This window comes from Elephas maximus, chromosome 13 (assembly GCF_024166365.1).
Source record: "Elephas maximus indicus isolate mEleMax1 chromosome 13, mEleMax1 primary haplotype, whole genome shotgun sequence".
Classification (NCBI taxonomy): Eukaryota; Metazoa; Chordata; class Mammalia; order Proboscidea; family Elephantidae; genus Elephas; species Elephas maximus.
This window is the reverse complement of record NC_064831.1, coordinates 30,080,010-30,368,367: the sequence shown is the minus strand read 5'-3', so window position 1 is coordinate 30,368,367 and position 288,358 is coordinate 30,080,010. Positions and strand designations below refer to the sequence as shown.

The 288,358-nt window shown below is 42.3% G+C and overlaps 1 protein-coding gene across 12 annotated transcripts; it reads left to right on the top strand.

Annotated features, from left to right (window-relative positions):
* The first annotated feature begins 73,362 nt into the window (after positions 1 to 73,362).
* TRIM2 (tripartite motif containing 2) lies at positions 73,363 to 272,220 on the top strand. Of its 12 annotated transcripts, XM_049852751.1 has the most exons (13): positions 124,611 to 124,798; positions 124,936 to 125,098; positions 210,335 to 210,519; positions 214,652 to 214,889; positions 223,676 to 223,827; positions 225,023 to 225,203; positions 226,237 to 226,960; positions 245,375 to 245,478; positions 245,720 to 245,887; positions 254,236 to 254,404; positions 255,502 to 255,572; positions 259,392 to 259,532; positions 267,561 to 272,220. In XM_049852751.1, exons 3-13 carry the CDS (start codon positions 210,386 to 210,388, stop codon positions 267,711 to 267,713), a joined length of 2,235 nt encoding a protein of 744 aa, XP_049708708.1. In that variant the 5' UTR covers positions 124,611 to 124,798; positions 124,936 to 125,098; positions 210,335 to 210,385; the 3' UTR covers positions 267,714 to 272,220. The 12 variants fall into 12 exon arrangements, with proteins under 12 accessions (XP_049708709.1, XP_049708708.1, XP_049708701.1 ...); XM_049852752.1 differs by lacking the exons at positions 124,611 to 124,798; positions 124,936 to 125,098 and adding an exon at positions 73,363 to 73,562; XM_049852744.1 differs by lacking the exon at positions 124,936 to 125,098 and having other exon boundaries at positions 210,338 to 210,519.
* The last annotated feature ends 16,138 nt before the right edge of the window (positions 272,221 to 288,358 follow it).

The window sequence follows — 288,358 nt, the reverse complement described above, 5'->3', positions numbered from 1 at the left end:
TTCAGCTGTCAACTGAAAGGGTGGAGGTTCGAGTGCACCCAGTGGCACCTTGGAAGAAAGGCCTGATGATCTACTTCCAAAAAATCAGCCATTGAAATCCTATGGAACACATCTATTCTGACACACATGGGGTGGCCACAAGCTGGAATAGACTGGACGCTGTCTTTTTGGTCACTATTATCTAAATTTTTATGTGTTTTCTTGTTTTCCCATTTAGATTGTAAGTTCCTTCAGGCCAGTGACCACGTCTTCTTCTTCATTATAAAAGTGGCGCACAGCAGAGGCTCTAGAAATATTCAGTATCAAATATTAAATCTCCTCTAAAGTTGTGGGTGTGTCTTAAGCCTCTTAAACCTCTTGCCCACCTTTGGCGGGTTCCTCAGGGGTGTAAATACAAAGGCTCTGGGCCGGGTTTAACACGGATTAAATAGGGTATGGGAGAGCGAGGGTCAGCACACTCGAGCCTCTGAGAGACCTCTCACAAACAGAGAACGATGGCAAGCAGACACTAACATCTAATTAATAATTTTAATGGCTTATCCAAAATAATCTCCCTGATCTGGGGGGATTAAATTCCACTTGACAAAACCGCCAATCCATGTGGAAACAAGTCTCCCATGGGTTCTCCCAGTTACAGCAGGACCTGGGGGCAGGAGGGGCTCGCCAACAAAGTGTGCAGCTGGCAGGGACCACTGTCCCCAGCCAGAGAAAAACAACCCTGGCATCAGGTGCCAGAATCTTAAAACCGGCAGCCACAACACATTATTTTTTAAACAGTTTCAAACTTACAGAAAAGTTAAAAGAATAAAAATAATATATAGTTGCCATTGAGTTGATTACGGCTCACGGCAACCCCATGTGTTAAAAGAGTAGAACTGCTCCAGTACTCTCCTTTCACGGGATTTCCGTTTTTGCTCCATTTTATTATTTACACGCTCTCTCTATTTCTCACTTTATATATAAAGAGCCTTGGTGGCTCAGTGATTAAGCATTTGGCTGATAGCTGAAAGGTCGGCAGTTTGAACCCACCAGCCACTCTGCAGGAAAAAGATGTGGCAGCCTGCTTCTGTAAAGATTTACAGCCTGAAAACCCTAGGGGGCAGTCCTACTCTGTCCTATAGGGTCACGATGAGTCGCAGTCAACTCGATGGAAGCAGGTTTGGTTTTGGTTTTTTGGGTGACATAGTTTGTGTTCAACTATTAACCTAAAGGTTGGTGGTTTGAACCTCAGAAGAAAGACCTGGCAATCTGTTTCCATAAAGATTACAGCCAAGGAAAGGCTATGGAGCAGTTCTACTCTATAACACATGGGGTCACCATGAGTCAGAACCAGCTTGACGGTGACAGGTTTTACCCCTAAATACTTCAGTGTATATTTCCTAAGAATAAGAATAATCTCTGGCATGACCACAGAAGAGTTACCAGCTTCAGTAAATTTAACACTGATACTATTCTTTCACCTCTTCCATCATCTGTACTCCAGCTTTATTACAGTTCTTTATGACATTTCCCCCTGCAGTACAGGGTGGAGTCTAGGATCAGGGACTGCACTGAGCAGTCCTAGCCTTTTAGTCTTCTTTACTTTGAAACATTTCCACATCTTTTCTTTGTCTTTTACAGCATTAACATTTGAGAAAAAAAACACGGCTCCTTTTTTAAAGGTAGAGTCTTTCTCATTCGTGGTGTGCTGGATGGTTCCTCATGGTTAGATTCAGATTATGCCAGGATACTACAAAAGCAACGTTGTGTTCTCAGGGCCTCACATCCGGAGGTGCACATTGTCCATCTATCCCTCATTGCTGGTGCTCGTTTTGATCCCCTGATCAAGACATGGTCTGACTTCTCTATGGGATAGTTCTACTTCTCTTGCAACTGACAAGCAACCTATGGGGACACACCCTAAGACTGTGCAAATATCCCGCCCCTCATCAAGCTCCCCCCCTAAATATAGCATCCACTGATCCACTGATGATTCTCATCTATACAAATCCTTATTATGATGGTTTAAAAAACGATGAGTTTTCAACCCCAGCATTTCCTTCACATTTACTGCCTGGCACTGGACGTTCTACTGTCAGCAAAAGTTCTTCCGTCTCCTCTGCTTATTTATCTATGGGTCTATTTATCTACTCTCCGGCGCTGGGTTTCTCGGGTATTTATCTACTTATCAGCAGTATGAATGCCTGTTGTGTCAATGGTCTGTATCTCATTGCTGTCCTTCATTAGTTTGGTGCTCACGTTGTCCCAGAATTGACCAGTGGGAGCCCCTTCCAGCTGCTCCTGTGTCTTGTGCCCCATCCTGTTTTGAGCACTTGGTTACTTTCTGGCAAAACAGAATATTGAGCATCTTTTTAAATCGTAGGTAAAATCAAGAGAGAGGTAGAAGAAAAGGAAAGAAGAAAAAAGGAAGTAGAAGACCGGGGGAAAGATGAACGGAAAGAGAAATCAGAAGGGGCGTGTTGGAGAGATTGTCAACACAAATTCAGATCCGTTGGCACCTCGTTAGAGGTGGCTCATCTCCTCCTGGTCCAGAGAGTGGATTCGTGCCTGAGAGAGGCTAAGGTGGACTCCTATCTGCACAAGGCCTTTGGAAAAAATGAGCTTTGTGTATTCATGACTTTGTCAGTTGCAAATGATGGAAACTCACCCCAAAATGGAGACTAGGAAGAGAAAGAGACGCAGAAGAGGAAGGGGGGGAGGAGGTGGGGAGAAGGAGAAGCAGAAGAGGAAGTAGAATAAAAGAGAACAGGAAGAAGAGAGATTGGTAATTTTTTGGTTTATATGACTTAAAATTATGGTATCAGTTTCAAACTAAGCTGGGTCTAGATGCTTGAATGGATGACAAATCAACCTCTCTCTCCCTCAGCACTGCTTTTCTCTGTTGACTTTATTCTTGGTTAAAAAAAAAATTTAGCCTCTTCAAATTGACGGATGTGCCTCGTTCCAGGTAAATCCTCCAAGCTTAGCAACTCCAGCAGAAACAGAGCAACTCTTTCCCAGTGATTTCAGGAAAGGTCCCAGGAGTGGCCCTGATTGGCCCGCGCCTGAGCCAATCACTGTGCCCTGGAAGGGGGGCCATATCTCTCATTGGCCAGGCCTGGGCCATCTGCTCACGTCTAAAGCCAGAGGGTGATTGAAACCAACCAACCAGCCAACCCATTGCCATGGAGTCGATTCCGATTCATAACTAGCCTACTGGATAGAGTAGTACTGCCCCATAGGGTTTCCAGGGAGCAGCTGGTGGATTCCATCTGTCAGCCTTTTAGTTAGCAGCAGAGCTCTTAACCACTGCGCCACCAGGACAGTGTACCACATGGGTTACGAATAGAGTGGAGATTCCCCAAAGAGAAATTGGGAGTACCGTTACCAAAAGGAGGAACAGGGATGTTAGGAAGACTAACAGGAAACGGCACTGTGTGTAGAACACAGGACACTTGATGGTGTTAGAATTTTGGCTTTCAGATGCACGAGCAAACCACAGCCCAGCTTCTTTGCCAAGACAACTCTCTGCACTTCACACAGACCCCTTATAAGAAAGACCTCTTTTTTCCGTCCATCGGATCTTGCTTCCAGTCTGGGGAATGGTGGCTGCCTGGTGCCCACCAAAGGGAGGGAGAAGGGAGTGTGCCCGGGAACACAGAAGAAGGCAACAAGCCCTGAGCCTTCGGCTGGACAGCTGTCTCCCCACCTGAACAGGTTCCTGTGTGACCGTTCCTCCCACAGCCCAGCAGGCCCAACCAGGAAGTGTCAGTCACGGTGGTGCCTTACGTCATGTCAGATGGCAATCCAGTGAGCTGTTAACATAAGCTGACAGGAAAGCTCTAGCAATCTGCTTATCTGGATGCCACCCTTGCTGAGTAAAGGGTCATTATCAGAATTATTCACACAGAATTATAGCAGTTGGAAGTCTGCAGATTATTCATTACATCACCCTCATTTTAGTCACTCAGCACAGGCTGAAGCTCAAAGAAGCCTGCCCTCACCCATTCCCCCTTTCTCTGCCTTCCCTCCCTTTTCCTGGCACATTCACTCCTCCCCCCTCCAGAAGTGAAAAGTTACATTAGGTCAGCCTCAGGCATGGCCTTTTCTGCTGCCGATAATCTCTTTTCTGAGTTGATTTCACCTGCGTGAGCCGAGTTTCATACCTGAGGCCTCTGGAGGAGGAGAGCTTGGGATGCTTCGCAATTAGACCCATTCCTGGAATGGTCCCATTGCCAACATTGGTATGAAAATGTCAAACCAAACTATTTAATTGACCTGTTAAATTCCTGGTCTGGTTCCCACAGTTTCTGTCTGCCTAATACAGTTCTTGCAACGGAGAAGATACAAATACCCAGAGGAGAAAGAACATTCCAGAATTTGTAGGCCCACTAAAGCGTACCACAGCTTGCTCAGATGTGCCATCCTTGGTCCCGCCCTCACCACATCCACCCCCTCCTGCACTCCTCATCTTACAAGCCTACACCTGCAAACCCTGCACACTCAGAGTTCACCCAAACACGCGGATATTCCCATGCAAAACCCCACAAAAGTGATGCAAAGAAGCTATGGGAAAGAGGTGGGAATAGAGAAGGTGGTTAACAAGGTAGGTTCAAAGGCCTGGGCTTCTTCATTACCACGTCCAAAAATATCATGAGAATGCCATGCCCTGAAGATCAAGGCTCGCAGGGGAGGGAACAAATACTCAGCCTCTTCACTGACTTCTTTTTAAAGTATGTTTCAATTCCGGAGTATATTCTCTTTCAAACCGCTGCAGAGCTAGTCAGCAATGCCCTGCCCTATCTCTGGATATGACTGCTCCAGAAAATTGCACCTTCGGAGTGGTGATTTGCGAGGTACAGCAAAACACAAGGTCTCGGCTCATTAATCTTTCTCAGGTTCCAAATGGGCCAGATGTTCACCTTGTTCTTATGGACCCAGAGGCCAGAGAGACAGAGAGTGTTGAGCTGGAAGGGATTCTGGAGCATATCGCCCTGAACCTCTTATTCCCCAGAGCAGCGGCAGGACGGACCCAAAGGCACAGCCCACGCAAAGCCAACCAGGGGTAGACAGTGGCATTCTCGATCTCTTGTCCAGCTGTCGTTCTACTCTCAAGGTAGGGCCTTAGCGCTAGCGCTTCACAATTTTTCTGTGAAACCTTTGGTTTGAGTAAATTTGAATAACTCTTATGTCCTTGGCCCGTGGGGGGTTTTGAAATTTAAAACATCATGAGATCAGAGATGAGGGCCATCAGCCTTTGAAGGACAGAAGGAAGGAGTGCTGGAGCACCCCCGGGGAAAGGGCAACCTCCAGGCCGTGGGGTTTTCCTCTTCTGGTTTCCCTTGGCCTAACCGCACTACTCTGTGCCTGTGGCCTTATATTCCAGGAAGGAGTTATAGGGTAGCGAGAGGTGACCAGGAGGTCTGCATTTGAGGGCTTTAGGGGTTATTTCTAGTTAAAGGGAGCAGGGCAAAGCAAACTCTGCCACCAGGTAGCAGGAGCTCGGCCTCCTTTCAGTTCAGCTGCTGTCACCTGGACTCCAACTCCTGGCAGCCCCACAGGTGTCAGAGCAGGACTGTGCTCTACAGGGTTTTCAACAGCTCATTTTTCAGACGTAGATGACCAGGCCTTTCTTTTGAGGCACCCCTGGCTGGGCTTGAGCCTCCAGCCTTTTGGCTGGCAGTTGAGCATGTTAACTGTTTGCCCCACCCAAGGACTCCCCAGAGGCTTTAGGCCTCTGGAAAGAGGCGAACTGACAGGTTGCCCCAGCCCATGTGACCAGGGTTGAGACGGTGGCCACCTTTAGCTGGAGCTGAAGTGTTGAGGCAAGTCAGTCACAACGAGTGACCTCCCTTCTAGCTTTTCTAGATCCAGACAAGAAACAACAACCCCACTGGTGCCTGAGAAAATTTCACCTGCTTGACTGCACCCCATTCCTTCCTCCACACCCCTGGCCTCCTGTCCCCTCCCCAGCTTGTTACTCCTGATTTGTAAGGTGACCGGCTCCTTCTCAGCTGGGTTCCTGTTTCACCTTCTTCCTGTTAATTAACGTAAAGCACCTGTTTCTGAAAGAAGCCCTGGTGGTGCAGCGGTTAAGTGCTCGGCTGCTAACAGAAAGGTCAGCTTGAACCTACCAGCCGCTGGCTCCACAGGAGAGAGACGTGGCAGTCTGCTCCCACACCGATTTACAGCCTTGAAAGCCCTGTGGGCAGTTCTGCTCTGCTCTGTACGGTATATATGGGTTGGAATTGACTCAGCAGCAGTGGGGTTTTTACCTGCTTCTGAGAAGGGCCCAACTATTTCAGCACAGGCAATCCCGAGCACAACTGTACCAACCATAGCGGGAGAGAGAAGTGTTAAAGTCACTTGGCTCATCTGGACATGAACTGTGGGCACCTACTGTCTATATGTTCATCCACAGGACACAAAGCTCAGGGTCTTAGAGGTCCCATCTGCAGGGGCTCTCTGCAAGCAGAGGGGCTTCAAGCTTCACAGCTGTCAACCCCCCTGTTGCTGTTATTGGATTTCATCGAGTTGATTTTTGACTCATAACAACCCCATGTAACAAAGCAGAACTGCCCCATGGGGTTTTCTAGGCTGTAATCTTTATGGAAGCAGATGGCCAGGTCTTTCTCCGCAGAGCCACCGGGTGGGTTTGAACTGCCAACCTTTCAGTTAGCAGCCAAGCGCTTCATGGTTTTGTCACCAAGGCTCTTTGTGTCAACCCTCCTAAAATTACACTATTAGGAATTCTATCATTTGGCTAATAGGCCTTCAGGACCCCCTTTGAAAGTGAAAAAACTCTCATAGAGGGACACCTAAAGAGCTACCTTAGCAAGCAAGACTCTTCAAAGTGGGGACACAGATGTCATCCTTGGGCAGGATGAGCTATTGTGGAGCTCAGAGTTCAGAGAGGGGGTCCCGGCAGAAAGGAGTGGGCCCTGCCAGCCGGACTGAGGGCGAGAGACCTGGAGAGCAACTTCTCCTACTTGGGAATTTTGCTCAGGGCTAGCCTTGCTCTGTGGCTACTGATCAAAAAAAGCCAAGTTGGGTCACCGCCGTCTACACAAGAGGATAAAGACCCGTTTGTGGTCAGGGAGCCCTAGGCCAGAGGCTGGACTTGGGGAAGGTTAAAATTGTAATGCATTAGTCTTGTAAAAGTGGTCTTTAGTCAGTGAAGTAAATTTTAAATGAGAAGGGGAACTCGATAGACAGGCTTTTTATACTTTTTCTATTTTGCTGCAGGACTTTCATGGGAAAAAAAAAATCAGGATTCTCAGGCATTCTTTCCTTTCAAGGACTCTCACAATCAGAAGATAAATCATACAGCCCAAGAGACACTTTCTTTTTCTCATGCTGTAAAGACCTCAGAACAGAGCTTCCTCCTTGTGCTGCGTGCCTAAGATATTGTTACAAAATTGGGGGCTGAGTACTTTCATTTGGGAAAACATTTTAAAAGAGCCCTGCCATGCTGGGGAGGTTTAGCTATTCCTAGCCTTTCTCAAGTAATACAGACTAGTTCCTCGCAGCCTGCAAATTAAACACGGGCTCCTTTGTGCAGGGAATTTGCATCTGAGACAAAGATTTATAGTAAACGGCCACCAGATGGTGTCTTAGTTCTCCTCAAGCTAATATTCTGGCTTTCTTTGTTCTGTTGGCTAATGAGAGCTGACATTTCATGGGAAGAACAGTCAATCCCAGGAAAGATGGTGGGACCAAAGGAGCCACGAGTGTTATTTTATTTGTTCAGACTGACAAGACTTCAATCTCATAAACATGAGGGAGCCAAAGTCATTGACCTAGAGTAAACCTACGTGCCTATTTCTTCAGACAGTGGATGAAACAATTAAAGTCATATCAGTTCCCAACATGTATGCAGACCTGACTCAGTGTTAATTGCTCCCACCAAGTGTGTTGATGCTGGATTCACAGCAAATTTCTAGCTTTTAGAGTGTTTGGGTGACCTAGCTGTCGGGAAAGACCAAGTCTTCATTCTTGTGGTGCCATCTTCACAAACCATACTGACTTTGTAAATAAATCATTTGTTCGATTTTTTTTTCCCTTTTTTATTTTTTAGATTTTTTGTTGTGTGTTTGGTGAAGATTTAAAGAGAAAATTATTTTCCCATTCGATAGTTTGTACACAAAATATTCCATGACATTGATTTCATTCCCCACAATGGGTAAGCACTCTCCGCATTTCCATCCTAGGTTCCCTGTTTCCTTTCGTCCTGATTTTCTACCCCTTCCTGCCTTTTCATTTTTGCTTTTGGGCAAATGTTGCCCTGCTGATTTCACATAACTGATTGTTCTAAGGAGCAGGTTTCTCTCAGGTGTTATGGTTCATTTTGTGGGCCTGTCTATAGTTCGGCTGAAAGGTGGTCTCCAGGAATGGCTTCTGTTCCAATTCAGAAGGGTGTCTTAGGGCCACAGGAAGTGCCAGACCGTTTTCCATAGTGGATGTACCATTTTACATTCCCACCAGTGGTGCATAAGAGTTCCAGGCTCCAGACAACCTCGCCAACCTTTGTTATTTTCTGTTCTTTTTTTTTTTTTTTTTAAACTAGTGCCAGTTATGTCGGGGTGAGATGGTATCTCATTGTAATTTTGATTTGTGTGTCTTTTTTTTTTTTTTTTAATGGCTAATGATCGAGAGCATTTCCTCGTGTTCATTAGCCGTTGAATGTCCTTTGGTGATGTGTCTGTTCATATTCTTTACCCATTTTTTATTTGGATTGTTTGTCTTTTTGTTGTTGAGGTATTGAAGTTTTCCATAAATTTTGGAGATTAGACCCTTGTCAGATATGTTGCAACCCAAAATCTTTTTCCAGTCTGTAGGTTCTTTTTACTCTTTTGGAGATGTCTTTTTGTAAGCATAGTGTTTAATTTTTAGGAGATCCCATTTATCTAGTTCATCTTCTGCTGTTTGTGCATTTTTGGTCATGTTTGGTATTTTATTTATGCCATATATTAAGGCCCCTAGCATTATTCTTATTTTTTTCTTCCATGGCCTTTATAGTTTTAGGTTTTATATTTAGGTCTTTGATTCATTTTGAGTTAGTTTTTATGTACGGTGTGAGGTATAGATCTTGTTTCTTTTCCTTTTTTTTTTACAAATAGACATCCAGTTTTGCCAGCACCATTTGTTAAAGAGGCTGTCTTTTCCCCCATTTAATGGACTTTGGTCTTTGTCAAAGATCAGCTGTTCATAAGTGAATGGATCTGTATCTGGGTTCTCAAGTCTGTCCCACTGGTCTGTATGTGTGTCATTGTACCAGTACCAGGAAGTTTTGACTACCACAGCTGTATAGTAGGTTCTGAGATCAAGTAGTGTGAGGGGCTTCCTACTTTGTTCTTCTTCAGTCGTCCTTTACTTATCTGGGCCTCTTTCCTTTCCATATAAAGTTGGTGATTAGTTTTTCCACCTCGTTAAAGAATGCTGTTGGAATTTGGATCAGGATGACATTATACCTGGACATTTCTTTGGGCCGTATTGACATTGTCACAATGTTGAGTCTACCTATGCATAAGCATGGTATTTTTTTCCATTTATGTAGGCCTTTTTTGGTTTCTTGCAGAAGCATTTTGTAGTTTTCTTTGTATAGCTCTTTTACAGCCCTGCTTAGATTTATTCCTAAGTATTTTATCTTATGGGGTGCTATTGTAAATGTTATTGTTTTCCTGATTTCCTTTTCAAAGTTCTCTTTGTTGGTGTAGAGGAATCCAACTGATTTTCGTATGTTGATCTTGTATCCTGAAACTTTGATGAATTCTTCCATTAGTTCCAGGGGCTTTCTTATAGAGTCTTGGGGTTTTCTATGTATAGGATCATATACCTACAAATAGGGATAGTTTTACTTCTTCCTTAGCTGGATGCCCTTTGTTTCTTTTTCTTGCCTTATTGCACAATGTTGAATAAGAATGGTGATAAAAGGCATCTTTGTCTGGTTTCCATTCTCAAGGGGAATGTTTTCAGTGTCTACTTAGAATAATGTTGGCTCTTGGTTTTGTATAAATGCTCTTTATTATGTTGAGGTGTTTCCCTTCTATTCTTATTTTTCTGAGAGATTTTATGAGGAATGGGTGTTGGACTTTATCAAATGCCTTTTCAGCCTCAGTTGAGATGTGATTGTGATTTTTTCCTTTTGTTTTATTTATGTGGTGGATTATATTGGTTGATTTTCTAAAGCTGAACCATCCTTGTATGGCTGGTATGAATCCCACTTGGTCATGATGTATCATTTTGCTGATATGCTGTTGAATTCTATTGGCTAGAATTTTGTTGAGAATCTCTGTGTCTGTATTTATGAAGGATATTGATCTCTAATTTTCTTTTTTAGTGGTGTCTTTGCCTGGTTTTGGTATCAGGGTTATGTTGGCTTATAGAAAAAATTCAGGAGTATTTCTTCCTTTTCTATACTCTGAAATAGTTTGAGTAGTATTGGTTGGGCTCTTCTCTGAATGTTTGGTAGAATTCTCCAACAAAGCCATCCAGGCCAGGGATTTTGTTTGTTGGTAGTTATTTATATTACCTCTTCAATCTCTTCTCTTGTCTGTTCAGTTTTTCTACCTCAGTTTGTGTTAGGTTAGGTAGGTAGCGTGTCTCTAGAAATTTGTCCATTTCCTCCAGGTTTTCAAATTTGTCAGAGTACAATTTTTCATAGTATTCTGTTATGATCTTTTTTATTTCAGTTGGTTCTGCTGGAATGTCACCCATCTCATTTCTCACGTGGGTTTTTTACTTCCTCTCCTGCTTTTCTTTTGTCAGCTTAGCCAATGGCTTATTGACTTTGTTGATTCTTTCAAAGAACCAATTTCTGGTCTTGTTGATTTTTTCTTTTGTTTTTCTGATCTTTATTTCTTACCTCTTTTTTTTTTTTCTTCCGCTCTAATCTTTATTATTTCCTTTCTTCGGTTCCTGAGGGCTTCTTTTGCTGCTCTCTTTCTATTCGTTTGAGTGATATGGTTAATGTTTTGATTTTCACCTTTTCTTCTTTTTTGATGTGTGAGTTTATTGCTATAAATTGACCCCTAACCACTGCATTGGCTGTACCCCAAAGATTTTGTAAGATGTGTTTTCATTCTCATTTAATTCTGTGAATTTTTAAATTCCATCCTTGATTTCTTCTCTTACCCAGCGGTTTTTAAGCAAGGTATTATTCAGTTTCCATGTATTTGATTTTTCTTCCTTGCTATTCCTGTTATTGATTTCTACTTTTATGGCATCGTGATCAGAGAAAATGCTTTGTATTATTTCGATGTTTTGGATTTTGTTGAGGCTTGCATTGTGTTCTAATGTAGTCTATCTGGAGATTGTCCCATGTGTGTTAGAAAATAATGTATACTTTGCCGTTGTGGGTGGAGTGTTCTGTGTATGTCAAGTCGATGGATTGTGGCATTTAAATCTGCCATATCTTTGTTGAGTTTCTCTCTAGATGTTCTGTCCTTCGTCAAAAGTGGTGTATTGAAGTCTCCTACTACTATTGTGGAACTGTCTATTTCTCTTTTCAATGCTGTTAGAGTTTGTTTTATGTATTTTCGAGCCCTCTCATTGGTGTGTATATATATTATGGCTATATCCTCCTGGTGGATTGACCCTTTAATCACTATATAACATCCTTCCTTATCTTTTATGGTGGATTTTACCTTAAAGTCTATTTTATCAGAGATTAATATTGACACTCCTGCTCTTTTTTTTTTTTTGATTATTGTTTGCTTCATATATATTTTTCCACCCTTTGAGTCTTAGTTTGTTTATGTCTTTGTGTCTAAGGTGTGTCTCTTGTAGAACAGCATATTAATGAGTCATATTTTTTAATCCATTCTTCTACTCTCTCTCTTTACTGGTACATTTAAGCCATTTACATTCAGTGTGATTATAGATAGGTATGAGTTTACTGCTGTCATTTTGTTACACTTTTTTGTGGTGGGGATTGTTCATTCTGCTTAATTTTCTATGTTGAGTTCTTTTTGTTTGTGGATTTTCTTTTCATTTCTTTCATTGTTGTTGACTTTGTGTTTACTGAGCCTTTATGCTTTTCTTCTTTTTTATTTTGATGAGTAGGTTTGTTAACTTTCTTTGTGGTTACGTTGAAATTTACCTTCATCTTCTTAAGTTTAAACCAATCTTTTATTTCTTGATATCCCCTTGACTTCCTCTCCATATGAAAGTTCTGTGGCTATATCATCTATTCCCTCTTTTTTTTTGTTTTGACATTGTCATCATTTACAGATTGACATCTCTGGTTCCCTCTTTATCTGGGTTGGTATCTGGCTGGTGCTGTCCTAATCTCAGGTTGTTGTCTGAGGTTGTTGGTTCTCTATCCAAAGAATTCACTGTAATATTTCTTGTAAGTTTGATCTGGATTTTGTAAATTCCCTTAATTTCTGTTTATCTGGAAATGTCCTAATTTCATCATCGTATTTGTTTATGTTTTCCTTGGTTTTGTCTGTGTTTTCCTTGATCTCTTGGAGAGCCCTGTATATTAGTCTTTTGAATTCCTTTGCCATTTCTTCCTCTGGAAGGTTTTCTGGTTCTTTATTTTGGTCACTTGCTAGAGTCATCTTGTCCTGCTTCTTAGATGATTTGATATTGTCTGTTGTCTCTGAGGCATCAAGAATTTATTGTATTTATTTATTTATCATATGTTTGTTTGCTGCATCCTGAATTTTTTATCTATTTATTTTTTGTTTAAATATATCCAAGTCAGCTAGGCGTGTGTGCTACTTTGGTTGCTAATCTGGCCACATTGAAGTTTTCACCTCCTGTCTCCAGGTGGTGAGGTAGCAACTGTGTGTGTGAGTGCAGGTCTCTGTTCGCTGGTCTTGTGGGGCTGCTGAGCATGTAGCTGGCATTTCTGGTGAGGTAATGTATCTGCCCAGCTGGTTACCTGGCTGTGGGTGCAGGAGGCATTCTCCTAGTCACTGGGTTAGGTGCTTTGTGTGTGCTTCACCAATTGCCAGGTGATCGAGGTGAGGGTGCCTGAATCATCAGTCACTGGGTGGGTGGTGAGGAAACTCTCACTAATGGTCCTGGGCTGGCAGGGTTGCATGAGGGTGTCTGGAGCAGACACAAGCCTCCAGTTGCAGGGGGCTGTGATGCAGGGGGTGAGGCAGAAGGAATGTCACCTGTCCACGGGTGGCCAGTTGGAGGACATGTCCCTGTTCACTAGAGTGTGTCGTGGAAGAAGTCGTGCAGTCAATATTTGGGCCCCCAGGTTAGGTGGCTGGAGGGAGTGGGAGACACCGCTGGCACTGTAAGAGGTACTGCAGAACCGTGGGCCCCTAGTATGTGTGGCTGAGCAAAAGGGCAGATGCCTCCAGTCTGCGGGCTCCCAGCTTAGGGAGTGGGCAGTGGAGGTTGCTGCCACACTGTGACCATGTGTGAGAAGGGGGGATGGTGAGGAGGGTGGGGGGCCCCTTGGGCCTGAAGACCTCCAGCACAGGGGCCTGGGGTGGCTGCAGTGGGTGGAGTGCATGCACTTAACTTTCCCAATGTGGGGAGCACTCTTGCCTGGCTCTAGACGTGAGAACAGAGTTGCTCCTGCTTGGCTGCACCAGGTGATGCCACTGCTCCCACAGATGGTTCTAGAATCTGGAAAGTGGGTGAGCTGATGGAGCCATAGGAAGAGAGGCAACACAATGCTTTGGAATTTGGAATTCTGTACCCTTGTGAAATAGTCCTGTTTATCTCCTTGTACTGCACCTCCTTACCTGGAAATGTACACAAACATACACACACACACACAGACCCCTTAGGCAGAGCATTAAGAAGGAAGACTTCTTGTCTCCCTCTTTTACCTGGCACTTCTCAGGTTCCCAGGAATCAATGACCCATTTCCACTCTCTCAGGTTTATTGCAGCATGCCTGGGTCTGTCCAGGAAGGGGCTGCCAGGATATTGCTTACTCCTCTGGCAGGGAAGAGTCAACCCACCAAGGACAATTCATGTAACTTCTGACTGTCTGAGGTTGTCAAAGCGTGTGGTTGACCATTGGAACTTCTGTGACTTATTCTCCCTGAAGATGCCATCTGTGACTCTAAGGCCTTCTCCATGGGAAGCAAGTCCCTGACTGTGCTTCTGTCATCTTCTCAAGCCAAGTTCAGTCCATTTTATTCTCAGACATACAAATGTGGGCAACTGGTCAGGGGCCTCCCATGGATTCCAGAGCATGGTCCCGGGTGTTCTGTCAATGGCAATTCTCTCTTTCATTGATAAGAACATTGATGCTAGCATGGCATACATCTACTTCTTTGCCTTTATTTATTTTGAATGTTGGTTCTAACATGCCATTTGCAGGAACCACAAAGGCTCTTCAAAAAGAGATAACAGGAGGGCGGAGCCAAGATGGCGGACTAGGCAGACGCTACCTCGGATCCCTCTTACAACAAAGACACAGAAAAACAAGTGAATCGATCACATACATAACAATCTACAAACCCTGAACAACAAACACAGATTTAGAGACGGAGAACGAACTAATACGGGGAAGCAGCGATTGTTTCCAGAGCCTGGAGCCAGCGTACCAGTCAGGTACGGCATGAGCACAGAGAGCTGCTCCACCCCCATGAACTAACCCCGGGAGGGGGACCAGCCGGTTCCGCGGGCAGCGTGGGACGCAGCCAGTAGGAGAAGTCCCCGGAAGGCAGTGACTGGTCTTGGAGCAGGAAGAGCAGTGTCCCAGCCCGGTAACCGTCCTGCCGGGATTTGGACTGGACGCAGCAGATTTTCTGGAAAAACTAGTTTCCCAGTGATGGCTCGGAGACAACAATCCATATCAAACCACTTAAAGAAGCAGACCATGACAGCTTCTCCAAGCCCCCAAACAAAAGAATCAAAATCTTTCCCAAATGAAGATACAATCCTGGAATTATCAGATACAGAATATAAAAAACTAATTTACAGAATGCTTAAAGATATCACAAATGAAATTAGGATAACTGCAGAAAAAGCCAAGGAACACACCGATAAAACTGTTGAAGAACTCAAAGAGATTATGCAAGAACATAGTGGAAAAATTAATAAGTTGCAAGAATCCATAGAGAGACAACATGTAGAAATCCAAAAGATTAACAATAAAATTACAGAATTAGACAGCGCAATAGGAAGTCAGAGGAGCAGACTCGAGCAATTAGAATGCAGACTGGGACATCTGGAGGACCAGGGAATCCATACCAATATAGCTGAAAAAAAATCAAATAAAAGAATTAAAAAAAATGAAGAAACCCTAAGAATTATGTGGGACTCTATCAAGAAGGATAACCTGCGGGTGATTGGAGTCCCAGAACAGAGAGGGGGGACAGAAAACACAGAGAAAATAGTTGAAGAACTCCTGACACAAAACTTCCCTGACATCATGAAAGACGAAAGGATAGCTATCCAAGATGCTCATCAAACCCCATTTAAGATTGACCCAAAAAGAAAAACACCAAGACATATTATCATCAAACTCACCAAAACCAAAGATAAACAGAAAATTTTAAAAGCAGCCAGGGAGAAAAGAAAGGTTTCCTTCAAGGGAGAATCAATAAGAATAAGTTCAGACTACTCAGCAGAAACCATGCAGGCAAGAAGGGAATGGGACGACATATACAGAACACTGAAGGAGAAAAACTGCCAGCCAAGGATCATATATCCAGCAAAACTCTCTCTGAAATATGAAGGCGAAATTAAGATTTTTACAGATAAACACAAGTTTAGAGAATTTGCAAAAACCAAACCAAAGCTACAAGAAATACTGAAGGATATTGTTTGGTCAGAGAACCAATAATATCAGATATCAACACAACACAAGGCCACAAAACAGAACGTCCTGATATCAACTCAAATAGGGAAATCTCAAAAACAAACAAATTAAGATTAATTAAAAAAAAAATACACATAACAGGGAATCATGGAACTCAATAGGTAAAAGATCAAAATAATCAAAAAGAGGGACTAAATACAGGAGGCATAGAACTGCCATATGGAGAGTGATACAAGGCGATATAGAACAATACAAGTTAGGTTTTTACTTAGAAAAATAGGGGTAAATAATCAGGTAACCACAAAAAGGTATAACAACTCTAAAACTCAAGATAAAAGCTAAGAAAAACATAACGACTCAACTAGCATAAAGTCAAACACTATGAAAATGAGGATCTCACAATTTACTAAGAAAAACGCCTCAGCACAAAAAAGTATGTGGAAAAATGAAATTGTCAACAACACACATAAAAAGGCATCAAAATGACAGCACTAAAAACTTACTTGTCTATAATTACCCTGAATGTAAATGGACTAAATGCACCAATAAAGAGACAGAGAGTCACAGACTGGATAAAGAAACACGATCCATCTATATGCTGCCTACAAGAGACACACCTTAGACTTAGAGACACAAACAAACTAAAACTCAAAGGATGGAAAAAAGTATATCAAGCAAACAATAAGCAAAAAAGAAGAGGAGTAGCAATATTAATTTCTGACAAAATAGACTTTAGACTTAAATCCACCACAAAGGATAAAGAAGGACACTATATAATGATAAAAGGGACAATTGACCAGGAAGACATAACCATATTAAATATTTATGCACCCAATGACAGGGCTGCAAGATACATAAATCAAATTTTAAAAGAATTGAAAAGTGAGATAGATACCTCCACAATTATAGTAGGAGACTTCAACACACCACTTTCGGAGAAGGACAGGACATCCAGTAAGAAGCTCAATAGAGACACGGAAGATCTAATTACAACAATCAACCAGCTTGACCTCATTGACTTATACAGAACTCTCCACCCAACTGCTGCAAAATATACTTTTTTTTCTAGCGCACATGGAACATTCTCTAGAATAGACCACATATTAGGTCATAAAACAAACCTTTGCAGAGTCCAAAACATCGAAATATTACAAAGCATCTTCTCAGACCACAAGGCAATAAAACTAAAGATCAATAACAGAAAAACTAGGGATAAGAAATCAAATACTTGGAAAATGAACAATACCCTCCTGAAAAAAGACTGGGTTATAGAAGACATCAAGGAGGGAATAAGGAAATTCATAGAAAGCAACGAGAATGAAAATACTTCCTATCAAAACCTCTGGGACACAGCAAAAGCAGTGCTCAGAGGCCAATTTATATCAATAAATGCACACATACAAAAAGAAGAAAGAGCCAAAAGCAGAGAACTGTCCCTACAACTTGACCAAATAGAAACTGAGCAACAAAAGAATCCATCAGGCACCAGAAGAAAACAAATAATAAAAATTAGAGCTGAACTAAATGAATTAGAGAGCAGAAAAACAATTGAAAGAATTAACAAAGCCAAAAGCTGGTTCTTTGAAAAAATCAACAAAATTGATAAACCATTGGCTAGACTGACTAAAGAAATACAGGAAAGGAAACAAATAACCCGAATAAGAAACGAGAAGGACCACATCACAACAGAACCAAATGAAATTAAAAGAATCATTTCAGATTATTACGAAAAATTGTACTCTAACAAATTTGAAAACCTAGAAGAAATGGATGAATTCCTGGAAAAACACTACCTACCTAAACTAACACATTCAGAAGTAGAACAACTAAATAGACCCATAACAAAAAAAGAGATTGAAATGGTAATCAAAAAACTCCCAACAAAAAAAAGCCCTGGCCCGGACGGCTTCACTGCAGAGTTCTACCAAACTTTCAGAGAAGAGTTAACACCACTACTTCTGAAGGTATTCCAAAGCATAGAAAATGACGGAATACTACCCAACTCATTCTATGAAGCCACCATCTCCCTGATACCAAAACCAGGTAAAGACATAACAAAAAAAGAAAATTATAGACCTATATCCCTCATGAACATTGATGCAAAAATCCTCAACAAAATTCTAGCCAATAGAATCCAACAACACATCAAAAAAATAATTCACCCTGATCAAGTGGGATTTATACCAGGTATGCAAGGCTGGTTTAATATCAGAAAAACCATTAATGTAATCCATCACATAAATAAAACAAAAGACAAAAACCACATGATCTTATCAATTGATGCAGAAAAGGCATTTGACAAGTCCAACACCCATTTATGATAAAAACTCTGACCAAAATAGGAATTGAAGGAAAATTCCTCAACATAATAAAGGGCATCTATGCAAAGCCAACAGCCAATATCACTCTAAATGGAGAGAACCTGAAAGCATTTCCCTTGAGAACGGGAACCAGACAAGGATGCCCTTTATCACCACTCTTATTCAACATCGTGCTGGAAGTCCTAGCCAGGGCAATTAGGCTAGACAAAGAAATAAAAGGTATCCGGATTGGCAAGGAAGAAGTAAAGTTATCACTATTTGCAGATGACATGATTATATACACAGAAAACCCTAAGGAATCCTCCAGAAAACTACTGAAACTAATACAAGAGTTTGGCAGAGTCTCAGGTTATAAAATAAACATACAAAAATCACTTGGATTCCTCTACATCAACAAAAAGAACACTGAAGAGGAAATAACCAAATCAATACCATTCACAGTAGCCCCCAAGAAGATAAGATACTTAGGAATAAATCTTACCAAGGATGTAAAAGACCTATACAAAGAAAACTACAAAGCTCTACTACAAGAAATTCAAAAGGACATACTTAAGTGGAAAAACATACCTTGCTCATGGATAGGAAGACTTAACATAGTAAAAATGTCTATTCTACCAAAAGCCATCTATACATTTAACGCACTTCCGATCCAAATTCCAATGTCATATTTTAAGGGGATAGAGAAACAAATCACCAATTTCATATGGAAGGGAAAGAAGCCCCGGATAAGCAAAGCACTACTGAAAAAGAAGAAGAAAGTGGGAGGACTCACTTTATCTGACTTCAGAACCTATTATACAGCCACAGTAGTCAAAGCAGCCTGGTACTGGTACAACAACAGGCACATAGACCAATGGAACAGAATTGAGAACCCAGACATAGATCCATCCACGTATGAGCAGCTGATATTTGACAAAGGACCAGTGTCAATTAATTGGGGAAAAGATAGCCTTTGTAACAAATGGTGCTGGCATAACTGGATATCCATTTGCAAAAAAATAAAACAGGACCCATACCTCACACCATGCACAAAAACTAACTCCAAGTGGATCAAAGACCTAAACATAAAGACTAAAACGATAAAGATCATGGAAGAAAAAATTGGCAGAACCCTAGGAGCCCTAATACAAGGCATAAACAGAATACAAAACATTACCAAAAATGATGAAGAGAAACCAGATAACTGGGAGCTCCTAAAAATCAAACACCTATGCTCATCTAAAGACTTCTCCAAAAGAGTAAAAAGACCACCTACAGATTGGGAAAGAATTTTCAGCTATGACATCTCCGACCAGCGCCTGATCTCTAAAATCTACATGATTCTGTCAAAACTCAACCACAAAAAGACAAACAACCCAATCAAGAAGTGGGCAAAGGATATGAACACACATTTCACTAAAGAAGATATTCAGGCAGCCAACAGATACATGAGAAAATGCTCTCGATCATTAGCCATTAGAGAAATGCAAATTAAAACTACGATGAGATTCCACCTCACACCAACAAGGCTGGCATTAATCCAAAAAACACAAAATAATAAATGTTGGAGAGGCTGCGGAGAGATTGGAACTCTCATACACTGCTGGTGGGAATGTAAAATGGTACAACCACTTTGGAAATCTATCTGGCGTTATCTTAAACAGTTAGAAATAGAACTACCATACAACTCAGAAATCCCACTCCTGGGAATATACCCTAGAGATACAAGAGCCTTCATACAAACAGATATATGCACACCCATGTTTATTGCAGCTCTGTATACAATAGCAAAAAGTTGGAAGCAACCAAGGTGTCCATCAACGGATGAATGGGTAAATAAATTGTGGTATATTCACACAATGGAATACTACGCATCGATAAAAAACAGTGACGAATCTGTGAAACATTTCATAACATGGAGGAACCTGGAAGGCATTATGCTGAGCGAAATTAGTCAGAGGCAAAAGGACAAATATTGTATAAGACCACTATTATAAGATCTTGAGAAATAGTAAACCTGAGAAGAACACATACTTTTGTGGTTACGAGGGGGGGAGGGAGGGAGGGTGGGAGAGGGTTTTTTATTGATTAATCAGTAGATAAGAACTGCTTTAGGTGAAGGGAAAGACAACACTCAATACATGGAAGGTCAGCTCAATTGGACTAGACCAAAAGCAAAGAAGTTTCCGGGATAAAATGAAAGCTTCAAAGGTCAGCGGAGCAAGCGTGGGGGTCTGGGGAACATGGTTTGCGGGGACTTCTAAGTCAATTGGCAAAATAATTCTATTATGAAATCATTCTGCATCACACTTTGAAATGTGGCGTCTGGGGTCTTAAATGCTAACAAGCGGCCATCTAAGATGCATCAATTGGTCTCAACCCACCTGGAGCAAAGGAAAATGAAGAACACCAAGGCCACACGACAACTAAGAGCCCAAGAGACAGAAAGGGCCACATGAACCAGAGACCTACATCATCCTGAGACCAGAAGAACTAGTTGGTGCCCGGCCACAATCGATGACTGCCCTGACAGGGAGCACAGCAGAGGACCCCTGAGGGAGCAGGAGATCAGTGGGATACAGACCCCAAATTCTCATAAAAAGACCAGACTTAATGGTCTGACTGAGACTAGAGGAATCCCGGCGGTCATGGTCCCCAAACCTTCTGTTGGCACAGGACAGGAACCATCCCCGAAGACAACTCATCAGACATGAAAGGGACTGGTCAGCTGGGGGGAGAGAGACGCTGATGAAGAGTGAACTAATTATATCAGGTGGACACTTGAGATTGTGTTGGCAACTCTTGACTGGAGGGGGGATGGGAGGGTAGAGAGGGAGGGAAGCCGGCAAAATTGTCAAGGAAGGAGAGACTGAAAGGGCTGACTCAAGAGGGGGAGAGCAAGTGGGAGTAGGGAGTGAGATGTATGTAAACTTATATGTGACAGACTGATTGGATTTGTAAACGTTCACTTGAAGCTTAATAAAAGTTATGGAAAAAAAAAAAAAAGAGATAACAAAAACTGGTGATGAGAGATCCGAGGATCTCACATCTTACCAGTCATCATGCAGAGAATGGAAATACCATGCCAATAGGAGTCAGACCAACTGGATACGCTCTTGGCTCTGCCACGTGGAAGCTGTGTGCCTTTACACCAGTTCCGATATGGAACAAGTTCCCAGACAATTCCCACACCACAGTTACAGAGGGTTGAAGAGGGGAAGTGAGGCCTTCCCCTTGAGTCCTGGTAACCTGATTACACAGCTGTCTTTGCGCCACCTGGTGGTAGATGGAGGTAAGGCAGCCTCCTGAAAAGGAAACAGTTTTAGAGCAAGAGGGACTTTTTAAATGTTTTAATCCTGCCCCCTTATTTTCCGTAGCGGAAATTCAGGCTTAGAAAGAATGATGAGCTTGTCTGAGGTCTAATAGTGGTAGAGTGTGGTGGTTAAGAACACTGACTCTGGCGTCTCTCTGTCTCAGTCCTGCCTTCGCAGTAAGGAACTGATATAACCTTCGGCAAATTTCATAATTTCTGTGTAATCAGTTTTCTTATCTATGAAATGAGGGAAATAATTGACTCGGGGTTTTTTTGTGATATTAATATCTTTTTTTTTTTATAGAACATGGGATCTCTACTGTCCTCTCTGTAGACAAATTTCTGCTTGAGGATCAGAGGCATATGAAATTTACGAAGACCACTTAATGCTACAGGTACCTACCACCACCACCACCACCAAAAAAAAAAAAAAAAAAAAAGCTGCTGTCGAGTAGAACCATCACCAGGGCAGTTAACATACTCGGCTGCTAACTGAAAGGTTAGAGGTTCGAGTCTACCCAGAGGCACCTTGGAAGAAAAGCCTGGCAATCTACTTCCAGAAAATCAGCCATTGAAAACTTTATGGAGCATAATTGTACTCTGATACACCTGGGGTCACCATGAGTTTTAGATGAGTCTAGGGCGACAGATACCATATTCTTTAAATAAGTGTGGGTTCCTTCATCTGTCACTGGTCTGGCAGTTCTGTTGATAATAGGGTAGGTGAACCTTTGAGGGCCTGTTTTTGGTGATACCAAGTCACATGGGAATTCTGGCTGGAATGACATGCAGACACAGCATGGAGAGGGGCCATGTTCCCAGGGTCTCAGATCTCGGGCATGATGTATGCCTCTGACCAGATGCTTTTAGTGTGGATACAAAGCAAATTATTGCCTTAGATGAGGCAGAGGGGATCCTGGCTGTGTTTCGTTTTTACTGCCTTCCATCTTTAGTTAGACTACTTTCTTTAAAAATTCTTTGTGTTAGTTGATGTGGAACAGCTAAAATTAAAGCATGTTCCGCAAACTGACTCAATAAACTCACCTGGTTTATCATTGACCAACTGTGTGTCAAAGCCTCCTAGGCTTATGCCTGTCTGTGCCAGGAGATTGGATGTGGCCACCATTTGGAATGAAGTCTGCTGCTCTGGTTTTCTTTGGGGACTTCTTCCCAAATATCATGAGAGATCTAGGTAGATATTTTGGAGCTATCTACAATCTGTATTCAAGAGGGCCTGCCACATCTATAAACTATGAACCTGAGTTAAGATTGGCTGAGCTTTGAAGCAGAAACGTTTGTTTTGGAAGCATCGATGTAAATGTCTGTTTCAGTTATAAATAATAAGATTAAAGTGTCTAGCTGAGGAATCTGACAGTACATGTCTTTTAAAAACCTAGCCGACAATGAAATAACCTAATGTAATAGTAAATCTCTTTGCAGGAGATATAAAAAAATGTAAAATCATCGAAGAAAAACTACGAGACAGCATGCAAATACAGGATACATTTGTTAGAACATGTTTAACAAGGCCAGTAGATCGTTATTTTAAAGCAATTCCAACGACAGGTGTATAGGAAAAGTGTAATAAAGACAATTACAATACCGGTGCTTTTGGAACGAGAAATTTTGTGTTTTTAAAGAATGAATTTATTGCCTGGAAGGAGCCTAAGTTAGATAAAGGCAGATGAACACAGGAGCCTCTGCTCGAAGCATTCAGCTGCTGAGTTAGAATTTGCGAGTCAAAATTTATTTGCATCCAGCTCTCAGAACAGAGGAGGGAAAAGCCTTGAAAGCTTACTTTGAAAAGAAATCGTAAAGATGAGCAGAAATTTCTTTCAGTAAACCAGCAGAAGGAAAACAAAGCAGGAAAAGGAGGTGGGACTCAAAGTTTTGTTTTACAGGTGTAAACGTGCACAGTGGTAAAGAGCTCAGCCTCTAACGAAAAGGTCAGCAGTTCAGATCCGCCATCCACTCCTTGGAGACCCTATGGGACATTTTGACTCTGTCCTAAAGCATCACTATGAGTCGGAATTGACGCAATGGCAATGAGTTTGGTTTTGTGTGTGTCAGTGTGCAGATAGTTAAGATATCTAAAACAATCCTGACAAAGACCTCACATGCATAACCCCAATGAGCATGTTTACGCCTGGCAGCCCCTCTACCAGCTCTAAATGGTGGACAATACATGAACTACGTGTGGCCACTGGCTAGATAATGTGGTCTTTATCCTGGGCAGCCACACACTCAGCTTCTACTGTGAAGCAAGAAGGGAAGAACAGGTAACAGGAGTCAACCAGCAGTCTCTGCCTCGAGGAATTAGCCAAAGGTGTGACACCGAACAAGCGTACACAGGAGTAGAGACATAACAAATGGCATAGAGCAGCCTCTGCATGTGATGTGAATACACGCCTTTGTCTCTGTTGGAACTGAAGCTGCACCACGAAGCCACGCAGGCAACTATACATGAGACGGGTGTATGAGGCATATCAGGCACAGTTTTTACATTTTTTAAAAATAACTTCTAGGTTATAAGATAAACATACAAAATCACATGGATTCCTCTACATCAACAAAAAGAACATCAAAGAGGAAATAACCAAATTAATACCATTCACAGTAGCCCCCAAGAAGGTAAAATACTTAGGAATAAATCTTACCAAGGATGTAAAAGACCTATACAAAGAAAACTACAAAGCTCTACTACAAGAAATTCAAAAGGACCTACTTAAGTGGAAAAACATACGTTGCTCATGGATAGGAAGACTTAACATAGTAAAAATGTCTATTCTACCCAAAGCCATCTATACATACAATGCACTTCCGATCCAAATTCCAATGTCATTTTTTAAGGTGATAGAGAAACAAATCACCTACTTCATATGGAAGGGAAAGAAGCCTCGGATAAGCAAAGCATTACTGAAAAAGAAGAAGAAAGTGGGAGGCCTCACTCTACCTGATTTCAGAACCTATTATACAGCCACAGTAGTCAAAACAGCCTGGTACTGGTACAACAACAGGCACATAGACCAGTGGAACAGAATTGAGAACCCAGATATAAATCCAACCACATATGAGCAGCTGATATTTGACAAAGGCCCAGTGTCAGTTAATTTGGGAAAAGATAGTCTTTTTAACAAATGGTGCTGGCATAACTGGATATCCATTTGCAAAAAAATGAAACAGGACCCATACCTCACACCAAGCACAAAAACTAACTCCAAGTGGATCAAAGACCTAAACGTAAAGACTAAAACGATAAAGATCATGAAAGAAAAAATAGGGACAACCTTAGGAGCCCTAATACAAGGCATGAACAGAATACAAAACATTACCAAAAATGATGAAGAGAAACCAGATAACTGGGAGCTCCTTAAAATCAAACACCTATGCTCATCTAAAGACTTCACCAAAAGAGTAAAAAGACCACCTACAGACTGGGAAAGAATTTTCAGCTATGACATCTCCAACCAGCGCCTGATCTCTAAAATCTATATGATTCTGTCAAAACGCAACCACAAAAAGACAAACAACCCAATCAAGAAGTGGGCAAAGGATATGAACACACACTTTACTAAAGAAGGCATGAGAAAATGCTCTCGATCATTAGCCACTAGAGAAATGCAAATTAAAACTACGATGAGATTCCATTTCACTCCAACAAGGCTGGCATTAATCCAAAAAACACAAAATAATAAATGTTGGAGAGGCTGCGGAGAGATTGGAACTCTTATACACTGCTGGTGGGAATGTAAAATGGTACAACCACTTTGGAAATCTATCTGGCGTTATCTTAAACAGTTAGAAATAGAACTACCATACAACCCAGAAATCCCACTCCTGGGAATATACCCTAGAGAAACAAGAGCCTTCACACAAACAGATATATGCACACCCATGTTTATTGCAGCTCTGTTTACAATAGCAAAAAGCTGGAAGCAACCAAGGTGTCCATCAACGGATGAATGGGTAAATAAATTGTGGTATATTCACACAATGGAATACTACGCATCGATAAAGAACAGTGACGAATCTGTGAAACATTTCATAACATGGAGGAACTTGGAAGGCATTATGCTGAGCGAAATTAGTCAGAGGCAAAAGAACAAATATTGTATAAGACCACTATTATAAGATCTTGAGAAATAGTATAAACTGAGAAGAACACATAGTTTTGTGATTACGAGGGAGGGGGAGGGAGGGAGGGAGGGAGAGGGTTTTTTACTGATTAATTAGTAGATAAGAACTGCTTTAGGTGAAGGGAAGGACAACACTCAATATATGGAAGGTCAGCTCAGTTGGACTGGACCAAAAGCAAAGAAGTTTCCGGAATAAAATGAATGCTTCAAAGGTCAGCGGAGCAAGGGCAGGGGTTTGGGGACCATGGTTTAAGGGGACTTGTAAGTCAATTGGCAAAATAATTCTGTTATGAAAACATTCTGCATCCCACTTTGAAATGTGGCGTCTGGGGTCTTAAATGCTAACAAGCGGCCATCTAAGATGCATCAGTTGGTCTCAACCCACCTGGATCAAAGGAGAATGAAGAACACCAAGGTCACACGACAACTAAGAGCCCAAGAGACAGAAAGGGCCACATGAACCAGAGACCTACATCATCCTGAGACCAGAAGAACTAGTTGGTGCCCGGCCACAATCGATGACTGCCCTGACAGGGAGCACAACAGAGAACCCCTGAGGGAGCAAGGAGATCAGTGGGAGGCAGACCCCAAATTCTCATAAAAAGACCAGACTTAATGGTCTGACTGAGACTAGAGGAATCCCGGCGGTCATGGTCCCCAAACCTTCTGTTGGCACAGGACAGGAACCATTCCCGAAAAACAACTCATCAGACATGAAAGGGACTGGACAGTGGGTGGGAGAGAGATGCTGATGAAGAGTGAGCTAATGATATTAGGTGGACACTTGAGACTGTTGGCATCTCCTGTCTGGAGGGGGGATGGGAGGATAGAGAGAGTTGGAAGCTGGCAAAATTGTCACGAAAGGAGAAACTGGAAGGGCTGACTCATTAGGGGGAGAGCAAGTGGGAGTACGGAGTAAGATGTATATAAACTTATATGTGACAGACTGACTTGATTTGTAAACGTTCACTTGAAGCTCAATAAAAGTTAATAAAAAAAAAATAATAACTTCTGTGTTTTTGCTTCTTTTCTCATTCAAGGCAGAACTATAACATTGCCCCCTCATAGATCTTCTGTTTGCTTCCTCTAAATGTAACTGGGGAACATGATGCTAGCTGACTTAGGTAGATTTGGAGGCAAAGGATCTCTGGTCAGGCAAGGTCACTTTGATGACTCAGATGCAAATAAGAGTGATTACAGTTGTGCTTGGGAATGAGGGGTAAATCAGTTTAGGCTGCCCAGTGACAGAAAACCCAAAATGGCTGTGGTCTCATGTCAAAAAGACCAACCGTATGCAGTCTATGGCCAGTAGGATGCTTCAGGGGCCCAGGCTTTTTCTCTCTTGCTGCTCCACCACCCTCGATATGAAGCTTCCATCTCATTACCTCAAGATGGCTGCCTGGGCTCCAGCCATTACATCTGGATTTTAGCCAGCAGGAAAGAGGAAGAAGAAAAGGGCCTGCCCTACCCTTTAGGTTTGCTTCTTGAAAGTCTCACACATTTCCATCTATATCCCATTGGACAGAACTTGGTCACATGACCCCATCTAGTTACAAGAGAGGCTAGGTAATGGGGTCTTTATTCTGGGCAGCCATACTTCCACCTTCTAGTGTGAAGCAAGAAGGGAAGAACAGGTATCAGGGATCAACCAGCAGTCTCTGCTGAAGAATTAGCCAAAGATGTAAATACATGAAGGAGCCTGGACACAGTTCTTCCTTGAGTGGCACAATCACTGGCCCGTGGCTTCTTCGATGCTTGTCTAGGAAAAGAAGTTAAGCCTGTGCTACCCGCAGGTAAAGAGCCACACTTCCATCAGGCGTCTCCCAAGACAAGAAACTAGCTCCCCCTCTAGCCTCATATCTGACCCTGCTGTTGTTGTTGTTGGCTGCTGTCAAGCCAGCTCCCAACTCATGGTGACCTCATCCACAACGGGACATGCCTGATCTTGTGCCCTCCTATGACTGGACCATTGGAATCCACAGGGTTTTCACTGGCTGATTTTCATAAGTAGATCACCAGGCCTTTCTTCCTAGTCTGTCTTAGTCTGGAAGCTGTGCTGAAACCTGTCTGGCATCATAGCAACATGCAAGCTTCCACTGACAGACAGATGGTGGCTGCTCATGAGGTGTATTGTGTAGGAATCAAACCCAGATTTCTCACATGAAAGGCAAGAATGTGACCACTGAGCTACCACTGCCCTCTATTTGGTCCTAATAGGTATATATTCAGGTCTTTATTAAGAAAGAGCCGGATTCTGACATCTGTTCTCATTTTTCTTCCCAGGATCTCCTGTACATCTGACTCTCAGTAACTGCAGCTCAGACCAGAGCCCACTAGAAATCTCAGGGTGCTGCACCTGGGGAGCTGTAACCGTTCTCCTTGCTACTTGCTGCCGTCATGCTGGTCTATAGCAAGCCAACCATGAAGGGACTCACTGGCCACCAACAGAGGGGCACCATACCGCACACCAGGCCTGGATGGGCTGTGGAGACCCCAGTGCCAGGGGTGGCAGCTAAACTGCCAGGACACCTGGGGCCAAGGCAGGCACTGAAAGACTCTCTCGAGCCTCCAAGTCACAGCCCCTCACACTGCACACAGCTGGCCCAGTGCCTGGCATCTGTGGGCATAGCAGAGGCATTCACAGCCTAGACCCTGGAGACACCTGATCTGGTTCAAATCTAACTGTGATACTCATCTTGCAGTAACTGAGGTGAATCACGTAATCTCTTCATGCCTCAGTTTCCTCGTTTATAAACAAAGGGTACGTTAGCTTCCTGTGGTTGCTATAACAAATTACTCGGTGCTTAAAACAACAGAACTTTATTGTCTCACAGCTCTGGAGGTCAGACGTACAAGATCAGTTTCATTGGGCCCAACTCAAGGTGTCAGCATGGCTGCACTCCCTCCACAGGCTGTAGGGGAGAATTCATTCTTGGCACCTTCCAGTTTCTGGTGACCCCGGGCACTCCCAGGCTGGCGGCTGCACGGCTCTAGTCTCTGCCTTCTTTGCTTCCACATGAGTCAAGTCTCCCTCGGCCTGTCTCTTACAAGGACGCTTGTGATTCCATTTAGGGCCCCCCTGGGTAATCCAGGCTATCCTTCCCATATAAAGACTTTAATCACTCTGCAAAGACCCTTTCTCCATGTAAGGCAGCATTTACAAATCCCAGGGATTTAGACCTGATATAGAATCCCACCAATATTCTGACAGAAAAAAAAAACAAGAAAACCCTTCTTCTTCTAAACGTTTCCTCTTTGAAACAACAGCAGACTTCAGCCTTATCAGGGCAAAAGCCATGTAAAACTTAAAACAGGGCGGCTCATGGCCATTCTCAGAGAAAGGGGGAAGGGAGACTAGTCAATGCTATTCAGCTGTGTGCCGACTTCCCCCGGCCCCTGCTCACCTCAGTCTGCTGCCTACTCCCCCACCTACCCACCCCTGGCAACCCATTGGTGTGTATCCAACCCTGGGCAGAAATCTGATAATTGACTGTTATAGATTGAATAAGAGCTTTGGGTTAAGTGCTCAACTGCTAACCAAAAGGGAAAAAGACCTGACAATCTGTTCCCATAAAGACTAAACCCATACCCGTTGCATCGAGTCGATTCCAACTCATAGTGACCCTATATAGGATAGAGCAGAACTGCCCCATAGAGTTTCCAAGGAACACCTGGTAGATTCAAACAGCCGACCTTTTGGTTAGCAGCCATGGTTCTTAACCACTGTGCTACCAGGGTTTCCCCCACAAAGACTAAAGCCTAGAAAGCCCTATGGGAGAAGTTCTACTCTGTAACACATAGGGTCACTATGCATAGAAAATCGATTTGATGGCTTCTAACTGGAGCTCTGGTGGTGCGGTGGTTACGAGCTTGGCTGCTAACCAAAAGGTCAGCAGTTCGAATACAGCAGCCACTCCTTGGAAACCCTATGGGGCAGTTATACTCTATCTTATAGGGTCACTGTGAGTTCGAATCACTCAACAGCAAGATTAGGGTTGCTTTTTGGAACAACAACATAAATTGAATTGTGTCCCCCCAAAATATGCATTGAATTCCTTGCCCTTGTACCTGTGAATGTGATCCTGTTTGGAAGTAGGATTTTCCTTTTGCTATGTTAATAAGGTCATAATGGTGTGGGGTAGACCCTAAGCCTTATCATTTCTGAATTATAAAAAAACAAGAAGAGACACACACACGAGGGAAGACAGATCCATGAGAGGATTGTCTACAAGCCAAGGAATCAGGGGGTGACTGTCAGAAAAGCTGTCAACATGGCCAAGACCCTGATTTGGACTTTTAACCTCCAGAATTTGCGAGAAAATAAATGTTCTGTTCTTTAAAGCTATCCACTTGTGGTATTTGTATTATAGCAGCACTAGTAAACTAAGGGAAACCCTGGTGGCATAGTGGCTAAGAGTCTTGGCTGCTAACCAAAAAGTCAGCAGTTGGATTCCTAGGTGCTCCTAGGAAACCACATGGGGCAGTTCTACTCTGTCCTATAGGCTCGATATGAGTCAGAATCAACTTCATGGCAACGGTTTTTTTTTTTTTTTTTAGTAAACTAAGACAGAGTCTGCAGTTATTTCTTTGAAAGAAAGGTGCAAAAAGTACTAAACCTGAAACTTGAAAATAAAAGAGATAAAGTCTGTATACCACCTCAACTACTGGCAAATGACATCCCAATCTCTTCCTTCCCCTCCAGTTTACAAAGTCCCAATTAAAGCAATTTTCACCCTAGCACCGGGGACTTGGTAAAATAACTCCCAGAAGGTAGTGGAGAGAGCTCTGGTCTGCATCTAATTTGGATCAAAGGAGAAAAGGATTGGTGACCTTGGCAGGGTGGGGGTGGGGGCATGGAGTTATTTTGCAGCCACTTGATTCCATATATACCCCAAGCATAGCCTGCAGACTGAATAAATAACAGTACAACCACCACATGGGAGCCTACAAGATGTTCTGGCATTTAGTTAGTAACTGCTGAGATGGACCTTAGAATGGCAGATTTCAAATATGAGATTCTAAAACAGGAAAGAAGGGAGAGTGACATCGTAGGCAATGCAGAGCAGAGCACTTAAACAATTGATTCCGCTACTGTGACAACAATTGAAAAAATTAACTTTTTGGAACTCTGTAATCTAACTGGAAATTTACAGCAACCAGGTGGTGGCTTAGTGATTTTTTGGCTCCAGATGTTTAAGGAAATCTGTCAGGTCACTGGCTAACCACTGAGATAACAGAAAAGAGACTTTAATGACCACATGTATCAAGGATTGCATTCTTTGCAAAAAATAGTTTGGAAAAGCCACTAAACCTACAGACTTTAATAATCAAAAGCAAGCCCTGAGGAACGGAAAGAATCTGAATTCCAGAGTTACCATTCTATGATATTCAAAATATCCAGTTGTCAACAAAAAATCACAAGGCATACAAAGGATCAGGAGACTATGGTCCATTTACAGAAAAAAAAAAAACAGAAATCATCCCTAAGGAAGTCCAGACGCTGGACTTAACAGATGAAGACTTTGAATATGCACAAAGAGCTAAAGAAAACCATGCAAAAAGAACTAAAGCAAATCAGATAAACAATGGACAAATAAAATAAGAGCATCAATAAAGGGATGCCCATGGCTGTTGCTGTCAAGGCAATTCCCACTCATAGTGACCCTATAGGATAGAGTAGAACTGACCCATAGGGTTTCCAAGGAGCCCCTGGTAGATTCAAACTGCTGACCTTCTGTTTAGCACCCAAATGCTTAACCACTGTGAATGAAGAGATAGAAATTATAAAAAAGTCAAATTGAAATTCTGGAATTGAAGTACAAGAACTGAAATGAAAAATTTGCTAAAGGAATGAGTGCAAGAGGAAATTTGAACAGGCAGAAGATATTTCCTGCACAGACTACAGCTAGACTATCTGCCCTGCAGATTTCAAACTTGTCAGCCCCCATAATCATTTGAGCCATTTCCTTGAAATACACACACACATGCATGCACACACGCACACACACACACGTATTTTCTTGCTGCTCCCACAAATGGCTATTTAAGCTCTGTGACTTAAGACTTTTTATTGCCAAATCACTGTGGGGAACAGATGACAATAAGAAATCAAATGACGTATTGCATTGGGCAAATCTGCTGCAAAAGATCTCTTTAAAGCTTTAAAACAAAGATGTCACTTTGATGACTAAGGTGCACTTGACTCAAGCCATGGTCTTTTCAATTGCCTCATACGCATGCAAAAACTGGACAATGAAAAAGGAAGACGCAAGAAGACGTAACGCATTCAAACTGTGATGTTGACGAAGAGTATTGAATAAACTGTGGACTGCCAGAAAAACAAACGAATCAGTTTAGAAGAAATATAACCAGAATGCTCCTTAGAACTGAGGGTGGTGAGACCTCAGCTCACTGACTTTGAACACATCAGGAAAGACCGACCGGTAGAAAAGGACATCATGCTTGGTAAAGCAGAGGGCCAACAAAAACGAGGAAAACCCTCAGTGAGATGGATTGCCACAATATCCACAACAACGGACTCAAATGTACCAACAACCATGAAGACGGCGGCACAGGACTGGGCAACACTTCCCCCTGCTACACAGGAGATCCCCACAAGTCAGGGACAACTCAACAGCAGCTCATGACATCATACCGTGTGCAGCCTTCAGCAACACGTCATTTTAACCCTGTCGTCTCAGTTATTTAAAGCAAATACCACAAGTGGGTGGCTTTAAAGAACAGAAATTTATTTTCTCACAGTCTAGAGGTTAAAAATCCAAATCAGGGTCTCGGTCATGTAGACTCCTTCCTTGTCAATAACCCCAGGTGTCTCTTGGTTCCTTGGAGATTCTCACATGGCATCTGTCTTCTCTAGTTTGTGCATTTTCTCTGTGTCTAATCTGCTCTTTTTATAACTCAGAAGTGATTGGGTTTAGAAAACATCCTACACTGATACAGCCTCATTAACATAGCAGAAAAACCCTATTTCTATACAGGATTAGATCCACAGGTATAGGGGTTAGGATTCCGTCATGGATTGAACTGTGTACCCAAAAAATATGTGTCAACTCGGCTAGGCCATGATTCCCAGTACTGAGTGACTGTCCACCATTTTGCCGTCTGGTGTGATTTTCCTGTGTGTCGTAGATTCTACCTCTATGATGTTAATGAGGTGGCATTTAGTGGCAGTTATGTTAATGAGGCAGGACTCAATCTACAAGATTAGGTTCTGTTTTAAGTCAATCTCTTTTGAGATATAAAAGAGAGAAGCGATCAGAGAGATAGGGGGACCTCATATCACCAAGAAACAAGAGCCATGGGAATAGCGTGTCCTTTGGATCCGAGGTGCCTGTGCTGAGAAGCTCCTCAATCCAGCAAGATCGATGACAAGGACCTTCCCCCAGAGCTGACAGAGAGAAAAAGCCTTCCCCTGGAGCTGGCACCCTGAATTTGGACTTCTAGCCGCCTAGACTGTGAGAGAATAAATTTCTCTTTGTTAAAGCCATCCATTTGTGTTATTTCTGTTATAGCAGCACTAGGTAACTAAGAATTCAACACATATTTTGGGAACACAATTCAATCCATAACCTTTGTGTTTTTGAGACTGATCTATGCTGACGAATATAATTCATGTTCATTAATTTTTGGTACACTTTTTAAATTGAAATATAATATCCGTGAAATAAGGCTCACAAATATTTAGGGTACTCATTAAACTCATTGCCTTTGATTCAATTAGGACTCATAGTGACCCTATAGGACAGAGCAGAATGGCTTTATAGGGTTTCCAAGGAGCGGCTGGTAGATTTGAACTGCCAGCCTTTTAGTCAGCAGTCTGAGCTCTTAACCACTGCGCCACCAGGGCTCCAGCTTAAGGAATGTTTTTACAAAGGGATTATACCTGTGTATCACCTGTTGGATACCTGGTGGAGTGATGGTTAAGAGCTAAAACTGCTACCAAAAGTTCGAATCCACCAGCCACTCCTCGGAAACCCTATGGGTCAGTTCTACTCTATCCTGTAGGGTTGCTATGAATGAGAATCGACTTGATGGCAACAGGTTTGGTTTTGTTTGTTTGTTTGTTTTTACCCTCACTTAGATTAACACACACACACGTATATATACCTAGAGAGAGAGAGGAGATATATATATATATAACATTTCCAGGACTTAGAAGCCTTCCTCATACCCCCTCTCATGTTCATTCATTTTAATTGCTAAATGGTACTCCAATATACTGCAATTTTTAAATCTGTTTTCTTATTGATGAATTTTTAAGTTGTCTGAGCTTTCTCTCTTAACTAACAATGCTGTTGTGAACATGTAGGTTCTTGTCTCCTTGGGCAAGTGGGGAGAACTTCTCTTGGGTGCATTCCTAGGCGTAGTCTTGCTGCACATGGGGTCTGCACATCTCCAGGTTAACTACCTGTTGCCCAGTTGCTCTCCAAAGCGAACTGATTCTCACTCCATAGCAGCGTGAGACTTCCCGGCCTCCATATCCTTGAAGCCCTCGGAATTATCAGGCTTAAATACTTTCTAACCTAAAGGGTGTGAAACGATTTCTCATCAGGATTTTAATTTGCATTTCTGTGATTCAAGTGACGTTGAGCACCTTTTCAAATTTTTATGGGCTACTTAGTTTTCCTCTTCCGTGAATTGCTTGTGCCCTTTGCTGGTTTTTCTATTGGGTCGACCATCTTTTCCTTACTGGTTTATAGGAGCACTGTATATCACGTCGATTCTACATCAGGGCGTGGTGGACCGCTTCAGCTTTCTAAAGAGAGAATAGGATTCATTTCATGAGCTATAGAGCATTGTGTTTGATATAAGTTCCTAGCCAACTTCTGGAATGGATTATTAAATGGATTATTTGCGAGCACTTAGAATGAGAAGTCGTGATCATTGGGAGGAGCACATATCACCAAAAACAAGTCATGCTGGATTCTCAGCTTGTCTTGGTTGGGTTTTGTCTGCCAACTGCTACCATTTGCATGGCACTTATAAGTTATGAACTCCAGAGTACTGTCACATATATCATCTCGCAACAGCCTGTGACGCCAATATCATCATTATCCTCATTTTGCAGAGAGGAAAACTGAGGCTCTGAGTCACTCAGCAGCTTAGTGGTTGAGGAAGGACTCTGGCCTGGTAGACCAGGAAGTCCTTAGATTCCTCCTGGATATTAGCTAAGCCTTTGACCACATCCTTGTCAACATGTAGAGAGACGCAGGCTGCATCGCAGACGTTACAAGGTTTCCATTACAGTATCCTGCAAGTGTCAGTCCTACTGGAATTTTCTAGAGTCCTGCACCAGGGCTCTGCCCTGAGCCCACTCAAGCTAATCAATGACTTTAAAATTGACAGAGACAATATATGACTCATACCTGTAAAAAGTTTGAAATTGGGAGAGAGAGAATTAGGTTCAAATATTCTTAAGTGGTGGGCCAAGTTGAACCAAATGAAAATTACTAGGGATACATGGAAAGGTCTGTCTGAATCCCTTTCCCTCCTCCCCTCCCCAATTCCAACGATCCAACCAGAAAGGAGGCAAGAAGGAAGAAGGACAGTTCCAGGGGAATCAAAATTGGCATTCTGTTGGGGTGGATGGAGCAGAAGGAGCCAGAAGCTAAGTCTAAACCCGAGGCCTTAGAAAATGAGATGGATTAACACTGGCTAAGTCTCAAAGGGCCAGGAACTAATGTGAGGCCAAGGGCCAGGGGCTGGGGCAACTGGGGTGGAATGGGAGCCCCACTGGGAATGAAGAGGAGAGGTCAGGTCGGGGTGGGGGTGGGGGGGGTCACTACTCAGCCAGTTAGAAGCAGCCAGGGTTACTTGTCAGAGAAATGGCAACTGAATGCCCTGGACTCCCTTAAAAGGTGAGGGCGGGCTGGTCTTAGACGAAAAAACAAATGAGCTACACAAGTGGCGAATGTCACATCCAAACAGACAAGTCCTGTCCTGGAGGCCACTCACTGGGGACATCGTAGGAAAGATCCAAGGGCCCAGGTCAGGCTAGAAGAACTCTATGGTTATTTCTAACTCCACATCCTTTGATTCAGTGTTGTTGTTGTTGTTGTTAGGTGCTGCCGAGTCGGTTCTGACTCATATCAACCCTATATTCAACAGAATAAAACACTGCCCGGTCCTGCACCATCCTCACGATGTTTGCTGTGCTTGAGCCCATTGTTGCAGCCACTGTGTCAATCCATCTTCTTGAGGGTCTTCCTCTTTTTCGCTGACCATCTACCAAGTATGCTGTCCTTCTCCAGGGACAGATTCCTTCTGATAACATGTAAAAAGTAGGTAAGAAACTGACACACTGACAGATGAGTGGTGAATTCAGTGTTGAGGGACAGTTAAAGAGGGTGTTTAAGGAGCAATGATTTACCTAGGAGGTAGAGAGCAGGGATGGGAGGGCCAGCTGAGATGTGAATGGCATCGCTGTAAGGGTAAGAAGTCTCACACTTATGGTAATGCCAGAAGAATTTCTTCAAATATTCGACTTAGAGAGAAAAGCATTTGGGAAATATGTTAGTCAAAACCGATTTTCCTTCATTTTTTTTTTTTCAGATCACAAAAGTGATGGGTAATTTTTAGAAAACACAGTAAAAGAGGAAGAAAGTAATACAGAAAACCTGCAAAAGCCAGAACGTGTTTGTCGTGGATTGAATTATGTCCCCCCAAAAAATGTGTGTATCAACTTGGTTAGGCCATGTGTGCTTGTCCTCCATTTTGTGATTGTAATTTTATATTGAGAGGTTTAAGGTGGGATTGTAACACCACCCTTACACAGGTCACCTCCCTGATCCAAGGTAAAGGGAGTTTCCCTTGGCTGTAGCCTGCACCACCTTTTATCTCTCAAGAGATAAAAGGAAAGGGAAGAGAGCAGAGAGGCAGGGACCTCATACCACCAAGAAAGCAGCACCAGGAGCAGAGCAAGTCCTTTGGACATGGGGTCCCTGAGCCTGAGAAGCTCCTCGACTAGGAGGAGACTTCCTCCAGAGCCCACAGACAGAGAAAGCCTTTCCCTGGAGCTGATGCCCTGAGTTTGGACTTGTAGCCTAGTAGACTGTGAGGAAATAGATTTGTCTTTGTTAAACCCATCCACTTATGGTATTTCTGTTATGGCAGCACTAGATGGCTAAGACACTGTGTAAGGCAGAAACAGGTCAGAGAAAGAAAACTCAAATGTTTTCCACTAAGAGAGAGAATAAAAGAGTGTTAAGACTGCACCCTGTCAAGGTGGAAAACTTTCAAGACCCAGAAAAATAAGGCAGCCCCGTTGAGTTCTGTCTCTGACAGGTTTCACCGTAATTTCTCTTCAGCCTTCTGCCCACAAGGACTGTTGATATTGTTTTAGTGTATGGAGTCTATTCCCATGTTTTTTTTGTTTGTTTGTTTTACCAAACTGGGATAATGCTGTATGCTCTGTAACCTGATTTCTGCACTTAACTATCTCTCGTGAGCATTTCCCCATGTTCTTCCACCACATAATGTGTAATGGCTGCGTGACATTCCACGGGAGGGGAGCATCATAATTTATGTAACAGACTCCTTGTTGTCAGACATATATTGATATAAATCCTGAGATATGATCTAGACATTAATCTAGACAAACAAGCTCCAATGCTTTAAACCTGCCATCAGGAAGTTACTGAATAAGCTAGAAAGCGAGCGGCATGCTGGCGTGGTCCCCGAGGCCACCACGTGCAGGTGTGCCTGGCAAGCGTGCCCCCCTCCCCAGCCATCATCAAGCTGTCAGGTGGAGGGTCCCCTGAGGCCAACAAACAATCCAATGGAATGTTCAGAACCACAGCAGCCCACCACCCTCTTCAAAACCGTGGTACACCAGGCCTCACATGCCCACAGACTTGGCCCCATGAGAAGTCTAAGCATTGGGTCAGGTGTGCCCCACAGTCTCATTCCTGCCCAGCTTTCTACAGACCCACCACCCTTCCTCACGACACCCCAACGGCTCTGCTGTGATCAGCAGACTCCTGCATCTTCAGCTCTTTGCTTTGACTGAAACCCAATTCGCTTCCCTTGGGGCCCTCCCTCCCCCAGGGCCATTTCCAAATTATTTCTCTTTTGTTTTTCCTTTAAAAACCACAGCTTATATCACGCCCCATCGCCTCATTTCTGTCTTTACCAGCCTCTGCTCACCACCCACCTCCCTTCATGAAGAGCTCTAGCTCTTGGAAACAGATAGTGGCGATGGCTGTACAACACGATGAACATAATTAGTATCATTGAACTGTACATGTAAAATATGTTGAAATGGCAAATGTTTATTATATGCATTTTTACAATGATTGAAAAAAACTAGCTTTGATGCCCTAATTTCTCCTCAACCTCCACTCCTATCATCATTTTCAGTGGCTTTTATATCCATGTGAAGGAACCAGCCAACAATAGTTTCTAAGTTCCTTGTCCTCTTTCCCACCTCAGTCACTCCAATCTCATGGGCACACCATAGGCCTTGTTAAGCATTCCCACCACCACCAAAATGTCCATTGCAAGCATCCTCCTCACAGCCCCTGTCTCCCATCCTCCCAGGTCTCCTAGGCTCTAGGACTATCCCAAGAGCTCTGATTCATTGGTATCTCTACCTTTTCCTTATCTATCACCCCTCTCTCTTCATTGCCCTCCTTATCCATCTTAGACTACAAGACCCTTCGTTATAACCTCTCCCTGGCAGACATCCTCAACTCCTTGCTTCTCTCTTCTCTGTCATACTCACTTGGCAAAATCCCAGCCCTGACTGACTCAAAATTGACCTTCTACCTTCCTGACCAGCTGACATGACAGGAAAAAAATCACACAGTCAGGTTGACTGGCTCCACTTTGAATCCACAAACCTCCAGTGGGTATTACTTAGCTACTCTACCAGTTTTTGTTGTATGTTTACTTTCCCCAGGCAGCGATTTCGCACTTTTTCTTTCTCCTCCCATGTGACATCCTTTACCCTTAGTGCCAGCTGATGATCTGCCTCACATTTAGTTGAGAAAACAGACACCGTAAGAGGAGAACTCAATTCTCTTTTCATCTCCAAACCTACAATCATGCCCATATCTACTTCTGTCTTGTGAAAGTACAAGCATCCAGCTCCTGTCGAAAGAACAAATAAGGGTAATGATTGAACAATGTGATGAACATAATTAATGTCACTGAACTGTACATGTGAAGATTGCTGAAATGTTTTGTTAGATATATATTTACCACAATTTTTTAAAAAAGCCAACCCTTCACTGGAACTTGCCCCAGAATGGAAGCTCATGAGAGTGTCAACCTCATTTGGGACATTCAGTGCTGTATGACTCACACCCAGAACAATGCATGACGTGGTGGGCACTACGTGTTCATTGTTGAAGGACGACTTCCTCCTGTTGTCTCCCTTTTGTGGGCACCATCAATCTCCTCTCTACTGGATCATTCCCATGAACATACAAACATGTGCTGGAATTGCCCATCCTTAAAAAGTCTTCCCTCGACTTCACAGGCCTCGGCTTCTCCCCCTTCTCTCTCCCTCTTTATAACAAAACTTCTCCAACAAGTTTCCTATTGTTTCTACTTCTTCACCTACCATTAACTTGTCAATCCCCTTCAGTCTGCCTTCTGGCTCTACCCCTCTCCTGAAAATCTTTTCATCAAGGTTGTCAATGACCTTCATGTTGTCAAATCCAACTTCATCTTATATGGCCATCCTCAAAGGCGCAACACAACCAACCCACTCCCTTTTCTTGAATCACTTTCTTGTTTTGCCTTATGCAACACCCTTTAGATTTTCTCCTATCCCACTGGACATTTCTGCTCCATCAGCCTCTGCCTGATTTGTAGATATGCCCTCTCATTCTCTATCAATTTCTTCGTCCTCAATGTTATTGTCATGGACTTTAAAAACCATCCATATGCTGATGATTTCCTAATTTATACCTCCATTCAAATATCTCTGGCCTCCAGACTCTAACACGCATCCAAGCGCAGCTTGGCACTTTGTTATAGATTGAATAGTGTCCCCCGAAAATATGTGTTACAAATCCTAACCCCTGTAATTGTGGACATAATCTCATTTGGGAATAGGGTTTTCCTTGTTATGTTAATGAGGTCTTATTGGTGTAGGTTGTGTCTTAAACCAGTCATTTTGAGATATAAAAATAATTGATAAGGCACAGAAGCAAGGAAGCACAGATGGAGAAAGACTGATGTGACGTGGAGATCACCAAGGAATCAAGGAAGAGAAGCTGAAAGAGACAAGAATTTTCCCCCAGAGCAGGCAGAGAAAGGCTTCCCCTAGAGCCAGTGCCTGAATTCGGACTTCTAGCCTCCTAAACTGTGAGAGAATAAATTTCTGTTCGTTAAAGCCATCTAACTGAGGTATTTCTCTTACAGTGGTACTAAGCAACTAAGACCTACATCCTTTGGATATTTTGGGTGCATCTCAAGTTTAACATTTTTTTAAGTGTTACTTTTGATTCCCACCCCTCCAGCCAACCTGCTTCCTACATCAGGCCTCAAAAAGCAGTACCACCATCTCACTTGTAGCTCAAGCCAAACGGCAAGCATCACTCTTGTGGGAGAATTTCTGGAGGTAAATTCCTAAAACACTACATGCTGAGTCAAAAGTTTGGGGCCAGGAAGGGTAAGACAGTACACAGTACTGGGGAATTTGCACAACTTTGAAATAAAAAGAAAAAACAAAAAGGTTGGGCCACTTCTTAAATACATAAAGCTCTTCGAGGTCTATTCACCCTGGATAAAAAATGAGGCATTGAAGCTCCTGATTTTATCAGCTGTTGGAATCACTGTGGGGATTTTCTTTTTTTTTTACGTAGGTAGTTTTTTTCCTCTGGACCTCTTCCCTGACTCTGAGACATTGTTGAGCCAGTTATTGAAGCTGAATATAAGGAATAGGCACCAACTCGGAAGGACACAAGAAGAAAAAATGTATTGAAAGAATCTTGGGTAGTTCACAGAGTGGCTAGGAAGGCTGAAAAACTGTTGTAATAAAGGGAGCCCCTTGGCCAAAACTTAGCCCAAATTAATTCCCCAGAATCTGTCCGTGAGGCCAGACACTGGACATGGTCATTGTTCTGCTCTCGTCTAGGGCTCTCTAGAGAAACAGAACCAGCGGTTCTGAAGATAGATAGACAGACAGACTGATTTACTTCAAAGGATTGGCTCACGCAATTGTAGGGGCTGGCACAGTCTAAAATCTGTAGGTCAGGCAGCAGGCAGGAGGCTTCTGCAGGCTTGTGTCCCAAGATCCATAGGACAGTTGGCAGAAAGCATGCAGAGTGAGGAGGGAGAGAATGAGTTCTACCGAAATGTCTATATATAGTGTGGAAGTAGAACATACCCTAAGGAAACTGCCTTTTCAATGGATTACATTCGATTACATTATGAAAGTGTTTACATTATATTACATTGGCTTGTGGAATGGTAACTAGTCTAGTGTTTGGTCAAACCACTAGGAACCATAGCCTACCCAAGTTGACACACAAAATTAATCATCACAGCTGTCATCAGTGCCGGCACCTGATAAAAGCCTCGAAATCCCTGACTCTTGTGCTTCACTGTCTCGAGCTTAAAAGCCCTGAGAGGACAGATTGGCCAGGCTGCCACAAGGTCTGTGGCTGTGCCCTGGCTTCCAGGGAAAGGGCTTATAGGCCATTTCCACTGCCTCTATAGTTTGTCATTCAGAAGCTCTGGCCACCAGTCCCTCACTCTGTCTGTCCAGCCAGCAAGTTCTACATTGGAGGTGTCCGTTGCTGTCTTAACATTCGTGCTGGGCCTCTCCTGGGCGGTGCTGATAATGAATACGTTGCTGATATTTTGTTCCTTTTTTTATCAGAAAGGCTGAGAGCACTTTGCAAACATTCATAAATGATAAGACGTCAGTGCAGCTGTGAATAAATCAGCAGGAACTTTCTCAGCTAGTTTCGTTCTTGCTTTCTCCCTCTGCCCATCAAGAGTGGGTTACCAGACCTGACCCCTTTTCTTTCATCCTATCGCCACCCCTGGCACTGACAGTGGAAACTTGCCGCTTCCATTTCTAACTAGATATGTAATCTACTTTCATTTTGGCGACTAGTCCAGTTGTTTTTTTTTTTTTCCATGAGGCTGGGTGGCGAGCCTTGCCCTGGTTTCTGAGGTCTCATGTTCACCCACAGTAAGCCAGGCCTCCTTTTTTCTCCTGTTTTTTTCAAAGCAGAGGACACGAAGGCCGACATTTAGCAAAGGCAGCCAAAATGCTGTTGTTCTCAGTGTGCAGTCTATGAACCACTGCATCAGTAGCACCCAACGTGCATGCTAGAAATGACTCCATCACTAGCTCCCCAGCAGCCCCCCCACTTCACCTATCCCAAGCCATCATATCGGCCTCTGTGGCTGATTTGGCTATTAAGTCCCCCAGATGAAAGTCGTATACTTTAATTTGAAAACCACTGGCCCGGAGTAGTCATAGGATCAGCATGGTAGTATATTCTGATTTGCAGTCACAGGCCTCAATCTAGCTGTATACCTCCAGAATAAGGACTGATAAAATAAATGCAAATGGCAGTGAGTAGACACTCTTTGGGGGAATTGTCATCCATTTCACGAGTATTTAATGATCACCTATTATGTGCAAAATGGTTAACCATCAGTGGCTGATCAAAGGCTGGTGATTCAAGTCCACCCACAGGTGCCTTGGAAGGCCCAGCAATCTACTTCCAAAAACTCACCATTGAGAACTCTGTGGAACACAGTTCTGTTCTGACACACATGTGGTCACCATGAGGCAGAATCAACTCAGTGGCAACTGGTATTATATGCAAAGTCCATGCCAGAACTATCCAGGAGACTCTCGATCTAAAAATTGCATTAGCTCCACGGTTTTCTGTCTTCTAAAATAAAGGAGCCAAATGGATGGATTTGGAGGGTCCTCTAGTTCCAATATCCTACAATTTATGAAGTGGTTGGATTTAGCCATGACCATTTCCTAGACGCTCTTAAAAAAAAAAAAAACTCAAACACACAAAAAGAAAGCACAAAAAATAACAGATACTCGTGTGCCAACCACCTATATTGAACACATTTTAACGTTTTGCAATATTTCCTTCATACATTTTTTCAGAAATAAGTTATTGTAGATACAGCTGGAGTCCTCACTGCCATTCCATTTTCTCCTCGCCTTGCTTCCTCCCCAGGGGTGATGATCCTGAAGGTGGTATATGTCCTTCACCTATACTTTTATCTTTGACTATGAATATTTTTGTTTGGTACTTTTATAAGTGTACGTACATGGTACCCTACTCTATAGATCTTTTGTACTCTTTTTTTTTTTTTGCTTCACATTAGTATTTCCAAATATGTTAATAAATGTAGACCTATTCTGTTCATTTTGTCTGATAGATTGTATTCTGATATATGAATAGTATTCTAATTTATTCAGCCATTTCCCTACTAACAGACACGTAACAGTACCCAGTATCAGGCTGTAAATTCTGACCCTGTGTCTTAGTTTCCAAGGAGCCCTGCTGGCACAGCGGTTAAGTGCTCAGCTACTAATCGAAAGGTCATGGTTCGAACCCACCAGCCGCCCTCCGACTGTTTTCCTCTTCTCCCTGGGTATAAGCCTGTATCCATTCTGCTCCTTTTATAACTTAGAAATGATTAGATTTAGAAAGCACCCTACTTTGATATGGCCAAATTAGCATAAGAAAAAAAACCCTGTTTCCAAACAGAATCATGTTTACAGGTGTCAGGGCCAGGATTTCAATACATATTTGGGGGGACACGATTCAGTCTACAACATCCTCTAGCCACTGCAGCTCAGAAAAACCAAAGGGTGAAGAAAAGTTCCCTTTTCCCTTTCCTCTGGTCAGTACTTCACACTTGGACTTGGAAAACCAGGCGGAAATGAAGAAAGGTTTGCTTTGTAATTATCATAAAGATGGCACTCCATAGAATTTTAGATGACAAGCTAGAAGTAGAAATTTGTACAGAGTGATATTTTATAAAACCCAGTATGTCTACAAGTACAAAAAATCTACCAGTTACCTCTCATAGTAATAAACCCACTATGAGGGCTCTCCTGTTGGGTGTGCACCAAAGGACCATCAGCAATGAACCTTTCTTGGCATTTGGTTCTATTCCACAGGGTGCCTGAAGACATTTACCGGAGAGTTTCCACCCCCATCCTGCTGTCTTCATTCCTATGTGTGACTCAGGAAACGACAGCCCCCATGGTACACACAGAATGCTCCATAAAGAAAAGAAACTAGCACCAATACAGATTTTCTTAAAATACAACCATTAAATGTGTAGGGATCCACAATCAACACCCATGGAAGCAGCAGTCAAGAAATCAAATGACGTATTGCACTGGACAAATCTGCTGCAAAAGACCTCTTTAAAGTGTTCGAAAGCAAAGAGGTCACTTTGGGGACTAAGGTGCATCTGACCCAAGCCATTGTAAGCCTGTTGGGTTCCAACCTCCGACCTTTAGGTTAGCAGCCAAGTGTTTAACCACTGTGCCACCAGGGCCCCTTGGAAACTAAGACAGAGGTTCAAAATTTACAGCCTGATACTAGGCACTTTTATATATCACATTCTGCTGGAGAAGAAATGGCACAAAATTCCAAATGGCCCAGTGCCTCCCAATGCCCAAAGCTTTGATTTTGTGCCCGATTTAAAGATGAAGTCATGAAGACACATGCCACTTTGATCTAAGATTCACTACACTTTGTATATATAGCAAAATATCAAGCAAATGTGGCATGTATGATGCTGTAAGTGAAATACTGAGCTCTAGGCCGTGAATTCTTAAAGTACTGGGACCTGTCCCTGGCACACAGTCAGCACCCAATAAATGCTTATAGGGTGAAGGGAGGAGTGAGAAGCAGACAAGCCAGAGGACTGGGCCCGGAACCTACCACATCAAGATCCCTAACTGGGACCCCACTCCCGAGGCAATGACTCATAGCTGCTATCTGATGGTAAATGAGAAAAACTGCATCTCTATTAGCACGCTACATAGAAGAGTAGAACTCATCACCGGGGCATGATGCGTGTTTTGATAAGTTCATTGTCTACCATAAAAATATGCAGGCCTCTGCAGCCTTGGGTTCTGGGCTGTCTTGGCATCAAGGTTTGTCGGGAACTTGAATTCCTTTCTTCATTGGGGTGGAGGCTCAACCAGAATTCCAAAGCTGAAACTTCATCACCGACCCAACATTGAGTGCCTACTATGTGCAGTAGGTACAATGAGAGCTAGGCTCGGGGGGTACAAGGATGAAAGACAGAGTTGGAAGAATAAGCTCATGGTTACAGCTCAGAACTGGCCGGGTTATAGGGGCAGGCAGCGGCATGCTGGCCGCACAGGGGAGGGGAGCACCTTTCTAGAGGAGGTGACCAGTGAGCTGACAGAAAGGTTCAGATTTGCTAGGGTTTTAAAGTAAAAGGCTCCCCCTCCCCTCCTGACTTCATGTAGTCTTACACAGTCTTTGGTGAGTGCTGGGGTCGGAAGGCTTTATGTTCACCCCCTAGGGTTGGTGGGCTTGGGACCATGGCTGTGCCCTTCAAAAAGGAACACGAGAGCACACGGCCACACGACCCAGACTGCTCAAGTCTTAACCCCAGCCCTGTGTCTTCTCTATAGCTTCCCTCCTGGTGACCCATTGACTCTGGGGACTGACTATATCCCAGGATCCTCTGGTAGTTTTTGCATACATGGTCCTTAGGCAGCTCCTTCCCAATGCAATGCCCTCACCCCCAAATTTGTCCTACCCACAATTCCAATCTTCCACTTGGCAACTCCTGGTGGATAATCAGGAGTTATGGTGCTATCTACTCCAGAGGGAGCCTTGGTGACCCAGTAGTTAAGCACTCAGCTGCTAACTAAAAGGTTGATGGTTCAAAACCACCAGCCACTCTGTGGGAGAAAAATGTGGCAGTCTGCTTCCATAAAGATTCCAAACCCACTGCAGTTGAGTGGATTCCTACTCATAGCAACCCAATAGGACAGAGTAGACCTACCCCGTAGTTTATGGGAAGCAGACTGCCACATCTTTCCCCCGCGAAACTACTGGTGGCTTCAAAACTTTGAGCTTTCAGTTAGCAGCCTAGTGTTTAACCACTGTACCACCAGGGCTCCTCATAAAGATTACAGCCTTGGAAACCCTATGGGACAGTTCTACTGTTTTATAAGCTCGCTATGAGTCAGACTTGAAGGCAACGGGTTATGGTTTGGAATCTGCTCTAGAGCAGATAATGCCTCCATTGCATACTGCACACATTTCGTTGCTCCAGTGGCCTTTGTTAGGTCCAGAGAACATGCTGTGTTTTCTCTGTATGGGTTTGTATTTTGAGTCTCAGGGAAATTTTAAGACACGAGCTGTTAGTTAGTGTCCCTGCGTGTTACCAAGTGCATGGCGCAGTTATCTTGGCTCTTATCACAGTATATTTTAATTAACTGTGTTCTCCCCTTCCAAAGGTGAACTGTGATAACCTGAGGAGAAATAATAATCAGGGTCTTTTTATTTTTGTATCCTCAGTGTCTGGCACAATGCTTTGAATAGCGTGGTTGCTCATTAATGCCTGTTAAAATGTCATCAACAATTGAGGATGAGGAGGCTGAGGCTGAGTGCTTAATATAGGTCAGACTCAAGTCTACACAGTGTATATACACATACATACATATACATATATAAACTCACAGCAGTCTTACGTGGTCTGTGCCACTGTTATTTCCATTTTACAGATGAGGAAAGTGAGGCATATAGAGTAAGATAATTTGCCTAAAGGCACATAGTAAAAGGCAAAGCCAGAGTTCAGACCCACGTTCCAGGGTTGACACTCCCCATCGCCACAGCGTGCTGTTTATATAACCCTGTAAAATTCAAAACCACTTTGATGATATTACAGTCCGTCTCTCTCCTGCTACAACTTCGCACGGTCTCCAGGAACTAGAGTAACTTGGTCACCATGAGCAGTATTATGGAAAGAATTTCTGGTGCTGGGAGTGACACCTGCCCTGCGTGACTTTGAGACTCGGTTTCCTTATTCATAAAACAAGGGTGTTGGACTAGAAGACCTCTGAGGTTCATTTGTGGTCTAAATACCATGGATTGCCTCACCCTGTCTGACAGAGCTAACGCTAATAAGAACTCCTTTGATTCTTCTATCACTTCTCGAGACAACCCCGGTGACGTAGTGGTTAAGAGTTACAGCTGCTAACCATAAGGTCAGCAGTCCGAATCCACCAGGTACTCCTTGAAAGCCCAGTGGGGCAGTTCTACTCTGTCCTATGGGGTCGCTATGAGTTGGAATCCACTGGATGGCAATGGGTTTGGTTTTAGTTTTATCACTCCTTGATAGTACACGGCTTCTCACTGATGGAGCCCTGGTGATGCAGTGGGTAAGAGCTCAGACTGCTAACCAAAAGGCCTGCGGTTTGAATCCACCAGCCACTCCTCAGAAGCGTGATGGGGCAGTTCTACTCTATCCTGTAGGGTCACTATGAGTCAGAACCGACCTGACGGCCACAGGTTTATCCCTGGTAGTTTTCCGGTTCATTCACAATCCCTCTGGAGCAGTTTCCCTAAGCTGGCACTAGTACTGGTTGCCATCAGGTTGATTCTGATTCAGGGCGATCCCATGTGTGTCACAGTTGAACTGTGCTCCATAGGGTTCTCAATGGCTGAGCTTTCAGAAGTAGATCACCAGACCCTTCTTTCAGTTAGTAGCTGAGTGTTTAACCATTTGCACCGCCCATAATCTTATATAGCCTCCATAATCCTATACCCCCCAAAAATAAAATAAAACCAAACCCACTGCTGTCGAGTGGATTCCAACTCAAAGCAACCTTATAGGACAGAATAGAACTGCCCGTAGGGTTTCCAAGTGGTGGCTGGTAGATTCAAACTGCCAACATTTTGGTTAGCAGCCCAACACTTAACCAGTGAGCCACCAGGGCTACTCCACAACCCTATAAAAACCAAACTCATTACCATCGAGTCGATTCTGACTCTTAGGGACCCTACAGGACAGAGTACAGCTGCCCCATAGAGTTTCCAAGGAGCGCCTGGTGGATTTGAACCACCAACCTTTTGGTTGGCACACGTAGCTCTTAACCACTATGCCACCAGGATTTCCCCTAACCTTACAGAAGCTGTAAATCTCTTTGAGAATCCAATGAAAGCTATGGATCATCCTTTCAGGGGAAAATATGGACATTTTTACATACACACATTTCACCCATAACATCAGGGCATTCCAGACCCGTAAGCCCATCCATCCTAAGGCCCCGGGATAAAAGCTCCTAGAAAATGAGAGGAAGTGACTGATGTTGAATATAAAGCAGCTCCGTAAAAGACGTGATGATCAGAGGTAGCTTTGGGTCTGCTGGTGGTAGAGCAGGGCTGCCTGGCCTCATCCTGCTTGCCCGGTCCATCCAGAGAGGAAACCCACGCAGCTCAAGGAACCAGGCAGCAGGCGCTGCCGATAGGTGCTGCCCAGGGCTCCCCTGTTTGCCCGTCTCCTAACTCTTCTCCAAGGAACCCTGGTAACACAGTGGTTAAGCTCTCGGTAACTAATCCAGAGGTGAGCAGTTTGAACCCACCAGCCACTCTTCGGGAGAAGATGTGGCAGTCTGCTTCTGTAAAGACTCCAAAAATAAAAATAAAAAACAAACCCATTGCCATTGAGTCAATTCAACTCGTAGTAACCTTATAGGACAGAGCAGAACTGCCCCATAGGGTTTCCAAGGAGCACCTGGTGGATTTGAACTGCCCACCTCTTGGTTGACAGCTGAGCTCTTAATCACTGAGCCACGAGCGCTCCTTGTAAAGATTACACCCTTGGAAACCCTAAGGGGCAGTTCTACGTGTATGAGTCAGAGTCAGCTGAAAGGCAGTGGGTTTGGGTTTTTCGTTTTTTAACTCTTCTAGTGGGGGCCCTCCTGGGAGTGGAGAGGCAGGAACACCTGAGGCCTGTATCAAGCCTTCACAGGCCCCTTACCTGACCCATCTAGCCCATCAGGGCCAAGGACTGCCAAGAGCAACAACACTCATCTCCTTAGCAGCACTCAACCAAGCAAGATGCACCTGGCCTTCTGCAAATCCGTTCCAGCTTGTGCTCTTCAAGTGTGGCTTGCTTTCTATGTAGAAGTTCTTGCTTTTCAGAGAAGACTCACAGAACTCAATACCTTAAGGTCCCTTAGGCCAAGAGATAGCCGTATAGATAAAGCTCCAAGGAGCTTGGAGCTGTTAACATAATTGCTTCTAAAAATACCTTTGGGAAAGGCATAAAAAGTGAAGTTAAATTTAATACTTTTAAGCAGAGCCTAAGGAAAAGCTGTAGTTGAGAGTCAAATACTTCTCAGACATGGTAGTCTTATGGTTGTTTGTCTCTTGCTCTGGTTCTTTATCCCGGATTCTGTAAAGCATCACTGTAACTTATGCAAAGGGGCTTATTTTGCTAACTAAGACTTCTTGCCAGTTCCTTAGCCTGGCAGCACTTCGGCACTGTTCAGTCTTGTCCTTGAGAGAGACAATTAACCCATCTTTCTGGAGCAGCAATACCTGCCTCTTGGTAGATTGAAGTACTGGGTTGTTTGCTACAGAAAAGAAAACGCACAGGAGACCTGAGAAACTAATGTCAATATTAGGAGCTTAAAGATCCGTAAGTAAACAAAGGGGCTGGGTTTTCCTTTTGTGTATTTGCTTTGGGTTGCTTGCTCTGAGATACTCCCAGCTTCGTGTTTGCTGAGGAATGTTTACTCTTTTTGAGGCAGGTCATGAAAATGCCTCTAAGCTTTTTAAAAGCATCATTATTTGAGTAGACCTATTCGTGTGGATGAGATGTGTGGTCAGTAGTAAACTAGAATAAAGGAAGATGGGGCATTATTTGGTAAAGTTCTGAGGGTTGGAGCATCTATACTTTTGTCTCGACCAAACACATGTTAAAACATACTGGTTGTGGACTCAACAACGTCTGCATGCATTTTATTCTGGAAAAACACAACTCAGGCAAAACTGAGTGCTGAATTAACAGGCACTTACTAGGATTTACTAGGATGGAATTATTGTACTTACCAAATAATACCAAAAAAAAAAAAAAAAGGTGCTTCCTGGTTGTTTGTTGATTAACAGGTTTTTTTAAGAGTAATTTTAGGTGTGCATAAAAAATGCACAGATTAGCACAGAGTTCCCATATACCTGTCCGCCCCTTTCCCCTATTATTGACGTTTGGCATTGGGGTGGTACATTCGTTACAGTTGATGAACCAATACTGTCACGGTATTGTTAACTAAAGTCTGTAGTTTACATTAGGGTTCACTCTTTGTCTAGTACAGTCCTATGGGTTTTGACAAATGCATGTCATGTGTCCACCATTACAGTGTCATACAAAGTAACTTCACTGCCCTAAAAACTCCGTGCTCCACCTATTCATCTCTGCCCCAAATCCTCCCAGTGTATTTGTTTATAACGTAAAATCCTGTCTCTGCCAAGTTGTGGCCGAGTCATAGGCTGTTTGTGGGGATCTGGGGAGGCGGCATTAACTGCTGGGTTTCTCTGGCCTTTTTCAAAACTGACCCTTTTGTTCTCCATCCTCTGTAAGGAACGCCTCTTTCGTTGTTCACCGTTTAGCGTCAGCCGGCTGTGAGGCGGCTCCTCTGAGTAGCCTGGGGAAGGAGTGCCCTCTTCTGGATAATCCACTAAATTGCAAATCCAGGAAGCATTGGTCGGGTTCTCAAACAGGCGTTGTATTTGAATGTTCTCGGTAAAGAACACGAAAGGAATTTTAATATGTTCCCTACGTTCAAGGAGCCCCGGTGGCGCAGTGGTTAAGCACTCGGCTACTAACCAAAGGGTTGGAGGTTCGAACCCACCAGACGCTTCTCAGGAGAAAGATGGGGCAGTCAGCTTTCGTAAAGATTAAACCAAACTAAACCAAACCCACTACCTTCTAGCCCATATGGCAACGCTACGCGTCAGAGTAAAATTGCCCCCATTGGGTTGTCTTGGCTGTAATCTTCACGGAAGCAGATCGCGGGGTCTTTCTCCCACCAAGCGGCAGCAGCCAAGCTCTTAACACTTGCGCCACCAAGTCTTCTTATGTGGACATTAGTGGGTTACTAGAAGGTGAACGCCCCCGTAACCAAAACTGCTGGCCAGCCCAGAAGGCCCTGCATTGCCCTGTTCCAACCTCAGCTCCCTTCCTGAAAGGTAACCACTATCCCAACTTAGATCACAGTCACGTGCTTGTGCTTCCTTATGGCTTTATCACCCAAATGTACGTTCCTAGGCACCGTGCGTAGTTTAGTCCCCCCTCCCTCCTTGTGTTTTAATTTTATGTATTCGAAGTTTATTTAAATCTACAAGCTCTCCTTAATTCTTTCTTTTCAATTTATCTGTCAAAGAGCCTGGAGTGTTTGAACTATAGAGCTTCTCAGAGTCTGGATTTGCTGACTGCAGACTCGTGGTGCAAACCAGCACGTTCCTTTGTCGTCTGTAATTCCTACAAACTGGCAGCTGACCGGTAGGCTCCATCAGACTCATGTTCAGTCCCTTTGCTAGACCATAGGTGGCGCTGTGTTCTATCATTAGGAGTCTCGTTACCGCTGGTTTTCACTTTGTCTGATGTTAGCAGTTACTGACGCTCAATGTCCATAGTCACTAGTTGACCGAGGTCTATAAACCTGGCGATATTCTAATTATAACATTTATTTGTTACTTCGTTGGTTTGTTAAAATACTTTTATAGAGTTGTTGTAATGACCGGTTTTCAAGATAATGAATTTATTCCTACGGGGATTTTAAAGCATGGCTGCAAATTCTCTGAGAGTTGTGGGCTTTGTCCCTTCGCACTGAATCTGGGCAGGTAGGTGACAGCTTCAACCAGTAGAGTACAGCAGAAATGATTATTTAAATGCAGTAGGGAGAGAAGTCATTTGATTTAGAAAGTGAAATTTGGGCTATTAAGCATCTATTTGAAGTAAAACTATTAAAGTAATAGACACCTATCTCTAAATCACTTTAAAAATTCCAGAGCAAACTGTTGATATAACTGCCCCCCACACGGTTTCCAAGGAGCGATGGATGGATTCAAATCACAGACCTTTTGGTTAGCAGCTGAGCTCTTAACCACTATGCCACCGGGGCTCCATTGAAGTAAGGGACAACCTTTAATTACTTCAAAGGGCTGTTAAAAATCCAAACCCATTGCCACGGAGTCCATTCCAACTCATAGTGACCCGATAGGACAGAGTAGCACTGCCCCAGAGGGTTTCCAAGGAGCACCTGGTGGTTTCCAACTGCCAACATGTTGGTTAGCAGCAGAGCTCTTAACCACTGTACCACCAGGGTCCCAAAGGGCTACTAAGTGAAGTGTTTTGTTTTTGTTTTTAAGTAAAACTATTAAAGTAATAGACACCTCTCTCCAAATCAGTTTAAAAAACCCAAATCAAACTGTTTCATCTTCTAACATATGTTAATGTATCTCTAATCATTTTGGTTGTCTGAGGCTCGTTCTCTAGTAGATCCCTCAAGGACTCAGGGAAACAATATTCTTTGAGTTCTTACATGTTGATAATAGATTTTTTTTTTAATGGCCTTTATACCTGAAAGCCTGTTTTGCTGGGTGTGAAATAATTGGCTCAGATTTTCTTTCCTTGAGCACTTGAGCGCTATAGATGGTATATATATATATATATATATACATATATGAAAGAATCTATGTGAGAAATATGTTATCACATTTTCTTTTCATGATAATCTAATTTTTTTCCATTATAAGTCTCTTGTTTTTGTGAATCTTTTTCTTTGTTTTGGTTGTTGCTAGGCAACATAGAGTCAGTTCTAACTCATAGCGACCCCACGTACAACAGAATGAAATACTGCCCGGTCCTGTACCACCCTCACAATCATTGCTATATTTGAGTCCATCGTTGCAGCCACTGTGTCAGTTTGTCTCCTGGAGGCTCTTCCTCTTTTTTTTTCTGACCCTTTATTTTATCAAGCATTATGTCCTTCTCCAGGAACTGGTCCCTCCTGATACCACGTCCAAAGTACATGAGATGAAATCTCACCATCTTTTTTACTTCTAAGGAGCATTCTGGCTGTACTTCTTCCAAGATACATTAGTTCATTCTTCAGGTAATTCATAATATATTCTATATTCCTCGCCAATACCATAATTCAAAGGCATCAATTTTTCTTCAGTCTTCCTTATTCACTGTCCAGATTTCGCATGCATACGAGGCAATTGAAAATACCATGGTTTAGGTCAGGCGCACCTTAATCCTCATAGTGACATCTTTGCTTTTTCACACGTTAAAAAGATGGTGTGCAACAGATTTGCCCAATGCAATATGTCATTTGATTTCTTGACTGCGCCTTCATGGGCGCTGATAGTGGATCCAAGTGAAACAAAACCCTTGAAGGCTTTTGGGGTTTTTTTTGTCGTTGTTTTTGAGGTGTAATCCATACTGAAGGCTGTAGTCTTCAATCTTCATCAGTAAGTTCTTCGTGTCCTCTTCACTTTCAGCAAGCAAGGTTGTGTCATCTGCATATCGCAGGTTGTTAATGAGACTTCCTCCAATCCTGATGCCACATTCCTCTTCATATAGTCCACCTTCTCAGATTATTTGCTCAACGTACAGATTGAATAAATATAATGAAAGGGTACCTCCCTGACGGTCACATTTTCTGACTTTAAATCACGGTATTCCCTTGTTCTGTTCAAATGATTGCCTTTTGGTTTATGTACAGGAATCACATGAGGACAATTAAGTATTCTGGGATTCTCATTCTTCGCAATGTTATCCATAATTTGTTATGATCCACATAGTTGAATGCCTTTGTATAGTCAATAAAACCCAGTAAACATCTTTCTGATATTGTTTGCTTTTAGCCAAGATCCATCTGACATCAGCAATGATAGTCCTCATTCATGTCCTCCTCTGAATCCAGATGGGATCTCTAGCAGTTCCCTGCTGATGTACTCTCACAACTGCTTTTGAATCATCTTCAGCACAATTTTTACTTGCATGTGATATTAATGATATTGTTTGATAATTTCTGCATTCTGTTAGATCACCTTTCTTTGGAATGGGCATAAATATGGATCTCTTCCAGTCAGTTGGCCAGGAAGCTGTCTAACAAATTTCTTGGCATAGACAAGTAAGCATTTCCAGCATTGCATTCATTTGTTGAAACATCTCATAGTTCATGAAAGTTAGACTGCTCCAGCCCCTTCTTAGCTTACCACAGGCCTCTCATAAATATTCACCCATTATTAAACTGGGCAAGCGCTTGCGGTTTCAGCTGCTGTTTTCAAACTGTCCCGGCTTGCTTTGCAATGAACATCTAATGGCTACTTTGGTATTCTCCTGTTTGACAGCCTGTTAGATGTCCCATTGCTTCCCTCTGCTTTTTTCTGCACAGATATTGATTCCCATGCAGGCTTTGTGGCTGTTTGTGGTTTGTGCTTATCTACTTGTATTTTGGGATTTGTGGGAAAAACTTCCAGTTCATTGCAATGATTGTACATATGTTTTTGATTTTGCTACCTAGTTGCTTTGTCTGTTTATATAGGGGGATTTGGAGTGATTAAAAAACTACACTGTCACCGTTGCCATCTTTTCAGAATCTCTCTTGGATCATTTTCACTGATGGTGAACTTCAACTTGTCTTTCATGTTGCTGTTTGCTTTGAACTTGATCCATTTGTATAACATGGATTCAGGCTGAGGCTGATAATAATATTGGGGATCATTAGCTTCTTCAAATAGTGCATGTTCTTCATCGCCGTGGTTAACTAGAGCTGAACGCTCTGGGAGCTCTGGGTCCTTTCAAATCACATTTGACAGTCAGCAATCTTCAAGGCCAGTGATTCAGCAAGTCCACCTAAGGCCCCTAACAAAACATTAGCCATACCAGATCAGGCTGGGGCTCACCCTTCCTGGTCCCTTTGTGTGTCTACCGTTCACCTTGCTGCTAGATTACATCTTACTAAGAGCTTACTTGAGCATGTTTTTCACAAATTTTGAAATTTTCCCTCTAATCCCATGTGCTTACATATCAAGGATCCCAGGAGCCTGCACTTTGTACAGTACTCACAACCTCTGGAACAGGAACAACCCCAGTCAAGGCTAATATCTACTCTGACTACATTGTACTTATAATCACTTGCTCAGCAGGCATTTAAAGTGCCAACTATGTACCAGACACACTGTGCTGGTTGCTAGGAATATAAAGATAAATATAACCTGCTCTCTCCCCTCCAGGGATAGGGGAGCTTGATAAACAAATTCTAATTGTGGTGCAGGGAGATAATTGCTAAAATAGAAATACAGATTATATAATATGCTGTGGGAGCGGTGCAAAGAAAGAAACAACTGACTGTCAACGGGAGTTCCTGTATCAGAAAACAAAACTACATGTGTTCTGTGATCCATCATATAAAATGTACGCAGTTGATAAAGACAAGAATGGAATAGACAGTTATGAAACTAATTTTTGTGTTAGTGGGAGAATAATCGGTGTTTTTTCTTGTTAAAATTTCCTTTACGGTGGTTGCTTTTTAACAATAATATTGCACATACATATGCATATACATTTATACACTTACACACATACATTGCAGATTTTTTATGATCTGGAGCTATTTTCTAGATGTACTTTCACACAAGTAAATAAGGTAAAGCTCCCAGCCCTGACGGTAGATGCCTGTGATGGTTTTCATCATCTTCCCCTCACCATATATATGGGTAGGAAAATACTGTACGATTTCAAATGTGTCAGCATCATGATGATTTTTCAAGACAGAAAAGAAAGAGAAAAAACTGACTAGGAAAATGATCATGGCATAAATCCCAGACAGAATCCTTTTGAACCAGATGCTAAAGAAGGGAAATGCCAAGCAGGTGTTTCCAGAATCATAATGAGACTTTAAGCAAGCATGGCAGAATCTGTGCCATTTGAGGGATTCAGAGACAACCAGGGAATGACTTCATGTGTAGAGCAGCGGCAGCAGCATCCATGAGTTCACAGGCCTTTCACAAGGGCAGTGACTGACAAATTTAGTTAGTGGCCAAGTCCACAAGCCTCTGTGCAGCACCGTGCAGGGAAGAGTATGAGGATTTTGACACAGCAAAAGTTGTGTTGAAGAGAAAGTGACCCACTTATGCTCTTCATACAGATAGAATAAGAGTCTGGGCTCCCTGAGAAAGGAAGAGACACTCAATGCTGATTAATCTTGAAGATTGTGAGCTGAGGCTCCAGGAAGACCACAGGATTAACCAAAGGTGTGTCTGCTTCTGGTCGTTGTAGCCCCATCAGAAGTCCCCTAGATCCCGCTCCTATACTCCAGTCGTTGTTGTTGGGTGCCATCAAGTCAATTTCAACTCATAGCGACCTTATGTGACAGAGATGAACTGGCCCATAGGATTTTCTAGGCTGTAGTGGCCCAGTGGTTAAGAGGTTGGCTGTTAACCAAAAGATCAGCAGTTCGAATCCACCAGCCGCTCCTTGGAAACCCTATAGGGCTGTCCTATAAGGTCACTATGAGTCAGAATGGACTCAGTGGCAATGGATTTGGTTTTTGGTTTAATCTTTACAGGAGAAGGGCACCAGGTCTGTTCTCCCACAGAGCCTCTGGGTGGGTTTGAACCACCGAACTTTTGGTTAGCAGCTGAGCACTTCACCATTGCGCCATCTGGGCCAGTGCTGTGTTGGGACATGTAATCCTTCATCTGAGCAGTGTAAGGAGCTGTAGAAAATGGAGCAGGAAACTTCCCTTCCTGTCCAGTTGGGCTATATCTGAAAGCCATTCTTGAAGGTCTGGAGACCCCCCTGAGTCTGGTATTGCTCAAGTACTGCTCCCGGCTGAGTCCTCCAGCCCCTCCCTAAACACCAAGTCATGGAATTGCAGACAACTCGCCAGAACTTCCAGAGACTGTCAGACAGAGCGTGGTGTCAACTTGGCATCAAACCTGCCAAATCAGATAAAGCATTGCCGTTTGTCTGAAAAGCTGAATGTTTCCAAATCAAATTCCATCTAGAGGAGCTCTGGAGAAAGAGGGAAGGCCTAAAGTGGGTGGCTTCCCTCTTCATGTCGTTAACTTTTTTTTAAGATTTGTTTCATCAAGAATTCAGTGGCAGAGTGGTGATAGATGGATGGCAAGTGTTTAATGTCAAAGATGTTTCAGTCTGAGCTACTGGAAAGAGCACTTCAGGAAGAAGGAAGGAAGAACACTGTGGGATGGCAGGGATAAGAGCAGGGCCTGAAATGACCAGAATTAGAAGGCTGTTTCTCTAGTCCAGTGGAGTCCTGGGTGGTGCAAACAGTTAACATGCTCAGCTGATAACTGAAAGGTTAAAGGTTCTAGTCTATCCAGACGTGCCTCAGAAGAAAGGCCTGGTGATCTATTTCCAATAAAGCAGCAATGGAAAACCCCACGGAGCACAGTTCTGTGATCTGACACACGTGGGGTTGCCATGAGTAGACGTCAGCTCAGTGGCAACTCTCGTTTGTGTTTTTCTCTGGTCAAGCAGCCTGAGAGCCTCCAGAGGGAGGAAATTGCTTCCAGGTTACAGAAACCTGGCCCTGGATTTCATTGACCTTATAGCATCTGCTCTGGAAATGAGCCCTAGATCCAGTTCTAGCCAAGAATCTCTGACCACAAACATCATGGGATCAAGTATCCTTGGGAATCAACAAGGCTGGCACTGGCTGAAAGAGACCAGATGATCCCATTAACATGAACATCTTTGTCCTCACCCTCAGTGCTGCTTTTTGGGTTTTATTTTATTTCTGTTATGAGCATGTCCAGCCCTTATCTGAACAAGGATACCTGCTCCCAGCCTGTGGGTTCTGTTTTGTGGCTGGTGGCTTATCTAAAATGATTGAAGACTTCTATGGCTCAGAAGTTAAGTGCCTCTTTTCTTCATTTAGAGTAAAGCCCTTGGAAGTGGAATTTTTCATTTCTCTTATTTTCTTCAAGGCATAATATATACACACCCATCGCAAGTTAGTTCTAAGAATTACCATGTTGATATTGTTTTGACAACGAAATGTTGAATATACTACAAAATGTTTTAGGTGAACGATTTTTTTTTTTATATGAAAACATGTCAAGCTCAACCCATGGTAAACAAAAATGTGAACACGGCAATGGGGAAAATTTATGGTACAATTATCTTCAATAGTAAATATTTCTCTTCTTCCTGAAAGGATTCATTAAAAGCTGTCTTTGCAGTGGATTTCATTGTACTTTTATAAGGAAGAAAGTCTACAGCCTCTGATGTTGTTGTTACTTGCTGTTGAATTGGCTCTGATTCATGGCAACGAAATGTTGCCCAGGCGTGCACCATCTTCATGATGAAGTAAAAGAACTGAACAGAAGATTTCAAAGGGAGTCTCAAGAAGACAAAGTAAAATATTATAGTGAAATGTGCAAAGACCTGGAGTTAGAAAACCAAACGAGAAGAACACACTCAGCATTTCTCAAGCTGAAAAAACGGAAGAGAAAATTCAAACCTTGGGTTGCAATATTGAAGGATTCTATAGGCAAAAAAATTGAGCGACACAGGAAGCATCAAAAGAAAATGGAAGAAATACACAGAGTCACTGTACCAAAAAAAAAAAATTAGTCAATGTTCAAACATTTCTGGAGGTAGCCTATGATCAAGAATCAATGGTACTGAAGGAAGATATCCAAGTTGCACTGAAGGCAGTGGTGAAAAACAAGGCTCCAGGAATTGACGGAACACCAACTGAGATGTTTCAACAAACAGATACAATGCACAAAGTACTCACTTGTCTAAGCCAAGACATTTGGAAGACAACTACCTGGCTCTGATATTGTTGTTGTCGTGTGCCATCAAGTCGGTTCCAACTCACAGAGACCCTCCAGCAACAATATAGGACAGAGCAGAACTGCCCCAAGGTTGTAATCTTTAGGGAAGCAGACTGCCACACCTTTCTCCCGCAGAGCCGGTGGTGGGTTGGAAACCCCAATCTTTCAGTTAGTAGCCAAGCTCTTAACCACTGTGATACCAGGGCTTTTCTGCTCTGATGTTAGACAGGCTGAATTTAAGTGTGGCTTTGACATTTACTCTGCACTGGTTTCTGGGGCAAGCTAAATAATCACTTGGTGCCAAAAGTTCATCATTTTTGTGATGAGTCCACTGCAGAGAGCTGCTGTCACGATTACATGAGATAAAATATGGGGAGAAAATGAGCCCAGTGCCTGGTAGACAGTAAACATTCAGTAAATGTTAGCTGTTATTACCATGTTTTGTTTTTTAATTTTTATTGTGGAGAAACATATGTAACAAAACATTTCAACCATTTTTACATGTACAATTCAGGAACGTCTACCATGTTGTACAACTGTCACCGCTATCTGTTTCCAGACTTTTCCACGACCCTGAACAAGAGCTCTGTACCCCTTAAGCACTACCCTACTCCATTTCCCGCTTCTACCACCCCTAGTAAGCACTTAGGAATTTTGTTCTCTCTGCATCTGCCTGTTCCAGAGATTTCACATGAGTGGGATCATACAATATTTGTCCTTTTGTGTCTGACTTACTTCATTCAGCATAATGTGTTCAAAGTTTCATCTGTGTTGTAGCATGTATCAGGACTTCATTTCTCTTTATGGCCGAGTAATATTCCATAGTATTACATACCACATTTTATTTATCCACTCATCTGTTGATGGATACTGGGGTCGTTTGCACCTTTTGGCTATTGTGAATAATGCTACAATGAACATTGGTGTACAAGTATCTGTCTGAGTTCCTGCTTTTAATTCTTTTGGGTATATACTGGGTAATATGGTAGTTGTATGTTTAACTCTTTCAGGCACCACCAAACTGTTTTCCTCAGTGGTTCCACCATTTTACAATCCCACCAGCAGTGGATGAGGGTTCTAATTTTCCCGCATGCTCACCAACATTGTTTTCCATTTTTCTGAGAATAGCCATCCTAGTGGGTATGAAGTGATATCTCATTGTGGTTTTCATTTGTGTTTCCCTAACGACTACTGGAAATTCTGTGGGGCTCCTTGGTAACTCTATGGGGCAGTTCTACTCTGTCCTATAGGGCCACTATGAGCCAGAATCGACTCGACAGCAGTGGTTTTTAGTGGTTAATGACTACTGACATTGAGCATCTTTTCATTTTGGACATTTGTCTGTCTTCTTTGGTGAAATGTCTATTCAAGTCTCCTTTGTCCATTTTTTTTTTTTTAATTGGTTTGCTTATTATCATGTTTTAGTAATTGGTTTTCTCCTCGTTTGGGGCAAAGTATCTATAAACCAGAATAATATCTTTAGCGCTTAAGTACTTTGCCCGTTGTGAGTCAATGTGTAAATTTTATAAACCCATGAATGCAAATATAGGCAAAATGAGCAAAGATGTTTCTTACCCTCACTGAATTAAAGGAAGAAACTAAATGCCATAAACATATCTGAAAGGACTCCTGTCTCTACCCCTAGGATCATCTCCTACCACGCGTCAGTGGAACACAGATGCTTCTTTGCTTTCTGCATCTACTGGGAAAGTGATTTTATGCCTTGTACATTTGCCCCAGGAAGGCCAGTGCCGCCCACGCTCCGCTTGAGCGCTGAGAATCCTCAGGCCCCCGGAGAGTAAAGCCTTGGTTTACACGGTGTCTAAAACCGGAAGTGGCCGACTGGGCTTCTCCAGGCACAGAAGGGGAGCAGCTGCCACAGCTCGGCTCTGATGGCAAGCGCGTCCTCCTCCCACACCTTCCCACGGCTCCCCTCGCTCACTCGAGACTGGCCAGGTTTGTAGGAGTACTGAGAGGCTGGGGCGCCTCGGCGGCCGGGGGCGTGGGGATAAGGAACGCTTCAGCAGGCGCGCACAATCGAAAGCACAGGTTTTGGAATATCGGCTGTGGCCCTACAGTCACCGGGCTGATACAAAAGCCAGTGAAGAGTTTTGACAGGCATGTTTTCATTGTGGTTGTTGGAGGCAGGGGCTCAAGGACAAAGTTTTGTTAAACCCAATGTCATAAACCCACGTAATGAGGGTACCTAAGACCAGGTTTGAACAGGAACTGGGGGAAAGCTACCACTCAGTGGGTAGGCAAGCTGTGCAGCCAAGTTCCAAAGAACAGTGAAATTGCATTTCAGTCCCCATATCATGCCAAGCTCACTAGGTTCCTGAACTTTATTCCGTCTTAGAGCTGCGGTCACCTGGGGCAGAATGGAGGAGGGAAATCTGGTTTTGCTTCTGGCCCTCTGCCATGCCCTGGTCCTCTCCACCTTGCCTTGTTCCTTGCTCTAAGGACATGCTCCCCTCAGCCTGTTATTGTCTCGTGGGCCTGATGCCAGTTTCAACTTGCAATCCGGGTAGCTACTGGTATCCAAGTCCTTCTCTTCTCAATGTGAACTCCCTTCCTCCTTCCCACTTGCTCTCTTTTCTCAGTGGTGTAGGCGAAGATCCTGAGGTCCAGAGTCAGGCTGGTTCAAAGCCAGGCCCACCACTGACCAGCATTGTGACCGTAGAAAGTCCTCCCTGCATCCCCTTATGATGGGGGATGGCTGAAATAAAATGACATGTATAGGATGGCCAGTTCCCCTCTCTGAACCATCTGGCGTTTAAACAAATATTATTGACTCAATATGCTGGGACCATGCTATGCAGTTTTGAGCCTATAGAGATGAGAAAAGGCAAAGTTTTAAGAGAAAGCATAAGATAAGTACACAACGAATGACAATGGGGTGCAGTGCTCACAGTAGGGGTGCAGGCAGCAGTTGTGGGGTGACTACATAAAGGAACAGGAAGCAGAAGGCTCTGAGCTTCTCTGGAGGGAGCTATTCCTTTTGATCGGGAAAAAGGAGATTTCGCCCAAGGATGGTAGGATTCTGACTGATCTGCTGGGAGAGATAAGTGTGAATCTCCGAACCCACAACTTTCCAACCTCCTCAAAGTGTTTTTCTCCCCACCCTCTCTTTTGTATCCAGTCTAGAGAAATAACAAGTGGCAGTAATTCCAGGCCAGGTGGAGGATGGTTCACTTAACACACAAGAAAGCTTTCATGGTCTCAGGGTTGTATCAGGGAAAGTGATAATGAATGGCTGCTTTTTGTGTGAAATAATGAAAGAATTTCAACTGTGGTGGACAAGATTGATTTGAGAAAAATATGGAGAATTAGTTAAGAACACACACTGGCTTCAGACCTGGATTTGCATCCCAACTCTCACCCACCTGCTGTGTGAACTCTTATTTAGCCTCTCTGAACCTCAGTCTCCTCATCTGTAAAATGAAATTGCTACTTCATAGGATTATCTGAGAATTAAATGAGATAATGAATATCACAGTGCTGGTGTATAGTAAGCACCCAGTAAAAGTCAATTACTATCAGTTGAAATGTACCAGATGTAAAAAATAAACTTACTTTTTCTAAATGAATGATTCTAGCTTTATGTTCAAATTGCTAATGAAAATTTTTAAGGTAAGAGCAGACAATTAGACCCTGAGAATCCATTTGTCTTTGATCACAAGTATGAAGCCTTTTTTAGATCATGTTTTAAGTGAAAGTTTACAGCTCAAGTTAGTTCCTCATACAAAAATTTATACATACACTCTTATGTGACCCTAGTTGATCTCCTTATAATGTGACAGCTCACTCCTCCTTTCCACCCTATGTTTCCGGTGTCCATTCAGCCAGCTGCTGTCCCCCTCTGCCTTCTCATCTCGCCTCCAGACAGGAGCTGCCCATTTAGTCTCATGTGTCTACTTAAGCTAAGAAGCACACTCTTTACCACTATCGTTTTATGTCTTATAGTTCATACTAATCTTTGTCTGAAGAGCTGGCTTCGGGAATGGTTTTAGTTCTGGGTTAGCAGAGTCCGGGAGCCATGTCTTCCAGTGTCCCTCCAATCTCCGTCAGACCATTAAGTCTAGTTTTTTTACTAGCATTTGAGTTCTGCGCCCTACCTTTGTCCTGCTCCTTCAGGGACTCTGTTGTGTTCCGAGTCAGGACGGTCATCAGTGGTAGCCGGGCACCATACGATGCATTTTTTATGCCACTGATTTTCTTCAGAATTACCACACGCATTTTGAGGATCCAGCCTTCTGAAGTAGGTCAGACTAATTAGCAACAATTACCTGTTTTTCTCTTCTTCCCCCGTTTTTCTCCTTGACCTTTTCCAGGGCTTTTGCTTCAGGTGAATTTACACCTGTGCTCTGTTACATAGCAATAGAAAAAGCCTCATGAGGGACAGACTGGTGGGAATCACTGATTGCCAAGACACTGGGCAGCAGTAATTTGGTGTCTGGATATCATATATCTGGAAGTTTGAACAACAGCTGTGAAACTTGTATGAAAGATCTATGAAAAAGTAAACAAGACAGAACCTTTAGGCAAGTCTCAATGACACTCTAAATCTGAGGATATTTAAAGTGACTGTCACATTTATTTCTTGGTTGCAGATGACAGAAAGCCAAAACCAGACTGGCTTATAAAATAAAGTTAACTGACTCAAAGGTAACTGGAAAATCACAACACATTGATTGTAGGTAAAGCTTGATCCAGCAGCTCAAAAGATGTCACCAAGGGCCTGGCGTCTCTTCTCCTCTAGCTTATATGGTGTTGGATTTTTCCTAGGCTTCACAAGGTAGCGCCAAAGGCAGCTCCAGGGTCTCCCTTAATGGAAAAATGACTACAGCAATTCCAAAGCTCATATCCTCATACCAAACCATCCAGGGTAAACAGTATGGGATAGTCTTTTCTCTCAGAGCCATTAGAAGAGAAAGAACGCTCATCTTTCCCAAAAGCCCCAGCAAAAGTCTTCTCCTGGACTTGTTGGCTCTTAATGAGTTAGTGCCAATCTCCAGAGCAATCCCAGTGGTTTGGGGGCATGGGTAGGTAGGCCAGTTGACTGACGTCTACCAGGGGCCACACCTGCAACTTGAGGTGGGTTCAATCCCACCCAAGCCACATGGCCAACATCAAGAGTTTTTATTTTTCTCTGGCAATTTGAGGTCCTATAGCAACAAAGGGTTGCAGGGGTGGGGGGCGGGGGGAGCAGGGCTAGATGTTGGGTAGAAAATCATCAGCGTGCACTACACCACATTTTTAAGAGTGGCCCCCAGATTTACAAGGGAGTTAAAGACGTGGAAAATTTCCCTCTGGCCACAATTGTGCTTATAAATTCCTATACCAACAACGAAGGCAGAAAAATGTTTGTTTCTCCATTGATTTTCCTGTTGCTGGCTCACAGTAATCAGGAAGGATTTTAGCATTTAGGGATTTGGCAGCTTGGTTCTGATGGAGAGGTGCATCATTTACGGATAAGTCACTGAAAGCCAAGGTCAAATGAATGGAAGGTCTAATCAATTCCCCAGACAAGAGAACTGTCTTCTGTGCCTTTCTGGCCTGCTTCTCTTTCAGAGTCCTGCTAGTCCAGTACAAATGGCTCTGCAGTTTTTGGTTTCTGCTAATATCTTACCAGATCCCAAATGAAGCTGCCCTCTGACTAATAATAATAGTTTTTAAATGTTTAAAGGAATCATGTGTGCCTTAAAGGGAAATCCGTAGATTTAAGCCTTGACGTGAAATAGGGAGCTTAGTCTGCGGTGACAAAAGAAAGCTGGCATTGGAAGGAAGCCAGCGAGGTCAGCCAGAGCAACTCAGTGGATTCAGCCCCACCTCAGGCTGCTGCTGTGTGCTCCTGTCTCAGCCCATCTGGTGACACTCTGAGTGTATGCTGGGCTTCCAGCCCAAATGAAGGCAGTCAGGATAAGCAGTTTCTATAATGTAATGGGACTAAATGAGAGGTTTCTAATGGTTTAACTTTCAATCATACTTTAGAGAAGGTTTTAGTAATCAGAGGTCAGCTGGAGGAAAGAAGTGTGTTCAGATTTTTCAGTGTTTGCTATTGCTGTGGGAGAGGGACTCTTCATTTATTCAATGATGTTCACTGAAGGCCAGCTGTGTGTCAGATACTGGGATGCAGTGGTGAAGGCAGGAAGGACCCTATCCATGTGGACTTTGTAGCTTAGCATAAAGGAGACAGACAATAATCAAATGATTAGCAATTCTGGTAAGTGCCATGAATTAAAAATACAGGCACTGTTAAAAAGAGTTTTATATGAATTTTTATAGATTAGATGTGTAGAGAAACATCCAGTACAGAACACCTTAAAATAGTGGATAAAATATAAAAAACAGACTCTTCTTTTTTCTTTAGTTTTATTAAGGTCTAAATTACATACAATGAAATTCACTGATTTTAATTATATAACTCAACGAATATTGACAACTGTATAGAACCACATAACCACCACGATGATCATGATATAATTCGTTTCTATCATCCCCCAAAATTAATTTCCTTGTGCCCCTGTGTGGTCAGCCCCTTCCTTCCATCCCCTGACTCTTGGCAACCACAGATCTGCTCTGTTACTATAATTTTTCCTCTTCTGGAATTTCATAAAAATTAAACCGTGCAGTATATAATCGTTTGTGACTGGTTCTTTCAGTTAGCATCATGCTTTTGAGACTTCTCCATGTCTTAGTCATCTAGTGCTGCTATAACAGAAATACCACAAGTGGACGGCTTTAACAAACAGAAGTTTATTCTCTCAGAGTCTAAGAGACTAGAAGTCTGAATTCAGGGTGCCAGCTCCAGGGGGAGGCTTTCTCTGTCAGCTCTGGGGGAAGGTCCTTGTTATCAATCTTCCCCAGTCTAGGAGCTACTCTGCATAGGGGCTCCAAGTCCAAAGGACACTCTCCGCTCCTGCTCTTCTTGCTTGGGGATAATGAGGTCCCTCTCCTCTCTGCTAGCTCCTCTCTTTTATATCTCAAAAGAAATTGACTCAAGGTACAACCTAATCCTGTAGACTGAGTCCTGCCTCATTAATGTAACTGCCTCTAACCCTGCTTGTTAACATCATAGATGTTAGGATTTACAACACAGAACAATTACATAGGATGGCAAGATGGAGGACAACCACACAATGCTGGGAATCATGGCCTAGCCAAATTGACACATTTTGGGGGAATACAATTCAATCCATAACTCTCCATGTTGTTGTGTGTATGTCACAAGTCTGTCCTTTTCTATTGTTGAGTGGTATTCCACTGAATGAATATACCACAATTTGTTTTATTAATTTGCCAGTTGATGGACATTTGGTTTTTTTTTTTTTTTGGCTATGATGGTTATTATGAATAAAGTCAATATAACCATTCATCTACAAGTCTTTGGGTGAACATGTATTTTCATTTCTCTTGGATAAATATCTGTGAGTGGAATGGGCGGGTCATATGGTATGGTAACCAAAATTCTAAGAATGACCACCAATGACCATTGCCCGTGTATATTTCCTTCCCCTTTAAGTGGGGGTGGAATGTGTAAATATGGTATCACTCCCATGATTATGTTACCTTATATAACAAAAGAAAAATTATCTGGGCAGGCCTAATCTAATCACAAGAGCTTTCAAAGCTGGCGAGCAGAAGAGGAAGTTAGAGAGATTTAAAGCACAGGGGAGACTCAACCTGTTCTTACTGGCTTGAAGATGGAGGGGTCACTGAGAAGGAATGTGGCTGGTCTCAAAGAGCTGAGAGGTAGCCCACTGGCAGCTAACAAGGAAATGGGGACCTCAGACCTACAACTGCAAGAAACTGAATTCCGCCAGCAACCTGAATGAGCTGCAAAGAGATTCTTCCCCCAGATTCTCCAGATAAGAACCTAGCTCAGCCCATATCTTGATGTCAGACTCGTGATACCATAGCAGAGAACCCAGCCATGCTGTTCCAGACTTGACTTACAGAACTGTGAGTTAATAAATGAAAGTTTTATGTCACTATGTTTGCAGTTATTTGTTACAGCAATAGAAAACAAATATATATGCTGTGTGTATGTTTGAAGGAGCTTGGTGGCATGATGGTTAACCCCCTGACTGCTAGTTGAAAGGCTGGCAGTTGGAACCCAGCCAGGAATTCTTTGGGAAAAAGACCTGATGATCTGCTCCTATAAAGATTACAGAAAACCTCTTCTCCATGCTGTATCACACGGAGTCTCAATGAGTCGGAATCATCTCAAAGGCACTCAATGACAGCAGCAACATGTGTATGTTTAACTCAATAAGAAATTGCCAAATTGTTTTCAAACTTAGCTGTTATAGTTTACAATCGCACCAACAATGTATGAGAGTTTCAGTTATTCCACATCCTTGATAGCACTTGATATTGTCAGTCTTTAATTTTTAGTCATTCTTGTGAGTTGTAATTTTTGTTTGCATTTCCCTAATGATCAGGAGCCCTGGTGGCTCGGTGGTTACGAGCTCAGCTTCTATCCAAAAGGTTGGCAGTTCGAATCCACCAGCAGCTTCTTGGAAACCCGATGGAGCAGTTCTACTCTGTCCTATAGGGTTGCTATGAGTTGGAATCGATTCGATGGCAATGGGTTTTTTTTTTTTTTTTTAGAATCAGTGATCTTAAGCACCTTCCTATGTGTTTATTTGCTATCCATATTTTATCTTTAGTGAAATGTCTGGTCAAGTATTTTGCCCATTTTAAAAAATTGGATTATTTGTCTTATTCTTTCAAAGCACTGCTGAGCTGGTGGTAAATGTAATAGAAAGCAGAACTGTGAGAAAGCATGATTCCGCAGAGGGGAAACAAAGGTTAAGGCAGGCTTTTGTGGAGGGGCATTTTTTAAATAACCAAATAGAAGGGATAGATTTTGAGAGGATAGTGGCAGCATATAGTTTTTAATGTCTCCAAATCCCCACATAAAAGAGACAGAGAACTAGATAGGAAGACCAACACACCCATGAACAAAACTTACATCATCATCAGGTGACATGAACTTCAAAATACAAGAAGATGCCAGCAAACTACCAACAGCCACAGGATCTTCATAATATAAGCACCTGTGCAGAAGAGAGCAAATAGGGCATCTGAAGGGTCTGAGAACAAGAGATCCTAAAATAGCCAACAAATCTTCATTGAAAAGGATGGCAGGCATTGAATTAGGAGGGTTTTTTACTAACCATTCAAACAGTGGGTGGGTTCCAGGGGTCTGCTGTAAGGATTGAATGGGCAGGAAATTCTACCCCTAGTGATCTCCCAAAACTGACCCACCAGTACTTCCTTCTAGGACAGGTATGTCTCAGTGATGACAGACTGTAGGCGTGGAGTCAATATCAAGTAGTCCTGGGACAAATAGGCACAGTGGAAAGAGGCCATACAGATAAAAGTGGGAGAATGGAAAAAACAAGAAATCTCAGTTGCCATATTTTTTTATATCATGAGAAAAAAAGAATCTGTGAAGATGAAAAGCTAACCTACCTTCTTCTAAATGTTCAAGAAAAGAAATTTCATATAAAAGCGAGAAACAGAAAGAGAACTGAAGTCAAATTTCATATAAAGTTCTTGTAAGAAAAAAAAGAAACAATCCTATAGACGATGAAAGCATGCCAGAAGGCCATGCCCACAGAACAGATCACACCTATAACCTTCTACTTCAAAATGAGCAAAAAGACCTTAAGAAAATAATATAAGACATGAAAGAACAAAATAAGTCAGAATTAGACAAACAGAAATGGCATGACCAACTCAGAAGTGAAGATTAAACTGGAAGAAATATAAAAGATAATAATGAAAACAGATAATGTCTTAAGAAAAGCAGATGGTATAACAGAAGAAAATTTTTAAAATCAATATGAAATGAAGAAAAAATTGAAAGGATTTGAGAGGAAGTGATAAATATTGAAGACAAAGAAAATCCAACATATTGACAATAGTTTTTAAAGAAAAAAGCCAAAGCAAAGGAACAGAACAAATATTAAAAATTATAATTCAAGCAAACTTCCTTAAAATAAAAATATGTTTTTTAGATCATAAGCTTAAGGAGCATACTGTACATCCAAAAATATTTAAAAAAGCCAACACAAAGACATATTCTAGAAAAATTACTGAACTTTAAAGATAATAGAAAAAAAATTCCTTGGGCATCTAGGAAACCACAGCAAGGGACTTACAAGAAAAAGGAAATCAGACTTTTTGACAGCAATGTTTCTTGCCTAAAGAAAATGGAGTAACATTTTTAGGATGCTAAAGGAAAGATAATGTGAGCCAAGGATTTTGGATCCAGCAAAACTGACTTTCAAGTAAAAAAGACATGAGCTGTAGTAAATATGCAATAAGTCAGGGAATATTGTTTCCACAAGCCCTTACTGAGGAATCTACTACAGAATGACCATCTGCCAACCAAAATGACTGAGAAGACATCTACATAAGGAATGGTGGTGAGCATTAAACATATAGTTATTAGTAGAACTAAGACTAAACCCAATGAGGATTAAAAGAGATAGAGTATATGCTATGCAATAGTTCCATGAGCAGATAATGTATAAAATATAAAAAATTACTGGAGAAGAATAGGGAGAGCAAGTAAAAAATAATTTTAACTGTACTAAGATGGGGCAATTTGATCTTCAAAAATGATAATAATTGCAATTGATTGAAACAAGTATATTTAATTCCATGAGTTCATAATGATATAAAAAAAACTAAACAGTCACCCTCAGAGGATGATGAGGAACCAATTCATCATCTTGAAAAGTGGTAAATAAAGAAGGGAAAATCAAGCGTTTATCCTACTTTTCCTATAAGAGCTGTATCATTGGATAACCAAGGAGTATGTAAGTAGAAGCATCCATTTATAAAAGCATTCCAACTTATAAGTGAAAAATAAAAGGCAGAATTAGAATATCACTATTTTTGCAGCACCCAAAGAATTAATGAATCTAGGCTCTGAGCAGCAATAACTGCTAATGTGCCAAAAAGAGAGACAATCAAGCCTTATGCACATCCTAATGAAAAATCCCAACACCACCTGTAGCTGTGCCAAGGGGACTGAATCTGAGCCTGATAAAGGCTCTGGATCCATGTGCCAAATTGCAGGAATTATCAAGGACAGAAAAAAACTTAATTGCACCATGCATGTGCAATCAAAAAGACTCCACAGATCAAATGCCCTGGGCTTTTTCACATATGAACAGATAAAAGGAAAAGAAAGGAGGACCCTGCAGACTAAAAGAGTCATAAAACACATATCAAAAATTTTTAATTGTTGAGATTAAATTATAAGTGTGTCAGGACAACAGTAGTTACTTTTGGGGGGAGGGTGGGAGTTGAAATTGGGACAGGCTACATAAGAAGGTTTTTTGGAATGAATGGCAAAGTTTTGTTTGTGTTAACCTATAATAACACATTAAGCTATTATTTTGTTTTATGTGGTTTTCTGTATTTGTGTATTATTTTACAGCAAACAGTATAAAAAATAAAAAGAACCAAATAGATCTTGTAAAAATGAAAAATACAATAATTTTTAAAACTTCCCTGGATAAGTTAAACAGCAGATGAGACATAGCTTAAGAGAACATTTTTAAACTGGAAGAACACTCTGAAGTATTACTGAGAATACAAAAAAGGCAAAGAGATTGAGAAAAATCAAAGTGAAGTAAAGTTACATAGAGAACTGAGTGAGAAGGTCCCATACACTTCTAATGAGCATTCCAATTAGCATTCCAAAAGAAAAGGAGAGAGAGTGGGGAGAATGGCCCCATTCTAAGAATTAAAAAAAAAAAAAAAATTAATGGTTGAGAATTTTAATAACTGTTGCTATTCTCAAATTTAAGTAGTCAAAAGTCCCAAGCAAGATAAATTAAGTGAATTGTATTCATTCCTAGGCACATTAATGAAATTGCAAAATAATAAAACTAGAAGAATATCTTAAAAATCACATGATTACATAGGAAAATGTGAAAGTTAGATAACAGCTAACTCCTCAACAGCAACAATGGAAGTCAGAACATAGTGGGATGATATCTTCAAATACTGATTGAAAATAACTATCAACCTAAAATCCTATAATCAGTGAAACTACATTTTGAGAAAAAAAATCAAAATAAAGGCATCATTAAACAAACAAAAACTAAAAGAATTCAGTAACAAAAAAGTCCTCATTTGAATATTCTTAGGGATGAACTTTAAATAAAAGGAGAATGATCCCAGAAGAAAGTTCTGAAATGCAAGAAGGAATGATGGGAAATACAGGTAAAACTGTGGACAGATGTATATAATACTGCACATATAAAATAATAATGTCTAGTTGGAAGGCCAAAAATATCTAAAGTAGAATTAAAATCCTGGACAAAAGTAGCGTAACACTTTGGGTTGACACATTTACTATAAAGGACATATACAGGAAATTGTACCTAACAACTGGAGACTACACATTCTTCTATGTGCCAGTTTCCTGCTAAGTATTACTCAAGCATTGTCTCATGTAATCCTCTCAACAACCTTATGAGTAAGGTGATATTGTTACTGCTATTTTTCAAATGAGAAAACACACGTGGCCGAGAAGTAGCGGAGCTGAAACATAAATCCAGGTCTGTCTGACTGTTTCTGACCACCTGACCACACTGCTCTCACTGGAAATGTTTGATATGGAAAACATAGGCAAGTGTAAAGGCAAAATTAAAGCCAAATTCCCTCCCCCAGATTGTCACTACTACTACTACACACATGGTTGTGCACAAACACATGCCACACATACATAATTTTGAAAAAAAACTGGGATTCAAAATCTGTTTTGAAACTCAAAATATTATCAGGTAATATAGTAATATTCTGAACATATTCCTCTTACTCTTAATATCTTTGAGAAGATATTTTGAACGGTTTCATTGTCTAATATTTTTTGACCTCTTTACCACTACTATTCTTCCTTTAGAATGTTTGCTGTCAATTTTTGTTAGATGTGAAGATGATCTGCTCAATACTTTTTATTTTCTCAAATTTGAAATAATTAGGAGAGGGAGGTAGACGTCTGTTCCAAAAGAAGGTATGCATATTTTTGTTCTAGGGGCCTTCATTTGCAAATAAACATCTGTGTCATATGTTTATAAAATCATGTGCTTCAAAGGAAATTCAAAATACAAAAATGTGGATTTTCGAAACATAAATTAGATGCTTCTTCTTGACAGAAGTCTTTGTTTTACGATGAAAATTTTAACAGAAAAAGATTTTTCACATAAATCTTTTCCTTTGAATATGCAAACATCACTTGCTTTATGAAAATTGGATGCACATGGAACTTTCCAGAAATGCTTTTATGAATTAAAAACAGATACATTTCTACATATATTTCAGTCTCAACTCAGAGACTGCTTAATACCATCATGTTACTATAATGTGTACAGTAAAATCTCATTTATGTAAATCTGACACTGATTTTGAATGTTCAGTAACTTAGATATGGAAAAGGTATGCAATCCGTGGCGAGGAGAAACCAGTTTGGAGTATGTGTGTGTTTGCATGCAAATTTGTTATGCCTTGCACACAAGTTCAGTAACTTGTTTTATTTTACCTTTTAGTATCTATTTGTGGTTTGATAACATATCCACACCCAAAAGTAACAAAACAGCACATGAACATTTACATTTTTCATAAATATGGATAGTCTCATTCACCCTTCTGGGTACTGGGCATTCACCCTTCCCTTTTTCCCACCCAAACCTTCACCGGAACTCAGGAGTTGTGTTTTGCAACCGTGTGTTCATCGTTGTCGGATGGTGCAAGGCTGTGTGGGAACAATTTTTGAGTGTCTGCATAACATCATCTACAGTATTCCCACGAGGTCTCTCGTCTGCCCCACACGTACTTATGAACCTCTCCTCACTCCTACCACGCTCTGGTTAGTATTCAATCCAGGCAAGACAACTTTTACACAGAGTATCTTTAGGATAATACAGAAAAGAAAATGTAGAAAGTGATGGAATTTATTCTAATGCCAACTACAAACCCGCTTGGGTTAGCGGGAACGCTGTGCTCCACCGCGGGCCTGCGGTGTACAGTAACCCCACCCACGCGCACGCTCGCGCTGCTCCGCCTCCACCCCCAAATATCACTGCCCTCCTCTTCCTGCCCAGCAACCCTAGAGCATCTCTTTCCATCTGTGATTTAAAGCAAGCATCCATTGACGGCCTTTTTTGAAGGCCTAATGCTAGGTTGCAGTTGTCAGGGTAACAGCGTGTCTGAAGGGAGAACTGTCTCGGGCGTTTCCACAGGAACCACTCCCCGCAGGGGCAGGTGCAGCAGGCAGCGAAGCCAGAGAGGAGCCTCCAGGCTGGATGCGCCGGGGCGGGGCAGGTGGGGGTCCCCAGGGAGGCCGCGGGACGTGGTCACCCGGCTACCGCGAGCTCTGGATCAGTCTATTATACATATATTTAAATTAAACAGTACTTAGAGTGGGATAGTTTGTTTTGAGTTTCTTTCCGCTTGCAAAACAGTGCCATTAATTCCTTCCGGTTTTATAAAACCCAGTCCCTCTCGAGGAGCTGCTTGCGCTTTGAAAATGGTCCAGGTCAACCAGGAACTACAAACGAGCCCCACCAGACAGTAAGGTTCTGTTTGCGAGAGCAGTATGGAGAGACGGGAGCGTTGGTGTGCGCGATTAAAATGTGAGGGAAAAGCACTTAGACGGATTTATGTGCTGTGCATAGTGCCCGGGGTATCCCACTAGTGCCCAGCAATCCAGGATAAATAGAGTGGTGCGTTAAGGCTTGGCGTTTGAGATGTAGGTTATGCTAACTGCAAGGCACCTGACTCTTGCTTTGTTTCAGAAATACCGTTGGAAAGAGTATACGATTTATGCTCAATGTGAATAGAAAAGAAAAGAGGAGTTCTGGAGAATTCCTTGGCCAAGACTGCAATTTTAACCTTTTCCTAGTCGGTACCCGCAGGTACTCTCTCTGCGGCATCGCTGGGGCTGAGGCACGGCCGCTGCGGCTGAGCGTGCAGACCTCTGTCCGCAGCCTGTCATCTTTGTGTCTCTTTGGGGGCGGGGGGAACACTGTTTGACATGGCCATTAAACCTGGCAGCTGCGTCGGCGGCACCCGTGGGGAATTTTGAGTGAGCTTGCAGAAAATGAGGGGCTTTCTGTCTGCTTCTCGCGGCCTGAAAGGCGGCTCGACTAGCGCTTTCTCTTCCTTCTAACTACCAGTGGCCGGGGAGTGCGCACACACCGCAAACACAATTGGAAACGTGAGTATTTCTGGCCTCCGCGCGGCCCTCTCGCGGCTTCGTAAGGCGAGGCTAGAGCTGGGACCCGGGCTGTGGGAGGTCCGGCGCGCAGGCCCACCGCGGGGTCCCGAGGAGTGTGCGCCCGCGCCGCGGGGAGGCGAACACACTGCGTTGCAGGAGGCGGCCGGAGTAGCCGGCTTCCTCTCGGCTTGGACGCGAGGCTGGCGCGCGGCTTGGAGACGCAGACACAAAGAACTTCGGGCCTAAGTAGCGGGTGTAGACAGTCCTGCCCTGAATCCTTCGGGTTCTTTTTAAGAAAAGGGAGAAATCTTATTTAACGGTTGACTCGCAACAATGAGATTAGGCTGGCGTTTTCCCGCCCATGGGGACCTTTGTGTGCTGCGCAGCCTCCACCGCGGTGCGTCCTGCAGGGACTCCGGCGTAGCCATGACGCCGGGAACCTGGTCTGAGGCCGGGAGGGCGGCGCCGCCGGTTTCCTTTGGGATTTCAGAGCCTTACCGGCTTCAGGCACTCGCCGCGCCCGGTGCTCGCTCCTTCGCTTCCCCTCCTCACACACTGTTACTCTAAAAGGGCAGACATTTTATGGAGACCAGAGGTAAAGCGAAAGGACCTCAATTCCCTCACTCCTTTCCAAAGTGTGAGTGTGGATATTCCTGAAAGGAGCGTGGTTTCCCCCTACTATTAAGAGCTCAGCTGCTAACCAAAAGGTCGGCAGTTGGAATCCACCAGCCGCTCTTTGGAAACCCTGTGAAGCAGTTCTACTTTGTCCTAATAGGGTCGCTATGAATTGGAACCGCCGGGGTTGGTTTTTTGGTTTTTATTGATTGCTAGAGGGAGTCTTGAAGTTCAACTCGGTTTTTATATTTATTTCTGGACGGGATTTCCAAATTCACAGAGCTGGCATCATGCAAGGGTTTCTCTGTGGTTTTTATATGTCTTAAAGAACCTTGGCTTTTCCTTAGGGGTTTCAAGAGCGTTTAACAGCATCAAGTGGCTCCATAATGTCATGTTCGGTATTTTCTGCGCATTTCGTGGTAGTCAGATTCAGGCCCGAATGTGTGAGTCAAAGAAAGCGACTCTGCTTTTGACTGATGTAAAGCCAAGCTCTAGCAATCTCTGTGGCTCTATCTCTAGATTTGGTATTTGGTGTCTGGTGCCACAGACTAATGGTCATGGAAGTCCTTTCCTTCCCTAGAAGGGCCGACCAGAGCCTGGACTCATCCAGTTCGGGGAGGTGGGCAAGTTGCTTAAACTTTGAGGCTTGTTTTTCCTCATTCATAAAATGAGTATAACAAAGTAGTAGAGTAAAAGACTATGACTTGTGTTGCTCTTCCAGTTTCATCTTCCATTAAGCAGCTTTTCTGTTATTACATGACATTTTAGGATTGGCTTATGGAGGCCTGGTGGCCCAGTGGTTAAAAATCCTCAGCTGCTAATCAAAAGGTCAGTAGTTGGAACCTACCAGATGCTCCACGGAAGAAAGATGTGGCAGTCTGCTTCCATAGAGATTACAGCCTTGGAAACCCTATGGGGCAGTTCTTCTGTGTCCTGTAGGGTTGCCATGAGTTGGAATCGACTCCACGGAAGTGGGTTTGGTTTAGTTTTGGTTTTTAATGACAGCAGGTAGGGAAGAAAGGAAAAAGGGAAAAATTAAAAAATAACTGTCAGAAAAGCAATTATCAAATTGGAACTTAGAAATTGTCTAAAGACAGGACTAACCAACTGACTGTAGACTTGACTTATAGGTAAAGAACTAACACTATTAAAAAAATATTATGTACCTTTTAATTTCACGTATCGGTTGATGGCCCTAGGGAAAGATTGATGTCCCTCTGACCCAAAAATGAGGGTTGATATCAGTGTTCTAATTTGCCCCAAATCTTGGTTTTCTACCCTGGAATGTGGTTTCTCAGATTTCTGCAAATGAGTTCCTTGTTAACCAAAGCCACATTATGATTAAGTAAAAAAAAGTGTTGTGCAAAGAAATTAATGTGATTCTGAAATCTTAAGTATGACATAATAGAACCAGAAACAAATATTTCTATTAAATTCTACTCCAGTGAAATAATGGTTAGGGTACTGTGTCTGGTCTTGGCCCCTGTACTTTAAAAAGAATGGGGAGAAATTGGAGGAAAGGTTCAAAATGGGACGACCAAGATGACTTAATGAAGCAGGAAAGGGAGAGGCTAAAAAAACTGAGGCTGTTTTAGGGAGAGATTAATAGGGGGAGCTTAATTACTATCAGATAACCCTGGTTGGTAAAGTGGTTAAGTACTTGGCTGCTAACCCACTCGACCCCACCAGCCGCTCCTGGGAAGAAAGATGTGGCAGTCTGCTTCTGTAAAAATTTGTCCTGGAGAAGCCAACTCTTCAGACAGGGATTGGACTGGACTATAAGATAGAAAATGATACTGGTGAGGAGTTGAACTTCTTGGCTCAAGTAGACGCCTGAGACTATGTGAGAAACTCCTGTCTGGAGGCTAGATGAGAAGGCAGAGGGGGACAGAAGCTGGCTGAATGGACATGGGGAACAGAGGGAAGAGAGGAGGAGTGTGCTGTCTTATTAGGGGGAGAGTAGCTAGGAGTACATAGCAAGGTATTAGTAAGTTTTGTATGAGAGACTGACTTGATTTGTAAACTTTCACTTAAAGCACAATTAATTAATTAATATAAAAAATTAGTCTTGGAAACCCTATGGGGCAGTTCTACTCTGTCCTATAGGGTTGCTATGAGTTTTTCATTTATTAATATGAAATCTCTACATTTTTAAAGGTTGCAACTAATTAAGAGTAAAACATTAAAAATATACATGCTTGCCAAATAGAACACACCTGCTGAACTGGGCCCACAGGCAGATGAAGCAACTGTAGCTGTAGATTTTTGCCGTCTTTTGGGGGAGGGGCTAGACTAGGGGCTCTCCCAGGGCCTCTTCTAAATTTAGTTCTATTATTTTTTGCTTTCTTTTTTCACTTGAGGGAACTTTTCTTAGCTTTGGTCTTCTCTCTGAAGGGCATGTCTTCCTGGCTGGGTGTCACTTCCCTATAGAGCTCTCTGAATTATTGAATGAAGAAAAATGCCCTAGTTCCTAACCCTACGGATGACCATCCCATCTAGGCAGTATTTCGGGTGCGTGGGGTTGTGACAGTAGCTAACAATGAAAACTCCCTGATTACAGTGTCAGAATGACTGTTGTCATGAGATTATGGTGCCACTGAAGAAGCTACAGAGCCCTGGTGGCGCAGTGGTTAAGAGCTCAGCTGCTAACCAAGATGTTGGCTGTTCAAATCCACAAGCCACTCCTTGGAAACCCTACGGGGCAGTTTTTCTCTGTTTATTTATATAGGGTCACTATGAGTCAGAATTGACTCAATGGCAGTGGGTTTGGTGTTTTTTGTTGAATCTTTAGGATTCTTTATCACTTACGTAAATAGTATTTTTATAAATTCTTACATGTCCAATTGAATTTCTGATTGAAATTTTTTCTTCTCTCTTGCTTCTGGAATTCAAGCTTGAGTACTCCTAAAAGTTTATCAGAAACTAAATACGCTCCTCTCAGTCTGTGGGAAGGCTTTGTCTCCTGAGGTGGCTTGTCAGTAAACCCCCTGTGCCTGTGGTCAGGATGGTCATCCCAGTGCTGTGTTTTGGCACCCAAGCTCTGGAGGACTAGTAGTAGCTCTGAGTTCAATAATGTAGGAAACTGTGTCTGTCCGTTACGGCTATGACAGCTGAACTTTGTGAAAATTCAGGATTTAAAAAATTTTATTACATATATAGATCACCTGTTTTACGAGTGCATTATTTTTCTTGGACATTTTCCTACAACCCCTTATTTTCAGCTATTTTAAGTAAAAGTTACAACTTCACTATGTTTCTAGTTTGGCGATGAGTCATATGTTCCCATTGTTAGATTTCTATTTTACAACTTTCCACAACTGCTTAGTGCAACTTTTAGAATATGAGTCAGTTGCAGTCTTCACACTGTGGTTTTGAAACATCTTTTATGACCTTTCTGAGTGAAATATTTCTCTGAAATTTTCCTCCCTACTTTTCCCATCCCTTTTTCTCTTAATTCCTTTGAATCAGTCTTTGTAAAACATAATAGTGCGAACAGAGTAAGCTCTGTTACTTGACACCCCACCCTTTGCCAAGGTTTTAAGAAGTATCTCTAAGATGGTCCAACAAAAATTACTGATCTCATTAGGATCCCAAAAGGAAACAAAACAGCCTTGTGAGTTACTGTTGAAGTTTCTGGAAGGTGATTGTTTATTTGTTCTCCAGGCTTCGTTTATACAAGGAGGGGAGAAGGTTGGGGGTTCCCTGCCTGGCAAACGACTTCCATTCTCTATTCTTTAGGTCACTTTTAAGTTTCCCCAAGAGGGAGATGGAGATCAGGCCTGATCATCTTGCTAATATGAATTAACTCTTCATTGGCCAGGTTCTTTGGACATCCATTTACTGCCCATTCTCTAGCACTCCAAATAACAAAGGTTTTGTTGTACTTTAAACTAAAATAGCTCCTCTGTTCTAAAACCTCGATACAAAATTTTGAAACGGGGATTATAATCCGTCCTTTATACAGAAACACTACAAGCAAATGTTTTTCACCCCTGTTACTTTTACAAAGGAGCCCTGGTGGTCCAGCGGTTGAAGCGCTGGGCTGCTAACCGAAAGGTCAGTGATTTGAACCCACCAGCAGTTCTGTGGGAGAATCCGGTGGGAACCCCGTGGGGCAGTTCTACTCTGTCCTATAGGGTTGCTATGAGTTAGAATCGACTCGATGGCAGTAGGGATGGGGTATTACTTTTGCAGGCACAGAGGCGAATCAAAGATACACCAAAGCCCTGTGCTAAAAACTAACCTCCTTCATTTGAACGTGTGGTGTCCACTCTTTGGCTGGCACTGTCCTTAGCACTGCCTGCCATACAGCATGTGATATTCATACAGTGCTAACTGAAGTCCTGTGAGGCAGGAATCATTATCCTCACCTTAAAAGTGAGAAAACTGAGGCTCAGAGAGCTGGAATAAATTCTCCAGGATCACCGTCTGTTAAGAAGCAGGTGCACTAAGACCCCTGTTAGTTTTCTTTGTCTCATCTTATAAACTAACGACTGCAAGGTAGGTCCAACAGATTTCCTAGATGCTGGATATTGGGCAGTAATCCAAGGTGGGAAACAATGTCTGAGACCCACTCAAAAGCATACGTAAGGGTTGCTGCCTGGACCACCAGCAAGTAAATGCACTATTGCCCCCAATAGCTGACTAACTATTAAAAAAAAATTAGTGAGTGGAAAATTGCAGTATTTCATTGGAACCTTCCATCCATTGGAAAAAACAGGTAAGACAAGACAGGAAGGAAACACCTAACAAAAGCTTAAGGAAACTTGGTCAGGCTTCGATCATGAGTAAGCCTCAGAAGCCTAAAGCTCTTAAATGAGCACCATGCCTACATTCTGTCTGTGTGGGGCCAAGTCTACCAACTCACTCTTAGGAGAAACTGTTCTCCTCGTTTTTGCCAAATTCTTAAACCTTCAAGGGCAAGTACTGTAGTTCTTAACTCTATCCCAGCCTTTAGCCTGATGTTTGGCATATGGTACATGCTCAATAAATACTTGTTTGAATGAGTAAATGAAAAACAGTAGTTTCTGAGCTGTTGGCAGAACAAGCGGGATGAAAGTGTCTCTGTTGTTGTGAATCTCAGTTAAATTGGTCCCCCGCTAAAAAAGGTAAGGGCACACTCCTGGCCAGGCAGCTCCAGCAGACTACAGGGTTGAAGCCACGATGCCACCTTAAGCAAGTTTTCCTTTGGTTACTGGTGCTGAAGTGGTCAGTTACCCCTGGATCGAGTGAATTAAAAAATGGGCTGGAAGTTGTACCATGTTCTCTAGAATTGAAGGATGGAAAGGGTGTCTTTCTAAAAGGTAAGATTTTTTGGAGATGGACTATTAAGAAAGGTGTAATGTGCTAATGGAGAGTATATGCAGCCAGGTTTAGGACTACTTTGTTTACTTGGCATTATGCAATTAGGTGGTCACTGTAAATTACTGAAACTGGTAGATTATGGATTCTTCAAATCATAACTCAGGTATGTCCTCTGTTATCAGTTGATTGGAGTCCCTGTGTGATTGTTGGGATTTTATGACTGGTGGACCTTCTTTGTAGGGCGATCAGTCAGTGAGCCAGGTTTTTCTTTGGGAGAATTCAAGAGGCAGTGTTTAGAGGATTTTTGTAATGGAGCCATTTAGTTTTTTCTAAGAAGACTCAGAAGTCTCCTAAGAATATTCCTACTTAGGGTGGAGAAGATGGATTTCCGCCATTCTGAAATTATGCGTGGGAACAAATGCTGGAAGGCTTACTGTTTAGTATACAGACTTCACTTTACTTCCAGCTCTCAGTTTGGTGTTCCTCCAACTCACAGGGTTCTGTCTGGAGACCTCAGATTAAATTTCTCCTCTTGAGTGAAAGCTGTTCTTTTTAAAATTTTTCCTTTAATCACAGGGCAGGCTGGGGGTGTGTGGTAGAATCAGCCATATAGTGATTTCAAGAATTTGAACTCTAGCCAGAATGTTTGGGTTCAAACCTTGGCCCTTGTAGTTACTAGCTGTATGACCTTGGTCAAGTTTCCTAGGCCCTACACTTGGTGCATCCGTGCTAAAGTAAACAACACAAAGCCCAGCAAGGTGAACAACACTTTTGGATGTCGTTTCTCTTTATTCTGAGCTACATATTTTGTATTTTTAAGATGCTTTGTTTTTTTTTTTTAAACACAAAACCAAACCAGTGAAAGCACAAAGGAACACAACTGCACACATGATCTTTCTACGAAGATGGTATGGAGTTTCCAACTGAAGTAATACATTGTTCACAGAATTTGGCAGTAAGAAAAGGAAAAAAATCTCCAAACAAGAAGCCCATTGAAAAATACACCATGACGTAAATATGGTGCAATGGCAAACTTCAGGAAAAAGCCCTGAATGAAAATTTTATGTTACAAATGTGTCAAAAGCTGTCCAAAATGACAAAGAAACGATGTTTATTTTAAAGTCATATTCAGTTTACAGTGTGTGACTTTACCCTTGCAGCCTTTAACAAGTTACTTGTTTTCAGGTTACTGCAATGCTTAGCGTGGAATATTTTTACCTCTGGGATGCGTATAAAACTATGGGGTTGCAGAGAATCCTACACCCCATAGAGTAACTGGAAGGGGAAGAGCAACTGCCCATAGACAAAGTGTAGGAGAGAGTTTGCTCAAACATCACAAACTTCACATAATTTGAGAAGAGGACACAGGTCTAGGGTTCTATCCTCTCATGGGCTTAGCATAGCAGGGTGTCATGGATTAAATTATATCCCCTCAAAAATGTGTGTATCAGCTTGGTTAGGCCATGATTCCCAGTATTCTGTGGTTGTCCTCCATTTTGTGATTGTAATTTTATGTTAGAGAGGATTACAGTGGGATTGTAACACCCTTACCTGGTCACATCCCTGATCCAATGTAAAGGGAGTTTCCCTGAGGTGTGGCCTGCACCACCTTTTATCTCTCAATAGATAAAAGGAAAGAGAAGCAAGCAGAGAGTTGGGAACCTCATACCACCAAGAAAGAAGCACCCGGAGCAGAGCGTGTCCTTTGGACCTGGGGTGCCTGCGCCTGAAAAGCTCCTCTACCGGGGGAAGATTGATGACAAGGACCTTCCTCCAGAGCCGACAGAGAGAGAAAGCTGTCCCTCGGAGCTGACACCCTGAATTTGGATTGTAACCTCCCAGACTGTGAGAGAATAAATTTCTCTTTGTTAAAGCCATCCATTTGTGGTATTTCTGTTATAGCAGCACTAGATGACTAAAACACGGGGGTTGTTGAAAATGGTCCTCAATTTCTCCACCCAGAATTTTTTTCTTCAGAGATTCTGGCTCTGAAGCATAAAAAATGACAAAATAAGTAAGTATTTGAATAACAGAAAATATAAAGATGTGTGCTTTCCAAGGCTGATGTTGGCTTTTGGTGAGGTATCTTTGCCAATTTCTTTGTCACTTTCTTTTTTTTTTTTCTTAATTATTGATTTATCTGTGATAATAAGAAACAGAAAAAATATAGACAGGTACTTAAAAAACATTTTAAATAGGAAAAATGTCAAAGATATACATACAAGGGTACTGTTGTTAACATTTGTTTATGATATTAATTTATCTACCTCAGGGGATCGATGGAATAAGTTATGTTATATCCTTAACTAGCATATTATGAAAACACAAAAACAGATGAGCTTATGAAAGAAATATTTCCTCAAGGAAAGTTATCCATGCTATATTATTGGTAAGAAGGCAAAAGAAGTTATAAATCACTGTGCATTTTCTGTTTTAATAAAAACTGTGTGTTTTATGTGTTTGTCTAGAAAACTACCGGGTATCATCCTAATTGTTAAGGAATTATCCCAAGTAATCATCTTTGTGTGGTAGGATGATACGTGATAGTTGAATTTTTGCAAAGAACATCTATCTATTCCTTTTGAACCTAGAAAAGAAATGTATATAGCCCTAAAGTGACCAAAAAGCAGACAGTGGGAAGCATGTAGTTAGAAGAAAATGACCTTAATAATGTATATATTGGATAATCATAATGATTTGAGATTAAACCTATAGAGACTTTCTTTTTTTCTTTTTTTATTGTACTTTAGATGAAGGTTTACAGAACAAATTAGTTTCTCATTAAACAGTACACATATTGTTTTATGAAATTGGTTAACAACCCCACAACATGTCAACACTCTCCTTCTCAACCTTGGGTTCCCCATTACCAGCTTTCCTGTCCGCTCCTTGTCCCTGAGCTGGTGTTCCCCTTTAGTCTTGTTTTGCTTTATGGGCCTGTCCAATCCTTGGCTGAAGGGTGAACCTCAGAAGTGACCTCATGACTGAGCTGAAAGGGTGTCCTGGAGCCATACTCTCAGGTTTTCTCCAGTCTCTGTCAGGCCAGGAAGTCTGGTCTTTCTTTTTGATTTAGAATTTTGTTTTTCTCTAGCTCTGTCCGGGACCTTCTGTTGTGATCCCTGTCAGAGCAGTCAGTGGTGGTAGCCAGGCACCATCTAGTTGTACTGAACTTAGTCTGGTGGAGGCCATGGTAGATGTGGTCCATTAGTCCTTTGGACTAATCTTTTCCTTGTATCTTTAGTTTTCTTCATTCTATCCTTGCTCCCGAAGGGGTGAGACCATCGGGGTACCCTAGATGGCCGCTCACAGGCCTTTAAGACCCCAGATGCTACTCACCAAAGTAGAATGTAGAACAGTTTCTTTATAAACTTTATTATGCCAACTGAGCTAGATGTTCCCTGAGACCATGGTCCCCACAGCCCTCAGCCCCGCAATCCGGTCCCTAAGGGAGATAAAACTATAGAGACTTTCTTTGAAATAACTTAAAATGTTATCCTGAGTTTCCATTTTCTCCAGCAAATCCAGTTTAATAGGTTTAAAGACGTAATGTTTATGAAATTAGAGAGGGTAGTAGTATATAGTAGTTGATTTTACTGCATTGCTAAAAGGTGTTTAAAATACAATCTCCAAGTGTTGATTTTTCACAATCTAGTACTTACTCAAATTCTTTAAAAGATTTTTATGTGATATTAATTCTGTAGGCATTTAAGTATTCTCTTCAAGAAAGCAGTATGTACTGAAGAACCAAAATGTTGCTCTTCCTGACACAGTTGGGACAAGTATTTTAGGCAAATTCTAATTCTTTTTTTATTTTTTTTGTTAAAATATATGTAAGAAAACACACACGCTCATTCAACATTTTCTGGGTGTACAGTTCAGTGACATTAGCTACATTCTTCACAGTGTGTCACCATTCTCATTATCTTTACCCATATTGTTTCACCACCATTAACTTAGACTCTCTGCCCCCTAAAGTTCTCTGTGTTTTACAGTTACGGTTGTCTATTTGATCTCATATAGACAGTTCTTTAGGAGAGCACACTGCTGGAAGTGAACGTTCTTTATTAGTTGAGTTAAACTGCTGATTAGTTTAAAGACGACTTCATAGGATAGTTTTGGTTCAAAGCTTAAAGATTATCTCAGCGCAGTACATTCAATGGTTCCCCCAGTCCCAGAGGTCCAGTAAGTCTGATTTCTATAAAAATTTTAAATTCTGTTCCACATTTTCCCTCCTTTGAATCAGGATCCATCTGTTGGGTCCTTGAGCAAAACACTCAATAATTGTAGCTGGGCACTACCCCATGGTTTTGGTCTCATGGCAATGGAGGTAGTAGTTCATGGAGGCAATTAGACCTGCAGTCATTTCCTTCTCCATGTCCTGGGTCTTCTTCCTCTGCTGTTTCAGGTGAATAGACACCAATTGTATCCTAGATGGCCGCTCTCAAGCTTTTAAGACCCCAGGCACTTTTCACCAAGTTAGACGGTAGAACAGAGACTCTAAAAACAATACTGTATTAGGCCAATTGACTGGACAGACCCTCTAAACCGTGACCTTAAACCTTCATACCAAGAAAACTCATCCTATGAGGTGTCAATAGTGGTTAAGTGCTATAGCTGCTAATCAAAAGTTTGGCAGATGGAATCCACCAGGCGCTCCTTGGGGACTCTATGGGGTGGTTCTACTCTGTTCTGTAGAGTCGCTTTGAGTTGTAATCAACACAACAGCAGTGGGGTTAGGGGTGGGGAGGAGGATGAGGTGTTTAGTTGTACCTAAGCAGTATCAACTGTTGTCTCTCTCTTTTATTTATTATTGTTATTAATTCTAACGAGCTCTCCCCCCATGTGTCTGTCAGTTTTTCATACTGTGGGGGCTTGTGTATTGCTGTGATGCTGGAAGTTGTGCCACTGGTATTCAGATACCAGCAGGGTCATCCATGGAGGACAGGTTTCAGCTGAGCTTCCAGACTAAGACAGACTAGGAAGAAGGACCCGGCAGTCTACTTCTGAAAACATTAGCCTGTGAAAACCTTATGAGTAGCAGCAGAACACTGTCTGATATAGTGCTGGAAGATGAGTCCCCCAGGTTGGAAGGCACTCAAAAGATGACTGGGGAAGAGCTTCCTCCTCAAAGTAGAGCCGACCTTAATGAGATGGATGGAGTAAAGCTTTTGGGACCTTCATTTGCTGATGTGGTGTGACTCAAAATGAGAAGAAACAGCTGCAACCGTCCATTAATAATTGGAACCTAGAATGTATGAAGTATGAATCTAGGAAAATTGGAAATCATCAAAAACTAAATGGAATGCATAAACATTGATATCCTAGGCATTAGTGAGCTGAAATGGACTGGTACTGGCTGTTTTGAATCAGACAATCATATAGTCTACTATGCTGGGAATGGCAACTTGAAGTTGAAGGGTGTTGCATTCATCATCAAAAAGAACATTTCAAGATCTATCTTGAAGTATAAGGCTGTCAGTGATAGGATAATATCCATACACCTACAAGGAAGACCAGTTAATATGACTATTATTCAAATTAACCCACCAACCACCAAGGCCAAAGATGAAGACATAGATTTTTATCAGCTGCTGTAATCTGAAATTGATCAAACATGCCATCAGGATGATTGGAATGTGAAAGTTGGAAACAAAGAAGAAGGATCAGTAGTTGGAAAATATGGCCTTGGTGACAGAAGCAATGCTGGAGATTGAATGATTGATAGAATTTTGCAAGACCAACGACTTCTTCATTGCAAATACCTTCTTTCACCAACATAAACAGCGACTATACACATGGATCTCGCTAGAGGGAACACATAGGAGTCAAATTGACCACATCTGTGGAAAAAGACAATGGAAAAGCCCAATATCATCAGTCAGAACAAGGCCAGGGGCCGACTGTGGAAAAGACCATCATTTGCTCATATGCAAGTTCAAGCTGAAACTGAAGAAAATCAGATCAAGTCCACGAGAGCCGAAATACAACCTTGAGTATATCCCACCTGAATTTAGAGACCATCTGAAGACTAGATTTGATACACTGAACACTAGTGACCAAAGACCAGACAAGTTGTGGAATGACATCAAGGACATCATCCATGAAGAAAGCAAGAGGTCACTGAAAAGACAGGAAAGAAAGAAAAGACCAAGATGGATGTAAGAGGAGACTCTGAAACTTGATCACAAATATCAAGCAGATAAAGCATAGGGAAGAAATGATAAAGTAAAAGAACTGAACAGAAGATTTCAAAGGGCAGCTCGAGAAGACAAAGGAAACCATTATAATGACATGTGCAAAGAGCTGGAGATGGAAAACCAAAAGGGAAGAACACACTTGGCGTTTCTCAAGCTGAAAGAACTGAAGAAAAAATTCAAGCCTCGAGTTGCAATAGTGAAGGATTCTATGGGGAAAATATTAAACAATGCAGGAAGCATCAAAAGAAGATGGAATACACAGAGTCATTATACCAAAAAGAATTATTCAATGTTCAACCATTTCAAGAGCTAACATATGATCAGGAACCGATGATACTGAAGGAAGAAGTCCAAGTTGCTCTCAAGGCATTGGCAAAAAACAAGGCTCCAGGAATTGATGGGATATCAATTGAGATGTTTCAACAAATGGATGCAGTGCTGGAGGTGCTCACTCGTCTATGCCAAGAAATATGGAAGACAGCTTCCTGGCCAACTGACTGGAAGAGATCCATATTTATGCCTATTCCCAAGAAAGGTGATCCAACTGAATGCACACATTATCAAACAATATCATTAATATCACACACAAGCAAAATTTTGCTGAAAATCATTCAAAAAACAGCTGCAGCAGTATATTGGCAGGGAACTGCCAGGAATTCAGTCTGGTTCCAGAAGAGGATGTGGAACCAGGGACATCATTGCTGATGTCAGACGGATCCTGGCTGAAAGCAGAGAATACCAGAAGGGTGTTTACCTGTGTTTTAGTGACTATGCAAAGGCATTCGACTGTGTGGGTCATAACTAATTATGGATAACATTGCGAAGACTGGGAATTCCAGAACACTTAATTGTACTCTTGAGGAAACTTTACATAAGTCAAGAGGCAGTTGTTTGGACAGAACAAGGGCATACTGATTGGTTTAAAGTCAGGAAGGGTGTGCGACAGGGTTGTATCCTTTCACCATACCTATTCAATCTGTATGCTGAACAAATAATCTGAGAAGCTGGACTATATAAAGAAAAACGGGGCATCAGGATTGGAGGAAGACTCATTAACAACCTGCGTTATGCAAATGACGCAACCTTGATTGCTGAAAATGAGAAGGACTCACTTACTAATGAAGATCAAAGACCACAGCCTTCAGTATGGGTTGCACCTCAACATAAAGAAAACAAAAATCCTCACAACTGGACCAATGAGCAACATCATGATAAACGGAGAAGAGATTGAAGTTTTCAAAGATTTCATTTTACTTGGATCCACAATCAACAGCCATGGAAGCAGCAGTTAAGAAATCAAACGATGCATTGCATTGGGTAAATCTACTGCAAAGGACCTCTTTAAAGTGTTGAAAAGCAAAGATACCACCTTGAAGACTAAGGTGTGCCTGACCCAAGCCACGGTATTTTCAATCGCATCATATGCATGTGAAAGCTGGACAATGATTAAGGAAGACCAAGGAAGAAACAACACCTTTGAATTGTGGTGTTGGCGAAGAATATCGAATATACCGTGGACTGCCAAAAGAATGAACAAATCTGTCTTGGAAGAAGTACAACCAGAATGCTCCTTAGAAGCAAGGATGGCGAGACTGTGTCTTATATACTTTTGACATGTTTTCAGGAGAGATCAGCCCCTGGAGAAGGACATCATGCTTGGCAAAGTACAGGGTCAGCAGAAAAGAGGAAGACCCTCAACGATGTGGATTGACACAATGGCTGCGATGAGCTCAAGCATAACAACGATTGTAAGGATGGCGCAGGAGCGGGCAGTGTTTCGTTTTGTTGTGCATAGGGTTGCTATGAGTTGGAACTGACTCGATGGCACCCAAGAACAACAAGCCCTGGTGGTGCAGTGGTTAAGCGCTTGGTTGCTAACCAAAAGGTTGGCGGTTCAAACCCACCAGCTGCTATGATGTGAAGGAGAAAGATGTGGCAGTCTGTTTCCATTACAGCCTTGGAAACTCTGTGGGAAGTTTTACTCTGTCCTATAGGTTTGGAAACCCTGGTAGCATCGTGGTTAAGTGCTATGGCTGCTAACCAAAAGGTCGGCAGTTAGAATCCACCAGACGCTTCTTGGAAACTCTACGAGGCAGTTCTACTCTGCACTATAGGGTCTCTATGAGTCGGAATCAACTCGACGGCAGTGGGTTTGGTTTTATGTGGTTTCTGTGACTTGGAATTTACTCGACAGCAATGGATTTGTTATTAATTCTTTTGGCTGTTGTTATAAAATTATATATAACACTGTATTTGTCACACAGATTCTTGAAAGAAATGTATCCTGTGACTTGCTTGCCTCAGAAAATGTAGACTCACACTCATGCTTTAATGGATAGACTTAACATATCCTGTTTGCTTTACTCAATGAGCTCTACACTTGTCATCCAGGATACAAGTCTTAGTTACCAGATTATTCAAAGGCAAACTGTAATGTGCCCTGATTATTACCATTTTTTCTTTACTTTGGTATGTAAATTTTTATTTTGATTTAACTTTATTTGACTATTTGAGGTAACATTTTCTGACCTGTTAGTTTCCTGGTATGATTCAAGTTTTATAAACACATACAAGTGTGTGTGTGTACATGTGTGTATTTGTGTATAATGTATATATGAATGCATATGTATTTATAGAATGTTTAACAACAACAAAAAAAGATATTCCTAAATCATAGCATTTGTAAAGATTTTGATGAAGATGCCAGCAAAAGTTTCTCCAGCCTTCCAAATAGTCTGTAGTTGGAACGGATTGACTTTCTAATAATTTCCAAAGGTCTGTGTGTGCCACCTGTCCATGCCTAAAGAGGTTATATTGAAACTCATGTACGTTTTCACCTGCATCACAGTACTCTGTGTGAGGAGGGGTTATGTGTCTCTCCACAGTGGCCACCCACACAATCAGGTACATTCTGGCTTAATCTACGTCTACAAAACAGATATGTGCTTGCATGAGCGACCATAGGAGAGCCACTCTTTGGAAACCCTATGGGGCAGCTCTCCTTTGCCCCATAGGGTCTCTATGAGTCAGAATCGACTCAACAGCACGGGTTTTTGCAGCTGGGTTGTGGATGGTACATTTCAATCCACTGCATAGCAAAATACATGCCGAAGTGAATGGCCTGATTGTTGGGCCAACAGTGGTTAGCCTTTTAATAAAAAGAAGACAACACAAAGCAAGATATGATTTAATCAAGCCCAGTGATGAAGTAACTTTCATTTGGAGTGAACCTAGCAAGTTAATCTACCTGAATGCATTCGTCACTATCCCGATTGCCACCTTTTAGAAGTGGGAATTCATTTAGAAAATAAATCAGGATCGTTTGGTATTCCTTGAGCACTGGGAAGGGCATTGTGTGTGCTCTGTAACAGGACTCCAGCCTGGTGAGCTTCAGGAGGATGGTGGAGGGGAGGAGGGGGTTGGAGCAGGATGCTGGGAGGAGTTAGTTTGCAAAGCATCTGCTACATAGATGCTTTCTGGTTTTTTCTTATTTCTTCTTTTTTAACCCTGCAGTCTTGCCACAGCAACCCCAAAACACAAGCTGGTTAGCACCGTGCAACTGTGTTTTGAGTGCCAAGCACATTCATCCACATGTTAAATTGTGGGCAAACTCTGGAGCTTTTATTCCTCTTGGAAAATTCAGTGGGGATTAGGTGGGCCTGAGAAGCCTATCCAGAAGCTCTGAATCTGTTGGGCAGACTGGGCCCTAGACAAGGGAGCCCAGCTGGGGGTGAAACCAGCTGTCCCTCAGCACACCAGGCTGTTAACTCTTGTTCAGACTATGCCATCCCTAAGAAAGGAGTGCCTTTTCTAATTGCACCCAACTGGTGGTGGGCACCCCAGAGCAAATGATAACGTTAGCTATTGTCATTGACTCTGGATCACGTGGCAGGCACTGTTGTTAGTTACCATTGAATCGATTCCAACTCAGGGCAATCCCATATGTGCAGAGTAGAACTGCTGCATAGAGTTTTCAAGGCTGTGACCTTTTAGAAGCAGATCACCAGGCCTGACTTCCAAGATACCTCTGGGTGGGTTCAAACCACCAACCTTTCGGCTGGTAGCTGAGGGTTTAACACTTTGTGTCACCCTGGGGCTGTGGCAGGTATTAGATTGGGTAGGGTCGATATGAGTCAGAATTGCTATGATATGGTTTGGTTTTGGCTTATTGTTCTCTTACTCAATATTCATAATTAGCCCACAAAGTAAGTACTACTATTTAGCTGCCTTCTGTAAATGAAGAAACTGCGGCTTAGAAAAATTAAGCAGTTTACCCAAGGTCACCTGGTTAGTAAGAGGTAGAGCCAGCTTTAGAACCCAGGCTGTCTAACAGTCGCCATCAAGTCACTTCTGACTTACGGCAACTCCACGTGTGTCAGAGTAGAACTGTGCTCCATAGGGTGTGCAGTGGCTGGTTTTTTCAGAAGTATATCACCAGGCCTTTCTTCTGAGGTCGTTTGGGTGGACTCAAACCTCCAACTTCTCGGTTAGATCCAAGCATGTTAACTGTACCGCCTAGGGACTCTGCTGACTACTGATCCCAAAAGTTTAATCACCATAGCCAGCCTCTGGGATACCCAGCATCTGGGATATCCAGCATCTGGGATATCCAGCATCTGGGAAGGGTCAGTGTTTTCCAAGCCCAAGTGGCCAAATATAAACCATAGTCAGTATTTATCCTTGCAGATTTGATATTTGATAGTATCTTAAATACCTCTGGACCCCTTACCATACCTACCACAATGCTTTTAACACAGTGGAGTTTCTGTAAATATGGATCAAATTGACTCATTAGGAAAAGGTGGCATATCCTTATTCAAGGGACTGAGATTGTGAATTCAGTGACTTTTACATTTTTTTCTTTGAAAATGTTTAAAATTACACAACAGTAGAAAGAATAATATAATGGCTCTCCATGAATCCAAACCTAGCATCAACAGTTATCAACATTTTGCCAATCTTACTTCCCCTCCCCCAGCTTTTTTTTTTTGCTGTTTTGTTTTTAACTGATGTTTTTTAAAGCAAATCCCAGATATGTCTTTTCACCTGTAAATACTTCGGTTTGGATAGCTAACAGATATGGACTTAAAAAGAAAAAACATAACCACCATGCAATTATCACACCTAACAACATTAACAATGTTTTTTTTTATTGTGCTTTACATGAAAATTTACAAATCAAGTCAGTCTCTCATGCAAAAATTTATATACACCTTGCTATGTATTCCTATTTGCTTTCCCCCTAATGTGACAGCATACTCCTTCTCTCCACCCTGTATTTCCCGTGTCCATTCAGCCAGCTCTTGTCTCCCTCTGCCTTCTTATCTTGCCTCCAGACAGGAGCTGCCCACATAGTCTCATGTGTCTACTTGATCCAAAAAGCTCACTCCTCACCAGTATCATTTTCTATTCCATAGTCCAGTCCAGTCCCTGCCTGAAGAGTTGGCTTTGGGAATGGTTCCAGTCTTGGGCCAACAGAAGGTTTGGGAGAATTAACAATAATTTTTTATATCTAATACCTAGTCTAAGGAGCCCTGGTGGTGCAATGGTTAAGTGCTCGACTGCTAACCCAAAGGTTGAATCATGGTGTTGACGAAGAATACTGAACGTGCAATGGACTGCCAGAAGATTAAACAAATCTGTCTTGAAAGAAGTATAGCCAGAATGCTCCTTGAAAGCTAGGATGGTGAGACTTTGTCTCACGTATTTTGGATGTGTTATGAGGAGGGACCAATCCCTGGAGAAGGACATCATACTTGGTAAAGTAGAGGATCAGTGAAAGAGAGGAAGACCCTTAACGAGATGGATTGACACAGTGGTTGCAACAATGGGCTCAAACATAGCAACGATTGTGAGGATGGCACAGGACCGGGCAATGTTCATTCTGTTGTACATAGGGGTGCTATGAGTCCGAACCAACTCAACAGTACCTAACAACAACAACAAGACAATCTTTACAGAAGCACATAGCCAGGCATTTCTTACGTGATGCTGTAGGGTGAGCTCAAACTGCCAGCCTTTGGGTTAGTAGTAGAGCACACACAAACCATTTGCACCCATAATACAAAATGAGACTAAACGGGCATGCTAGCCCAGGGGCAAGGGCTAGAAGGCAGAAGGGGATAGGACAGTTGGTAATAGGAACTCAAGGTCGAGAAGGGAGAGTGTTGACATGTGTGGTTGTTAACCAATGTCATAAAACAATACTTGTTGATTGAGAAGCTAGTTTGTTCTGTAGATTTTCATCTAAAATGCAAAAAAAAAAAAAAAAAAAAACACCCTTGCCTTCAAGCCAATTCTGACTCAGAAGCACCCTAAGGACAGAGTAGAACTGTCCCATAAGGTTTCCAAGGAACGGCTGGTGGATTTGAACTTCCAAACTTTTGGTTAGCAGCCAAGCTCTTAACCACTGAGCCACTGAGCCATCAGGGCTCTTCTATTACATTAGTTAAGACTTAATTCAGCTGTAATAGAAAATCTACAATAACAATAGCGTAATGAAGAGTGAAACTTGTTTCTCTCTCATGTAAAAGGTATTCAGAGGTGAACGGTCATGAAGTTGTCAGGGTCTAGGGCTTCATCTCTTTTGTTGTTTGGGCATCTTCAGCAAATGACTTCTATCTTATGGTCCAAGATGGCTGCTTAAGTACTAGCCATTTTCCCACATTCTAGCTAGCAGGAAAGGAAAAGGCTTGAGAAAAAGGGGGCAGGGGGACAAAAGGGCACAGGTCAGTTGTCATAAGACAAGGTTTCCTGAAGGTTGTCCCTCAGCATTTCCATGTACATCATTGACTAAAATATCATCTCATGTCCAGTTCTCTAGAGAAACAGAACCAGTTAGATATATACCATAGAGGAATTAGTTCATGTATCGTGGGGGCTGGCTAGTCCAAAATCTGTAAGTCAGGTGAAGGGCTAGAAATTCTGGCAGTCTTGTGTCACAGATTGGTGGGTCAGGTGGTGGAGGAGAGTGAGAAATCCTGGCAGCATGTCTGCTTATAGTCTGGAGACAGACTCCTTCCTAGGAAAACTAGTTTTGCTCTTAAGGCCTTCAGCTGCTTGGATGAGGCCCACCCACAATGTGGATATAAGGCCCATTGATTTAAATGCTAATCACATGTAAATATGATGGCAACATGTAAACTAACAATAGCTTAAAAAAGTGTTTGGCGAAACAACTGGGAACCGTAGCCTAGCCAAGTAAAAAAAAAAAAAAATTTTTTTTTTTTACTAAAACACATAAAACTAACCATCACGTGATCACAGTTATCTGCAAGGGAACCTGGAAAATAAAGCCCTTATTCTAGGTATTTCTAAAAAAAAAATTCTGGGTCCCCTTAAATATCAACTCACCAAACTCACTGCCGTGGAGTTGTTTCCAACTCGTAGCAACCCTATAGGACAGAGCAGAACTACCCATAGGGTTTCTAAGGCTGTAATCTTTACAAAGCAGACTGCCACATCTTTCTCCTGTGGAGTGGCTGGTGGGTTCAAACTGCCAGCCTTTCACTTAGCAGCCAAACGCTTTAACCACTGTGCCACCAGGGCTCCTTGCTTAAATATCAAGGTGTTATCATATGAAGAAGAGGAGAATAGGTGGTGGGCAAACAGCCGACAGTCTCTATCACACCAGGTCACATTACGGAAGACGTTGTAGCCATACCTTCTGCCCTGGCAGCCCCCACAAAGCTTGTGACCCCAAGAGCCCAACTGGGCTGTCTGGATGGCCCTAACTTGTTGGTGCAGTTCAGTTATGCAGTGGGTGATGTTTGTAGACTAGAGGTTCCATAATCCCCTGCCATATAACAGTGCACACACACACACACATAAAAAAAACACACCCCTAATTTCGCCAAACCCTGTGCACTTGTGAGATACCCACTTGGCAATGACCAATTCTCCACTTGTTGAAAATGAATCCCTCATGTGGACCTAGTCTGAGGTTATTGTTAGATCCCATCGAATCGATTTTTGACTTATAGTGTCCAAATATGACAGAGTAGAACTGCCCCATAGGTTTCCTAGGCTGTAATTTTTACGGGAGCAGATCATCAGGTCTTTTCTCCTGTGGAGCTGCTGGTGGGTTCAAATCACCAACCTTTTGGTGAGCAGCCAGCTTTTAACCATTGCATCACCAGGGTTCCTTCTGGTCTAAGGAACAAACTGTAAAATATAATGAAGAGAAAAATGAATCAGAGTAAAGGCTCTAGTCCCTGCTAACAGCTTTCTGTGCTTAAAGGATATCTTAGTTATCTAGTGCAGCTAGAAAAGAAATACCACAAGTGGACGGCTTTAACAAAGAGAAATTTATTCTTTCACAGTCTACCAGGCTAGAAGTCTGAATTCAGGGTGCTGGCTCCAGGGGAAGGCTTTCTTTCTCTGTCATCCCTGGAGGAAGATCCTTGTCATCAATCTTCCCCGGTCAAGGAACTTCTCAGCACAGAGACACTGGGTCCAAAGGATGCGCTACTCTCCTAGCTCTTGTTTCTTTGTGGTATGAGATCCCCATGTCTCTCTGCTCGTTTCTCTCTTTTATATCTCAAAAGAGATTGACTTAAGACACAACCCAATCTTGTAGAATGAGTCCTGCCTCATTAATGTAACTGCCTCTAATCCTGCCTCAGTAACATCATAGAGGTAGGATTTACAACACATAGAAAAATTACATCAGATCACAAAATGGTGGACATTCATACAATATTGGGAATCGTGGCCTAGCCATGTTGACACACATTTTTCAGGACACAGTTCAATACATAACACATTTCATAGCCTTCTCTTGGAGAGTCACAATACATATTAGTACATTAAAGTCTCTGAGAAGTCCTGCTTAATAGGAAAGTCTATTTAATTCAGAGTCTCCCAGACTCATTTCACCAATTTTTACCCCCTTATATCATCTATTTTCTTCTCTCCCGTACAGCCCACCTTGGCAAATACTATATCAAGGCAATTTTTGGGATGTGAAGCCCATACTGAGCTGCCTTTAGCTTCATTCTGAAACAGTGATTCTGGACTTTGTTCATTTGTATTCCATAGAAAACGGGGCTTACGTCGCTGTTTAAGCATAATGACAAAGTTTTTCATATGGCTGAATTTGGAAGCAAATTCCCTGTGGGGGAAGGTGGACTGACACTTGAGTTTTGTATTTTGTTTTTAATAATATTTTATTATGTTTTACATGAAGGTTTACACAGCAGTTTAGGTTCCCATGCAACAACTTCTACACAGATTATTCAGTGACATTGGTTACATTTTCACCATGCATAAACATTCTCATTATTTCCCTTCTGGTTGTTTCATTCCTGTTAACCTAGTTTCCCTGACCCCTTACATTCTCATCTTTGATTGAAAGTAATTGTAGACTGTTTGGTCTTATATAAGTCATTTTTTAAAGGATCACAGTACTCATGGGTAATATTCCTTATTTTGTGAGCCAGTCTGTTATTTAGCTACAAGGTGACCGCAAGTGTTAGTGTTGGTTCAAGGTGTGACTAGTATCTCAGGACAATAGTCTTGGGGTGTCCTCTAGCCTCAACCAGTCCAGTCTGTTTTTTGTCATTGTTAGTAATTGTTTTAGGAATTTGAGGTTCTGTTCCACATTTTTCTCCCATTCTATCAGGGTCCATGTATTGTGGCCCTGATACCAGAGATTTTTAAAGCGGTGTTTAGAACATCAGCACCTTCTTTGTGTCTGTATGGCAAGCTGCAGGCAGTGACAGTGGGTGTAAACATCAATGTCGTCGTCCTCCGCCCTCCAGCACTCCCATGGTAAGATGTTTATTGCTGGATCAGTAGGGTTAACTGAACAATCAACATTGTGGCCCTGGGGTTCTCTTCTAACCCAGGAGAGGAAATGACAGATATTTTCACTCTCCATGTGAAGCCTGCAGAGAAGGCAATGGATGTGCTTTCTCTTCAGAGAATGAAAGGATAACCCTGTAACCTTGCCTCCCAGCAGCTAACTAAACAAAGGGAATTGTTTGTCTTCACTAATTAACAGCCCTATTAGCTCCATGCATTTTTGGGGTACATTTTTAATAATTTTGCTTTATAACATATAAGGCTTTATTTTGTGAAGCTCATGGCACTTGTCAGATCCCATCTCATTAATTTTTATCATACCGGTAGGATGCCGGCATTATTATTCTTATCAGGAAAATGGAGGCTCAAGACAACCTCAGGCCATGTAGCTAATTGGGGACATGGCCAGAAGCAGACCCGAGAGCTCCGGAGTGCTGGTCCCAAGTCTCAGCTGTCAGCGCACACAGCCTTTGAGAGGCCAGCTTTCAGTGTTGCAGTCTGGCTCTGAAATATTAAAAAAAAAAAAAAATCCTTTGGGAAAAACACTAAAACTAACCACTCCTCTGCCAGTTCCTTTAGGTATCCCACAGAACATTCATTCATTCATTCTGTAAATATACATCAAGTGTCTACTCTGTGCCAGACAACGTCTTGCATGCTGGCGTGCCCTGGCCCTCAAACACACGTGCCTATACACTTGTCTCCTGTGTCTCAAGGAGCCTGGGAAAGACATGCTAAGCCCGGCCCTGACCACCTCAGCCTGCTGGGACTGGAGAAAAGCAAGAGGGTCTGAGGAAGAGGAACTCAAGGAGAGTAAGTACTTACAGTTGTAATAAAAATGATAAGTGCTAACTCTTCCTTAATGAGTCCTAGCTTATGTATACTCATAACAACTCTGTGAGGTAGATACTGTTATTAAGTCTATTTACAGATGAGGAAATACAGGCCCATGGCATTCAGTGACTTGCCAAGGCCTCACAGTAAGGGTGGGGTTCAGTCCAGGCAGTAACCACTACGCATTCTGCCTCTCTAGAAAGCCTTTAAGAGGCAGATGAGGGAAAGGGGACAGTTCTGGGGGCCCTACAGGCTCTGCTCACATGCGTCAGGATAGAGGACGGGTACCAGCCAACCAGGCAGGGACCATGTGAAAGCCAGGCTCTGTGACAGCCGTTTGAGCAGAATGAGGGCTTGCTTGTCCCTCCTTGCCCCAGAGGACAGATCAGGTAGACTTATCACAAACAAAGAGCTTTGAGACCAAGAGCCATGTGCCTCTGCATCCTGCCCCCTCCCAGTCTGAGGTCAGCTCTGTATGGGTTACGGGGCCAGACGTGCTCAGGACACAGAAGGTGCCCAGCTCAGCCCACCTGTGCCACATCTCAGTGTGGAACTTCCAGGTCCGTGGTATCTGGGACTCAATTTTCTTATCTGTAAATAACACACACCCCATAGGGTTGTTATTAGGGTGGAGTGAGTTAATACATGTGAGTGAAAGCAGCGAACCCTGTGCCTGCCGTACGATAAGCGCCTCAGTGTTAGTACTCTGAGACAAGCGTTCATTTTCAGTATTTGGGATGCAAAGAAATATAAAATAGTTCATGTTATGATTTTGTGGATTTCTCCCCAAACCCATTAGTTGTTTCAGAATAATTCAATTTTTGAATAAAATTATAAAAATTGCTACTTTACCCCAGCCTCACTGGCCTCCTTTCTGTTCCTCACTCTCAAAAAGTGCTTCCCTACCTCAGGGCTGTTGTGCTTGCTGTTCCTCCTGCCTAGGATGTTCTTCTTACAGCACTTTACATGGCTGGCTCCTTTCCTTCCTTTGCATGTCCCCTCCTCAAAACTCCTTTCCTGACCACGCCGCTTAAAATGGCCTCCGCAGACACCCTCTATTGCAGCACCCGAGTTAATCCCTCACAGCAGTTGTCCCAGGCTTCAGTCACATCGTTTGTTTGTTTCTCGTCAGGGATTAAGCTTCTCAGGGAGCTTGTTTGCTGCGGTGTCTCCAGTGCTCAGCATGGTGCCTGAAATGTAATAAAGACTGGATGCAGGAATGAATGGACGTCAAATGGGTGGTGAATGACAAGGGATGGCTCAGGGTGTCTGTCCCCAAAGCCTGTACCCCACTGCACGGCCGTCCCACAGATTCCGCTTCCTCCGGGGACTGTCCTGCCCTTGCTGGCACAGAGCCCCTCTGTCCTCTGAGCACACAGCCTTTGTGGTCTGTGCCATCGCTGGGTGGGACCACGAGCTGCTGCTGGCTTCTCTCTTACTCTGGTCTTCATGATTTCACCGTTGCGGTACTCCCTATGTCCCATGTCAAGGCCTGATTTCCCCAGCTGGATTGTACGTGTCCCTGGAGGTTTGGTATTGTGTGGAGCAGAAGGGCAAGTCACCTGCGGAGGGTGTACATGAGGGGTGTGCAGGAGGGCTGGTATTGTATGGAGCAAAAGGAGAAGTCACCTGTGGAGGGTGTGCATGAGGGGTGTGCAGGAGGGCTGCTTTAAGAGAGGGTTGCGACAGTGACAGGAACTGTGTCCAAAGCCCCAGCTCCGAGCGTAGGTTCTGGGAATCTGAGCTAGACCCCAGGAATGGGGCATGACTGTCCAGAGGCTGTTGTTGTTAGCTGCCATTGAGTCAGGCCCCTCACCCCCCGCACTCATGGTGACTCCACATACAATAGAACGAGACACTGTCCAGTCCTGATGCATCCCCGTGATCAGTTGTGGGTCAGACAGTTGTGATCTATAGGGTTTTCACTGGTTATAATTTTTGGGAGTAGTTTGCCAAGCCTTTCTTCCTAGTCTGTCTTGGTCTGGAAGCTCCACCGAAACCTGTTCAGCATCATAGCAACACACGGCCTCCACTGACAGAGGGGTGCCGGCTATGAGTGAGGGGCCTTGGCCAGAAATGCTACCAGCTTTCCTGCATGGAAGGGGAGGATTCTACCACTGAACCACTGCTGTCCCCCCACCACCCAGAATGCTGTAGAGGAAGGGAAAAAGATGATATGAAATCAGGACTGGAGGCAAAGCTCAATCTGAGAACTAAGCAGATAATACCCCAAAGCATTCTTCTGTAGGACGGGCAGAGGATGGGCAGAGGGTGAAACTCCTGTGTGAGGGTGGGGTGTGACCCAGATGCCTGATTAGCACGAGCGCCTATAGGAAGCCCAGGTGAGAGAGGGGCCCTGGAGTGCAGGGGCTTTGCCTCTGGCTGAGAAAGAACCAGGGGCTCCCTGTGAAGGAATATGGAAGAAGGTCCGAGATGACAGATGCGTGAGATTAGGACCACTTGCAGGTATGAGTTAGAACCTTTCGGACCTCTGTTCTAGTTCCAGCTCCACCACTTAGGTCAGTCATCCTGGGCAGGTTTCTTAACTTCCCTGAGCTTCACCTTCCTCATCTGTACAATGAGGACAGCGATATAGGCTACCTCATAGGGTCTAACTGGAAGACCCAGAGTAAAGCACATAGTACAACTCAGTAGTGTCCCGTCTGCCACAGGCGAGGGCAATGCTGCACGGTGACGAGCTTCCAGAAGTGATTTTAGTTCATGGGAAGAGACAAGGAAAGAGAGACAGAGAGTGTCTTAGTTTCTTAGAGCTGCTGTAGCAGAAACACCACAGGTGGATGGCTTTAACGAATACAAATTTATTTTCTCACAGTTTAGGAGGCCAGAAGTCTGAATTCAGGACACTGGCTCTAGCGGAAGTCAGTCTGTCTGTCTGCTCTGGGGGGCAATCCTAGTTTCAGCTTCTCTAGCCCTGGTGTTCTTCGGGTCCTCAGAGATCTGCACGTGACGACTGTCTTTCCCCATTTGTGCTTGCTTCTGTCTGTGCCTCATCTGCTCTTCTTATAACTTTTCATAACTCAAACGTGATTAGATTCAAGACACACCCTACTCTTTTTTGGCGTTATTAACATAACAAAGAAAACCCTATTCCCTAATAGGATTACATCCACAGGTATAGGGGTTAGGATTCCAACACATATTTTGAGGGACACAATTCAATCCATAACAGAAAGTGAGAAGTAGCTTAAGTAGCTTAAGTGACAAGAAGTCCTCTGGGCACTTTGAGGAGAGCCCTGTTCTCCCCAGCTGTGACCTGGGCTTTTGGTCACAGGTATAAGGATGGATGACTTCAGCATTGCTCCCCTGACCCTAGTCATTGGCCTTGAGGTGACAGATATTTCACTGTGTGGAATTCCTTTGGAATTCACAAGGACATTACCATCAGTACTGCTGCTTTTATCTTCTCCCTAGGAAGTGGCCTGGGCTCTGAGGTACAAGAAATCTCAGAGGGAAGCGCAGGCCTGGCTGTTGTCCTTTGTACCTAGTGACACGCTTCCACCCAGAGCATCCGTCTGCACCTGTGGGAAATGCCATTCCTTCTCTCTGGACTCAAATTGTGTCCTAGTCCATTTCCAAATAACATTTTCTAGGACAAGTTCCCCAGACAGGCACTCTTGATGTTCCCTGGCATTCTTGCTCTGCGGTGATTTCCTTTTTATGTTCATTTTATTTTTATTGTGGTGAAAGTATATACAACAAGACATTTACCAATTCAACAATCTCTGCATATATAATTTAGTGACGTTGATTGCACCCTTCATGCTGTGCAACCATTAGGGCTATCCTTTTCCTAACTATTCCTCCACCATTAACATGAACTCAATGGCACCTAAGCAAAAATTCCCCCTTTCGCCTTCCCTCCCAGCCCTGGTAACCACTAATAACCTTGGTCTCTATATATTTGCTTATTTCGTGTAACTGAGATCAGACAGTATTTGTCCTTTTGAGGCTGACTTACTTCGCTCAGCATGTTTTCAGAGATCATCCATGTTGCGGCATGTGTCAGGATTTCATTTCTTTTTATGACTAAGTAATAGTCTATTGAATGTAGATACTGCATTTTGTTTAACCATTTGTCTGCTGATGGACATTTTCTCTGTATCCATTTTTTATATACTCTTCTTATATATTTATTGAATGAATTACAAGACATATGAGTGAATGAATGAGTGAATGGGTCTTTCTCTTGCAGTTTGTACTTTCCTGAGAGCAAAGATGAGGGTTTTTCTGAAGTTTATTCTGTCTTTCCACAAAAACTTTTGGCCAATAGATCACCCAGTATGGTTAGTTTCTTAAGTGACTAGCTCCTCACCAAAACAACCATTCTCTTAGCTGTAAATTTGGAAATCTTGAGAACATTTTAGTTTTCACCATGCTGACCTTTTACTCAGAGTTTACACAGCTCCAACCTTACTTATGCCATATTTATGTTTATTCCCAAGAAAGGGGATCCAGCCGAATGCAGAAATTATTGGGCAATATAATTAATATGATATGCAAGTAAAATTTTGCTGAAGATCATTTAAAAGCAGCTACAGCAGTATATCGGCAGGGAACTGCCAGAAATTCAAGCTGGATTCAGGAGAGGACATGGAACAAGGGACATGATTGCTGATGTCAGATGGATCCTGGCTGAAAGCAGAGAATATCAGAAAGATGTTTACCTGTGTTTTATTGACTATGCAAAGGCATTCAACTGTGTGGATCATAATAAATTATGGATAACATTGCGAAGAATGGGAATTCCACAACACTTAATTGTGCTCATGAGGAACCTACACATAGATAAAGAGGCAGTCGTTTGAACAGGAGGGGATACTCTGTGATTTAAAGTCAAGAAAGGTGTGCATCAGGGTTGTATCCTTTGAACATACCTATTCAATCTATATGCTGAGTAAATAATCTGAGAAGCTGGACTGTATGAAGAAGAACGGGGCATCAGGATTGGAGGAAGACTCATTAACAACCTGAGTTATTGCAGATGACACAACCTCGCTTGCGGAAAGTGAAGAGGACTTGAAGCACTTACTGATGAAGATCAAAGATCACGGCCTTCATATGGATTACACCTCAACATAAAGAAAACAAAAGTCCTCACAACTGGACCAATAAGCAACATTGTGATAAACAGAGAAGAGATTGAAGTTGTCATGGATTTCATTTTACTTTAATCTATAATCAACGCCCATGGAAGCAGCAGTTAAGAAATCAAGACACATTGCATTGGGCAAATCTGCTGCAAAAGACCTCTTTAAAGTATTGAAAAGCAAAGATGTCACCTTGAAGACTAAGGTCTGCCTGACCCATGCCATGGTGTTTTCAATCACCTCATATGCATGTTAAAACTGGACGATGAATAAGAAAGACTGAAGAATTGACGCCTTTGAGTTGTGGCATTGGTGAAGGATATTGAATATACGACGGACTGCCAAAAGAATGAACAGGCCCGTCTTGGAAGAAGTACAACCAGAATGCTCCTTAGAAGCAAGGATGGCAAGACTACATCTCACATACTTTGGACATGTTATCAGGAAGGACCAGTCCCTGGAGAAGGATATCATGCTTGGTAAAGTAGAGGGCCAGTGAAAAAGAGGAAGACCCTTAACGAAATGGATCGACGAGATGGATTGACACAGTGGTTGCAACAATGGGCTCAAGCATAACAAGGATTGTGAGGATGGTGCAGGACCAGGCAGAGTTTCATTCTGTTGTACCTAGGGTTGCAGTGAGTCGGAACTGACTTGACGGCATCTAACAACAACAACAACTTACTTAAACCAACAAAGAACTTCAATCTTAGAAGTTTTACCCTTTCAACTTGATTGTACTCAATACAGCCCACTGCATTCTTCAGTGTAACTAAGTGAGCCATAGAGGGTGCCACCAGTTAGTCAGTTTCTGGGGCATGTTTTTTGTACGTTTGCCCTGACGTTTACATGTGTGGTGTGAGCAGCTGTGCTTTTGTGTTTGAGAAGAGCCAGGCCTCACTGAAGAGTTGTTTAGGCAATAGGATTTACTGAGTTTCTGCTTTGACCTCAGCACCACGTGCAGTAGGGACAATTCTGGGGTGAATCACGACCTTCAAGGAGAACATGCCTTCACTCTCGGGGGCCCAGAAAGGAGTTGAGGGGGCAGGGGAAGTACACAGGAAGTTACACAGGGAAAACTGCAGAAGTAGACAAGGAGTTCATAATTCCTGCAGGTCAGGTAACCGTGACCAGGGCTCATCTTCCTTGGAGGAGGAGTTGGTAGAAAAGATTGGGTTGAGTCAGCAGCTGATTGGGAGACGTGAACTAAGTTCACCTTGCCTGTGTAGGGTGCATTTGTACAGACAAAACCAAAACCCAAACCTGTGGCCATCCAGTCTGTTCTGACTTATGACAACACCCTGTGTTACAGAGTAAAACGGCTCCCTAGGGTCTTCTTGGCTGTAGTCTTTTTTTCTTTTTTTTTGAAAGGGAAATGCAAACTTTATGTTAAAGGCTTTTGATTACATGTTAGTAGATTTAAATGCTACAGCTCCTGGGTACACTGCCTAAGAGGACTAAGCTGTTTGTTCCTGAGTGAGAGTGTGTTTAAAAACAATAAAATCCAGTGCACTCCCTGTGATGGGGCAGGGAAGTGAGAGGGGGATATACATGCGGTTTGTCAGTGTCCATGGACGCAGTGGCTCACCTCATTGTACGCAATCACCCTGTGAATACATGAACTTACACTTTTATAATGACTGTAATGACATGGTGAGGACTGCTGCAAAGACTGTCCAAAGAGGGTATATCCTAGTTCTGTACTTACATATTAGAGTTAAGAATAGGTTGGAGTATTCTTTTTTTTTTTTTTTTTAACGTTTTATTATGCTTTAGTTGAAAGTTTACACAGCAAATTGGTTTCCTATTCCACAATTCATACACAAATTGTTCCCTGAGGTAGGTTGCTATCCCCGCAATGTGTCAGCACTCTCCCTATTCCATACTGACTTCTTGTTTCCATCCCTCCAGTTTCCCGGCCCCTCCTTGCCTTCTCATCTTTGCTTTTGGGCAAATGTTGCCCGTCTGGTCTCCTACAATTGATTCCTCTGAGATGTTATTGTTTATTTTATAGGCCAATCTATTATTTGATTGAAAGGTGACCTCTGGGAGTGGCTTTAATTCCAGGTTAAAAGGTTGTTTTAGGGCAATAGTCTCAAGGTTCCTCTAGTCTCTATCATTCCAGAAAGTCTAGTCTTTTTTGTGAATTTGAGTTTTGTTCTACATTTCTCTGTCATTCTAACCAGAACCTTCTATTGTGTCCCTAATCAGAGCTGTCAGTAGTGGTTGCTGGGCACCATCTGGTTCTTCTGGTCTCAGACTAGAGGAGGCTGTGGTTTGTGTGGGTAGTTAGTCTTTTGGACTAATTAGTTTTTTGGACTAATTGCTTCCTGAAGTTTTTGATTTCCTTCACTCTCCTTCGCTCCAGACTAGAAGATACCAACAGTTGTATCTTAGATGGTCCCTCATAAGCTTTTGACATCCTAGACACTACTCACCACAGTAGGATGTAGAACATTTTCTTTATGAACAGTATTATGCCAGTGGACCTAGATGTCCCCCAAGATGATGGTCCTTAGCCTTGAAGCCCAGTAACTTTGTCCCAGAGGTGTTGGATATGTCTAAGAAGTTTCCATAGTTGTGCCTCGTATGTGCTCTGTTATATATATGAATATACATGCAGCACACACAAATATGTATATACAAATGCCCACAACTATACCCATATATGCACTCGCATGCCCTCCCGTGTGCCCTCCCCCATGTATATAGCGTACATATCTACCTATGTAACCACTCACAAATTTTTGGTTGTTATTACTGTTGTTGCAGAATTATATATGTTTTAGCATTTACCATAGTTGTCCTTTATTCTTGCGTACCTCTCAGAATCTTCGCTTCCTTGGTCATGTTGTGCTGACTCTCCCCATATTGTGCATTGCCTTTCCCTTCACCAGAATTAACATTTTTTTACTATCTAGTATGTGATTGTCCCTCCCATCCCAGGTAACCATCAAAGAATGTTGCTTTCTGTGTGTAAGCCTATTCTTAAACTTTTTATAAAAGGTACCAGACCATACAGTGTTTGTCCTTTTGTCATTAACTTATGTCACTCAGCATAATGTCCTCCAGATTCATCCATGTTATGTTTCCTTATGAAAACTGACCATTCCTTAGCCCCCTGTCGGCAGGGGGCTGAGGAAATTACAAGGCCATATATCCATATTACAAGGCCAGTGGTTCTAAATTATAGGTGATTTTTGCCTCCCCCCCTCCACGCAGGGGATATTTGTCAATGTCTGGAGACATTTTGGGTTATCACAGCTCGGAGAGTCCTAATGGTGTCTTGTGGATAGTGACCAGGCATGTTGCAAAACATCCTGCAGTATACAAGACAGCCCCACAACAGAATTATCCAGTACAAAATATTAACAGTGCTGAGGTTGAGAAACCCTGTGCCAGCCTGGGAGGAGAGTCTAGGGTCTGGTCTGAGCTATGAGAACTGGGTCCCTTCACCTCCTTGGGTCTCTTTTTACTTATCTGTAACTTAATGTTCTCTTGGGTTACATTTAGCTCTAAACCTCTGTGATTCAGTAAAGCTAACTGTAATCCATTAAAGGTAGGGCGTGACTATCTTTAGATTTTCATGTTTTTAAAATAAGCAGAAGAAATGTGGAGGGCTTTTAAGAGACTTTTTGGGAGAAGTTGTTTAAAACTCAGGTAAATCCGTAAAAATGTTTATCCCCAGAAAAGCCACAGAAGGAGTGGAAGGGCCTCATTCTCATGGTTTGTAATGAAGGAAGGAATTCTTGTCAGGACTCGAGGGACAGAATCCTCTTCTAGAGTTACATGGAATCTAAGATGCCAGTTGCTACTCCTGAGGGTTGCTTTTCAAGTATTGTCCCAGGTTTGCCAAGTCTCTGGAAAGGAAGCACAGTTTCCCAGGCCGGGGCCATTATTTCACATCTTCTGATTGAATGAGAACCACACCCTTACCTGCTGCATGTCTGTCTTCCTATCAGAAGAGGCTGCTCTTCTAGACTCTAAGAAATCACCAGAAGGGAAAGAAAAAGAAAATACAAGGTTTGCACTTGGTTACTTGGGGACACTGGCCTAAAGAGAACACAAATCGTCAGAGTTGCCAAAGCAGAACGATGATGTTATGTTATTTGTACTTTCCAGAAAAAGTAATGTTGTTAGTTGCTGTCCAATTGGCTCCAACTCATGGCAAGCTTATGTGTAATAGAACAAAATGTTGCCTCGTCCTGCACCATCTCCATAATCTTTGCTATGTTGGAGCCCATTGTTAAGGCTGTCATGTCAGTCCATCTCATTGAGGGTTTTCTTCATTTTCATTGACCCTCTACTGGTTCTAATATAAATGTTCCTGACACAAAACAGAGTAAAGGCCATGTTTTTCATACTCTTAAAAAAATTCAATATTAAAAATTCAAATCATGCTTGTAATAAATTCTGTTTACGAAGAGAAAATTCTATATGAAGATAACTCTAAAGATCTGTGACCAGTCATAAATATTATAATTTTAAATTTCACCTTGTTTGAGCAGTGTTTTCTGGGAAGTGTCTTAGAATTTATTTGTAGGGATTTGCAGTCATAAATCAGATGTATGTTATTGGAATGCTAAGGCAGAATGCTTTCTGTATCTGTCATCTGAGGCCCCTACCCATAAAGAAAAATCTAATAGATGCTTTGTACCTTCATGCTCCAGAGTCCCTGCGTGGTGCATACAGTTAACGCACTCAGCTGCTCAGTAAAACGTTGGAGATTTTAGTTTGCCCAGAGGCGATGCGGGACAAAGGCCCAGCGATCTACTTCCAAAAAATCAGCTGCTGAAAACCCTGTGGAGCGTATTTCTACTCTGACACACATGGGGCCGCCATGAGTCAGAGTTGACTCAATGGCACCTGGTCACCCTCATTCCAAAGCAAGGTGTTAGACTACCTGTGAAGGACTTACTACAGGGAAGCCAATAACTGTCTCGTGACCATAAGCCCGTCATCCACCTCGAGGGATTCTTTGAAAAGATTGTCAGTATGTGAGCTTCTCTGCCCACCTGGCCCAGGGCAGAGAGAGGGGTGCTTCCTCCTCACTTTAAGTGACAAAGGGGATTTCATGAGAACTGTTTGTAGAATGTGACGCCTGTCCCTCGGGTTTGGAAAACATAAGGACTGGTGGGAGTGCGGAGAGAGAGGAAGAAAGCTGCATTGAGACCTGTTGCTGTCCCCCTCACCATCCCCCGTGGTGGAGGCAAGAATGTGGAGTTTTCCAGTGGGCCAAAGGGACCTCGGGAGTGACCCTTGCCGGAGAGGGCTCTGTGGAGAGATGATTGGCCCCTGACAAAGGGACAGTGTGTGAAGTAGATCCCTGGAAGACCAGGCAGCGAGGCTCAGAGTCAGCCTGAGAAAGGGCAGCCCACATCATGGGAGTTTCAACGGGACATTCACAGCAGAGCAATCTTCAACGCCCAGCAGAAGCTTCTCACGAGACAAAGTGCCAGCTTCAGACATCCGCCAAGTCCAGAGTACAACAACGTCCTATTATACCTGTACCCACCCTCTAAGACCTCGACGATCTTACTCTAATTTCCCCGCTATGGGCCAACTCTGGAAGGTCAGAAACCTCACAAGCTACAGGAGGGAAAAGCAGAATCTAGGAGAAAAAGAAAAGGCCGACCTTTCCCCATAGCCCTACTTCCTGGTTTCCAAAATGAAAGCTTAAAAGATCTGGGGGAAAGAGAAGCTCTAAAAGTCCAGTAAGAGTTGGAGTTAGTATTACCTGGAATGGATGTTTTTTAGATCCCCCTTATCGAGGTATAACTTACATACAAAAAGCTGCACCCATTTTAGGTGCGCAGTTCATCAGATTTTGACTAATGGTGCCACACAATCAAGACACAGTGTTGCCGTCATCACCAAAGCTCCTTTGTGCCTTAAAAACCATCCCCTCCTCCACCCTCTACAGGTAACCACTCTTCTGCTGCTGTAGATTCGGTTGCTTTTTCTCCCCCCTAGAATGTCATATAAATGGAATCAGAAAGTATTACACTTTTGTTCCTGGTTTCTTTCACTCAATATAATGTTTTTAAGGTGTATCCATGCTGTTGTGTATATCAGTACGTTGTTCCTTTTTATTGCTGAGTCGAGTTCTCTTGAACGGATACACCATAGTTTGTTTCCTCGTTTACCTGTTGATGGACATTTGGGTTGTTTCCAGATTTCTGGCTATTATTAATAAAGCTATGAACATGCTTTTACAAATCTTTACCAAGACATGTTTTCATTATTCCTGGGTAATTGCCTAGGAACGAAATTACTGGGTTGTATTTATGGTAGATACATTTTTTACTGTTATAACAAATTGGCAAAATGTTTTTCCTTAGTGATTGTACCATTTTACATTCCCACCAAATATGTATGAGAATTCCAGTTGCTCCACATTCTTGACAACTTTTGGTTAATGTCAGACTTTTTAGTTTTGGCCTTTCTAGTGGGTGTGTGAGGAACCCTGGCTGCCCAGTGGGTAAGCACTCAGCTGCTTAACCAGAAGGTCAGTGGTTTGAATCCACCAGCTGCTCTGCGGGAGAAAGAAGTGTCACTCTGCTTCTGTAAAGGTTACAACCTAGGAAACCCAATGGGCAGTTCTGCTGTGTCCTACAGGGTCGCCATGGGTCAGAATTGACTCGACAGCAACAGGTTTTTAGTGGGTGTGTAGTGGTAGCTGGTAGTTCTGATTTGTATTTTTCTCATGACTAACGATGTTGAGGATCTTATCATATGCTTATTGGCCATTTGTGTATTTTCTTTTATAAAATGTCTGTCCAAATATTTTACCCAATTATTTTGAGTTTTATTTGTTTTCTTACTGAGTTGAATGAGTTCTTTATATAGGTAGGACACAAGTTCTTTGTCAGATATATGTAGCTAATATTTTCTCCCAGTCTATAACTTGTCTTTTACTTTTCTTAGCTGTGTCATTTGAAGAGGAAATATTTTTCATTTTGATAAAGTCCTATTTATCAATTTTTTTTTCTTTTGCAGTTTGTGTTTTTTGTTGTACAGGACATTTAAATTATGAAAATGAGATTGTTCTTGGAATTGAAAGTGCTCAGAAGACTTTTATTTACCTAAGGGTGACTAAAAAAGCTGTTGAGGATCTGTCTTCCCCAGATTCCATCCAAGGGCAGAGAAAGCCCAGCCCACAGAGTGGCTTTGAAGCGGCAGTGGTGAAATAATTGTCTGATTGCACTTATATAATTCACCCCATTCAACAAAATGGCATATGTCTTCAACGCACCTGGTGGCTCCTCAGTCTATCAGCCTCTTTCTCAACTGGGGTTCTGGCAAGAGAATTAACCCCTAACGCCGTAAGGCATCCATTGTATATAATGAATTCACTGCTCACCCCTGCATCTAGAATGGTCGTGTTGTACATTAAGAACCCTTTACTTATAGAAGAGATTTAATTTATTTTTTTCCAACTTTTTTTTTCTAATTGTACTTTAGATGAAAGTCTACATAGCAAATTAGTTTCTCATTACACAATCAATACCCATATTGTTTTATGACTTTGGTTGCCAATCTCATGACATGTCAACACTCTCCCCTTCTGGACTTTGGGTTCCCCATTACCAGCTTTCCTGTCGCCTCCTGCCTTCTCTCTCATTCTCACCCCTGGGTTGGTGTGCCCATTTAGTCTCATTTTGTTTTATGGGCTTGTCTAATCTTTGGTTGAAGGGTGATCCTCAGGAGTGACTTCAGTGCTGAGTTAAGAGGGTATCCAGGGGACATACTCTTGGGGATAAGAGGTTTAATTTTATTCCTCCAACTGTAAATATTGTACCCAGAAAGTTCAAACTCCTTCATGACCTGGTTGGTCCCTGCCTACCCATCCCCTTACCTGCCACCCCCCACACTCAACTGTGTTTCCTTATCTTCCCCACCTCTATGACTTTGCACAGGTCATTGCTTCTTACTAGAAGTCAAAATTCTTCTGTGAGTCAAAATTCACTCAACGGCACCCAACAACAGCAATCCCAACACCTAGACAGTGCCTGAAACACTGTAGGCACCTGTTGTTGTCAGCTGCTATCGAATGGGCCCTGTACTCATGGCGACCTCATGTGTTGCAGAGTAGAACAGTTCCATAAGGCTTTCTTGGCTGTAATTTTTACAGAGGAAGTTCGCCAGGCTTTTCTTCGGTTTGCCACTGGGAGGGTTCCAACCACCAACCTTAAGCAGCTGATAGCAAACTGCTTGCACCATCTAGGCTTCTTGTAGGCACCCGATGTTTATTTAATGAATTACTAACAATAATATATGCAAATTGAGCATAATCAACTTTATCATCTCTATTATTTCTCTTAAAGTATACAAAATAAACATTTAGTTAAAAGTGAAAAGTTTCAAGAATCAGAGGAATGTACTTTTGAATTGAAACGAGGTATAAAACTCTTGCTGTCAAGTTGAATCCGACTCAGCAGCTCTATTGGGCACAGTAGAACTGCCCCATAGGATTTCGGAGGAGCGGCTGGTGGATTCGAACTGCCAACCTTTTGGTTAGCAGCCGAGATCTTAACCACTGTGCCACCACAGAGAATGATACATAAGGCAATGTGAATATCTTGGGGGAAAAATAAATTCATCCTGACTAGTGATTTAAATAAATCCACCTTGGAAGAAAAAAGTATAGCTTGAACAGACATATAATATATGTCTGTAATAAATAAATTCTATGTTTAAGGCTCACACCTTTTTGCTTGCTGAAGGGGTTTGGGAAAACAATTGCCATCGGTGGTCCTCGTTAGTTTCTCCAGGCAAGGTTTTTAGTTACTGATTCAGAGAAGGAAGGGTGTTCTTCTGCTAGAAAGGAAGTACTGTAGGGAAGATGAATTCTGTGCACAGACGTGTGAGAGGAGGCGTGGGAACGAGGGGGAGGGGAGATAAACCCCACCTTAGACCGAAGCCTGGAGGAAACAAGCACCGGGCAGAGACTGGTAGCCATGGTATGATGTTTACAGCCATACGTGATAGGGTGGTTAACATTTACTGAGCCCCTGCTTTGTGCCTGGCGCTGTCCTGTGTGCTTTATGTGATTTACCTCTGTATTCCTCACAAGAACCTTAGAGGAAGACAGTAACGTTATCACCAGTTTGTTGTTGTTAGTTGCTGTCAAGTCGATTCAGACTCATGGTGCCCGGCATTCTGTAAGAGCTGGGGAATAAAGCAGTGAACATCACACACACAAATCAATGTCTTCGTGCATCTCCTTCTCATCAGAATCAGTGAGAATTATGTCGGATTCTACTGGAAGAGACAGACAATGCAGGAATAGACAAGAATACAGAAAATATGTGCCATGTCTGGTAGTGATTAGTGACATGGGGAAAAATAAAACAGCCTAAAAGGAGGGTTGGGAATCGCCAAATGTTGACTGTGACCTTGTGGAAGCAGATCTCCAGGCCTGTCTTCCAAGGCACCTCTGGGTGGATTCGAACCGCTAGTAGCCGAGCACTTAACCATTTGTACCACCCAGAGATTCTTTACCAATTTACATATGAGGAAGCCCCAAGGTAGTACAAATGATTAACATACTTGGCTGCTATCAGAAAGGTTCACTCAGAGATGTCTTGGAAGAAAGGCCTGGTGATCTGCTTCCAAAAACTCAGCCATGAGCTGGAGTTGGCTGGACGACAACTGGGTTTTTTGCACATGAGGGAAATTGAGGCTTAAAGGGTTTTTAAAAGTTTTTAAAAGTGGCCCAAGGTCACACAGCTTGTAAATTATGGAGTCTGACTCTATAATCTCTGATATAAACCCCTCTTTGGATTCCAAGGGGCAAAAACAAAAATCAAACTAACTTGGAAAAAAAGAGGGAATTGTCCATCAGGACGACTGGAACCGGTGCCTGAATGCTGCCAGTATTCTTCCTCTCTGTCTTATTTCTGCTTCTCTGTACATTTTAGCTTTATTCTTTTCTGCTGAAGATTAGCTTCGCCTTCCTGGCAGAAACATGGGTGACTAAAGCTGGTGAGCCTCATATCCTATCAAGTCAAGCATGAAAGAGGGGTTTGTTTCTTCTTTCCCCTTAGTTTTAGTTTAGAAAGTCCAGGAAAGAAATCTGATTGGCTTCGTTTGGGTTGAGGCCTCTCCTTCTCCCCAAATCAGTCATCTATGGCTAAGGAGGAAGGGAAAAATCATTGGCTCAGCTTTGATTCACCATGAGCTGGGTCTCTGAGCACAAACATGGCCCTCGGAGGCTCTCGTAATGTTGCTGTAACAGACATATCACCACTGGGTGGCTATAAAGAACAGGAATATATTTTCTCACAGTTCTGGAGGCCAAAGTTCAAACCAGGGTCTTACTTAGCCTTACCATTTCTTTCCTTACAGCCCCAGGTGTTCCTTGGCATTCCTTCGCTTGTAGATGGTCTTCGCATGGCATCTGTCTTTCCCTGTGTGTGTTTCTAAAATATGTGTCAACTTGGCTAGGTCCTGATTCCCAGTGTTGTATATTTGTCCATCACATTGTGATCTGATGTGATTATCCTTTGTGTTATAAATCCTAAATTCTATGATGTTAATGAGACAGGATTAAAGGCAGTTATGTTAATGAAGCAGGACACAGTCTTCAGGATTAGGTTGTATTTTGAATCAGTCTCTTCTGAGATATAAAGAATCCAGCAGAGAGGAGGGAGACCTCATGCCACCAAGAAAGAAGTGCCAGGAGTGGAGCATGTCCTTTGAACCCAGGGTTCCTGTGCTGAGAAGCTCTTAGACCAGGGGAAGATTGATGACAAAGACCTTCCCCCAGAGCCGACAGACAGAGAAAGCCTTCCTCTGGGGCTGGCACCCTGAATTTGAACTTCTAGCCTCCTACATTGTGAGAGAATAAATTTCTCTTTGTCAAAGCCATCCACTTGTGGTATTTCTGTTATAGTAGCGCTAGATAACTTTAGGGTCACTATGAGTTGGAACTGACTCTGCAATGGATAGATGACTAAGACAACCTCATTAACACAAGAAAAGAAAATCTCTTTTGGGGGGACACAATTCAGTCCATAACAGGGATTATTCTTGTGTCCTGGCCCTGTATCCCAGAGAAGAAGAAAACACTGGAAACTGGTCAGCCATCACCCAATTGAAGGATGAAAACACAATAATGAGGAACATGGATAACTTTAAATTTAAAAATTTTAAATGAAAAAATGCATAGTTTTACAACTGAGATGTGTAGGGATTTAGTGGAAATCAAATAAACTATGTTTTGAAAAAATGTACTCAAACTTTCTGCTGTTAGGCAGAATTCTGGGGCAATATTAGCTAAGTTTCGTGTTTAAAAAAATCCTTGGTTTTTTAAAACAATTGATTTGCTTTATGATGACATAGATTTAGAAACAGGCTAACTTGATAAAAAGGTTAAACATGGAGGATTTTTTTCCCCATATCCCTCTTAATTTCCATAATTCCAGAGGCTTAAATTCCAACAAACTGCAGTGTTTAACAAGCCTTCCTGTAAGGAAGTTGTTTTTTACAACCATCCTTGATGTCATCATGCTGCAAGCTAGCCTGTCTCCCTCAGTCTGTTCTCAGAGGAAATGGTTAAGGACATACGCACATAAGCATCTCTTGTTCAAATGAAATAATTGCGTGTTCACGTCCTAAAGTGTCTCCTTTCATTACTTTGGTTATTTTCAGCTAAGCCCCTCAACTGCCTCCATATCCCCTTTTGGTGGCCAAGCCCAGACCTTTGTAGTAAAGCCCCGAGGGTGATGAGGGTGGTTCCTAATGCCACATTCCAACCCAAGAATCCCCAAATCGTGGCTTTTGTTCAGAGTGCCTTGTGGCCAACTCATCTTCATTTGAATTCCACTTTAACCAACATTGTATCTGTATTTTTAAAAGTGTTGGGGCTCTAAATTCACAAAGTACCAATCTCTAAACATTTTAGGGAAAAAAATTGTATCTTAAAGTCAAGAGGCTTTAAGTGTGAGTGTGTTGTATGTGTGTGTTGTGTGCTGTCAAGTTGACTCTGACTCATAGCGAACCTATAGGGTTTCCAAAGAGCGGCTGGTGGATTTGAACCACCCGCCATTTGGTTAGTGGCCAAGCTCTTAACCACTTCACCACCAGGCCTCCAACTGCAAGGAGAACTAGTAAAATTAATGAAATTTCAACAGACTGTGCCCACCCACCGTCAGCCAACCTGTAACAGCTACTGAGCACCAGGTGCCAGGGGCCCCCAGCCTTTGCACTTGCTGTTCCCACTGCCAAGGATGGTGTTTCCCCCACACAGCCCCATGACACACTCCCTGACCTCAATCAGGTCTGCTATCAGAGGGCTCCTTCTCAGGAAGACCCTTCCTGGCCATCTTCTGTAAAACCGTAGTTCGCGGATGCAGCCCAGCCCACCCTGACCCAACTTTGGTGATTGCCAATCCTCCTTTTATGCTGGTTTATTTTTCCCCATGTCACTAATCACTACCGGATACGGTGTATTTTTTTTTTGTATTCTTGTCTATTCCTGCATTGTCTGTCTCTCCCAGTGGATTCTGACATAATTCTCATTGATTCTCAAGAGAAGGAGGTACATAAAGACACTGATTTGTGTGTGTGATGTTCACTGCTTTATTCCCCAGCTCCTAGAGAATGCCTGGCACAGAAAGGCCTTCAATAAATACTCTTTGAATGAATACATCTGTGAATGCAAGTAGAGATCTTTCTGGTGAGTAAGAGCACTTGAACTTTCATTTTCATTATTTATTCTATGGAAAAAGTACATCATGCTTACTCTGTGCCAAACTTTGTTCTAAATGACTTACAAATATTATCTCATTTAATCCCCATGACAATCGTATGCAGTATGTACTATTATTATCCCCAGTTTATGGCTGAGGAAGCAGAGGCACAGTGCCCAGATCACAGCTGGAATGTGGCAGCCTGTTCCAGGGTCGGCACACTCACCCACAACCGTGCTGGCTCCTATTAATTAAATAACTGAAATATATTTGGTAGAAAGACAAGATTGAATGGGTTTGGGCTGGGGCCAACCACAGGAAGCTTTCTGGGCTAGGTGAATGGAACATGGATGTTGGGGAGGAGACACTGGATTACATCCAAGTTTAGGAGACTTGAAGTCACAGATGTGGAGGTGGCCAAAGTCATACAGAGAGGCATTTGCAAATGGAAGCAGGGATGTGGGGACTGAGTGTACATGGAGAGAAGCCCAGGCACACAGAGAGGCTGATGGAGAAAGCTGAGTGGGACTAAATTGGGCTTCATGTGGTGGCCCAGGGGACCCCTTCACTCCAGCCTGGAATTCAGGAACAGCCCGCACCAGACCAATGGTATTAAACAAATTTTTTTTTTTTTTACCAGTTGCCATGGAGTCAACTCTGACTTAAGGCAACCCCACGTGTGTCAGAGTAGAACTGTGTTCCACAGCGTTTTCAATGGCTGATTTTTGCAGAGGCAGATCACCATGCCTTTCTTCTGAGGTGCCTCTGGATGGACTCAAACCTCCAATCTTTCAGTTCACAGTCAAGCATGTTAATTAAGCAAAACTAGGACAGGGTAAAGAAGTGTGGGCATGGGCCTAAGCATATGAGAATAATTTATAGGTGAGGTTTAGGTGAGGTGGGGTGTAAAATGAGTAAGCAGGGAGAGAGAGGGAAACTGAGATTCTGAGAAATTATCTTTCATGTTCTCTCACATCTCCCGTAAACTTGGGATATCAAATGAATTCATTGATTAAAATTCCTTTTTAGTGAATGGATAAACAAACTGTGGTATATGCATGTGTTATGGATTGAACTGTCCCCCCAAAATATGTGTGATAAACCCTAACCACTATACCTGTGGTAGAATCTTATTTAGGAATAGATTTTTCTTTGTTATGTTAATCAGATGGTATTAGTGTAAGGTGTATCTTAAGTCAGTCTCTTTTGAGATATAAAGGAGAAACAAGCAAGTGGGCCGGCAGAGATAGAGAAGAGAGATGCCATGCTGCATGGAGATCATCAAGGAACTAAGGACAAGAGATAAGGACCTTCCCCCAAGAGCCGACAGAGGGAGAAAGACTTCTCCTAGAGCCAGTGCCCTAAATTTGGACTTCTAGCCTACTAAACTGTGAGAAAATATAAATTTCTGTTTATTAAAGCCACCCACTTGTGGTGTTTCTGTTATATCAGCACTAAACAACTGAGACAGTGTGCAATGGAACACTACTCAACAATAAAAATGAATGAATTTTTTAATATTCCCAACAATAATTATGCAGAGTAAAAGAAGCCAAACAAAAGAGTATATTCGGTATGATTACATTTACAGGAAATTCTAGACAATGTAAGCTAATCAACAGTGACAGAAAGCTGATCAGTGGGCACATGGAGCCAAGGATGGAGGGGACTGGAAGGGGCCAGAGGGTGTGATTACAAAGGGGTGTGAGGAATCTTTGGGGGATGATGGATATGTTTCTATCTTGAGCTTGGTGATGTTTTCATGGGTGTATCCATATGTCGAAACTCATCAAATTGTACACTTAAAAAATTAGGGGTGATCAAATCCATAAATCTGTTCTTTGGGATTGTTTTCCCAAGGCTTTTAAGTCTCATCTTCTCCAAATTTTGATGAATTTTTTTTTTTACGTTTTTATTGTGGCGAAATACATATAACAAAACAGTTGCCATTGCAAACATTTTTACATCACAATTCTGCGGCATTCATTACATTCACCCTGTTGTGAAACCATTACCACTATCCATTCCCAAAAGTTTTTATCACCCTTAACAAAAACTCTGTAGATTAATAGGATTTCTTTTCTTCTGAAATTTTTTTAGATGGGAGTAGGGAGTAAAAAAAAAAAAAAAAAAAAAAACCTCCGTTCAGCATGTCTTCCATGTACAGCATTGCCTACACTTGCCTCCCCTTCTTATGTAAGGAAACTGCCCCAGCCTTGGATTAAGTTCTCAAGGCCCCTGGGTATTTTTATTCCTGAATTAGCCTTAGATACCTCTACCCCCAGTTTTTTTCTACCCCTTATTTTACTCCTGCTTTTTCTTCCTTCTCTGAAGCAACCTTGTTAAAAGTTTAACCCATTACCCATTGCCGTGGAGTCGATTCCGACTCATGAGTTAGAGGTTTATTCTCTTGATATTTGACTACTTCTATCTGGACGGAAGTCACTTCCGGCCAACATGGCGCCTCAGAAAGCACCACGCCCTCCCTCCACAGCAAAGACCCGAAAAACTAAGTGAAACAGAGACAAACGTCATTCTTGGAACCTGAAGTGTCAAATGAAGAGATAAAGATCTCAGTAAAGCACGGAATGGAATAAGAAACTGACAGAGGTCAGAGAGTGAGGAGAGATACCTGCAGAGGGCCCCATCTGCTAACGCAGCACGGATCTGCCATCTTGGACTCCTGTCAGGGATCGGCAGACAGGGAGCACGGGAAAGCAGCTTCGCGCGAAACTCCCAGCAGGAGACAGAGCACCCGGTAACCAGCGATACAAGCTTTCCCACCCCCCATTCTCTCTCCGCTGCTCTACCTCTGAGCTTCTTGGATGGCTGCGGTGGCTCCGCCGGCCGTTAAGTGCGGCCTACGAGCCGCTTGGATTCACCCCGCCTACGTCGGAGATCCGGCAGACAGGGAGTAAGGCAAAGCAGCTTCACGAAGTTCCCAGCAGGAGACAGAGCACCCAATAAAGAGCGATATACGCCTTCCTACCCTCCACTTTGGCCTTCTCTGCCTCCCACCAGCCACAGTCTCTTGGCTGGGAGGCAACTGCTTTGGTCTCAGGCTGCTTGGATTCACCCTGCCAACACTGGCCGGGCCCCTGAGCTGGTGTTGGTTCTTTCCATCTCTTTTGCTTTCTTCTGTGCCTTCTACAACCTCCCCCATCTTTGTCTGGAACACCTGGCTCAATGTACCATCTTTGCGTCTTCTTGAAAGATTGTGAAGCCACGGTGGACTGGGGAACCACTCCCCGGCCCAGGACACCATGCTGGTGGGATCCCTGGGGCCCTGGGGCTCTTTTTTCCCTTGTTCTGATTTGTTGTTGTTTTTTTTTTTTCCTTTTCTTTTCACAGTTTGGGGGCCTCTTCTACCTTGGCTGCACTGCACAGCTTAGGAGCCACTCCCCCAATCTGCGCAGCGGCCGCATAGGTGGGATACCTGGGGGCATTTCTTTCTTTTCTCATTTTCCCTGTCTGTCTTTCTTCATTTCTCAGTTCTCATCTCTCTACACTTATCTTCCTTTCCTGTCTCCTGAATACCTGGTGCTGTGTGACACCTATACCCTCTCTAGCCAGGCTATACTGCACAGCCTGGGAGCCACTTCCGCGGTCTTAGCAGCCCCACCGGTGAGACTCTGGAACTCCTGGGGGCTTTTCTTTTCCAAATTTTTATCTCTTTATTTATTTTCGCTTTTCTCCATTTCTCGGTTTCTCATCTCTCCACTCCAATGGCAAGCTTCCTTAGCACTCATTTCTTTCTTTCTTTGCATGTTTGTTTTTGCCTCCTGTTTCTCGCTCCTCTTTCCCATACCCCTGTTAGCTCCACACATCACAACCTCCCCCCTCTTTCCTGCCTGTCTGCACTGTGCACTGAACATCACATCTCCCAGCAGCACAGGCACGGCCTACTGGAACCTGCCCAGCACTGGTTCTGGGCCCCCCCTGCCAGCCCTAGTATGTGCCACAAACAACCCATCCCAGCCCATCCCCTTCAGCTGGGCCTGCCCTGCTGCACCGTAGCTGAATGACTGGCCCTGCCCATTGGACAAAGAGGTGAAAGGTATTGTGACTACAGACAAGCAAACAACAAAGAACGCACAACCCACCTGCTCAGACATAACCAAATAAAACAAAAAAGTAGGACGAAACAAACGTATCTACAATCAAGAAACAAAGAAAATGACTACTGAATGTCCTGAAGATGGGGGACAATATCAAACATACTAAAAAACAGGACAGGATGGTTCCAGTAGGAGTCCAAAATAAAACACCAGATGACTTTCCAGTAGAAGAAAAGGCACTAGAACTACCTGACAAAGGAATTCAAATCTCTACTATTCAGAGTAATACAAGAGATGAAGCAAAAAGCAGACAAAAATGAGGAAAAAATAGACAAATTTATGGGAAAGGCATACAAATTCATGGAAAATACAGACCAAAAAAAATTGGAAGAATTCAGGAAAGTAACACAGGAACAAAATGCCAAAATAAGTTCATGACTAGGAATCATACAAAAACAACAATTAGAAATCCAAAAGATAAACAACAAGATTGCAGAAATGGACAGTGTCATAAAAGGGCTGAGGAGCAGTTTGAAATGATGAAAGACAGAATCAGCGAAATTGAAGACAAACACTTGGATACAACTCTGAAGAAAAATTAGAAAAAAGAGTGAAGAAAAATGAAAAAACCCTGAGAATCATGTGGCATACAATCAAACGCAAAAATTTGCGAGTGATCAGAGTTCCAGAACAGGGAGAGAAAACGGAAAACACATAAAGGATAATTGAAGAATTGCGGACAGAAAACTTCCCTAATATCATGAATGATGAAGAGCTGACCATCCAAGAAGCTCAACAAACCCCATATAGGATAGACCCCAAAAGAAAAACACCATGGCATATCATACTCACACATGCTAAAACCAAAGACAAAGAAAAAATCCTGTGAGCAGCTCAAGAAAAACAAAAAGTCACATACAGAGGAGAAACAGTAAGACTAAGCTCTGACTATTTGGCAGAAACCATGCAGGCAAGAAAGCAATGGGATGACATATATCTGGACGGATGCACTCATTAACTTCTCTAAGCTTCAGTTTCCTCATTTCACAGAATGTGAGTACCCACTGCCTAGGGTTTGTTGAGAAGATCAAATGAGTTAATACATGTAAATCCTCTTACAACCACGACTGTCATATAGTAAATGGTCCGTACACATTATTACCATTATCCTTAAGCTCTGCTCCCATTTCCCAAGGGTTGCCTCAGCTTGTAACTTCTCCAAAATTAATGATTCCTTTACTTCCACCATCTGGGTTATTAGTGAAAATATCTCATTACTCTTGGGTCTAGGACGACCCTCATGACAGATGCTTTGTGATTGTTCCTGGGATTAATTCTGAACTAGACTTTTCAGCAGACCTCCTCATGGTCTCTGTTAAGAAACTGAGAACCTTTGTGATATTGAAGTCTGTCATGGCTTAGCTCAGTGGGTTGGATACTGGACAAATAAGCCCAAGGTCATTGCTTCCTCCACCCTGTAACCAGCTTATTGTTGTTAGTTGTGTGACCACAGCCTGACTTTAAGCATCAGTTTGCAAATGTGAGCCATTGGTCCTAAGAGACAGAGCAAAAGACTATAGGAGGCCTGTAAAAATCCATCAGCATGTCTGGAAAAACAAAAGTATGTGTTGTGTTGATGTGTGATTATTAGAGTCCTCTTTGCAGCTCAGCTTTATATGAAACCTGATTTTAAGCTTTACCATCACTGTCTTTCTCAAAGAAAAACAAAGAAATCCTATGGAATAATAATTATGGCATGTCTACATAAATTTTTTTTTTTACATAAAATAGTTATAAAATTGTCTCACCTACAAAGAATACATTTATCTGAGACTGTTTAGAAGAATTTTTCACCTCTTTTTGACAGGGAGTGGGTGTCACCTAAGAGTGGGTGATTCTGCTCATTAATTTACAATGCATTCATTGAAGAACCAATAAGCAGAACAAAAGCAAAAGCCTTGTCAAAGTCAAGAAAGATTGTAGTTTTCATTTCTTCTGTCTTTAAAGCCCTTCAATGTCACTGATGGCTAAATTGCCAGCTCCTCTCCTTAATAAAGCTGTGCTGCCTGTACATCTCCTTAAAAACGGGGGTGGGGGGTGGGGGTGGGGGCGGGGCGGGATTTTTAAAATATGTAATGTGCGCCTAAAAATTTATAATTTCAAGAATCATCTGATAAGACGTGAGAAGTCTCACATTTATCCTTATATTATCAAATGTGCTTCTGTGTGACTTTACTCACTCCTATTAACCATATCATTGCATGGTTTCTTGACATGGGGATATATTTTTATGTGGACAGAACTCTTTAAAAAATATCAGTAGGCAATTTAATATTTTTCCTTTAGCACAGTATTTTGCATGTTGACAAATCAGGGACTTGGTAATGAGTGTACTGTGGGCTATTGAGCCAGTTTAGCTAATTGGGGCTTCAGCTCTTTTGAAAGATTGGGTGAAGCTCTGCTTATGGGTAGTTGAAGCTTCAGGTTGCCAAGACTTGGGTGACTAAGAGGTAACTGTTTGGGCTCAAGGGTAAAATTCTAATTGGATGATGAGCATTCTCAAAGGACACAGAGCCATTTTCTGAATTGCATAATTTAATGGCTGAGATTTAGAAAGTAGTGATGTCATCACCCCACATTTTACATGTACGTACATCTATCTGCCTCTGTAGTTATTTTGTGTATTATTTTTAATGATAGTAATGGACAACTCCAAGGGTCGGGAAAGAAACAGGATGGTCAGGAAGAAACAGGCCCCGGGACGTGTGCAACACCTTTGTCAGAGAGTTTCTGCCCTACGTAATTGTGTTCTTTTGTTGGAATTCCTGGCAAAGTCTTTTCTCCATGTTTTTCAAGCCTTGTTCTCAATTCATTTCCTGATACGCCTTTACAAGGGGGTTTACCTCTGTTAAGATGGACTGAGTTCAAATAGTGTCCTTCCTGAATTATAACTTGTGAATCTTTCTTTTCTTTATTGGTTTTTGATAAAAATATACGATGAAATAGTAAACTCACCAAGAATGTCAAGCATATTTTATTATAGGTATCACAGTCGGAGTTTATAAAGGTAATACGATGGAGAGGTAAAGAATTTGGGATCTGCTTAACAAAAGATTGATCTGGGATCAATTTCTTAATTTTTTGTGTATGGCATAGTAGAAGGAGCCCTGGACTAGGAGTTAAGAGACCCGGTTCTAGCCCTGGTTCTGCTACTATTTTGCTGTATAACTCTGGGAAAGTCACTTAATTTTGCAGGGCATCAGTTTTTCCATGTGAAAAATGAGGGTATTTTGTCAGATTACTTAGAAAATCTCTTTAGTTCCTCAGGTTTTGTAGTTGTGTTCTAAAAATGGAACTTTCTGAGTTAAATCTTGGTGATTGGTTTTGTTTTTTCCTCTGTTTTTTCATCCCACTAGAAAGAAAGCCATACTGTTTTTTTTTTTTTTTTCAATCTGAAATACTTCTTAATAAATTTTAGCCCACTGCCATATTTTCCCTTTTACATTGGAAAATAGCTTTCCCCAGTGGATTCATTCTACCTATTCCTCTGCGCAGGTAACAGCATGGTAGAAATAGAAAGAACCTAGTTTCACTGCCTGCGAGCTGAGTGACTTTGGGAAGTTAATTAAACTCCCTGATTCTCAGTTTCTGTATCTGTAAAGGAAACCCTGGTGGCGCAGTGGTTAAGTGCTACGGCTGCTAACCAAAGGGACGGCAGTTCGAATCTGCCAGGTGCTCCTTGGAAACTCTATGGGGCAGGTCTGCTCAGTCCTGTAGGGTCGCTATGAGTCAGAATCGACTCGACGGCACTGGGTTTGGGGTTTTTTTTATATATATATCTGTAAAACAGAAACAATTCCTAGCACCACAACGCCAAGTGGTTTTGAATATAGAATGAAATCATATAAAAGAAGATCTAGCATGTAGCAGGCACTTAAAGAAAAACAAAAAAACAGCTGCTGTGGAGCCAACTCCAGCTCATGGCGGCCTCACGCGTTTCAGAGTAGAACTGTGCTCCACAGGGTTTTTAATGGCTGTGATTTGTCAGAAGTATCACCAGACCTGTCTTCCAAGGAGCCTGTAGGTAGATTCCAATCACCAACTTCTTGGTTAGTAGTCAAGCACTTAAGCATTTGCACCATCCAGGGACTTGGTAGCAGCCACTTACCAGACATGCATGCTCTCACCTTGTTCACCACTTTCCTTTCCTGACTCCGTGACCCTGTTCTTTCTCACCTTCTCAAGGCAGGAGGCAAGGGGGTCTCCTGCACCACAGTGCCTGGTGCTTAATAGACACTGTACAAATATTTCTTGAGTGAATGAATTGAATAAATCCTCTTCAGTGAACTTGTGGGATGACCTTCCAAGGAAGGTTCCTGTTAAACCCAGAGGATTCTGAAGATTCCCTATTCAGGAGGTAACCTGCACCTTCAAATCAAGAGCCATGGAAGTAAAGAAGTGACAGATCCTTTGGAATCATTAGAAGAATGCAAGGCCAGAAGGAGCCTCATGGACTATTGGAAAGAAGTGCCAGAGGAAACATATAATACAAACTGAACATCAGTGGCAGAATCGTATTTTTAAACTTAACATAGACTAGAAAGGACAGTATTGTTTGACTGTTATTTTTATAATCAAGGTCAGAGGGCTTGATACGGAGCTTGTGGAAAATGAGTATATTTCAACATTTTTCTGTTTCTCTGCTGGTTGATTTTGATAGCTACGGTGCTTTCCTTTATAAATAATGAGTCACTTCCAAAATGTAATGCCTATATTTTTTCTCAAAGTTTGTTTGCCAGTAACTTACACAATACCACACAATCAGCCAAGTGGCTCTTAACTTTGTATCTCAGTGTATTATTTAGAAACCATGTGAAAAAGAAAAAAGCTACTGTTTATTTTCTGGTTCTTGGTTATTATAGTAGAGTGTTGAAAGTTTCCCCCACTCATCTGTCAGTTTGTGGCTCCGGGAATTGACGAAATATCAATTGAGATGTTTCAACAAACTGATGCAGGGCTGGAGGTGCTCACTCATTTATGCCAAGAAAATTGGAAGACAGCTACCTGGCCAACTGGCTGGAAGAGATCCATATTTTGCCCGTTCCAAAGCAAGATGATCCAACAGAATGTGGAAATGATTGAACGATATCATTACTATCACACACAAACTTTCAAAAACGGTTGCAGCAGTACATCAACAGGGAACTGCCAGTAATTCAAGCCAGATTCAGAAGAGGACGTGGAACCAGAGATGTCATTGCTGATGTCAGATGGATCTTGGCTGAAAGCAGAGAACACCAGAAAGACGTTTACCTGTGTTTTATCGACTAAGGTGCGCCTGACCCAAGCCGTGGTATTTTCAGTTGCCTCATGTGCATGCGAAAGCTGGACAATGAATAAGGAAGACCAAAGAAGAATTGATGCCTTTGAATTGTGGTGTTGGCCTAGAATATTGAATATACCGTGGACTGCGAAAAGAATGAATAAATCTGTCTTGGAAGAAGAACAGCCAGAATGCCCCTTAGAAGCAAGAATGGTGAGACTTCATCTCATGTACTTTGGACATGTTACCAGGAGGGACCAGTCCCTGGAAAAGGACATCATGCTTGGTAAAGTAGAGGGTCAGTGAAAGAGAAAAGGCTGTCAATGAGATGGATTGACACAATGGCTGCAACAGTGAGCTCAAGCATAACAATGATTTTGAAGGTGGTGCAGGACTGGGCAGTGTTTTGTTCTGTTGTACGTGGGGTTGCTATGAGTTGGGACCTACTCGACAACAACTGAAAGGTTAAGCTGACACAGTAGCTTTAAAACAGAATTTAGTTAAGTTCAGGAGACAGAAAGAAGCCATGGCCATCCTCTTCCAAATATACTAAATTTACATCTGCTTTATTTGCGTATGTGTGATCAAATTAAACGAGCATTTAAAAAACATGGACACATCAGATTTGAATCATTTTGTATACTTGGGGACTAAAATAAGCCCGGTTCTCTGGGTTCTGAAGCCGAACAGATCAAAGTGTTTTCTCTGTACACATGGTAAGTTCTTCTCATCAGATATTCTGTTCAACAAAGTAAGTGTGTCATAAAAGTATTTTCTTTGAACTTTGTTCTTCGACTGAAAACTCCTATCTATCTTGTGAATACTGCAATCATTAACCCCAGAAGACAAAAGATGGCTAATGCAACACAGATGTCTGTGGATTTTAAAGATACGTTATTATGTGTGAGGCATACCAACCCGTCCCTGAAATTGGTCTGAGGAGTTGGGGGCAGGGGAACCCTTCCAAGCCGCCGAGCTGTAAAGAGGATGACTCTGGTCCTTCCCGTTCATTGTCCCTCACTCCCGCCTCCCCGTCTTCAGAATGAAACACGATATCTTAAAAAAACTGAGCTCAGAGAGGCTGATCATTGGCTCTCATTGTCCCTGATGGTGCAGCCCCGCCCTCTTGGCTTGCACTGACAAGCTGTTTATATTTTTGTAAGGGCCACCCTTTAACTCCGGCAGCCTGATGACTATAATGGGCCCAATTGTCTACAGGCTTCAGGGCGCTGAATCCCCAGATTCGAGGCGGCTGGGGCCCGTCTCGGATGCACAGGAGTGACCGTTATGGAACACGGGTAAGGGGGCTTCTCAGAGTGGGATGATTCATTTTGGGGATCTGGCTGGTTAATCCTAGACACTGTTTTGGGGACATGACTCGTGATTGAGTTGCTAGGCTTTCTCCTGGTTCTAAGGTCTTTTTTTTTCAAGACAGAAGGAAAAGACCAGTTCACTGACAAATGAACTGAATTTGCTGACAAAACTCAGAGTGGTGATCCCTGCCACCACTGGCAGAACTGAGCGGGGGAAACAAAAGCCCGAGTGAGGGAGAGAGGCAAGCTGGATTTGACACAAAGGCAACCTGGACGTGGCAAAACGTAAGGCTGTTTCCAGTGATGTTGTGAGACTGAAATGCTGCTGTATTAAATGGCAACCCAGCTTCTTACAGTTAGGGGTTCAGTTCTGCCACTGTGAGGTTTCTGTGAGCCAGCTGCTTTCTCATGTAGCTCAGTCGAGCACATTTGAAAGGGTCTAATATCTGCTAGTATTTTCAAAGGGCAAATCATAGTAGTCTTGTATGTTATAAATAGGTCCATTCAGAAATGTGGGAATGGTTTAGAGCCAGCAGGCTGTAAAGTTTTACTGCCCCATAAAAGTGCTCAAAGGGTACTACAGCCAGCCATCTGCAGTGGGGCTCTGGAATGAGGAAGAGCCCCAGCGATTAGAGTGTTTGTCCTTGACTACTGAAGTGAGAAGCAGTAAGCCTAGAGGACACAGTGTGAGAGGGGGCTGTGACCCTGAAGTGGCTTAGCCAACCTTGACTCGGGGATTCTTCTGGTTTCCTGCTTGTGATTGAGGCACTGATGTTTGGTGCCTGATTTCAGCATCTTCGATGCCCAGTTTGGCACCAAGGAAGACACATGCCATCGCACAGAGAGGCACACATGGCACGTGAGGAGGTTTGCTGTTACTCAGATCTGCAAGGGGCAGGGGAGGGCTTGGAGTGGAAAAATCAAAGACCCTGGGAACTGCTTTGGAAAGTCCTGCCTGCTGCTGAACAGAAAAATCACCTCTGGCAGCTTTTGTGCGCGTTTGTATGTGTGTGCGTGCACCAATAAAGCTTTAATTATGGATAGTGAAATTTGAATTTCATACAATTTTTACGTGCCACAAATATTATCTTTTGATTTTTTAAAAAATTATTTTGTTATTCTTGTTTAAAACATACATAGCAAAGCATACACCAATGCAAGTTTCTACATGTAGTGATGTTGATTACATTCTTCAAGTTGTGCAACCATTCTCACCTTCCTTTTCTGAGTTGTTCCTCTATTATTAACATGAACTCACTGCCCCCTAAGGTTCCTATCTAACCTTTCGAGTTGCTGTTGTCAGTTTGATCCTATACAGATAGTTCTTAAAAGAGCATAATGCTCAAGGCAGATCTAAAAAAGTAAAAAGTAGTCAAGCTAAACCATTGATCAGTTTTAAGGAATGTTTAGGGGATAATTTTGGCTTAGAGTTTAAAGATTATCTCAGGGCAGTAGCTTCAGGGGTTCATCCACCCTCCGTGGCTCCAGAAAGTCTGAAGTCCATGAAAATTTTCAATTCTGTTCTGCAAGTTCCCCCTTTTGATGAGGATTCTTCTGTGGAATCTGATCAAAATGTTCAGTAATGATAGCCGGGTACCATCCAGTTCTCCTGGTCTTATGGCAAAGGAGGCAGTTGTTCATGGAGGCAATTAGCCACACATTCCATACCCTCCTCCTGTTCCTGACTCTCTTTCTTCTGTTGCTCCAGGTGAATAGAGACCAATTGTTGTGACTTGGATGGCCACATGCAAGCTTTTAAGACCGCAGGCACTATGCAATGAACTAGGAGGTAGAGCAGAAGTGCTAAACTCATTATTAGTCCAATTCACTGGAATGTCCCATGAAACCATGACCCTAAACCTCCAAACCAAAGAACCAAATCTCATGAGATGTTTGGTTGTACCAAGCAGCCTCAGCAGCTATTCTTTTTTTTTCCTGCAATGTTGTAAATATATCTTTGATACAACTTTTGCCGATTCAACTTTTTACAGGTGTACAACTTATTGACAGTAATTACAGTAATCAACTGTGCAACCCTACTCTCAATCAATGCAATTTTTCCATCACTGTTAATGCTCGTGGTACCCATACTCAAATCAAACCCATTGACGTGGAGTTAATTCTGACTCACAGCAAACCTATAGGGCAGAGTAGCACTGCCTCATGGGGTTTCCTAGGCAGTAATCTCTGCAGAAGCAGACTGCCACATCTTTCTCCCACAGAGCACCTGACGAGTTTGAACCACCAATCTTTGGCTTACCAGCAGAGTGCTTAACCACTGTGCCACCAGGGTTCCTTCCCCTCGTAACTACTAATAAACTTTGTACATTTGCCTTTTCTTGTCTTTTTATATAAGTGGGGTCATACGATATTTGTCCTTTTGTGAATGGCTTATTTTGTTTATCATACTGTCTTTAAGCTCCATCCATACTATAGCCTGTAGCAAGATTTCGTTTCTCCTACTGACTGAGTAGTAGTTTTCCATTGTATGCATGCACCACATTTTATTTTATCCATTCATCTGTTGATGGGCATTTAGGTTGTTTCTATCTTTTGGCTATCATGCATAGTGTTGCAGTGAACATTGGTGTGGAGTCTCTGTTTTCAAGTTGTTTGGGTATATATCTAGGAGTGGAATTCCTGGGTCATGTGATAGTTCTAGTTTTAGTTTTTTGAGGAACTGCCGCACTGTTTTCTACATCGGCTGTACCGTTTTGCATTCTCACCAGCAATTTCCAATTTCCCCACATCCTTGACAACGTTTGTTGTTTTCTGGGTTTTGTTTTTTGTTTTTTTTGTGTGTGTTTTATCTTAGCCATTCTAGTGGGAGTGAAATGGTATCTCATTGTGAGGTTTTTTTTTTTTTTGTGCTTTAGGTGAAAGTTTACAGCTCAAGTTAGTCTCTCATTCAAAAATTTATACACGTATTGTTTTGTGACATCAGTTGTAATCCCCAAAATGTGACAGCATTCTTTCCATTTGTACCCCAGAATCCCTGTGTCCATTTGTCCAGTTTTCCTAAAACCTTCCTGGGACTTCTCATTTTGCTTTTGGGCAGGAGTTGTTCATTTGGTCTCATATATTTGATTGAACTAAGAAGCACATTCCTAACCTGTGTTATTGTTTTCTAAGTTTGTCTAATCTTTGTCTGAAAAGTGATCTTGGAAGTGGCTTCAGTTCTGAGTTAGCATGGTGTCCGGGGGCCATAGTCTCAGGGGTTCCTCCAGCCTCTGTCAGACCAGTAAGTCTGGTCTTTTTTTGTGAATCTGAATTTTGTTCTACATTTTTCTCCTGCTCTGTCTGGGACTCTCTATTGTGATCCCTGTTATAACAGTCAGTGGTGGTAGCAGGGCACCATCTAGTTCTTCTGGACTCAGGCTGGTAGAGGTTCTGGATCATGTGGTCCTTTAGTCCTTTGGGCTAATGTTTTCCTTCTGTCTTTGGTTTTCTTCATTATCCTTTGCTTCTGATGGGATGGGATCAATAGATGTATCTTAGATGGCCACTTGAAAGCTTCCAAAACCCCAGACGCTACTCACTAAAATTAAGATGTAGAACATTTTCTTTATGAACTATGTTACACCAATTGATCTAGATGCCCCCCATGACTACGGTCCCCAGACCTTGGCCCCAGCAACTCAGTTCCTCAAGGTGTTTGGATGCATCTAGGAAATTTCTATGACTTCGTCTTGGTGAAGTTGTGCTGACTTTCTCTATACTGTGTGTTGTCTTTCCTTCCCTTTACCAATGTTGACACTTGTCTACTATCTAGTTAGTGATTTGCCCTCCCTACCCTCTTAACTATCAAAGATTGTTTTTTTCTGTCTGTAAACCTTTTCTTGAGTTTTTATAATAGTGAACTTATACAGTATTTGCCCTTTTGTGATTAACTTATTTCATTCAGCATAATGCCCTCCAGATTCATCCATGTTGCAAGATGCTTCACAGGTTCATCATTGTTCTTTATTGTTGCATAGTGTTACATTATTTGTATGTGCCATAGTTTGTTTATCCATTCATGTTGATGGGCACTTAGGTTGTTTCCATCTTTTTGCTTTTGTGAATAGTGCTGCAATGAACACAGGTGTGCATGTGTCTACTCACGTGATGGCTCTTATTTCTCTGGGATGTATTTCTAGGAGTAGGATTGCTGGATCATATGGTATTTCTATTTCTAGTTTTTTACGGAAGCGCCATATCGTTTTCCATAGTAGCTGTAACATTTTACGTTGCTTTACCAGCAGTGCATAAGGGTTCCAGTCTCCCTACAGTCTCTCAAGTGTTTATTATTTTCTGTTCTTTTGATTAGTGCCTATATTATCCAGGTGAGATGGTAACTCGTTGTAGTTTTGATTTGCATTTCTCTAATGGCTAATGATTGAGAGCACTTCTTCATGTGTCTGCTAGCCACTTGAATGTCTTCTTTGGTGAAGTGTCTGTTCATATCCTGTGCCCCTTTTTTTCTTTTTTAATTGTGCTTTAAGTGAAAGTTTACAAATCAAGTCAGTCCCCCATATAAAAATTTATATACACCTTGCTATATATACTCCTAGTTGCTCTCCTCTAATGAGACAGCACATTCCTTCCCTCCACTCTCTATTTTCGTGTCCATTCGGCCAGTCTCTGACCCCTTTTGCCCTCTCATCTCACCTCCAGACAGGAGCTGCCCACATAGTCTCACTCTTCACCAGTATCATTTTCTGTCCCATAGTCCAGTCCAATCCCTGTCTGAAGAGTTGGCTTTGGGAATGGTTCCTGTCTTGGGCTAACAGAAGATCTGGGAACATGACCTACAGGGTCCTTCTAGTCTCAGTCAGACCATTAAGTCTGGTCTTTTTACGAGAATTTGGGGTCTGTATCCCACTGTTCTCCCGCTCCCTCAGGAGTTCTCTGTTGTGTTCCCTGTCAGGGCAGTCATCGGTTGTAGCTGGGCACCATCTAGTTCTTCTGGTCTCAGGCTGATGTAGCCTCTGTTTTATGTGGCCCTTTCTGTTCCTTGGGCTCATAATTACCTTGTGTCTTTGGTGTTCTTCATTTTCCTTTACTCCAGGTGGATTGAGACCAGCTGATGCATCTTAGATGTCCACTTGCTAGCGTTTAAGACCCCAGATGCCACTCTCCAAGGTGGGATGCAGATTTTTTTTTTTTAAATAATTTTTATTGTGCTTTAAGTGAAAGTTTACAAGTCAAGTCAGTCTGTCGCATATAAGCTTGTGCCCATTTTTTAATTGGATCATTTGTCTTTTTGTTGTTGAGGTATTGAAGCATTTTGTAGATTTTAGAGATTAGGCACTTGTCGGATGTGTCATGGCTCATTGTGGTTTTTATTTGCATCTGTCTGATGGCTAATGACGCTGAGCATCTTTTCATGTGTCTGGTGGTCATTTTAATGTCTTCTTTGGCGAAATGTTTATTCAAGTCCTTTGCCCATTTTATGATAGGGCTGTTTGTCTTTTTATTGTTAAGTTGTCAAAATTTTATGTAAATTTTGGTTATTAGATTCTTGTCAGATATATGGTTTTTGAAGATATTCTTTCAGTCCATAGCTTGTCTTTTCATTTTTTTGATAAGGTCTTTTGATGAAAAATTTTTAATTTTTAACCAAAAACCAAGCCAAATCCATTGCCATCTAGTTGATTCCAACTCATAGTGACCCTACAGGACAGATTAGAACTGCCCCATAGGGTTTCCAAGGAGCAGCCGGTAGATTTAAACTCTCGACCTTTTGGTTAGCAGCTGAGCACTTAACTACTGCACCACCAGGGCTCCTTTTCATTTTTATGAGGTCGCATTTATTTATCTTTTGCTGTTTGTGGTTTTGTTATTATATTAGATAATCCATTATTGTCATGGTTTGATTTGTGTCCCCCCAAAATATGTGCCAATTTGGTTAGGTCATGATTCCCAATATTGTGTGATTGTCCTCCATTTTGTGATTGTAATTTTATATTAAAGAGGATTAGTGTAGGATTATAACACCCTTACTAAGGTCATATCCCTGATCTAATGTAAAAGGAGTTTCCCTGGAGTGCGGCTTGCACTACCTTTTATCTTATAAGAGATAAAAGGAATGGGAAGCAAGCAGAGAGTAGGGAGCTCATACCACCAAGAAAACCGTACTGGGAGCAGAACACATCCTTTGGACCCGGGGTTCCTGTGAGGAGAAGCTCCTAGTCTAGGGGAAGATTGAGGACCAGGACCTACCTCCAGAGCCAACAGAGAGAGAAAGACTTCCCCTGGAGCTGACACCCTGAATTTGGACTTCTAGCTACCAGACTGTGAGAAAATAAATTTCTCTTTGTTAAAGCCATCCACTTGTGGTATTTCTGTTATAACAGCACTAGGTAACTAAGACAGTTGTTGAAAGCTAGGCCTGACAGTGTTGCCCCTGCATTTTCTTCTAAGAATTTTATGGTTTTTAGTTGGCACATTTAGGTCCTTAATCCATCTTGAATTTGTTTTTGTGTATGGTGTGAGGAATGGGACCTGTCTTATTTTTCTGCATTTGGAAATCTAATTTTCTCAGCACCATTTATTGAAGAGACTCTTCTTTCCCCATTGAATGGACTTAGCAAAAAAATCAGACCTCCGGCAGCTCTGATCAGAGAATTTTGTCCTCTCCTTTCTGATGTTCATAGTGTGCAGTGAATGCCTGTGTTTGATGACTGACTGAAGATGTGTGCTTTGTTTTTAGATAAAGCTAAAGGCCAATCGTGAGTCTTAGTATCTAAAACCCAGTTGCTGTGGAGTTGACTCAGCTCATAGCAACCCCGTGTGTGTCGGAGAAGAACTGCATGTGCTTCATAGGGTTTTCAATGGCTGATTTTTTGGAAGTAGGTCACCAGGCCTTTCTTTTGAGGTGGCTCTGGCTGGATTTGACCCTCTAAACCTTTTGGTTAGCAGCTGAGCTACTCAGGGACTCCCTTTAATATCTAGTGCTTTATAAATCTCTCCACATCCCCAACCCCCCAGCATTGGTATCTATCCTCTACAAAGCCACTACATTTTTGTAGCTCCTGGAGGAATTAAATCAGAGTGCAAGAGTTGTTTTTAAAATGAGCTGGACCCAAAGCAGCATGACTGTTTTATTCTAGCGTGTAGAAACACCAGGTGGTTTCCACGTGAGGCTGGGGTCTCCCAGAGTGACAGGAGAGCCAGGGAGTGGGAGGATAAGTCACCCCATGGGGTGGTCTTATTAAGGAAAGGAGCTGTGACTCTGTCAGAGCTGCTCTAAGTGGGGTGGGGGGCCTGGGGGGGAAAGACAGGTGTACAACATCTTGCCCTCCAGGCCTCTCCCATCTTGATTTCTTTCAGGCTAGTTCCCACCTGGAAAGCTCCCCCAGGTGATGGCCTGATGAGAGGGATGATGGGGACCCCACTGGGTTTCTTTTATCATCAGAAGAGTGAGCTTGTCAGGCTCCTGGTATTTCAGATGTTTACAACGTAATTTTCAGATACAGCATTTACCTAAGCTAATGTTAAAATTATAACAACAACAATGCTAAAATAGGAGACTTCAATAAAAAGTAATATTCCTCTAGAGCTTTTAAATACTGAGGACTTTTCTCATGGGCTTATGAGACCAAAGAAACAAGCATGAGTAAATGAAATATTGTGACAATGAGAAATACTAATCTTAATAATGTTGTTGTTGTTGTCAGGTGCCATCGAGTCGGTTCCAATTCACAGGGACCCTGAGTACAACAGAACAAAACATTGCCTGGTCCTGTGCCACTCTCACAATCGTTATACTTGAGCCCATTGTAGCAGCCGCTGTGTCAGTCCATGTCATTGGGGGTCTTCCTCTTTTTGGCTGAACCCCTACTTTACTAAGCGTGATGTCCTTCTCCAGGGACTGGTACCTCCTGATAACATGTCCAAAGTATGTGAGACGCAGTCTCGCCATCCTTGCTTCTAAGGAGCATTTTGGCTTTACTTCTTTCAAGACAGATTTGTTGGTTCTTTTGGCAGTCCATGGTATATTCAATATTCTTCGCCAACACCACAATTCAAAGGTGTCAATTCTTCTTCAGTCTTCCTTATTCATTGTCCAGCTTTCACATGCATGAGGCAATTGAAAACACCATGGCTTGGGTCAGGTGCATCTTTGCTTTCAAGGTGACATCTTTGCTTTTCAACACTTTAAAGAGGTCTTTTCCAAGGAGGGGCTGTTGGATTTGAACTGCTGATTTTTTGGTTAGCAGCCTGAGCTCTTAACCCTTGAGCCACTAGGGCTTCAATCATAGTAATAGCTATCATTTATTGAGTGCTTACTATGTGCCAGGCACTGTGCCAAATTCTTTACATATATTATCTTACTTAGTCCTCACTAACCACTTTAGAGGAGCTACAGTTATGATCCTCATTTTAAGGAAACTGGGGCATAGAGGGGTTAAGTAATTTGAAAAAACTCACATGGCTGGTTGTTGTTGGGTGCTGTTGAGTTGATTCTGACTCGTAGTGACCCCTTGTGACAGAATAGACCTGCCTTATGGTGTTTTCTTGGCTGTCATTTTTATGGAAGGAATCCTGGTGGCATGATGGCTAAGCGCTCAGCTGCTTACTAGTCAGCTCTTTGAGAGAAAAGACCTGGCGATCTGCTCTCGTAAAGATTAGAGCCTAGGAAACCATAAGGGGCAGTCCTACTTTGTCATATGGGTCGCTATGAGTGAAAATCGACTCATGGCACACAACCACCAGGTCATTCTGCCGTGGAAGCACTGGGTGATTCCAGCAACCAGCCTTTCAGTTAGCAGCCAAGTGCTTAACCATTGCACCACCAGGACTCTAGACCTGTAGAAATCTCCTTCATAGGGACTTAATGAGTATAAATTTAAAAAGCAAACAAAACAAAAAATTAACTGTTGCCGTTGAGTCAACTCCAACTCATGGTGACACCATGTGCGTCAGAGTAGATCTGTGCCCATAAGATTGTCGATGGCTGATTTTTGGGAAGTAGATCACCAGACCTTTCTTCTGAGGTACCTCTGGGTAGACTTGAACCTCCAACCTTTCAGTTAGCAGCTGAGTGCGCTGTTTACACCACCCAGGACTCCTAAGTATAAATTACACGTGGCTCGAAATCACACTTGGGTTCATTGTTGCTCTTGCTTATCCATGTTGAAGGCTTATCTAAGAATAAAAGGTGGACCTGAAATGCCCTCTGGAACCTCTCAGTTTGGGTGTGCAGTTTGTCTTTTTCTTTTTGTCTTTCATTTCTCTGTGTTGTAGGGGAAAAACAAAACATCACAAAGTTTAGTAAAGCAAAAAGTTGTATTTGGCATATATTCAAAAAGACAAAACTGGGCATCGGACAAGCATGCTGCCAGAGCTATGTCTGCCTGAGTCCAAGGAAATATTACAGAGTAAGCAAGAATGGGAAAATGGACAAGCATGCTGCCACAGCCACGTCTGCCCAGTCCAGAGAATATTACAGAATGGGCAAGAATGGGAAAACGGACAAGCACGCTGCCACAGCCATGTCTGCCCAGTCCAGAGAATATTACAGAATGGGCAAGAATGGGAAAACGGACAAGCACGCTGCCACAGCCATGTCTGCCCGGTCCAGAGAATATTACAGAATGGGCAAGAATGGGAAAACGGACAAGCACGCTGCCACAGCCACGTCTGCCCAGTCCAGAGAATATTACAGAATGGGCAAGAATGGGAAAACGGACAAGCATGCTGCCACAGCCATGTCTGCCTGAGTCCAGAGAATATTACAGAGTCATCAGTATATATTAACACTACAAAATGCGCAAAACCATTGCAAGCTTCACCTTTTCACAGATTGGCTAGAAGCTGTGATCTTACATTTTGAGTTGCCTTTCTTAACTGTCACTGGTACAGGTTTCAGTAATGACAGTCAGGAGAGTCTTCGTTGGTCCAACAAATTTCTGTTCACTAAATGTTAATAGACATAGATAAGAGTGGAAAGCCTTTTGTGTTCTGGCTTACATTGAAGGTCCCTTAAAAGATATTTTCCAAGATTATCTTATATTGTCTTTATCTCAGGGCTCAGTTGATGTGTCCTTGTGAGTCCTTGTGAGCCCAGCTCCAGCTGGGTCACATTCTTTATGCTCAAGGACAGGGAATAATGACCCCAATATTATTTCCTAAATCATCTGGAAATAACACATTCAAGTCTGTTACTTTCTACCATAGGAAGGTATCAATTTCTTAGACACTCCTTTGTATGTTTAAAGATAATTGGAAATGAATTAAACAGGCACTGTTTCTTAGAGGCAAAATTCCAAAAGGGATTTTTGTAGGGTGGGAACTAGGCAGCTGTTCCCTTTGGAGAGACAGCTCTCAGTAACATGCTTATTGTCTCTGCCCATCTTCTGGCTTTTTAAAAACTCACTGTGTATCTATGCAGTGGAGGCAACTCTCTTTATGTCAGGTACTCAAGCGAGACGCTGAAACCTTCAGGGCTGGTAGCTCAGACAGTTTTGTGTTCAGTCCCTCTTTCTCTTCCGTTTCTTCCCTTCCTCAAACAAACACTTCACGAACACCTGCTATGGCAAAGCTTTGAAAATACAGAGGTCAAAATCACAGTCTCAGCCCTAGAGGAATACACAGTTGATTGGAGAATTCCACAGATGTACAAGGTTCTGTAGGAGTGTGGGAGGGGTGCCCTTTGCCAGACTTGGGTCATCAGTGAAGGCTTTCTGGAGGGAGAAGGTGACTAGAAGGGCGTTCAAGACTCCCTTTGTTGTTGACCTTGAGGAGGAGTGGGTCAAATGGAGATGGAGAGATAGCAGTTTCTGATTCAGTAGGTCGAGCTGGGTTTTGGACATCAGTGCACCAGATTAGAAACCACTGGACAAAGGAATATACAAGGAACAACTAGTAGAGCAGACTGGTTGAAACCTAGCATGTGAGTGAGCAGTGATGCTGGATGAGATGGAGCTGGTAGAAAACGAAGCCAGAGAAAATTGCCTCGTAAGGATGAGGCAGACTTGGCAAAATGTTGATAATTGTGTAACCCAGTTGATGAATATTTGGGGATCTATTGTACTATTATATGTATTTTTGTGGTGGTTTAAAGTTTTCACAATAAATTTTATTAAAATTAGAAAATTCCGTAGGCTGCATCAAGACCAGAACGAAGCTCAAACAACTGAATTTGAATTTAGAGTCTACTAGTTTCTAGTTGTGTGACCTTGGGCAAGTTATTTAACCTCTTCAGGTCTCACTTTCCTCATTAAAAAACTGGAATGATAATGTCTACCTTATACAGCTGTTAACCAAAAAAATCCCAAACCCGTTGCCGTTGAGTCAATTCCGACTTATAGCAACCCCATAGGACAGAGTAGAACTGCCCCATAGGGTTTCCAAGGACCACCTGGTGGATTCAAACTGCCGACCTTTTGGTTATCAGTTGAGCTCTTACCTACTGCGCCACCAGGGTTCCATAAAACTGTTAAGAGGACTGAAAAGATAGAACATGTAGACAGCTCGCTATGGTTCTAGGCAAGGAGTCATCCCTCCACAAAGGTTTACTTCCTCTTTCCCTCCCGAATGGACCGTTCATCCATTCTTAATTGATGTTTCTAGATGATGCTCTAGAGTAGTTCCAAACTGAAAACGTGTAAATGTTCTGTAAGTCAAAGAAGCATGAACCTGGAAGACAAGGTCTGAAACTGGGAGCAAACTAGGGGCAAAGGATGGGAGGTGAAAAACATCCACATCACAGACTGAACTGCGTATGTTTAAAAGGCCCAGTGTCAACTTTTTCTTGCTGAGATTTGACAAAAGTGGAGTCATTTCTATACCATTTTGTAGAGGACCCTGCGGATCCAAGACAGTCAAGGATCTAGTGCAGTGGGATCATGGGAACGGTCTTTGAGATCTACCAGTTTGTGAAATTTCTCCTGCATGTGATATACAAGGAAAGTGGTGGAAAGCCCCCGGAAGATGTCTGAGGAACAGAAAGCCTGGTGACCTTGGCTGTCCCCAGGCCTTCCGAAGGAGAGCAGGGGAACCCTAGTTTGGTTTGTGTTCACAACCCCTTGTATTGCAAGTATTTCTGTCTACTTAAATTTTCAAACGAGGCACATTCGCACCATGGCTCACACTCATTAAGCTTGTTATTTTTGTGATCCAGGCATTTTAAAGGGACCCATCAAAAAAGATGGAAGGAGAATCAGAAACCTAGGCTGGGATTGCACTCCCCAGGGAACACCTGGGAGTCATTTAGTTATGCACCCTCTGACCTCGAGTCTAACCTGCTGGGAACTCTGCCCCCTATGTGCTGGGAACTCTGCCCCTTATCAAAGCTGCAGTCCTGCTCAGCTTTTCAAGGAGAGCGTTTCCTGGTCTGTAGGTCTCTACCTACCAGGCACATTTGTGCACTTTCAATCTGTGCTTGTGAGTACCATACTTAACAAGCTGAAGCTGAGGGAACAGTACACTTCACATTTTCCAGCTGTTATCCAGATAGAACTTCACTTAAATTTCTCGAACTGTTGACTCTAGAAACCTCAACGAGCCAAGGGCCAATTTCTGACTTCAGAAAAGTCAGATAGGCTTCTCGACAGCACTCTCTGGAAACATGTATGAAAAGATATCCCTTCAGGTGTGTGTAGGAGGAAGAAATTGAAATCTGTAAAAAATAGGGCCCTCAAAAGCCTCAGTATAAACCTGGCCAGGACAGGCAGTTTCCAGTCGGTGTTTTTTGATATATTAAGGAACTAAATAGGCCCTGACTAAGATCCCACCTTGGGACCCTCCAAGGCTAGAGTTCTCATGTGGGTGCATTTCCTGTCTCTGACGTCTCCCACTCTTCCCAGAAGGGTGAAGTGTAGAGTTTTAGCAGAACTTTCCTGCTGCTACCTGACCTCAGAGCCATGTGCTACAAACAGCTGAGCTCATGTGATTTCCAAGAAAAGTCTCAAATCCATATCGTTTCCTCAGATATTCCTAGTTGCAGCATTAGATGATTTAATTTTAAATATGGGAGCTTTAAGCAAAATTTTGCTGAGGAGTCCCTGTCCATTGCAAAAAAAAAAAAACAGAGTTTTTTTTTGCTGTTGTTGTTATCGTGTTGAATTGACTTCAACTCATGGTGACCTTATGGTGCATTGAGTAGAACTGTGCATTATACGTTTTCAATGGCTGATTTTCTAGAAAGCAGATCGACAGGCTTTTCTTCCAAGGTGCCTCTGGGTGGACTCCAATCTCTAACCTTCCAGTTAGTAGCTGAGTGTGTTAACTCTTTGCACCACCCAGGGACTCTCTTCACTGAAAAGCCCTGCAAAATCTGCAAGGTTGTCTCCTTCCATGGGCCCCCACGTGCATCAGGGACAACTTGGCAAAGATTGTATTTACAAGAATACCCAGTAGAGCTGAGTCCATGTTCTGACATACAGGTCCTTCCACTGGGGGTTAAGGGACAAAAACTAGAGCTCTCAGCATGCATGATTCTTGACTGTGCTTCTCACTGGATGATTTTCTTTTCCTAAGAGCACTTTTCATAGTAAATCTGCAGTAATCAGTGATTTCTTAGAAACATGGCCCCTTTAAATATACCCTCAATAAGGAAGGCTATTGTGTCATCTGGGTACTTTCTGTGTTCTGGGCACACTAGGGGCACAGCATAAATATTAATTAATGATAGTCCATTAAGAAAAGAAAATGGAAAAACCCCTCTAAGGTAGCAGTGACCTTACAAACCCCAGAAGGCTGGTTGGCACTATGACAAGGAAAGTAGTGACAAGGCCTGAAAAAAAGGAGCTCTCTTCCCACACTCAGCACACGCGGTGAACCAAGGGACACCATTGTCTGAGCTGTTGCTGGAGAGCTGAGAAGGAGGCTGGGGAAAATGGCAGGCTGCCCAGCATTCCCCATCTCTGTCCTGGGGTATTCTGGAAACACAGGCCTCCAGTGTGAGGGTTCCTTTTTTCTCACAGGCCATGCCGACCAGGGTTCCACAGCTCCCATCTGCACCCAGACCTGGTGGTGTCCCAAGCTTTTGGGTCAGGTGAGCTGCTGATAGTGAGAGGACCTGAGGTAGGTGGAATAGGGTGAGTGGAAGAAGGACTTGGTGACCCCTGGTCCTTGTCCTCTCCAGGAATTGGGGTTACTAGGTCAGAAAAACACTTCAGCATCCTCTGGGCTTCCAAAACTGCTTGTCCCCTGCTCCTTCAGAATGGAAACCCCCGACTAGCTTGTCCTGGCGCCCCACTGAGCGCCTCAGGAGCAGGGTAGGGGCAGCGGAGTGGAGCTGAGCAGCCACGTTCTTCCTTTGGAGGCTGTCTTTGTACATCTCCCCAAGTGGATGCCAGTCTATCTTCCCGGGCTCTCTCTCCTTTAGTCTTTGAAAAGCCCAAAGCGAGTAGACAGGGAAGGCGGGAAGAAGAAATGAGGTGGACGGGACTGGAGAGAAGGAAAACCCTTCCAGCGCCTTTCTCTCGCCAAGACTTGTTTGTTGCTGTGGTGGATGTTTTTGTTTGGGGGCTGGTTTTCTTTTCACTTTTAAATAAAAGCATCCCATTCTGGCGCTGCCAGTGGAACAACCCTTTCCAGCGACTTCACATGGTGTCTGTGCCCGTGGCACCCAGGCCTGGGCTTGTGTCTGTAGTTTCTTCCATTAAACTAGAAGGAGAATTTAGTTTTTGTTCCAGCTTGCCTTCTCTTACCTGACGTGTGCTTTCTCCACCGTTGAAGGGGAAGCTCTTAGTGATGTCACCAGGCAGTCAGCCTTCCAAACTTAAAATGGGGATGTTAAAAAGCAAAGAACAGAAGGCAGGAAGGGACGGGAACACTGGACAAATGGAAACAGGGAACCCAGGGCGGAGAAGTGGAAGTATTGATACAGGGTGGGGCTGGCAACTAATGTCGCAAAATAATTTGTGTATGAACTGTTTAGTGAGAAACTAATTTGCTCTGTAAACTTTCAACTAAAGAACAATTAAAAAAAGAATGTGGTGGTTAACACTGATTAAGGGGGCAGCAGGGGTTCAGTAAGGAGCCCTGGTGGCACAATGGTTAAGAGCTCAGCTGCTAACCAAAAGATCTGCATTCAAACCCACCAGATGTGGCAGTCTGCTTCAGTCGGCTTCCATAAAGATTTACAGCTTTGGAAACCCTATGGCAAAGTTCTACTCTGTCCTATAGGGTCATTATGAGGCGGAATTGACTTCACAGCAATGGGTTTTTTGGTTTTGGTGGTTCAGTGGTAGAATTCTCACTTTCCACATGGGAGACCTGGGTTAGATTCCCAGCCACTCCACCTCAAACATAGCTACCAACCATCTCTCAGTAGAGGCTTTTGTGTTGCTATGATGCCGAACAGGTTTTGGGGGAGCTTCTAGACTAAGATGGGCTAGGAAGAAAGACCTGGCAATCTACTTCTGAAAATCAGCCAATGAAAACTCTGTGCATTACAATGGTATGATCTGCACCCCATCATGGTGATGGTGCAGGACTGGGTGGCTTTTCATTCCGTCATGCATAGAGTTACCGTGAGTTGGGGGACTGACTGGATGGTAGCTAACAACAACCCTGATGAAGTACTGACCACATGCCAGGCACTGTTTTAGGTGCTTTATGTGTATGAGTGCATTGTACACACAGGTTGTCTTAAAGACTGTCTCCAGATCCCAAGTACCCACCAGAGTACCGGGGTGAGAATTCGACCCAATGGTATCAACCACTCCATGAGCATTATATCCATTTATCCTGATTAAGTCGTACCCACGAAACACATACACAGTGTTGGCAATAGCAAAGCCGTTTTAATTACGGACAACAGTGCACAACAGGAAAAGTTCCATCCTCCTTGCTCAAAGCAATGTGGGCGGAGTGGGAAACTTCCGCAGGTACCTCCTCTCTTTGCAACGTGGACTAAGGACCCTGCAGAGCTTCCCCCATCTGGTTTTATATTCCGTGGGTTGTATATTTTACTGCACAGAGTGCAATGCAACTTTTCCGGCCTGATTACCCAAAGAGGGGGGTAGTCAGACATGGGGACGCCAGCCCGGAATTGTTAACCCAGAATTATATCGCTTCACCCTGCTGCTTATTTAGACAAACCATTAGGCTTCAGAGGGGGAGTCGTGATGGCTTGTTCCAAAGCCCAAAGATACTAGCCAGGGGGAAGGAACAGGGAGTAATTATAGCCATTTGGGCCATCTGAAGGACTGCGTCCTCTCCGTGAGCCAGTTAATTATGATTATTATTATTATTATTCTCCATTTTCGGATGAGAACACCAAAGCTCAGAGAGTTAAGAAAATTGTCCAAGGTCACACAGCTAGGCAGGGGTAAACCAGTTTCAGGACCCAGAGCCTGCTTTTAACCACTCTGCCATTCTTCCAGGGGTAAATTATATACTTTTGTATACAAGAGGCTGTGTGTTCATTCCCTTATTTTTGATCATTCAGGTGCTTTCAAATTTTTTCTTATTATAAATACAGCAGTGATGAATGTGTTTGGAATAATAGTAATGCTGATTACCATTTGTTGTATTGCTAACTCTGTGACAGGCACTGTTTTGAGTTTTTTATGTGTCCTAACTAATATAATCTTTGTAACAGCCCTGCTTTTCTTACCACTCAACAAATGAGTAAACTGAGGCACAGAGCAGTTAGTTAAATATTTTATGCAAGACTACACTATAAGGAGGTGGCAGAGCTGGCCTTCAGACCCAGAGCTGGAGTTCTTATGAGCTGCCTGGGTATATATCCCTGACCACACCTCTGTTGCTGCCTCACGAAAGATGTAGATTTACTAGATCTTAAGATGTAAACATTTTTAAGGGTCTTGATATCACCAAACTGCTTTCCAGTGACACGAGATGGTTACATAAATTTGTATTCTCATGAGCACTGTGCAACTGATTAAGGAATCTAAATTTTAGATAAACCCACAGTAAATGGAGGTGTTTCTTAACCTCTTGGCAATGTGTCCATAAAACCTGGCCACATATTCTCAAAGAACCTGCATAAAGGTGAGAGGGGCTTGGATTAAAGAGATTAAGATGGTCAAACTCTCTTCTGTCCATTTTTAAGAATCAGTTTTATTCAAGAGGAACTACCTAGTGTACTCAAGACTACATCAAGTATCTATAAAGTTGCTGTTTATAACTCTTGATATTGGAACAAAAGAAATAATCAAGACAATTATGGAACCAGAACTGTTCAATCTCAGGAAACTTTTGTCCAAAGCAGGCTCTCAATGTTGTTAACAACGACAAAGACTTACAGAGCACTATTAACTGACTACGTAGCTTTTTCATCTTCCTTAGACCAAGCCAGTATTTCCCACAATTTCCTGAAAATAAGAAACACTTGAACTGTTGTTAAGCCTAAAAAACCAAACCCACTGTTGTCAAGTTGATTCCCATTCTGTTGTTAAACACGCATAAGTAACCCGGCCTCCCCTGGGGAAATTCTGCTTCAGTAGATGTGGGTTGGAGCCCTTTAATCTGTGTTTTGACAAGCATTCTAGGTGATTTTTATTTTAGGGGAGTTAAGTAAACACTAGAAAACACCACTGAATATTTATAATAAGTTCCCTTTTCAGTATTAAGCTATTAAAATGAAAACGCTTGACTTTAATTAAAATGAGGTGCTGAAGAGAAAATTACAAAGATCAATTATTACAACGAAAGTAACAATTATATACTACCCTCATTTAACATTCTTTACCCACACGAATAAGTTGTTAGTTGCCCTTGAGTTGGCTCAGACGCATGGTAACTCCAAGTACAACAGAATGAAAAGTCACCAGGTCCTGTGCCACTTTGTGATTGTGCTTCCGGTCCAGACGGTTGTTGTGGCCACTGTGTTTTATTTACTTATTTTATTTTTTATTGTGCTTTAGGTGAAAGTTTACAGAGCAAATTAGTTTCCCATTAGTTTGTACTTAAAGTGTGTCTATGACATTGTTTGCATTTCTCCACATTTCTGCCGTGGATTCCCTGCTTCCATTCATCCGAATTTTCTACCCCTTCCTGCCTTCTCATCTTTGCTTTTGGGCAAATGTTGATTGTTCTAAGGAATACTTTTCTCTTGGGAGTAATTGATTATTTTATGGGCCTGTCTATTGTTTGGCCGAAAGGTGGTCTCCAGGAATGGCTTCAGTTACAGATCAGAAGGGTGTATTAGCGCCATATTCTCAGAGGTTCCTCCATCTCTGTCAGTAAGTCAGATCTTCTTTTTGAATTTGATTTTTGTTCTACATTTTTCTCTCACTATCTCTGGGACACTCTGTTATGATCTTAGTCAGAGCAGTCAATAGTGGTAGCTGGGTACCGTCTAGTTCTTCTGGTGTTGGGGTTGTGTAGACTGTGGTTCATGTGATCCATAGCCCTTTGGACTAACTGCTCCCTTGAGTCTTTGGTTTTCTTTACTATCCTTTGCTCCATACAGGAAGAGACCAATGGTTGTATCTTAGTTGGCTGCTTACAAGCTTTTAAGACCCCAGACACTACTCACCAAAGTAGGACGCAGAATTTTATCTTTATGAACTATGTTGTACCAATTGACGTAGATATCCCCGGAGTGTGGTCCTTCACCTTTGAGCCTAGGAACTTCACCCCATGAGGTGTGTGGTTATATCAAAGAAGTTTCCATGACTATGCCCCTTGTATGCTCTGTTGTCTATATTAATATGCATGCAGCACCTAAAATGATGTATGTAGAAATATCCATAACCAAACCGTACACTCTCCCATACCTCTTTAGCATACTTATCTACTTATGTATCCATTAGTAAATTATTGATTGTTAATACTATTGTTGCAGAATTGTTTATGAAAAAAAATGATGTATGTAGAAATATCCATAACCAAACCTTACACTCTCCCATACCTCTTTAGCATACTTATCTACTTATGTATCCATTAGTAAATTATTGATTGTTAATACTATTGTTGCAGAATTGTTTATGTTATAGTAATTACCATAGTTGCCCTTTATTCTTGCATTCCTCTAAGTGTCTTCCATTGCCTTGGTCATGTTGTGCTGCCTTCCCCCATAGTGTGTATTACCTTTCCCTTCATCGATATTAACACATATCTTCTATCTAGTTAGTAATTTTCTCTCCCTCTCTGTCACGGATTGAATTGTGTCCCCAAAAAATATCTGTCAATTTGGCTAGGTCATGATTCCTAGTATTGTATGATTGTCTACCATTTTGTCATCTGATGTGATTACCCTATGTGTTGTAAATCCTATCACTATGATGTAATGAGATGGATTAGTGGCAGTTATATTGGTGAAATCTACAAGATTAGGTAGTGTCTTAAGCCAATCTCTTTTGAGATGTAAAAGGGAGAATTGAGCAGAGAGACATGGGGATCTCACACGACCAAGAAAGTAGTGCCAGGAGCAGAGCACGTCCTTTGGACCTGGGGTCCCTACATAGTGATGCTCCTAGTCCAGGGGAAGACTGATGACAAGAACCTTCCTCCAGAGCCGGCAGAGAAAGCCTCCCTCTAGAGCTGATACCCTGAATTTGGACTTGTAGCCTATGAGACTGTGAGAGAATAAATTTCTCTTTGTTAAAGCCATCCGCTTGTGGTATTTGTGTTATAGCTGCACTAGATGACCAAGACACTCCCCCTCCTATCCCTTATAATCATTAAAGAATTTTTTTTTCCTGTGCATAAACCTTGAGTTCTTATAATAGTGGTCTCATATAATATTTCTCCTTTTGTGGCTGATTTATTTCACTCAGCATAATGTCTTCCAAATGCATGTTGTGAGATGTTTCTTGGATTTGTTGTTATTCTTTATCGTTGCATAGTGTTCCATTGTGTGTATGTACCACAGTTTGTCTAGGCATCCATTGATGGGCACTTAGGTTGTTTCCATCTTTTTGTTATTCTGAATAATGATACAATGGACATGGGTGTGCACGTGTCTATTCGTGTCACAGTTCTTATTTCTTTAGGGGTATATAAAACTTTTTTTTTTTTTTTTTTATACCTAGGAGTAGGATTGCTGGATCATATGGTATTTCTATTTCTGGCTTTTTAAGGAAGCATCTTCCATAGTGATTGCCACTATGTGTTCTGAGCACTTCCAACTTAGGTGGCTCACCTTCAAGCACTGTATCTGACGATATTCTGTTGGGATACGTAGGGTTTTCACTGGCTAATTTTTAGAAATAGGTCACCAGCCCTTTCTTCCATGTCTGCCTTAAGGTGGAAACTCCACAGAAACCTGTTTACTGTGGGTGACCCAGCTAGTATTTGAAATACCTGTGGCATATCTTTCAGCATCACAGCAACATGCAAGCCATAGCAGTAAGACAAACTGACAGAGGGGTGGTAGAATACCTAAATATACCAAAAATCCACAGCCTTCAAGTTGATGCCAACTCATAGTGACCCTATAGGAGAGAGTAGAACTGCCCCATAGGATTTCCAAGGCTGTAAATCTTTAAGGAAACAGGCTGCCACATCTTTCTCCCATGGAGCAGCTGGTGGTTAGCAGCCGAGCACTGTAATCACTCACCATCAGAGCGCCACCTAAATGTACATCTCTTAAATTCTCTTTAATAGGCATATGCAATTTGCAAATTACCCTAACATAAGCATGGACTGCCAGGCTGCCTCTAGAACCTCTGTAGTGTCTTTTTCCTAGATCATAACACTTGGCACGTGTTAGGTTAAAGGGCCATCTTCTCTTTTTTAGATCCTGAGGCAGTGTAGACTGGAGAACTGATCACTGAGATCCTGACATAGCTCCTCCTGCCCTCCATGCCTGCTCCACCCACCCAGAGTCCCTACAGTGGGAGCCCCTGAGCTTCAGGGGTGACCATTTGGAATGGAAAATACATTTCCCATGGAGATATTGATGGTTGATCTGGGCACTTACTACCATTAGTAGTATTAGTTCTATGAAGAAATACGTATAGCTCAAAACTACGTTTGGGAGAGGGTGTCTGGGGCTCTGGTATCGCTCTGTCTCTTGATCTGGATGGTGTTTACCCTGTTGTGGTCCCTTTGTGATAATTCTTTGAGCTGTTCCCTGAGGAATTGTGTGCTTTTTTGTTAGTAAGTTGTATTTACTTTAAGTGTACTTATAAAAGTTATGCTCATTAAAAGTTTGTTTTTTTAAAAACTGCATGTTGAATATACTCTTTCGGAAGTTAGGGACAGCCACATGGAAATCTCGCCTAAAGGGTAAAAAAATGATGAAGTTGTCATCATATTTTCTCCACATGCTGGATAAAAGGAGATTTCAAAAGAAACACTTCTAACGTTGCTTTTTTCTTTTCATCTTTAATGAAAGAATTGAACAGACATTAAATCGAAGCACAGATCATGACCCTGGAGAGAGCTCTTCTCCTCTGTCTGGCTTTTTAATATGTTCTTTCTAAATATTTGGTTTTAAAGGAGTGTGTCAGTCTGTGATATGGCCTGATGCTTCTAGGAGTAAGTGCCCCTAAAGGCTCTGGAACATCTTTCCGTGGCTAATGGACCAGCCTGGGGAGATCAGTGTGTCACCATTTCAAGAAAACATTACCAGGAAGTATGCTCCTGCACTAATGGAAGACAGTAGCAATTTCCTTGTCACCTTCTCAATTGTTTTGAAGTATTATTTTAGTTATTTATTTTCCTTTACAGACTTTATATTCAAACTAAAGTTAATTATTTATCGCCCTTCAATTTCTTAGTCCTTGGACCACGGTTGTACTGTTTACCGGTTTTCGTTCCTCCACCACAGAGAACTTCAATGGCTATGGAATAAGAGGGGCATCTTGTGCCTTTCATGATAACACAACAGGGGGTGTCTTAGTCATCTAGTGCTGCCATAACAGAAATGCCCCAAGTGGATGGCTTTAACAAAGAGAAGTTTATTTCCTCACACTAAAGTGGGCTAAAAGTCTAAATTCAGGGCATCAGCTCCAGGGGAAGGCTTTCTCTCTCTGTCAGCTCTGGAGGAAGGTCATTGTCCTCAATCTTCCCATGGTCAAGGAGATTCACAGGCCCAGGGACCCCGGGTCCAAAGGACGTGCTGTTCCCAGTGCTGCTTTCTTGGTGGTATGAGGTCTCCCACTCTGCTTACTTCCCTTTCCTTTTATCTCTTGAGAGATGTACCGAAGGAGGTAAGTTGCATGCACAAATAACCCAAATACCAGGGAGGACGAAGTGCCCTAAGTGAGATACAACGAGCTATGAGAGTCAGAAGAAGAGGTTGCCCTGGTCCAAGGGCTATCATTTGAGCTTCACTATCAGGGATGTGCAGGATTTGGGTTGGGAAAGATGAAGAGAAGGCCACACCAGCCTCAGGAGGAACAGACACCACCAAGGCAAGAAAGGCAGTTCGTCAGGCAGTTCTTCAGGGGGACAACCCTGGAGTTGAATCTTATGGCATAGGAAGAGGTTAGGTTCTCAAACCATCACTTAAAAAGAGAGTCACACTAATGAACCACAACTACTACAGCCTCCACCAGGGTCCAGCACAACTAGATGGTGCCCAGCTACCACCACCAATTGCTCTGACAGGGATCACAATAGAGGGTCCTGGACAAAGCTGGAGAAAAATATAGAACAAAATTCTAACTCACAAAAAAAAGACCAGACTTGTTGGTCTGACACAGACTGGAGAAACTCTGAGTATGGCCTCCGGACACCCTTTTAATTCGGTACTGACTCACTCCTGAGGTTCATCCTTCAGCCAAAGATTAGATAGTCCCATAAAACAAAATGAGACTAAATGGACACACCAGCCCAGGGGCAAGGACAAGAAGGCGGGGTGGGGACAATAAAGCTGGTAACGGGGAACCAAAGGCTGAGAAGGGGAGAGTGTTGACATGTGGTGGGGTTGGCAACCAATCTCACAAAACAATATGTGTATTAATTGTTTGATGAGAAACTAGTTTGCTCTGTAAACCTTCATGTAAAGTACTATGATAAAAAAAAAGAAATCACGATGACTAAATGACCCTTGACAATTCAGACATACTGTCTTTCGACAATTCCAATACCACCAGTTTTTCCTCCAGTGTTAGAATCCATCACAGCTTCTATAATTGAGCACCAGATGAGGTAGAATGTATATGGCCATGTTCTCTGTGTGTGTGTGTGTGTCTGCGATAGAGACATAGAGAATACGAATGTATCTTTAAGAAAACAGGATCACACTCATCATGGCAGGATGCTCATACAGTAATAACCACAGAAGAAATTCTCTTCAGGTTTCCAAAAGACAAATGGGCAAAAGTAATTTCATTTAAAGGAAATACTGATGGTTAATGATCATATTAAATATGTCCACATCATTAAAAACCAAAAACCAAACCTGTTGCCATTGAGTCAATTCCTACTAATAATGGTAACTCCATGTACTATAGAGTAGAACTGCTCCATGGGTTTTCTTGGCTATAATCTTTATGGAAGCAGATCACCAGGCCTTTCTTCCGTGGCACTGCTGGGTGGGTTCAAAAAGCTAATGTTTAGGTCAGTGTTGAGTGCAAACCATTTGCTCCACCCAAGGAACTGTTCCACATCGTGAGTAACCAAATCAATACAAATTTCAGAAACAATGATATACTATTTTCTTTCTATCAAATTAGCAAATATTTTAAAATAATACTGTGAGTGAACGTGTGTATCTCAACCTCATGTATTGCAAATAGGAATGGAAACTGGCACAACCTTTCTAGACAGCAATTATCTGATGTTTTGTTTTCTTGAGAACCCTAGAAATGTTAATACACCTTGATTTGGTAATTTTACATACCGGAATCTATCTTGAGAATATAGAAATGTGGATGAAGATTAGTGTTTAGGAAGTTCACTGAAGCTTTGTTTATAATATTGAAAATTTAGAAACAACCTAAATGTAACCTTATGGAAATTAGTTGCATAAATGATGATATATCAATTAGTGGAATATTCTTCAGTTGTCTAAAACTGTTTTCAAATAATTTTGCTGACATAAAAGTACATATTACAGTAAAACCTGCAAAAGCTGGAACTTGTATAAGGCAGAAACCTGTCAGAGAAGGAAAACTCAAATATTTTCCACTAAAATGAGTGATAGAAAAGTAGTAACATTACAGCCTCTCAAAGGTGGAAAACTGACGAAACTCAGAAAAAGGCAGTCCCGTTGAGTTGTGGCTTTCACAGACTTCACTGTATATGATAGGTTGTAAAAAAAAAAAAAAGTAGGTTTTAAAATTATGTACATAGTAAAAGTGTGAATGAAGAAAAATAGAGACAATAAATGATCGCCATTTTTAATTTATTCATATTTCAAATATTTATTAAGCATCTTATATGCCGGCACTATATTTATCTGCCACCACATGTCTGTCAGTTTGTCATACTGTGGTGGGTTGCATGCTGCTGTGATGCTGGAAGCTATGCCACCAGTATTTCAAATACCAACAGGGTTACCCACGGTAGACAGATTTCAGCAGATCTTCTAGACTAAGACAGACTAGGAAGAAGAACCTGGTGATCTAACTCTGAAAAAATTGGCCAGTGAAAACCTTATGAATACCAGCGGAACATTATCTGATATAGCGCTGGAAGATGAGCCCCTCAGGTTGGAAGGCACTCAAAAGATGACTGGGGAAGAGCTGCCTCCTCAAAGTAGAGTTGAGCTTAATGACATGGATGGAGTCAAGCTTTTGGGACCTTCATTTGCTGATGTGGCACAACTCAAAATGAGAAGAAACGGCTGTAAGCATCCATTAAGAAATAATTAGGTCACCAAATCAATACCGTTTACAGTAGCCCCCAAGGAGATAAAATACTTAGGAATAAATCTTACCAGAGATGTAAAAGACAAAGAAAAGCACAATACACTTCTGCGAGAAACCAAAAGAGACCTACATAAGTGGAAAAATATACCTTGCTCATGGATAGGAAGACTTAACATTATAAAAATATCTATTCTCCCGAAAGCCATCTATACATTTAATGCAATTCTGATCCAAATTCCAACGACGTTCTTTAATGAGATGGAGAAACAAATCACCAACTTCATATGGAAGGGAAAGAGGCCCCAGATAAGCAAAACACTACCGAAAACAAAGAACGAAGTGGGAGGCCTTACTCTACCTGATTTTAGAACCTACTATTTTTTTATACTGCCACAGTAGTCAAAACAGCCTGGTACTGGTACAACAACAGATACATAGACCAATGGAACAGAGTTGAGAATCCAGACGTAAATCCATCCACATATGAGCAGTTGATATTTGACAAAGGCCCCAAAACTGTTAAATGGGGAAAAGACAGTCTTTTTAACAAATGGTGCTGGCATAACTGGATATCCATCTGCAAAAAAATGGAACAAGACCCATACCTCACTCCATGCATAAGAACGAGCTCAAAATGGATCAAAGACCTAAATATAAAATCTAAAACAATAAAGATCATGGAAGAAAAAATAGGAACAATGCTAGGAGCCCTAATACATGGCATAAACAGTATAAAAAACATTACCAACAATACAGAAGAAAAAGTAGATAACTGGGAGCTCCTAAAAATCAAACACCTATGGTCATCCAAAGACTTCACTAAAAGAGTAAAAAGATTACCTACAGACTAGGGAAAAGTTTTTAGCTATGACATTTCCGATCAGTGCCTGATCTCTAAAATATACATGACACTGCAAAAACTTAACTGCAAAAAGACAAATAACCCAACTAAAAAATGGGAAAAAGATATGAACAGACATTTCACTAAAGAAGACATTCAGGTAGCTAACAGATACATGAGGAAATGCTCTCGATCATTAGCCATTAGAGAAATGCAAATCAAAACTACAAGGAGATTTCATCTCACTCCAACAAGGCTGGCATTAATCCAAAAAACAGAAAACAATAAATGTTGGAGAGGCTGTGGAGAGATTGGAACACTTATACACTGCTGGTGGGAATGTAAAATGGTGCAACCACTTTGGAAATCAATTTGGTGCTTCCTTAAAAAGCTAGAAATAGAACTACCATACGATCCAGCAATCCAACTCTTTGGAATATATCCTAGAGAAATAAGAGCCTTTACCCAAACAGATATACGCACACCCGTGTTCATTACAGCACTGTTTACAATAGCAAAAAGATGGAAGCAACCAAGGTGCACATCACAGATGAATGGGTAAACAAATTATGGTATATTCACACAATGGAATAGTACGCTAAAGTACAGTGATGAATCTGTGAAACATTTCATAACATGGAGGAATCTGGAAGGCATTATGCTGAGTGAAATTAGTCAGTTGCAAAAGGACAAATACTGTATAAAACCACTATTGTAAGAACTCAAGAAATAGTTTAAAGAGAGAAGAAAATATTCTTTGATGGTTACGAGAGAGAGGAAGGAGGGAAGGAGTGAGGGTGGGAGAGGGGTACTCACTAATTAGACAGTAGAAAGAACTATTTTAGGTGACGGGAAAGACCACACACAATACAGGCAAGGTCAGCACAACTGGACTAAACCAAAAGCAATGAAGTTTTCTGAATAAACTGAATGCTTCGAAGGCCAGCATAGCAGGGGTGGGGGTTTGGGGACCATGGTTTCAGGGGCATCTAAGTCAATTGGCATAATAAAATCTATTAAGAAAATATTCTGCATCCCACCTTGGAGAGCGACGTCAGGGGTCTTAAATGCTAGCAAGTGGCCATCTAAGAAGCTGCAATTGGTTTCAACCCACCTGGATCAAAGGAGAATGAAGAACACCAAGGACACAAGATAATTATGAGCCCAAGAGACAGAAAGGGCCACATAAACCAGAGACTCCCTCAGCCTGAGACCAGAAGAGCTAGATGGTGCCCAGCTACAACTGATGACTGCCCTGACAGGGAACACAACAGAGAACCCCTGAGGGAGCAGGAGAGCAGTGGAATGCAGACCCCAAATTCTCATAAAAAGACCAGACTTAATGGTCTGACTGAGACTAGAAGGACTCTGGTGGTCTTGGCCCCCAGACCTTCTGTTAGCCCGGGACAGAAATCATTCCAAAAGCGAACTCTTCAGACAGGGATTGGACTGGACAATGGGATGGAGAGGGATGCTGGTGAGGAGTGAGCTTCTTAGATCAGGTGGACACTTGAGACTATGTTGGCATCTCCTCCCTTGAGGGGAGATGTGAGGGTAGAGGGGGTTAGAAGCCGGTGAAAGGGACACGAAAAGTGAGAGTGGAGGGAGGGAATGGGCTGTCTCATTAGGGGGAGAGCGATTGGGAGTATGTGGCAAGGTGTATACAAGTTTTTGTGTGAGAGACTGAGTTGATTTGTAAACTTTCACATAAAGCACGATAAAACAAAAAAAAAAAGTTCCAATCTCCCTACAAAAAAAGAGAAATAATTGGAACGCGGAATGTATGAAGTATGAATCTAGGAAAATTGGAAGTCATCAAAATGAAATGCTTGAAGATTGATATCCTAGGCATTCGGACTTGGACTTATTGCCGTCAAGTTGATTCCTGTTCATAGTGACCCTATAGGACGGAGTAGGACTGCCCCATAGGGTTCCCAAGAAGCACCTGGTGGATTTGAACTGCTGACCTGTTGGTTAGCAGCTGAACTCTTAACTACTACACTACCGGGGTTTTCTCCTAGGCATTAGTGAGCTGAAATAGAAAGGTATTGGCCATTTTGAATTAGACAATCATATGGTCTGCTATGCCAGGAATGATAATTTGAAGAGGAATGATGTCTTCTTCATGGAAAAGAACATTTCAAGATCTCTCCTGAAGTACAGTGCTGTCAGTGATGGGATAACACGCATATGCCTACAAGGATAACCCCAAAGGTAAGGAAATTGAAGATTTTTACCAACTTCTGTAGTCTGAAATTGATCAAACATGCAATTAAGATGCATTGAAAATTACTGGTGATTAGAATGCGAAAGTTGGAAACAAAAAAGAAGGATTGGTAGTTGGAAAATATGACCTTGGTGATTCAAAGGACGCCAGAGATTGCATGATAGAATTTTGCAAGACCAAGGACCTCTTCATGCCAAATACCTTTTTTCAACGACAAAAATGGTGACTATACATGTGGACCTCACTGGATAGAAAACACAGGAGTCAAATCAACGAACGACATCTGTGGAAAGAGATGATGGAAATGTCAATATTATCAGTCAGAACAAGGCCACGGGCTGACTTGCTCATAGGCAAGTTCAAGTTAAAGCTGAAGAAAATTAAAACAAGTCCACGAAAGCCAACGTATGAGCTTGAGTATATCCCACCTGAATTTGGAGACCATCTCAAGAACAGATCTGATGCACTGAACGCTAACGACTGAAGACCAGACGAATTATGGGATGACATCAAAGACATCATATATGAAGAAAGCAAAAGGCCATTAAAAAGACAGATAAGAAAGAAAAGACCAAAAGGGATGTCAGAAGAGACTCTGAAACTTGCTCTTGAATGTTGAGTAGCTAAATCAAATGGAACAAATGATAAAATAAAAGAGCCGAACAGAAGATTTCAAAGGGTGGCTCGAGAAGACAAGATTAAGTCTAAAAATGACATGTGCAATGACCTTGAGATGGAAAACCAAAAGGGAAGAACATGCTCAGCATTTCTCAAGCTGAAAGAACTGAAGAAAAAATTCAAGCCTCAAGTTGCAATATTGAAGGATTCTACGGGGAAAATATTAAATGATGGAAGCATCAAAAGAAGATAGAAGGAATACACAGAGTTACTGTACCAAAAAGAACTGGTCGATGTTCAACCGTTTCAGGAGGTAGGATATGATGAAGAACCAGTGGTACTGAAGGAAGAAGTCCAGGCTGCACTGAAGGCAGTGGCAAAAAACAAGTCTTCAGGAACTGAAGGAATCCCAGTTGCACCAATTGAGATGTTTCCACAAACAGATGCAGCACTAGAGGTGCTCACTCATCTATGCCAAGAAATTTGGAAAACAGCTACCTGGCCAACCAACTGGAAGAGATCCATAGTTGTGGAAATATTTTTGGAAACGTGATCCAACAGAATGCAGAAATTATCTAAAAATATCATTAATATCATACACAAGTAAAATTTTGCTGAAGATCATTCAAAAACTGTTGCAGCAGTACGTCGAAAGGGAGCTCTGAGAAATTCAAGCGGGATTCAGAAGAGGACATGGAATGGGAGAGACCTTTGCTGATTTCAGATGGAACCTGGCTGAAAGCAGAGAATACCAGAAAGATGTTTACCTGTGTTTTATTGCACACAGTTGAATGTGTGAACCAAAACAAATTATGGATAACATTGCAAAGAGTGGGAATTCTGGAACACTTATTTGTGCTCATACAGAACCTGTACATAGGTCAAGAGGCAATCGTTCGAACAGAACAAGGGAATACTGTGTGGTTTAAAATCAGGAAAGGTATGCATCAGGGTTGTATCCTTTCACCATACTTATTCAACCTGTATGCTGAGCAAATAATCTGAGAAGCTGGACTACATGAAGAAGAACACAGCATTAGGATTGGAGGAAGACTCATTAACAAGCCGAGATATACATTTTTTCATTGAAAACAAAGAGGACTTGAAGCACTTACTGACGAAGATCGAAGATTACAGCCTTCAGTATGGATTACATCTCAACATAAAGAAAACAAACGTTCTCACAACTGGACCAACAAGTAACATCATGATAAATGGAGAGAAGACTGAAGATTCTCAAGGATTTTATTTTACTTGGATCTACAATCAACACCCTTGGAAGCAGCAGTCAAGAAATTGAATGATCTGCATTGGGCAGATCTGCTGCAAAAGACCTCTTTAAAGTGTTGAAAAGCAAAGATGTTACTTTGAGGGCTAAGGTGTGCCTGATCCAAGCCATATTTCCAATTGCCTCATATGCACGCAAAAGCTGAACAATGAATAAGCAAGACTGAAGAAAAATTGATGCCTTTGGATTATGGAGATGGCGAAGAACACTGAATATATCATGGACTGCCAGAAGAACGAACAAGTTTGTCTTGGAAGACATACAGCCAGAGTGCATCTTAGACGTGAGAATGGTGAGACTTCCTCATGTCCTTTGGATGTGTTATCCGGAGGGACCAGCCCCTGGAGAAGGATATTACTAGTATTAGTAGAACACTTCAGCCATTTGCACCACCCAGGGACTCCTTGGATATCCCATAGGCACCACAGACTCAACTTGTCTAAACTCAACTCATTTCCCCCGTCACACTTGCGCTTTCTCCATTTTTCTCTCTTGGTGAATGGTTCCCTCCATCCGCTCTGTTTCTCTTTTCAGCAACGTGGGTGATATCCTCCCCTTGCTCCCCTTCCTTTTACTAGGCATCATATTCTAAAGGTCCTACCTCTGTCATACATTTGGAGTCTTCCATGCCTACCCCACCTCCACTCCCTTCCTAGACTGGCTTTTTCCTGCATGCTTCCACAGTTATCTTTCTGAAACACAAATCTAATCAGGTAATTTCTCCACCTAAAATTCTTGAGCGGGTCCCATAGCTTTTAGACAAAGATCAGATCTCTTAGCTTAGCAGAAAAGACCCTTGTGTTCTGATAGTTTGCTGCCCTTGATAACTACCTCTTACCTTTGTTCCTCTACCCTGCCTTCTGAAACCATGCAGAACTTTGGATCTTCCCCTTTCCATTCTCTTTATTCTGCCTCATGCCTGCTCAGTCTTCAAAACTCTAATGCACTCTCCTCTGGGAACCCTTCCTTGATTTTCCAGCATGATTTGAAATCCACTTCTATGTTCCTGGAGCTCTGGGGGCACAGTGGTTAAGACCTATGGCTGCTAACCAAAAGGTCAGCAGTTTGAATCTACCAGCTACTCCTTGGAAACCCTATGGAGCAGTTCTACTCTGTCCTATGGGGTCTTTATGAGTTGGAATCTGCTGGACAGCAAGGATTTCTCCATTCCTATAACCCTTTGGGCATACGTGCTTCTATCATAGCAATTTTACAATGTACTAGTGGTATTGGTTTTCTTGTCTTCTCCCCCCACTAGACTGAAAGGCACCTGAGAACAGGGACTTCATGCTTTTTCCGACTTTATGTTCTCAGCCTGGCACATAGGAGGCACTCAATAAATGTTTCTGGAAGGAAGGAAAGCAGGAAGAGAGTAAGGAGGGAGACTCCCTACATCCTACAGAGTAAAACGTAAGACCCAGAGAGAATAATGTCTCATCATTTTCAGCACTGGTTGTGTCAGAAATTTACCTAAAGACAGAGATGTTTTTCTTCTCTCATATTCAGGGAACTGTGATTGCTGTCTTAGTGACTAAGTGTCCCATAATGGAGGCTGGCCCTCTTCAGCTCTCTCAGCCCGATTAAACTAAAGCCATTTCCCCTGAAGCGACAGTGTTTGCGTTTGTGTTTACAGGGCTGAGGGAGGACGTGTTTTCTGGAATAGACTTGAAAACCGAGCCAGCCTGCTTGGTCTGACCCCTAGTGCTGCGATTGGCCCGTCCTGGGAGGCTGGCCGCAAGACTTTAGTCTTCGCACTGGGGAAATCTTTCCGGAATTGGGCACAAACTCTCCTGTTTGTTTCCATGCTCTTTGTGCGAGGATTAGCTGTCGCGCCGGGTCTGGGAACGCTGCGAGAGCTGGGCCACACATAATCCAGGATTTGCATCCGCCTCGCGGTTTATGGAAAACAGATGCCTCTCTACTCCGGGGCCGAGCACAGAATGGAAATGACCAACCAGAGAGCCATTGGGAACCAAGGACGCCGAGTTAAGGCCCTTCAGAACCCAACCAGGAGGCAGATTTCCCTCCCCGTGTCTGTTTCTACTACTTAAGGTAACTGCCGCCCTGAAACATCAGCCTATCGCTTAGAAGACGCCAGGCGATAAAGCAGTTTCAGATAACACCGGGCCGCAGGACGGCGGCTGCGGCGGAGGGAAGGAAAGGCGGAGAGCGGCCGGCGCCAAAGCCCCGTCGCCTGCCCGCCGCCTGAGCTCGGGGCTGAGCAAAACGCGGCCCTGCGTGGCGGCCGAGCGCGGCGCGGCCCGAGCGGACGGCGACAGCCCTGGCGAGTGAGTGCGCGTCTCCTCCGCCGAGCAAGTCGCGGTAAGGCCCCGCGCGGGCTGTGGCGTGGGCTGCGCGTGCGCGACCCTGTCCGCCTGGGATCTCCTCCTCTGGTCAGGGCTCGGATGGATGAGGGGGTAGGAAGCCGGACAGGATCCAGGTACGGAGCCTCACTGCGGTGGTCGGAAGCCAGCGTGGAGCCGGCGCTGGTGTGAGTCGGCCGGCTGCAGAGCGTTGCCTTCGGGCGCTGCGGAAGTGCTGAGCCTTGACATTGCGTTGCTGCGGGGCAGAGAGGTATGGGGAGGCGCCGGCCGACCCCCTGCCATTTCCGAAATATCTGGGTAAAGCTTCGGAAGTGGGGCTTTTAAAATCACTTTGCACTGAGGAAAAAAAGGTACTCTGCAATCTTTTCCTTCCCCTGAAACTACTCAAATAGATCTCCTTCCAATCAGCCCCCACTCATTCTTTGGCCCAGTGACACTACACTCCTGGCGTATTAAAGGAGACAGAAGTTGATTTGTTGGGGGCTTACACATCTCTTTTTAATTGATAGTTATTCTGAAAATACATGTCCCGTATTGAAAACTGCATGCTGCTTGCAACTAGCTAAAAGACGGGTGGAGAAGTTTGTCGCATCCAAAGCACTCTGTGAACCCCAGATTTGTTCCCATCGGTAGGTAATCCACCCCTACAGAGCGACTGGTTGCTTCCTCACTCCACTCATACCCCGACTTTGTAAATCACCAGCCTTAATTTGTGGAACAGAGGCAGCTTTAGATTCAAGCCCCTTTTCCCCTTTTAAACAGTTCATTTTAAAGCATTTAAAACCCCAGACGTCCAGAGACTAGGCTAACCCCTGGAGTAGGAGGGATGGTCGTTTTTGTGGCAGTATACACAGGTATGCCTTTTTTCTCTACCCACTTTTTAGCTTATTTTTCGTCCAAAAGAGGGGATCCAATTTTATATGGGTATTTATGGACTCGTTGCAGGAAAATTTGCATTTCCGGGTTCCTTTAAGTCAGGGGGTGGGAGGAGGTGGTGAACCCGGCTGGTTCACTACCTCCCAGCTCTGCTTGACCTCTAGTCTCAGATTTCCACTTGATTTCATCTTTGGCAGAACTAGTACCTGCCTTTCAGCTCAAAGAAACAAAAGAGCAGGAATGACTCAGAACTCTTTGACTACCAAACCTTAACCCTAAGACATAAAGTATTTGATTGAATTCTTTAGGGCGGACATTACATTTCCTTTCCCTTCAAATTTAGGCACATGTAATAATTAAGGATCAATAAAAAAAAAAAAAGTCTTGCTTCCCTCTTCCCTCAGGTAAATATGTATATGGTTGAGTCAGACTGGGCCGCCTACACTAATGAAATGTCTTCAAGGTGAGATAAGTTCTGGACTGGGTACAGAAGGGTTAACCCCAGATCTCACTCACCCTTCTATTTGCACATTCTTTTTCCTGGTAGCCTCCCATTTCCATCTACCCTTTTCTATATCCCATTTAGGTACATACCGTGGCTCTGTTTGTGTCATAGGACCTAGGATATCATTACCTTTCAATGTCAAGGTTTGTTTAGATGACAGCGCCTCATATCAATATTCTCTGATAAAATTTTTCCAATTCCTGCCTGTATTTTCCTGGAAAATTCTATGTTTATTAAATCCTCCATTGGAAATTCCATTGTATCTTTCAAAAGTAATCATAACACCTACACCTTGGATTATGGTCCTTGCATCACCGTATTAATGCTGAATTGCATGGCTCCCTGATTGCCTGGTCCTCTCCTTATTTCTATCTCATACTGAGGCACAAATGAGAGGAACTTCTCATAAGACTCTAAATAGGATAGGGAGACTCCCTGAGAAGTAACATCTTATGCCCCGACCTTTCTTTGATCTGCTTTCCAGTTGAATTCTGTCCTTTGAAGTTCTGCCCATTGACTGGAAAGAGCTGGATAGTTACCTTGTGGCTCAAGAGTTATCTGTTTATTTGGCTGTTTTCTGAGTAGCGCTAACTCACCACTTCTCCGGGTGCTGCTTGGTGAGAATCTGGCTGGCCTGTTCAATGGAGATAACCCCATCTGAAAATGTAATTCTGAAATTCTGGAGAGAGAACACTGTGAGAGCTTTGTCCTTTTCTCACTGCCCCACTAAAAATGACAACTGCTTGGTTTACACTAAATCCATCTTGGATTATAAATTCCCAGAAGATAAGAATCTTAGCTTGATTTGTACAGGCACTAAAAGTTTCTGCTGGTAGGTGCTGGCAAGATGCTTTGATGCTGCTGCTAATGATGCAGACAGGAACAATGATGGTTTTCCTGAGAAAACATGTTCCAGGATAGCTGTTTGAAAGGCCTGAGAATGTTATCTTAAAAGCCTTAAGGGAAAGGCTGAGGTATTACCATACTCTATCACCAACAGCCTGTCTTATACTCTTATGTATGGTACTAGGAGCCCTGGTGGCATCGTGGTTAAGAGCTACTGCTGCTAACCAAAAGGTTTGGCAGTTCAAATCCACCAGGCACTTCTTGAAAGCTCTGTGGGGCAGTCCTACTCTGTCCTATAGGGTCACTATGAATAGGGATTGACTTGATGGGAATGGGTTTGGTTTCAGGTTTGGTACAGTATTAGGCCTTAAGACTGACGGCTAGTTAGGAAGAAAATGGTAGTTCTTTTATTATGGGTAGTACTTGGCTTTAGGTTAAAAAAAACTGGTGAGTGCAACCTTTCAAATAAGTAGGTAGAGGGGAAGTTAAAACCTGTTGCCGTGGAGTTGATTCCAACTCATTGCGATCCTATAGGACAGAGTAGAGCTGCCCCTTGGGTTTTCAAGGAACACCTGTTGGATTCGAACTGCCGACCTTTTGCTTAACAGCCGAGCTCTTAACCACTGCACCACCAGGACTCCTAAAGCCGTTGCCAAACCCAAAGCTGTCAAGTCAATTCCAACTCATAGTGACTGTATAGGGCACAGTAGAACTGCCCCATAGAGTTTCCAAGGAGCGCCTGGTGGATTTGAACTGCCAAACCTTTTGGTTAGCAGCTGTAGCTCTTAACCAGTATGCCACCAGGGTGTCCCCAGGGCTCCTAGAGGGGAAATTAAGGGGAATAAATCTAGTGACAATGAGCCACTGTTTACTAGCCACTCAGCCTTTATGTATTTTTGGAGAGCTTAGTGGAAATTCAACCTCAGACACTGAGCTTTTGTTGACAAATATTTTCTTACGAATAACCTATTCCTTCCCATGTAAAGCTATTAATTTTGCACATCCTGCCTTTGAATTCCATCCCAAACCTTGAATAGACTATCCTCTCCCTAGAACTTTCCATACGTTCTCCTTTTCATAACACTGTACATGTCTAGATGAAACTTGTTTATGCAGAAGAGCTGGCTTGGAAGATTAGGATGTGTCCTTGAGTCAAACAAAAACACTGATCTGTCAGCATCTTTATTGACTTATGACGGTTGAGAAGTGCTCCAAAAGACTCTGTGGCTACAGGTTTTGCTTCTGCCTAAACTACAATAAAATGAATCAACCTAAAATATGCTGACTTCTGGAACCAGAGCAGTTTGTTAAAATATGCCAGAGGCAATAAGAGTTCTGAGAGGTGATTAGCCTTTCAAATCACCATCTCCTCATTGTAAATGTTTCCTCCTTTCAGAATGCTTGCTGCTTGAGGGATGTCTTTTTTAGTTTAAATATAGTCTTTGATTTAAACCAAAATATCAAGAGAGGTATAAAGTCTTGCTGACGTGCCTAACTCCAGTTGCTTTGGCGTGCCAACCCCGTATGTGTCAGAGTAGAACCGTGCCCTTTAGGGTTTTTGTAATATACACACAACACATATAACATTTCATCAATTTCCACAGGTACAAGTCACTGACATTGATTACATTCTTCTGGGGTGTGCACCCATTTTCGCTCTCTTTTTTCCAAACTATCACACCACGCTTAACATACCTACAATGCGCACCAAGCAAAAACTCCCTCCCACCCCTCCCTCCTGCCCCTGGCAACCACTAATCACTCTTGGTTTCTATGTATTTGCTTATTTCACATAAGTGATATACAGTATTTGTTCCTGTGTCTGACTTTTTCACACAGCATGATTTCTTCAAGGCTCATCTGGGACTTCATTCCTCTTTATGGCTGAGTAATATTCCACTGTATGTATGTACCACATTTTGCTTATCCATTCATCAGTTAATGGACATTTTGGTCTAACCAGTTCTAAGGCTGTGTTGGGACACTTTTAAGTGGTTCAGCTGCAAATGCCTCTTGAGGGAATCAAGATGGTCCCTTGACGTGAGATTTGCTTCCTCTATCCATGAAAGGTGTGTTCTTAAGCTCTGTCAAAAACCAAAGTGCTGGTCCCACTCAGTCTAGAGCAAGGCAGAATGAAGAAAACCAAAGACACAGGGGAAAAATTAGTCCAAAGGACTAATGGGCCCCAAGTACCATAGCCTCCACCAGACTGAGTCTAGCACAACTAGATGGTGCCCAGCTACTGCCACCGACTGCTCTGGCAGGGATCACAACAGAGTGTCTCAGACAGAGCTGGAGAAAAATGTAGAACAAAATTCAAACTCGTAAAGACCAGACTTACTGGTCTGACAGAGACTGGGGAAACCCCAAGAGTATGGCCCTCGGATACCCTTTTAACTTAGTACTGAAGTCACTCCTGAGGCTCGCCCTCCAGCCAAAGGCCCATAAAACAAACAGTAATACACATCGCTCAGCCATGTATACGAGACTAAATGGGCATACTAGCCCAGGGCAAGGACAAGAAGACAGGAGGGGACAGGAAAACTGGACAAATGGAAATGGGGAACCCAAGGTCAAGAAGGGGAGAGTATTGACACATCAAGGGGTTGTCAACCAATGCCACAAAACATTGTGTATTAATTGTTTAATGAGAAACTAATTTGCTCTATAAACCTTCATCTAAAGCACACACACACGCACACACAAAATACGCAGAGAAACACTAAAAATCAGTGGAACAGAATAGTCTTATCGTGAGTAGATACGATTTGAATCGGGCAGCATCACCCTGAAGATATCAGGAAGGCTCTGCAAAGGGGATAGTGAAGGCAGGTTATGGCGGGGCAGGTGGTGGGGAGTCCAGGCACAGTAGTCTCCTGAAGGTCATTATAGTTCTCCAAAAGAGCCCAATGCCTAAGGCAAAACGATTTCCCCTAAGCTACTTTCTAGGCTGTCATTTGACTTGAAGGTGACTTTAGGAAAACAGTTCCTTAAAAGCTCGAGATTCAAAAGGACACCTGAGGGCAGACAGCCTGAGCTGGCTGCCCCCAACTCCACGGACCCAGAATTCTGGACTCCAGAAGAATTAAAACAGGCTCCTTACCAGCAAGACTGCCATTGTGTACATGGCCCTGTTCCTATAGTGCTCCTTCTCCAGCCACCAAGCAGTTCAACAGTGACCTTGGGTAGCACCAAAGTAACCCATAATGGGAGTGTTGCTGGAAGGTAATTGATAGATATCCTTGAGCTTTGCATTAATTAAGAGGATGAGATCAGGTCTCTTTAATCATGAAAATAGGCTCTCAGACTAAACAAAGACAAAACTGTCTCTTGCTGACCACATACAATTTATTTAAATTAGCATTGTACATTCAACAATGGTGTCAAAGCTGTACTATAAAACTGCCCAATCCTGCAAGTTTTCTGGGCCTTTGCTTTGGCATAAAAAAGGCATTTGCCACATTGAATGGGATTTGCATCTTGTTAGCTTGCGTGGAAGGGTGCAGGTCTATTTTTTTCTCTGGGGCAGTCTGCTTTAGTTATGGTTCTGCTGGGAATTAAAATATTGAAATAGAAGGAGAAAGGAAAGGGCAGGAATTTGCAAGATACTTGAAAGAAGGGAAGCTTAGGGTTAGATCTGACCCGTCCCCAACTTTTGTAATTCAAGATTGACAGTACAGTTTGCTTTGGCAACAGCAAAGTCTAGCTCAGTGTGTAGTAATCTCATCCACATTGGTATGTGAATTACCGCCTTGTAGATTTGGGGCAGCTGGTTTACCTCTATTGCTCACATACGCCTCTTTACCCCATGAGCTGGATTCTGTTTATGGAAAGCAGGAGTCCCTGTGGTGCAAATGGTTAATGTTCTCTAACCAAAAGGTTGGTAGTTTGAGTCTACCCAGAGGCACCTCAGAAGTAAGGCCTGGCAAACTTCTGGAAAATCAGCCATAATTTTTGTAAAACAATAATTATTTTTAATGGTGGCACACAGTTCTACTCTCTACACTATAGAGCACAATTCTATTTTGACACACATGGGGGCTCCAGAGTCAGAATCAACTCAATGGGCAACTAGTGGTATGGACCCGTAAACCCACTGCCATTGTCGACCTTTGGATTAACAGCGGAGTGCTTACCCACTGTGCCCACAAGGGCTCCACTGGTGATATGGAAGACAATTTAATTACCATATTAGTCAAAGAAAGAGAATCTCTTATGAAATGCAAATAAGTAGTTTGAATACTCCCTTACTTACCATGGCCAATCAGAAGCCACCCCCAAAAAAGTGTGTAAGAAGATATTCAAATAGACTGTCCTCACACCTCGACTCCCACATCAACCACTCCATCTGACATCCTCTCCGTCCTTTCCTTCCAGGTTCATCCCGTTTTCTTCACCACTCAGATCCTAGCTATCACCTTAGTACTTCCTGGGATCTCTAGAACAGAAATTAACCACACGTCCTTGGCCACTTTATACCACATGTGGGACTAATGGCTAAGATGAGCAGTCCTGAGTAGCTTTAGGATGTGGCTTTGAAGTTAAGAAAAAAATTTACCCCAGGGTGAAAAACCCAGTGTGACTGGCAAAAAGTCATAGTCCACTTATAAAATTTTGTGTAGGGTAATTCTAAATGTTGGCATCCTGAGTACTGCAGAAAACAAAGGGCAAACGATGGGTATCTTTTTTTCTTCTAAACCTTAGCAAAAAACGAAGCCGCTGATGAAATGAAACAAATAGCTACAGAGTGTGGTCTCGTGGTTCCTGCCACCGTGAAAAGAATTGTTTTTTACAAAGCATGGTCCATTTTATAAAACCAGTGCTTTGCCAATCTGTGGTACCACTTCCTCTACAACAAATGAGCCTGGAAGGTAATGGTGTAAATGGTAAATGCTTTCTTTTGCCCCAGGTCCGTGGCTGCCGCACAGTCACACTGTATAATACAGTGACATGTTGATTCTGACTCATGGAGATGACTCCCAGTGTATAGAGTAGAACTGTGCTCCATCGGGTTTTCAGAGCTGTGACCTTTTGAAAACAGACCACCACCAGGCCTGTCTTCCAAGGCGCCTCTAGGTGGATTTGAACCCCCAACCTTGAGCACCTATCTGTTTGTGCCACCCAGGGACTCCTGAAGTGGCATGACTGAGTGCCATTTACTTAGAGGAAGGATAACTGGAATCATTTTGGTTTTTCCCCCCTATTTTCTACCGTCAAATATCGGCTCTTCTCAAAGTGCTCTTCATCCCTTCCCCCCACGGACATCTCAGTCCAGAAACCCAAAGTATAAAGTAATTCATGCCTGAAGGCTAAAACCCACTCAAAGCTGCCAAACCAACCACTAAAAAAAAAAAAAAAAAAACCACTAAAGCAACATAAAAAGATCTAGGAGCCTGGAAAATGGAAGAGGGAGGAAAGGGTGTATGGGGCTGTCTTCAAAAAAAAAAAAAAGCACTGCTTTTTGTGAAATTTACTCTGATTTCTCTACCTCAGCTATAAGCCTCACAGGAAAGGTGTGTTTTATTCATTTTTAACATCATTTCATTAAAAGAAAAAAGTTTGGATTGCTAAGGAATCTACTCTATAAGGCTTTTACTTGTTTTTTATTTATTTTTTTACTTGTGGTCGATGTAAATTGTTTTGCTTAAACAAAGGTTCTACATTTTTAATAGGCACCTACTAAAGATCAAATTCATACTAGTCTCTAAAAAGCCTATAAATATCAAGACTCAGAAATAATTATAAAGAATTTGCTTTGAAGAGTTAAAACCATTTCTGTAATAGGAGGAAGACAGATTTGTTAGGTTCTGGAATTCTGGATCCCATCTGCATGGGAGCTGGTTTTCATTTATAATGTGGTACAAAATATTCTTGGCATGTTTGGGGCTAATTCCACATGCCGTGTTCCATGCTAATACTCAGTCTAGATAGAACTAAGTGGATTTATTTTTGTAGATAAATTTTTTCCTAAATCATCTTCTCTTAATCAAGTCCCTCGAATAATTACGTTCACTGAAGAGAGAGCGAGAGCCATAGGCTGAATAAAAGGAAAAAGAAATTGAAGAAGAGGAACTAAAGTTAGAGCTTAAAGAACGTGCCAGGTTTAGATGGAAGAAAGTGGGAAAGGTGTAATAGGCTGTTGGGAACAGCCCAAGCAAATGTACAGAGCTGTCTTATAGATGGAAATTCTTAGGAGATAAATCTAACTGGAGGAGGGGTTGACCAAAAGGTCTAGGTGGGGGAATTCGTGGGAATTAAGGTTAAATAGGGAGAATGGGCCCGAACCAAAGAGGATCTTTAGTGCCTGACGTAGAAACATAGGCTTGATGTTTAGGTGCTTGATTCTGCTTGATTCTTGAGCAGCAGAGTAAGAGGAAAAGCGGACTAAAGGTGGAGTGACAGCAGAATGCAGAATACACTGGAGGCTGAGAGCAGGGGATGCAGAAAAAGATGAGAGACATTTCAAAGAAAGAGTTGAAGAAATTTAAGTAGTAGCAGTGGTAATACATTCTAAGCCCCATGTGCTACAGTCTTTGACCTTGATGACCAACTGCTGGGATGCGAGAAGGCTGAGTGTCTAGTGTCTTCAGGGTTTCTAGCCTGGGAGAAGGACCAACAGTGAGGTCATCAACAGCAGAGGGAGAAGCTGGCAAAGGCAGGAGGGGTGAGTCAGGGCTGCACGTGCTGAGTTCGAGGTGCTGACAGAGCAGGGTGGGGTTGCCCTGAGCCAGCTGTGCTCCCTCTAGACATGGATTTGGGAGTGAAACACACTCAGTGGTCATTTAATCCACGAGAGTGGGTGAGATCTCTGACGGAGCGATGTTTTGTAAGATCCTCAGAGCTAGAGGATTGGTAGGAAAGAGTCAAAGAAGCATTGAAAGAGGCAGCGGAGAAACAGTGGAGTTCTCTGCCTCCAAAGCTGAACAAGAGTTTCAAGTAAAAGTTTCAGGCCAGGAGAACAGATGAGAACTGGTGAGGGCCAACTGGGGGAAGACTTTGGTTTTTGCTAAAATTAGGACATTGGGGGGAAAAGGTATCAGGGAAAGAAAGGGAGGGTCGGAGGAAAGAAGGAAGGAAGGAAGGGAAGATGATAATCACAGGGTGTAGGATTAGGAAAAAGGTCTGACAGGGATTGGACTGGACAATGGGATGGAGAGGGATGCTGGTGAGGAGCGAGCTTCTCGGATCAGGTGGGTGCTTGAGACTATGTTGGCATCTCCTGCCTGGAGGGGAGACGAGAGAGTAGAGGGGGTTAGAAGCTGGGAAAATGGACACGAAAAGAAAGAGTGGAGGGAGAGAGTGGGCTGTCTCGTTAGGGGGGGAGCAACCGGGAGTGTGTAGCAAGGTGTATATAAGTTTTTGTGTGAGAGACTGACTTGATTTCTAAACTTTCACTTAAAGTGCAATAAAAATTTTTTTTAAAAAAGGGTCTGAGTTTTCCCTTAAATTCGGTTTATTGAGATACGGTTTACATAGAGCAAAACTCATCCCTTTTAGTGAACAATTCTGTGCGTTTTGATAAACACGTGCAGTTGCATAACCACCGTCACAGTCATGATGTAGAAACATTCTTTCACACTGAGAGGATTTTTTGGAGAAAACCAATGTGTATCTGAAGTCAGAAGGGAAGGAACCCGCGCTAAAGGAGGTAACGACAGAGCTGAAGAGGGAAGGGTTGAGCCTGGGAGCGAGGTGGTGGAGGGTAAGCAGACAGGTGAGAAGGAGAATTTTCCTGTCTATGAGATGGAATGGAGGGATGAATGCACACACTCAGGATCTGTGATAAATTTCGGGGTGAATTCCTGACTTCCTGCCAGCAAATCCATTTCCTGCTAAGCAAGACTTTGAATGTCATATTCCATAGCTTCTGCCTGGGAGGTATTATTTCCTATTGCAATTACTGTCAGCAGGCATTACATCAAAGTGGATGCCAGCCCAGGCCTGACTTTTCGGGGGCTGCGCGCCCAAATCCTGCTCCATGTAATATTGTAGAATTTTCAAAACTAGCGACTTAAAAATTCTCCAGAGTACATCTGCATCTTTTCCTGTTCCACACCGAAGAAAAATTTGGAGGCAAGATGGCTTCGGTCCCCATAAATACATGTGGCAGCTGTAATGACTCACTGCTGAGGAGACAGCTTCCACAGACGTGTCCTTGGGGCATGCTTTGGCGGAAGAGATTGATTCTCAGCCTGCATGTAGTACTTAGGGTTCAAAATCACCCCAAGTGAGCTTTTCTCGCTGTGCTCACCCGGATTCCGGTGGGGAGGCAGGAGGCTGCTGAACGGCACTTCTCAAACCGTGGGTTCTGAGTGGGTTTTGAAATCAAGTTGTGGTTTGCATGCAGACTATTTAAAACATGAAATAGAACAGGAATGTCAAAGGGCACAGGCGTGTGATCCCATGCAACTTTTGTTTCAGTGAAATATACGTCTGTAGTGCGTAGTGAAGTCAAATATGTTTTGACGGTACATCACCATCCAAAAAGTGTGTGTGTAGAAGTGTATGGATCATTTTTTTAAAAATTATATTCATTTTATTGAGAATGTACACAGCAAAACATACCCCAGTTCAATAGTTTCTACATGTACAATTCAGTGATATCGATCACATTCTTCAAGTTGTGCAATGATTCTCACCCTTCTTTTCTGGTTGTTCCTCCCCCATTAACATAAGCTCACTGACCCCTAAAATGCCCATTAAATCTTTTTTCGAGTTGCTGCTCCCTTATAGATAGTTCTTAAAAAAGCATAATGCTCAAGGCAGTGGATCCTTGATTAATAGTGTGACCCTAGGCAGGTTACTGAACATCCTGGTGTCTTAGATCCACAGTCTGTGAAATGAGGGGGATGACAGTATCAGTATAACTGTCGAAAGGATTAAAGAGAACATGCAGGAGAAGATTTATATGCAGAGCCTAGTCCATAGCACTAGTTGTCCTCAATCCTCCTGTGCCCCTATAGCAACTTCTCTCATGGGGGAGATTGGCCTTTATCTAGCAATTTATTTGCATGTTATATTTTTATTTTTTAACTTTTATTGAGCTTCAAGTGAACGTTTACAAATCAAGTCAGACTGTCACATATAAGTTTATATACATATACACCTTACTCCATACTCCCACTTGCTCTCCCCCTAATGAGTCAGCCCTTCTAGTCTCTCCTTTCATGACAATTTTGCCAGCTTCCAACTCTCTCTATCCTCCCATCCCCCCTCCAGACAGGAGATGCCAACACAGTCTCAAGTGTCCACCTGATACAAATAGCTCACTCTTCATCAGCATCTCTCTCCTACCCACTGTCCAGTCCCTTCCATGTCTGATGAGTTGTCTTCGGGAATGGTTCCTGTCCTGGGCCAATAGAAGGTTTGGGGACCATGACCGCCGGGATTCCTCTAGTCTCAGTCAGACCATTAAGTATGGTCTTTTTGTGAGAATTTGGGGTCTGCATCCCACTGATCTCCTGCTCCCTCAGGGGTTCTCTGTTGTGCTCCCTGTCAGGGCAGTCATCGGTTGTGGCCGAGCACCAACTAGTTCTTCTGATCTCAGGATGATGTAAGTCACTGGTTCATGTGGCCCTTTCTGTCTCTTGGGCTCATAGTTATCGTGTCACCTTGGTGTTCTTCTTTCTCCTTTGATCCAGGTGGGTTGAGACCAATTGATGCATCTTAGATGGCTGCTTGTTAGCATTTAAGACCCCAGACGCCACATTTCAAAGTGGGATGCAGAACGTTTTCAAAATAGAATTGCATGTTATTTTTGATGGCTTGTTCTTTGAGTCCAGGGACTGTATCTTAAACATGTCTTTGTAATCCTGTAGCGTTTAAAACAGTGTTGCTTATTGTCTGGGAAAGTAAATGGAACTGAAAACCTGCAAGATCTGGTTTTCCTTTCTGCTTGCTGGTTTCATTTCTGGGGTGGAGGTGGGGAGAGTTAGAGTTTAAACTGCCGTTTGACTCTTAAATACATTTCATTTAACTGTACATTGGACCCATGGTATAATCACATTGTACTAGGCATTCGAGAAGCATTTTTGATTAATTGATAATTAATGGGTGATTTGGTTTCTTCTGGAACCAGTATACCTTTAAGTTAGCTATTTATGGTTCTTGATTACTTAGGTGTGTGCATGCTAATAAAACAAAGTAAGAGTCAAAGTATATGAAATGTTAAAATGTGAATATACAAACTCATGGGTGGATGGTGGGTGTACATATATCAGACATACTTGCTACATTAGCAACCAATAAAGTCATAGTATCAGGATAGCCTGTGAATGGTCTTAACAAGTATCAAAACCTAATTTTATCTGTTTTTCCAAGAACAGAAGGTCCCTCAGTAGTCTTTTTCCAACCCCATCCCTCTGTGACCTACACTTTTCCAGTCAATCATTCAAAGGCTTGAGGTGTGTAGTGGGTAGACCTACCCTTGGAGAAGTTAAGTGGTGATGGAATGACCTCAGAGCCGCCCTGGGTCCAGGTGAACCAAAACTCAATTTCTTTAGTTCACATGAAACTGAACCTTTTTCCTCCAAGAAAAAGAACTTGGAGGTTGGGCCTCCTCAATTATTTGTCCCTTCTGCCCCTTTCCCGACCTTAACCCTAAGTAAGGGTGAGCATTAAGGTGGTGGTAGTAGCTTTTGTATGTGTGTCTACCCTCCTAAAAATTAAATGCTTCAAAAGACTTTACCAAAAGGGTGAAAAGAGAACCTACAGACTGGGAAAAAATCTTTAGCAATGATGTATCTGACAAAGGTCTAATCTCTAAAACATATAGAAAACTTTAATAACTCAAAAACAAAAAGACAAACAATCCAATCGAAACATGGGCAAAGGGCATGAACAGACTTTTCAACCAGAGAGGACATTCAGATGAGGAACAAACACATGAAAAGATGCTCGTGATCATTAGCCATTAGAAAGATGCCAATCAAAACTACAATGAGATACCATCTCACCCCTACAAAAATGGCAATGATCAAAAAAACAGAAAACAACAGATGCTGGCGAGGTTGTGGGGAGATTGGATCTCTTATACACTGTTGGTGGAATTGTAAAATGGTATAACCACTGTGGAAAATGGTATGGTGCTTCATCAAAAAGCTAGAAATAGAAATGCCTTATGATCCAGCAATCCCACTCCTAGGTATATATGCAAGAGATGTAAGAGCAGTGACAAGAATAGACATATGCACACCTATGTTCATTGTAGCACTATTCACCATAGCAAAAAGATGGAAACAACCCAAGTGCCCATCAACTGATGAATGGATAAACAAATTGTGGTGTCACAAATTGTGATATGTACATACAATGGAATACTATGCAACTATAAAGAATAATGAGGAGTCCGCAAAATGTCTTATAACATACTTGAATCTGGAGGACATCATGCTGAATGAAATAAGTCAATCACAGAAGGACAAATATTGTGTGGTCCCATTATTATAAAAAGTCAAGAAGAGATATCCACACAGAAAGAAATGTTCTTTAATGGTTACAGGGATGGAAGGGGAAAGGTTGGGGAATCACTTTCTAGATAGTAGACAGTTGTTATTTTTGGTGATGGGAAAGGCAATACCAAATATAGGTGAAGTCTGAACAACTTGACTAAGGTAAATGAAGACACTAAGAAGTATACAAGAAAAAGGGACAACTTCGTTAAATGCTGTAACATATACAATTTTACGACAACAGTAAAATAACCAAATATATGTGTGTGGTTACGTAGGTAGATATTTATGCATGTACATGTATAGGAAGGCGTGTGAGTACATGCACATGCGTGTATAGGAGTATCTGTAGGCATATGTATATGCATATTTGTATATGCTGCATATATATCCATATGTACAATATAGCACATGGAGGGCACAAATATGGAGACTTCCTAGACATATCCAAATAACTTGCAGGATTGGTTTACTGGGTTAAAAGGCTTAGGATCATAGTCTTGTGGGATAGCTTAGTCAGTTGGCATAACATGAAGTTAACATTCTACACTCTAGTTCAATGAGTAGTGTCTGGGGTCTTAAAAGCTTGCTACCAGCCATGTAAAATACAACTATTGGTCTCTACTTGTCTGGAGCAAAAGAGAATGAAGGAAACCAAAGACAAAGAAGAAACTAGTCCATGGGACTAATAATCCACACAAACCACAGCCTCTTCCAACCTGAGACCAGAAGAACTAGATGGTGCCCGGCTACTGACATAACAGAAAGTCCCAAATAGAATGGGAGAAGAATGTAGAACAAAACTCAAATTCCTTAAAAAAAAAAAAAAAAGAGAGAGAGAAAAGGCAAGACATACTGGACCAATAGAGACTAGAGGAACCCTGGAGGTTATTGCTCCAAGATACCCTTTGCACTTGACCCAGAAGCCACTCCTGGAAGTGACCTTTTAGCCAAATAATAGATTGGCTTAGAAAATAAACAGTATCACTTGTGAGTGATGTGTCCCTAAAACAATCAACTATAAATGAGGCCAAATGGTCAACATTTACCCAAAAGCAAAGATGAAAAGGCAAGGAGGAGAAGGGGTACTAGATTAATGGAAACAGAACAAATGGAATGGAAATATTGAGAAAGCTGAGAAATTGTGAAAATTGTAACCAGTGTCACAGAACAAATTGTTAAACAGAAACCTAATTTGCTGTACAAACTTTCACCTAGGACACAATAAAATTTATATATAAAAAAAGAGAGAATGCAATTGCCATAATACTGTTTTGAATTCCCTTCAGTGCAAAAGCACCATGTGCCTAGTAAGCATTAACATCATTTTTGCACGGAAGTGGAATGAGTGAATGAATAAATGAATGTTACAAATATGTGACCTGCAGTGGGTTTTCTTCTCATCCTCTCTCTTCTTCCCTCTTCTCTTTACCTTCCTCTCCTCTCTTCCATAAATAACACTTCACTTTTATTGAGTCACGTCTCCCTTGTTCATCTTTGTCTTAATTAGAAGCAAAATTTTAAAGTAGCGTAAAGTGTCTGTACCTAACAGCATGTTAACTTTCTGCAATGGTAAAGAGGGGCTCTAAGTAGAAGCTGAATCTCATACCCATACTTCTGTATTTGGCTCAAATCCAAAAGATTATTTCTGTTATAACTGTGCTTGAGGATTGTTAGGTTATTTCTTTGAAAACGTTTTCCCATAATAATGCTACAAATACTTAGAGCCAAACAATAAAAATAATGAGACACACACGTGTTATTTGGTAGTGTTTGTCTTCTTTCCAATACCATTTTTAGATTCCTAACTTGAAGGAAGAGGTTTTAAATCATAGTTTGAACTGCTTTTTCAAAACTGCCTATAGGCAGCAGTTTTTCTCTTACTTGACAAAAGAACATCAAATAGCATTTAGTAATATTTAATCTACCACTGTGGAAGGAAGTGCTCAAGGAGTAAAATGGGGATCTTTCCTATGTTCTTCAATTATCAGTAGATTTCTGTCTTAGGCTGGGTTCTCTAGAGAAGCAAAACCAGTAAAGCGTATAAATATACCTAGAGAGATTTATATCAAGGAAACAGCTCACACGATTATAGAGGCTGGAACATCCCCAGTTCGTGAATCAGGACAGAGGCTTATCTCGATTCACATAGCCACAGGGCCTGGCAAACCCAAGATCGGCAGGTTGGAGACCAGGGCCCCCACTCTCAGGCTGTGAAGATCGATGAGTCCCAGGATCTGCAGATAAGCTGATAGCTCAAGACCCAAGAGCTGGAGGTCAGATGAACAAGAGGCAGCCACAGGATCCACAGTGGGCAAAAAGCCAGAACATCTGCCTATATTCTGATGCAGGCTGCACCCCCAAGGAAACTCCCTTTCACCTGATTGGCTACTCACAGCATATTCCATCATCGGAGTGATCACATATAAACACTGAGAATCATGGCCCAGCCAAGTTTACACACAATATTAACCATCACAATTCCTAATTATGCTTCTGGGGCTCTACATATTGTAAGAAGAGCTTAGAATACATGGAAAACTAAGACTGAATTACAGAATATCGAAAAACATGTTCATTTTTATTACTTTCAGTGTTTACGCTTATCCAATAACCACGTAGACATATTACCAGGCATGCCTTAATGACTGGATGAGAGCATTTTCAGTAGTGTGAAAGCCTTTTCCTATAAAGTATGTGAAATTGTCCTGATAGGAAAATGCTAACAAATACCGTTTCTACAAATATGGCTCAAAGGTTATCTTTAACTGAGGTCCAGTCATAACAGATATTTTGGAAGGTGTTTCTCATGAGAACCTACCTGGTCAGCGAGACTCTGTCCTCCAGAGGAGCATTGGTCACACAGCCCTGAGTAATGTCCAGGCAGACTGGTCACTTGGTCATTCTTCATCATGCATCTATCGAAAGCTATGTGCTGAGACTGCACATGTCTGTGGAATCATTGGTGTATGGTGTTGTCCTCTCAGAGCTTATAGTTTGGTGGGGAAAGAGCACTAACCAAGCAATCAAACAAATAAATATTCAGTTGCAACTTGTGAGAATTATTACGAAGGACTCAAACAGGATGAACTGCTAAATAATAAAGGAAGAAGACCCACTTGAGATAGGAGGGTCTGGGGGGGCCTCAGTGAGGAGGTACCACTTGAGTAGAGAATTAGTGGCGCAGGAGCCAGCCTTGCAAATGGAGGGCGTGGGGAGCAGGCAGGTCTGACATGGAGGGGAACCTCAGGCGTGAAATGCCCTTAAAGGAGCTCACCTCTTCCCTCATGAAGAACCATTATTTTGCCATTAACTAATCAAATGGGCCAGAAATGTTGCCGGGTGGAATCCAGATTCTACTTGGCACGACCCGTCTCAGCCAATAAACGAGAGACTGAAGTGGGAGAGTAGAAGGGTGCCTTTATTTGATTGCGCAAGGAAAAGAAACAGTTGAGGCTGCTCAGCAAGGGTGATGGAGAAGGTTACTTTTAAGGGGTTTACAGGTAGGAAGTCCATACAAGTTACACCAGCAACATTCTTAATCATACTACGCAAGTGCAGTGGGGTTTACGTAAAACGTCATGCATCGCATGTTCAGAAAATGGCTTTTAAACTTCACGCATAGATGGGGAAGTTACCATGTATGAGGTCTAAAAGGTTACCCTGAATATCAACATGGCACCAAAACTGGTTTCTGCCAATTTCCTGTAGTTTGGGGCAGTAGTTAAGGAGAGGGGAACCAGGAGAGTTTTAACGTAAAGCTACAGATTGTGCCAAGCAAGCTGCTTGAGGCGGTGGAATTTTCCGCAGCCTGGGAACCTCTGTCTTACAATGGTCCAATCCCATTGTGAATGGGGTCAACATGAGTGTGGGGGCGGGGGCACAACTCCACAGCAGCTAACAACAAGGAAAGGCAGCCACCTTTCCTGGACTAAAATGAAAACCAAACCCATGGCCGTAGAGTCTGTTCCCACTCATAGTGACCCTATAGCAACCCTATAGGACAGAGTAGAAGTGCCCGTAGTGTTTACAAGGCTGTAAAATCTTTACGGAAGCAGACTGCCACATCTTTCTCCTGTGGAGCCACTGGAACACTGAACTTTGCATTAGCAGCCAAGCGCTTAACCACTGCCTCACCAGGGCTCCTCTTTCTAAACTTGAGATAATGGGTTGCCTGATCCTTGAAAACAGGGCAGGGAAGTACTTGAGGGCAGAGGAGGGATCCAGACAGTGGAGAGAGAATGTGGGAGGAAAGAGCAGAAGCCAGGGGCCACAGGAAGGCTGGATAAAGGTCCCAGAATGTTGCTAGAAAAAGTCCCCACCATTAGAATAAATAGAAAAAATAGAAATAAACTGCTTTTATAATGACTAAGCTTTATGGGAAAATTTAAATTAAGACTGGGTTCTTCCATTTGTGAGTGAAAAAAAAATTTTTTTCTTTAAAACAAATGTGGTAATAGCTTTTTTTTTTTCCAGCTGTTCAAGTTGGCTTTTTTTTTTTTTTTTTAAATGTTTTAGGTGAAAGTTTACTCAGCAAATGAGCATTAATAGCTTTTTAAAAATAGAATGGGAATTCCACTGAGGCCCATCAGGGAACATGACAGAGGAGGTCCAAGTACCCGAACATGATGCCCATCTGATGCCAACAATGTGGGTTTTCTGAGTAACTTCATGGCTTTGATCACTTTACCAAGCTCCCAAAGTTGACTACGTTAAAAGTCTTCATGCCAGTCTGTGTGAATGCCAATGATTTAATCTCCACTCTTTGTTTTAGTGTCAGATTTTGACTGCCAAGGTCACTCCAAAGATATGCAGCTTCTTAACTATTTAAAGTTGGTATTTAGCCTGGGCCTATGTCTTGGGAGCCCTGGTGGTGCAGTGGTTAAGTGGTCAGCCATTCAAATCTACCAGGCGCTCCTTGGAAACCATATGGGGCAGTTCTACTATGTCATATAGGGTCACTGTGAGTTGGAATCAACTCAAGGGCAGTGGGTTTGGTTTTTTTAGTTTTATTATATCTTGTATCTTTTTCTTTTTTCTGTTCCCAGGAGTCTGTCTTCACTGTGACTTCCCCTCTAACAGGATGTTGTGGTTTATTTTTTCCCTGCCCTTTGCTGTGTGTTTGGCTGGATTTTTAACCTTTTAGAACTATTATCTTTTGTGGTTGGTTCCTGTTTCTCTGTTAGTTTGGGAACTCCTGCTGTTTGACTGAGGTATTTGCATATTCATAAACCCTAAACCATTAACTGCTCCAGCTGACCAGCTGTGGTATAAAAGCTGTTTGTTATTCCTCAAGGTATTTTTCTATTCTCACTTAGCAAGACCTTTGCTTGTTCTATTTCCAATTGTTTGTTGTGAAATAGTCTTCACAGAATTAACATAATCATAACAAAACCAGGCCAAACTGCAAAGATCTCGGGCCTCCCTGTGGAGAGGGCAGTGGGCCAGAGTGGAAAGAAGTAGGAACTCCAGGTCAGGCCTCAGTTCTGTGTTTGGCTTTGCCACTTCCTAGTTTTATGGGGGGAGTCCCTGGGTGGTACAAATGGTTAAAGCACTTGGCTGCTAACTGAAAGGTTGGAGGTTCGAGTCCACACAGAAGAGATACATCAGAAGAGATACACTGTTATCGTACCAGGCTGGACACTGTCTCCCTCGGCCTTCTCACTCACTTAGCACCAGCCCTGGACACAGTGGAGTGAGAGGCTGGAGTGCTACTTTGTTGCTCTCAGTGACTCCTCACACTAATTCCTAATTCCAGGTCTGAAGAGGAGCAGGGTCTCTGCTCATGCCCACCTACCCCTCGTTGTTGGGACAAAGAGGCCTGGTACTTTGTGCTGGTCAATAGCCAGCGGAAATGAGTCCCCGTCACCATCATCTCTTCCTCAGAGCCAGTTGCCGTCATAGATAAGCAGAGAAGTTATTCCTTTTGGCCCCTTTCCATCTTGGAAGAAAGTCCTGGAGATCTGCTTCTGAAAAATCAGCCACTGAAAACATTATGAAGCACAGTTAAATTCTGACATACATGTAGCTGCCGTGAGTCAGAATCAACTCCACGGCAACTGATTTTAGTTGTATGGATAGGATCATATCACCTCCCCAGACCTCTCTCTGTCTGTACAATGGATCAAACTAGATAGGCCCACAGAGGTGTTCTGAAGAGCTCTGTCAGTGGCCTAGCAAGAGCTAGAGGTGAGCATGTTGGCAGACCCCACCCCAGGCCCAGTTGTTTGGAGAAAGTATTTTGTGACTTTAAACCGTGAGACTCTATCTTCTCTAACATTCCTTCTGACTTTTTTTTTTTTCCTGGTTCTATGAAAGGATGAGAATCTTGTGCCTTCTTGCCCCCAGGCATGGTGGTTAGGCCCTGGCAGGGCAAAGGGGGCCGTGGATTAGGAGCCAGGCCTGGGGCTGGGGGAGAGCCCCTGCTTCTCTCTGCATCACAGAGTGCACTGAAGCCCTCCATGGGACTGGAAAGTAGTGGAGTTTATAACCGAAGCCTTGATCCAGGTCTAAGACTGATGACGCAGGTAACAGAAGAGTGGCTGTTTCCCTTTAGCGAGGACCAGTGCTACGTCATGTGGTCGAGTAAGACTGGAAGAAACTGCTAGGTTCATTGCCTGAGGCTTGCGCTTCTTGATGGGGTGGGTGGGTACATCCTGGCCTGGGTTCCTTGCCAGATCCCACATTCCCTGCTTTTTTCTTTCTAAAGAAGCCTGAGGTAATCACCTTGCTTGCTTTCTTTACCGGACAGCAGTGAAAACTAACAGGCAATTCTGCAGGGAGCCAGTGGGTTATGTCTGACTCAAACTGTTAAAGATGAAGACTGTGCCTGGCTGCTGTTTTCCCAGGGGAGAGTCCACAGTACGTCAGAGGAAATTACAAGGGCATCTGACCTTGAGGGCTGCTCAACACTTCAGTCTGGCTGGGCTAGAAGCTTTATTATCTAGTAAAATAGCTGGACATGGATTAACAACAAACCAAAGAGGAGCTACGGCTGCTAACCAGAAGGTCGGCAGTTTGAATCCACCAGCCGCTCCTTGGAAACCCTATGAGGCAGATCTGCTCTGTCCTATAGGGTTGCCATGAGTCAGATTATTAAGTAGTTTTTTTAAAGATGTACAAGATTTGATCTGATTCTTGAGATGGCTTTGTAAGAAAGCCTTGGCATTTCCTGAGTCAAGGAAAACAAGTTTAATTATTAATTGCAATGTGTCTGGAATATGTAGACATTTTTATATCATTAGAGAAGTAATTTCTGGTCTGTAAGGAATTTCATATGAATCCTCTTAAGCTGCAATGGAAACTAAAAGCATAGCATATTATTTCCATCTGTAGATACCTCAGAGGGTGGGAGAGAAGGAAAGGCAAGAAGGGAATCAGGAATGACATGGCATTATTTCGGGTATCTATTTTACTATTAATTTCATTTGCAATGTGATTTCCATGTTGATGGGACGCTGACTATTTTCCGGCAGGTTCCTCCTGCCCTCCTGCATTGTACCCAGCTTTCTTCACTAACCACTGTGTGCCCTCGGGGGCTTGCGATCCTCTGTGATGTTTCTTACAGCTGGATTCCTCTGTCCACAGCACTGAGAAGTGAAGCACGCACACAGCCAATTTTTGCACCTGTCAGAATCAGCTTGCCTTCGCTGCAAAATATGGGCTGATCGTGCATCTATGAAACTGTTTTCTTTTACATTTTTTATCTCATGCACAAGTAAATTGTAGGTATTGTTTACTTAATTATTTCTACTTGCTGGTATTATTTTTATTTTATGAAATTTTTGCTGTCCTTTGTTTGGTTTGTAACTTAGTCAGTCTGGCTGTGACTTAATGTCCAGACGCTGAATTAGACTGGATTTTCCTTTGAAGCAAAACCTGTGAAAGGAGGTGCCAGCCATTTCATTATGCTTGAGGAGAGGTTGGCATACTTCAGGCTGTGGGCTTGTTTTTGTACAGCCTGTGAGCTAAGAGTGGTTTTTACATTTTTAAATGTTTGAGAAAAAAATCAAAAGAAGAGTAATATTCTGTGACATGTGAAAATTAGAGAAGATGTCAAATTGCAATGTCCATAAATAAATTTTTATTGGCAGACAGCTACACTCATTCACTTAGGTATTGTCTATGGCTGCTCTTACGCTGCAACGGTAGAATCAAGTAGTTGGAGCAGTTATTATATGGGTTGGACAGTAAAAAATATTTACTGACTCTTTATAGAAAGTATGCTGTCCCCTAGGCTTGAATAGTTAAAACAGCAACAATAGCTAACATCTTTTGAGCTCTTCTTTTGTGCCAGCACTGTGCTAAGCATCTTTCAGGCATTACCTTATTTAAGCCTCCCAACAACCCTATAAGGTATCATTCTCGTTATCACCAATTTATAAATGAGGGAAGGAGGATCAGAGAGGCTGTGTGATGTGCCCCAAATCGCACAGCTGTGGTAAGCATCAGAGGTGGGGTCTGCATTCACATTTCTCTGTTTCCAGAGCCCAGATTCCTATCCACCACAGAACACCGTCCTAGTAGACTGAAGCAACACCCACGCATGTCCTGGAGGGTCAGAGGTAGGGGCCACAGGTGAGAAGTATTTCACTGAGATGTTTGTTACTCCAGTGAGAGCACGTAAGTTCCTTAGGGATAGTGACCATGTGTAGACCCCAGTGCAGTACCCAGCACAGCTGGTGTGGTTAGTTATCGTTGAGTCAGCTCCGACTCCTGGTGACCTTATGTATAACAGAACGAAATATTGCCTGGTCCTGTGCTATCCTCATGATTATTGCTGTGTCAATCCATGCCATTGAAGATTGCCCTCATTTTGTTGACCCTCCACTTTACCAAACATGACATCCTTTTCTAGCAATTGGCCTTTCCTGATGACGTGTCCAAAGTTCATAGTAGAAGCTAAGTAAAAGCTTGTTGAATGACAGGAGCAAGTTGGTGGGAAGAGGGAAGAGGGCAGGAAAAGTTGAGAGAAAAGGGGAAGAAGAGAAAGAGGAGAAGGAAAGACATTATCAAGGAAGAGTAACTGGGTGAGGCACATCGGGGTGCCCTGGCGATGGGGACTCTAAAAGGTGCAGGCAGGACACCCTGGGCCTGGCAGGCTGGATCTCATCAGTGTGTGCGCCCCCTTTGCTGTGGCCTCGCTGCATCTGTTCTCGCTCCATCCCTTTTGCCTGGCTCTCTCAGCCTCTGGTGTGGCACTGCGGCCTCCTGGCTTCCTGCCCCAGCACACTGCCAGCACTTGAGGGAGAGAGCAGGTCAGTATTTGTTTCAGTGTGTGTCGGCTTGGAGGAAGGCATGAAGGCGAGGCCTCCCATTCTTATGCCTGGAGATGTTTCCTTATTTACATCAAAGGGGAAGACTTTGATAATGGAAAGGGGCCAAAAGGAATAACTTCTCTGCTTATCTACCATGGTCACTGGCTCTAAGGAAGAGATGATGGTGATGAGGACTCATTTCCGCTGGCAATTGACAAGCACAAAGTACCAGGCCTCTTTGTCCCAACAACGAGGGGTAGGTGGGCATGAGCAGAGACCCTGCTCCTCTTCAGACGTGGAATTAGGAGTGAGTGTGAGGAGTCACTGAGAGCAACAAAGTAGCACTCCAGCCTCTCACTCCACTGTGTCCAGGGCTGGTGCTAAGTGAGTGAGAAGGCCGAGGGAGACAGTGTCCAGCCTGGTACGATGACAGTGTATCTCTTCTGATGTTGCATGATTCTACCACTCTCCTTTATTGGTTATTTTATTTAGCATAAAAAAAGAGTTAATGAAGGGCATTAGTGATTCAGTGGTAGAATTCTCGCCTTCCATGCAGGAGACCCTTGTTTGATGTCTGGCCAATGCCCATCATGTGTAGCCACCAGCCATCTGTCAGTGGAGGCTTGCATGTTGCTATGATGCTGAACAGGTTTCAGCGGAGCTTCCAGACTAAGACTTACCAGGAACAAAGAACTGGTGATCTATGTTTGAAAAATCAGCCACTGAAAAACCTGTGCATCACAACAGTTTGATTTGTAACCCATCGTGGGAATGGTACGGGACTAAGCAGTGTTTCATTCTGCTGTGTGTAGGGTCGCCATGAGTTGAGGGCTGACTTGATGGCAGCAAACAAAACAATGTATTATTAGTTTATTTATTCATCCAAAAATCAAATGTCTATTGAGCCTCTACATGAGCTTGATTCTAGGAATACCAAAGTGAATTATTACTTATTCCTAAAGGAACTCATAAATTCTTGTAGTGGCAATAGTTATAATTATTATACATGTATTGACTGCTTACTATGTATCAGGCAATGTCCTAGGTGCTTTACACAGGCTCAACCATTTAGTTCTCACAACAGCTTTATGAAGCAAGTACTCTTATTATCCCCATTATAGAGATGAGGAAATTGAGGCACAGAGAGGTTAAATTACTTACCCAAGTCATACAACTGATAAGTGGCAGAGCTGGGATTCAAACCCCTCCTGACCCTAGGGCCCGTACTCTCGAGCACTGTACCACACTGTTTCCAACTGAGTCTTGCTGTGTATTGGGCTCAGTACTCAAGACACTACACACACTATATCATTTAATCATCACCACAGCTTTATAAGGTAGGCATTTTACAAATGAGCCAACAGAGGCAATGAGCAATCTGATGATAGATCAAATCCAGATCTCTTTCTAGAGCCTGTGCCTTAATTACAACTTTATGCTGGTGACATCCTGACACTGTAATTCTGCTGTAGGAATGAAAATGTGGCAGGGTGCGAGGTACACTCCTTAGGAAAATATGGCCTCTGATTACAGCTACGAGGGGCAGCCTCCTGTGAGGATGTAAGTTTCCCTAGCCTTACACCATCTCCCTCTGCTAAGGTGCCCCAGACCCCTACTTTAGTATCACCCTCCAGGTTAGAGCACTGAGCTGTAGAAGTCCTCAGGAAACTTTGACACCTTGACCAGAGAAAGTAACACCCTAACTCCATAGCTCCGTGGTGGCCTTAGTTCAGATGCAGGTCGCGTTAGCTCAGATGCAGTATAGAGCTGGGAGGCGGAACAGCCATAGTCCTGGGAAGCGAGGATGGGCCCCAGTTCGGAGCACCCATGTTGCTGGAAGGGTCAGGCCAGAGTGATCCTGGTAAAAAACAGAAACAAAAAATGGTTGCCAACTACTGAACTTCTGACTCGTGGTGACCCCGTGTATCTCAGAATAGAACTGTGCTCCATAGAGTTTTGGGTTTTTTTTTTCCCCCCCTTCCCCCCCCCCCTTTTTTTTTTATTGTGCTTTAAGTGGAAGTTTACGGTCCAAGTTAGTTTCTCATATAAAAATTTATGTACATGTTATGTGACCCTAGTTGTTCTCCCTACAATGTGACAGCACAGTCCTCCTTTCCACCCCAGATATCCCGTGTCCGTTCAACCAGCTCCTGACCCCCTCTGCCATCTCATCTCACCTCCGGAAGTGAGCTGCCCATTTAGTCTCATGTATCTACTTGAGCTAAGAAGCACTCTTCACAACTATCATTTAATGTCTTATAGTGCAATCTAATCTTTGAAGAGTTGGTTTCAGGAATGGTTTTAGTTTTGGGCTAACAGAGTCCAGGGGCTCCATAGGGTTTTTAGTACAACTGTGCACCACAGGGAGCCCTGGTGGTGCAGTGGTTAAGAGCTCAGCTGTTGACCAAAGGTTGGCAGTTCTAATCCACCAGCCGCTCCTTAGAAACCCTATGGAGAAGATCTACTCTGACCTAGAGGATTCCTAGACAGCAACTGGTTGGGTTTTGCTTTGGTGCACCATAGGGTTTTCTTTTTTTTTTTAATAATTTTTATTTTGCTTTATTTTTTTAAGTGAAAGTTTACAAATCAAGTCAGTCGGTCACATATAAGCTTGTATATACCTTACTCCATACTCCCACTTACTCTCCCCCTAATGAGTCAGCCCGCTCCCTCCTTCCAGTCTCTCCTTTCCTGACGGTTTTGCCAGCTTCTAACCTTCTCTACCCTCCCATCTCCCCTCCAGACAGGAGATGCCAACACAGTCTCAAGTGTCCACCTGATACAAGTGGCTCACTCTTCCTCAGCATCTCTCTCCAACCCATTGTCCACTCCCTTCCATGTCTGATGGGAATGGTTTCTGTCCTGGGCCAACAGAAGGTTTGGGAACCATGACCTCTGGGATTCTTCTAGTCTCAGTCAGACCGTTAAGTCTGGTCTTTTTATGAGAATTTGGGGTCTGCATCCCACTGTTCTCCTGCTCCCTCAGGAGTTCTCTATTGTGCTCCCTGTCAGGGCAGTCATCGGTTGTGGCCGGGCACCATCTAGTTCTTCTGGTCTCAGGATGATGTAAGTCTCTGATTCATGTAGCCCTTTCTGTCTCTTGGGCTCATAGTTATCGTGTGGCCTTGGTGTTCTTCATTCTCCTTTGATCCAGGTAGATTGAGACCAATTGATGCATCTTAGATGGCCGCTTGTTAGCATTTAAGACCCCAGACTTCACACTTCAAAAGTGGGATGCAGAATGTTTTCATAATAGAATTATTTTGCCAATTTACATAGAAGTCCCCTTAAGCCATAGTCCCCAAACCCCCACCCTTGCTCCGCTGACCTTCGAAGCATTCAGTTTATCCCGGAAACTGCTTTTGGTCCAGTCCAGTTGAGCTGACCTTCCCTGTATTGAGTATTGTCCTTCCCTTCACCTAAAGTAGTTCTTATCTACTAACTAATCAGTAAATAACCCTCTCCCACCCACCCTCCCTCCCCCTCCTCGTAACCACAAAAGTATGTGTTCTTCTCAGGTTTACTATTTCTCAAGATCTTATAATAGTGGTCTTATACAATATTTGTCCTTTTGCATCTGACTAATTTCACTCAGCATAATGCCTTCCAGGTTCCTCCATGTTATGAAATGTTTCACAGATTCGTCACTGTTCTTTATCGATGTGTAGTATTCCATTGTGTGAATATACCATAATTTATTTAACCATTCATCCGTTGATGGATACCTTGGTTGCTTCCAGCTTTTTGCTATTGTAAACAGTGCTGCAATAAACATGGGTGTGCATATATCTGTTCGTGTCAAGGCTCTTATTTCTCTAGGGTATATTCCGAGGAGTGGAATTTCTGGGTTGTATGGTAGTTCTATTTCTAACTTTTTAAGAAAACACCAGATAGATTTCCAAAGTGGTTGTACCATTTTATATTCCCACCAGCAGTGTATAAGAGTTCCAATCTCTCCGCACCCTCTCCACCATTTATTATTTTGTGTTTTTTGGATTAATGCCAGCCTTGTTGGAGTGAGATGGAATCTCATCGTAGTTTTAATTTGCATTTCTCTAATGGCTAATGATCAAGAGCATTTTCTCATGTATCTGTTAGCTGCCTGAATATCTTCTTTAGTGAAGTGCGTGTTCATATCCTTTGCCCACTTCTTGATTGGGTTGTTTGTCTTTTTGTGGTTGAGTTTTAACAGAATCGTATAGATTTTAGAGATCAGGCGCTGGTCGGAGATGTCATAGCTGAAAATTTTTTCCCAATCTGTAGGTGGTGTTTTTACTCTTTTGGTGAAGTCTTTAGATGAGCATAGGTGTTTGATTTTTAGGAGCTCCCAGTTATCTGGTTTCTTTTCGTCATTTTTGGTAATGTTTTGTATTCTGTTTATGCCTTGTATTAGGGCTCCTAAGGTTGTCCCTATTTTTTCTTCCATGATCTTTATCATTTTAGTCTTTATGTTTAGGTCTTTGATCCACTTGGAGTTAGTTTTTGTGCTTGGTGTGAGGTATGGGTCCTGTTTCATTTTTTTGCAAATGGATATCCAGTTATGCCAGCACCATTTGTTAAAAAGACTCTTTTCCCCAATTAACTGACCCTGGACCTTTGTTGAATATCAGCTGCTCATATGTGGATGGATTTATATCTGGGTTCTCAATTCTGTTCCATTGGTCTATGTGCCTGTTGTTGTACCAGTACCAGGCTGTTTTGACTACTGTGGCTGTATAATAGGTTCTGAAATCAGATAGAGTGAGGCCTCCCACTTTCTTCTTCTTTTTCAGTAATGCTTTACTTATCCGGGGAATCTTTCCCTTCCATATGAAGTTGGTGATTTGTTTCTCCGTCACATTAAAAAATGTCATTGGAATTTGGATCGGAAGTGCATTGTATGTATAGATGGCTTTTGGTGGAATAGACATTTTTACTATGTTAAGTCTTCCTATCCATGAGCAAGGTATGTTTTTAACTTATGTGGGTCCTTTTTAGTTTCTTGCAGTAGTACTTTGTAATTTTCTTTGTATAGGTCTTTTACATCTTTGGTAAGATTTATTCCTAAGTATTTTATCTTCTTGGTGGCTACTGTGAATGGTATTGATTTGGTGATTTCCTCTTCGGTGTTCTTTTTGTTGATGTAGAGGAATCCAAGTGATTTTTGTATGTTTATCTTATAACCTGAGACTCTGCCAAACTCTTCTACTACTTTCAGTAGTTTTTTGGAGGATTCCTTAGGGTTTTCTGTGTATAAGATCATGTCATCTGCAAATAGAGATAATTTTACTTCCTCCTTGCCAATCCGGATGCCTTTTATTTCTTTGTCTGGCCTAATTGCTCTGGCTAGAACCTCTAGCATAATGTTGAATAAGAGCAGTGATAAAGGGCATCCTTCTCTGGTTCCCTTTCTCAAGGGAAATGCTTTCAGGCTCTCTCCATTTAGAGTGATGTTGGCTGTTGGCTTTGTATAGATGCCCTTTATTATGTTGAGGAATTTTCCTTCAATTCCTATTTTGCTGAGAGTTTTTATCATGAATGGTGTTGGACTTTGTCAAATGCCTTTTCTGCATCAATTGATAAGATCATGTGGTTTTTGTCTTTTGTTTTATTTATATGGTGGATTACATTAATGGTTTTTCTAATATCAAACCAACCTTGCATACCTGGTATAAAGCCCACTTGGTCATGGTGGATTATTTTTTTGATATGTTGTGGAATTCTATTGGCTAGAATTTTGTTGAGGATTTTTGCATCTATGTTCATGAGGGATATAGGTCTGTAATTTTTTTTTTGTGGTGTCTTTATCTGGTTTTGGTATCAGGGATATGGTGGCTTCATAGAATGAGTTAGGTAGTATTCCATCATTTTCTATGCTTTGAAATACTTTTAGTAGTAGTGGTGTTAACTCTTCTCTGAAACTTTGGTAGAACTCTGCAGTGAAGCCATCCGGGCCAGGGCTTTTTTTGGGGGGGAGTTTTTTGATTACCTTTTCAATCTCTTTTTTTGTTATGGGTCTGTTTAGTTATTTTACTTCTGTTTGTGTTTTTCTAGGAATTTATCCATTTCTTCTAGGTTTGCAAATTTGTTAGAGTACAATTTCTCATAATAATGTGATATGATTCTTTTAATTTCAGTTGGGTCTGTTGTGATATAGCCCATCTTGTTTCTTATTCGGGTTATTTGTTTCCTTTCCTGTATTTCTTTAGTCAGTCTGGCCAATGGTTTATCAATTTTGTTAATTTTTTCAAAGAACCAGCTTTTGGCTTTGTTAATTCTTTCAATTGTTTTTCTGTTCTCTAATTCATTTAGTTCAGCTCTAATTTTTATGATTTGTTTTCTTTTGGTGTCTGATGGATTCTTTTGTTGCTCGCTTTCTATTTGTTCAAGTTGTAGGGACAGTTCTCTGATTTTGTCTCTTTCTTCATTATGTATGTGTGCATTTATCTATATAAATCGGCCTCTGAGCACTGCTTTTGCTGTGTCCCAGAGGTTTTGATAGGAAGTGTTTTCATTCTCTTTGCATTTTATGAATTTCTTTATTCCCTCCTTAATGTCTTCTGTAACCCAGTCTTTTTTGAGTAGGGTATTGTTCAGTTTCCAAGTATTTGATTTCTTTTCCCTGATTTTTCTGTTATTGATTTCCACTTTTATGGTCTTGTGGTCTGACAAGATGCTTTGTAATATTTCGATGTTTTGGATTCTGCAAAGGTTTGTTTTGAGAATGTTCCATGTGTGCTAGAAAGGAAAGTACACTTCACAGCTGTTGGGTGGAGTGTTCTGTATAAGTCTATGGGGTCAAGTTGGTTGATTGTAGGAATTTGGTCTTCCGTGTCTCTATTGAGCTTCTTACTGGAAGTCCTGTCCTTTTCCGAAAGTGGTGTGTTGAAGTCTCCTACTATAATTGTGGAGGTGTCTATCTCACTTTTCAGTTCTGTTAAAGTTTGTTTTATGTATCTTGCAGCCCTGTCATTGGGTGCATAAATATTTAATATGGTTATATCTTCCTGGTCAATTGTCCCTTTAATCATTATATAGTGTCCTTCTTTATCCTTTGTGGTGGATTTAACTTTAAAGTCTATTTTGTCAGAAATTAATATTGCTACTCCTGCTCTTTTTTGCTTGTTTGCTTGATATATTTTTTTCCATCCTTTGAGTTTTAGTTTGTTTGTGTCTCTAAGTCTAAGGTGTGTCTCTTGTAGGCAGCATATAGACAGATCGTGTTTCTTTATCCAGTCTGAGACTCTCTGTCTCTTTATTGGTGCATTTAATCCATTTACATTCAGCGTAATTATAGATAAGTATGTGTTTAGTGCTGTCATTTTGATGCCTTTTTGTGTGTGTTGTTGACAATTTCATTTTTCCACTTACTTCTTTGTGCTGAGACGTTTTTCTTTGTAAATTGTGTGTTCCTCATTTTATAGTAGTTGAATTTATGTTTGTTGAGTCGTTATGTTTTTCTTGGTTTTTATTGTGAGTTATGGAATTGTTAGACCTCTTTGTGGTTACGTTAATATTTACCCCTATTTTTCTAAGTAAAAACCTAACTTGTATTGTCCTATATTGCCTTGTTTTCCTCTCCATACCTCCTGTGTTTAGTCCCTCTTTTTGATTATTGTGATCTTTTACATATTGACTTCAATGATTCCCTGTTTTGAGCATTTTTTTCTTTTTAAAAGTAATCTTAATTCATTTTTGTAATTTCCCTATTTGAGCTGACATCAGGATGTTCTGTTCTGTGACCTTGTGTTGTGCTGGTATCTGATATTATTGATTTTCTGACCAAACAACTTCCTTTAGTATTTCTCGTAGCTTTGGTTTTGTTTTTGCAAATTCTCTAAGTTTGTGTTTATCTGTAAATGTTTTAATTTCACCTTCATATTTTAGAGAGAGTTTTGCTGGATATATGATCCTTGGCTGGCAGTTTTTCTCCTTCAGTGCTCTATATATGTCATCCCTTTGCCTTCTTGACTGCATGGTTTCTGCTGAGTAGTCTGAACTTATTCTTATTGATTCTCCTTTGTAGGAAACCTTTCTTTTATCCCTGGCTGCTTTTAAAATTTTCTCTTTATCTTTGGTTTTGGCAAGTTTGATGATAATATGTCTTGGTGATTTTCTTTTTGGATCAATCTTATATGGGGTTTGATGAGCATCTTCGATAGATATACTTTCGTCTTTCATGATGTCAGGGAAGTTTTCTGCCAACAGATCTTCAGCTACTATCTCTCTCTATTTTCTGTTATCCCTCCCTGTTCTGAAACTCCAATCACATGCAAATTATTCTTCTTGATAGAGTCCCACATGATTCTTAGGGTTTCTTCATTTTTTTTTTTTTAATTCTTTTATCTGATTTCGTTTTCAATTATATTGGTGTCAATTCCCTTATCCTCCAGCTCCCCCACTCTGCATTCCAATTGCTCGATTCTACTCCTTGGACTTCCTATTGAGTCCTCTAATTCTGTAATTTTACTGTTAATCGTTTGGATTTCTGAATGGTGTCTCTCTATGGATTCTTACAGCTTACTAATTTTTCCACTATGTTCTTGAATAATCTTTTTGAGTTCTTCAACTGCTTTATCAGTGTGTTCCTCGGCTTTTTCTGTAGATTGCCTTATTTCATTTCTGATGTCATCCCTGATGTCTTGAAGCATTCTGTAAATTAGTTTTTTATATTCTGCATCTGGCAATTCCAGGATTGTATCTTCATTTGGGAAAGATTTTGATTCTTTAATTTGGGGAGTTGTAGAAGCAATCATGGTCTGCTTCTTTATGTGGTTTGATATCGACTGCTGTCTTTGAGCCATCTATAAGATACTGTAATGATTTCTTTTATATTTGCTCACTGAGTCTTATCTTGTTTTGTTTTCTTTCAATATATGTAGATGGGCTACTAGATCGCGCTGTCTTGATTGTCGTAGCCCTTGAATCACTTATGTCCTATTACCAGCTGGTTTGGGCTGTTACCAGATATATAAGCATAAGAGTGCATTCACTATTCTTGAATAGGATCTGATTTGGGGTCACCAAGTGTGTGCTGCAGACTGTCACCTATCCACCTAGAGAAGTAGTGGTGATAGTTGTGTGCACCAGATTCTAGTAGCAGCAGGGTTTCACACTCCGGGGGGGGGGGGGCAGGATGCTGACAGGCTTCTCCCAAGTGCCAGTGAGGTAAGTGTGTCTCTATTCCTAAAGCACTGGTGGGTGGGCTCTGCAGCTGTACCTTAGGCACCCAATGCATGTACCTCTACAGATTGGTAGGTGTCACCATCCTCAGACCCCTAAGGCAGGAGGCTAGGTGGTCTGGGGGGAGTTTCAGCCCTCGGTTCCCTGTTGTGGGTCAGTGAGGGCTCTGTTTAATATGCAGAGATATCAGACCTGGGAAACTTGTCTTTCCAGTAATCCGCTAAAACAATTACAGTCAGATCCCTATCAGAATTGCCTTTGCATTATAATAGCCACCTTGTTCCCTGTAGGGATGAAAACCCAAGACTGTGGATCTCATATGTTTGGCTGGAGCTGGTTCTGTATTTTTAGTCCAATTTTGGGAAGTCAGGGAAGGATTTTTGGTCCCTGGGTTTTTTGTAGCTGCTTCTCTCAGGCCAGGAGAATGGGTTAGGAAAAGACAAAAAAAAAAAAAACCAAAAACTGCAGAGCACTTCACTCTCTGGGTCAGGAAATTCCAATGTTAATGAAGCCTCCTGGGAAGGAGAGGGGAGGGATTAGATAGATAGGAGAGAGTAGCACCGGGGAATATAGACAAAGTTACTTATCTTGCTTGGTGATGACTGTTTTATCTGAGATTTCCGAGGGGTGTGTAGCCTGTGTGCGTTGGCTGGGTCGAGATTGTCCCCTAGGGTCAGGCCCGCGTCCTGTGCTTGTGCTGTCTCAGAAGCTGTGGTCAGTTCCCCTGCTCCCAGTCCAAAGCCCAGCGCCAATGTTCCCTGGCTGGGGTGCCGCACCCCAGGCTCCAAAACCAGTCGCTGCCTCCTGGTGACTTCTCCTCCTGTCAGCTGCGTCGCTGCGCTGCCTGCATGCACTGGCTGGGCTTCCCCCGGGGTCACTTCTGGGGGCTAGGGCTGCGTCCCATGTTTGCGCTGTCTCAGGATGCCGTGCTCAGCTCCCCTGCGCCCAGTCCAAAGCCCGGCGCCAAGGTTTTCTGACTGGGACGCTGGCTCCAGGCTCTGAAAACAGTCGTTGCTTCCCTGTGGTTGCTCGTTCTCAGTCTCTGTCACTCAGGCCAAGTCTTTAGATCTGTGTTTGATGGTCAGGGTTCATAGATTGTCATGTATGTGATTGATTCACTTGTTTTTCCCAGTATTTGTTGCAAGAGGGATCCGAGGTAGCGTCTACCTAGTCAGCCATCTCTTCCCGCCTCCTCACCATAGGGTTTTCAATGGCTGATTTTTTGAAAGTAGGTTACCAGGCTTTTCTTTGAAGCACCTGTGAGTGGACTTGAACCGCCAACCTTTTGGTTAGCAGCCAAGCCAGGTAACCATTTACACCACCCAAGGGACTCCAGGGACTCCATGATTCCAATAGCTCCCAGTTTTTACTGTTGTTACCTGCAAGCCTGACTACTACCCCCCACCCCACAACCACAACTCGAATCAGTTATTTTACTGAGTGACCCTGTTTCCAGGTGAGAAATAAGATGAGAAAGGGGAACCTACAGAGAGAGGAAAAAAAAAAAAAAAAAGGTTGGGGTGGGGGGAAGCTCATAATACAGTGCAATGTAAGAGAGCAATCCAAATCTCTGTGGGGTAGGCCTGCCCGCTTTCCTTCAGGCTGACAAGAGAGAAGAGCCCAGAGACTCCTTCCGGGGAGGTACCTGTTGCCATAGAAACCACAAACCCAGCTGCCTGGGGAGCCGTGAATGCCGTCTGGCTTGGCTTGGCCTGGGAAACCAAGCCCGCCTGTGATTTGTCCATACGTGTGATTATTTAGGATGGAGTTCTAGATGTGGGAATATCTGGTCCACAGATAAGAACATTTCTAAGGTTCCCTCTAACTACATACTGGTTTAAAAATAATCCTCTCACTGGGAGGAGAGGAAAGAATGTGTAGAAGAGGAAGTAGGGCTTCTCATAAAGCGTTAGCGGCGCACCCCACCTCGGGCCACCTCCTTGCTCCTGCTGCGGGTTAGTCAAGGCTCTATTTGCCCAGCCAAGGCCTGGGATCTGCCTCGGCCCCGGTTAGTCACCAGGGGAACTGTAATTTGCTATATAGTTCCAGCCCTGTAGTCAAAGCCACTGCATTAATTAAACAAGGTAAATCGCTGAGGCAAGCAGGCACTTGGCACTGCCCTCAATTTAATTGTCAAAATGAAAACTTGTGATTATGAAACTCTGTGTAAGAGGAAAACAACCCTTGATGGTGTTATACCTCAGTGAGTAAGTAAGCGTAATTAGGAATCCAGAGGCTGGACTGGGAGGCTGCCCTCCAGGGACACTCAGGGGTCGAGTCAAATATGAATTCTCTGGGCCAAACGAGGCTGAAACAAGAGTGTTTTGTTGGCTTGCTTTTTGTTGTTATTGTTAGAGCAGAAAATAACATAAGGAAGGGGTAGACATGCTACTGAAGTCCCTTGGTGATGTGAATGGTTTGTGCTCAATTACTAACTTAAAAGATTGGCAGTTCGAACTCCCCAGTGGTGTTGTGAAGAAAGGCCTGGCGATCTGCTTCCGCAAAGATTATAGCCAAGAAAACCCTATGGAGCACAGTTCTATTGTAGAACACATGGGGTCTCCATGAGTTAGAATTCACTTTAGGGCAGTGGGTTTTGTTTGGGTTTTTTAGACATGCTGCTGTCCTGGATCCCATAAGAATAAATTATACCAGACGAACTGAAATTCCTTTTTTGAAAGGGTTACTGGACATGAATTTCAGTTGTCTGTTCAATATGAGTCAACATTACAAAACTGCCAAGAAAGGTAAGATGAGCTCAGATGTCAATAATAAAAGGATAGAGCTTGGAATAAGGAAAGCAACGGTCTTGCTTTACTCTGTCCTGGGCAGACCCCGCCTGGTTTATGTCTTCAGTTCTGGGAGCACCTTTTAGAAGCACACGCGCAATCTGGAGGAGAGGCTGAATACTGGACAGAGAGTCAGGAGTGTGTGATCTGGGTCACCATTACTCCAAACTGCCTTATGACCCAATCAGACATGACTATGACTTGGAGGCAGGAGACAGTCATTGGGAGCCATAGAGGGTCCCTGTTCATGCCTTATCTGTAGTGGCCCATAATTATTTATGAATTTATAATATAAACGGTAATCCCAAAGTCAGGACAATTTTGGTTTGAGTTCCTGGGCTGGAAGTTGGTCAGCTGGTTCCCTTGTTAATCTACTTCTATCCACATAATTCCAAAAGGTTAAGGCCAGTTTAGGCCTTCTCTTTTCTTAAGGACACTTAAAGGGGAAGTGCTTTTTGTTGTATCTACCATTATTCCCAAGCAGTCCTGTTTGGCCTAGGATCTCCCCACATCCACTAAAGAATGATTCCCAGCCCCCAAAGTGGAGGTCTCACCAGGGCCACTGGCCATGGAGAGGAGCCTCTTGGGGTCCAAGCCTAACTACTCCACCAAAGTGACGGTGAAGAGTCTGGACTGGCTGGAAGAAGCTTGGTTTTGAGGGGCCAGCCCTGGTGCACCAGCCTGCGAAATCCATCTTAACAGTATCTCTTCTCAGTTGCTCATGTCTTAATTGAAGGCTGGAAATAATTGTTTCTTACCATCCGCTTTAACAAGACCACTGGGCAATAATTTTCCTAATGCTTTTTTAAAGTAAAGATAAGAAAAGCTAATGATTGCATTAGGCAGATTTTATAGGCTCCTGATTTCAGGTTGCCTCATTTTTGTTGATTATATTTATCTCTTACTGAAACACGTGGCTGCTCTAATCAGCTGCTTTTGTTCTACCTCAGAATTGCCTGATTATTATTCCTGCTCTTGCCCATCCTTGAGGAAAGTTGTGATGCACTGAAAGAGGAACTATGCCAATCGCTAGACCTGGGCTCTAGTTTGCCTCAACTACATACTGGCTACTCCGCCCTGAGCCTATCGCAAAACCTTTCTGAACCTCGGTTGCCAGTAAAGTAATAACAGTGCATGCTCTATCTGTTTCTGGCTTTACTATGAGGATCAAAGAGAAAATATATATGAAAGTGCTTCCTAAATTATAAACCACCAGTCAGGTATGAAGAATTGCCTAGGGATTAGTGTTTCTCAAAGGGGGTACTATTGGCATTTGAAGGGAACAAAGCTACTTGGATGCAACTCTTCCTCCCACTGGAAGATGTTTAGCATCCCTGCTCTCAGGCACTACATGTCTTTAGTACACCCCAATCCCAGTCAGTGTGACAGCCCAGTTTGCCCCTTCACATTTCCAAACGTATCGCCCCGTCATGCCAAGAGGGGTTGCTATCTTCCCCTGGAGGAGAACCCATGCTAAAGGAGGTGCTATGTCTTACGAACTAAAGTGCAGCTGGGGAGGACAGAAGGTGGTAAAAATGAGGAAGGCAGAGGCTAGGTGGTAAATGGCCTTGCATGCCATCCCAAGGAGATTACTTTTGTAGTAGAAATCCCCCTTGGTCAGGGATAGGTAGACTGTATATAAAGGGCTTTGTGTTGAGCTTGGCACGTAATACATGGGTAGTAAACTTTGGACCGCTATCTGCTAGGAAATCTGCTGCAAAGGACCTCATTAAAGTGTTGTAAAGCAAAGGTGTCACTTTGAAGACTAAGGTGCACCTGACCCAAGCCATGGTATTTTCAGTCGCATCATATGCATGTGAAAGCAGGACAATAAATAAGGAAGACCAGAGAAGAATTGACACCTTTGAACTGTGGAGTTGGCAAAGAATATTGAATATACCACGGACTGCCAAAAGAATGAACAAATCTGTCCTGGAAGAAGTACAACTAGAATGCTCCTCAGAAGCAAGGATGGCAAGACTGCATCTTACATACTTTGGATGTGTTGTCAGGAGGGATCAGTCCCTGGAGAAGGACATCATTCTTGGTAAAGTAGAAGGTCATTGAAAAAGAGGAAGAGCTTCAACGAAATGGATTGACACAGTGGCTGCAACAATGGGCTCAAGGATAACAAGGATTGTAAGGATGGAGCAGGACCGGGCAGTGTTTTGTTCTGTGGTACATAGGGTCGCTATGAGTCAGAACTGACTCTATGGCACCTAACAACAACATCTGCTAGGAGCCTACCAAACCCAGTTGAGTTAGCATGTGACCTGCTTTTATGCATATATACTGTCTGTATACTTCTTGAGTGTATATCATCTCCAACTGGCTGGTGACAGTTAACTCTCTGTTCAATGTCTGTTCAACTGGAGGGAAACGGCGATGGGCAAGACAGCTCCAAGAAGTTAGCAACGTGTGCAGCGGCCTTAATCTCAAGGATTTTGAGCTCATCTGTGCTCTTTTGGCCTTACAGTCTGGCCGTTTGAGGCCTCAATAAAGGCACTCCAACTGAGAAAGAAGCTGAGGCCTTATGCACCAGTGGCCACTACCACTGCCACCTATCTCCCTGTTGCCAGAGAGTGCCAAGGGGAAGACAGTGTGGCTCACTGACACGTTCTTTCCTAGCCCAAGTCCCAGCTTACATGCAGCTATGTTCATGTGCCAATAAACCAAACCCAACCTGTTGCATGGAGTGGATTCTGTTGCATGGAGTGGATTCTAATTCATGGCAACGCTGTGTGTTACATAATAAAACTGCTCCATGGAGTTTTCTTGACTGTAATATTGACAGCAGCAGTTCACCAGGCCTTTCATCTGCAGAGCCACTGGGTGGGTTAGAACTGCCAACCTTTAGGTTAGCAGTCGGTGGGCCATTTGCACCACCTAGGACATACATTAAAATGAGGCTACATTTTCTAATAACAAACAACATCACATGTGTTTGTTAGGTTCCCAGCTAAGCCCTCTAATCCCCTGCTATCGAGTCAATTCCGACCCATAGCAACCCTGTAGGACAGAGTAGAACTGCCCCATAGGATTTCCAAGGCTGTAAATTTTTACAGAAGCAGACTGCCACATCTTACTACTGAAGAGCGGCTGTTGGGTTCCAACCACCGACCTTTTGTTTAGCAGTCGAGTGTTTTAACCACTGCACCACCAGGGTACCTTCTGTAACACCTACAGCAGTTAAATCATTATGATGACAGTATTTGGAGTTCAACTGTCCTGCGTAATGCTGTTTCCGTGAAAAGAGGTATTCCCAATTCCAGGTAAAAGATCAGAAATTTCTACAATCCCCACTTGCTCTGTCTTCACCCCAGGCTTCAGGCACTCTGAACTACTACACTCAATGCCAGGGAGCTGGCTCTTGCCTCCAAGCCTTCCCTTGTGTGTGCCCCATGCCTGAAGTGCTCCCTGCTGCTCCTGCCCTACAACATCCCTCCCACGTGCTTCCAGAGCATCCAGTTCCTCTTGCTGCCAAAGCGCCTACCGCTCCATGTGGCACCTGCCTGCTTACTAACCCATCTCCCACACTAGACTGCTGCCTTCTTGAGGACTGAGAAGCTTGCATCTTTCTCTGTAACCTCTGTGCCTGCTCTGCCTGGCACACTCTGGACAGTCAGTAAGCTTTTGTCGGAAAGAATGATTGAATGAATAAGTGAGCATTTTCTGACTACAAGCCAAGCAACAAGAACAAGGGTCTCTTCCACTTCCCCACTGTCTTCTGAGAACAGAGACCCACACACTCCAGTTTAAGCCCCAGAATTTGAGTTTAGTCAGGGACTAGGAGGAGAGAGGGCAGAAGACAGGATGTGCTGAGGGTGGGGTCAGCAGTCAGCGAGCTGGGCTGTGGGGAGGGCTTAGCATGAGTGAGGAGACAGGACTCTGCTCACAGCACCAAGGGCACTTTTGTGACAGCCTGTCTTAGGAAGAGGGCATTTTAAAACTGAGTGGGAGAAAAGGGCCTGCCAGTAGTTTCAGGGTTGGTGTTCATTAAATTGGGACCTTCTAGAGTTGAGCCCTGGTGGCTCAGTGGCTAAGTGCTTGGCTGCTAATTGAAAGGTCAGCCATTTGAGCCCACCAATCGCTCCCGGGAGGAAAGACCTGGACATCTGATGCCATAAAAGATTACAATCTTGGAAGCCATATGGGGGCAGTTCAACTCTGTCCTATAGGGCCACTATAAGTTGGAATCAAACTTGACGGCACACACCAACAAAGCAGAGTTAACCTGGGCTTTCCAGAGCTGTGTACCACCTGAAATAGCGTGCCAAAATTAGCATGTCTGTGTATTTTTCTGGGAGCCCCTGGGTTAATGCACTTGGCTGCTAACCAAAAGGCTGGAGGTGCAAGTCCACCCAGAGCACCTTAGAAGAAAAAGGCCTAGCAATCTACTTCCAAAAAGTCCGCCATTGAAAGGTGTGTGGAGCACAGTTCTACTCTGACACACGTGGGGGCGCCATGAGGCAAAGTTGATGGCAACTGGCACATTTCTCTGGAGTCTGTCGATTTCATCAGATTCTCTATGGACATCCCTCCACCCTCCAGAAGGTAGTCAGTGCTCTGTAGAGCCCAGTGCCCCTTCACAGTGCCTGAGTGCATGCAAAGAATGTGATAAATATTAATGCAATCAAATATGCAGATACACAGTCTCATTATTTAAATAAAAGTTATTAGTGTGGACTTTTAAACTAGTAACTTACCAAAGAGTAGAATACACTATCCTTCCTTACTTCCAGTGCTGTTTCTATGCGAATGGTTGTGAATTCCATTCTGATATGTAATTTTTTTTATTCTAAAGTATTATTTGGAATATGAAGATCGAATCATTTTGATATGGCTACTTTCTGATCCTTTTCATATTAATACTTCTGTTAATAAGTTTAATGATTTGATAGGAAACCAAGGTGTGTGTATATGTCAATGTTTATCAAGTTTCTCAACTTTAAACTGAAAACTTTGACATCATCTGAAGAGGAGCGTGGTCTGGTCATCCCCTGAATCTAATATGTGTACCATATGATTTTTCTCTGAGTGGTTAGGGCCACAAAACACAGAGAAATATCATTTGCATTATCTGACTTTGAGGGACTGTATAAACCCTTTTCTGGGTGAGTTTCAAGAGGGGAAAAAGGTTGTAGAGGCTTATTGAACTAGGCTGGTCTTGCTTTTTTTAAGATTTACATTGTGTTTCAAGCTACTTGAAACCTCTAAGAAAATTGCCCATCTTTTCTTTCTAACTAATGGAAGTATGTGTGTACTGTGATACACAAAACACTCCCCTAAATTTGAACTTTTCATTGTGAGGTGCCTTATACCTACCTAGCTTTCTTCCTAGAATCTATTCCCGTTGCGCCCTCCTCTCTTATCAGCACACTCTGATTTTAACACTCCCGGTACCTGTCCAGGCTGCGTAGCAGTGTGCCGGGCTGCCTGGCTGGCCGTTAAGCCTGCATTCGGATGCTGGCGATGGACCTCGGCAGCCCAGCAGGAGCGCATAGAAACAGCTGACTGCTGACTCAGAGGCGAGAGCAAGCCACCCACGAATCTCATTGCAGCTCTCTGCTGCATCCCTATCCCATAATCCCTTGCTTAGCTTGCTGCAGTCTTTTCAACAGACGCTGAGTGAGAAAAAGATGTCCTGTAAGATAAAGATTGATTGGTTTGAATACTGAAGGGGGTCTCCCACTTGTTAATGACCCAGAAACATTCCTGCCGACTTTCCTGAGCCTTCCTCTCATTTCCTCCATTTTTCTCTTCTTCTCTTTTGTTCATGAGCTGGCACATCACTACATAGAGCAGAAGATATGCTGGGCTTCTGATGATGGCTGCACCGCATGGTAGGGAATTTTAACCGGTATCTTTGCGTGGTGCTTCCAAACTTGAGATGTTAGCGGAAATGTGCATTGTTCTTTTGGGTTCCCGCGGAGCTGCAGCGACTGGCTTGGGAGGATTTAATTCTGCCCTTCGTTGATTAGTCTGTTTGTCTGCAGAAATGGGTAGGTCCTGAATGTTCAGATTGCTTAATATCCAGGTGGATAACTGATTTCTCCTGCTCTGTCCCTTCTGGCTTTCCCTTCTCTCTCGAGGTGCTCTTGCATGCTCTGTAACTAGAGGACGGAGGGAGAACCACTGATGGCTTAAACAAAGGCACTGGATTAACATGAATGAAGAGAAAGTCATACAAGATTTTTTTTTTTTTTTAAATCACGCTTCTAATGTGGTCTGACTGGATTTTTAATTTTTACTAGCCTTGGTTTTCATGTGCATCTTAGGTTGTTTTAAATAAGAGAATTTTTTTCGGCATCTCTCTGTTGGGCACGAAGAAAGGGATGAAATATTTAATTTGCAGGATTCCGGCCTCGCTACCCCAGGGCGGAGGAGGGCGTGCGATGCGACCCTCCCCCCACCCGTCCCCTAAGAGAGAACCCTGGAGTTGAGTGCCCAGGCGCTCAGTTACCATTGGAAACCCATTCATCCATAATGCATGACTGGACCCTCTGAATTCTGAATGCTGTTGATGACCAGCAAACGTTTGGTTTCCTTCTGACATTTTTTTTTTTCTTTTTTTTAAATCTGCCTTGAAGTAGAGTCGGATTTGGGTGGAGCTCCGTGGTAGCATTACACAGAAAGAAAAGAAAGAAAGAAAAAAAAAATCCCCGGGTTAGACCGTAGGTTTGCTTCCTCAAACAGCGGGCGTAAGGATTGTATCCGAGAGCTATTTTTACAAGTATGCCCCACCCTATCATTTTTCATTATTTTGGGGGGTTGGGAGGGGTGGGGATCAGAGAACAAGCAGTAAGGCTGTTTATTTTAAATTAAAAAATACAATGTTAAGAAATGGCTTTCTGAACCAAAAGAGATTTTTGCCCTAAGAAGGGATGGTTTCAACGTCATAGCTTTAAGGAACGGATCTCGATTCAGATGAGGCATTTAAAAATTATTATTTATCAGTTTGATTCTTTGACTTAGATCATATTGCAGCAGTTCTCTTCCTTGTGAATAAATTGTGGGAGGTGGAAAAACTACAGACTTAAAGGAGAGAGCCATATGTTTGCTCAGATAATTTAAATGATTTTGTAAGTATTAGGATTCAGTTTTGCCCGGTGAGGACCTGTTTTCTTGTGCCTTTCATTCTTTTGGGCAGATGCCCGGCAGCCCAGGTCCTCGCCCATGGAAGGTAAAATAATGCCTGCCCCCCAGAGCACACAGTGAGAAGTTTCCTGCCTGCCGTGGCTGGGGAGAGCCGCTCTCTGCGGCGGAGAAATGAGTCGTGGTCCTTTCTGAACCTCTATTTCTTTCCAGCTTTCTCCTAGAAAGACTCCAGTGATTTGCATTGGAAGGGGGGAATGTAAAAATACTCTCTGATAGAACGTGCTGCTTTGAGAAAGATGCACGCAGTGTGTATAATCCACACATTTTTTAAAAAATGGAGGATAAAGTCTATATACATTTTCACCACAGTTAATGTTAGACTCCTCAGATGAGTTAATTTTTTTAAAATTTATAGGATAGCAAAAACTGAGTGGGTTTTATTTGTGGAATAAAGTGAAAATACTCTTTCTTTGTCGTACTGAGGAAAATGTTCTTTATTTGGATATCTGTAGGCATCGATTTCCCCAAATTGATGACTTTCTTTCATCTATTCCTATTAGAAAAAATCCTAAATATGTAGCAATTTTTTTAAAAGTCAGCTTAATTTTTAAGACTCTCTTGTGCCTTTTTTTATTATCTCTGATAAAGAGTTTAACCAAATATTTGCATGTATTATTCAAATGTCTACAAGAGAAATACCTTAAAACTTAAAAAAATTTACTGCTTAATTTACTATTTTTTCTTTAAATTTATAAATGAAACTGAATTATTTCTAATTGTGACAAAACGATGATTTGCACACACCTGTAATTGCTTTTTATTGTAAACTCTGATGCCATATGTGCCCCTTTATGTGTATGGGTTTTAGGAGCCCTGGTGGTGCAGTGGTTAAAGCACTCGGCTACTAACCAAAGGGTTGGCAGTTTGAACCCACCAGCCACTCCTTGGGAGAAAGATGTGGCAGTCTGCTACTGTAAAGCTTACAGCCTTGGAAACCCTGTGGGGCAGTTCTACTCTGTCCTGTAGGTTTCGTATGAGTTGGAATCCATTCAAGGGCAATGTTTTTTTTTTTTTTGGGTATAAGGGCTTTAGTGTCAGTAGAATTTATAATGGGGTTGCTATTCAGGTTCTCTGAGTGTAATTATCATGCAGATTGTCTGAATCTGACTGATCGAGTTTCTAGCTAGAATGTGGAGGTTTGAATTAGACCAGAAACTGAGAAAGAAATGAGCCCAGGATAATTATGCAAATAGCGTCAGTGAAGGAAGCACATATTGCTGCTTTTTGTATGCTGGTCTTTCTACTTTCTACCTTACCCTCTCTGCCCTCATATTCTCAACAGCCTTCATTCTTCCATTAAGTGCTTTTTGCTATTTTTCTTGAAAACATATTAATTTAAGTAAACACTTATTCTAATCAATAACAGATTTAAATATTGTGCTTCCTATATTTTTTATACCAAAAAAAAAAAAAAAAAAAACCTCAAAAAACCAAACCCTTGTCGTCCAGCCAGTTGTGACTCATGGGGACCCCGTGTGTTACAGAGTAGAGCTGCGTCCCACAGAGTTTTCTTAGGTGTAATCTTCACAGAAGCAGATCACCAGGCCTTTCTTCAGCGAAGCAGCTGGATTGGTTTGATCTGCCAACCTTTTGGTTAGCAGATAAGTGCAAACCATTTGTGTCACCTAGGGACCTGCTGCTTCCTATACTCAAGGGGCAAAAAAGGGCCTTACAGTTATGAAGACCAGTGTCTTACGAAGTTCTGACCTAGAATAAATTTTTCTTCCCCTTCTTGTTAGCCTCCTCTAAACCCCAGAGTCAGTACTCAGCCCTCTGTCTTTTGGTGGTCGCAGAATATTCAGCATCTTTGTGCAGTCCCCAAGGAAAGTAAGTGGAGGAGACTTGATGGGGAAGATGAGATCCCACTCGTTTTGCTTGTCTCAGTGTACTGTAAGATGAATGCCAATTAGCCTGTCCACTTAACTGTCAATCACACAGACCCAGGCTTCTGGAACTTAGGAAACCCAAAGCAGGTCTTAAGATCTGACTGTAAGAGGTGTATACAGAAGGCAGTGATAAATGGTTCTCTATACTGTGGAAAGAGGTGAACCAGGCATAAATATCATCAAGACAAGTTGGGGGTTTGGCCTAAAACCAGCACATCTAGAGAGGTCATCATACATCTGACGCCGGAAATGAGATGGCAAAACCTGGACAGCGTGGGCTTATCCTCCCTGGAGACAGAAGTCACAGAAGATGGCCTCCTGAATCGTCCACATACGTACACACACACATACACAGAGTCTCACACACACACTATCAGGAGAGATATGGCAGCTGGCCTTCTAATTTACAAAAAGCCTCCATTTGGGATGGAGGCTTCATTTAACTGGAAATGGGTCATCCTGTTTTAATTTCACAGAAGATTGACCTCTTTTCTTCTGGTTTAGTCCTCAATAACAATACAAATTCAATTGCAGGTGAATAATAATATGCTCATAATTTAAAAAATTTCAAAATACCTTGTTTTTTTAATTGTTTTAACCTGCACCTTGAGCTCTAGGTACCACTTGTCCTGACAGGTAAAAGGTATGAGTTATAGAAAGCCAAAAACCAAACCCATTGCTGTCGAATCGATTCCAACTCATTGCAACTCCACGTGTTAAGAGAGTAAAACTACTCCATAGGGTTTTCTTGGTTATAATCTTTACAGAAGCAGTTTGCCAGGCCTTTCTTCCATGGAGCTGCTAAGTGGGTTTGAACTGCCAACCTTTAGATTAGCAGCCAATCACAAACCACTTGTGCCACCCAGGGTCCCCATTAATCTTGAACCATTATCTATAACTACATATTAAGATTATCTGTCTTATATAACTGGAGCCCTGGTGGTACAGTGGTTAAGAGCTTGGCTGCTAACCAAGAGGTCAGCAGTTCGAATCCACCAGCTGTTCCTTAGAAACCCTATGGGGCAGCTCTACTCTGTCCTATAGGGTTTCTATGAATTGGGATCGATTTGATGGCAATGGGTTTGGGTTTTTTTTATTTTTTTGGTATACTGTATAATGAGATAATCTTAATGGTTCAATATTTCCTGTCTAGAAATATACTAGAAGATATTTAACTTCTAGAAAAGCTGATTTTAGCATGCTCCCAGCCATTGTCATTGGCCTTAGAACAATAAAATTAAATCATATTAATAAATCAATTCAAGTAGATTGGCAACAAAGAGAAGCAGTAACCCAGGAATGCCATAAAATTAGACCATAGAAGTGGAATCTAGTACCTATAAGATGATGCATAATTGAATATGCTGCCTCTTACCAACATGTCACATGTTAAAATTTTATTTTCCAGAGAAATCTAAGCCTCTGCTTCCCAGTGACCCTTTTGTAGACCAACCAGACAAGTTTGCACCAACTCCCTCCCCTTCTCAGGACAGTGGTTTCAGCTTGGCCTCTCCTCCCATCCTCCCTTCCTTGTTTCCTTCACTCTGGTGTCAGCAATAAAGAGTTTGGACAACTTGCTGGTCTAAATGCTATAATTTGGTGTGGCGAATATGGTCTGAACCTTGGAATTGTGGACCCACACATTTTTCTCTCATTTCATCTCCTATCAAGTTCTACTTTTCCACTTGGTGGTAATTTCCACCAAATTGTAGGAGATCTGAGAAAGTGAGCCAGGAAAGAAAAAAAAAAAGCAGAGATGATGTGAGGAGAGAAATACTGGCGCAGGATTTTTCTATGTGATTGTTGCACATTTTTTTTCCACAGAGAGCTGAGATTAGTCAACAGGCTCCCATTAGTAAGGAATTTATGTGTCAACTTTCTTGAGGCTTTCAATTTCCATGAATGTGTCCTTGGTAGCTCTCAATTTCTTTTCCTGCATCCGCCATCGTGTTGCAATATATCATTCTCTGGGGGATGGCTTATGTCACTGAGCGTGAGAACATCACATGCAGAGACAACTGTGCTTTTTATCATGTAATTCAGCAAATGCCCCTCTTTTCTGCTACTGTGATTGAGTGTAGTCCCATATCGTACTTCATTAGTACAATTCAGTTAAAAAAAAAAAAAAAAGTTTCTGTATGTACCAGGCACTGTTCCAGGTGCGGGTCTACTGCAGTGGACCATCGGATAAAAATCCCTGCCCTTATGAACCTTACATTCTAGTGGGGGAAGAGAGAGAGATGCTGTGCAAGGTAAATAAACTATATACTATATTAGAAGGGGAAGACCTGGTGGCATAGCGGTTAAGTGCTATGGCTGCTAACCAAAAGGTTGGCAGTTGGAATCCCCCAGGCGCTCCTTGAAAACCCTGTGGGCAGTTCTACACTGTCCTGTAGGGTCGCTATGAGTCAGAATTGACTCGACGGCAATGGCTTTTTTTTTTTAAATAAGGTAACCCACTACTGCGGAGAAAAATATAGCAAAGACAAGGGCTAGGAAGTGCTATGCGATGGGTGGCGGGGGAGAGGAGAGGGGATGCCATTTTAAACAGAATGGCCAGGCCTATTTTAAACAGAATGATCAGGGTGAGGCCTGATTGAGAAGGGGACGTGAGCAAAGCTGGAGGGATGCGCACCTGTGTAGGCAGTGTGGCCATTTGTTTTCACTGACAGCGAGAACCTCAGCTGGACTCCTCACAGAAAAGCTCTTCAGCTGGTTCATGTCTCTATCAAACTAATGTTGGCTATTCACATAGCTGGTAAGTGGCTCTCCCAGCCATCACTTCTCCAGCATTTCCTTCCTTTTGATGTTCTATCCGTGTCTCTGGTGTTAACTCCTGTACTGAGAGCATCCGGGCTCCATCAGAGACAAAGTCCACCCCAGGCATGTTTTCACATGCGTCTCTCCGGAAATTCATTTTGCTAGTTCCTCGTCTTGAGCAGAAGAGTAGCTCTATGTTCTGATCTCCTTAATGATCGTGTGTTTATTTCTGCTGATATGTAAGACCAGTCTCTGACACTTCGGGAACCAAGATGGAGAAAGGAGACCAGGCTGTAGTCTGGACAATACTTACTGCTTTTCTAGTCAAGGAAACCAGAAATTGTGATAGTGCCCAAACACTTTGATTAAAGGCTATTGTATATTTTGTGTATATTCTTCATGGCATATTCAGACTGATGGAAGGGTTCCCGCATTGCTTACTAGCACATTTGATGCCTCAGTTCTTTCTAAGGACATTATCCCTTTAGGAATATTCTAATTGTCTTCTTACTGTGAGTATCCAGTTATATTCAGGGGATAATCGTTACCCTGGCATAGTCTCAGTTTGGGGATCCTTGGGGGTTGGGAACCTTTTGTGTTGATTCTGGGAGTCCTAAAAATCCAGATGTCTTCAACAGGTCACTTGTGACAGATCTGTGGTATTGTCATGATTTTAAATTAGTGTTAATGAGTAAGCCTGATTAATTTACCGTGTAGTAGAATAGTAACAAAGACTTGCTCTCACCCACTACAATAATTATCATTAAAATTGGAATGAAATGTTTATTTTCAGCTTGAGAGCATAGAAAATGTCGGCTCATAAAATTTCAGTCAGCAAACGTCATTTGATTAAAACAAATTTTTTTTTCTTACTATAAATCCACATTTCTAAGGTTTAAAAAAGAAAGTAAAACCCAATATGATGTTTTCTCTCTGCTTTTTTCAGTACCCAGCATGACTGATTATTTCAAAGGGTAATATGAAAAATTTTAAAAGCTTTTGAAAATTATTTCTAACTGATTTTAATTGAAGAGTTCAATATCATTTTTGAAAGTCAGACACTTAAAAAGCCTCTAAGGAGCCAGTGGAATGTTAAACTTGCTGAAGACTGCATATCACCCTCTTATCAGATAGGGCAGAAAACCTGAAACCTGAGCTTTTTGATTTCACTGGATGACCTCGGGCAGGTCGTTTAAACCCTTAGCTTTGGTTTCCTTATCTTTCAGACAGAAATCCATTCCTTTCCTGTGCTGATGTCATAGGGATGTGGTTAGAGAGAAGCAGGTGACGTGCCAACATTTGGAGTCTCTGGCAGATGAGCCACATTTAATCCAATCAGTGAATATCATTCTCTGCTCTAGTTCTTCAGGGAGACGCTGCCGGAAGTCTAGCAGATCATGCTGGCTCATCAGACCCGTCACACCTACACTGCTTTACTAGTGCAGTGGGTTCTGTCTGAGCGTGACGTTCTGTACCACAGGAGCTTTTGCAGGGTTCTATCTGCTTATAATCAGGCTCCTTAAATGAATTTATCTAGAAGGTATAGAGTTGGAAAATGGGTGGGTCGTCTATGTAACTATACTCAAAAATGTGTAAATTACAGAGTTTCCTTAATAACATTGACATATTTTTTTAAAATTTGGTGATTTGGTAGGGTGTAAGAAGAACTATCGTTTATATTTAGAAAAGAGTGTTTCTTTTAGAAGCTACAGAATTGTTGATTTTATAAACATGGTGTATCTCCCAGCTTCAGACACAGGTCACAGGACAAGCTAAAGTACCATGTGTAAACAAGCCTTCTATGATGCTGACTTCTTAAAACACAAAGTCAAGGGCAGTGGGGTGACTTAGAGAGTGAAAAACCCAAGCGTTTTAGAGACATAGACACTTGAATCTGCATTCTGACAAACCTTAACTTAGCTTCAGTTTATTTATCCCTAAAATGAGAATAATAATATTATCTCCTGTCTAGGGTCATATTAGTGTCACTATGAGTCAGAATCGACTCAACAGCAGTGGGTTTGGTTTTAGGTTTTTTAGGGTCATATTAAGATGAACTTTTTTTTTCGGGGGGGGGTAAAGTTTATTTCCATTGGGAATTGGGCTGCGGATACCTTACCAAATATTTAGAAAGTTAGAGAACGTATTTTAGCTCAGCCTTGGTCTACCCTCTTAGGCAGAAACCAGAAGTTCTTTAAGGTAGTCAATGGAGCTATGTTCTATGCTGTGGCTCTCCCTCCCTATCCTCTTGTGGGTACTGTTTCTTCGCTTTATTCTCTGTGGCCCTCTTCTAATTATCCTTTTCTGGCATAAGTTGTTGTTGTTAGGTGCCGTCGAATCGGTTCCGACTCATAAGACCCTATGCACGACAGAACGAAACACTGCCCGATCCTGCGCCATCCTTACAATCGTTGTTATGCTTGAGCTCATTGTTGCAACCACTGTGTCAGTCCACCTCGATGAGGGTCTTCCTCTTTTCCACTGACCCTGTACTCTGCCAAGCATGATGTCCTTCTCCAGGGACTGATCCCTCCTGACAACATGTCCAAAGTATGTAAGATGCAGTCTCACCATCCTTGCCTCTAAGGAGCATTCTGGCTGCACTTCTTCCAAGATAGATTTGTTCGTTCTTTTGGCAGTCCATGGTATATTCAATATTCTTTGCCAACACCACAATTCAAAGGCGTCAATTCTTCTTCGGTCTTCCTTATTCATTGTCCAGCTTTCACATGCGTATGATGCGATTGAAAATACCATGGCTTGGGTCAGGCACCCCTTAGTCTTCAGGGTGACATCTTTGCTCTTCAACACTTTGAAGAGGTCCTTTGCAGCAGATTTACCCAATGCAATGTGTCTTTTGATTTCTTGACTGCTGCTTCCATGGCTGTTGATTGTGGATCCAAGTAAAATGAAATCCTTGACAACTTCAATCTTTTGTCTGTTTATCATGATGTTGCTCATTGGTCTGGTCGTGAGGATTTTTGTTTTCTTTATGTTGAGGTGCAACCCATACTGAAGGCTGTGGTCTTTGATCTTCATTAGTAAGTGCTTCAAGTCCTCTTCACTTTCAGCAAGCAAGGTTGTGTCATCGGCATAACGCAGGTTTTTAATGAGTCTTCCTCCAATCCTGATGCCCCGTTCTTCTTCATATAGTCCAGTTTCTCATATTATTTATTCAGCATACAGATTAAATAGGTATTGTGAAAGAGTACAACCCTGACGCACACCTTTCCTGACTTTAAACCAATCAGTTTCCCCTTGCTCTGTCCAAACAACTGCCTCTTGATCTATGTGAAGGTTCCTCGTGAGCACAATTAAGTGTTCTGGAATTCCCATTCTTCGCAGTGTTATCCATAGTTTGTTATGATCCACACAATCGAATGCCTTTGCATAGTCAATCAAACACAAGTAAACATCCTTCTGGTATTCTCTGCTTTCAGCCAGGATCTATCTGACATCAGCAATGATGTCCCTGGTTTCATGTCCTCTTCTGAAACCGGCCTGAATTCCTGGCAGTTCCCTGTCGATATGTTGCTTCAGCCGTTTTTGAATGATCTTCAGCAAAATGTTGCTTGCATGTGATATTAATGATATTGTTCTATAATTTCCACATTCGGTTGGATGACCTTTCTTGGGAATAGGCATAAATATGGATCTCTTCCAGTCAGTTGGCCAGGAAGCTGTCTTCCATATTTCTTGGCATAGATGAGTGAGCACCTCCAGCGCTGCATCTGTTTGTGGAAACATCTCAATTGATGTTCCCTCAGTTCCTGGAGCCTTGTTTTTCGCCAGTGCCTTCAGAGCAGCTTGGACTTCTTCCTTCAGTACCATTGGTTCCTGATCATATGCCGCCTCTTGAAATGGTTGAACATTGAATAATTCTTTTTGGTATAATGACTCTGTATATTCCTTCCATCTTCTTTTGATGCTTCCTGCATTGTTTAATATTTTCCCCATGGAATCCTTCACTATTGCAACTTGAGGCTTAAATTTTTTCTCCAGTTCTTTCAGCTTGAGAAACACCAAGCGTGTTCTTCCCTTTTGGTTTTCCATCTCCAGCTCTTTGCACATGTCATTACAATACTTTACTTTGTCTTCTCCAGAGGCCCCTTGAAATCTTCTGTTCAGTTCTTTTACTTCATCAATTCTTCCTTTTGCTTTAGCTGCTCGACACTTAAGAGCAAGTTTCAGAGCCTCCTCTGACATCCATCTTGGTCTTTTCTTTCTTTCCTGTCTTTTCAGTGAACTCTTGCAACTCGAGGCTTGAATTTTTTCTTCAGTTCTTTCAGCTTGAGAAACACTGAGCGTGTTCTTCCCCTTGGTTTTCCATCTCCAGCTCTTTGCACATGTCATTATAATACTTTGTCTTCTCAAGAGGCCCTTTGAAATCTTCTGTTCAGTTCTTTTACTGCATGAATTCTTCCTTTTGCTTTAGCTGCTCAATGCTCAAGAGCAAGATTCAGAGTCTCCTCTGACATCCACCTTGGTCTTTTCTTTCTTTCTTTCCTGCCTTTTCAGTAATCTCTTGCTTTCTTCATGGATGATGTCCTTGATGTCACTCCACAACTCATCCAGTCTTCAATCACTAGTGTTCAATGTGTCAAGTGTATTCTTCAGATGGTCTCTAAATTCAGGTAGGTTATACTTAAGGTCATATTTTGGCTCTCGTGGACTTGCTCTGATTTTCTTCAGCTTCAGCTTGAACTTGCATGTGAGCAATTGATGGTCTGTTCCACAGTCGGTCCCTGGCCTTGCTCTGACTGATGATATTGAGCTTTTCCATCGTCTCTCTCCACAGATGTCGTCAATTTGATTTCTGTGTGTTCCATCTGATGAGGTCCATGTGTATAGTCACCGTTTATGTTGGTGAAAGAAGGTATTTGCAATGAAGAAGTCGTTGGTCTTGCAAAATTCTATCAATCATTCAATCTCCATCATTGTTTCTATCACCAAGGCCATATGTTCCAACTGCTGATCCTTCTTCTTTGTTTCCAACTTTTGCATTCCAATAGCCAGTAATTATCAATGCATCTGGATAGCATGTTTGATCAATTTCAGGCTGCAGCAGCTGATAAAAATCTTCTATTTCATCATCTTTGGCCCTAGTGGTTGCTGCATAAATTTGAATAATAGTCACATTAACTGGTCTTCCTTGTAGGTGTATGGATATTATCCTATCACTGACAGCGTTGTACTTCAGGATAGATCTTGAAACGTTCTTTTTGACAATGAATGCAACACCATTCCTTTTCGAGTTGTCATTCCCAACATAGACTATATGATTGTCTGACGCAAAATGGCCAATACCAGTCCATTTCAGCTCACTAATGCCTAGGATATCGATGTTTATGCGTTCCATTTCATTTTTGATGATTTCCAATTTTCCTAGATTCATACTTTGTACATTCCAGGTTCTGATTATTAATGGGTGTTTGCAGCTGTTTTTCCTCATTTTGAGTCGTGCCACATCAGCAAATGAAGGTCCCAGAAGCTTTACTCCATCCACGTCATTAAGGTCAACTCTACTTTGAGGAGGCAGCTCTTCCCCAGTCATCTTTTGAGTGCCTTCCAACCTGGGGGGTTCATCTTCCAGCACTATATCAGACAATGTTCCGCTGTTATTCATAAGGTTTTCACTGGCTAATGCTTTTCAGAAGTAGACTGCCGGGTCCTTCTTCCTAGTCGGTCTTAGTCTGGAAGCTCAGCTGAAACCTGTCCTCCATGGGTGGCCCTGCTGGTATCTGAATACTGGTGGCATAGCTTCCAGCATCACAGCAACACACAAGCCCCCACAGTATGACAAACTGACAGACACGATTTAGATCCCTCATATTTGAAACGTCTTCTGGATTAATTCACTTCACCAGATCCCTTAAATATCAACAGATGAATACGACCTTTTTTTTTTAAATTATTATTATTACAAGGACTACCTCTAGCCTTTGTGCCTGCCCCATGGAAAATACATTTTAGTACCAAGTCTATAAACCTTTAACTCTGAAGAAAATACTCTGAACCACACGCAAAGTTTTTAATTAAAAATTCCAATTTTTGCCACCCTGCATATTAACAGTACAATAGTAGGAAAAGACATTCGATTTTAATAAGAATCTAAAGGTAAATGTGTATTCAAATATAGTCATGGCTCAAGGCATAGCTAGCTAAGTATCTGTCCCCTCAGCTGCCACTGCTTTGAAACCCAGCAAACATAGCTCTTTGTACAGCAAGCCTCTTCTAATTTGTAATTGTTGCATAGTGAACGTGTGATTATTTTAATAATTTACAAATCAAACAACACAGAACTGACACTTCTGCCTCTACAGCGATAAAGGTTGGCAGTGGTCATTTTGAGTCCACTAATGTGGAATTCTAGAGTCCTCGGGCGGAGTCCTCGTGGGACAGTGGTTAAGAGCTTGGCTGCTAACCAAAAGGTCGGCAGTTGAAATCTACCAGCCACTCCTTGGAAACTTTATGGGGCCGTTTTACTCTGTCTCATAGGGTCGCTATGAGTTGGAATCAACCTGACGACAATGGGTTTTGGTTTTGGGTGGTGCAAACGGTTAACGCACTCGGCTACTAACCGAAAAGTTGGAGGTTTGAGTCCACCCAGAGTCACCTCAAAAGAAAAGCTTGGCGATCTACTTCCAAAAAATCAGCCATTGAAAACCCTATGGAGCACAGTTCTACTCTGATACATATGGGGTCACCACGAGTCAGAATCAACTCAAGGGCAACTGGTTTAACATGGAATTCTACCTGAATTCATAGCGCAATGCCTATAATGAATGTGTCAGCGACCGATTTGTACTTACAGATTATTATATATTTTTCCGTTTTTTTTGTTTGTTTTTTCTGTCTAACAGCAGCAGCGTGCAGGGTCAAAGACAACTGGACCCCCATGTCAGTGGTCTAGGATGGCCAGTGAAGGCACCAACATCCCAAGTCCTGTGGTGCGTCAGATCGACAAGCAGTTTCTGATCTGCAGTATATGCCTGGAACGGTACAAGAATCCCAAGGTTCTCCCCTGCCTGCACACTTTCTGCGAGAGGTAAGCCGCCTTTGTGTTCAGAGAAGGGAGTTTCGCCAGCTGACCTCCTACAGCCCACCACAGGGTTCTTTCAGAATTCTCCCTTACCTCTGAGAGACAGTGGGTCTTTTGTGCTTTTGGTAAACATCTAGAAACAATCACGAGGTGCCAATTATTTTCTTTATTTCATACAATTATAAGTGAGAGAAAGCGATTGGGTAACTACTGATTCATTTCCATGGGAGACAGGGCATTAAGTCTTTTAAGATTAAATATTTTTTAAAAAGTTTCCCTCTACTCTTTGGGAAACACTTTTTGCCAGTGGCAGCTCCCCCTATCATTTCCTTCTATATAATGAATCAGATAAAGCAGTTGCCTGTATGAAGAGTTAGTTAAAGGGCAGAGTTCCCTTCCCGTGGAAACCCTGGTGGCGTAGTGGTTAAAAGCTATGGCTGCTAACCAAAAGGTCAGCAGTCCACATCCACCAGGTGCTCCTTGGAAACTCTATGGGGCAGTTCTAGTCTGCCCTATATGGTTGCTGTGAGTCGGAATCAACTTGACTGCACCTGGTTTGGTTATTTCTTTTTTTTTTTTTTTGTCTTCCCCTTCCCATAGGTTTTGATTCATAGTCCACACACTAAATGGCACATTTGAACATTATCACTTCTAGATAAAGAAAAAAGCTGTATACATGAAATAATTGTAAATTACCTGACTGTAATTTGCTATGTAGGAAAACACACTCCCTTAGTCTTCTTGAATGGTTTTTTTTCCACTGGGTTTATTATCAGAGAAAAACCTTTACCCAATCGTTTAACTTACCATATAAGCAATTAAACATAAAAAGTTTGCTAGTAATGCCATTAATTCATCTCTGGTGTCATTTAGGTATTTCCTTAGTAAGGTCATATATATTTTTAAAGAACAAATATGATAACTGTGTTTCATAGCATTTTGTTAGGTGTATTGTCTCTTGTTATTTGATACCTAATTAAAATGCTTTACTTCCTACAATAAAAAATAGAACGAGGAAATTGGTGTTTCCAACAGCTTCAAGTCAATGCTAATTACATTTGTCACCCAATTTAACATACCTTTTGTTATCTGATTGGATGTTCTTTGAGTTGATTTATTTGGAAGGTCTCAGTTGCAAAAGAATAACTGCATGCTTGGCGGTAGGGATGGATGGAGTAAGAAGGTGGATTTGTTACTCTTGTGGTTTTTTGTTTGTTTCATCTTGTTTTGGGTTGTTATGGTTCTGTGTGTGTGCGTGTGTGATTTGTGTCTGTTTCTTTTAGTGGTAGCACACGCTGTTGTTGTGTGCCTTAGAGTCAATTCCTACTCATAGCGACCCTTAATGCCAGAGGAGAACTGCCCCATGGGGCTTTCTAGGCTGAAATCTTCACAGGAGCAAATTGCCAGGTCTTTTCTCCCCCTGAGCAGCTGGGTGGGTTTGAATCACCAACCTTTCAGTTAGCAACTGAGCGTTTAACCATCGTGCCACCAGGGCTCCTTGTGGTAGCACATATAGCACCAATAACTTTTACTTTGTTCGTTTTATATTTGGGCTTAAGTACTTTGTCATTCATATTCCAAAATGATTAAACGGAGAGTGATTTTTTTTGCCCGCTCACTCAATAAACCAAAAAACCAAAAATGAGTCGCTAAAACGTGAATGCTAGCTAGTTGTCCTTGTGCCTCAGAGCGTGCATAGACAGATCATTGTCTGACTGTCAGCAGGTGACATGGGTTATCACTCCTTATACCCAGCACTAAGAGCCACTCATTCTGAGCTCTGCAGAGCTGCCCTACTCCCCTGCGTTCAGTGCTTAGTCTGCTGTTTCTTGGCTCCGATTTCCTTGCTCTAACCAGGTGAGGAGCAACGCTTCTGGGCTGCCCTGGGTCTGCCCCTTACCCTCTCGATTGGATCTAAGCCATCTCACCTGCGCTCCCCAGCCAATAGCTAGTTGTGGAGATTTGTGAGATGCAGAGACGGTAAGTCCCTGTATGATGCTGTGTTTTAACATCCAGTGCATTGAAAGTGTTTCCTTTTGGAGATGCTGGCAGCTTTCCTTAAAATGGGAAAATGGTCATTTTGTTTATGCAGCGACAAAACTTGAGGACTTGTCTAACTGTCAGGAAAGCGAGCCCTAGGACCTCTTGCCCCCACCTCCTGCTGGCCGCACACAGCAGCTGCTCACTCAGCTGCTCCTCACCGTCAGTCTCTTACCCCCGTATCTTCCAAAACACCAACAATGGGGCTTGGAAGAAGAGCAAAACCAGACACTGTGCCTGGCATCATGGAGCTTACAGCCTAGTGGAGGAGCCAGTCATGAACGACATAATTGCTCAGATTAATATGAAATTAAACCAATGACAAGTGCTAAATACCAGAAGTACACAGGCAACCATATAACTGGGAGCTGACTCAAATCACGAAGGCTTCCCTGCAGAAGTGATTAAGCAGCCCAAGTATGACTAAAAATTAAGCTAAAGGGAGTGGGCAGGAGGAAAGAATTTCAGTTGTGTGCAAAGACGCTGTAATGAGAGGGACCACGGTGTTTTGGAAGACCTTAAATAAGCCCAGTGTGACTGACATGAGTGAATAAGGGGAAGAGACAGATATGTAGTTGCCAGATCATGTAGGTGCATAATCCATGTTACCATATATGGGTTTTTGCCCTGTTGTAATAACAGTGGAAGCTATGAAAGGGTTTTGATTTTACTCTTTAAAACTGGAGAAGGGAGGGAGATATAAATGATTAGCTCTGGGTATGAAAAAGACACTTTGCTGCAAAGTGGAGAAGGGTTAGAGAAGTATAAGAGTGGAAGAGGATACACCAGGCACGAGTCTACTGCAGAAGTCCCAGCAAGGCTGATGTGATGGATGAGAGGACTGGAGATGAAGAGAATTAGGAACTGACAGACTTTGGTGATGGGTTGGATGTGAGAAATGAAGGAGAAAGACTGGAGAATGACTCCTAGATTCTGGTTTGCTGACATGAGTGGGTAGGCTATCACTGAGATAGGGAGTATGGGAAGAGGACATAGTTTGGGGCAGATCATGGGTTTGGTGTTGGACATGGTTGAGTTTCAGGGCCTGTGGGACATCCAAGAAGAGATGTCAAGAAGATGGTTGGGATATAGACCTGGGGCTCAGAGGAGACCTTTGTTGGAGGAAATACAAATGTGAGCATTTTGCTTATAGTCATGTATACGGATCTAATATCCCAGCGAGAGAAGAGGGCTTATGGCAGAACCTTGATCCACTCTGAAATGAACTGACTTAGTAGAAAAGATAGAGCAGACAGGAGAGCCAGGTGAGTGTGGTGTCATGGAGCCTGTCGGGAGCAGCAAAGAGGTCATGTTGGGGTGTCTCATCCCTGCTTCAACCATTTCCACTTTGACATGTTTTTCAATATCTGTGATCTGCTTATGATTCTTATGTAAAAATTTCAATGCTAACAAAAAAAATTTGACATGCTTCTTCCAGTTGTCAAAGTCTACAAATTCATGAGTACAATACCAGATATTCTAGCCCATTAAAATTTCTCAGACTTTAATGTGCACAAAAATAGCCTGGGGAACTGGTCCAGTAGGTCTGGGGTGGGGCCTGAGATTCTGCATTTCTACCATAGCTTCTGGGTGAGACCACTGCTGCTCACCCATGGACCACACTGTGTGGCTCTAGGTAGCCTGGGTGGCACAAATGGTTAAGTGCTTGATTACAAGCTAAAAGGTTGGCAGTTTGAAGCCACCCGGAGGCACCTCGAAAGACAGGCCTGGCAATCTGCTTCCCAAAAATCACAGCCTTGAAAACCCTATGGAGCAGTTTTACTTTGCACACATGGGTTTGCCATGGGTCAGAATCAACTCAAACAGCAACTAACAACAACAGAAAACATTACAGAAGTCAATGACATTATTTTCCTTGAGCATAATCAGTTGCCCAATCAGCTTATAAGGCCAATGTGAGTACAGGTTATCTCTTGGTTTTTGAAATACCATTCTCCTAGTAAGGAGACCATGAAGGGAGTTTCTGCAGAGTGGTCCATATGGTTGCTGAGAACATGTATGGTACATGTGAGAAGTGGTGGTCTGTCCCAAGAACCCGCCTGTGCTGACTGTCCTCCCACCTCTGCTCCTGCCACAGGTGCCTGCAGAACTACATCCCTGCCCACAGCTTAACCCTCTCCTGCCCTGTGTGCCGCCAGACCTCCATCCTGCCCGAGAAGGGGGTGGCCGCACTCCAGAACAACTTCTTCATCACCAACCTGATGGATGTGCTGCAGCGAACACCAGGCAGCAATGCTGAGGAGTCTTCCATCTTGGAGACGGTCACCGCTGTGGCTGCAGGGAAGCCTCTCTCTTGCCCAAACCACGATGGGAATGTAAGTGGAGCACCTGTTTTTACATTTGGGTAGGCTCTGAGTACATCAGAGATTACATAGTGAAACAGAACCCTACCTGGAAACTCAGTAATTGAAAAAAAATTTTTTTTTTGTTATTTTTTTTCAGACTGTTTTGCCTGTGTACGTTCGCTAAGCCAAATCATTTAAAGAGTAAAGTCAATCTCATTGTGTTTACTTAGCGTATTGTTGATATCCCCAGGAGAGCAAAACAGTAGCTATTTGCAAGCTGTGCACACGTTGACCCACATAAACATCTGTGTAATGAATTATGGATGAAGACTTAATAATGGATAAGTCCTGCAAATTGAGAATGATTATTACAATGTTAATTAGAGTTCTTTATTTTTCTAGTGAGGGAAATTTTTTTCTTGTCCTACTCTTAGACCCTATTCCTTAATATTAGATAGACTTTGGAAATAATGTGAATCCTTGATAATAAATTAAAGATTATGAATTCCAAACATTTTTTCTGCTCCTGGCAGACACAGTAACTGTTATAAACTAAGAAGGACATGGTGCGTGTCATCATTTAACTGACAGCTATGTATACTAGCTATCAGTGGAGCCCTGGGGGCACAGTGGTTAGGAACTCAGCTGCTAACCAAAAGGTTGGAAGTTCAAATCCACCAGCTGCTCCTTGGAAACCCTATGGGACAGTTCTCCTCTGTCCTGTAGGGTTGCTTTGAGTCGGAATCCACTCAATGGCAACGGGGTTGGTTTATGTGTACTAGCTTTATACATTAGCTATGTATATTCATTTCGTGGAGCTGTGGTAGCACCGTGGTTAAAGCGCTCAGCTACTAACTGAAAGGTGTGGCGGTCTGCTTCCGTAAAGATTACAGCCTTGGAAACTCAACAGGGCAGTTCTACTCTGTCCTATAGGGTCTCTGTGACTTGAAATCTGATCGACCTGGATGGGTTTTGATTATATTAGTTTCCTAGGGCTGCCTCAGCGAAGTACGCAAAGTAGATGGCTTTTAACAGCAGGAATTTATTGCCTCACAGTTCTGGAGGCCGGGAGTCCGACTTCAGGGTGTCGGCAGGGCCATGCTCTGTCCCAAGGCTCTAGGGGAAGGTCCTTCCTTGCCTCTCAGCCTCCTCTAACCCAGGTGATCCTCGGCTTGCAGCTGCAGCATAACTCTCTCATCCCTTGGCTGTCTTTCCTCCTCTCTTCTATGACACCACTCAGATTTGGTCAGAAACACCCTACTCCAGTGTGACCTCATGTTAACTCAACTGATAGCATCTTCAAACACCCTCTTTCCAAACAGGTCGTGTTCACAGGGATCAGGGGTTAAGACCCCAACCTATCTTTTAGTGGGGGCACCATTCAGTCCATAACGCTATGTAACCCTAAGAGGCAGCCTTGTGGAGTGGCGAGGGGAGCTGGCTCAGGAGTCAGACCACCTGGTTTAGATTCCTGGTCTTCAGCTTACTCGCTGTGTTAGCTGTGGCAGGTCTTATAAAACTCTGTCTCCTTTTTCTTCATCTGTAGAAGTAAAGCAACAATAGTACTTATCACATAGGACTGTTGGGAGAAATAAATGTGTGTCAGAGTAGAACTATGCTCCACAGGGTTTTCAGTGGCTGATTTTCCAGAAGTAGATCGCCAGGCTTTTCTTCCGAGACACCTCTGGGTGGACTAAAACCTTCAACCTTTCAATTAGCAGAAGCGTGTGTTAACTGTTTGCACCACCCAGGGACTGCAATAAATGTTAGCTATTAAAGTTATTGCTAATTAGTGACTTTATTGACCTTTTTTCTTTATATATTGACGACTTCAAATGTATCTGAAACGGCTTATAATAAAAAAAGCCCCAGGTACAATAAAGCCACTAAGGCCAGCAAGGGAGTGTTAGAGCAGAGTGATTATTAGTCAACAAGCAAACACCAAACCTGTTGCCGTTGAGTCGATTCCGACTCATAGCGACCCTAAAGGACAGAGTAGAACTCCCCCATAGGGTTTTCAAGGAGCACCTGGTGGATTCGAACTGCTGATCTTTTGGTTAGCAGCTATAGCTCTTAACCACTACGCCACCAGGATTTCCCTTATTTACTCATCTCCTACCCTTCTCTCTGCCCCCTATGCTGTAGCCCACTGGCCTCCTAGAACTTGCCAAGTCCTCTCCCGCCTCAGCCTGGCTGTCCTCTATTCCTTTTGCCTAGGATGCTCTTGCTCCCTTTTGATGTGGCTAGCTTATTGTCATCCTTCATGTCTCAGCTTAAATTTCTTCTTTAAAGAGCAGTCTTCTTTAACTGTGCTAAGGAGGGCCTTGTCTCCCACCCACTACCCTCCATCACATCACCTTCTTCGTTTCCTCCGTAGCACTCACCATGGTCTGCCTGCCATCATCTGCTTATTGGGTTACTTGTTGATTTCTGGCTTTCCCTCTAGAATGTGAGGACAGGGGCCTTGTTCAATATATTCCCGGCACCAAGCACGCAATCTTATACATGGAAGTCAGTCAGTACATGTTGAGACAGTGTGCCAGGCACCATGCCTGGCTCCTCAAACACCACTTTGCAAAGCAAATGTTAGTTACCTTCATTTTACAAGTGAAGAAACTGAAGCTTGGACAGTCTAAGTCACAAAGACAGTTGATACATCATAAAGGCTCGACCTGGAGAAAATAGCATCCTGGGCTAAAACAAGAGAGAGACACCATGGATTACAGATCTTTAGTTATTTAATTGGAAGCACTCCAGTCTATCAATAAGAACAAGGTTTTCCACGCATTGTACTACAAGGAAGAGTTACCATGTAAGTTTTGTAGAAAGAGCTTTAAACGGTCAGCTTTTAAAATCAGCTTGAGCATTCTTCTTAGGACCATGTCTCACACTGGCTCTTACTGGATGCTGAGGCTGTTTGCTCCTGGAGCTCACATTCTAAGTACTAGTGCTGGGAAGCATTGCCTTCAGTTCCACTTAAAACATAGCCCAGCCATGTAGCTGTCTGGGGATCTGACTTGATACAGGAGTAAAGTTTCGAAAACATTAGGAGACCTACTGTAGACACTGGTCTAAATATAGTATCTGAAGAGGCTATCACATAGAATTAGAAATAATGATAATTAGATGACATCCGTAAATAAAGGTAAGGGTGCCATGGAATTCTGCAAACGTCTCGTCGCACAGTTCGGCTAGTGTACGGATGGGAATACAGGTGGGCTGGAGAATATAGGAGATGAGCCTGGAAAGGTAGATGGGGAGAGAGTAGAATGAGTTATGAATATTATTAACAAAATGTTTGACCTAAATTCCACATGCAGTTGTTGTTGGGTGCTGTGGAGTCCATTCCCATAGGGTTTTCTTGGCTGTAATCTTTATGGGAGCAGACCTGCAGGTCTTTGTCTTGTAGAGCCGCTGGGTAAGTTCAAACTGCCAATTTTTTTGTTAGAGGCTGAATACTTAACTGTTTCGCTGCCAGGGCTCCTTTCCACATGTAGTAAAGATGCATTAAAACCTTTCAAACAGGAGATGGGTATTTTAGTGGCAAGGTGGTACAAATGGTTAAGTGCTCAGCTAGTAACTGAAAGGTTTGCAGTTCAAATCCGCCCATAGGTACTCAAAAGAAAGGCCTGATGATATACTTCTGAAAGATTACAGCCATTGAAAACCCTGTGGAGCACAGTTCTACTCGAACATACATGGGGTTGCCATGAATTGGAATTGACGGCGACTGTTTTTTGTTGTTGTTGTTGTTATTGTCGTTGTTTTGCTTTATGGAGGCATGGAGTAGCAGAGGCTGGAGGCAGAGACCCCCAAATCTGGTTTAGTGAGTTGTCCAAATAATAAAGGATAAGAGATGGTACTAAGGTAGCATTGATAGGCCTGGAGAGGAAAGGATGACTTTCAGAAAAAAGAGCACTCTTTCACTTGAGAATCTGCCTCCCACAAATAAAAAAGCAGGTGCTAAAATCTGTTAAGCTAATCTATTAAGATTGTGAGAATTTGAATAAGTCAAATTGATCATATACTAGGTCACAAAGAAAACATCACTGTGTTTTTCCATTTTGTAGGCCAGGTTCTCATACCACTGTTTAATAAAATGCTAATAACACATGTAGACAGAAGAAACCCAAAACCTTAAAAAAAGAAAAGCACGATTTAGTCAAGGAAAAAACTATAGCATAATTATTCTATTCACAAAATATTAAAAGTGGAGTGGAAACTGTCTATTAAATGTGTAAAAATGTGTAGATAGGGTAAAATCAAATCTGTACCCAGAAGGAAATTTTATAGATTTAAGTATTTGCATTTATTCAAAAAGAATTCAACCCAAGAAGTTAGGAAAAGAACAACAAAATCAACACAGAGAACACAAAAGAAATAAAATTATAAAGATAAACTTAGAGAATTTGAAAATAGTAAAACAATTTAATTGATGAATAATCCAAGAGCTAAATCTTTTTTAAAAAAATTAATGAAATAGATAATCTCTGACATCTGATAAAGCAAAAAAGGGAAAATATAATAAATTAGGACTGATAAGAGACATCAGTATAGATACAAAGGAGATTTTTTAATGGGTAAATGGATTCTATGGGCTATTACGCTAATGTGTTGAAAGTCTGAATGAAGTGGATGTTGATCTAGGAAATTATAAATGATCAAGAAAATACAAGAAAAGCTGAGTGAGAGTTGAGTAGAGAAATAATGTCGAAAGAAACTGGTGAGAGTTCATTTAAGGCTGAATTCTTTCAAACTTGTAAAAAACCGATCTGATGGCAGAGTATAGATGCTTCTGGATCATAAGAAAAGATAGAAAGCTGCCCAATTCATGTATGAAACACATAAACAAAAACGAATGAAGATAACACAAAAAGAAAGCTGTTAATCATACAGTTTATAAGAGTAGCTGTAAAACTCTTAATTGAAATACTCCAGCAAACTCCTACTATGTAAGATTACTTATAAGTTAAGAAAATTATGAATATCACAAAAGAAAAATGGGCAAAGAACTCAGAAAATTCAGAGGACATATAAATGACTAATAAGCATATGAGAAAAAATGTTAAGCTTCACTAATAATCAAATCTTCTCAAATTGGCTATAGTGTTTTTAAAAAGATAATAATCAGTACTGAGGAGGATATGGTAGGATATTTTTATACGCTGCTAGTGGGAGGGAAAATTGCTCTTCAGAAAGGTTACGTCAATTTGGCAAATTCTTATCCTTTGATCCAGTAATTCCGTTATTAGGAATATATCCAAGGAAATAACTAGAGATGATGATAAAGATTTGGTATAAGAATGTTAATTGCAATTATTATTACCTGTAACAAAAAATTAGAAATAATCTAAATACGCAATATTAGGGAAATGGTTAAATTATGGTAAATCCATATAGCCGATTGTTGGGTAACCATTAAAAATGTGTGTGTGTGTTTTTTTTTAAACAAATAACATTTCTGCAAACACATATGAATACGTTTGTGTGTTTGAATAGGGTTTTGTTTGTTTTTTCATTAGTGAGACCGTAGTGTATATATATTGTAGAAAGGAGATGAGTATCCTATGCAGAACGGACAAAGTGGAATAAGGCAGAGAGAATAAAGTGAAGAGAATGTCCATCTCTACATCAGCCTGGAGTTCCCAGGAGCCAGGAAGTAATGAGTGATGGGCTAGAGAGGTAAAGAGTCAAATCTCAGAGGGCACTGGGTGTCATTTTAAAGAACCTGAGTCTGTTTTAAGTCCTGAGGAGCTAGTTGAGGATCTTGGGCGTTGTAATGCCCAGGTAAGATTTGTATTTCCGTTTGCAAAGTAGCTAGACTCAATGTGTGTCAGAGTAGAGCCCTGCTTCATAGCGTTCTCAATGGCCAATTTTTTGGAAGTAGATCTCCAGTCCTTTCTTCTAAAGTATCTCTGGGCAGACTAGAACCTCCAGCCTTTCAGTTAGTAGCGGACGACCCTTAGCCATTTATACTACCCAGAGACTCCTTTATGGGGAGGTGAGGTTAGATTAAATGGGGATGAGCCTGAGGCAAGGAAACCAGCCTGATCTAGAGTGTGAGGAGACCAGGAAGGCTTGAAGCACCATTTATGAGCTGATTGGTTGGATGGATTGGTGGGGAGGGGCATGTAGGGTGACTCCCAGGTGTCTACTTCAGCGGTGCTACCAAGTGAGATAAAGGTTGGCTCTTTCAAAATTACTATGATTTTTTTTTTTTAAATAGCACTACCAATCTTAGGGAAACCCTGGTGGCTTAGTGGCAAAGAGTTTGGCTGCTAACCAAAAGGTGGGCAGTTTGAATCCACCAGGCTCTCTCTGGAAACCCTATGGGGCAGTTCTACTTTGTACTATAGGGTAAATATGAGCCGGAATCGACTCCACGGCAATGGCTTGGGTTCAATGGTACCAATCTTAGAGAAAATTTAGAAGGAGAAATCTGTTGTCATTGCTCTAAGGACAAATAGCAAAGAATTGCAAAAGATGTATTTCTTGAGCCCACCTCAGTAATAAAGACCCTCGGACACCACGGGCTACTGATTCTAGTAAAGCTAGAGAACCCTTCAGTTAAAAACGTTCCCCATCCTTCTACCAAATGCATCTCATCAAATCACATTAAAATTTAAATCTATCTAAAGAGTTTGCACCTGTTTGAGGGGAGTGGCGCTATTCAGAATATGTTTTGAACACTTTCTCCATGTTGGGTCATTGTGATTCTCTGGAATCATAAAATTTATAAAATCAGCAAGAGGCCTTGGAAAATGAGCAGTGTACCGCTTGAATCCCTCTATTGTTTCATCGTAGATTGTAGCAGTTCTCTGCTGCTGCAGCTTCGAAATGAGAGTTCTCATTGCATATTCAAGCCAAGTGCCTGCAGTATTAGAGATAAATTGGAGCAGTTAATTGCCATGGGTAAATCTTTAAAAAACAATTCAAGCATCTGAAGGTTAATAAAATCGGGTAATTAACAATAAAGCAGGATGCTGCTGCCGTAACTGTCTGCTGCTGATTAGCACATGTGGATGAAATCCTGTCATCTACTTTAAGTGCTGTGACACCGTCTGTCTTCTCATTAAACTGCCATGGCTTCACTGTCCCAAGTACAAATGGAAAAAGGGAATAATGGCTAGTGATCCAGGAGCTTCTCTGCACTTGAAGCAGATATTAGAGCACCTGCCCTGGTCCCAGGAACTCAAATGAGGTTAAACCCTGTTCTTGCTGACTTAGGCACCTGACTGAGGAGGATGTAAGAGATGCAAAGGAAAGGTTCTCATTTAGCCTGCGCTGCCTCTAAGGAGTCGTCCCCCGCCCCGCCCCCCAATCACGGTCAGGGCCTTAGCAAAAGCCACTAGGTTGGCCGCAGAGTCCTGACCATGCATTCCAGCCCCTCAGTCATGCATATGGTCCCACCTTCTGATGAATGGTGACTACCCTTCAATAACAACAGCTCATGCTGGCCTCTGGGAGCACCTGCATCATGTCACTCGAGATGGATAAGCTCAGCTGAGCCCTGCATCTCACACAATTAGTTCCCAGTTACAGCCACAGCTGTCAGCACCCAAGCACAAGCGTTTGCGAATGACTAGTTTTTGACAATTTGGAATGATTCAGGGCCTTGCTTCCCAAGATACACTTAGGATATTGACAAGGGACAATGACCCAGGTCTGCTGCTGTCTCTTCCAAGCTACATCAATTTTTTTTTTTTTTTAATGGGATAAAATGCACTATTTTTATCATTTTAAAGTGTACAATTCAGGAGCTGGAAATGTTCATTTTGACGATGAATGCAACGCCATTCCTCTTCAATTTGTCATTCCCTGCATATTAGACCATATGATTGTCTTATTCAGAATTGGCAATATCAGTCCCCTTCAGCTCACTAATGCCGAGGATATCGATCTTTATGTGTTCCATTTCATTTTGATGACTTCTAGTTTTCCTACATTTTTACTTCGTACATTCCAGGTTCCAATTATTAATGGATGTTTGCAGCTGTTAATTTTCATTTTGAGTCATGCCACACCAGCAAATGAAGGTCCCAAAAGCTTGACTCCATCCATGTCATTAAGGTTGACTCTACTTTGAGGAGGCAGCTCTTCCCCAGTCATACTTTGAGTACCTGTTCCAACCTGAGGGCCTCATCTTCTGGCACTATATCAGACAATGTTCTGCTGCTATTTGTAAGGTTTTAGCTGGCCAATTTTTTCAAAAGTAGACTGCCAGTTCCTTCTTCCTAGTCTCTCTTAGTCTGGAAGTTCAGCAGAATCCTGTCCACACCTGTTGGTATTTGAAATATTGGGGGCATAGTGTCTGGCATCACAACACACAAGCCCCCACAGTACGACAAACTGACAGACTAGTGGTAGTTTTTAATACATTAATTTGTTTTTAATACAGTAGCAAATATTTAAAATTTTTCTCAGATTTAATTTTAATATGATAAATATAGATACAACCCACATAAACAAAAGCTCTTTGGGGCTCTCAGTGATTTTTAAAGACTGTTAAGTGGTCTTGATACCAAAAATGTTGAGAACCGCTGCCTACATTGTTTTGCTATATTGGAGTGGCCACAGAAGAGCTGGCTATGGCGGCAGCTTCGTTGTTAGACACCTCTGTTTGAGACCTGTCACATAAACGTCATATGCTCTTCACAATTTAGCCTTCACTTACTCCTGTGAAACTGGACATCATCCTGCCAACGTCCTGGAGTGGCCGTGAGAATTAAATGAGGTGATTCAGCAGGTAGAGCACCTAGTGCTAGGTGAGCACTCCGTCAGTGGCCCTAGTCCCGGGTTTTTCTTGTCACCTGCAGGTGATGGAATTTTACTGCCAGGCCTGTGAGACCGCCATGTGTCGTGAGTGCACCGAGGGGGAGCACGCGGAACACCCCACCGTCCCGCTCAAGGACGTGGTGGAGCAGCACAAGGCTTCACTCCAGGTCCAGCTGGATGCTGTCAACAAAAGGTGCGCCCAGCTCACCTCCCCCAGACCCTCCTCTCCATGGGCTCCCAACTGGCCACCTGTTCTGAGGCCTGGCCTCATGGTCTCTTGTCCCAGAGGGTTAGTGGGGTCATGCTACCATTCAAGGAATGAGTTTCCGCGCCATACATAGGTTCTTCTTTTGTTGTGGTTCTGTAATCATAAATTAGTCAGTAATGAAGGTTGTCCCCTACCCCTTGGTTAAATTCTAACCTCCTTGTCTTATGAGTGGTGGTGCTTTTGTTTTAGTACCTTACTTCATTAAAGGAATAAAGTACATTCAAGGAACATGCTCTCAGGAGAAACGCTCTGAAATTCATGCCAAAACCAGGCTCTCTGAGAAGCCTTCCTTAGCTGCTATTCTTGACACACTGACAGGCACATTACGTGGGCTGTGACTGGGTCCCCTCTGAGCCAGGAAAAATGATTCTGAGCAGTGACTGCTCAGTTCCCCTCATGTTCTCCTGCTTCCAGGCTCTTTCTTTGGCATGGAAGTGAAGGAGCAGCATTGCCGTGTGGTACGTGAGAAAGACCAAAGAGGAAATAACATAGCTGAAAAGCAGAGCCAATAAATCTCTTCACTGACAGTTGTAGTGAGAGAAGTGTGGTTATTCTATATGAAATAAAAGAACTTGGAAACTTGGGAGAAGTTTCCAGGATACTGTTTGGATAAGTTTTTCATGTGGTTGGGAAAAAAGATAGTTACATATTTAGTGGTTCTCAACAATGGGAGATTTTGCCCCCCAAACAACATTTGGCAATGTGTGGAGATATTTTTGGTTATCACAACTGTTGGGGAGAGGATGCTACTGGCATCTGGTAGAGGCCAGGATGCTGTTAATCATCCTAGAGTGCACAGGAAATCCCCCCAACTAATGGCCCAGAATGTCAATAATGCTAAGTTTGAGGAAACCCTGATTTAGAGTGTGAGCAAAAGCCATGGCTTTTCAGAGCCCCTCAAGGCTTTGCACCATCAATTATTGAAAACAGATTGAAATAGATGTGGACCCTCAAAGTTTCTTCTTTCAAAGGTAGTAGTTATGTCTTATTCTGTTTTTCAGTTATTTTTTTAAATGATGAAAAGCATAGTAAATGTTTTTTGACAAAACCTAGTGTTTAGACAGATCTTTGAAATATTTCAAGGTTGATGTTAAATAATGGTCTCTAAACTGTCCCCCAGGCTTCCAGAAATAGATTCAGCTCTTCAGTTCATCTCGGAAATCATTCATCAGCTAACCAACCAAAAGGCCAGCATCGTGGATGACATTCATTCCACTTTTGATGAACTCCAGAAGACACTAAATGTGCGCAAGAGCGTGCTGCTTATGGAGCTGGAGGTCAACTATGGCCTCAAACACAAAGTAAGACTTCAGTCGTTGTCACAGATACTCTGTAAGAGACCAGTGATAACCAGTGACTCTTCACGGCACTCGCTTACTGGCTTCTAATAGTGGCATCCATGGCACAGTGGTCAGCAGTTCAAATCCACCAGCTGCTTCTTGGAAACTCTATGGGACAGTTCTACTCTGTCATGTAGAGTCGCTATGAGTCAGAATCCACTCTATGGCAATGGGTTTGGTGTTTTTTTTTTTTGGTTAATCGCAGCAAAGGAGACTCAAATGGGTTCTCAAGTGTCACAATGCTCAGATAGTAAACTGTAGATTTCATTTAATGGAATCTCCAGCTATTATTTTCATCCTGTTTTCAGCAAAGCTCTATGGTTCTGTGACCTTAAGAACAAATTTATAATAAGCGATTGTCTAATTTGACAAAAGATGATTTTGAATATAGGATTTCAGCATTTAGGGTTAAACTGGATTGTTTTCCTTCCTTAATTATAATGTCTAATAGCGTCTAATTGGCTCTCACCCACACCAACCAGTTAGTCAACTTCACAGTGAACCCTGACTGCAGCCTTTGTTTAACTCTGAATGTCTAATCACAAAACCAGGGATGAAAAATTTCTAACAGTTGAGTGTGGAGAGTTTTTATTTGTGGGTTTCTGTTCCTTTAGATGGTATGCTGTCAGGGAGGTTTGGACATAAAGTAAAGATACTGGATAGTAAATATTTCAGATGTCAAGCATATCAATTTGTTTCCTACGCTCTTGGTAATGACGTTTCTACTTGCCCCTACCAAAACACATGACCCAAGAAATATGTGTGTGGGAGAGACCGGGCGTGGTGGAAGGGAAAAAAGAAAATACTGGGAATGTATTAGAACTGGGCTCACTGGATTAAAGTAAATGCACTCGCTTATCGCCACCCCAGTGGGCAGGTCTAGAACTTTCGGCCGTCCCAGAGTCCGTAGGCTCATCTGGTGGCGCGCGGGGCGAGCGCTGCAGCCTGGCACCACACCCGGCTGCACTCACCAGCCATCTGGTTTTTCCGGCAGGTCCTTCAGTCGCAGCTGGATACTCTGCTCGAGGGGCAGGAGAATATTAAGAGCTGCAGCAGCTTCACGGCGCAGGCCCTCAATCATGGCACGGAGACGGAGGTGCTGCTGGTCAAGAAGCAGATGAGCGAGAAGCTGAACGAGCTTGCTGACCAGGATTTCCCATTGCACCCTCGGGAAAACGATCAGCTGGACTTCATCGTGGAAACCGAAGGGCTGAAGAAGTCCATCCACAACCTCGGGACGATTTTAACCACGAACGCTGTTGCCTCTGAGACCGTGGCCACGGGCGAGGGGCTGCGACAGACCATCATCGGGCAGCCCATGTCCGTCACCATAACAACCAAGGACAAAGACGGGGAGCTCTGCAAGACCGGCAACGCCTACATCACAGCAGAACTGAGCACCCCCGACGGGAGCGTGGCGGACGGAGAGATCCTGGACAACAAGAACGGCACCTACGAGTTTCTGTATACTGTGCAGAAGGAAGGGGACTTCACCCTCTCCCTGAGACTCTATGACCAGCACATCCGAGGCAGCCCCTTTAAACTGAAAGTGATCCGCTCAGCTGATGTGTCTCCCACCACAGAGGGCGTGAAGAGGCGCGTGAAGTCCCCGGGGAGCGGCCACGTGAAGCAAAAGGCGGTGAAAAGACCCGCCAGCATGTACAGCACTGGGAAGCGAAAAGAGAACCCCATCGAAGACGATTTGATCTTCCGAGTGGGTAAGGAGAAGGCCTCTGCTGTGCCGATGCCTCGGCACTGGTTTGGTTAAGGGGTTGCTGGGAACGTGATAGTTATTGCAAATAGTAACGCTGTAGGTCAGAACTTCCACCTGAAGCTGTTGGGAGCTTATGCAGTCGCCTCCGGAGCTTTTACTTTCTTCTTTTTTAGAGAACATACATGTGCTACATAACCAAACAAACCCAGTGCCTTCGAGTCGATTCCCACTCATAGCGACCCTACAGGACAGAGGAGAACTGCTCCCGTAGAGTTTCCGAGGAGCACCTGGTGCATTCGAACTGCCGACCTTTTGGTCATCAGCCATAGCACTTAACCGCTAGGCCACCAGGGTTTCCATGTGCTACATATTCATTTTAAAAAGTAAAAACTGAAGATAGGCAGAAAGAGAAAAATCACAGCACCCATAATCTGGAGATTTTAAGGGACATATTGGCAGTTCCCCTCCCCTCCTCCAGTTTGGGACTGTTTTCAGAGCACTCCTGCCTAATCCAAAGGCAGAGAGATTGTCACATCAGATAACTTCCTGTTTCTCTGAAGTCTCTCAGCCATGGCTTCACTATGGGCAAAGTGTCTGATGTCTCCCTCTCACTGCCTCTGCTATGTAAACTCTGTGCAGTGATAACATTAGGAGTGTGGTCACCTCCAGCCCGCCAGCTGTGTGTGCCAGCCACAGCTGGGGAGCGGTCCCAAAGAGGGGAACTTGGGTGGAAGTGGTAACTTGGAGAATGGAATGGCGTGCGGGGTGAGCCAAGAAAATTTGGGAATTATCATGTCTGATTTATTGCCTCTGGTTTTTAAAAATTATTTTCTCAAAGAGAGTAAACTGTAAACAACAAAGGACAATTTTTTTTTAAGGTGCATAATTTAATATTTTATTGTGTGTGATTTATAGGCTTACTCAGCCCTTATTAAACTTAGGTTTTCACAAGTGAGGAAAAGCCTTAAAGAAAACATATTTTGTGGTTAAAGATGTACCCCACATGTGCCGGGCTGGCAATTTAAAAGGCTAGATAACTCCTTTTTGAGCCCTCATGGTGTTGCTGAAAGTTTTTTTTTTAATTGTACTTTAGATGAAGGTTTACAGAACAAACTAGTTTTTCATCAAACAATAAACACATTGTTCTATGACATTGGTTAACAACCCTGCGACATGTCAACACTCTCCCTTCTCAACCTTGGGTTCCCTATTGCCAGCTTTCCTGTTCCCTCCTGCCTTCCAGTCCCTGCCCCAGGGCTGGTGCAACCCCGTTAGTCTTGTTTTGTTCCATTGGCCTGTTGAATCTTTGGCTGAAGGGTGAACCTCAAGAGTGACCCCATAACTGAGCTGAAAGGGTGTCTGGGGCCCATACTCTCTGGGTATCTCCAGTTTCTGTCAGGCCAGCAAGTCTGATGTTTCTTTTTGAGTTAGAATTTTGTTCTACATTTTTCTCCAGCTCTGTCCAGGACCCCCTGTTGCGATCCCTATCAGAGTAGTCAGTGGCGGTAGCCGGGCACTATCGAGTTGTTCTGAACTCAGTCTGCTGGATGCCGTGGTAGATGTGGTCCATTTGTCCTTTGGACTGATCTTTCCCTTGTATCTTTAGTTTTCTTCACTCTTCCTGGCTCCCAAAGGGGTGAGACCAGTGGAGTATCCTAGATGACTGCTCACAGGCTTTTAAGACCCCAGATGCTACTCACCAAAGTAAAATGTAGAGTATATTCTTTATAAACTATGTTATGCTAATTAAGCTAGATGTTCCCGAGATCATGGTCCCCACAGCCCTCAGCCCAGCAATTCGGTCCCTCAGGGAGTTTGGATGTGTCTATGGAGCTTCCATGACCTTGCCTTGTACAGGTTGTGCTGGCTTCCCCAATATTATGTACCGTCTTACCCTTCCCCAAAGTTTCCACTTATCATCTATTGTCTATTAAGTGTTTTTCCATGCCTACCCTTCCCCTCCCTTGTAACCATCAAAGATTGTTTCTTTTTGTGTGTAAACCTTTTCAGTACAGTAGTGGTCTCATACAATATTTGCCCTTTTGTGACTGACTTATTTCACTCAGTATAATGCCCTGCACATTCATCCATGTTACGAGATGCTTCACAGATTCAGCTTTGTGCTTTACCGTTGCGTAATACTCCATTGTGTGTATATACCAGAGTTTGTTTATCCATTCATCTGCTGATGGGCATCTAGATCGTTTCCATCTTTTCGCTATTGTGAACGAGGCTGTAATGAACGTGGGTATGCATATACAAAGGACAATTCTTAAGAAAGATATGTCTGAATTCGTGCTTAGTTACTTTTAGTTAGCTCCGGCCTGCTTCTTTTTCTCCTTGTTCAGCCCTCACTGCAGTATTGCTTAAAGGGTGCTGTGCAGTCTGTCAATGGATGCGTGTAGAAAAACAGTTCATTGGTTCAAATAGATTGGGTTAGGTTAGACAGATTTCTTTACTGCTGACCTTCTCAGAGCCTCTAGAACCTGCTGATGTGCACAGCAAATCTGTCAAGCAGGGGGAGAGATAACAGGCAGCACTTCCAAACTTTTCTGCCCAGAGAACTCTTTCTGCAGAATGTTTTAGGAAACTAAGAATTCTTGGAACATACTAGGGCAAAAGCTGCTCTGTGCTAATACTTCCTAGGCTGGATCTTGGTAAAGATGGTAACATGACCGACCATCAGAGCATGGAGGTCGACATATGCCACTGGCTGCGTCTGCACGTGGGCATAGAGGTTGATACAGTCCCCACCACCCCTAAAGCGGAATATTCCGGGGGGACTGGGGCCCCCCACAGAATCGGGAGCCTCCCAGCTTGGCTGCTCCAGTTTTGCCGCTTACTTGATCCTTGCGCAGGTCTCTCAGCCTCCCTGGTTTCAGTTTCAATGCCCATAAAATAAAATATAAAAACATCTGTTTCTCAGAATTCTCCTAAGTACCACGCATAACGCCTGGTATGTAGATGGGGTTAAACAATGAGAGCTGTTGTTATTGCGCATATTATTTAGGCTGTTTGACTATCCCAACTACCTTTTCTTCTTAAAAAAATTTAAGCTGTTGCTCCCCATCGGTCTCCTGCGTTGAGACCCAGCGCAGACTCCTTCAGACCCCAGCCAAGTGACCCCAGTCTATTCCGCAGGCACTGGGATGAGTGGAGAAAGCTCAGATCTGGAATCGGGCAGCTCTGGACTGAATTCTGATTCTCCTTGCAGCTTGGCAAATGGCTTACCCTTTCTGAACCAGATTTCCTCCTCTGTGATATAAAGGGAGTAAACTATTACCTAGCTCTTAACATTGCTATGGGGGTGAAATGAGAGATACTGCTTTTTATGTGTCTGCCACTTGACTATGTACAGTAAGGACTAGACTAATGGTAGCTATTATCTTACTATTGTTATTATTGTTATTCAGCATCGTCTCCACCTACCGTTTACACCACAGGGATGAGGCATATCTTTTGGGGGTGTTTTCTTTTTTCCCCCTGCTATACTGACTTCGGAAACCCTAGTGGCGTAGTGGTTAAGAGCTAAGGGTGCTAACCAAAAGGTTGGCAATTCAAGTCCACCAGGTGCTCCTTGGAAACTCTATGGGACAGTTCTTCTCTGTCCTGTAAGGTTGCTATGAGTGGGAATGGACTTAATGGCAACGGGTTTGGTTTTTTGGGTTATATTGACTTTAAATCCCCAGCTCCCATCCCAGGTGGAAGGGGATATACTCCTCTCCCCTCAGACAAACAAACCCATGCTGTCTAGTTGATTCTGACTCATAGAGACCCTATAAGACAGAGAACTGCCCTGTAGGATTTTCAAGGAGCTGGTGGTGGATTCAAACCGCCAACCTTTTGGTTAGCAGCTGTAGCTCTAAACCACAGTACCACCAGGGCTCCAAAGCACTACACGTATGTTTATTAATGAAGTAGAGATGTTACATACCCCAGGTGTGTAGGGGTGGAAGGAAAGGCGAAGCTCATTGGCCTACTCCTCTTTGACCTCGTGTTTTAATCTAGAGTTCACCCAAAAGGTACCGCTCCCTGTCTGATAATATAACTCAGAAAACATTTATAGAGCGCGTAAGTGCCTGCCAGGCACTGCGCTAGGTGGTGGGGGTAGGAATGAAAGAGATACGATCTCCACCCTTGAGCTTACACATTTTGGGGTGACAGATGCATGAACAACTAACTATAACACCGTGGATTAGCTATAGGAAGGAGGAGGAATTTAAAATAGAACTTGAACGATGGGTAGGATATATCCAAGTTGGCAGGAGGAAATGGCATCACAGGCTGAGGGACTGGTGAGAGGAAAGGTGAAGAGGAGTGAACACAATTGATGTTTTGGGGGACGTATCACGTGAGAAGATGCAGGGTGAGCAGGGGTGCAGAGGACAAAAAGTGAGGAGGGCACTGGCGGACGTGTGGTTGATGAATTAGTGCTGGAGCCCTCTGCTCCTTGGAAGCCCTCTGTGCTTTCACACCCGGGCGCCTTCGTTCATGAAGTCTTGCCCCAGGGTTATTCTTTCTTGTCTTAGCTATTTAATGCTGCTGTAACAGAAATACTACAAGTGGATGGCTTTAACAAAGAGAAATTTATTCTCTCACAGCCTGGGAGGCTCGAAGTCCAAATTCAGGGTGTCAGCTCCAGGGGAAGGCTTTCTCTCTCTGTCAGGTCTGAAGAAAAGTCCTTGTCATCAATCTTCCCCTGGTCTAGGAGCTTCTCAGGCACAGGGACCCCGGGTCCAAAGGATGCATGCTTCTGGCTATACATTCTTGGTGGTATGAGGTCCCCAGGTCTCTCTGCTTACTTCTCTCTTTTATATTTTAAGAGAGATTGGCTTAAAACACAATCTAGTAGATTGAGTCCTGCTTCATTAACATAACTGCTACTAATCCCACCTCATTAATGTCATAGAGATAGGATTTACAACACACTGGAAAATCACATCAGATGACAAAATGGAGGATAATCACACCATACTGGGAATCACGGCCTAGCCAAGTTGACACATATTTTGGGAGGACACAATTCAATCCATGACACTCCTCAAGAACCACTTTCTCTCTCGAATGCGTGTGGTTTTTTTTTTTTTTTTTCAGTCGGAAAGTATAGTAACTTGTAAACCTCCAAAGTGCATGTTTAATTTCAGTACAGTGGATTCAAGAGCAAGTATACAAGTTACATCCATCAAGGCTGGACTACAGATTTATCATATTCATCATTATCATTGTCCTCATGATCATCACCTTCTTCATATTTTGTTTTCACTGCATTTAATGGTAGAACCACCTTCCCTATTATTTCTTTTTTTTATCTTATGTTGTTTAATGTTTTGTCTTAGGCAAATACATTTTTTTTTATATTGTGATTTAAGTGAAAGTTTACAGCTCAAGTTAGTTTCTCAGACAAAAATTTTTACACACATTGTTATGTGACCCTAGTTGCTCTCCCTGTAATGTGACAGCATAGTCCTTTCTACCTTGGATTTCCCATGTCCATTCAACCAGTTCCTGTCCCCCTCTGCCTTCTCATCTTGCCTCTGTACAAAAGCTGCCCATTTAGTCTTACGTGTCTACTTGAGCTAAGAAGCAGTCTCTTCACAAGTATCATTTTTATGTCTTATAGTCCAGAGTAATCGTTGTCCGAAGAGTTGGTTTTGTGAATGGTTTCAGTTCTGGGCTAACAGAGAGTCTGCGGGCCGTGTCTTCTGGGGTCCCTCCAGTCTCAGTCAGACTATTAAGTCTGTTCTTTTTACTAGAATTTGAGTTCTGTACCCCACTTTTCAGGGACTCTTTGTTGTGTTCCCTGTCAGGGTGGTCACTGATGGTAGCTAGGCACCATCTAGTTCTTCTGGTCTCAGGCTGATGGAGTCTCTGGTTTATGTGGCCCTTTCTGTCTCTTGGGCTCAAGTTTTCCTTGTGTCTGGCATTCTTCATTCTCCTTGGCTCCAGGTGGGTTGGGACCAACTGATGTATCTTAGATGGCCACTTGCTAGCTTTTAAGACCCCAGATGCCACTCACCAAAGTGGGATGCATTTTTCTTAATAAACTTTGTTATGCCAATTGACCTAGATGTTCCTTGAAACCATGGTCCCCAGGCCCCCGCCCCTGCTACTCTGTACCTCTAAGTGTTTGGTTGTATTCAGTAAACTTCTTAGCTTTTTGTTTAGTCCAGTTGTGGTGACTTCCCCTGTATTATGTGTTGTCCTTCGCTTCACCTAAGATAATTCTTATCTACCAAGTAGTTAGTGAATACCTCTTCCCCTCCCTCCCCACCCTCGTAACTATCAAAGAATGTTTTCTTCTGTGTTTAAACCATTTTTTGAGTTCTTATAAAAGTGATCTCACACAATATTTGTCCTTTTGCAACTGACTAATTTCACCCAGCATAATGCCTTCCAGATTCATCCATGTTATGAGATGTTTCACAGATTCATTGTTGTTCTTTATTATTTCATAGTATTTCATCATGTAAATATACCATAATTTGTTTACCCATTTGTCCATTGATGGGCACCTAGGTCGACCCCCGACTCATGGTGACCCATGCATAATGGAATGAAATGCTGCCCGGTCACACGCCATCACCACAATAAGTTGCGGATCAGATCATTTTGATCCATAGGGTTTGCACTGGCTGCTTTTCTGAAGTAGATAGCCAGGCCTTTCCTTCTAGTTTGTCTTAGCATGGAAGCTCTGCTGAAACCTGTTCATCATGGTTGTTATTTTTGTTGTTAGGTTGAGTTGATTTTGACTCATAGAGACCGCATGTGAGAGTATTGCTGCTCCATAGGGTTTTCTTGCCTGTCATCTTTATGGAAGCAGATTGCCAGGCCTTTCTTCTGTGGTGCCACAGGGTGGGTTCAGACCACCAGCCTTTTGGTTAGCACCCAAGTGCTAAACCATTTATGCCACCAGGACTGCTCTCATCATCGTTAGGTGATGATGTTAAGCGAGGGATGAGATTCTAAGTCTGGCCTAGAGAAGGTCACATGTAGAAGGGCACAGATGTCTAAACACCATGGCTTAGGTCAGGGGTACCTTCATATGAATCAAGGCACAGAAGTCAGGGTGGGGCTGGAGGCTGGCAGTTGGAGGAGAGCCAAGGAAGTTCCCAGAGGAGATGACATCTAAGCCTCAGCTGGCTTTGAAGGATGAAAAGTCTTTCGGATGGAAGGAGGAAAAGGGTCTTTTAGATGAAAGGAAAGCAGGTGCATGAAGGTGAGAAACTGGGTAGTTGAAGGAACTGCCAATGATTCCCTTATCATGCAGCATAAAACCAAGGAGGCTACAAGCAGAGACCAGGCTATGCTTCCTCCATAAGGAGCTGGGACTTTGTTCTGTAAACCTGTGTTTTTCGAAGTATGGTCTATAAACCACTTGCATCAGAATTCCTTTGGGTACCCAGTATAGGATAAAAATGCTTAGACTCCAAACTGCATTTACTGAATCAGAATCTCTGGGGAGGGGCCAGGAACCCACATTCTATAAGCTCCAGTGATACTTACGCACACTGAGGTTTGAGCTCTCCATGATGGGGGCTAGGGGTCATTAAAGGGCGTTAATGTAGTGTAGCGACTTTCCAGAGAGCGCGGGGACATGATAGGGGATCTTTGGAAATGTCTCACAGGAGGCAGGCAGTCTATTAAGAAGCTATTGCAGTCGTCCCCAGGAGCTGTATGTGCCAGATTTAAGTGATACAATGGAATAGAGAGGAAAGGGCAGGTTTATAAGATGCTCAGAAGGTAGAGGGCAGGACTTGGCAGTGACCAGTTAGAGCTTCCAGCTGGGTGAGTTGAGGTGCTATAGGGACGTGGGGCAGTAGAGTGTACAGGTAAGGCTGTGGACCCTGAAGCTATACTGCTTTGCATTCCAGCCCCAGCACTGTCACTTCCCATCAGTGCAGTCTTGGTAAGCTACTTACCCTTTCAGTGCCTCAGGTTCCTCTATAAAATGGGATAAAAGAACCTGTGTCTCAGGGTTGGCATTGAATAACATTCAGTAAATTTTAGAGGGGCAGAGTAGGTAATGCTGGTTAACACATTCATAGTCTAGGTAATGCTGGTTAACACATTCATAGTCATAGCATAGAAATAACAGCTCATGCAATTAATTAAGAACATAGTAGATCAATAGCTTAAAAGCCTGACTGTCTGAATTTGAATCCCAGCCTGCTTTTATTAGCTGTGTGATTTTGGGAAAGTTATTTAACCTCTTTGTGCCTCAGTTTCTTCACCTGTAAGTAAGGATAATATTAATGCATACCTCTCATGGGCTTGCAGTGAGGATTAAAGATATTGTTGTGTTGTTGTTGTTGTTAGGTGCTGTCGATTCAGCTCCGACTCATAGCGACCCTATGCACAAAGGAACAAAGCACCGCCTGGTCCTGCGCCATCCCCACTATCCTTGTTATGCTTGAGCCCATTGTTGCAGCCACTGTGTCAATCCATCTCATCAAGGGTCTTCCTCTTTTTCGCTGACCCTCTACTCTATCAAGCATGATGTCCTTCTCCAGGGACTAGTCCTTCCTGATAACATGTCCAAAGTAAGTGAGACAAAGTCTCACCATCCTCCTTTCTAAGGAGCATTCTGTCTGTACTTCTTCCAACACAGATATGTTCATTCTTTTGGCTGGCCATCGTGTCTTCAATATTCTTCACCAACACCGTATTTCAAAGGCAACAATTCTTCTTCAGTCTTCCTTATTCATCGTCCAGCTTTCCCGTGCGTATCAGGAGATTGAAAACACCATGGCTTGGGTGAGGGGCACTTTAGTCCTGAAAGTAACACTTTCGCATTTCAACACTTTAAAGAGGTCTTTTGTAGTAAATTTTTCCAATGCAATATGCTGTTTGATTTCTTACCTGCTGTTTCCATGAATGTTGATCGTGGATCCAAGTAAAAGGAAATCCTTGACAACTTCAGTCCTTTCTCCATTTATCATGATGTTGCTTATTGGTCCAGTTGTGAGGATTTTTGTTTTCTTTATGTTGAGATGTAATCCATACTGAAGGCTATAGTCTTTGATCTTCATCAGTAAGTGCTTCAAGTCTTCTTCACTTTCAGCAAGCAAGGTTGTGTCATCTGCATATTGTGGGTTGGTAATGAGCCTTCATCCAATCCTGATGCCTCATTCTTCTTCATATACTCCAGTTCTTGGATTATTTGCTCAGCATACAGATTGGATAGGTATGGTGAAAGGATACAACCCCGATACACACTTTTCTTGACTTTAAACCACACAGTATCCCCTTGTTCTGTTCGAACGACTGCCTCTTGATCTATGTACAGGTTCCTCATGAGCACAATTAAATGTTCTGGAATTCCCATTCTTTGCAGTGTTATCCATAATTTGTTATGATCCACAGTTAAATACCTTTGCGTAGTCAATAGAACACAGGTAAACATCTTTCTGGTATTCTCTGCTTTCAGCCAAGATCATCTGACATCAGCAATTATATCCCTGGTTCCACATCCTCTTCTGAATCCAGCTTGAATTTCTGGCAGTTCTCTGTCAATATACGGCTGCAGCCGCTTTTGAATTACCTTCAGGAAAATTTTACTTACATGTGATATTAATGATATTGTTTGATAGTTTCTGCATTCGGTTGGATCACCTTTCTTTGGAATGAGCATAAATATGGATCTCTTCCAGATGGTTGGCCAGGTAGCTGTCTTTCAAATTTTTCAGCCTAGATAAGTGAGTACTTCGAGTGCTGCATCTATTTGTTGAAACATCTCAGTTGTTATTCCATCGATTCCTGGAGCCTTGTTTTTTGCCATTGCCTTCAGTGCTGTTTGGACTTCTTCCTTCATTACCATTGGTTCCTGATCATATGCTACCTCCTGAAATGGTCAAACATCGACCAGTTCTTTTTGGTACAGTGACTCTGTGTATTCCTTCCGTCTTCTTTTGGTGCTTCCTGTGTTGTTTAATATTTTCCTCATAGAATCCTTCAGTATTGCACCTCAAGGCTTGAATTTTCTCTTCAGTTCTTTCAGCTTGAGAAATGCCAAGCATGTTCTTCCCTTTTGGTTTTCTAACTCCAGGTCTTTACACATGTCATTATAATACTTTACTTTGTCTTCTTGAGCTGTCCTTTGAAATGTTCTGTTCAGCTCTTTTACTTCATCATTTCTTCCATTTGTTTTAGCTACTCACCATTCAAGAGCAAGTTTCAGAGTCTCTTCTGACATCCATTTTGGTCTTTTATTTCTTTCTTGTCTTTTTGATGACTTCTTGCTTTCTTCTTGTATGATGTCCTTCCACAACTCATCTGGTCTTTGGTCATTAGTGTTCAATGTATATGTTTAATATGTATTAAAGAAATTAATATAAAATCTTATAACGGTGTAGACATATAGTAATCAATGAGTGTTGACTAATGCTGTTATTAGGTCCCTGGGTAGCACAAGCAGTTTGTGCTAGACTACTAAGCTAAAGGTTGGTGGTTCGAACCCACCCAGTGCCACCACAGAAGAAAGGCCTGGCGATCTGCTTCTGTAAAGATCACAGCTATGAAAGCCCTATGGAGCACCATGAGTTAGAGTAGAACTGCCCCCATAAGGTTTTCTTGGCTATAATCTTTTCAGAAACAGTTGGCCAGCCCTTCCTTCCATGGAGCTACTGGGTGGGTTCAAAACGCCAACTTTTAGGTTAGCAGACGGTTGCAAACTGTTTGTGCCACCCAGGCTCCTATTATTTGCTAAACTATATCGTGTAGTGTGAGGAGCCCTGGTGGCATAAGCAGGCGCTTGGTGAGAGATTGGCGGTTTGAACCCACCCGGTAGCTACACGGAAGAAACACCTGGCGATCTGCTTTCATAAAGATTACAGCCAAGGAAATCCTATGGAGCAGTTCTGCTCTGTAACACACGGTGTCCCCATGAGTCGAAAACAACTTGACAGCACCTAACAATGACAACCACGTAGTGTGCCGAAGCTGAATCATACTGGGTCACAAAAGCCAATTGGGCTTATGCCTTCCCAACTCTGTTCAGCGACTTCATACCAGTAGCTTGCCATTGGCCACAATGGGAACAGTGGGAGCTACATACTCTACAGAAATCAGCAAGTGCTACAAATCAGCACCCCCCCGCCCACCTCCTGCTCTTCAAGAGTCGACTTACTTGCTCCACATATAACCTTGCTTACGGTGAAGAAATGCAGGCTCAGAGCGGTGAAAGCTGGGGTAGGAACCCATGCCGTTTTCATTGCGCAGTGGCTCCTCTTTGTCTAAAATGTCCTCGGACCACCGTGGTTTCCCTAAGTTGAGATGTTTGATACCTCCTGGGCCAGAAAACTCCCCTGCCTCTGCAAGCTAATTACTGTGCTACTCTAATGTTCTACTGGAAAACAGTCCTGAACGCGTTTAGGGAAGTCGCTTAGAGCATCGGTTGATGATGAGTCTTTGAAACACAGGGATTATTTTCCCCTTCACTGTGAGAGTTTGCTGACTGGAAGCCAAGAGCTGATTTTGTCAGCTACTAAAGAAAGTAATTGAACAAAGGGGAAGCCAGAAGATGTGGGTGGAAATGAAAGAATTACAGTTGAATTGTTTCAAATTATGTAATTAATACACCGTGCCTTAATGAGTCCATGGGAAGTGTTGAATGAAACATTCATTTGTACTCTGGAAGAGTGCACTTTTTTGTAATATAAAATGGATGTGTAAAATCACGTAGCATGGGTTCAGAGGCATTACAGGAAGAGAGGTTATTATTTTATGCCCCTTCCCCTACCTCACAGAGTCCCTGGGTGGTATAACTGATTAATGCCCATGGCTGCTAACTGAAAGGTTAGAGATTCGAGTCCACCCAGAGGTGCCTCGGAAGATAGTCCTGGTGTTCTGCTTCAAAAAAATCAGCCACTGAAAACCCCACGGAGCGTACTTCTACTCTGACACACAGGGGGTCGCTGTGAGTCAGAACTGACTTGACAACAACTGGTTTTTCTCCCCTGCCTCATATCTGTAAACCACCACCTTCCTTCCCAGAAACCTCGGAGGAAAAAAGGTCATGCTAATTTCGTATCAGGAACCCCACTCCCAACCCTCACGAATCCCATCTCCGGGAACTCTTCTTGCATTTCAAGTGGAAGAGATGCAACTAATATTTACGGAGCAGTGGGCACTGTGTGTTGATCCAGGATTCACACAGTGGCTGCAACAATGGGCTCAAACAGCAACAATTGTGAGGATGGCACAAGGCTAGGCAATGTTTTGTGCTGTGGTACATGGGGTTGCTGTGAGTCAGAACTGACTTGATGGCACCTAACAACAACAGACACTGTGTTGCGTTGTGGGTTGCAGCAGGACGATGTTGCCCCTGCCCTCAAAACCAAAAAAGGTAAACCCATTGCCATGGAGTCGATTCCAGCAGGGTGGAACTGCCCCAGAGGGTTTCCAAGGAGCATCTGGTGGATTCAAACTGTGGGCCTTTTTGATTGGCAGCTGAACTCTTAACCACTGTCATCAGGGCTCCGCCCCTGCCCTCAGGGAGTTTATAATCTAGTGAGGGATACAGTTAAACAGTTAGAATAGTGTGGGATAAGGGTTTTCTAAAGGATTTTGTGGAGAAAATATGATACTTGGAAGCCCAAAGAATTGTCCTCACCTCAGAAACATGGTATATTTAAAAGTCCAATTGGAAAGAAGCAATGTGCGTGTTAGAAAAAAAAAAAATATGTAAAAGGTCTGGAGAACCAGGTTTTATTCTTTGTGCTGTCTTTTGCTACCCTTGTGATCTCCCTAGACTCAATTTTCTTACCTAGAAAATGGGAATGATAGTATTTGCCCTGCTGATACCTGTGGTGTTTACACGGAGTGCGTGAGTAAGTGTGTATGAAAGTGCTGTGACTATAGGAACACTTCATTTTCCCAGGATGTAATACGGGTTTTAATTTACTCAGTCATTACTAACCCACTCATTTACTCACTCCTTCAGCAAACATTTGTTATACACGTACTTGATTAAAAGTCCTGTTTAGAGCTTGTCTTAATTATCTAGTGCTGCCGTAAAAAAAATACCACAAGTGGATGGCTTTAACAAAGAGTAACTTATTCTCTCACAGTCTAGGAGGCTAGAAGTCTCAATTCAGGTGCCAGCTCTAGGGGAAGACTTTCTTTGTTGGCTCTGAAGGAAGGTCCTTGTCATCAATCTTCCCCTGGTCTAGGAGCTTCTCAGCACAGGGACCCTGGGTCCAAAGGATGCGCTGTGCTCCTGGTGCTGCTTTCTTGGTGGTATGAGGCTCCCCTGTCTCTCTGCTCACTTCTCCCTTTTATATCTCAAAAGAGACTGACTGAAAACGCAATCTAATCTTGTAGGTTGAGTCCTGCCTTATTAACATAACTGCCGCTAATCCTACCTCCTTAACATCATAGAGGCAGGATTTACAACACATAGGAAAATCATGTCAGATGACAGTACTGGAAATCATGGCCTAGCCAAGTTGGTGTACATTTTGGGGGGACACAATTCAATCCATTACAGACCCTGTGCTTGGCCCAATTTCATCTTGTTGCATTATCCCATTCAAAATATCTAGGTTTGTTTAGCGTTTATTTTCAAATCAATGCTATTTCCATATTAATTGGAGTGAGGATGGGAGGCAATGTGTACTATTCCCCTATTTCATGCTAGGGGCTCACCTTACTTCTGTAACCCTCCTGGAGGCATGGGATGGAATGTCATGGATGGAAATGACCAGGAGGAGTGCGGATGAGAAGTTATTGGCTTAAAAATTCACTTTGTGCTTCATAGGCTAGTTTAACATCTGGGGGAAACAAGTTTAATTATTTTATGGGATTGTTGCCAGATTATTTACTATTACTTTTAAAACACATGTTACTCATTCTGCTAGCCAAAATATAACCATCAAATGAGATCTTTTACATCCAAGTAGACAGGAAATATTTTATAAGTATCCTGGTGGCACAGTGGTTAAGAGCTCAGCTGCTAACCAAAAGGTCGGCAGTTTGAATCTACCAGCTGCTTCTTGGAAACCCTATGGGACAGTTCCACTCTGTCCTGTAGGGTCGATACGAGTCTGAACTGACTCAATGGCAACAGGTTTGGGTTTATATATATATATATATGTTTTGTATTACTTTTATATTTATCATAAAAGAACAAATTCTCATTATATATTTAGAGTCCACTGAGGGGCGGGAGAGACTTGTCTATGGACTAAATAGAATTTACTAAAAATCTTGAAGAGTAAGGCAGGATCCCAAATTATTTCTACCTTCTAAAATTTTAACATATTTTATTTTGGCTCCAGGTCACTTTATAAACACGCTATAAGCATTTCAGCATAATGACAATATGGCTGTCATTCTGCATCATTATTCATCATCAGGATTTTTCTAGTTTAACCACAAGTAGAAGTAGTCAGCATCAAAATCATTTGTCCTTCAAGAATACGCCTGTGATGTCCCTTCGTTTTTGGGAATAATGATCTGCTTGTGTTTTCGAATAGAGGGTTTTGTTTTTGTTGTTTTAATGATTATTAGTAATCCCTGATTAGCCAAAAGATGCTCTGGAGAATCAATGGGTGTTGCCAATAATACCAAATCCATCTGTTTGGATACTAAGCCATATGGCTTAAAGAAAAGATTTTTAAAGCAAGTATTGTAAAATCAAAATGGCAGTGCCTGTTCCATCTAGCTCTTTGAAAGAAATACATAAGCAGATGTTCCTTCCTATATGTGCGGCAACAGAGGCAGCTAACTCAAGCCAACACATCGCCCAGGAGCATGGCAGAGGTGGTAGAACCTCTTTCCAGGAGCGTATTTTGTGCAGCATAGGTTCATTGCGCTCATGACCAAGTATTGGCAGCTAGTAAGCATCTCAAACATTTATTTCAACTGGGCATAGAATTTTCCTTCTCGTTCTGAATAGTATTGATTTGCAGCCTGACTAAATGCCTTCCCAAATTTTAAAATTATACCCCACAACGCAATTTTTTCCCCGTTTCTACTGGCACTCCAAAATGTGTGTTTATTTCTGCCAAGAGAGGACCTCAGGATCATCAGCTGTTAATCTTTGTAACGTTAAACCTTTATGCTCTTTTATTTTCCCTCCTCCAGTATTATCTCTGTATTTTCAGAAGGAAGATGACATCTTTTTGACTAAGGTACCCCCCTTAACTCTAAAAAAGAACTGTTTTCCCCATTTTTCTCCTATCTTTGAAACATCAACAGCTACTGCCAACAGAACCTTTTCTCAGTAGTCTTAGCTCTGTCCTTGGTGGGATAGACACAGGGTAAATGAAGTGGGGCAGCAGGCAGTTTTTGTCCCTACCTAGACCAATTGTTGTTGTTGGTGTTAGATGCCATCAAGTCTATTTCAACTCATAGCAAGCCCATGTGACAAAGTAGAGCTGCTCCTTAAGGTTTTCTAGGCAGTAGTCTTTACAAAAGATGCCCTAGTTAACAGCTTGGCTGCTAACTGAATGGTCAGCTCCGAGGAAGAAAAGTCCTGGAGGTCTGCTCCCATAAAGATTACAGCCTAGGAAACTCAGTGGGGCAGTTCTGCTCTGTCATACAAAACCAAACCCACTGCCATTGAGTCGATTCTGACTCATAGCGACCCTATAAGACAGAGTAGAACTGCCCCATAGAGATTCCAAGGAGCACTTGGTGGATTTGAACTGCCGACCTCTTGGTTAGCAGCCATAGCACTTAACGTCTATGCCACCAGGTTTTCCCTGTGTCGTATAGCGTTGTTACAAGACGAAATCAACTCTAGGGCACACAGCAACAACAATCTTTATGGAACTCTTTCACTTGCAGAGCAGCTAGGTGGGTTCAAACCATCAACCTTTCAGTTAGCATCCAAGCGATTAACCGTTCACAACCAGGGCTCCTTAACCTAGACTTGAAGGACAGCAAATTAGTGCTTATGACTCTGTTCAGGTGAGTGTTATTTCCTCCCTCCTTATTTTCAGTATTCTTTCCCCTACCTGTACACTCTGAGTACACTAACAGTTTTGCATAACCAAGGATCTAGACCATCCTGGTTTTTCTTTCAAAATGACTTCTCTGGTTTATGTTCCAACCTCAGTTGTATGATTCTTCCTTTTTTATTATATTTCTTGCCCTCATTTCCCAGGGCTTTAAATCAGTTGGAAACCCTGGTAGCATAGTGGTTAAGAGCTATGTCTGCTAACCAAAAGGTCCACAGTTCGAATCCACCAGGCGCTCCTTAGAAACCATATAGGGCAGTTCTACTCTGTCCTTTAGGGTCACTAGGAGTTGGAATCCAAGGCGGCAATGGGTTTGGTTTGTGTTTTTTGTTAAATCAGTTTGTTCTGGTTTGAACCCATGCTGAGAGTCTGCATTTCTAACAAGATCCCTGCTGAGAATTTGCATTTCACCTCAAACATACTGAATCGCAATCTACATTTTTTTTTTTTAGTACACACACTGTTCTGTGACATTGGTTACCAGCTCCATGACATGTCAACACTCTGCCTTCTCAACCTTGGGGTCCCTATTATCAGCTTTCCTGTCCCTTCCTGCCTTCTAGTCCTTGCCCCTGGGCTGGTGTGCGTTTTGTTTTATGGGCCTGTCTAATATTTGGCTGAAGGGTAAACCCCCTGGTTCTGCTGCTGCCGTTGCTCTGCTGCTGCTGCTTGCCTTCTGTGCTGTCTCCAGGGTAACAGCTCTCCTCCCTTCTGAGTCCTCCCCAGAACTGTCTTCAATGTCCATAATTCCACGAACAGTCTCTTCAAGGCAATCTAGGCCTTCACTACTAGGCACATCAAACTCTTGCAGCCTCTGCCCATTCACAGTTTCAAAATTGGATCCACAGTGTAGATATCTGTTACAGCAGTACCCTACTCCTGGTACCAAATTCTTTCTTGGCTATCTAGTGCTGCTATGACAGAAATACCACAAGTGGATGGCTTTAACAAAGAGAAATTTGTTCTCTCCCAGTTTAGGAGGTTGGAAGTCCACATTCAGGGTGCCAGCTCTAGGAAAGCCTTTCTCTCTCTGTCAGTTCTGGGGGAAGGTCCTTGTCATCAACCTTTGCCTGGTCTAGGAACTTCTCAGCATAGGGACCACAGGTCCAAATGATGCACTGTGCTCCTGGTGCTGCTTTCTTGATGGTTTGAGGTCCCCCGTCTCTCTGCTCACTTCTGTCTTTCATATTTCAAAAGAGATTGACTCAAGATACAACCTAATCTTATAGTTTGAGTCCTGCCTCATTAAAATAACTGCCGATAATCCTGTTTTATTAACATCATAGAGGTAGGATTTCCAACACACAGGAAAATCACATGATAAAATGGTGGACAATAACACAATACTGGGAATCATGGCCTAGCCAAGTTGACACACATTTTTGGGGGACACAAGTCAATCCATAACAGTAGCCAAGCTCATTGACCCCTCACACCACCCAGGAACTCCCAATATTTATATTAAAAAAACAAAAGCCAAATCCATTTCTATGGAGTTGATTCATACTCAGTAAGTTATATTAAGTTATAAATACTTTTTTTTTTTTAAACAAACCAGGCATCTGTTAACCTGTAGACGCCTTTGCCTTCCCTCCCGCCCCCCGCCACACCCTCATATCCCCCCCTTTAAAAAGGAGTCTAGTGAGGATGAGAAGCCTTGGTGCCACAGTGGTTAAGAGCTCCGCAGCTAACCGTAAGGTCTGCAGTTCGAATCCACTAGACACTCCTCGGAAAATGGGGCAGTTCTACTCTGTCCTAATGGGTTGCTATGATTCGGAATCAACATGACAGCAACGAGTTTTTTTTTTTTTTTTTTTTTTAAGTAAGGGTGAGAATATTTCCTTGGATTAATTAATTTTCTATAGCTTTTCTTAGTTATTTAGTCTAGAAAGCACCCTGTCAGGATATTGTTTATATTTTCAGCCTATGGGACACTGAGTCTTTGAAAATAATGCATAAGTAAATCCAGTATATGGAAATCAGCTTCCTGTTTTTGTAACACCTGTGGCCGCATAGTTTATTAAATGCACTCAGAGTCAAGGGCCCAGGGTTCTTCTAAGAGCTGCTGAATGAGAGCGTGGGATTTTGGCAACACACTAAAACAAGACCTCCCTCCCACTGCAGTGCCTCAGTTGTTGTATTAGTTTGCAATATTATGTCTTTGTGGAATCTAAGTATATTTTACTCATGTTCATATGCAGCTATAAACTAAGAAGAGATGATTGGCATTTGCCTAAAGAAGTGATTTTGCAAAGACTTTATTGATCTGGAACTAAAGATTAGTTGCATGTGGATTAGGCTATGAGGGAGGAGTTCTTTTTTTTTTTTTTTTAAGTATAATTTAAAAACATAATGTATTCTCTGGTTGCGGTGGAAGCCGGGGTAATCTTCTTGCTGAGCCTGAGAAACCTAATTCTCTAGTACTTAGTTTCTGTGGCTTTATAATTTTTTTTTAGGTACCAAAGGAAGAAATAAAGGAGAATTTACAAATCTGCAGGGGGTAGCTGCATCTACGACCGGAAAGATACTAATTGCAGACAGTAACAACCAGTGTGTGCAGGTATGGCCCTGACTGTAGACCTTTAACCAGTATGTTGACAAAATAGACACGGTTGCATGTTTTCCTACTTACAACCTAAGACACACAACACAGGAGAGAAGCTTCTAGTAGGTATATAGGCTTTTCTTCAGATAGGGTTTGCATGTTCTGTCCCGTAGTGCCTATGACAAAAGTTCTTGCTTATTTTTCTTCAGCATTCTCTGTACTAGTCCACATCTAATGAATGTAATTTGTTTTCCAGATATTTTCCAATGATGGCCAGTTCAAAAGCCGTTTTGGCATACGAGGACGCTCTCCTGGGCAGCTACAGCGGCCCACAGGAGTAGCTGTACATCCCAGCGGGGACATAATCATCGCAGACTACGATAACAAATGGGTTAGCATTTTCTCTTCAGACGGAAAGTTTAAGGTAAGATTGACTACCGATCAGCTACTAAGTAGTAGGTGAAAAGAATAAGAGATACAAGATGCATTTATCTTTTTTGAGAGCCAATAAAATAGTCAACAATTCTTCATAAACAAATCATCTTGAGTTTGCTTTATGAAGTGAGAGTAATGATGATATCGTCATTAATTATTGTCATCAGTCTACTCATATGTATCCTAAATGTGGCTCCATATTATAAACCAAGTTAATTAGCTTGCTTAATAGCTTTTTTTTCAGCCATGAGATTTATAGGGAAACTGTTACTGTTACCTCCATTCAGTAATTCAGAAACAACAACCTTTAGAAAGGAGTTATGAAAAGACAATTTATATATCTCAAATTAATCTTCGGTTATTTATGAAGCACTTGTCTGATAAAAACAGAATTGTAAGACATGATCCCCACTTCTTAAAAATTTATAAGCCAATTGAGGAGAAAAGGCTAATACGCCAAAAAAAAAAAAAAAAGAAAGAAAATGATTCACGTCAGCCTTACATTAGTTATAAATTGTTTGGTTCAATCTAAAAACACATTGCTAACGTACATAATATGAGAGTTAGGAGGAAAAGAAAACAGGGGCTGGCTTCATGGAGAAATTGTGGGTTGAGCTACACTTTGAGGGATCCCATCATTTGACTTATTTACTATCACTCCCAGCTTCATCTTTATGGAAATGTAAAGATAGCTTCTCTGTCTTCAACAAGTTACCAAAGAAGAGAGAGCCGTCCGGTGGTAACAGAAGTTTCTCTTTAAGGTGGTATCAAAGAATATTATCATCTGGCCCATTTTCTCCATTTGTTCACAAGAAGATTAGGAGACACGTTGGAAAATGTCTCTTTCTTTTTGGTGAAAATATGCACAACAAAGTAGACACCACTTCAACAGTTTCTGCATGTACAGTTCAATAACATTGGTTACCTTCTTCAGGATGTGCCACCTTTCTCAACAATCTTTTCAAAAGGATTTCACCACCACTGGAAACCCTGGTGGCATAGTGGTTAAGTGCTACAGCTGCTAACCAAGAGGCTGGCAGTTCAAATCCGCCAGGTGCTCCTTGGAAACTCTATGGGGCAGTTCTACCCTGTCCTGTAGGGTCACTATGAGTTGGAATCGACTCGACGGCAGTAGATTTTTCACCATCATTAACACAAACCCACTGGCCGCCTAAGCTTCTAATTTATCAGCAAAGGTCTTCAGAAGGCCATGTGCGCTATGCGTTCCATATCCCCCGTTAGCTAGCCTAATGTTGTTAGTTGTTAGGGGCAGTCGAGTCGGTTCTGACTCATAGTGACCCTATAGGACAGGGTAGAACGGCCCCATAGGGTTTCCAAGGAGCAGCTGGTGGATTCGAACAGCAGACCTATTGGTTAGAAGCTGAGCTCTTAACCACTGCTCCACCAGGGCTGCAATTATACAGGCCTCTATTTCAGTTGACAACATGAACTTTGACTCAGACAGATCAAGGTTGGGATTCCAGCTCTGTGGCTTACATTAGTTGTTTAGCCTTCGGCAAATTACATAACTTCCTTTAGCCTCGTATTAAAGTTTGGATTAAAAAAAAAAAATTACTTCATAGGATTTGGGTAAGGATTAAATGACATTTTATTTCTGGATTTTTTAGGCATCTAATAAGATGCGCTTTTCCATGCCTGTAGTAAGCCTGTCAAAAATATAATGTCTGGTGATAAGCTATGATTTGGGCTTTATGACCCCATGCAGTCATTACTTCCTTTTCTAAATGTTCGGAGATGATGATTTTCATAATCTGTTCCAAAATCCTACAGATAACACGAAGTTCACTCTTTAGTGTCTTGTTGGAGGAATTTATATTTTCCTTTTAAAGTCTTTGGTTTACTATAATCACCACATCATTTTTATGAAAATGAGTCACTTACATAATCATTAACAACTCTCAGAGCTTCTTTTTTGTGTGGAGCAACATCTTGTTAACCTAGGAGAACAAAAAGCTGTCACTTTTAATTCTACACTGTTGTACCCAGTTTTTCAGTTGACTGTTTTTTGTTCCACTAGAAATTTGATGGCCCCATGTGATGGCCACGTTCGCAGAAAGGAGCTCTTGCCTCTATCTCCAACTTCCTTCCCTTCTTTTGTGTTTTTTATAACTGTGTTTGTGGCAAGAAGTACCCAAATATGACAACTTTAATATAAATAGAGTGAAAACTATTCAGTGACCTCTTGAAGATACTCATCTAGTTCGGAGACAACCCATTTGTTCTTACTTCACACCCTAGCAAAATCATAACCTGTGTGTTTTTAAATTCCAGAGCTAATACTAAAATGAGGAGCCCTGGTGGCACAATGGTTAAAGCTCTCGGGTGCTAACTGAAAGGTCGGCAGTTTGAACCCACCAGCAGCTTCACAGGAGAAAAGACCTGACAATCTTCTCCCGTAAAGATTACAGGCTAGGAAACCCTGTGGGGCAGTTCTACTCTGTCCTTTAGGATCACTATGAGTTGGAATCGACTCAGGAGAACACAACAACAACACTAAGGTTTTACATAATGAGATAGGAGTTTTATATCTAAAAGAGAAGAGGTTCCTGAGCTGTTTCTTATTCAACAGCTTAATATTCCACATGTAACAGACATTGTTGGAAGAGCTGGATGCTTAGAATACTAGAGAATATTGGAATGAACACTAAAGAACACTCATGCCCCCTAGAGGGTAGGAGGAATAGAGTATGACCCGTTGCCATCGAGTCGATTCCTACTCACATGGAATGTAGTTTCAATGATATTCTATTTTTTACTGTAGGTATTAATCAAAACCCAAAGGGTAAAAAGATAACAAGTAAAAACACATTAATACTGTAATGCAGATTCTCCCAGTGTCATGACTACAACTACATACTGAGAGATACTTTTTTTCTTCTGTTACGTTTTCAGTGGGACTGAGTAAAATTTTACAGCTCTTTAGAAAGGCATACCTTTGACACAAATGTGGATTCCTTGTATTAATAGATTGTCTGAGTGAGACCTGTTTTTTCAGTGGTGTACTCAAATAGGAAATAATCTGTGGAACTGTGTGGCAGAAAAAAAATAATGGTGGAAACTGTCTTACACGTAAGATAATTGAACAGGCACAGTGAAAGTTTAGGTTGCCAGTTTGCTTCATGTTCTTATTTGATGAAAACCACCTTCAGAAAAGTTTTTGAAGCCAGAGAATTTCATTCCATTTCTCTCTCTTGGAATTCTTATTCATTCCTAATAGCTTTATTTTTCTTTATGAGGATGGATAGTTAGAATATTCCAAAAGAACACTGGGGAAAAATCTGATAGCCATGCATCTAAAGCAGCCCCGAGTGCTGTGTCCAGACGTGGACTGAGATTTCCATGGAGCCTCATTTTATCTTTCTTTCTGCCTTGATTTTTTAAATCAGAAGAATTTTTAATATGTGTACAATATACATAGTCCGTGCTTTTTAAAAACCCTTTACAGAAGACATTTCAGCTCTGTGAGGAATCTTATTTAATTTGGGAAAAAAAAAAGTCAGTAGAGTGGCCGTAAAAGGAACCTTGGTGATGCAATGGTTAAGAGCTTGGCTGCTAGTTGAAAGGTCAGAGGTATGAACCCATTGGTGGATCTCTGGGAGAAAAGACCTGGCGATGTGCTTCTGTAAAGATTTCAGTCTAGGAAATCCTATGGGGTAGTTTTACTCTGCCCTATAGGATTACTATGAGTCAAAATCGACTCACTGCACACAACGAGAGTGCCTGCAACAAGGGGCTTTGATAGAGCATAGCACAATGGAAGAAGACAGCTTTAGAAAGGTGGTCAGCAGTGGCCTGTCTGAGGAGATGATCTTACAGCCCAGGCCCACAAAAGGAGAATTTGGCTATTTGGGGAGAGGGCACATACCGGGATCAGCAGTGCAAAGCTATGGAGCAGTAGGATTGCGTTGGTGTGTAGAAGGGGCAGAGAGAAGGTGGCGGAGTCTGGAGTGATGGAGCCGAGGCCGGCTAGGGAGGAGGGTCAGAGGGAGCAGGCCCCTACCCCAGTCCAAGCCTTGACCAGGAGTTTGACTAATTTATAGTAAAATGGGAAGTCAAGGGTTTTGAAGCAGAATAGGGAGGATATAAGGGTCAGAATTAACGTTTTTGAGCCATGACTCTGCTCCATGGAGACAAGATGGGGTTTGTATTTAACTCTTAGCTATATTACAATCTGAAATCCAGAAATCCAACAAATATAAAGCTAGGGATCTACGTCTCCATATCCATAGACAAATGTGGTACTGAAGAAATGTTTGTTGAATGGCCGAACCAACAAATGAGCCACAAACCTGCCCTCAGTACCCTGTCCTTTTCTGATCACTTTTTTTCCCTGTTTTTTTCTTTCAGTGTTACACTTGTGCTCTGTAAATTTCAAGGTGACAACTTCATCTGGTCTTTTTTTTTTCCCCCTCCTCTCATCAAATATCAGTTTAAAATCTTTTTTGACCATATCCTGAGTCTCCTATCAAGAGTATTTCCTCATCTTAGTGGAATGAACTCCGCCCCTTGCACAGCTGAGCATTCTATTCTGCAAGCCCTGACCTCCTGAAGGTGGAATGCTGCTGTATTTCTATGCATAGCACTCACTGGCCACTTCCCTGGTCCTCTCCTCCAAAGCCATGGTTGTCAATCTCATGAGGAGAGAAGAACCATGATGAGATTGAGAATGCCATCTGAATTCTACCCACCCTCTTCAGTTTCCACCCAGAGCCTCACAACACGAAAGATGCTTTGTAGGTTTTTGTGTGTTTAATGTAGCATGAGATCCTTCTTCTCCGTCTTTTTTCACCTCATGTATTTCCCCATCCTCCTCCTCCCCTCCCTCCTCCCCTTCCTTAAGGCAAAGTTCCAGGGATCTAACATCTTACCCCCTCTCTTTCTGTCACCAACTTCTTCCCATCCTCCCTCTAAATTTTTCCTTCCCATCTTCCCTCCTGATTTACATCTTCTAGCCCATCAAGGAGCCTTTTGTGATCAGAACAAATATAGAGGCCCCGGCTACCATATTCTAAAATCACTATTTAGTGAGTTAAATAGTTTTATTTAACCATTCCAAAACCAAGGTCTAAGTATTATTGTTTCTGTTTTGCCTAAGGTGGGAGACACTGTTACGCCAAATGTGGTAATTTTCATTTTACTTGATAGAATCCTTTGCAGTTAAGCTGGAAGTGATGAAGGAAAGAGGTTTTAGTTTAACTTTCAAGTTTTTCTTTTAGACCTGCACCAGTTCTCGTTACGTGATAGAACGGAGGTAATCCTTTATTTTCTGTTTGTATTCTAGATAATTACAACCTATTTGGTATTATAAGGCTGAGTCATTTAAGTAATAACTGGTGTTCATAATGGTAGGTAGTAATAATATTCTTGCTTTAATAATCAGAGTGCCATCTTTTTCTTTTGATCTCTGCTGACATGAAGGAAAGACATGACATTTCTTTACAAGCCATTATGTTATAGCCTCTTTGATCTTTGGGCTGGGTTGGAGAATCAGAATCAAATTTACGCAACAGATTCCCTTCCAGGAATACAATTGTTTCCTTCCTTGGTAATTGTGTCCCTTTTCAATAAAAGATCAAATCTGAATCTCAGTCACTTACAAACTTACAAGTATAAAGTATCATATAAAGATGAAACACCCACTGTGGAAAGTCCCCATCCCTCTCTCCACACTCTCTCCTCCTTATAGTTTCATGTCTCTGTTGGGAAAAGATGAAATCCTATGGTCAGGTAGGATACCAGCTGGATGGGTGGGTAGAAAGGGACCATCTTAGTGCCAGATGCTGTGATTGGCACTTTTTCCTTATGCTCTCAGGGAGTCTATACAAATAGCTGCCATTTTACAGATGAGAAAACTGAGGTCTAGACCGGTGAAAGAAAGAATGAATTTTGCCCTGAAATTTTGATCCTAGGTGACTGGAAGAATCGTAATATAGAAGAAAGTAGGAAATCAAGAGGTGTTAGTTTGAGTTTTCTTTAACCTCCCCCGCCTTTTTTGATGGTGGAAGTGAGAGGATAAATTTGGTTTGACACTGATTGAATTCAAGGTGAGGACTTGTAAAATAGGCCATGATTAAAGATATTGATTTGGGGATCTTACCCGTAGAGGATAGTTGATGCCATGAAGATAAATGAGATCTCAGAAGTATATGGAGTCACACTGTCCATTATGGTAGCTACCAGTCACTTGTGGATATTGAGTACACGAAATGTAGCTGGTCTGAATTGGGACATGCTGTAAGTGTAAAATACACACTGGATTTCAAAGTCTTAATCCAAAAAAAAAAAGAATGTAAAATATCTCTTTAATAATTTTTATATTGATTACATGTCAAAATAATAGTATTTTAGATCTGTTATATGCCACTAGGGTTTCCTTAGATCTACTGGGTTAAATAAAATATATAATGTTTCTTTTTAGTTTTGTGGTGTGACTATTTGAAATTGCACATTTGACTCACATTATATTTCTGTCACACAGTGCTAATATGTAGAGGGAAAATGAGAGAGCTAAAACACATATAAATAAATTTTTAAAATAAGCCCACAGAAGAGTATAAAACAAAAAGTAAGAGTTTCTCCTATTACCACTAATACCATTTTCTGGATATAAACACTATTTGGCACCTTATTTTTCCTTCCAGATATATATAAGCATATGTAACAGAACTATGTATAAATATACAAACACATTTAACATTTCAACAAGTAGCTCTGGCTATACTGACTGTTCTGTACCTTGATTTGTTCAGTAATCTGTCTGAGGTATCTTTCATAAAAAGCACATGTAGATCCACTTCCGTCAGATATTTTGAGCCCAGGTGCCAGGAAGACTGTGATTCTTAACAGTCTCCTCACTTACCATGCCTCTTTCCGGCCGCTTCCTTGCCTGGGGTGCACCTTCTTCCTTTTATAGTGACCTTTATCATCAAGTTGTTGTTCCATGTGGTTTCTGAGATGACTTATTTGAATTTTCCCAGATCTACCATATTGAAAACTCAGTAACAGACATTTTAAAAGGGTACAGTAGTCGTATTTGTCTCTGCAGTGAGATTGGGATATCATTAAGGACAGGAGCTGTGACTTGCTGTCTTTGTTTACCAAGTGCCTAGAACACAATATCAGGCATATAGTAGGTGCTCAACCAGTATTTGCAGAATTATTAAATAAATGGGGGGGGGTGAGTGAAGGGCTTCTTCATAAGTACTCTAGAAAATGGGGCTGTAAGAATACAACATAAAGGTAATAGACATACAGTTTATGGCAAATAGCCATTTATATACACACTGTTGTCTACTCAGAAATGAATGACATTTAAAATACACATGGTATATTGTTTATATAAATTTAATACTTTTCTCCCATTTTATAATATTGGGCAAACTAGAGTCATTTAATCACCATGATTACCCTACAAGAATGCTAGACTTTTTTCATTAATATTTTCAATAAATATCTGTTGAGTGATTATTAGGCATCAAGAAGTATGCTAGGCTGTGAGTACACAGTGGTGGATAAAACAGACACCGGCCCCCCCAGCATGGAGCTTAATTCTGGTAAAGTTCAATGGCGGGTGCCTGGCAGTTAAAACGCCATCGGTTGGGATCCACGTTAACGACAGTGCTTCCTTCACTTTCGTGACTGCTTCGTACATGCTGTAGTCTCTGCTAAACACTTTACCTACATTATTTTACTTAATACACATTCCAGAAATACCAGTGGAAGGAAATGAGGTCATTTTTTTTACCTTTTTAATATATAAGGAACCTGAAACAGAAGGAAATTAAATCCATTTGTGCTAACAAAGTTACGTCTGAAAAAAGTAATGGAAGCAGGACAAGGTCTCTTGGTTCCCAATGCAGTGATTTATCACTCTACTACGCTGCTTCTTTACAAGGGAACTGGAACCTCAGTTACGGGGATTCTGGGACATTTTTTTGGTGGTGATCCCTAATAAAAATAAGGATTTTATATAAATATCAGTAACAGATAATATCCTTTGCCGTTCAGTCGATTCCAACTGATAGCGACCCTATAGGACAGAGTAGAACTGCCCCATAGAGTTTCCAAGGAACACGTGCTGGATTCAAACTCCCAACCTTCTGATTAGCTCTTAACCACTACGCTACCAGGGTTTCCACCGGATAATGGATGTGACAAAGGTAACTTCCCAAGACAGAAGATCACTGAGCAAGCGAGTAGCAGGGCACTCCTGTTTAATCATTTCAGTAAATGTTTGTTAAAACAAATGTATACCTTCATGTTCTAGAGTGCTTTAAACTTTGATGTCTGGTTGATTTCTGTGCTTGTCTCTAACAGACAAAAATTGGATCAGGAAAATTGATGGGGCCCAAAGGAGTTTCCGTGGACCGCAACGGGCACATTATCGTGGTGGACAACAAAGCGTGCTGTGTGTTTATCTTCCAGCCAAACGGGAAAATAGTCACCAGGTTTGGTAGCCGAGGAAATGGGGACAGGCAGTTTGCAGGTACACTCGATGGTAATATGTAAACCCCCTTTTCTATGCTTCTTGTGCTCACGTTTGCATGATGTCAGAGCATGTTGAAGATGCCACATCCCCAGCATGTTTGCTGGCTTTGGGAAGGATGCTGGGGATGAAATCTAAGCAAAAGCATGATTAGGTGCTTCTCAGTTATTCCACTGGCAGTAAGTTGAACTGAAATCCATGTGTGGTTTTTATTGGTGGCAGTTTACAGCTCAGAAGTCTAATCCTAGAATATTAATATTAAATAAAATATGAATTTTAAAATAACTTACTATTTTTTTAAGTAGAAAATGTTTGAGGAACAATGGAGTAACTCCTGTTCCCATCTAGCTACATTTGCCTTTAAAGAGACTGCATGAGGATTGTTTGACTTTCCTAGATGATTCTAAGAGAGCAGGAGCTGAGAATATCTGATGACTACCGGGAGGGCCGGCTCTTTTGCTTCCCTTTTTAGTGTACCACTTTGCAATCACAGCTTACTTAGGTTCTCATATCTGCAAGCAGAGGCTGAATCAGTTTGTTAAGTTTCTTTTTAAAAGGATGCTTTTTGTGTTTAACAATCTGCATAATCTTTCTTTGTGCTTTGTCTCCAGTCCTGCCAAGTTCTGAATGTCACCCAAAATTATGAAGTGTGGGTTTTAAAAATCTTATACATGGGGGTCTTTTCCCCATGCTAAGAGTTACCATGTCTTTCCCCCATGGGGAGCTGAGGACCCTCAAATAACTAACACCTGCCCAGGGAGGCCGGCAGATGTGCCTTTCAGATGGCGGTGTGGACAATGAGCTCTGGGGCTAGTTGCTCACCCCACGTCATCGGGGCCACTGGAACTCTGACCTGGGTGTGGAGTAAGTTAGAGTAGACAGCCACAGGGTAGAGCCACATAGGATCCGTGCTACCTGGAGCCAGAGGTCTGGCTGAATGATCTTCCCAGGACTGAGTCTGTGATTCTTTGCTTTTTTAAGTAATGGAGTTAATATGTTAAGTTTTTCTTTTCGCAGTAACTGCTATATTACTGTAATCAATCATTTTTTTGTTGTTACGGTCGTAACATATTTTTTTTTTTCCATTTCTCTTGCAGGTCCTCATTTTGCAGCGGTAAATAGCAATAATGAAATTATTGTCACAGATTTCCATAACCATTCTGTCAAGGTACTACAAGCACAAAAGTTGTTGTTCACCTTTAACTGCTTTTGTTAAGAAATCGGCGTAGGGGAAAATAACATAACACACACACACACACTAAAGGAATTAACCTAAAAGAGTAGATTTTTTCTTCTGCTTAAAGATGCAGATTTTAATTTGGACATACAGATCTTGGAGTTTCACGAACTGAGCAAAACTTAGTGCCAGTAAGTTTCTTAATTTGAAACTAGTGTGAATGGAGATGACGTGAAAATTAAATTTAAAAAAAGCAATTATTTGAACTTAGAGGCAGAACTTGCTGAAGCTTAAATTTTATGGCTACTTAACGAAACAAAATAACTTTAAAAATTTCTTGCATTATAAGGTCTTGAAAAAAATTAGATATTGGAACCCTGTTACAGTGATAGGTTCGGGCAGGGGGCAGAGATTAGCCCTAACTTACATTTACGTAGTACAGTTCATAGTTCTTAGAATCCTTTCACAAACTCGGTATTATTTAGACAATGACCTTCTGCTGTCCACCCTGCCAATAGGGAGAGAAAGATTTGACCTTTATTATGAGCAAATCAGGAAATAATAAAGTGCATCAAAACAAATTTCTCATTTACTAAAGCCAGAATATATTTAGTAATGATCTGGACCAAGGCTTCTCCAGGCGGGGTACTCAGGTCTGAGGCTGTCCTCTGCCCACCCCCCTCCCCACCCCTGCGGATAAGCTGCATTCTCCGTCACCACCACTCTCTGTGGGAGGTGTCTTGGTAAAAAGAAGAGGACAGCGGCGGGGGTGGGAGGGGTGGGGGGAGAGTCTGTCTGGATGGGCAGTGGCAGAGGGAAACAGCAAAGGAGGCAGCAAGGACTGGGCTTTGTGACTGTTCTTCCCACAGGGCTGTCACAGTCCTGTGTGCTGAGCATAACTATCAAAGGACAATACAGGCTGTTATCACACTGCCTGCCTTCACTTGCTTAATAGAGGAACCATTCATTTAACTGTAGGGCATTCGACAAGAAGAAAGCCCATAGAGATCCTGACAGTACAAAGGCCGGCAAACGCCTAGCAGAGGTGCTGCCCTCCCTCCACCCCCAGAAAAAAATTAGCAATAAATGGTGAAGTTACTCTTTCCTACTAAGCACAGCTGTGGCCTCAGAGCCCTTCCCTTCCCAGTATTCCAGGCAGCCTCTGTGACTCTGCTGGAGTTTACCAGCCCTGGCTGACACTGTAGAAGGAAATAAGACATATGTAAGGAAACAAAATGCAAGGCAGAGAGCAATCAGTTATTTCTCAAAAACAGGTACTTATAAAGCTCTGTAAGTATCCAAAAGAAAAGGAAATATTCCCATAGCAAAGTCTACCAGGGGAGACTTCCAAGTGGGGTTGGTATTTGACATGAGTTATTAAAAACTTGCTATAAAAACTTGTTCTAAAAAGCAAAGCTATCAAAACTCTTTCAGCTAATAAACTTCTCCCTCTTAATATGTTTGTATCTGAATAATTTATAAGCAATTCAGTGATGTTTTAGAGGAGGAAAATTGAAAATGTGAGAAATTTTTAATTCTTGAAATTCTAAATTTCAGTTTTCAGGACAGCAGGTTATTTCAGTTACCTATTTGAACTCAGTTTTCCTCTAATTTCAGAAAACCACCGTCTTTTTTGTTTTTGCTCTTCCCTTTGACAGCTGTTGCCTTGTAGCTTTTATGAGTTCTCAGGCTTTTGCTCCCCCTGCAGACAGTGCGGTTGGCAGCAGTCCTTCGCAAACCTGAAAACTGTGCCTGTGGGCCAGGGCTGACATCAGGTGGTCTAGTTAGTTCTTTAACAACCTTCGGTGTATGTTTTCTTTTCATCACAAAACAAGCAAGACTACATTTGACATTCACCCATAATTCCAAGTGAAGCAAAAACACTTGAGCCATTTAGATTATGCCAAGGAAAACGTACTGACTCAGAGGGAACAACAGCAACAAGCAAGCAAAAAAAATTTATTTGTAGAACTTAATAAGAGAAAGATCAGAGAATAACAAATCATTTCCCCACCATCACAAATCCACTCCCATTAGGCTTTAAAACTAGAAGCTTTTACCCAAAAGGGATAGAGTCAGGGAAGATTCTTAAAACACGACACTGCAGTAAAATCTGGTTGTTATTGGCTCTGTCCTTCCTAAAGAACCAGAAAGGAAACTTGCTTACTTGACAATTAATTATGTAATTAATTCAGGAAGAGACCATGACTCTGTTTCTTCTTTATCTTAAGGTAATCTAAAAAAAAAAAAAAAAAATTTTTTTTTTTTTTTTAATCTTAGCCTCAGAGAGGGGGATGCTCCACTTTCCTGATGCTACTTAGCTAAAAGAAATAGAGTCATTTTAGTCTTTCACGGTCACAGAAATGGCACTAGGAAAACTAAAAGGTCCTGAGATCATCCTCAACTCAGGTCTCTGCTCAGATCAAGTGAACACATTTACGTTCTACATCTTAGGAACCCATATGAGTTGGAATCGATTCCATAGCAATGGGTTTGGTTTTTACTCTCATAGTCTTTGTTCATAATACTTTTTGATTTGTTAATGAGTACCTCTAATGTCTAGTCTACATGATAATAGAAGTTTAAAATAACAACCTAGAGACATTTCAATACCATTAAGTATTATCTACCCTGGCAGTGTAGTGTTTAAGTGCTCGGCTGCTAACCAAAAGGCCAGCGGTTCGAACCCACCAGCCACTCCGTGGGAGAAAGATGTGGCAGTCTCCTTCCGTAAAGATTTATAGCCTTGGAAACCCTATGAGGCAGTTTGACTCTGTCCAACAGGGTTGCTCTGAGTCAGAATTGACTGGACGACAGTGGGTTTTGGTTTTAAGTATTATCTGAATCATCAAAATAAAATTATCCTTGCTCTATTGTTTGCAAACAATAGAGTAAGCATAACTGTATTAAAATTACAATTTTCTCAAAATCAGTAATCTGAATATGGTACATATAGAGTAACACTCTTATTAATAAGAATTTTTAATTAACCGTGACAGCCCATTTCTTGGCCCTGTTAGATACTAGAGAATTTACATAAGGGTAAATTTACTTATAACAGCCTCTTTTCTCTCAGTAAGAGTCTATTCACCAAAGTCTTAAGCTTATTTAAACTCTGTATTTTATCTAAAAATTACTTGTGAGAGTAAATACAAAAGCCCTCTTCTTGTCCCTTATCTGCTCTCGTCACACACACAACTCACACACACACTCACACCCATATGCATGCACACACATACTCACATACACAGACCCACACTCACACATACTAAACAAAATGCCCCTGTTACAAGTGTGAAGTCCAGCCTACTCTTCCTTGTTTCACCGACTTAGTAAAATGGTAATAAATTTTGAGCATCTGATCTAACAAAAAACTCCTACTCTTTGACCCAGCTTTGACTTATCATCCATACTGTTAAAAATACAGTTGCCGGTTCTTGAAATTTGGCTGTTTATTTAAAAACAGAAAGAATGGTATTGTTGAAAATTATAGCTGTACTTACTCATAATACCTTACATTTGTATAGTATTTTATAGTTTATAAAAAAGTATTTTTAACACAAATTATTTAATGACCAGGTATAAGCTTAAAAAAAAAAAAAGTGGTAGTTTAACAAGTGAAAATCAGATTTATACAGTAAACTGTGGAACCATGGGTGATATGGGGGTCTAGCTTTTTTGTTTTATATTTAGAATATCTTAAATCGTAGGTCTTGTTATAAATATCTCACTCGGAAGATTTTTTTAAACATCTCTAATGTTGGTTCAATAATTTTAATTTAAACAATAATTGTTAAATATTTCATACAGGTATTTAACCAGGAAGGAGAGTTCATGTTAAAGTTTGGCTCAAACGGAGAAGGAAATGGGCAGTTTAATGCTCCCACAGGTGTAGCCGTGGATTCCAACGGAAACATCATTGTAGCAGACTGGGGAAACAGCAGGATCCAGGTAGACTGAAATGCTAATTTATTTGTTTAGAATGGTTGGTGTTTATTAAAAGTGAAGAATTGCCTTCTCCTAAACTGGAAGATTTTCCATTCTTCATTAAAAACCAAAAAACCAAACCCATTGCCATCGAGTCAAATTCTGACTCATAGTGACCCTATAGGACAAAGTAGAACTGCCCTATAGGGTTTCCAAGGAGCACCTGGTGGATTCAAACTGCCGACCTTTTGGTTAGCAGCCATAGCTCTTAACCACCACACCACTAGGGTTTCCAGTTCTTCATTAGTCAGGTCATAAGACCCTAGATAATCATACTAAAACCAAAAACCAGACCCGTTGCTGTTGACTCAATTCTGACTTCTAGTGACCCTATAGGACAGAGTAGAGCTGCCCTATAAGGTTTCTAGGGAGCAGCTGATGAATTCGAACTGCTGACCTTTTTGGTTAACAGTCGAACTCTTAACCACTGTGCCACCAGGGCTCCGATAATCATACCAGAAAGACCAAACTGAAGAAAGTAGAGAAGCAGAAAAAGGGCAACATGCTATGAGTCAGAATTACTTGATGACAATGAGTTTGGTTGTTGTTGGTTTTTTTTTTCTTTTTTGGGGTAATCAGAGTGAAATCCTCCAAATCAGGGTTTCTTAACCTGGATTGTACACAGCTGAAGGGGCTTGTGGGTAAAATTAAGGAGACCTGTGAACAAAAATATTACATTTTATTTTCACTATCTTCTAACTAAAAATTTATCATTTCCTTCAATTATGAATATAGATAATAATCACCATAGTTTTAGCAATACCTACAACTTTGTCACCAAAGGAAATCAGAGATATTTTTATATTATAGTTGTTGCAGATACCTCGAGTTGTCATTTATGCTCATCATGACAAAACTTATAGTGATTATTAGACTCATCACTATTCCTTTTTATTTAATGTGTTAATAAAAAGGCACCCATATTACTATATCAAAATTTTATAATATTTGATAACTACATTTCAGTATCATTTTTTCCTTTCTAATTCCTTGTAGTTTGTTTTATGCCTTTATAGACATTATGCTGCTAAATAATCCGAGGGTCAAAGAGGAAGTTCCAAGGGAAGTGAAGAAATGTGTTGGACTGAGTGAAAATGAAAATAAAGCAGGCCAAAATTTGTGGGATGTAGCTACGGTAGGGCTGAGAAGGAATTAACAGCACTAAATGCTTACATTAAAAAGGGGAGAAGTTTCAAATCAGTAATCTAAACTCCCACCTGAAGACACTAGAAAGAGAAGAGCATAATAAGCCCAGAGCAAGCAGAAGGAAGAAAATAGTAAAGATAGAGTGTGAAATTCAGCACAGAAAAACAGGAGATACAATCAGTGAAACAAAAGTTGATTTTTGAAAAGATCAGTAAACTTAACAAACTTTTGGCGAGAATGGCAAAGACACAATTACTAATAGTAATGAAATGGACCATGAAGACATCAAAAGAATAATCAGGGAATTCTCTGAACAACTCTAGACACGGGTACTTAACAACTTAGATGAAATTGACCAATTCCTCAAAAAGTACAAACTCCACCAGTGGCCCAATCTAAAACAGATTAATTTGAGTAGCCCTATTACTATGAAGGAGACCCTGGTGGTGTGGTGGTTAAGAGCTACGGCTGCTAGCCAAATGGTTGGCACTTTGAACCCACCAGCTGCTCCTCGGAAACTCTGTGGGGCAGTTCTGCTCTGTCCTATAGGGTCACTATGAGTCAGAATCAACTTGATGGCAACAGGTATTATTATTAAGGAGTCTCTGGGTGGTGCAAACGGTTAATATAGTCAGCCACTAACCAAAAGGTTGGAGGTTCGAGTCCACCCGGAGGCACCTTGGGAGAAAGGCCTGGTTCTAAAAAGTCAGCCAATGAAAACTACTCTGATACACATAGGGTCATCATAAGGTAGAATCAACTCAACAGCAACTGGTTTTTATTACTATTAAAGAAATTTAACCTGTAGTTTCAAAAACCAAACCCACTGCCATCCTAGCAATTCCATAGGGTTTCCAAGGCTGTAAATCTCTGTGGAAGCAGACTACCACATCTTTCTCCTGTGGAGCCGATGGTGGTTTTGAACTGCTGACCTTTTGGTTAGCAGTCAACTGCTTTAACCACTGCACCGAACTCTCCCAAAAGAAGTCTCCAGACACAAATAGTTTCACTGAAGAAGTCTACCAAATGTTTAAAGAAGAACTAGCACCAATTCTATAGAATCACTTCCAGATAATAGAAAATGTACGAATCCTTCCCAACTCAGCTTATGAAGCCAGTATTATCCTGATAACCAAAACCAGAAAATACCAGTACCAAAAAGAAAATTACAGACCAATATTCCCCATGAATATAGATGCAAATTTCTTAACAAAGTATTAGCAAATAGAATTCAACAATATTTATAAAGAATTCCACATCATGACCAATTGGTGTTTATTCCAAGGATACAAGGCTGTTTCATATTTCAAAATCCAAGTAACTTACCATATTAAAAGGTTAATGAAGAAAAATACACACATGAAAAGATGTTGAACATCGCTAGATATTCACCAAAACCAAACCCAATGCCAACGAGTCCATTCTGACTCATAGCAACCCTATAGGACAGAGTAGAACTGCTCCACAGGGTTTCCAAGGCTGTAAATCTTTATGGAAACAGACTGCCACATCTTTCTCCCATGGAGTGGCCACTGGGTTTGAATTGCTGACATTTTGGTTAGCAGCCAAGTGCTTAACCGCTGCACCACCAGGGCTCATTGACTAGACATTAGGGAAATGCAAATTAAGACCACAATGAGATATTACTACATATTTATTAGGATAACTGAATTATAAAAACAATAGTAATTCCAAATGCTAACATAGATTTCAAGGAACTAGATCTCTTATTCATTGCTGGTGGAAATGTAAAATAGTAAAATCGGTCTGGAAAATAGTTTGGCAGATTCTTAAAAACTAAACATATATCTATTATACAATCCAGCAGTTGCACTCTTGGGCATTTATCCTAGAAAAATGAAAACTTAAAAAAAAAAACCAAACCCATTGCCATTGAGTCGATTCCAACTCACAGCGACCCTATAGGACAGGGTGGAACTGCCCCATATGGTTTCCAAGGAGCACCTGTGGATTAGAACTGCCGACCTTTTTGTTAGCAGCCGTAGCCCTTAACCACTACACCACCAGGGCTTCCAAATGAAAACTTATGTTGTTGTTAGGTGCTGTCCAGTCAGTTCCGACTCATAGCGACCCTATGCACAACAAAACGAAACTCTGCCCGGTCCTGCGCCATCCTTACAATCGTTGTTATGCTTGAGCTCACTGTTGCAGCCACTGTGTCAGTCCACCTCATTGAGGGTCTTCCTCTTTTCCGCTGACCCTGTACTCTGCCAAGCATGATGTCCTTCTCCAGGGACTGATCCCTCCTGACAACATGTCCAAAGTATGTAAGACGCAGTCTCACCATCCTTGCCTCTAAGGAGCATTCTGGCCTCACTTCTTCCAAGACAGATTTGTTCGTTCTTTTGGCAGTCCATGGTATATTCAATATTCTTTGCCAACACCACAATTCAAAGGCGTCAACTCTTCTTCGGTCTTCCTTATTCATTGTCCAGCTTTCACATGCATATGATGTGATTGAAAATACCATGACTTGGGTCAGGCACACTTTAGTCTTCAGGGTGACATCTTTGCTCTTCAACACTTTGAAGAGGTCCTTTGCAGCAGATTTGCCCAATGCAACGCGTCTTTTGATTTCCTGACTGCTGCTTCCATGGCTGTTGGTTGTGGATACAAGTAAAATGAAATCCTTGACAACTTCAATCTTTTCTCTGTTTACCATGATGTTGCTCATTGGTTCCGTTGTGAGGATTTTTGTTTTCCTTATGTTGAGGTGTAATCCATACTGAAGGCTGTGGTCTTTGATCTTCATTAGTAAGTGCTTCAAGTCCTCTTCACTTTCAGCAAGCAAGGTTGTATCATCTGCATAACGCAGGTTGTTGATGAGTCTTCCTCCAATCCTGATCCCCGTTCTTGTTCATATAGTCCAGTTTCTCATATTATTTATTCAGCATACAGATTAAATAGGTATGGTCAAAGAATACAACCCTGACGCACACCTTTCCTGACTTTAAACCAATCAGTAACCCCTTGTTCTGTCCGAACAACTGACTCTTGATCTATGTAAAGGTTCCTCGTGAGCACAATTAAGTGTTCTGGAATTCCCATTCTTCGCAGTGTTATCCATAGTTTGTTATGATCCACATAGTCAAATGCCTTGGCATAATCCATAAAACACAGGTAAACATCCTTCTGGTATTCTCTGCTTTCAGCCAAGATCCATCTGAGATCAGCAATGATATCCCTGGTTCCACATCCTCTTCTGAAACAGGCCTGAATTTCTGGCAGTTCCCTGTCGATATACTGCTTCAGCCGTTTTTGAATGATCTTCAGCAAAATGTTGCTTGCATGTGATATTAATGATATTGTTCTATAATTTCCACATTTGGTTGGATCACCTTTCTTGGGAATAGGCATAAATATGGATCTCTTCCAGTCAGTTGGCCAGGAAGCTGTCTTCCATATTCCTTAGCATAGATGAGTGAGCACCTCCAGGGCTGCATCTGTTTGTTGAAACATCTCAATTGATATTCTATGAATTCCTGGAGCCTTGTTTTTCGACAGTGCCTTCAGAGCAGCTTGGACTTCTTCCTTCAGTACCATTGGTTCCTGATCATATGCCATCTCTTGAAATGGTTGAATATCGACTACTTCTTTTTGGCATAATGACTCTGTGTATTCCTTCCATCTTCTTTTGATGCTTGCTGCGTCGTTTAATATTTTCCCCATGGAATCCTTTACTATTGCAACTTGAGGCTTGAATTTTTTCTTCAGTTCTTTCAGCTTGAGAAACGCCGAGCGTGTTCTTCCCTTTGGTTTTCCATCTCCAGCTCTTTGCATGTGTCATTACAATACTTCACTTTGTCTTCTCGAGAGGCCCTTTGAAATCTTCCGTTCAGTTCTTTTACTTCATCATTTCTTCCTTTTGCTTTAGCTGCTCAATGCTCAAGAGCAAGTTTCAGAGTCTCCTCTGACATCCGTCTTGGTCTTTTCTTTCTCTCCTGTCTTTTCAGTGACCTCTTGCTTTATGGATGATGTCCTTGATGTCACTCCACAACTCGTCTGGTCTTCAGTCACTAGTGTTCAGTGCGTCAAATCTATCCTTCAGATGGTCTCTAGATTCAGGTGGGATATACTCAAGGTCATATTTTGGCTCTGGTGGACTTGCTCTGATTTTCTTCAATTTCAGCTTGAACTTGCATAGGAGAAATTGATGGTCTGTTCCACAGTCAGCCCCTGGCCTTGTTCTGACTGATGATATTGAGCTTTTCCATCGTCTCTTTCCACAGATGTAGTCAATTTGATTTCTGTGTGTTCCATCTGGTGAGGTCCATGTGTATATTCGCCCGTTTATGTTGGTGAAAGAAGGTATTTGCAATGAAGAAGTTGTTGGTCTTGCAAAATTCTATCATTCGATCTCCGGCATTGTTTCTATCACCAAGGCCATATGTTCCAACTGCTGATCCCTCTTCTTTGTTTCCAACTTTTGCATTCCAATCACCAGTGATTATCAATGCATCTTGATTGCGTGTTTGATTAATTTCAGGCTGCAGCAGCTGATAAAAATCTTCTATTTCTTCATCTTTGGCCCTAGTGGTTGGTGCATAAATTTGAATAATAGTCATATTAACTGGTCTTCCTTTTAGGCATATAGATATTATCCTAGTACTGACAGCGTTGTACTTCAGGATAGATCTTGAAACATTCTTTTTGGCAATGAATGCAACACCATTCGTCTGCGAGTTGTCATTCCCAGCATGGTAGACTACATGATTGTCCAATTCAAAATGGCCAATACCAGTCCATTTCAGCCCACTAATGCCTAGGATATCAATGTTTATGCATTCCATTTCATTTTTGACGTTTTCCAATTTTCCTAAATTCATACTTAGTACGTTCCAGGTTCTGATTATTAATGCATGTTTGCAGCTGTTTCTTCTCATTTTGAGTCGTGCCACATCAGCAAATGAAGGTCTCGAAAGCTTTAGTCCATCCACGTCATTAAGGTTGACTCTACTTTGAGGAGGCAGCTCTTCCCCAGTCATCTTTTGAGTGCCTTCCAACCTGGGGGGGCTCATCTTCCAGCACTATATCAGACAGGGTTCCGCTGCTATTCATAAGGTTTTCACTGGCTAGTGCTTTTCAGAAGTAGACTGCTGGGTCCTTCTTCCTAGTCTGCCTTAGTCTGGAAGCTCAGCTGAAACCTGTCCTTTGTGGGTGACCCTGCTAGTATCTGAATACTGGTGGCATAGCTTCCAGCATCACAGCAACACACAAGTCCCCACAGTACAACAAACTGACAGACACTAGCTACACAAAAACCTGTACATCGTTGTTGACGGTTTGCAGTCAGTGTGTCTGCCTGGCCAACAAAGATTAGCTGCTTGACTCTTCTCTGCATCTCCTTCTCAGAAAAAGAATTTAGATTATAAATGTAAAACAAAATATGTTTATTTCTTCAATATATTTATCTTGCTTAGTTATCCCAATAAATGCCTACATTTAAAAGAAGCATTCTATATCTGATAAGAAATGTATTAGACTAGTGGTCACAATTCAGATAGCCTCCATTTCTATAGCAGCCAGGCAGGGGATAAAATTCAGGAAGCAGTTCTGTGTAGCAGCACAGATGCTAAGCTGTTCATATCGTGACCTTGGCATATAACGTGCCTTGGTACTCTGCCGTTTTTTGGCCAAACAAAATGATCAAAAGAAACCAGCGTGGGTGTTGTAAGGTAGGAGAAATTTAAAGGCCTGGGTTTATTCATTTAAGTGCTTGGCTGCTAACCAAAAGGTTGATGGTTGGAACCCACCAGCTGCCCCTTGAGGGAGAAGGGCGTGGCAGTCTGCTTCCATAAAGATTATGACCTTGGAAACCCCATGGGGCAGTTCTACTCTGCCCTGTAGGGTCCCTGTGAGTCGGAATCAGCTCAGTGGCAATGGGTTTGGTTTTGGGTTAACAAGCTTACATACCAAAGGAAGACAACTTGATATCCAGAGGTACATCTTAAACCATTGACTTCTTAAAAACTCACTCCTTTCTGAAAAGACAGAGAAAAAAAATCTCTATTTTCTTCATTGTCTGTTATGGATCAGGACCAGTCTTCTGTGGTCTGGTTGCTGATTTTTCTCCCTTGTGATTGGGAATGAAAGGGGAATGTGAGGATGGAAGGGGAAGACATGAAGGCCGACAGTGAGAAATAAGGGGCCTTCATTTCTCAAGCACCATCAGGGGCTGTTCCCACCAAACACTTGTTATGACGACTGTAGGAACATTAGCAAGGTCTGGCAGCCAATGGCATGTTCTGTGTCAGTGACTATGGGGCACAGAGGAAAAGGAAAAAAAGCAACGTAAGTGGAGGGAGGATTTTGTATATGATAGTGACCTAAACAAACCTTCCGGGTGCGTACATGCTTTGATATTAAAAACATCAGCATCAAAGGTCCCTGGGTGGTGCAAATGCTTTGCACTGGGCTGGTGACCACAAGGTTCCGTTGGGAATCCACCCAGCATCACTGCAGATGAAGCAGGCCTAGCGATCTGCTTGTGTAAAGACTACCCCAAAAAACCAAACCCAGTGCCGTCGAGTTGATTCTGACTCATAGCGACCCTATAGGACAGGGTAGAAGTGCCCCATAGAGTTTCCAAAGAGCACCTGGCGGATTCGAACTGCCGACCCTTTGGGTAGCAGCCATAGCTAAGAAAACCCTATGGAGCAGCTCTGTTCTGTAACACATGGGGTCTCTCCAGAGTCATAAGCCAGCAACAAAAAATCAATAGCAAGCCAACAACAAAAAATATTAACATCAATAGGTGTTCTAACTTCTCTTTTGGCATATTACTATATTTTTTCCTGTAACACTCTGACTTTATGTATTTTACAGGTTTTTGATGGAAGCGGATCATTTTTGTCCTACATCAACACATCTGCTGACCCACTCTATGGTCCCCAGGGCCTGGCCCTAACTTCAGATGGCCATGTTGTGGTTGCAGACTCTGGAAATCATTGTTTCAAGGTCTATCGATACTTACAGTAACGGCGGGCAGCTGGACACCCCCTTACAAAGGTCTTGCACTATAAACTGGAATGGGTTTCTCAGCGCGGGACCAGATTATGACTAGATTTTTTGTGCTAGAAGGACTCACTGGTGGACTTTCCAAGGTTACGTCTGAATGTAACAATTTCCTTAAGACTGCATATCTGATTTCCATAACTCACCTTTAGGGTTAAAACAAACTCTTCTACTGAATCTATAAAACCTGCAAAGTTTTACACCTGTGAACTATGGCTTATAGAACAGGAATTTATGTAGTTAAAACTCATTTTCCAAATCAAACAAACATTTTAAAAAGTAGAATATTTAAAGGTATTTGTTAATCCTGTGAATGGTGGCTTTTGCTCAGAGCTTCCAAAAACAAAACAAGAACAAAATCTGTTGCAGTTAATATACTTTATTTAACCCAGGTCACAAGACCCAGGGAGTCTTCTAACCTCACATTCACAGTAGCTATTACTCTCATGACATATTTTTTGGCCATTAAAAAAATAAGGCTGTCTCACAAAAATCTCCCAGTTCGGATTGGCAGGCCTTGACTTTAGCACCTAAGAATCAAGTGCACACGTCCCGACTTTTCTGGGGTAGATCAAAGATCCTTTTTGTGCATTCTTTCACCTTCTCTTCGTGCTCACCTTGCGTCAGAACACAGACTGCATTTTCAGGGAGACCTGAAATTCCTAATGCTTTGAAAAGCATATTACAAGAGTCATGCTACCTTTTGGTAAACAAACAGCCCCAGGAACTCCAGATGAACGCACTGGAATGTAGTAATCAAGAAAAGGTTAGTCACATTGTAGGTGCCATGTCCTCACATGTGTCTCTCCTTTTCCACTTTGTGAAAGCGAAAGCTTTACCTCTTGCAAAATGTCAGCACATGTAGTAGGACACCAGTATCCTAGGACAGAGAGCCATAAGTAGCCCTTTGGAGGACTGATGGTGTCGACCAAAGGCATGTGATTGATGAATGGTTTTCCCCTTAGAAAGCAAGTGTTACCAAAGTTGTGTTATGTCAAAAGCATTACAGGTAAGGGCATGTTATGGTTATTTATCATTGTTTAATGAGTAGTAGAGGTGTTAGGGGACTATGTATACATGATTAGGGTAAGGTAGAATGTATAATATATTTAAGTAAATACATAGCTGAATCTTTGGTGTATCGAAATAGGCAGCACTCTGGAAGACAGAGGGGTGTCGTCTGGCCCGTCTTTAGCACATTCCTTGACCGTGCGTTTTCAAGCCAGCCCAGCGGAGCAAGCCCTAAAGCAGATCGGTTTTTGCCCTTTTACAGGAATGGTGGTGGTGGCTGACTTTTAGTCAGAAATGGCCTTCTGTGCTCTTTAAAAAAAAAAAAAAAGTCAAAAGAAAATGAAAGTTCAACTTATGTTTAATTTAAAATTAAAATTAATTTGAAGTAAGTTTCAGTGCATTTTGAGAATAGTCAATCCGTCATTGATACTGTCCATTAAGATACGGTCTACTTCCACTGTTTAATTTTCTATTCAGTTCTACCAAATAGGGTGTCATGTGTGGCATTTTTGATAATGCCTTTGGGGTCTTTTTCACTGAAAGCACCTTAGAACTGTACTACAAGAAAACATTTCCCATATGTATAATTATATGAATGTGATGTTTATTGCTTATTAATTTATAATTCATTTTCTTATTATGGGATTTTAAAATTTTTAAAGGGAAAATCTAGCTACTTCCAATTGTTTGTTAAATCTACTATGCCCAAACTAACCTCTGAAAAAAAATTTTTTTTCGTGAAGATTGGCTTTTAGGTTTAGTTTTTTTTTTTAGTTAGGTAGAGTTTGAAAAATATTTGAGCCTGTCTCTGATAAGGTTATAAAATTCAATAGCATTTTTAGAATGTTAAACTAAGAAGCTCTTTCCTAACGTCAGTGAAATGAGCGTATGAATTTAAACATTCATATCCACTGAGTGCTTACTAGGTGCCAGGCACCGTTCTAGGCACTGGGATTATAAAAGAAATGGATAAAACAGACAAAAATCTCCACCCTCTTGGAGCTTACCTTCTGGGGATGGCATTTCATTCTGCCTGTTCCTAGCATTCTGCATCGAGGATAGGCTAGACTCTTGATAGTTCTTAGACTGTTTAAGAGAAAACTTGTACAGTTGGTTAAATTAATTTTAGTTTATTTCCACAAGTAAAAACGGCTTCCTGTTTACATTCTAAGGAGCCCTGGTAGCACAGTGGTTAAGTGCATGGCTGAGAACCTAAAGGTGAGAGGTTCAAGCCCACCAGTCGCTCTGCGGGAGGAAGATGTGGCAGTCTGCTTCCGTGAAGATTACAGCCTTGGGAACCCTGCAGGGCAGTTCTACTCTGTCCTCTAGGGGCAACATGAGTCGGAATTGACTTGACGGCAGTGGGTTTGGGGTTTAGATTCTGTCACAGGCTATTGATCTTAAGACTAGTTTAAGGTTTTTGCACAACATTTAAATTGTATTTGTGAACTTAGAAATGACCTTATAAACTAACCAGCCATCATATCGTATCAGGCTGGACATCTAAATAGTAGATTAGATGCAAAATTAATTTTTTACATGTCAATATTGGGACAAACTGGAATGAAAGAATAGATACTCTGATTCAGACCTATTCCACCATCTGCTACTAATACACGTGCTTATAGACACTCCAGGAAACACAATATTTTTCTCCAATAAAACATCTTAATCATATATGTTGAAGTATAGATACCATTTCATACTTGGATACATATTTGCATTTACTGTATTTCTCGGTAAGCATATTTTGGGGGAAAACGTGCTGCTGATAAGATACAAAGAGATAAGATTTAAATGAAGTTTTGTCATATCCTATTGAAAGTGGTTTCTGGTAAACTGAGAAGGATATTAAAAGAAGTGGCTTTTTTCTGGGCTACCGTTATAGTTTGATTCCTCTTTGTCAAATGTACAGAACCTGTTACACATTCATGATAAGTAGCACTGAAATATTACTCATTAAATTTCCCCCCGGGCACTTATGGCAAAACACTGCCAGTTAGAATTTAAAGGTCAGTGACAATGACTTCCTCCCGATACAGAGCTCTCCTGCTGGACATGGGGCCATGGGCCATCGGGAGTTGTTTGACTGACCACCCAGAAACACATGAATAAGAATCCTTTATGTAGTGTTTGATTTTTTTTTTTTACTCATATTTTGATCAAACTTCAGTCTCCAGTAACTAAACAAGTCCCCAAGTTTCCTTAATTTCAATTTACTCTTCGTTTAACCACTAGATTTGAGGCAAACAGATACTCCAGATCCATGCAACTAGAACACACTTGCTTCTGCCAGTAAATATACAGGGTATGTCTTAACTCGGAGTTAACTGGAATAGCAAGTATCTGTGGATGCTTAGCATTCAAGGGTTAACATATATGCTTCTGGTAATACCTGAGTTAATTGGAAGAAATACCAAATAAACGTCAGGCAATCTGCAGAGTACTTCAAATGGGAAGAATCCTTTTGTACATTTGGACTCTGTAGTATCCTCTCTATCTGCCAGCTTCTGCAAAGGGAGGAGTGTTTTTAGTTTAATAATTTAAAAACAAGACACTTCCAGGTTGGGTAAAATTGCAGCTATTTGATGCAAACGTCTAATTTTGCTTAAAAATGAAAGTCGTAATACTGTTGCATTCTGTAAATGTTGCAGGGTTTTAAACTTTACAATTATTTTAGTATTTTTGATAACTAAGAATCTAGTATTGCCATAAAGGAAACTAAGTGCCCATTAAAGATCTGTTTGTTATAAATAAATAATTTTTTTGTTTTGTTCGAAATGACAGTAAGCTACAAATCATGATGTTAATCTTAAAAACTTTCTGAAGGTGAATCGTGTGCCGGTGATTGTGTGGTCTGTTTGTGGAGAATGTATGAAAGTTATTAATATTCTAGTGTAGGTTAATGAATTGGCTATGTTGTTCTAATGAATGTACAGCACTTCCATTAACTTTTGAAAGCAACACGGCCTTAATCTAAACGCTTTTGCTTTATGACACAGGAATGTTCTGTCATCAGCAGAGTGTATTCTTGTAATGGAACTCTTTTATCATTCTCAATTCTATAGCCTTTCACTCCTGTGTTTGAAGGTTTTTTGCTTCCTGGTTTGTTTTTTTTTAATTTTGTACATTCCATCTTTATAGGTCTGTTTTGTACATCTGTGTATAGAACACTAAGTCTTGCGCTCTCTGACATTGATATATTCTCTTAATTTGTTCTTTTATGACTCAAAATGCTGACTGCCTATTTAAAGAAAAAAATGAGCTCTGTGCATCGAAGTGTTCGTATGTTCGTAGCTACATATGTACCACAGTATTTTGGATGCTTTAGTCTACAATAAAACTTTAAATTAATTCTGTCATGAAACATAGGAGAAACAAGATTCATATGATATCTTTACCGTGCACAGAATCTCTAATCATTATAATAAAGCTTGTTTTCTCCATTTTCAGGGTGAATGCTTATTTATTTTAACATGAGCCCAAACCAAACCCACTGCCGTCGAGTCGATTCCGATTCATAGCGACCATATAGGACGGAGTAGTACTGCCTGATAGAGTTTCCAAGGAGCACCTGGCAGATTTGAACTGCTGACCTCTTGGTTAGCGGCCGTAGCACTTAACCACTACGCCACCAGGATTTCCTATTTTAACATGTCCTTCTCTTTTTTAGTGAAGGAAAATGGAGGAATGATCCAGAATATGTGGAAGCGATCAATACCTCAAACGGTTAAGACTAGTGAGAAAAACCTCAATAACATCTGTTGTTGGCTATGATGCTAATAACGTTAGCATTTAGGACATGTCTTTAACAAGGATTTGAAGAACCAGGACGGATATGTACAGCGCGTACATTTAGAAGTTTATAAACATAGATGAAAATCACTGTCCTTTTAGTAAAGAATCACAAGGTAAAGAGACCTTCTGGCAGTTATGACACACATTTCTAGGGGCTGAAAGAGAGGGGACCTGGCTACAAACATTGTCTTCAGGGCCCAGAATTGAATTATAATGAAATGCATTACAATAGAAATTTCCATATTACATCACACTAATGGCAACACTCAAACTAAAGATCAAGTTTGGACTGTCCACTGGAGGTGCAGTTTTCATGAAGCCTGATGGTAAACACGCAAAAAACAGGGTATCACTGTTTTCAAAGAAGTTCATTCCGACAGTCTTTCTCAAATTAAAAAGAAACATTTCTTAAATGCTGATCTCTATTCACAATTGGAAAGTTGTCATTTTAATGCCTCTTATAGCAAGGCCACTATCTTCTCCAAAAGTTTTGAAAATAAATGAGGCCTATAATCCAGAGTGGCATATGGCCTTGGTGCTTGTTCGCTGTTTCTCCCATAAAGGAATCTTGTCCCTCTTGATCATAAATATCATTGGCTTACACATTTGCATATAAATCTTTTTTTTGCCGGATATACTTATAGCCTTTCTAAACGGTTTTTAATTAAGTCTTTGGCTTATATTTTCCTGAGATGGAGTGAACGCTAAAATTTTTCTCAGAGATTAATTTTAAGTATCCTTTATGAGCAATGGAGGGAAACAATAAAGATTTCTGTGTTTTTTGTTTTGTTTTGGGGGAGGTTAAAAATATCCAGAATACATTAAAACTCTGGACGAGACCACATAAGTTAGTCTTAGAAGGAAAGATGAAACAATAGAAACTAGAAAAAGAGCAAGCAAGCACACTGCTGAATAGCAGTTGTGGACATTAACATTATTGAATCCTATTTCCATTGTTAAAGGAAAGGAAGGATGGCGAGACTTCATCTTACATACTTTGGACACGTTATCAGGAAGGACCAGTCCCTGGAGAAGGACGTCATGCTTGGTAAAGTAAAGGGGCAGCGCATAAAGAGGAAGACCTTCAACGAGATGGGTTGACACAGTAGCTGCAACAATAGGCTCGAGCATAACCAGTGTGAGGACGGCACAGGACCCGGCAGCGTTCTGTTGTACACAGGGTCGCTATGAGTCTGAACCGACTGGATAGTACCTAACAATGTTTACATTGTTATATTTTCTTCTAACCAGGTAGGCATCATTGCCATTGCAGGCTCCTCAGGGGTTTCAGAATCAGAAAGAGTGGGGGCATTCCTGATAAAAACCACTTCTGTTTTTAATTCAGCATATCTCAGATTGCCCTTCCGGATCTCATTTCACTTAAGGCCAGATACATCTTTTCCTGGAGCAGACAGGGTGCAATTAAAGCTACAGCTTGTTGATGCCTAGGTTAGCAGGTCCTACTGTCTTTTATGTTGTTACAGTCATTTAACAAATGTCTGAGCACCTGTGGTACACTAGGGTTTGGACTAGGCGTAAGGGATATAAGGATGAATAATAAAGCATACCCCCAAAGAGCTTACTGTCTGGTTAGGGAAACATCTGGAAGTTACAGTACTGCGGGTTGCTTTTCTATTCATTGGCAAACGTTCACTGAGAGTCTAGTACGTTCAGGTACTCTTCCAAGCACTAGGGAATAGCAGTAAACAAAGTCCAAGTCCTTATGGCACTTTATGCCACTGGGATGAGTGAAATATATAGGGCTAGATACACAATTTGTGGGCTCTGGTGCAAAATGAAAATGCAAGGGCCCTCATTCAAAAAACAGGAAAAATCTTTTCTCCTATGGTCTCTCAATTTTTTGTGGTGTTTTTTATTTGCTATTTAAATGTCACACTCGGATATGGGGATGCTCACTGGGGGAATGCAGACCCCCACAGGTGGTCAAGGCCTCACCCCACAGCTCAGACCCTCTCCTTGCTTGTGCCCAGCCCCAGCCAGAGGTGGAAGTGGCAGGGGTTGCTGGGTGGGACAGGAGAGGGCAGCCGAGAATGAGGCCAGGGAGGCAGAGGTGATGGGAGGCAGCACCACCATGTATGAGCTGAGGTTCCAAGTTCCCCGGCATGTGTTCCATTGTCCCATCAGATTCACTTACCAAACACAAATTCAAAGACAAAATCATTAAGAACTTCTAGATAACTGCAGAACATCAAACCCCAAGTGCAGGGTTCCTTCTAAGCGCAGGACCCAGTGTGATGGCCTTGGCCCGTGAAGCCAGCTTCGTATACACGATGTTAGGTGGTGAGAAGTGAGAAGGAAAATCAGCAGAGTAAAAGGACATATGTGGTGGGAGGTCCTCCTGCTAGAAGGGACGCATGCAATAAACTCTGCAAAGAGCTGCTTTTGCAGCCAGGCTTTGCATTAGATGAAAGGGATTTAAGGATGAATAATAAAGCATACCCCCAAAGAGCTTACTGTCTGGTTAGGGAAACAACTGGAAATGACAGTACTGCAAAGAGGGTGCAAACTATCCAGTTACCTGGGGAAGGACATTCCAGACAGAACAGCAAGTGACCAGGCCTGAGATGGGAGCAGAGTGAGCTGGGGAGCGTGGTGGGTGGCATCAAAGAGGAGACAGGGCCTAGCTTACTGAGCGCCTCATGGGCCATGGTCAGGAACTTGGATTTTATTCTGAGTGAGTTTTGAGGAGGCTGAGGTGATCTAACTCAGGTTTTGAAAAGGTCACTTTGGCTGCTACGCAGGGAACAGACTTTAGGGACAATAATACAAGAGAAACAAGATGGAGGCCTGGACCAGGATGGCAGTGGGAGAGGGGGTAAGAAGTGGTCAAATTCTGGAGATATTCTGAAGGTAGAACCAACAATTTCCTGATGGACTGAATGTATTGTGTGAGAAAGAAAAATAGGAGTCAAGAATTACTTCAGGATTTTTGGCCTGAGACGCTAGAGTAGGTACTTTAAGAGGGAAGATGGAAGGATAGGTTTAGGGGAGAAAATAGTTTTTTTTGGACATGTTAAATCTGAAACATTCATTTGACATTTAAGAGAAAATATTGGATAGACAGTTGGGTGTGAGTCTGAGATTCAGGTACATGCTGGAGTTGTCCGTTTATGATGGCGTCTAACACCCTGAGACTGGTTAAAATTATCTAGAGAGTATCAGTGGAAAAGAGACTCAAGGGCCATCTGTGTGATAAATAGTCAAGAGCATTACTGTCCAAAAGAAATGTAACACGAACTATGTATGTAATTTTAGATTTTCTAGAAGCCATATTAAAGTAACAGCAAAAGAAACAGGTGAAATTCAACAATGTATTTTATTTAATCCAATGTATCCAAAATATTTCAATATGTAATCAGTATTTAAAAAGTATTAATGAAATGTTTTACATTCTTTTTTCATATTAAATCTCCAAAATCCAGTGGGCATTTTACCCTTACAGCATGTCTTAATTTAGACTAGCCACATTTCAAGTCCTAATCGCCACTTGTGGCTAGTGGTAACCATATGGGATTGTACAACTCTACAGTATGCACAGGGCCTAACCCAACCTTAGAAAGTCAGAGAGGGATTCACAGAGCAGATGATGTCTGAACAAAGCTCCAAAGGACAAGAATCAGCCACGGAAAAGGTAAATGCGAGGCCAGTTGGGGTGAAAGAGGACAAGAGAGCGTGGGTTGTCCAGGGAAAAACAAGTAGTTCAGCAGGTGAGACCATATGATGCTCAAGAAGAAATGGTGAGAGGTAAGGCAGGGTAGCAAAGAATGAGTTACCGTGCCTGCTCCCAAGGGATTTGCATCCCAGATAAAAAAGTTAAAAGATCCAGTAACTAAAAAACAGTAAATTAGAAGAGTCCTAAGAGTTAATAAAAAAAAACCCCTAAAGCCAAACCTATTGTCATTAAGTCGATTCTGACTCATAGCAACCCTACAGGACAGAGTAGAACTGCCCCAAAGAGTTTCCAAGGAGCAGCTGGTGGATTCGAACTGCTGACCTTTTGGTTAGCAGCCAAGAAGAGTTAACAAAGTACTATGGAAATTCCAAGTTGTCCCATAATTGATGAGGACAATCCTGCTTTATGCCAGTATCAATATAAATAGCACCTACTTCATTCTCAGAAGTGTCCTGGTTTGGAAGATAAACACCAGTGTTTCTCAACCTTTTATTTCATTATTGTCCCTGTAAGGAGCTGTTTTAGACTTTTTTTCCTAATCAGTTCCCTTCCTGTCTTATAGAAAGAGAGAGAGAGATTTATCTCAATGAAATGGTTCATGTGGTTGTAGAGGCTGGCAAGTCCCAAATCCATGGGTCATGCATCAGGCTAGAGGCTTCTCCTGACTCATGTAGCTGCAGGGGTTGATGAACTCAAGATCAGCAGATCAGACGGCAGGCTGCTCGCACCCTCACAGGCTGCTGAGGCTGACAAATCCCAAGATCGGCAGCTAAGCTTGCTAGCGCAAGTCCCAATAGCCAGAGGTTAGATGGTGGGCTGGATGCAGGGTTCAGAGTGAGCAAAAGCCAACGGGCTTTGCCAGAATGCCCGTATATATTGGATGCAGGCCACACACCCAAGGAATCACCCCTTACAACTGATTGGCTGACCACATCTGATCACATCATGGAAGTGATTATGTTATATCACAAAATGGAGGATAACTACATCATTACATAACTGCCAAGCTACATTATTACATAACTGCTAAACTACATCATCACATAACTGCCAAACCACTGAGAATCATGGTCCAGCCAAGTTGACCAAATCCACTCCCGTTGAGTTGATTCTGACTCATAGTGACCCTATAGGGTTTCCAAGGCTATGCATCTTCATAGAAGTGGATTGCCACATCTTCCTCCTGCACAGCCACTGGTGGTTTCAAACCACTGACCTTTTAGTTTGCAGTAAAGCGCTTTAACCACTGTGCCACCAGGGCTCCTTAGCCAAGTTGACACACATTAACCATCATAGTCCAGCGCTTGTCAATTTGGCACCTGTTCACATCTGCTTACACCATACACCATCCCTAAATAAAAAAATAAAGACAACTACAAAGTCATACTTGTGCCTAACACAATACAACAAACACACAACTGAAAACACGCTAGTCTCGTTTACATCTTATATTTTATAAGTGAAGAAAGCAAAAATATTTGATGCACACATACAAGAAATACTCATAACAATTACAGTCCTCATTTCTGCAGCTGGTCACGCAGTCATAGCTGGTATTTAATTTAGAACGACCTTCTTCCACCACCATTCTGTACTCCCTTTACCCTCAGCAAGCAACTCAGTTGGTCATGGTTCTTTGCCTGGTGGGGTGACCCAAACCGTCATTCGTGGAGTGTCTGGGCCATTCGCAGGCATGACAGAATTGGGTTGTGGGAGTTTTCTACTGACTTTAATCACAGGGCATGGTAGTACTAAGAGATGCCCTAAAGGATCTTCTGTATTACAGACATACTCTTCTTGACATCCATTATGCAATACCAATCTGATTTTCACTTGGTAAACAGGATCAACCACACTAGCCAGTACGGTAACTCCCTTCTTTGCCTGTTGATCTAGAGCAATAAGGAGCCAAAGTGGCATTCTTAACTTCCAGTTCAATGGAATCAGTGATGTGTCTCTACGTGGGAGCATTCCTCCCTTTGGAACTAAGACCTCTAGACCTGCAAGCATACGGTCACAGGGACAGGAAGCAAAAATTTTATGAGTAGGTCACGAGGGGTAATAGCGAGTAGTGACATTACCATTTCCACCCTTTGATTCCTCGACCCATGAGTCATGGCTGTGGGAGAAACAGCATCATATACTGGATGCCTGTTTAAACCATATACAGCCTGTGGGAGAACATTACCCTGACCCTGCAGGGTACTGCCACCTAGCCGATGCTGTATTTGTGTCTATAGAAGACCATTCCACTGTTCTATCAAGGCAGCTACTTCAGGATGATGGGGAACATGGTAAGACCAGTGAATTCCATGAGCATGGGCCCATTGCCGCACTTCATTAGCTGTGAAGCGAGTCCCTATATCTGAGGCAATGCCATGTGGGATACCATGGCAGTAGATAAGGCATTCTCTGGCAGAGTGGTTAAGAGCTTGGCTGCTAACAAAGAGGTAGCCAATTCAAGTCAACCAGCTGCTCCTCGGAAGCCTGTGGGGTAGTTCTACTTTGTCCTATAGGGTCACTATGAGTTAGAATTGACTACATGGTAATTTTTTTTTGTAAGCTCATGGATAGTAGTTTTGGCAGAAGCATTGAGTGTAGGGAAGGCAAATCTGTATCCAGAGTAAGTGTCTATTCCAGTAAGAACAAAATGCTGCCATTTCCATGATGGAGTGGTCCAATGTAATCAAGGCCTGCCATCAGGTTGAGGGCTGATCACCTTGAGGAATGGTGCCATACTGGGGACTTGGTCTTGTTCTCTGCTGCTGGCAGGTTGGGCACTCAGCAGTGACTGTAGCCAAGTCAACTTTAGCAAGTGAAAATCCATTTTGCTGAGTCCATGCATAACCCCCATCCCTGCTATCATGTCCACTTTGTTCATCAGACCACTGGGCAATGACTGGAGTGGCTGAGGAAAGATGATGAGTGGTTTCAACAGAACGTGTCATCCTATCCACTTGATTGTTAAAATCCTCCTCTGTTGAGGTCACCCTTTGGTGAGCATTCACATGAGACACAAACATCTTCATTTCTTTGGCCCTTTCAGAGAGGTCTATCTATATACCTCTTCCCCATACTTCCTTGTCACCAATTTTCCAATCATGTTCCTTCTAAGTTCCTGACCAATCAGCCATATTATTGGCCAGAGCCCATGAATCAGTATATAATCATACATCTGGCCATTTCTCCTTCTAAGCAAAGTGAACGACCAGGTACATTGCTTGAAGTTCTGCCCATTGGGAGGATTTCCCTTCACCATCGTCCTTCATGGAGGTCCCAGAAAGGGGTTGTAGTGTTGCCACTGTCCACTTTTGAGCGGTGCCTGCACAGAATCATCTGTAAACCAGGCATGAGTTTCCTTTCTCAGTCAACTGATCATAAGAAACTCTCCATGAGGCCATAGGTGCAGACTAGGAGGGAGCAGGTAATGTGACAGGAGTGGAGACCATAGGCATTTGGGTCACTTCCTCATGCAACTTACTTGTGCCTTCAGGTCCTGCTTGGGCCCGATCTCATATATACCTGGTCCACTTAATGATGGAGTGCTGCTGTGCACATCTGAGCTTATGACTTTATGGGTCAGACAACACCCAGTACATGATGGGCAGCTCAGGCTGCGTGGTGACCTGGTGGCCCATGGATAAGCACTCAGTCTCTACTAAGGCCCAGTAACAAGCCAAGAGCTGTTTCTCAAAAGGAGAGTAGTTATCTGCAGAGGATGGCAGGGCTTTGCTCCAAAATCCTAAGGGTCTGTGCTGTGATTCACCAATAAGGGCCTGCCAAAGACTCCAAACAGCATCTCTGTCTGCCACTGACACTTCAAGCACCATTGGATCAGCTGGATCATATGGCCCAAGTGGCAGAGTGGCTTGCGCAGCAGCCTAAACCTGTTGCCGAGCCTTCTCTTATTCTTGGCCCCACTCAAAACTAGCAGCTTTTCGAGTTATTTAATGGGCCAGAGTAACATACCCAAATGAGGGATATGCTGCCTCCCAAATCCAAAGAGGCCCACCAGGCATTGCACCTCCTTTTTAGTTGTGGGAGGGGCCAGATACAACAATTTATCATTCACTTTAGAAGGAATATCTCAACATGCCCCACACCACTGGACCTGTAGAAATTTCACTGAGGTGGAAGGTGCCTGAATTTTTGTCAGTTTAATTTCCCACCTTCTAGCATGCAAATGTCTTACCAATAAGTCTGGAGTCACTCATACTTCTTTCTTACTAGATCCAATCAGCATAATGTCATCAATGTAATGGACCAATGTGATGTCTTGTGGAAGCAAAAAGCGATCAAGTTCTCTGCAGACTAAATTATGATGTAGTGCTGGAGAGTTGATACACCTCTGAGGTAGAATGCTGAAGGTGTATTGTTGGCCCTTGCCAGCTGAAGGCAAACTGCTTCTGATGGTCCTTTGAAACATGTATGAAGAAAAAGGTATTGGCTAGATCAACAGCTGCATACCAGGTACCAGGAGATGTATTAATTTGCTCAAGCAATGAAACCACATCTAGAACAGCAGTTGCAGTTGGAATTACCACCCAGTTAAGTTTTCAATAATCCACTGTCATTATCCAAGATCCATCTGTTTTTTACACAGGCCAAATAGGTGAGTTGAATGGTGATGTGGTGGCAGTCATCACCCCTGCATTCTTCATGATGATGGAAGTAATCTCTGCAATTCCTTCAGGAGTCCAGTATTGCTTTGGTTTACTATTTTCCTAGGTAGGAGCAGTTCTAAAGGTTTCCACTTAGTTGTTGCTACCAAAATAAACCTTATTTCACATGTCAGGGATCCAATGTGGGGGTTCTACCAGTTGCTGAGTATGTCTATTCCAATGATGCATTTTGGAACTACAGGATGGATTCGTGGACCCACTGGACCCACAGTGAAATGAACATGAGCTAAGACTTCATTAATAACCTGATTCCCATATGTCCTCACTCTGACTGATGGGCCACAGGGATGTTTTGGTCTCCTGGAATTTGTGTCAGTTCAGAGCCAGTGTCCAGTAATCCTGGAAAAATCTGATTATTTCCTTTTCCCCAAGGAATGGTCACTGTTGTAAAACACCGTAGATCCCTTTGGGAAAGTCTGGGGGAAAGATTAATGGTATACATTTTTGGAAGTGCAGTGGGGTCCTTCTTCAGGGTACCTGGCATCTCCTTCATAAAACAGGTTGCGAGTTTGTAAACTGGCTTAAGTTTGGGAATTGACTGACTCTCTTTTCTGGTAATTCAGGTTAGACTGCCATTCGCTTGAACTAGAATTCTTCTGCTTGTACAGATCAAGTAAATAGTAGATTTCATATCTATTTCACTCCTAGGGACATCATGACTAAGTAGCCAACTCCATAAGTCCATACGAATCAGACTATTCTGATTACTGCTTTGACTCAGTTGTTTATCACAGTAACCACGCCCACCTTGTCTTTGTTGATTGAGTGCTGCCACTTATCCCCTACCACCATGAGGTCCAATCAGCCCCATCGTAGTTAGGTGTCCTAATTCAGTTAGGGCAGCTCTTCCTGTCAAATCTGACTTACATAAAATTGCAATCACATCGGTCTTCAAGGATGCTGGAACGCCCTTCACAAACTTGTTCCTCATCATTGTGGTAACAGTTGTGTCCTCTGGACATTTCACGTGTGGGTCTGTGGGTCTAACCTGAAAAATCCACTCTAACATGACAATTTCCCTAAGCCTTTGGATTTTTTTTTTTTTTTTTTGGATACCTTCTTCTACAGTATACCAAGGTAGGTCTCGTACTTCAACTTGATTTAGTGTAGGCCACTGTGTAATCCATGCTTCAGCGAACCAACCAAATAAACTATTGGATTCTTTCCTAACCTTTTGACCTGAGATATTGAATGATGAACCTGTGCTTAGTGGGCCCATATCAATAAACTCAGACTGATCCAACTTTATGTTCCTTGCACCCTTATCCCACATCCTTAATAGCCACTCCCACACATATTCACCAGATTTCTGTTTGTACGTATTAGAAAAGTCAAGCAGTTCTCTTAGAATGTAGCTGGGTCACAGTTTGTATTTTACCTTTTGGGGTTCACTAAGACTTATGTCTAGTTATAGATCTATAAGCAAAATGGGTGGTGGGGATGTATTCTGAGAACATTCAGCAATGTCCTATAAGCCATCCGCCTCAGGCAATGCGCCAGGCAATGGCTCAGACACCTCCCCAGGGAACGACTCAGACAAAGGCTCTTCAGACACAGCTGGGTTAATCTCATCAGAGGGGGATGGAGAGGATAACAGTTTTACTGGGGAGGGTGGCTTAGCAGACAAAGATGGAATAATCTATTAAGATGGAAGTGATAGGGTTGATTCTGTTGGCAGGGGAGATTCAACAGAATTTAGGGGCTCAGTGTCCCCAGCTTCCTGATCATCTGCCCATATGTCCCCATTCCAAGTTTCAGGACCCATTTTTCTCAATCAATGCCCTCACTTAACTTCACACACCATTCAAGGCTGGGAATTCATTAGCATTGTAATTCAACCACTCTTATGATAAGACTCTGGGTTTGGTTTTCAGCAATATCAGCTCTATTACTACAAGAAATAAGGCTTTCTTTCAAGGCACAAGTGGAAACTTTGAGGTCATTTATATAGTGCTTCAGCCTTGACTCTGAAGCCCTGAGCTCATCTCTTTCTTTCACCACTTTGTGTAGTGAAAGTAGGACCAGCCAACCAGCTTCCTTATATTTTTCATCACAACAAAATCGTAGAAAGGTATCAAACATGCGATCACCCAGAGTCTAGCTTCTTACCTATACCTGATCTATTGGTGGTGACATTTTGCGTATTTCTATTGCCACCTCATGCCATGGATTAGCAGTGTCCTCTTTACTACTAGAAGCGGAGTCATCAACATCTTCAACGTTAACTAAACTTGAGAAGCAATTTAGGAAACTCATCCTTACAATTTTGTTTCTCTAGAACCATTCTCAGTACCAAACGTCTTAGGCTGGGTTCTCCAGAGAAGCAAAACCAGTGAAGGAAATGGCTCACAAGGTTGTAGAGGCTGGCAAGTCCCAAGTCCATGGGTCAGGTGTCAGGCCGGAGGCTTCTTCTGACTCATGTAGCTGCAGGGGCTGACGAACCCAAGATCAGCAGTTCAGATGGTAGTCGGTAGGCCACTGGCTCACAGGCTGCAGAGACTGAAAAATTCCAAGATTGGCAGGTAAGCTGCTAGCTCAAGTCTCACAAACCAGAGATCAGATGATGATCAGCTGAATGAAGGATTCAGAGTGAGCAAAGCCAGCAAGATTTGCCAGAACATTCATATATATTGGATGCAGGCCACACCCCTGAGGAAATGCCCCTTACTACTGATTGGCTGATCACATCAGATTGCATCATGGAGGTGATCACATTATATAACAAAATGGAGGATAACTAAATCATCACATAACTGCCAAATTACACGATTACATAACTGCCAAACCACTAAGAATCATGGTTCAGCCAAGCTGATACACAACTTTAACTGTCATACCGCCACATGAAATTTTAACAACAGAGCTATACTGCATATCTGTTTATGTACTATAGTCCTTTGGAGGGCCACAAACCATTGTAATATCTAAGAACTTCTTGGTCCCTCAAGATCCAGTTTTGATATTGCCTTGTTGAGAATGTGTGTTCTACACAAATGACATAATAGCATTGTCATTTCTAACTCAAGAGCTGTGGTGTGGTTGAGAGAGTTGATAATGTCAACTATTTCTTCCTTGAAATTTCCTCCTTGCTTAGTTTTGCATTCTTCTACTTCTTTTCCTACACTTTGGACTTTTCTCTCTGTCTCTTTCAAATGACTTTACATCCACTCCTCACTAACTGACATGCTTAGGTTCCAAAGACCAGGTCATTATGCAAAAATTGGCATTATGCAAAAATAGAGGATGACATCAGAGCACAAAATGGAGGATGAATACATCATTACATAACTGTCAAAATACATCACTACATAACTGCCAAACTGAAAATCATGACCCAGCCACACTGACACACAACCTTAACCAACAGAGCCTACGTTACTTTTGCTTTGTACCTTGATGTTTGCTACTGCCAGACGTATGTTCTTAATGTGCAAAATATTAGATTTTTTACTATTGTCATAAATGTAAAATGTCAGATAATGAAATAGTCAGTAAGTTAGGTGTAGGTGTATTTTCTTTCCTGACTTCCTTCGTAAACGACTTCTCTAAGCTTCGTCTATGGGTCAGTCTTCTCAAAATTTCAGGGTAGTTTTATCTGAAAGGCTATGAGAAGGTTATCTTCAGTTTGGAGGTGTTTATCTCAAGGATGCAAGTGAACTTGAGGCAGTAGAATGCAGCTCCTTCTCCTTGGTGGTAGTCATTCTGAGGATTGGTCTTCCGAGAGTGTGGTGCACACCAGAAATCTGAGGACTGCAACAATAACTCAGTGAATGTTTAGGATACAGCCACAGCTCAAATGGCCTACACTCTCTGTGTGCACTTAGGCTTATCATTGCCATTAGAAGACCCTACTGGGTCAATTTGTCATTGTCCAAGGACATGGTTTTGCATCAAGGCTCCTCAGAGTTCTGCCGCATGTTCATTCTGTACCTATTGCCTTTGTCTTGAGCACTACTCTAGTAGTCAGGCACAGCCCAGCTGGCTATACTTGATAGATACAGAAAGAACCACAATGTCATGTGGAAAGAAAGATTCACAGAAAGGGGCCATGGGCCCAGAAGACACCCGGAACTTTATGGCAACCTCTCCGGTGAAGTTCTGTCCTTAGGTCTCATCTCTCTCCATGTTCTTTCCCTCCACAAACTCTTCCATTCCCTTGGCAAAGAAAGATAGCTTTGTAAAGATTTTTAAATGCCCAAAACTGAGAAGTATCTCCTGAATTTGGTAGCTAGTGGGGTGCTCTTCAAAGTTTTTGAGCAAAAAATTATTAAGAATTTTACTTAATACTCTTCAGGAAGAGTAATGTAGCAATGGTGTGTGGTATGGTATTAGTTTCCTTGGGCTGCTGTAACAAAGTACCACAAACTGCATGGCTTAAATTTAAGAACAGAAATATATTCTCTCACAGTTCTGGAGGCCAGAAGTACAAATTCAGGGTGTCAACAGGGCCATGTTCTCTCTGAACGCTCTAGGGGTGAAATCCTTCCTTGTATCTTCTAGCTTACTGTGTTTCCAGGCGGCATAACTCCAATCTCTGCCTCCATCTTCACTTCACCTGGAGTGGCGGTTCAGAGAAGATAAATGCCCCAGCCTCCCATTCTTCAAACTGACAATTCTAGAAGGTATTCTGGAAGCTTCTTAGAGGTCCTGGTGGAACTGAGCTCACTGTATTTAACAATGACCTCAATAACACAGCTTTAGAGACTTTCCTCATTTCCTCTCTCATCCTTACCACTTCCTTTTACTTCCTGAGACTGTCTTACAAATAAATTGCCAGCACCCATGCCTTTGTCACAAGCACTGTTTTTTGGAGGAATTCAAACACAGGCAGGGGATTCTGGCTCCCAGATCCCTGGTTTAGAATGGATGTGGTAGGTAACAGGTGGGCACGTCCCCCTGTCCCTGAAGATTCCTTGCCCATGGGGAAGGGTATGGCTGGAGGAAGGCCAAAGCACCTCTCAAAAGGGCAGGGTTTAGAGCAAGGGCCCCAGCTGCCCACACTGAAGGTTAGTACTGACCAGACTATAAGCTCCTTGAGGGTGGGGCCTCTGGTAGTAGCAGACACTCAAAGTAAAAAGAATGAAATTAATGTATGTAAAAGGATTTTGTAAAATGCAAATTTATTCAACAAACAAATGCCATTTGGGTACTACAACAAATGCTATATGATGATTACACGGTGCAAATTCATGAGCACTTCTCAAATGTTGTAAATATTTGCTTTCATACTAAATAACTTATATACTACAGCTGCCTGCTACCATGAAACTGCAGAATATGGCATGTCTCAATATACCTAAATGACATGTAAGATGTAATTTATGAATTGCATTGGTAAAAATAGTAAGTGGAAAAGCATTACTCAGTGAGAAGAATTAAGATTTTAGTAAAAATGTTCTTCGGTTTTTCAACAGACATATCTGATGCTGTTGTTAGTTGCCTTCGAGTGGTTTCTGACTCATAGCAACCCCATGTGTGCAGAGTAGAACTGCTCCATAGGGTTTTCAAGGCTGTGACCTTTGAGAAGCAGATCATCAGGCCTTACCTCCAAGGAGCCTCTGGATGGGTTTGAACACCCAAACTGTCAGTTAGTAATCCAGTGCTTAATCATTTGTGCCACCCAGAGACCCCTGACATATCTAGTTATTCCTAAGTCAATGACCAGATGATATTCTTGACTACCTGGTACATTCATTTAGCACATTTATTGTTTACCATGTATCAGTCACTGTGCTAGGCCTTGGTGACAGCAAAGTGGCTGCCTTAGTCCCTGCCATGAAAAGGGGTTTGATATTGTAGGGGACATGTCCAAATGCAAAATGAATGAGAGGTACAATGATAAAACTGTTCAGAGAGTGCTACATAGTGCCACACAAGAGATCCAACCCACTTGAGGGGTGGGGGTGAGAAGGCAGGAAAAAACTCCTATTGGCAACACCTGAGCTGTCTAAAGGAAGGCTAAGAATTAGGCAGGTGAAGAGAAGAAAAGGCAGCGTGAGAACGGTTAAGACAGGGCTTCCCACAAATGTCACCTTAATGATTTTTGCAAATCTATAGATCACCATGAGAACGGCAGTCTGCCTGCCATCTTGAATAGGCAAAGAGCTGTGCCTTCTTCCATCTTCTGCAATACAGAAACTAACTCCCTGTCTTTAAGCTATCTCCTTATTTAGGTATGCTTCCTGTTTCTGGCCAAGTTGAGGAAAATCAAGAGATGGGGGTCGCAGGACCAGCTGAAACTTGCAAGACCTAGATCTGGCCTGCCTGACATGAGCAGAACCATCAACTTGACCTCTGGGTGACCCTGGAACTCTTCTCCTACCAGACAAAACCAAACTTCAGCAGCCCAAGATTGGGGGAAGGCTTTCAGAAGTGAGGGGTCCCAGCCTGAGATCCGGTTTGAGAGACGCCACTTTTTAGACTGAACAAGCACAGAAAGGCTGGACTGCTGTGGCCAAGCTAAGGAGCACACCAGGACTTGCATCGCCCAGATTGCTCCCAGAACAATAGCTCAAGGGGTTTATATGGGTGAAGCAAATAGGGTCTGGGGTCTCCAAGAACACCTTGAGGTGAGGCCAGCTTGCCAACTGGCCTGGCTCCTTTGCTTGGCCAACCAAATAAAGCTTCTCCTTTTGCTTTCACCCCTATCTCTATGGCGCGCTGAGCAGGCCTGGAACAGTCCGATTACAACCAATACAATTAATATTTTTCTTGAATCTAGCTGTTCCTTTTTTAAAAGTCACATACCTATTTTAGTACAATGTCGAGCAATACATGAAAAATCTAGGATATTAAGTGCTAATGACATTTTTTATTACAAATTATTAAGTGGCTACCCATTTACTCCCCATTTACTATTTTAAAGTCATCTGATACTATCAATTGTATTGTATAAGGCACTCTAGGGAACACTGAATTCACAGAGCTCTTGGTGTGTTGGGTGCCGTCCAGTCCACTCGTACAAGACAGAGTGCAACTGCCCCCCTAGGATTTCCAAGGAACAGCTGTTCTAACTGACCACCTCTTGGTTAGCAGCTCAGCTCTTAACCATTGCACCACCAGGGCCCTAGAGGCTACAAATTCCTATTTGAGATGTCACCCTTGTTTTCAGTAATAATTTTATACGTTTAAAATGGTTCAAAATACCACAATTTTCAAAATAATTGAAAAGTCTTAGTGAATTTTTTAGCACCTCAGACGAAGGGAATCCGTGCTTTTGCTCTATTGTCACGTCAAGAGGTAGCTTATTTTCGACCGTTTTGATTTGAAATTCATTCTGTTGTTTAAAAAAAAAACGAAGGGAAAAGACAAACACAGAATTGTGTTAAAGGCTGGAAAAGCAGTGGGTAGTGGTTGAGGTGAAGATGAGAAACACTGCGAAAAGAGAAGGAAAGGAACCCGGGAGTCCGCCCCAGGAAGTGCAA

Coding starts and splice junctions, on each gene's coding strand:
- TRIM2 (XM_049852743.1), top strand. CDS start 124,769: ATGCACAGGAGTGACCGTTATGGAACACGG. Junction 225,204..226,236: donor ACTATGGCCTCAAACACAAA/GTAAGACTTCAG, acceptor TTTTTCCGGCAG/GTCCTTCAGTCGCAGCTGGA. Junction 226,961..245,374: donor CGATTTGATCTTCCGAGTGG/GTAAGGAGAAGG, acceptor ATTTTTTTTTAG/GTACCAAAGGAAGAAATAAA.